This window comes from Spermophilus citellus, assembly GCF_964194105.1.
Source record: "Spermophilus citellus genome assembly, chromosome: 2".
Taxonomy (NCBI): Eukaryota; Metazoa; Chordata; class Mammalia; order Rodentia; family Sciuridae; genus Spermophilus; species Spermophilus citellus.
In genome coordinates, this window is record NC_138183.1 from 43,515,890 (window position 1) to 43,804,247 (window position 288,358).

Sequence of the window (288,358 nt, forward strand, 5' to 3'; positions counted from 1 at the left end):
ATTAATAATATACATTATTTGTACTTTAAAAAACACTTTAACTTATTTAAACATTTGTATGACATTGGACATTTTGTAATATTTTTAGTAGAAAATGTAAAGGTCAATTTGACATAACTACATTACTTTCATTAAATATTTTACAGCATTTTTAAAATCGATATTCTGTAGGCTTTTCCAATAGTGTATCCTCACCTTAAATATTCAGAGTTAATTGTGTACATGTTGTTAATAGAAATTAATGTTACAGGAGTTTCTATCAAAATCTTAGTTTGTTCCAAAAATAATTGTTTATTAAAAACAAACAGACAAAAAGTTCAGAACACTTCCCAAATTTTACCCATCATCTGGGGTGTTCATAAATATTGAGCTTCTGTGGTGCTCTTTCCTGTACATTTGGATTTGAAGGAAGCTCCAGAATTTACATTTCTAGAAAGTATCTTCAAGATTTTTTTGGTCATGGAGGTTTGTGAAACATTCTTCTACAGTCACAGTAAAAGACTTTTCACATCATATACATGTGTGTTCCAGTTCAAGCTCTAACACTTACCAGAAAGTGACTTTGGCAAGATGTTTATCCAGATAAGAAACCTTCTTTGTAAAGTGTGAACAATACCTATTTGGAATAGGTAAGCACCTGGTATAATATTTAGTAAAGTGATACACAGTAAATGTTGAGTAAATAGCTGTTCCTATTTATTCCTTATAGCCTATAAGAATACTTGGGAAACACTGTTAGGAAATCCATATAACCTAGCTTCATTAGAGAGCATTTTAGACAGCTATAATGTGTGTGTGTGTGTGTGTGTGTGTGTGTGTGAGAGAGAGAGAGAGAGAGAGAGAGAGAGAGAGAGAGAGAATGTGTGTATGTGTGTGCTCTCATTTAATAAAAGTTAAAGTAGAAAAAATAGAAATCAATGCAAAGTTAGAAATATTTGGAATGCAAAAAAAAAAAAACTAATTTCCATCCTGAATATTTATTAAGATCTGGGTGCTTCTTACACACTATCTTGTTAACCTAGATGGCACCCACATTAGTATCTGTTCCTTACTCAATGGTGCACCTGGCAGGGCATAGAAAGGATCAGCCATTGCCACATTTACTCTCTTTGACACAGACAGTGGCACAGCTCATTCTAAGTTAAAGGTAAGTCCTCTAACCTCTGAGATATTCTCTCCACTGTCTCTTTGCTGCTTTTCCAAATGCACTTTACCATTACTGACCCCAAATTCACTTTGTTATTTAGAGTTAATTAAATATAAAGAGTCAGAAATTTAAAGCCTTCCCCATGGCCTCTCCATCCTCAGGTACATTGTAGCTTATTCTTGGAGCTGTAAACAGCTCAGGCTTAATTGCCATGGAAGACATTAACTGCTCAGATTTAGAACATAATCTTTCTTTGAGGACTGACTCTGGAGTGAGTAGTTAATTTGCCTCCTCGATTGTGTCTTCACATTTTGCACCCTGTTGTTACCACTGGCCTTTTCTCAGTGAGAAGGTAAGAGCTGAATAAATGGAATATTTTTCTCTGAAGATTTATTAGAGAGAAACCATCCTATTTCAAGTCAAAGAAAGCTCCAATATGTTAAACAATACTGCAGCCCTGACTCAAGGGCACCTTGTTCCCTGGGGTTATTTTTCCTGTGTTACTCTTAGAGTGCAAGTGTTCACCTGGGGTTCTGTGTGAGTAATCTTCCTCTGAGCCATGAGAGGAAAAACTCTCTGGTTGATTATACAGGAAACGAGAGTGCCCCAATCAGTCTACCTCTTCCACTGAAGAGCTGTTGTGACCTGGAAGTGTTGATGATGTGTCCCATTTACTAGGTCTACTGTGCCGGACACAGTGATGTTTTCCAAGGAAAATTATTATTTCATTTTTATATATTATAAAATAATAAAAGTTAAATAACTGATCTTGGCCACAGAGGCAGAAAATGGGAGTGCTAAGATGCAAAAATTTGGTTATCATTCTCCAGAGTCATTACCCGTATCATTATAGCATTCATACAGCTGTAGTACCTTGTGTTTAAGACAGGGGAGGAGTTTTGCCTGAGTTGGCAGCCAGAGTGAGGTTTCCAAACTCTCTTTCTCAGCTTCCTGAATCCATTGTGTTCAACTTGGTAAATATGAAAAGGATCTGTTGAATTGCTTACTTCCTGTTATGTTCTGTGGGATTTGAAAAGCAATCTGGATATTCTCTGCAGACTTATTCATGGAGAGGTTTTATACTGGATTTCTTCTGTGGAAAATATATGCCCTATGTTTATGAACATGTCAAATGCAGCACAGTGATTCTCCATGTGTCTCCCTTGCAGCTGTGGCAGCTGTGGCACGAAAACTATATGGCATATTTCATTTTGCAGCACACCTGCATCAGGTACCTCCAGGTTCACAGATGAATTACTCCAGAGTTACTTCTCTTCCTACTTTCCTTGATTGATAATTAACTGTGTGAAGAGACAAGGAGAAGAGCCAGAGCTATCTTTGATAAACTGCCAAGAAAGGTTGTTTTTTTTTTTTAATTTTTTACTATTTATTTTTTAGTTTTCGGCGGACACAACATCTTTGTCTGTATGTGGTGCTGAGGATCAAACCCGGGCCGCACGCATGCCAGGCGAGCGCGTTACCGCTTGAGCCATATCCCCAGCCCAAGAAAGGCTTTTAAAAGGGCTGTTCAATCTATACTACGCTTAGTGGTCTCTCATCTGGTGCCACCAGGAGACAATATTTAAATGATATGTTTAGTTTATTTGAACCTGAGTCTCGATATTATTATTTAAAATATTCATTTAAAAATATTGGTCTTATGATTTATTGTGGTATTAATTATGTCAGGGCCTTTTATTAATTGCTCTAATGGGCACTTTTTGACCCAGATGAATAAAAATAGTACTATTTAACGATTATCCTTTGTTCAGTATAAATTATAATATGGGTTTGATGGTGAGGAGAAGAGCTAATAAATTCCATGAACGCTGACAAAAAAAAAAAAAAAAAAAAAACGAGTCAGAGACAAAGGACTTTATTATTAATGAAAAAATTAGCAAGACTACTATCACAGGTGTGCTATTTCTCTGAGCTCCAAATCACACAGGGCAATATTCACATGGTCTCTTTTTTAGAAGAAAAGAACCCTGAGTTTAGAGAACCCATAGCTTTTTCTTAGGTACTAGTGGTTAAAAATGTGAAGTTTAGTCTAAATTAAATTACTATTTACAATAGCATCCAGCATGTGAAATACCTTTGGACAAGTCTAACAAGATGTATGTAAGATTTGTTCATGTGTAACTAGATAATACGCTGACAGAAAGTTAAGGATCTTAAAGTGAAACTCCATGTTCATGGGTCAAGGTATGCCAGTATGTCTAAAATGAAAGAAAAAAAAAACACTTTTATTATAGCAAGCAGGTGTACTGCTAGGCTACATGATAAATATTCTTTCACTTCCTCTGTGAGAACAGCACTCATAATCCTGTGATTTTGGCACTTCAGTATGAAATGTAGACACAAATATGTCTGACTCCAGTCCTCTTGTTTTTCCACTCTATAAGTCATTGCTCTTCTAATTGGGAAAATGTCACAATAGGGAAAGTTATTTTTTTTTTTTAATTTTTTATTGGTTATTTAAAGCATTACATAGCTCATGATATATCATCTTTCATACATTAGACTCAAATTGTGTTTTGAACTCCCATTTTCACCCCAAATATAGATTGCAGAATCACATCTGTTACATATTCACATTTTTACATAATGCCATATTAGTGTCTGTTGTATTCTGCTACCTTTCCTAAACCCTACTATCACCCCTCCCCTCCCCTCCCCTCCCATCTTCCCTCTCTATCTCCCCTGCTGTTGTTCAATTCTCTCCCTTTTTTTCCCCTCCCCCTTGCCCCTCATAGCCTCTTGTAATTTTATGTATCCTTGAAGGTCTCCTACCATTTCCATATGCTTTCCCTTCTCTCTCCGTTTCTCTCCCCCCATTCGTCTTTGTTATCTGTAGTCTTTTCCACATGCTCTTCCTTCCTGTTCTGTTCTTAGTTGTTCTCTTTATATCAAAGCAGACATTTGGCATTTGTTTTTTAGGGCTTGGCTAGCTTCACTTAGCATAATCTGCTCTAATGCCATCCATTTCCCTGCAAATTCTATGATTTTGTCATTTCTTAGTGCTGCATAATATTCCATTGTGTATAGATGCCACATTTTCTTTATCCATTCATCTATTGAAGGGCATCTAGGTTGGTTCCACAGTCTAGCTATTGTGAATTGTGCCGCTATAATCATTGATGCAGCCGTATCCCTATAGTGCGCTCTTTTAAGGTCCTCAGGGAATAGTCCGAGAAGTGCAATAGCTGGGTCAAATGGTGGTTCCATTCCCAGCTTTCCCAGGAATCTCCATACTGCTTTCCAAATTGGCCTCACCATTTTGCAGCCCCACCAGCAGTGTACAAGTGTACCTTTTTCCCCACATCCCCGCCAACACTTGTTGTTGTTTGACTTCATAATGGCTGCCAATCTTACTGGAGTGAGATGGTATCTTAGGGTGGTTTTGATTTGCATTTCTCTGATTGCTAGAGATGGTGAGCATTTTTTCATGAACTTGTTGATTGATTGTATGTCCTCCTCTGAGAAGTGTCTGTTGAGGTCCTTGGCCCATTTGTTAATTGGGTTATTTGTTATCTTATTATTTAATTTTTTGAGTTCTTTGTACATTCTGGATATTAGGGCTCTATCAGAGGTGTGGGGGGTAAAGATTTGTTCCCAGGATGTAGGCTCTCTATTTACCTCTTTTATTGTTTCTCTTGCTGAGAAAAAACTTTTTAGTTTAAGTAAGTCCCATTTGTTTATTCTGGTTGTTAACTCTTGGGCTATGGGTGTCCTATTAAGGAATTTGGAGCCCGACCCCACAATTTGTAGATCGTAGCCAACTTTTTCTTCTATCAGACGCAGTGTCTCTGATTTGATATCTAGCTCCCTGATCCATTTTGAGTTAATTTTTGTGGATGGCGAGAGAAAGGGATTCAATTTCATTTTGTTGCATATGGATTTCCAATTTTCCCAGCACCATTTGTTGAAGATGCTATCCTTCCTCCATTGCATGCTTTTAGCCCCTTTATCAAATATAAGATAGTTGTAACTTTGTGGATTAGTCTCTGTGTCTTCTATTCTGTACCATTGGTCCACCCGCCTGTTTTGGTACCAGTACCATGCTGTTTTTGTTACTATTGCTTTATAGTACAGTTTGACCTCTGGTATCGCTATACCTCCAGATTCACACTTCCTGCTTAGAATTGCTTTTGCTATTCTGGGTCTTTTGTTTTTCCATATGAATTTCATGATTGCTTTGTCTATTTCTACAAGAAATGCCGTTGGTATTTTGATTGGCATCGCATTAAACCTATAGAGAACTTTGGGTAATATCGCCATTTTGATGATGTTAGTTCTGCCTATCCATGAACAGGGTACATTTTTCCATCTTCTGAGATCTTCTTCTATCTCTCTCTTTAGGGTTCTGTAGTTTTCATTGTATAAATCTTTCACCTCTTTTGTTAGGTTGATACCCAAGTATCTTATTTTCTTTGAGGATATTGTGAATGGAGTGGTTTTCCTTATTTCCATTTCAGAAGTTTTGTTGCTGATATATAGGAATGCCTTTGATTTATGCGTGTTGATTTTATAACCTGCCACTTTGCTGAATTCATTTATTAACTCTAGCAGCTTCTTTGTAGACTCTTTTGGGTCTGTTAAGTATATTATCATGTCATCCGCAAATAGCGATAGTTTAATTTCTTCTTTTCCTATTTTTATGCCTTTAATTTCTTTTGTCTGTCTAATTGCTCTGGCTAGTACTTCGAGAACTAAATTGAATAGAAGTGGTGATAGAGGGCATCCCTGTCTTGTTCCAGATTTTAGAGGGAATGCCTTCAATTTTTCTCCATTCAGAATGATGCTAGCCTGAGGCTTAGCATAGATAGCTTTTACAATGTTGAGGTAAGTTCCTGTTATCCCTAGTTTTTCTAGTGTTTTGAACATAAAGGGATGCTGTACTTTGTCAAATGCTTTTTCTGCATCCATCGAGATGATCATGTGGTTCTTGTCTTTAAGTCTATTGATGTGGTGGATAGCATTTATTGATTTCCGTATATTGAACCATCCTTGCATCCCAGGAATGAATCCTACTTGATCATGGTGCACAAGTTTTCTGATATGTTTTTGTATTCGATTCGCCAGAATTTTATTGAGAATTTTTGCATCCAAGTTCATTAGAGATATTGGTCTGTAGTTTTCTTTCTTTGAAGTATCTTTGTCTGGTTTTGGGATCAAAGTGATGTTGGCCTCATAGAATGAATTTGGAAGAGCTCCTTCTTTTTCTATTTCTTGAAATAGCTTGAAAAGTATTGGTATTAATTCTTCTTTGAAGGTTTTGTAGAACTCCGCTGTATACCCATCTGGTCCAGGGCTTTTCTTAGTTGGTAGTCTTTTGATGGCTTCTTCTATTTCTTCTTTTGTTATTGGTCTGTTTAAATTGTGTGTGTCTTCCTGTCTCAATCTGGGCAATTCATATGCCTTAAGAAATTTATCGATATCTTCGTTATCTTCTATTTTATTAGAATATAGGGTTTCAAAATACTTTCTAATTATCTTCTGTATTTCTGTAGTGTCTGTTGTGATATTGCCTTTTTCATCCCGTATGTTAGTAATTTGAGTTCTCTCTGTTCTTCTTTTCGTTAGCGTGGCTAAGGGCTTGTCTATCTTATTTATTTTTTCAAAGAACCAACTTTTAGTTTTATCTATTTTTTCAATGGTTTCTTTTGTTTCAATTTCATTGATTTCTGCTCTAATTTTAATTATTTCTTGTCTTCTACTACATTTGCTGTTGTTTTGCTCTTCCTTTTCTAGATTTTTGAGGTGTTGTGTGAGTTCATTTATTTGTTGGTTTTTTCTTTTTTTGAGGTAAGAACTCCAAGAAATGAATTTCCCTCTTAAAACTGCTTTCATTGTGTCCCATAAATTCCGGTATGTTGTGTCTGTGTTATCATTTGACTCTAAGAATTTTTTCATCTCCTCCTTTATGTCTTCTATAACCCATTGATCATTCAATAACATATTGTTCATTTTCCATGTGATGTAGGATTTTTCCTTCCTTCTCTTATCATTGATTTCCAATTTCATTCCATTATGGTCAGATATGGTGCATGGTATTATCTCCACGCCTTTATATTTACTAAGAGTTGTCTTATGGCATAATATATGGTCTATCTTTGAGTAGGATCCATGTGCTGCTGAGAAGAACGTGTATCCACTTGATGATGGTTGATATATTCTATATATGTCGGTTAAGTCTAGATTATTGATTGTGCTGTTGAGTTTTATAGTTTCTTTATTCAGTTTTTGTCTAGAGGATCTGTCTAATGGCGAGAGCGGTGTGTTGAAGTCACCCATAATTATTGTGTTGTGGTCTATTTGACTCTTGAACTTGAGGAGAGTTTGTTTTATGAACGTTGCAGCTCCATTGTTGGGTGCATACAAATTGATGATTGTTATGTCTTGTTGGTGGATGGTTCCTTTTAACAGTATATAGTGACCTTCTTTGTCCTTCTTGATTAGCTTAGGTTTGAAGTTGATTTTATTCGATATGAGTATGGCCACTCCTGCTTACTTCCGAGGGCCATGTGAGTGGTATGATTTTTCCCAACCTTTTACCTTCAGCCTGTGTATGTCTTTTCCTATCATATGAGTCTCTTGAAGGCAGCATATTGTTGGATTTGTTTTTTTGATCCAGTTTACTAGCCTATGTCTCTTGATTGGTGAGTTTAGGCCATTAACATTTAAGGTTACAATTGAGATATGATTTGTATTTCCAGTCATGCTTCTTTATTTATTTATTTTAGTTTGGTTAGTTTTGCTTTTTGGTTATTTTCCTCCCCCTTTACTGAGATACTTCCTGCTGTTAGTTTTGGGCACTATTTTTCACATCCTCTTCTTGTAGTGTTTGGTTCAAAATGCTTTGCAGAGCTGGTTTTCTTGCTGCAAATTCTTTTAGCTTTTGTTTATCGTGAAAGATTTTAATTTCATTGTCAAATTTGAAGCTCAATTTTGCTGGATATAGTATTCTTGGTTGGAATCCATTGTTTTTCATCGTTTGAAATACGTTATTCCAGGATCTTCTCGCTTTCAAAGTTTGTGATGAGAAATCTGTCGTTAACCTAATTGGTTTACCCCTGAAAGTAATCTGCCTCTTTTCTCTCGTAGCTTTTAATATTCTCTCCTTGTTCTGTACGTTGGCTGTCTTCATAATTATATGTCTTGGGGTTGGTCTATTATGGTTTTGAATGTTTGGGGTCCTGTAGGCTTCCAGGATTTGGCAATCCATTCCATCTTTCATCTCTGGGAAGTTTTCTAGAATTATTTCATTTAATATGCTGTCCATTCCTTTGGTTTGAATCTCTGTGCCTTCTTCTATCCCTATGACTCTCAGATTTGGTTTTTTTATGACATCCCATATCTCTTGAATAGATTGCTCGTGGGAATTAAGCATCTTTTCTGTGTTGACTATATTCTTTTCAAGTTGATAAACTTTGTCTTCATTATCTGATGTTCTGACTTCTACTTGATCAAGTCTATTTGTAATATTCTCGTTTGAGTTTTTAATTTGGTTTATAGTTTCCTGGAATTCTAGGATTATTGTTTGATTTTTTTTTAATATCTCTATCTCCTGGTAGAGCTCGTTCTTTGCCATTTGAATTTGTTTGTTTAATTCATTTTCAAAATATATTTTTATTTCTTGGACTTGCTGTCTCATGTCTTCTCTAATATTCCTTTCCATTCGAGTTAGGTATGCCTTGAGTTCTTTCCCTATACCTGTTTCTGAAGTTTCTATGTCCTCCTGTAGAATTGAGTAGTCTTGCATTGTTTGTAATCCTTTTTTCCCTTGTTTTCTCATGTTGTCCACGTTACTTTCCAGCTCTTTTTGATTGTCGTGTTTCTGCTCTCCTCTATAGATTTGTTTTGTTTCTGTATTACTCTGATGTCTCTCCTTTGTGTTGTTGAAGTATGACTGCTAACGTGGATTCCGCTGGGAAGGAATTCCGACGTTCGAGCTCCAGTGACGACACTACTCTGCTATGACGGGCCCCAGTCTCCTTGCTGGGGTGCCCTAATGGGGGGGTGTGACTGGACTGTCTCTGTGTGGTTTCAGCTCCCGGTCGTGGCAGGCGGGTAGACTCCAGCCACCCAGTATCACAGGCCGCGGGCAGGTGATCCGTCACCAACGGGAGGGCGTTCTCCTACCGCCAAGTTACGCGGGCAGTGGGTGAACTGTCGCCGGTGGGCCTGCAGTTTACAGCTGCCCAGTCGCGAGGGCCTTGCCTCTAGGCTCCTGGTTTCTCCTGCTAGCCTTGGTTTCTCCTGCTAGACCAGATTTCCCCTCAGTGATGATTCTCGGCAGTTCAAACTGTACTCTGTGCCTGTTTTGTTGTTGCAATCTGTCGGACAGTGGCGGTGGATACTTCAGCTGTCCAAGATGGTGGCCGCTGGTTACCTTAGTGGAGTGTCCCTTGTGGGGGGTGGGGCTGTACCGCTTCCGTCCCCGCCAACAATCCCGAACTCAGCCCGGGGGTCAGTGCGGGCTTGGGCTTAGCTGGTGGGATACCACTGTGTCGCAGCCACTTAATTCCCTGCTGACTCGTTAACCCCTTCTCTGGGGCGCCACGCCTTCTGTAGCCTCGGGGCAGGCCGCGCAAATCAGACAGCCTGGATCTCCGGGGTCACACCGTTGGCTTTTGGGATCCCCAGCACTCTATGGTTTTGATTTTTTCTGCTTGCCCCTCCCCAGCGCTGGCTAGACAGGTTTTCTTTTGGCCGCTGATGGGAGGGGGGGGGGTTGAGGGTCAGGTGCCTCTAGCTCTCCTTTAGTCTTTATGCAGGCTCACTCTGATAGTCCCTCCCCCTGAAAGTCTAGGAGAGATTTTAAGCGAAATCCCCCTATGTATGGGGGCTGAGCTGGGTGATACACACCTGTTTGTTGTTGCAATCTGTCGGCGAGTGGCGGTGGTTACTTCCGCTGTCCAAGATGGTGGCCGCTGGTTACCTTAGTGGAGTGTCCCTTGTGGGGGGTGGGGCTGTACCGCTTCCGTCCCCGCCAACACTCCCGAACTCAGCCCGGGGGTCAGTGCGGGCTTGGGCTTGGCTGGTGGGATACCACCGTGTCGCAGTCACTTAATTCCCTGCTGACTATTTAACAACTTCTCTGGGGCGCCACGCCTTCTGTAGCCTCGGGGCAGGCTGCGCGAAACAGACAGCCTGGATCTCCGGGGTCACACCGTTGGCTTTTGGGATCCCCAGCACTCTATGGTTTTGATTTTTTCTGCTTGCCCCTCCCCAGCGCTGGCTAGACAGGTTTTGTTTTGGCCGCTGATGGGAGGGGGGCGGGTTGAGGGTCAGGTGCCTCTAGCTCTCCTTTAGTCTTTATGCAGGCTCACTCTGATAGTCCCTCCCCCTGAAAGTCTAGGAGAGATTTTAAGCGAAATCCCCCTATGTATGGGGGCTGAGCTGGGTGACACACACCTGTTTGTTGTTGCAATCTGTCGGCGAGTGGCGGTGTTTACTTCCGCTGTCCAAGATGGTGGCCGCTGGTTACCTTAGTGGAGTGTCCCTTGTGGGGGGTGGGGCTGTACCGCTTCCGTCCCCGCCAACAATCCCGAACTCAGCCCGGGGGTCAGTGCGGGCTTGGGTTTAGCTGGTGGGATACCACCGTGTCGCAGCCACTTAATTCCCTGCTGACTATTTAACCCCTTCTCTGGGGCGCCACGCCTTCTGTAGCCTCGGGGCAGGCCGCGCAAATCAGACAGCCTGGATCTCCGGGGTCACACCGTTGGCTTTTGGGATCCCCAGCACTCTATGGTTTTGATTTTTTCTGCTTGCCCCTCCCCAGCGCTGGCTAGACAGGTTTTGTTTTGGCCGCTGATGGGAGGGGGGCGGGTTGAGGGTCAGGTGCCTCTAGCTCTCCTTTAGTCTTTATGCAGGCTCACTCTGATAGTCCCTCCCCCTGAAAGTCTAGGAGAGATTTTAAGCGAAATCCCCCTATGTATGGGGGCTGAGCTGGGTGACACACACCTGTTTGTTGTTGCAATCTGTCGGCGAGTGGCGGTGTTTACTTCTGCTGTCCAAGATGGTACAATAGGGAAAGTTATCAGGTTGACACCTAGTGAAGTAGTTCTGAAGATTCTCATATTGCTTGACTCAGTGTTTCTCAGGTGCAGGAGTGTTGGAGCCTTCTTCATAGGCATTCCCAGCCAGAAGGATTTCAAAGCCCTGTGCACTGGGGACTGAAGCCGACTAGGCATTCTCATAGCAGTTTTCCTTTTCCCGCCTACATTCTGTGCTCTGTGTTTCTCTTCCCACTGAAATTTGGTTTAGACTCCCTACGAGGAAGGTAGAATCTTGATTTACTCTACATGATTGTTCCATCTACAAAAGATGGTCCTGGGAGGTTGTTCATAGCAGATGAAAATGAAAGTTAACTATTCTCAGCTCTCCTGCCAGTTCATCGCTTGACAAGACAGGCAATTCTAAGTTCTTCAGATTTCAGAGCCAAGCAATTAGTGCCAGAAAAATGAAAAAAAGTATCATACTTTGAAGCCAGGAAACCCCAAAAGAAATCTTCAATCTTTAGTCTTAAGTCTATTTGTTCAAAGACAGAGTTAAGCTAAATGATATCTATGCAACTCTTAAGTTTTTGTTTCTTCAGTGGGGAATTAGAACAACTTTCCATTTCTTCCAGTTGCTTTTTCTTTTCTTTCTTTTCAGCTAATCCTAAGAGTTACTTAGTTTGACTGTATAAGAACAATACTAATTAACGTAATTTATGTGAACCCTTTAGCAATTATTACTAATCACCTTGTAACACAATAATGATTATGCATATCATTAAGTATGCATCAGATTAATTTGGTTGTTAGTTATTTGATTACAAAGCTAAACTCTTCACATATCCATTCTTCAGAGTCTGTTGCTCATCGTCATCTGCTTACAAATTTAAAACTACTATGAGCACTTTGAAAAGGTTCCTTCCACAGTATAGTCAATGACCTTGGGCAAATCACCTACCACCTCTAAATGCTCCCTTTATTCATTTAATTTAATTCAATTTTACTTTTTTGCAGTGCTGGGAATTGAACCCAGACCTCACACATGCCAGGCCAGTATTCTAGCCCTGAGCAACCTCTCTAGCCAATCTCCATTTCTAAAATTCACAGGTCTCTCTCATAGTTTTCTTATGATATCTTTATTTCTATAGCCATTTTTTTTAGGTTTCCTTTCCCATCTTTATCTTTCCTGCTCTATTTTATTTCTGTCTTTTAATTGAAGGACAGAATTTTATTTTAAGAGGTAAACATAGAGATGAAACAGTGTCAGTACATTCAAAAAAAACAAGATATAGAAATTAAAACTAATTAGCTAAAAATTGATAGAATATTTCCTCAGAAATTTTGATTGACCTCTGAGCAATTGGTTAAAGTTTGGTAAAATAAACCAAATAATTTGTAACTATATCTAATAAATGAGGCTTATTCCATCAACTTAGCTTGTAAATGAACTAGTATTCTACAGGTCCTATGACCAATGGGAATAGGCTTATGAATTGAGTTTTCTAAAATAAAATCCCTCAAATCCCTAACTCATTACTCTCTCTATATATATAGATCCAGTGAAGATTTTTGAGTAAAAGTAAATATTCTTAAAATAAATTCAGAGAAGTCATGTAGGGAAAATTTAAAGAACAAAGAGCATTTTCCAGAAGGGGAGTTATCCTGAGTGAGTTATCATTACCACAGAACAAACATCTTAGTGTCTTTACACAATGTTGGAATTCATTAAATAAAAATTAATCCTCAAGCTACACCACTTTCATCACTGTATACTGTGGGTCACCTGGTAACCATTAGCCAGGCAAACACGAGTTCTTCTATTCCAATCCTAATTTCTAATATCTATAACACTCAGGTCACACAGCATATTTCACATGGTGAGATATAAATAGGTTACAGGAAGACTAAGAAAGGGTGGAGGTGGCTCCAGGGTTATAGGATGCTGAGCCAAGAGCACTAGCAGAGAGATATGTATACACAATGATCACTTAATTTATTCAGGGTGCAGAGCTGTCAAAACACAGGAACTTACTCAGGCCAAGGTCTGAATGGACAGCAGTTTTATAGTGGCAGCTTAGAATGGGCTATATGTGGTCATCACAGACAGAAGAAATCACATTCTGCTGAAGATTGCTTGGGACAAGAAATCACCATTTGTCGTCCTGGGATTTTCCTTGGCAAGGTTTATGACGAATGTCCAGGTGATGGAATCAGGGTGTCAGTCTCAGGGCTTCTTTCTTTTATGGGTTTTAGGTGAGGGGGTTCATCTGGTAAGGTTGATAAGCTTCTATGTCTGGTGTTCCTAATGTGATCTGGGATGTCTGGGTGTCTAGGTACTCCTTGATTTTGACTGATAAATTGACACGTACATTATTTATCAGTTTGTGCCTGTTTGTGCCAGGCAGGTAGTGGTTGTTTATTTGTGCAAACAAGGTGTAGAGCCATTCTAACTTGGGGCTGGTACTGAAAATGGAGTAGCTTCTAGTAAACTACTGCTTCACATGATAGAGTAACTCAGGTTTAGGCACAGCCTGCTCTCCACAGGAGGGTGTAGCAATGAATCTGATGCATGTGGAAAATGTTGAAGTTAGAAATGTGATACTTATGAACAGAGCAGGGAGGAAGAGTAGGAAGAAAAGAGTAACATTAATCAGTGACATGAGATGGGAGGGAAAGGGAGAGAAGAGGAAAATTGCATGGAAATGAAGGGAGACCCTCATAGCTATACAAAATTACATATAAGAGGTTGTGAGGGGAATGGGAAAATAAACAAGGAGAGAAATGAATTACAGTAGATGGGGTTGGGAGAGAAGAAGGGAGGGGAGGGGAGGGGGGATAGTAGGGGATAGGAAAGGTAGCAGAATACAACAATTACTAATAGGGCATTATGTAAAATTGTGGATGTGTAACCAACATGATTCTGCAATCTGCATTTGGGGTAAAATTGGGGGTTCATAACCCACTTCAATCTAATGTATGAAGTATGATATGTCAAGAGCTTTGTAATGTTGTGAACAACCAATAAAAAAAAAAGAAATGTGATACTACCGGGTCACTCCTGAGAAAAAGATTGAGAAATACAGGTCTTAGGATGAATTAAGAGACAGACAATATAATGGAAGACTATGAAAGTCATGTATTTTTTTTTATCTGAAGAGATTAGTCAATTACATCTGCATTATTTTTTGTGTGATTTTAGTACATAGGGAAAAAAAGACAAAGATGGGGCTGCTGTTGACAATTACAACCAAATAGGATTTCTTGAGAATGACTGCACATCCAAACAGTTGAATTTATATGAAAATTTACAATTACCATATGCTGGACAATTACTTGCACCTAGTTCTTTATCGATCTCTGTTTTGATTTATTGTTAATCTTATACTATTTTATATCTTTACTTTTGTCAATTTAGTCCATACTTCTGCTAAAAGGTTGGAGGATGTTTTTATTAAAAGAACATAATTAGACATATGTTATCCTAATGAGTCCATAAAATTACCCAATTGTATGCAGCATTGTGTTTAAGAATAGCAACAACAACCGCAAACCTTTTAGGAATTTCTCAAGCAAATTTGATAGTATTCATAGCAAAGAGAATTTGATGAGTTCATGAAATTCTCAGGCTATTAGGAACACTGGATTCAGGATAGCCATCTAGGGGTAGTAGAAAATACTTGTGCTTTGCTTCTCAACACAGCAGTGTTCTAGTAATGAATCATTTTCTAATAACAGTGTGTTGTTTTGATGTGTCATTTTCCCCAATTTTCTTGAATGCTTTTAAGACATGGTTTCTTTCTTAATAAGAATTGTTGTGTCCGAAAAATTCTAATTTGCCGGAGCTATCTTATTAAAATGAATCTATGTTCGATATTACTTTTATAATTATAATTTATTAATTTCCCCCAAAATGAAAAGTAAAAATCAAATTCAGGCTATGTCAAACATCCATTTTTCCATCTTCTAGGAAACAGGTTAAAGAACACATGACTTATTTGTATTCCCAAACATCTATATTTCTTTATTTTTCTTTTTCTTGGAGTAGTATTAGAACTATTATCTAGGTATTTAGTGTCAAAAACAGGTAGAGAGCTCCGGTGGAAAGAATCACTACAGTTCTCAACAAGAGCCCTGTCATCACCTTTGAGAGAATGCATGTATTTAATCACTGTTAAAATTGAAGAGAAGGACTGTCCATTCCTTCTGTGGTGTCAAGCTCCTGCCAGTAACTATCCCACATGAAGTATCAACATTTATACTCTCCTACTTTTAAAAAATAAGAGCAGCTGCATTGCTGACACCTATTTGTTCTTTTGTATTTATAGTTTTTCATTAAATCATATAATCTGATTGCTTTCTTATGATGGTTACTTTCTAAACTTATTCTCCGTTGTTTTGTTAGGACATATAATTGTGCCTCATTTGATAAAACTATAATAATGGCCAGCTTTTTAGGGATTACCATACAAAAGTACTTTCCTAAGTGTTGGACACAAAGAATTTAATCCTTACAATAACCAGGAGGTAAATATCTTGATACTTTTCGTTTCACCAAGGGGAAAAGTCAGGCACAGAAAAGTTAAGGAAGATTCCCTGGTCATAGTAAATAGACCATGTCTCAGCATAGGCCACTGGGCTCCAGAGCTCACCTACTGTCAAAGAGATAACAAAAGTGAAACAATTATCTGTGCTTACTACTCATCAGCACTGTTCTGGGTGACTTTTATTTTTGATGTTGTTTTTGATCTTACACTAAAGAAGGTAGATAGTTGGGTGCAGTAGTGCATGCCTGTAATCCCACCAGCTCAGGAGGCTGAGACAGGAGAATCGCAAGTTCAAAGCTAGTCTCAGCAAAAGCGAGGTGATAAGCAACTCAGTGAGACCCTGTCTCTAAATGAAATACAAAATAGAGCTGAGTATGTGGATCAGTGGTTGAGTGTCCCTGAGTTCAATCCCTGGGACCAAAAAAAATAAAATAAAATAAGGTAGATAATACTAATTTTGTGGAAATAAAAGTTGAAATTTATGGCTTCAATAACTGGTCTTGAAAGAGCTGAGATTTGAATTTAGATCTTTCTCTAAAGTCCAAATGATTAATGACTACATTATTGTTCTATAATTTGTATTTTTATGCAGTAACTTTTAAAAATGCAAGCACTTTGGAAAATATGTTTACCAATTCAATATGAAATTTCCAGACTTAGGTGAAAACATGATTGCCTTCCCTGAATCTAAATCAAATTCTAGAGGAAATCCCCTATGGTATCTTCCAGTGATATTATTTCTTAAATATTATTATATGATATAGAATCAAGAGGCATTGAAATTAAGTACAGGAATAATTAGATCTTGCCTTTTAGAGATTGGCTGCTTAGGGAAGAGTTATGAATCAGAAATGAATAATTAAAAATATGTATTACTTATTTCCTTTGACATGATTATCATATAGTGGGAAAATATATATCTTTAATTTTGGAAAATATGTTAAATTCCTCTTTAATATACTTTTTATTTGGCTGAACTCAAAATTATCACTTATAACTTACTTCCAGCAAAATCTTAGAATAGGATTCCATTACTGATTTTTTCCAAAATGGTTTCCTAGTTTGTTTTCTTTCACAGCTTGTGCCTTTTTGATCTTGTATTTTACAGAGAGTACATAAAGAAATTTTTATAACAAATTATTTATATCATTTTGCTGAAATGTACTTTAAGTTTAATCATTTGGTCTGATTTTTATTATTATAAGTAATACTACCATGAAGAAATCTAGGATAAAAATTAGAGCATAGATTTTTGAGTCAAACAAAAATAGATTTGAAGCCAGATTCTCACACATTTAAGGTGTGTGACATTAATAAGTTACTTGTCCCACCTTGATTTCTTGATTTTTAAATTAAAAATCATAGTATTTCAATAATTGAAATGTCCCCCAATACATACCAATTTTTAATAGAGTATTTGAATACATTAATTTTTTTTTCAGAATTAGAAAGTCAAGATATTGTTTTACTTTCTTCTCATGACAACAGTAATTTAACTAGTGAAAATTATTTAAAAAATTAAAAACCTAGTCAAACAAGTTTTCTGGCAGTTTTCCCAATGAGAATACATTAAAGAAAATTTACTAAATCTTGGTAAGAACAGCAACAATCTTTCATCCAAATCATGATCCATTCTATTACCTTCACCCCATCCACCACAAAACCAAGCAGAAAATTCCATGAAGATTACCCCAGCACAATAATACTGGGTGATTTCAACACACCCTTATCACCAATAGATAGGTCATTACAACAAATTAAAAAAAATATTTCAAACTTAAATAAAATTATCAATCAAATATAACAAACAGACAATCTACAAAATATTTGACCCCAAACAACTGAATATAACTTCTTTTCAGCAGCTCATGGATCTTTTTCTGAGATAAAAGATACTCTACATCACAAAGTAAATCTTAGCAAATACAAAAAAATCAACATAATCCCATTCATTTTATCAGATCATAATGGAATGAAACTAGAAATCAACAGTAAGAAAAATAATAGAAACCACATAACCACATTGAGATTTAATAATACTCTATTAAATGAAGAATAGACCAAAAAGAAAAGAGGGTAGAAATAGAAAAATTATTAGGACAAAATGAAAACAGAGGTAAAACATACCAAAATCTCTGATACATTATGAAAACAGTTCTAAGAGAAAAAAAAATAGCACTGAGTGCTTCCTCTGAAAACAATAGAGAGACCACCAAATAATTACGCTTATGATCTACCTCAAAACCTTAAAAAACGAGCAGCAAACTCTTTCCTAAATCAATAGAAGACAGGAAATAATTAAGATGAGAGTCATCATTATTGGAATTGTGAACTAAAAAATGCATAGGATCAATGAAACACACAGTTTGTTCTTCAAAAGATAAATAAGATTGATAAGCCATTAGCCAAACTAACCAAAGAAAGAGAAGGCCCAAATCAGTAAAATTAGAGATGAAAAGACAAATTTCTAGACAATGGTTTGAAAAAAGAAATTAATAACAGGTGGAATCACTACTAAAAATATATGAAAGTTACACAATATACAAGCAAGATTATTGAAGAAATTAAAGAGTCAATTTCATAATGCATTGAATAAGTGAAAATGGATGCAAACATACTGAAACATATGGAATTTAGCCAAAGTAGTTCAAAAAGGGAAGTTTACAGTGTTTAATGGGTACATTAAAAAAAAAGATCTCAAATGACTTAACATTATATCTCAATGAGCTAGAAAAAGAACAAAGCCACAAGTTTGTAGTAGGAAAAAAATAATAAGTTTTAGAGCAGGAATAAATGTAGAGGACCATAAAAATAATGGAAGCGATCAAAAGAACTAAAAAGTTAGTTTGTTGAAAAGATGAACAAAATCTTTATCTAGACTAAGAATAAAGGAAAACAGTTGAATTCAAATAGCTGAAATCATAAATGCAAGAGGAGATAGTCTGAGTAATAACAGAAATACACAGGATCTAAAGGACTAATGTGATTGATTGTGTGCCAATGTAATGAATAACCTAGAATAAATTGACAAATTCCTACACATATTAAGCCTACCAAGATGAATTTATGAATTAATAGAACAGGCCAATAATGAGGAAAGTGATTCAATCAGTAATAAAACATCTCGAAGAAAAGTTCAGCCTGATTTCCTCACCTAAGAATTATACCAAATATTTTAAGAATAGGTAGCATTTTTTCTCAACTGTTCAAAAAAAATGAAGGCCTCAGAATATTTCCAAACTCATTTTTGAAGACCTTCATTTCCAAATACTGAAGCTGATAGACATACTACAAGAAGAGAAAAATTCAAAATATGATTCCTAAAGAACTTAGATGCAAAAATCATGAGCAAAATGATAGAAAACCAAATCCAATGGCACATTTTAAAAATACAATAATCAATGAGATTTATTCCAAGCATATAATGATGTTTTAGTATATACAAATCTATAAATTTGATTCATCATATTAACAGAATAAAGGACAAAAATATACACCAATGGATGCACAAACAGCATTTGAAAAAATTCAACATCATTTCATGATCAATTCTTTTTTTATCAGATTAGATATAGAACTAGAATGATAGTACCTCAACATAATAAAGACCAGATATCACAGACCTACAGAGAACATAACACTCATTGGTGAGGAACTGAAGCCTTTCCTCTAAGATCAAGAACAAAAAAATGAGGCCCACTCTCACTACTTGGTTGAAATTAGTACTTGAGGTCTTAGCCAGAACATTTAGTCAAGAGAAACAAATACAGGTGTCTAAACAGGAAAGTAAAAAGTTAAATTATACTTGTTTGCAAACAACATGATCTTATATATACTAACCCTGAAGACTCTACCCAAAAATCACATCATATAAAAAAATGAGTTTAATTAATTTAATCAATATAAAATCAACAGGTAAAAATCAGTATCATTTATACACAGTAACAATGAAACATTTGCAAAAGAAATTAAGAGAAAAATCCTATTCACAATAGCAGCATCAACATCAAAATATTTGTTAATAAATTTAACCAAGAATGTGAAAGACTGTGAACTGAAAATTAAACAAAAATTGATGAATTGATAAATACACAAATGAAAAGATACTCTATGTTTATTAATTATAAGAATTAATATTGTTAAAATGTCCATAACTACCAAAGTGATATGTAACTATAGTATAATCTCTAACAAAATCTCAATTATATTTTTCACAAAAATAGAAAAAAAAATTAAAATTCATGTGGAACCACACTCTATAGACAACCAAAGCAATCTTCAAGAAGATGAAAAAAGCTCATAATAATATACTTCCTGACTTCAAAATAAACCACAATGCTATAGTAATAAACATGAGCATAAGAACAGGTATGTAGACTAATAGAACGGAGCCCATGTATAAAGTGACACATTTACTATAAATTGATTTTCAACAAAGCTTTTACAAAGTCACAACTTAAAAATAACTGGTATTGGGACTGAATAGCCACACATAACATATTGAAATTAGCCTCCTAATTCAAGCCATCTACAAAAATCAACTGAAAATGAACCAAAACCAACTGCAAAACTACGAGAAGAAAATGTAGAGGAAAAGTTCCATGACATTGTTATATGCAATATGTTGTTGGCTATGACCCCAAAATCACATAGTACAAAAATGAAAATGAACAAAGGGGATTGTGTCCAACTAATAAACTTCCTTGTCAGCAGGAGAATAATCAACAGGGTGAAGGAACAACCTACAGAATGGGAGGAAATATTTGTGAAACGGACATTTGATGAAGCATTAATATCCAAAAGTAAAAGAAACTCAGATAACTCTCTAGAAATGTTACATAACACTTTTAAAACTTGGACAAAAAAATCTGAGCAAACATTTCTCAAAAGACATATAGATAGGCAACAAGAATATTAACAAAATTCTCATTAGCATTAATTAACAAGAAATTTACTTAACCCATTAAAAGTTTTCAACTCTATGAATATTACAATGAAACTGACACAGATGCTTTAAAATTTGTTGGAAATCATAATACAGAGCTTATCTATATTTTATAGCTTATCTATATTTTATATTTATATGGGTATTCAAATTCTCTGATCATTCACCTGTTTCTTTTCTCAAAAGAATACAACACTGGGGCTGGGGTTGTGGCTTAGTGGTAAAGCACTTGCCTATCATGCTTAAGGCACTGGGTTCAAAACTCAGCACCACATAAAAATAAATAAATAAAACATAGGTATTGTGTCAATCTAAAACTGAAAATAAAAAATAAAAATAAAAAGTAAAAGACTACAACTCTGTAAACCATATTTATTCCAGAAGTTACCACAGTGGAACATTTGTTGCTTAATTTAAGTTTTTGTAAGTCTCCCACATCTAATACAATAGAGCTTAATGGTTTAAGATGAATAAGAGATATTAGGAACAACTGTTTCAGTGACTATTATCAAAAAGGCAAAACATAAAAATAACAGAAAAAAACACTTTTTTGGCAAGTTTGTGTAGAAAAGATAACTTCTGCAAAATTTTAATAGGAATATAAATTAACAAAGCTATGTAGAAAATAGTAGGACAATACTAAAATGAAGTAATTTCAAGCTGTCATATGACCCGGGAATTCCACTATTTGTTATATAGATATTTAAAGATAATTAGATCAATATGTCAAAAGATATCTGCACTTTCTTACTCATTGCACCATTATTTACAACAACCAAAATATGGAGTCTTCCTGTGTTCCTCAACACATGAGTAAATCAAGAAAATGTGACATTCATATAGGATTACAATACAAATTTTAAAAGACAAAAATCCTGACATTTTCATCAACATGAACAAATCTGGAATTCATTCTTTTAAAAGAAATAATCTAGGTACAGAAAGACAAACATGACCTGATCTCATTTATTAATGGAATCTATAAAATTTGAACTCGTAGAAGTTGATACTAGAATTATTGTTACCAGAGGTTGGGTGGATGGAAATATGGAGAAATGTTTGTCAAAACTTACAAAATTTCAATTAGACAAGAATAATAAAGTCAAGAGAGTTAATGGACAACATGGTGATTATAGTTATTAATAATTTATTGTATTTTGAATTATCAGTAAAGTAGAATTTTTGTGTGTTCACAAATATGAGAAGTAATATATGCTAATGAGCTTAATTGAATGATTCCACATTGTATTCATATGTCAAAACACCAGTTTGTATATGGCAAATCTATATTTTTGTTCATTTTTAACAATATAATATAAAATTTACTAAGGAATTAAAATGTTCTACCATAAAATACACAATAACAAAGAATGAATAAATGAAGAAATATAGATACAAAAACGACCTGAGATACTCTAAGAACAAAAATCACAATGGTAGATTTCACCCAGTCATATCAATAGTAAGATTAAATATAAATGAGTTAAACCAAAGAGCCAAAGGCAAGATAGTTAAGTTGGCAAAAAGGAAGAGAGAGAGAGAGAGAGAGAGAGAGAGAGAGAGAGAGAGAGAGGGAGGGAGGGAGGGAGGGAGGGAGGGAGGGGCAGAGAGACAGAGAAGTAAAAGACAATTCAACTGTATACTACCCTCATGAGATATACTTTAGGGTATAGGATACCAAAAATGTGAGACTAGGTCTGGTGGTATATCTTTTTGGTAGAGCACTTGCCTAGCATGTGTGAAGCCCTAGGTTTAATCCAAGCACCACAAAAACAAAAACAAATAACAAATTATATATAAGAAAAGGAAAAGATATATCATGAAATGATAACCATGGTAGTTGGAGAATATGTAATAAAAATAGACTTTAAAATAATATATCAAATACAGTATATCAATATATAAAATTAGGGATATTTCATAATGGTAAAAGTGTCTATCCACCTCCAAGATGTAAGAAATGAAAATTAAAAATTAAAAGAATATATACATTCTTAACAACTGATTCCAAAATAATATTATACAAAAAGCTGACATAATTTAAGGAAGAAATAGGAAATTCAAAAATAATAATTGGATATTTCAATGCCAAAATGTCCCTAGTGAATAGAATTCCTGAAGAGACTATCAATAAGAAAACAGAAATTTGAAAACTGCTTAAAACCAATGAGACTTGGTGGACATCTATCTATCCAATATTATTCTCTACAGCAGCAAAATATAAGCTTTTGTCAAGAACACAGTGAATGTTTTGTAGGATGGTAAGACCATATACTAGTCCATAAAGCATTTTATCTAAGAAATTGCTATCCAATTATCTAAAAAGATTGAAACCATAAAACATATTTTTCCGCAAGTGGCAATGGAAGGAAATGAGAAATAAAAAAAAAAAAGGAAATTCACACATGTGGAAATTACACAATATAGTCCTAAATAATACCAGGGTCAAAGAATGGGAAAAAGAGAAGTTAAAAAACTTGAAGTCAAATATGAAACCTCATGTATGAAAAATTATAGAATTCAGTTAAATCGCTGTTTAGGTGGAACGTTTTAGATATAAAATCCTATATTAAAAAGAAGAAAATATGCAATCAATGATTTTATTTTCACCATAAGAAAATAGGAAGAAGAGCAAATCTAATCACAAATTAAACACACACAGGAACTAATAAATATTGGAGCAGAAATTAAATATAAGAGCAAAACAATTGAATACAAAAATGTGTTCTTTGAAACAATGAACAAAATTGACAAATTTTAAACTAGATTGACCAAGAAAAATATAGACTCAAATCATGAAAATCAGATTTGAAAGAGGGACATCTCTTTCCCAGAAAGACATGAATTACAAAAACAGACTCAAGAACAAAGAAAAAACCTGGATACATCTTTAAAAAGTCAAGAGATTGAATTATCAAATTAAAAACGTACCCCAAAGAAAAGAAAATGCTCAAAAGCCTTCTAAGGAGAGTTCTACCAAACATCTTCACAGAAAAATTAATAATTATTCTTCACAAATTTCTACAATAGAATAGGTGTGGACACTTGTTAAATTATGCTCTGAAATCATAATTTACCATAATTACCATAATTTCAAAAACAGACACAGACACACACACACAAAAAAAAAAACACACAAAATTAGAGGTCAGTATCCTCTCTGAATATGCATGCAAAATCATTAACAAAATATTAGCATGTGGAATCCAGACGTATACAAATATACATATGAATTATAAAACATGACATTTAAAATCCATAAATCAATCAATATGATATACCATAGTAATAGAATAAAAATCAAAGACCCATGTGAGCATTACAACAGACATGGGGAAACACACACACACACATACTCTTGACAAAACACAACACCAGAAACAGAAGGGAACTTTCTCAACTTCACAAAAAGGACGAAAGGTATCTCTGAAAAACCCATAACTAATATTATACTTCATGGTGATAGACTAAATATTACCTCACTAAGGTCAAAATAAGACACTTTTGAGTTTTGCCACTCTTTTAACACTGTGTTGAATAGTTTAGCCAAGGAGAAGTCAGAAAAAGAGCTAAGAAAAAGAAAAAGGCATCTAAATTGAGGGGGAAAACACACACACACATACACACACACACACACACGCACAAACACACAGTAAAACAATCTCTATGATTGTGTGAAAGAAAAATGTAAGCAATTTACTAAACAAACAAACAACAACAATAACAAAAAGAACACCTATTAGAGTCAATAGAATAACTAAGCAAGGCTGCAGAATCCAAAATATAAAAACCAATCATATTATATATTATCAATGAACATAACAAAAAGAACACCTATTAGAGTCAATAGAATAACTAAGCAAGGCTGCAGAATCCAAAATATAAAAACCAATTATATTATATATTATCAATGAACATTACAAAAAGAAAACTATAGGGCTGGGGATATGGCTCAAGCGGTAGCGCGCTCGCCTGGCATGCCTGCACCCCAGGTTCGATCCTCAGCACCACATACAAACAAAGATGTTGTGTCCGCCAAAAACTAAATAAATAAATAAATAAATTCTCTCTCTCTCTCTCTCTCTCTCTCTCTCTCTCTCTCTCAAAAAAAAAAGATGTCAGTTTGTCTTTAAAAAAAAAGAAAACTATAAAAAAACCTAATTTATATTAACCTAAAATTAGCTAGGAATTAATAAAATTACTGTAAAACTTATAGGATAAAAACTACAAAACATAGTGGGAAGAAATTTAGGAACATCTAGGGGCTGGGATTATGGCTCAGTGGTAGAATGCTCCACCTTGCACATGCAAGGCCCTGGGTTCGATCCTCAGCACCACATATAAATAAATAAAATAAAGTTATTGTGTCCAACTACAACTACAAAAAATAAATATTAAAAAAAGAAATTAAGGAACATCTGAATAAATGGAAAGACACCCCATGCTATGAATCAAAAGGTTTACTATTAAGATGACAGTACTGCCCCAATTGAGCAAAGGATACATTGCCCCTTCAGAATTCCATATACCTGTGAAAAGAAACTTACAAGCTGACTTTAAAATTTGCATTGCAATTCAGAATAGCCAAAACAATCTTGAAGAAAAAGAATAAAGTTAGAAGACTCACTCTTCCTGATTGCAAAACTTACCACAAAGCTACCCTAATCAATGTCATAGCAGTTATAAACCAGAGATAAAGATAAACAGAATGAAATAGAGAGTTCAGAAACAAACTCTCACATGTGTGATCAGATGATTTTCAAAAACATTACAAGACAATTTAAGAGGGGAAAGTGGTGCTAAGAGAATTAGGTATTCATATGCAAAAGGGTGCAATTAGATCACTGCCTCACTGCTGAATGCCATAGACAAAAATTAACTCACGATGAATCATAGATTTAAATATAAGAAGTAAACTATACAATTCTTAGAAGAAAATGCAGGCATAAATTGTCAAGGCCTTGGGTTGGAAATGTTAAGTGCAACACGAAAAGCACAAGGAAAACGAAAAATTGATACATGGGATTGATGAAAACAATGACAGAATGAGAGAAAATATTTGCAAATCATATATCTGAGAAAGCAGTTGTGTACAGAATTTATAAAACTCTTACTAATTAATAATTCAATACATATTAGGTAAAGGACGAAATAGTTATTTCTGTAAAAATGATATACAGTGGTCAATAAGCACATGAAATGATACTGGATATGATTAGCCATTAAGAAAATGTAAGTAAAAACCATAATATGAAATCATTCCACACATGCTATGATGTTTATAGTTAAAAAGACAAAGCAAATAGTATTGATGATATGGAGAGTCATTGATGGTGAGAATGTTCAGAAAAGTTTGGTAATTCCTCACTAAAGTGAATAGTTACCATATGACTAGCCAAGTCAACATTTTAGTATATACTTAAGAGAAATGAAAATTATGTCCACATACACATGCTGTTTTAGTCACTTTTTTTTTTTCTGCTGTAACCAAAACACCTGACAAGAACAATTTTAAAGAGGAAAAGTTTATTTGGGTCTCATGGTTTCAGAGATCTTAGTCCATAGATGGCCAACTCCTTTCCTTGGGGCCTGAGGTGAGGCAGAATATCATGGCTTGAGTGTGTGGTGGAGGAGAAACAGCTCAGGACATGAAACCAGGAATCTGAGAGACTTCCCTCACCATGGACAAAATATATCCTCCAAAGGCTGTTCCCCAGTCACCCACCTCCTCTAGTCACACCATACCTGCCTGTGATTACCATCCAGTTAATTCATATCTTTGATTGATCAAATGAATGTGTTAAGCCTTTCATAACCTAATTATTTCGCCTCTGAGTTTTCTTGCATTAGACTTACATAAGAGCTTTTGGGGGATACTTCAAATTTAAACCATAATACATGCCCACTAATATTTATGACCTAATTATTCAAAACAGCCCAAAAGTGGAAACAATGCAAATGTTGATTAATTGAATAAATGAATGAGTGTATACATACCATGAAATACCATTTGGCAATAAAAAATGAAGTTTTGACACTTGATCTAATATGGATGAGACTCAAAAACATTATATTAAATGAAACAAGTCAATCACAGGAGTAAAATACTTACATTGTCATTTTATTCCATTTATAAAGAATTTATAAGGACAGTATATAGATTAGTTGTTTTTCAGTGCTACATTGAGTGCATTTGGAGTACAGGGCAGACCTGGAATTGACTACTTAATAGACTAGGGTTTCACTGAAGATGCACAAACATGTTGTAAAGTTGAACTGTATCAGTGCTGACATAATTCTATAAGCACACACAAAATTGGAATGCACTCTTTAATTGAATGAATCATATAGTCAGAGTATTAAGTCTTATTGAAGCTTTTTTCCCTTAAAATATTCTTGCATATATATCTTTGTGTGTATTCATTACCATAGCCTCTGGTGAATTTCTGGAAATAGAACTGTGGGATCAAATAGTACTTTAGGGCTTGTAATGCAAGTTGATAAATTTGCCTTTTTGAAATTATGTCACATTATTCTTTTGCTTTTTTAACAGTATACATTAACCAATATTGTGTATCATCATTTCATGTATCTTTCTCAATTTGATGAGAGAAAAGAATTTGTTTCAATTTGCATTTCTATTGAACTTGAATCTTTAAATAATTTTAATTGAGAGTTTCAATGTCTACATCTGCGTGTGCACATGTGTACACTTGTGTGTAAATAGATATCTTTATCTAAATTATACATGCATACTTAGACAAATTCAACTCCAAAAATAGTTAGCTAAATATTCTTCAAGATTTTTTACTTCTTCTTTTTGATTTTGAATTCCTTTGAAGTAGATATTTTACTTAAATTAATCCATCCCAATTTATTCAATTTCATTCTTTTATTTTTTATTTTAAATGCTATTTTTGTCATATGTTTAATTTTTAACATATTGAGACTGTATGAGTATTTGTTCATCTTTTGTGTTTATTTTACTGAAAAAAGTGTATTATTGTCATGTTTAACTAATTAAAACAAATTAAAAATTAATAAAAGTGTATTATTTATTATAGTTTCATGATATTTTCAAACCTCTATAGCAGGGCCCTCATAGCTTAAAAATATACTTGGGGGGAACTGGGGTCATGGCTCAGCAGTAGAGTGCTCACCTAGCATGTACAAGGCCCTGGGTTCAATCCTCAGCACCACATAAAAATAAATAAATAAAGTATTGTGTCCAACTACAAGTAAAAAATAAATATTTTAAAAAATATATACTCTGGGGAAATTTATGCCTCTTATTCTTCTCAGTAGGTCTTTATTTGTTAGTGTTCCTTAGAACTTATTTTCTTAGAACTTAGAACTTATTTCCTTAGAACTTAGAACCATTTTTTTAGAGTTGTAATAAATGTGTAGATTTTAATAATACTGTCTTCCCAGTCATAACTCTTATTTGTTCAAAGCTCTCATTTTATTACTCAGATTTTTAGTTGGTGTTCTTGAGTTTCCATTTGACAATCATTCCAGGCAAAACTTGATATAAGTGTTGGCTATCTTTATGATGTCCATTATTCCCTTTGTTTTTTCTCATTAAATCAGCTCACATTAATAGGAAAATACCAGTAATAATAAAATTTGTCTGTGAACATTCTTATTTTTCTCTGATTTTAATAGGGTTATCTTTATTATGGCATTTGGTTCAGTGTATATTTTTGAAATCTAGTGCCCAACGTTGCTGAATAATTAAAGAATACTGTTGTCTGGTAGGAAATGATGCATTTCAGAACCTCTTAATTCAGTATCCCTTTTGGGATATTTGAATGTAATGATCGTGAAAAGAACTGCTTTAACATCATTTTTTAAAACTGCCTTTTTCAAATGAAGTCTAACATAGAAGTTTCAGATGGACAGAAGTATTAAAGTTGACAAAGCACAGTTTGGGAAATAGTGCCTTTGAGTATGATGTTGACTCTTGATTTTACAAAATTATTATTTCATGTTAAGAAATTAAGCTTTTTTCTTTATCTCCTTGAAATGTATATTTTAACAACGGATGTTCTGTTTTATCAAAAATATCTACTATCTTGCAAATATCTCTATTTTCTTCATTACTTTGCTGACAATATCAGCTGATTATTCTTTTCTTCTACATTTGGATATAATATTTTATATTAATAGATTTCCTGATTTTAAATCTTCCTTTCATTCTAAGAATAAACCAAATTTTGTAATAGTCTATTTTTTAGTAGTATTTGCATAACTTAATATTTTATTTAGAACATTGTGTGTGTGCTCATCAGGAAGATGGACATGCAGTGAGTTTTGTTACTGTTGTAATTTTCTGTTGTCAGGTTTTATTAGGATTATGCTAGCCTTGTGACTTGTGACTCACTCTTATTTTTAGTTAGTTCTGAATTTTTGAAAGCATCATAGGGCCTTGTGAACAATGTGTTTTATGCAAAGTTTATGTATGCTAAATTGTTAACTGATTGTATAGCTGCAGTTTTAGACTGTTGATACAGGGATTATCAGGCTTTTTAAAAGCATATTCGAATGGATATGTGTATTAATATTGCTTCTTTTGTTGCCCGCTTTGGGATACAGAGAAAAGGAAAGAAGGAGAAAGATTATTACAGTGAAATATATGGAGCAGGGATAGATCTCAGGATTGCAAGGAAGGCTGAAGCAATTGACAAACCAGAGATTTTAATGACTGGAGCTGCTTCACAGTGTCATTCAGGTTAATTCATGTATTGTTGTCCTCACTGGGCACCACAACTCATATTCTGAGAAGAAAGTATTTGCTTTCCCCAAAATGAGTTAGCATTTCTACCTTAGAAAAAGGAGGCAAGAGAACTGCATGTTAGCTCCTGTATCACAAGTTTTCCAGTTTGGGGGAGGAAATTACAGAAAAAGGAAATAATGTATTATTGTAACAAGAAGGTGGAATGCATGCCAGGTGGCCGGAATCCAGCAAATGTCCATTAAACAATGTATCCATACAAACTCCACTTTAGAATATGTCCTTTCCCTCCTCATTATCAAGTTTAAAATTTGAAGTATATTTATAGCTCTTATAACACCCTTTGAATGAGTTACTTAGCTTTTTGCTTTAGAGGTATTTCCAACAAGAACCCTAGTAGAAGAATTTGGGCCAGATTCCAGAAAGACACCTGAAAACTGTCCACAAATCTTGATATCTAGGTTGTTGTGTCAGGGGAGATAAAGAAAGAGCTGTTAAGAGACCAGAGGGGTCATTTACTTTACTAACTATGTGGGTGGGCTATAACTGGTCTGACTCCTAATCACTAATGCTCTGGTGGGATCCCTTCTCTGCTGTGTTAGATGTATGACTTCATAAATTGTTTAAGTTATCTTCACTTTGCCTTATTCATGTATGAAATGAAAATCATAAAAGCTAATTGATCAGTAACTATGCCAATTAACTAATACTGTAATGAGTTACCCCAAAACTCCATAGCTTAAGAGCCACTCATTTGGTCATGTGTGGTGAGTCGGGACATGGCTCCTATTGTTGACTTGTTTTTGCCCCCTGTGATGTTGAATGGGGTCATTCAGAATTTTTCCATGAGCTGACAGCTTCACTCTGGCTGAAGTATCATACCTTTGACACCACAGCTTGAATGATGGCAGTGACTGGGGATTCCCTGGGGCTCCTTTGCCTTGTTGGGTTTTTCGTTTGTTTGTTTGTTTGTTTGTTTGTCCTTCAATGTTTTGCTTTCTCTCTAGGACATTTCATCTTTGAGGGGATTAGCCCCACTTCATTCAAGGCATCTCAGGAAAGCAAAAGAAAAATAGAACAAGTTATATGCTTCAGAACACTGACACCCAGTACTTTCCTATGATCATTTCTACTGCCATCTATTAATCTAAACAAGTTATAAATGCAGTCCTGATCCAATGAATATAGGGACTACACAGGTCTGAATTTTTTTAAAAAGGCATGATCCCTTGGGAATTATTTTATAGCAGTATGCCACAACCATATAGAATAACACCTGCAAATCATAAACAGGAAACATGTCATCTTAACAACATTCACTGTACAACTACTAAGAGAATTACTTGTTACATGAAGTTTAATGAGCACAGGAACCACATGAAGAAAGGGTTTATAAAGGAGGAAACAAACTCAGAGAGGTTAATGTGTTTAGACCACGCGGCTACTTAGGAAAAGATTGTAATTGCCAAACTGGTCTGACTCCTAATCACAAACTATTAGCATTATACTGGCCTCTATCTTCATCTGGTATAAGCTGACTCAGGCTACAGACCAGGATAGTTTTGGTGAACTCACAAAACAATGAGAATCATTTCAGGCAGGGTGAATCTACTGATCTTCTCATGGTTTCCTCTCCCCAGCTTTGAGCTATAGCATGCACATTGTTTCCATGATGAATACACTGGGCAGGTTCTGACAGAACTAAGACTGTTGAATCCTGTGTAATTGCTTTAGCTAGAATAATCTTGTTTCCTGAGACAAGCTCAGAGAATATCTTCTTCAGCTTTTCTTGTGCTATGTAATCACGAACTATTGATCCAACTGTTTATGTCTATTGTCTTTTTATGACATGTTAATTTTTTACATGATATCCTCATCTACACAGTTCAGTGGGATGGAAAAACTCACGTTTTGTGGGACTGTGGACAGTAATTTTTAGACTCTTTAATTATCATCTGGCCCCTGTGTCATGATGATAGTTGACTATATTTCTCATTCAAATATATGATTGCTTCATAATCTCTGGAAGCTCTTTGACAAGATGGTTTTAAAGTAATGAGATTTTTTTTTCACCTGTTGTAAGAAAGCAGATGTGATAATTAAAACAATGTTGTTACAGACCACCAATTTTCAAACAATGTGTAAAAATTATTTTTAAAGAATTTTCAAGATATTTAAATATAGAGATGTTCATTATCAAAAAAAGTATGCTGTCATAAAGGAATCAGAGAATTTTCTTAACTGTCATGTAAATTCAGGATAATTTAAAATAATTATAACTTAATTGGAAACATAATAGAAACCTGCATGATACCACCTAGTGGGCGTATACATAATTTGAAATATTTCCAAAGTATGCTCAAAGAGAAAAAGAGATACTTTAATTGATAAAGCATCATCAGAATAAAAATTGGGGGATGTGTGCCAATTAAATCTATAAAATATTGTAAAAAAAATATTGATTTATAAATGTTAACATAGTGTTTAAATATATAACTAATTGAAGAACTGATTATGTGCTAGACTTCACTTTGACCTTTAGAGTAGTACCACTGAGATGGCATGCAGACCAGAGAAAGTGTAGTTTTCTGTCTCCTTCCAATTTACCACCCATCTCTCCCCTGTCTTCTTCCATCAGACCTTATAATTCATTTAAGTTTTTGTGAAGAATAGTACAGAAACATGAACTAGAAGGAGCACAATGATTGGCAAGGTATAATATACGATTAAGGTCAAAAAATCGAAAGGAGAAAAAAACGGACTCAGGTTGGGTGTTCACCTATAGAATGAATAAACTGATATATCCATAAAATGGAACAGTGCTCAGAAATATGATGCAATGTGAAGAGATTTTTTTTTAAATTATCTGAATTGAAAGACCTCTAACACAAAAGAATACATACTCTGTCCCTCAATATAAATAAAATTTGAAATAGGTAAAATAAATCCATGTTGTAAAATTATCACAGTAGCAGTGTTGCATTGGAAAGCAGGATTTTCTGGGAAAGGAAGGAGGGAATGTTTCTGAAATGATGGTAGTTTTATACATCTTGATAGTGGCTAGGGTTACCCATGTATATCATTTGTCAAAATTCTGTTAAGGCACATTTATTTAAGATTTCTTTACTTCATTGTTGTAAGCAGTGTGCTCAAGTCTTTAAAAAGTCTTTTAAAAAATCCAGATCAAAAATAAAATAGCATGTAGGCTTCATTCAGTCTTATGTATAATTTTTGATTCTAAAACTTAATAGCAATGTGACACACTTGACTCTATGCTTCTCTTTCCTCCTCTGAAACAGAAATGACAAATCATTATTTCTTAAATCTGCTGTGAAGATAAGCACAAATACTGTATACAAAGCTTCCTCACTTAGTGATAATGTTTAGGGTACTATTGCCACTCCATAAAGGTCTCTCTGCCATTCCTTGCTTAGCCACAATGAAGTTCATAACCCACTTGAATCCAATGTATGAAATATGATATGTCAAGAGCTTTGTAATGTTTTGAACAACCAATAAAAAAAAAAGAATAAGGATTTAAATGGATATCTTCAAAGTGCAGATGTGAAATGCTGGAGTATTCCCCATATTGCAGCAAAACCCCCCTGGAAGACGACTAATGTGTAAATCTGCAGCTGGGAGGTGCAGAGGTTAACTTGAATAATGGTAGATATCACAGAGACAGAGAAGAAGGTGGGCTGATTACTGCAGTCCTAGTGGCACTCACAATTTTAAAGGAAGGAAAGAGGAATCAGGCTCACAAGGTGACCTCTCCTAAATGCATTAGGCGAGAAGGGGTAGAGCAGACGGTCATGCACACTAGCATTTCCCTCTAACCTGAAAATTACAGGAGGATGACTAGGGGCTGGAAAAGAAGCACTCATCAAATGTCCATAAGTGCACTTAATGTCACCATCAATTTTCTACAATATTTTTTGATGTGAGATTTTCCAGTAAGTGATATAACCTTTCTTCAGCTAAAAATATATAGAAAGCCAATGCAATATTATTTCCTTAGAGCCAAACATGACTTGTATCTCTTTACATATGACTTTCTGTCTGTTAAACTGAAGAATAAGGAGAAGAAATTGATGCTAGTAATAGTCAATTGATTTCTTTAGCCTTCCCTTTCTCTCTCTGTCTCTCTCTCTCCCCCTCTCTCTATTCCAGACACCAATTGTGGATAAACAATGGAAAGAGTAATTTCAGATTTCTAAGACTGAAGTTAAATCTGTTGAGGTGCTGTGTGGATACTATAAATATCATCTTAAGCAATATAATATGAAGTGCACTCTTAATAGTTTTTCAATATTTTTTTTTACCTAGAGGCAACTTGTAATCATATGGTGAGCCCAGATGGACAGGATTTACAGGTCCTTTAATCAGTGTGCTCATGGATCTGGTAGGCTTTCATTTCAAAGGGTTGCTGCTTAATATGGATTGCTCAGGGTCTCTGAGCCTAGAATTAGGGTTTAAGCTATTCATTGCAGGTCCAAGAGTATTTTCAAGGCACTAAATGATCTCCTTGGTCAAGCTTTAGCAAAAATAATATAATAGTGAAATTGAAATATTGAAAGATTTTTCATATTTAATTTTTTTAACATGTGTGGCCTTGTTATTACCATGAAGGGCTCACATAGGAAGAGACTGAGACTTAGAGGAGTTAAGGTAGACCCCAAGCCCCAGAGATGAAAAAATATATTGGAACTTCTCACAGTTGGAGGATATAATCTCATCTATAAACCAACCCATTAATTTTTGTGAATTACATTTCAAAAGCAAATTTTAATTTTATTCACTATACTGATAGTATTAATTATATAAATATATATATTTATTATGTAAAAAGTCCAGATTATCAGCAACAACAGCAAAAATATCACACCAAATGGAAGAAATAACTTCTCCTCACATTTAGATATATATAATGAGTTGATTTCATATGCTAAATAGTATATATACTACTTATAAATAAATATCATATTTATACTGATAGCATATGAAATTGTTATCTCTCAGTATTCCTTATGCTATATTCTAGAAAATGAAATGTGTTAGGTTTTATTCCTACTAATTAATGTGTGATTATAGATTTATAGTCATTTTCTTTTTCAATTTAAAGAAATTAATACAATTTCTTCTAGTCTTTATTGGCAGTATTAAGTATATTATTATTTCGTTTCTGTGTGTTATTTGCCATTTCCCTTTGGTTGCTCTTAACTATTTGTCTTTAGTGGTCTGTTTCAGGATGTTTTACTATTCTGTGTCTAGGCGTCAGTTTATTTTCATTTCATTGAGTTTCTTAATCTGATAATTTATCTTCCTCATAAATTCTGGAACAAGTCTGTTAATATCTTTGGATACTATTTTCTATTTTGTTCATTCTCTGTATCTGTGATTCTGATTTAACATAGATTATTTTACTTTATCCTATATATTTGTTTACATCTTATTTCTTTCTCCCTCACTCTCTCCACACACACACACACACACACACGCACCTCTTCCCCTCTCATAGTGCTGAGGATGGAACCCAGGGTCTCACACAATCTAGGCAATCTAGACAAGTGTTCCACTACTGAGCTATACCCTCCCTCCATATCTCCTATCTCTGTCTCTCTTGATTGCATAATTTAACATTGAGTCTATTATCAAGTTCATTAATTCTGGATCTTTATGTTTCATCCTTTACTTAATATATACATAGAACTGTGATACTTGACCATATTTTCTCATTTCTATGAGTCCGTTTCAGATATAATTTTATACCACTTATATTATTTATTTCTTTGATATTTTATAAAGAAACCTATACTACCATTTTTGTCAGCAATTGTACTATGTTGTATTTTCTTGTGGGCATGATATGAAATGTTTCTATTAATTTTTGTCTTTTGGGGATCCTATATTTTGGATTGCTTTTCTGTGTGGTTTTAAAGTTTTTATTGTGGTTAATTTACATTGGATTCTCTATTTCACTTTTGAAATTATGTGAACTTTTGTTTTATAACTATTTATACAAAGGATTTTACATCTGAGTTTCAACCTAAGTATTAGGTTGATTCCTTGGCTTAAGCATTTCCAGGACTTCATGGAGAGTTTAAATAAGGAACTACAGAGCCACAGGGACTAAGGCACAAACTTCTTTTTGTTTTCTGGGAGACATTGTTTCATTATCAATCAGTTGTTATAATGGAAAATCAGTTGTTATAATCACTCCTTATTCAAGGGGCAAAGTTTTGAGGATCTTGGAAGGCTGCGATAAGATTGAGATGTAGTTAATTTCTTTATTTTTTAAATTTTTTTGCCATTTTAGAATCATGGTTATGCTCCTATTAACAACAAATTGTGTTCCTTTTCTTCTCTCAGTCAAAATAATCTATATACTTATTTTAATTAAAAATGTTATTGATATCATTGTAAATTCACATGCAGTTGTATAAAATAATACAAATATCTTATGTACTCTTTCCTCAGCTCCCCACAAGAGCAGCATCTTGTAAAACTTGTAGTGCAGTATCACAGGATATTTACAATGCTATAACAGTATTTTCCAGGCTTGCTTTAGTTTACTTATACTTCTGTATGTGTTGCTGTGTGTTTAATCCTGTAAAATTTTATCACAGTGTGGGTTTATATATCTACCACCACAGTCCACACAGAGAACAGCCCCACACCCCAAGTGTCCTTGGATTTATTCTTTTATGATCCCATCCGTGCTTCCTCCCATCACTAACACACTGGCCACTAGTAATCTGTTCTCTATTTCTAAAGTTTTATTATTCAAAATGTTATAAAAGCAATCCTCTTTACATGGACTTTTAGAGAATCAGTTTTTAACTTTGTTGAGTTTGAATTATCATCTCTATCTTTTGTGGAACATGCCTTCAAAGTTAAGTTGAGCTCTTTGCTAAGTTCTCATCCCAGAGAACCATGAAGGGTCTGTCAGTGACAACCCTTGAGGTGGTATATGTCTCTTCTTGTATATCTAAACTGCTCTTTGTGCACAACTCTGCCTGGACTGTCCTTCCACAGTCATCCAGGATTTAATTCTCTCTCTCCCATGTAGAATCTCTATTATCCCTTTACTGTCCCCTCTTTCGATTTACACTAGTAGATTTCCTGTGAAAGAGTGGATGCCAGACTCTTGTGTGAGAATGTGTCTGAAAACATCTTTTCTCTATTCTTATATTTAGTCGATACTTAGATTAAATGCTAAGTTAAAATTAATTTTCTTTTAGAGATTTGAAAGTACTACTCCCTTCAGTCCTTGTAGCTATTGTTGATGTTGAGATGGCCAATGACATTTGAATTACTGGTCCTTTGTACATGATCTTTCCCCCCTTATCTCTGGATTTTTAGAGTACTTTATTCCTTTCAGATGTTCTAAATTTCAAAAGATTGTATTTTCATGAAAGCTTCTTTTCATGCATTTTGGGGTCCTCAGTGGTCCCTTTGAATTTTATTTTTTTGCTGAGAAAATTCTTTTGAATGTATTTATGTCTATTATTTCTTTTTGGAATTCCTTTGAAATGTTGGGTGTACTGGGGATTTCTTCAACTTTTATTTTTGAAACTCTGTTTTGTTTTTAGTTTTCATTTATTCTATTGTGTTTTTAATTTCCAAGGGTGATTTCAGTGGTGTCTTCGGAGCGTTTCTAGATATATAGATGCATGAAGCATGGCTCCTGTTTTTCTGCCAAAATTTTGACACTACTGATTGCTGAGTCTTTGGAAGGCTTTATATTACATATGAAGATACTTTTCTCTAAAGTTAATCACCATTCAACGATTTCCTTTGGACTTCCAAAGTTTGGCTTCAGAAGGAATGCATAAAAGAGAGGAAACAAAGCCTCTCATATTGTTTTAACACACACACACACACACACACACACACACATACACACACACACACATATATATATATATATATATATATATATATATATATATATATATATATATATATAATTTTTTTCCTTTCAATACCGCTTTAAAGCAGGTATAGTGCGGTGGTAGGACTGGATGAAGGCAATATTAGACACATGTATTCCATCCTAATTTTTAAGTGAGAATGGAGCTGGTAATTTACTGAGGAATCCACTTTTTATGACTTTCACATTGCAATTTACAGATATAGTTAATTATATTTTTAACTTGTTTTTATTAATTTTTTAGTTGTAATTGGACACACTACCTTCATTTTATTTATTTATTTTTATGTGGTGCTGAGGATTGAACCCAAGGCCCTGCACATGCTAGGTGAGTGCTCTACTGCTGAGCCAAGACCCCAGCCCCTCATCCTTTTCTTAATCTGATTAACTTATATTTCCTTAGGCATCATCCACTCATCCCCTTAATTTTCATATTTACATGCATTTTCAGGGGTTTATAATTCTTTCACTAATATATTTATGGTTTTATACTTTTTCTTTTCCCATTTTTTGCCTATAGAAAAGATTCTCTGACCACCATTTTTTAACATGGGCTTTCAACTCTAGTTTCCTGCTGGAGGTGATGCACTCTCCAGGTGACCATTTCTAATTCTCATCTTAGCCCCTGCTTCTGTATAGTTCATCTCCTTACTGACTCTCCTCAGAGACCTCAAGGCCCTATCAGGGCACATTGCTGAAAGAGATGTCAGTAAGAAGTCTCTAGTACTGCATTCCTTTTCTCTGTGGTTCTTGCTTAGGGCCTCAATTGCATCTTCTTTATTTCTACATCTCTCTACACCCACATCTGGTTAGCATTCCTTAAATTCTCTCTCAAAAGACTTGAGGCAACATGAGAGGAGATACTGTACTTCACCTTCCCTCCCTGCAGGCAAAAAAAAAAAAATTATTTGAATTTCCCAGTTTTAAAAAATATATATTTTTGCAATTTCCAATTCTCTTGTTTGTCCAACTTTAATAATTCATAACTTCAAGGGATGAAAGACTAGTGGAAACAGAATTATTTTTTAGTTAATTTTAGAGATCCTACATAGCTTAGCTATCTAACATGTGTCAATCTGCTTATTCTTTAGAGTAATTTTTTTGGGCCTCTGCCAAAACAGAGATTAGGTGTCTTAATTTTAATATCCTGTTAATAGTGTGTAGCTTTAAATTTCATATAAGTATGTTTATATTTATTTAATTTTTATAATATATTTATAATTAAATACATTAGTCAGGAGTACAGTAAGGAATAGAATTCTATCCAAATGTTTGTACTGGATGCTAAAAATGCTTGTTCTGGGCTGGAGCTGGGGCTCAGAGGTAATGCATTTGACTGGCATGTGTGAGGCACTGAGTTTGATTCTCTGCACTGCATAGAAATAAAGATAATAAAGGTCTATCAAGAACAAATAAATAAATTAATTAATTAAATTAAAAAATGCTGTTCCTGAATTTCTAATCAATACCTCTAGTGGCCAGAAAAATATCAGGACATGTGTGATTAAGGGAGCCCCTATGCAAGGGTGCTCAAAACAGAATAGAGAAAATGGCTTGCATAGCATTGGTAGGGGATGGAAGGCTACCAAATGAAATATTAAAAGTACATTACTTTCCTGTTATTTCAAATCTTAGTAATACATTTAGATATATATCATTGTAGTCCAAAATATTAATTGTACTATACTACATTCCTGAATCTTCTAAAATATTTTCAAAAAAGACCATACCACCAATCTTCCATATTTCCTGATATAATTATTAGTAGCACATTATCTGCTATTTACTATCAGTCTGAAATGTTCTTTTTTACAGAGATACTTAAAATCTGAATCCACAAGTTTGAAGATTGTTAAAGATAATCTATCTGTGCCTTGCCTTTTACAGACATTATTCAATAGTCTATTTCCATCATTTCATGAGTATTCTTTAATGTTATTAATTTCCCTTACATTGGTACACACAGTTGACCTGCTTAAATCTAAGGAGCTCTCTGCTGAGCTTCTATTATTAGAATTTGGATTTATCCTGTAATGGTCAGAAAATGTGAGTTGTATATTTTCTACATTTTTTGTAATTTATTATTTTCTCTGTAGCCCCACTTCAGCAGGCTATATTTGCCTTGATTATATTAATACAATTTAACACTTTTATGTATTTTTTCTACTCATTTTCATAAAGTGATAAGAGAAATAAAATGAAATATTCAAATCAATTCAAAATATAGCTATAAAATTAAAAAAAAAATAGGGACTCTGTCATCACATAACATTTTGCCTGATAAGCAGCGTCACCCCAGGAGGTCTCAAAAGGATTGTCATCATCTGATAAAGTCAGTATTCCACTTAGGAGACCCTCATATTGCATGCAATGCATGAAACCAGAGCCAAGTGAAATTGTATTTTCTACATAAAAATATTTTAGCATGCATTATATTTCTTTCACATGAAAGCCTTGTGACACTATTTGACTGAACTGTTCCTTTTCAAAACAACAAATAACAAATAAAATAACAAATTTTCAGCTTTTTAACACATTCTATGCTAATAAACTTGGTTTTTAACACACACACACAAACACACAAACACACACATACACACAGTTTTTTAATTGTTTAGCATTATTCCTAGAGTGTTTTGTCCATTATCATTTTCAAAATTCAATTTGGTTTAATGTGTGTTACTTCTAATTTGTTTCATTTTGTTTAATCTAAGAGGCTTTTTTCTTTCAATTGCTGAGTTAATCACCTTGACAAGGATCAGACACGTTTGGTATTGAAGACAGTCTGTTGTAGGGACAGATGAAGCAAGGAACCAAAGATAGCTGGAAACAGTTATATTTGGCAGCAGCCAGGTTCAGAGGGCACAACTTTTGCTGTAATCAATCAATCCCCTGAACCCCAAGTTCAGGTAGTTTCAGAGTTTTATACCCAGCATGTAAGGGGAGGGGCTCGGAAGTTCACATAAAAGCAGCTTTTTCCTTCACTATTTTGGGCACGTTAATCCTTCAAGGACTACACCTGAGAAGGGGAGAGCTTCTCCCCTGTCTTTCCTCCCCTTGCCCGCTGTTAACTATGAAGCCCAATTGGTAACTTATCTTAAAAATGTAGACATCTCTGTGAAGCCCAGCTCAAGGCCAGAGGCCTTGTTTGCACATTTCTACAAACTCCTATACTGGATATGTTTGTGAAAAACTAGTAAGGGGGTGTCCAACACCTGGAGTGCTGGTATCTATCTTCTCAGCCATTGGCCAAGTAAAACAGGGCGACATGAAAATAGGAAGTTTATCTACATTGAACTCTTTTGCAGAGTTCTAAAATCAGCCATGGTGAAGATTTCTGGAGAAGCCCGGTTAAGACTTTTCTGTGGAGAAAGGGAATGCCACTTCAAGTCTTAATTCATTTTCTTCATGTATGTGTATATATTTGTTTCTGCATATATTCACACGCATGCACATACTAAACATCCCAAATGCATATAAAACATATGCTCTGTTCCTAGGGAGAGGGGCAAGCAAACTTGTCATTTCCATTTCCTTACTTTTTTCATCTGAACCTTTCTTTTAAGCTAAATCTTTTTTTTTTATTTAATAACTTCTTCAAAGAGATGTAAAATTATTCAGTAAACTACAAGTCCATCTTTAGGAAGATTTTTTTAATGTCCAATTTCAACTTATTAGTATACCTTCTGTCTTCTAATGAGGAAATGAGAGCATTTTAAGACTGTATTATCTTCAGAAGAGGTATGGCGTTCTCTCAGGGTAGAGGGAAATTACACTTTCCATCTAATCCACTGTGCCATCTGAGTGGGTGAATAATAAAGATGGTGTCTGAGATATTATAGAGAAAACCAGCAATGAGGGAGTGTAGCAGTGCTGTTCTTACCTCGGCCCAGGTCCTGTCACTCATTTGTAATCCATAGCAAGGAGCACTGTCTCCACCAAGAGAGGGTGCCCAACCCAGGCAAGCGCTTCTAATATATGTAACATACATTTCTAATGAAGTTGGAGGAACATTTGAAAATCTTAATGATAGATGTTCAGGAGACAATACATGCAAAGAATCGCACTCTATTAAAGATGGGACCTAGAATTCAAGATTTAAAATAACTCTCCCAAATGATGCTGTAAAGATTTGCAACTTAGTATGTGGATCTTATACCAGCAATGTCAGCATCACCTGAGAACTTATGAGAAGTGAAGAATCTCATGTTCTACCATGACTTACTGAGTCAGAAGCTGCATTTTAACAAAATATCTAGATAATTCACATACACATTAAAGTTTGAGAAGTACCCATCTTGATTTGGTAGGGTTTAATAACGTACTAGAATCACTTGGAGATTTAAAAAACAAACAAACAAAAAAACATCATGCCTACGTGCACCCTTAGAGAGTCCAATGTCCAGGCAGCAGCATTTTCTAAAAGCCTCTCAGCTAATTCTAGCACTTTGCTAGATAAGGAACCACAGCCCTCATGTGCTACACAGCCAGTGGATGACACCAAAGCTCACTGGCCGTGTTTATTTCAACCCAGAGCCATATCAGCATTGCCTTTGTCTCCACAACAGAGAGTAGGCTGAACTATGTATTAGGAGGCTGGCAAGCAACAAAGTCCAATTGGGGTCCACAGTGCTAGGATAAGTTTTGGCTGGAGAAGATAGAATCCAGCAGCAAAGGCTGTCTCATCTAAGTGCTCTCCTGAGGATTGATATCTAGTCCCTTTCAAAGGGCATAGAAATAAAGACAGCCCTATTCTTAGTGTTCTCTATTTCAGAATTATTTTTGTAATTCTGTGTTTTCACTTTGTATCCCTGTTACATCATGAATCTCTTTGTAGTGAGACTTTCATATATATATGCTTTCCCTCCCTCTTCAAGGCTATCTTAAGTCACCCCAAGAAAAGAAACGTCACTGATTGATTTAACATTTTAAGCTGATTTCTTTCAGGTATATAGTGGAAATAATTACCAAAAGAGCAATATGGTTTTGAAATTTATAAGGAAACAGTATATGCTTAGCTCTTCTCCAGTTAGGCAGATTGAGTCCCAGAAAGGGGAGTAAATTGGAGTCTTCAAAAATCAAACAAAAATGCTTCAGTATTTCAAAATGCATAGTTCAAAAAAGCCCTTCCCAAAGAAAGAGACCCTTTTCTTCTGTGAATTCTTATAGTAATTATTGCTGCTGCACTTTTATTTGATAACTGATAGTAGACCAACTTGCAAGATTTCTTTTGAATGAATGATTGTAAGTTTCACTATTTCATTTTTTACATATGTATGTCTTATTTTTCTTCATAGGTTATAAATTCAATAAAGGCAGGAAATATATCTCATATTTATTGGTACCCTTCTACAATACATAGATTCATTTTTTAACACACTGGAATGTGAAATTTATTATGTTTAGCTATTCTAATTTCATTGTTTCCCCTCACGGAGATTTCCTACTTTTTTCTTGCATAGCTAGTACAGTGATCTTTTTAAGATAATTATTGTGTGTTAAAATGTCCCATATATAATAGCCAAACTCTGGCTGTTTTAAAGAATTCTCAAAGTTAGACATTGTGAACAACAAATATCTCCATTTTGACAAGAAATGGCCTTCCTCCTAAGCACTCAACTGTGAGTGCATTGCAAGGGGCTGAGCCTTGTCTTAGGTGATGTGATAGTTCAGCCCTCTGGAGTCCAATCTGCATTCCCCATAAGATGAAGACAGATTTTGTTATGAAATATATTTATTAATTAATTTTGTAAGAAAAGGTTCATATGTTAAGTTGCACCACATATTGAAAGGACCAGGCTGATTCCCTTTTCCAATCTGTTTTATAACGTTGAAACCATTATTTTTACAATGATACAAAATATATATGAAGTTATTTTTGGAGAGTTAGGTTGCTCTGAAATGTATTTAGATTGCAATCAGGTCAAATAATGTTGCTACTCTTTTTCTCTTGAGTTATTATTATGTCACTGCATATATTTAGTACTCAAAAAAGCTTCATGATAGGTTACAGGAATGGCTTTTTTACATGCTGGGATTCCAAGGAGTTCTGTGTGGTAAATTTGGGGAAAAGAGGCATATACATGTGAACTATATGTAAGGATTAATAGACTGATGACAAAGCTCAATAAACAGATTATTCTTACATAGAGTAATGCAAAGAAATTTTGGAAGGTTTTACAGAAAAGACCTTCAACATGAATCTTGAAGGAAGAGAGGAAGAGCAAATAAAAGCAGATTATGCAAAGACATGAATAAAGAAATGTATTAAAATGTTCCTGTATACTAGAATATCGGACATGCTTTTAGCTGATGCATAAATGAGTCTATGGCAAAGAATGAAAATAGAAGCTAAACCAAGTTTGCACTAAATTGTGTGGTCATTGGTTTGCCCTTAGCAGTACTTAATGAAATGCCATGATATAATTTCTATTTTTGAAGAAAATAACTTCAGCTACCACATGGAATGTGATTTGGAATAGGGGGAAAACAACCCATTTATAGACTTCAGCAGTTCAGACAAGATATGTCTGATGACGTTGAATCACTAAGATTTGCTACTGTTGAGACATGCAAGAATGAAGATTTGAAAATTAACTTGGGTTCATGCAGTTAGCTGAATTAAGTAATATTGTTTGGCTGGAGAAAAAGATAAGTGAGAACAAATGTCATTTCATTTTCAGACATGTTAGATTCCATATTCTGATGCTTAATATTTAATGAAAAGTAAGAGCAATGGACCCTAATGTCAAAGAAGTCATCTTTATTAGATATAAAAATTGGATTTTGCATGGAATTTTTAAAAGCAGAGGAAGTAGTCAAGGAAGTATAAAATGAGAAGAGGAAAGATCAATAAAGGAAAAATGTGAAAAGCAAAACAAACTTGTCAATAAGGTAGCTTAAAATGAGAAGGAGTGGTGGACTGCCTGAACAAAGAGATGTCATCCACATGCCATACAGAAGTCAAACAGAACTGAAAATGCCCAGTGGTCAAATACCAGACTCTCCATTGAAAAGAGCCACTCCTGTGGACAATAGGGGCACAATGCCAGTTAGACTGCATGAAAAATGAATGGGAAGAAAGTAATTTGTGTTGATAACACATGTTTAAAGCAAGAAACAGAGGAAAGAAAAGACACTTGGTTCCTTCCAGAAAGGAGGTCAATTTAGGGAAGGTTTGAGGAGTGTCCAACTTGCTGATTGTGAAAACAAAGAAGCTAAGAGAGAAGAAGAGCCTGAAGATACAAATGCTTAGATATCAGTGCGTTCTCTCAGAGGAGGAGTGAAAATTAACCTAGAAGTGCTGACAGGCTTCTCCTCCATGACAGCAGGGACATGATTAACCTGCTAATGGACACACAGACAGACTTCAAAGTGGGAAGAATGAAAGTTTCACCTTTGGCCTCAGACTGTTTTCTGTGAAGTCAGCAACAAAGGATGTGGGCTGAGGGCAAAGGAACAGTCTGAGTAGAAAGACTGAGAAGAGTGATGGTGATTTGGAAACGTTGTTTTGAGGAAAGGAAAGGACATATTGCAGTAGATCCTGAACAGTCGTGGAGACCCAGCAGAGAGAGCATGGAGGATCTTAAGTTTATAATGACACAAATCAGCAGAATATTTAACTTTTTTTTCAGTATCACCAGAAACATCGGAGAAGATATAAAGAAGAAAATGGTTTAGACTGATTTTTTTTTTTTTTTTTTTGCACATTGTCAGCAAAGGACAGAGGACAGGTAAGCTACATGTGCTGGTAACAGTGTCACTAAGATAGTCTATCTTAGGAACAAATGGGGTTCTGAGAAAAGTGAGGATATTTAGTCCAACTTAGTGGATGGAGAGTGCAAGGAGTGATTATCAGAGGGGGAATTTCAGAGATAGGAGGGCTGTAGTGTGATGAATGGGAGAAGTAAAGATACCAAGAAAAGATGAGAAAAGACTTCAGAACAGCATAGATTCATGGTAAAATTTGAACTTTCCAAATGTAATAGCAGTATAGGTTGGAAGAGAAGACACTGATATTCAATCAAGAAGTAGATATAGCAGCGTTTTACATTATATATATATATATATATATATATATATATATATATATATATATATAAATATAAATATAATACAAAATATATATGATATATTTACCATGATTAAAGGGACTCCAAAAGACAGGCTATTTCTCCCATTGTCTTGGGGCTTTGAGGTACCTAGCCTTCAACTGTGCCATTCAGCATCTAAATTGTGTACAAATAAATTGAGAAAGCACTGGGCATATTGCTCAGGCTATTTTGACTTTACTGTTATTAACCCAATACTTCATTATAGTTGTAGTTATTATTGTTGTTGTTGCTGCTGATGCTATAGTAGTATTTTGTGGACCTAGGGATTGAACCCAGAGCACTGCACATGGCAGGAATGTATTCTACCATTCAGCTATACCTCTAACCTTTGCTTCATTACTTTAAAGACCCACATTGTTTTTTCTTTTATGCTAAAGTCATAATTTTTTTTAACTTTTATCTCCTCCAAGAATTTTTCAGTAATGTTCTTTGTTGAAATTAATCTTTTGCATTTTCCTTATGTTTTTCTTTCATCTTTTTTTCTGTCCTTTGTATCTCTGTTGTCATGTTGGCCATGTCCCCTCTGTATTGTGTTAATTTATAAAGAATGTTGCTTCTTGAGGACACTGCTTCATCTTTTATTCTCCATAGCCCTGTCATGTTGTTCTGTGAAAATGTGAGTGTTCCATAAATGGTCTATGAATTAAAGTGGTGATTGTCATCTCATTCTGCTAGGTGTGTTGACTATCAGTAAAGTCTGAGGGTTACTGAGTTGTAGGTTTGCATGATAGGTGTTGAGAATGAATGATCTAGCACCTAAAAGTATCCCTCTAGTGTCTGCAAAGCTGGGAGTTCTATATCAACACCCAGAACTGGGTTAAGTGGTAGTTGAAAAGAGGCAGGAAGGATGGGTGCCCAGGATCTTAGCGTGTTCCACCACTGTGAATTGGAAAAACTCTGTATACAGTTTCTGCATATGTCTATAAATTCATTGAAAGGATTTAGAGAGAAGAATGTGTGAGTTTGTGTGTGAGCAGGTGATAAAGAAAGGGGAATCTGCCTTAAGGCTTTTTCCATCATTGTTTGAGGATAGATTGCTTTCCTAAATTTCACAAGAGCTTATTACAATTTTCTATTCTTCTTCCACTCACCTCAGCTTTGACTAATGTAAGCCATGGATCTTAAGCCTGTGCCTGGCCTTTAATCACACTTATTTAAAAGTCCCTCCCCATCCTTTTGCACATTTTATATGAGGGTCACTTTAATCAAGTTGTGTTCATGGGAAATAAATCCTTTATCTCTACCCTAGTTTGAGCTCAGTTGTAGGCGTCTTTAAGCAGCTGATGGGCATACCCCTAACAAATGGGTGTTTTGACATTGGACAACAGGGTTAAACTAGCCATTAGTCTGCAGTTCTATGAGAGCCTCTGCCTAGATTTTAATTCCTTAGACAACTTCATGAACTTAACAGAGCCTTTTCCTACATGAGAGTTGTATATTAATAAGTCAGGGTGGAAAAAAGTCTTTGCTGTCACAGAGTAGTGACTCCTTGGTCATTTTTCACAGCTCATGTTAGATTTCCAATATTATTTTGTGTAATTTAATACTAGATTTTATATTTCAAAGTATATTTACATTGATGTAAACCTTATATTTTAAAACCCATCAGGAATTTTCAGACATAGCCTTTGACTATGTAAATGGATTCAGTTAATTTATAATCACTAGCTGAAAATTATACACTGTTAAATAGAAGGAGTCTGTCTCATTCCTTTGACAGCATTTGATCACAAACACTGAGTGATCTGAAAATTGTAGTTTGATAGGTCATCCTAAAAATGACTATTAAATGAATTATCTATCTTATCTATTAGATAATGGCTTTATTCTAAGTATTCTGGATAAGCTACACTGAACACATCTCTGGCCTCAAATAATAATATTTAGAACCAAATCAGAGGGCATAAAATATACTATAAAAATTGAATTTCATTTTCTTTTCTCACTTTAACTTTTATTTATGGAATCTGTACATGTAACAGATATTGGGTCCCACACTGGTTTCCTCTCAGGGCAGATCTCAAGGTTTATGCTACCAAATACAAAAGAACCTGAGTTATAACAAACGTCAGGATGTACCTCTTAAAATACACCTTACCTTTCCCCTTGTCCTAAGGTTTACGCAATCTGAAGATTTGGGACTATATTCCAGGTTCTTAGTACCATTTCTTTCTTGCACATACTGCCCCCCCCCACACACACTCACTGTCTCTCCCCCACACACATACACACTTCTTTCATTATATTTTTCTTCTTTACAAAAAATCATTAATTGACAAGCAATTGCCTCTAAAATTAATCTAACATGTGGAAGAAGCCATAAAAATTATTGAGAGTAGTTTGATTTGTTTTATTTCATAATAGTAGAAAATCTTTGAAGGCAACTTAAGTATAGACTAGGAGGATATTTTACCATTTGAGATGGGAGAGCTTTTTTCTGGCCTTCAGACTCAAGGTGTGTGGGCTTGAGCAATGCACGTACTTCATTTTACACAATGCTTGCACATTGTTATTTACTAGACTCCCAGCTACTCATAGAACATCTCAAATTCAACTTGGACCAAATATTTAATACTTTATTTGAAAGGTTCTGGGTTTACTTAATTTCCTTTTTCACTGGCACAAGCCTAATACAGGCAGGCATCAGCCATGAAAATTAAAGCCACAGTTCTTTTCTAGTTCTTTTCTTCCTGCCCTCTAATTCATTTTCAGCTGTTGCCAAACAAGCCTTCTGAAATTTTTTTTTTTTTCTCAAAGAAGTGGCATGTTTCTGTAAGGAAGTGCTTATAACCATAGTGAACATTTTAAATTTAAAACAGCATAGCGTTTTTCTCATAAAGACAGAATATATGAATTGAGAAAACTAGAAGAATGGCTTTCTGGTTTTACTGAATGTATTTATTCACTTGGTAGTTTTACCCACTAACTTCATCCTGACCTCTCAGCTGTCAGGCAGATAATTTCTTCATTGTTCTACTGATCCCTGGGCCCTTTGCCTTCTCTAGTTTTCACAGCTGAGTGTTAAAATACTGTATATTTCAGGTGTGCCTTGAATAAAATTGAATCTTAAATATATCACTCAGAAAAAAACAGTGGGTATGTATTAGCACATTTCTGATAATATATATGTTAATTCTCATTTACATTTTCTAGCAGGAACAATGGTTTATTTTCTAAGAGTTTGTGATATGGATTTTTAATTCCAGCATGAAATAGATAAAGGTATTGCATTTTGCAATCTGCACAGGAACAGGAATTTAATGTGTGTGAGCAGTCTGCTCATTTACCAGAATAATATATCCTAAATGGCTTCAATGTGTTCATAGACAGTGAACATTGAAAGCAGTAATTGGAAAAATACATCACCAGTCCAAATGTTCTTGCAATCTTGAGTTGGAGTCTGGTGATCCTCCTAAATTCTTCGTTGAGTCAGGTTAGAGCATGCTAGAATTATTGACTGAAATTCACACTGTAAGAAATTTAAGCTATAAAAATACAAAGGATGTAGATTAACCCATAGTTTAGTTAAACCGAGGCCAGAAAAATAATTGTTGGAAGTCCCTAAACTCACAGTTTTATATGTGTCATGTTATTTATCTAAAAATAGCTCTTGAGTGAGTAACAAAACTTTGATGATAGAAATTCAAATTTCTAGCATATGATAGAACATTTGAGCAACTGTAGCAAACTATTATATTTGTTTTGGAATGAACAGGTATTTTGTTCCAATGATTCAAACGTATCAAAACCATGAACAATGTGACAACTAATTGTGGTAGTTCAATAATCTGAGATGTTGTCATAGAGAATACCCCAAATTAATGGCTTAACATAAAATATTGCATCTTGCTCATGAAAACACCAAAGCAGTTTTCCTTGATTGATTGCAGAAGGTATTGTGGTCCATTTGAATTGCTTGGAATTGTGCAGAAGGGGCTGTGTGTTTTTCAACATATGATGTCACATATGTATGTGTGTATGCATTTATGCATGCATATATATCATTCAATATTTGGGGGTTCTTATGGATCTCATAAAACTTTATTGCTGTCAGATTTTTTGTGAGGGACAACAGATTTCCTCCATGTTACAGAACATCCGGAAAATTTAGTGTGAAATCTATGGGTTCGACCTGTACCTGAAAAGCGTTTGGCCAATAACCACCACTTTGATGTCAATTTGGATCCTGCTAGTGTTGTTGCCACACATTTGCATAAAGTGTACAAAATGCATGGAAGGTATGGAGATATAAAAATTCCATAAATGCTGACCAGTGGAGAAGTACATATGTATTTTTACTGTTATACATCTATTTTAGTTGTCACAGCATGTTAAGACAATAGAAATACTCAGGAGTTTTTAATGACTAAATAACACTGTCCATGCCAGGTAGGGATTTGGTTAAACTCTTTTTGCTGTGCTGGTTGTTGCTTTTCACAGCCATCTGGGAAGTTCTGTCCTCCACTATTCCTCACTTACCCCCCGAAACCTCATACCCAACATTACTTTCTTATCCACAACCTATGCTTGTAATGGAAAATCTCACACATAACACTGAAGAACAAAGCAAGTAATCATGGCAGAAAGAACACAAAATGGACACAGAAATATTAACTAGTAAACCAGGAGGGAAAGAACAAGGGAAATTTTAGAACTCACCTTTTCCAAAGGTGTATATCACTTCTCTCACCCCATTTCATTGGCTAGGATAGTCATATGGTCACAACTAACTGCAGGAGAGCCTCACAAATAGAGGGCTAATTATGTGATCATGAAGAACAGGTTATTAGTTCACTAATTACTTACGAATGTTGCCATATAAGCCATCAGTAGAGAGTCAATATTGGAAAAATATCATTTTTAACTTTTAGTATTATATTTTCATGGAAATATATGCATGTGTACAGAAATGGTATAATTGAGACTTTCATAAGTAAATTGAAATATATTGAAGCCTAAGAAATAAACACTGAAATAATATTATTGGGAATTGGGTTTGCAACTTAATTTTCCTTTAAATGCATATATGTATGTATGCACATGTGTGTTTATATATATCATTGAATTCATACATACATGTATGTAAATATCTATGTATATATATATATATATCATTTGGATGCATATATGCATATGTTCATATATATCTTATTTAATCTTTATAATAGTCATATGAAATAGGGACTATTTAATAAATACACTTTACAGATGAGATAAATTAAGCTCAGACAGTCTAAGTAATTTGTCTAGTAAAGTGATGAACTGGAAAATTGATCATAGACATTGTAGATTCAGAGCCTGACCTCTAAATCAGTAGGAGAAGAAAAGACAATACTACACAGAACCTGGGGGTTTACTCTCTAAAGCTTTTTGTAAAACAATGTACTTTGTGTACTATATATAAGGTATGGTGAAACTTCAATATATGTTGTTTATAGTCACATGCATATTTTCAGGTTCACTATGCTGATCTACATGGGTGAAAATTCTAAATTCAACATCTCCTTAAGATATCAAAAAGCTGTATTTCCCACTTAAAATCAAGAATCTATAGGGATATTGATTCATCACTAATGACCTTCCAAGTTATCTTTTTTTGTTGTTCTAATTAGTTATACATGATAGTAGAATGCATTTTGGCACATCATACATAAATGGAGTATAATTTCTCATTCTTCTGATTATATATGACATAGAGTCACACCAGTGTATGCACATATATATGCACATAACTTAATAATGTTCAATTTATTCTATCCTTTATACACTCATACCCCTTAACATTTTTTATTTGTTCTAATTAGTTATACATAACAGTAGAATGCACTTGGATACATCATATATAGATGGAGCATAATTTCTCATTGTTTTGACTGTACATGATGTAGAATCCCATTGGTTGTAGAGTTATGTACATATATAGGATAATGATGTTTGATTCATTCTACTATCCTTCATACACCCACATCCCCAATCCTTCATTCTCCTCTACCTAATCTAAAGTAATTCTGTTCTTACCTAGCCCCCCCAATTGTGAATTAGCATCCACATATCAGAAAAAAAACATTCAACCTTTGTTTTTTGTTTTGTTTTGTTTTTTTGGCCGGGGGGGATTGGCTTATTTCACTTAGCATGATGCTGGATGTACTGGATACTACGATGCTGTAATTTATACAGTAGTCTTGATTGTTCTTAGCGTCTTTATTTTTCAACAGGGAAAAAAAACAATGGCACAGCCCAGAGCTATTATAAGTATAGGCTTATGTACTCCTGCTTATATTGAGTTAGATTTTGTGAGTTTTTATTCTAGGACAAGCATAGTATTAAGTGTTTTGAAAATTCATTGGCTCATTTAATTTTCATAAGAATTGTACACATTGGTACTATTTTTATCTGCACATGGGGACATTGAGACTGAAAGTTTACATAATATGATTAGTTGGCAAGTGAATGAGTCTGGGTTTGAATCAAGAAATTGTGACTCCAGCAGCAATCCATAACTACACTACTCCTTTCTGTAACTCCACTGTTGAGTCAGGCATATCCCAAGGTCATTCCATCTTTCATCATTGATTCTTATATGATTTACACTTAAATACATACCTGTTTTCTTTAAAACCATTATTTGCCTTACTAACTAATGAGTACGGTAGGACTTAGATGGTCAAGACATGAATGATATGGATCATGAATGGAAATACTAAGTACTTGCCATGTGCTAGGCTTTGGGCCAAGCATCTTATTTAAATATGACATGAAAATCCTCAAAATTCTCAAGTACATAGTAGCAGTGACATTTTGAAGATGATACAACTGAATCTCATTGAGAATAACTTTTCCTAGAACAATAAATTCTTAAGTTCATATCTACACTCCAAATTCAGATTTAAACCCTATCCATTAAATTTGAGAACTTCTTTAAGTACTTTAATAAATAGTGGATTATTTTACAAAAAAATATTTTCTAAAAATTTATTACCACTTGAGTTTAAATTATAATGGAATTTTAATACAGAGATAAGGGGCAATTTTTAAAAATCACTATTAAATGTTGCAGCTAGCATCAAAACCTAAGATCTTTTTGACTATTTGACCTAAATCTTTCCCATACCTTATTTCCTCAGGGGTGTCTCCCCAGAACCACATTTACCATATTTTTTCATTAATTTATTTGGTCATTCATATATTCATTCAGTACATGTTCACTGTGTACTCACTCTTTTCTAGACACTGCTGTGCCTGCATGTACATTAGCGGCTGGAATAGTTCCTCTCTCTTGGAGCTTTTGATTTAATGAGGGAGGCAGATATTAATCAACTCATACAAATATATAATTGGAAATTGTAATCAAGAACTGATTTATTTTGAAGTGGAGAGGTCATAAAGGCTCTTTCTGCAGGAGTAGCATTTAAGTTAAGATCTGAAGTGAGATTAATTTAAATATGACCAGTGGAAGGTAGAAACTATGGCGAGCATCCCAAAGAGCTTGTTTTATTAATTTCTGATAAATTATTTGCACAAACTATTTCATTGGCTGATGAGACTCTATTTTAGTGAAGTTTCTTGAAAAAGAACTCGTGGTTTGGATTTGTAAATATCTACAGGTATTTAGCATCTGGTATTTAGATACATGACATAAATATTTAGAGTCTACTTATTCAGCAATCTTAATTTTCAGGTATCTTAGTCCGTTTGGGATGCTACTACAAAAATACCATAAACTGGGTAATTTATGAGTAATGCCAACTTATTTCTTATAGTTTGGGAAACTGGAAACTCCAGGATTAAGGTGCCAGCACATCTGGTGTTTGATGATGGTATATTCCTTTGTTTATGGATATCACCTTCTTGCTGTGTCCTCAAATGGCAGAGGGTGCACAGTGCAGCCCAGTCAGGTCTCTTTTATATAAACACTGATGCCAATAAGAAGGCCTTTGCCCTTGACCTAATCACCTCCCAAAGGCCTTATCTCCTAGTTGATATTGGTGATTTGATTTCAATATATGTATTTGGGGGAAATATAAATGTTCAATCCATAGCATCTGGAGTGCACTTTTCCACTTGGAAAAAATTCAGTATGATTTATATTAATCATAAAGTAATTGATGAGATTAAGAGTTTAAAATATAGCCTCTGAATCGTAAAAACTTCATTATATATGAACAAATTTTAGGGGGCAAATAGCCCTTTATATTTCAAGAAACATTGAATTATTACTCTTTAATAAAGATATTGACATTTACTAAATCACATTAATTATCAACAATGTTGAGTATCATACTGAATATATTTATATAATATGTTATATAAATATTTAATACAAAGGTTAAATATACTAAAATATACATATATTGTTTTTAATTAGTACTTTAAAGCATGTTTTTATGTAGAATTCACTAGGTGAGAGCTTTTATGTTTGTAGCTACAATATTTATTAACATTCTCTGATATAAAAATGCTTTTATATGTAATTCAAAATGTGACATTGCATTTGATTTGGAGTAAATTTTTGAAAATTTTTAAAGGAAAGCTTGTAACATAACTGTAGGTATATTATTCCCAAATGTATAAGAACTAAAAGTGTACACACACACACACACACACTCACACACACAGATATGTATACACACACACACACACACACACACATATATATATATATATATATTTTATATATTATAAAGTTAAAAGACAGCAAATTGGAGTTGTAACTTAGTGTTGTAGAGCGCTTGCCTAGCATGTGTGAGGGACTGGGTTTCTCAGCACCAATAAAAATAAATAAATATAAATGTATAAAAAAGTTATCTCTAAAAAAAACTCAGAAAACTATGATTACAGATACCTTGAGAGAATGCTTAACACTGAGATGCTATTGTAGTCAGCCCTCTTTATCTGGGGGCTCCATGTCTTTGTTTTTAACCAACTTTGGATAGAAAATATTAGGGAAAAAATTGCATCTGTATTTATACAGCCCTGTGAGGCATTTTTTTTCCTTATCATTTTTACATAAATAATATAACAACTATTTAAGTTGCATAGATAATTATATTGGGCATTTACTTATAATCTAGAGAAAATTTAAGTAGATGAGATAGTGTGTATTGGTTACTTGAAGACACTGCACCATTTTATATAGGGAATTGGAGCACCTACCAATTTTGGTGTCTGTAGTTGTCTTGAGGTAACCAACTCCCCACACCCCCTGCACAAGAATACTGAAGTACAGTTATATAAACAAACTGTAATTTTCATTTTGGCATCAAGGAAGTCAGCATCTAAAATCATATTCCACAGTGTTCAGTTAGCAAAATCCAACATGGCATTCTTCAACTGATAATTTGAAATATAAGCCTCTTCATTAGCACTAATAATAACTAAGCTCATGTTAGCAGGAGCTTCTAAACTTCTATTCCTGTGGTCACTAAGGAGGCTATATTCTCTGCTTTAAAAATAGAAACAAACTTTTCCCAGGCTTCTGCAGAACATCCAACAGACCATCTGTGTTAGAACTCTTGAGGGCATAAGAAAATATGACATTTGGGATACATGGTCAGTAGTTATGATGTTTGCTTTGCCTAATTGATTAGGATGAATCAATTTAGGATTAATTGATTAATCCTAAATTTTCCATATCATCAATTTATGAAGTAGGATTTCCATATCATCAATTTATGAAGACATATGATATGTTGGTTGTATATGGACAAGAAAACAAAAATATATGCTATAGAGCAGGTCTGAAGACATCGCTAATTTAAACATGGATAGCTATAGCCAAATGGGAGATAGCTTAGAACAAGGAGGAGGCCCCAATTTGTTTGTCCCTGAACACTTGATGTGCACGATGGCTGATGTGAAGGCAGTGACATGAAGGAGCACTCTGAACCTGGGTATTTGGAAGGACTGGCTGACCCAACTGGGCTCCTCCATTATTCCACATGGACTAGTTCATCCCTGCTCACTATTATTACTGTCCCACTGGAGGAGGATTAGCCAAGTTCTCCTTCCCAAAATGAACATATCAGTTTTACAGTTCATACTAAACTGATTAGCCCTGAAGCTCCAGACAGGTATGCAGAGAAAAAGCAGCGCTAAATCAGACATTCAAAAATGGTCATGGTAGGCATGTCCATGAGGCATCTACAAAGATCAAACCAATAATGCAAAACTCTTCACATAGTGAACAAAAGAGCTTTCCTTGTATATCCCTGAGTTATATGTGAGGCATATGGAAAAGGCATGCTTATTTTTATTCTCTGACTATTCATGTTTTAGTCGCTTTCTGTGCCTTGTAGTATACTAAAGAATATATCTTTTCATATTTCTAGACATTAATGCCTCTGTCATAAGCCTTCAAATTGTATGCTACCTTGATACTTGTTATGGAGTGTGGTTATTCTTATTGTCGCACAACACCACATCCGCCAATCTTTATTTCAAAGTTCACTTTTCTTGACATGGAAATGTGAATTTTGTTTACTTGAAATAGGGGAATTAAAAAAAATACATAAAGAACATTTCATTAGGTTTTTATTCCTGACTCCTTGTTTCCATTTCCATTTATTCTATTTACTTAATAGTGAATAATTCCAGTGCAATTTCAGTTACAGCATTTTCTCATTGAGGCACATTCTGACAAAATCCCATTTTCCAAATGTGTGTATTTTAATTGGGCTTCCATGTGGTGATAGATGTAGGACTCCTGCTAGTCTCTTTCTGACTTCTATAATTCTCGGAACAGATGGTTTTTATTACACTTCTTCTTCCTGCAATCCTCTACCACCCCAACAATACAAACTATGACAGCCCCCTGAGGTATCCATTCACTGCTCAGGCCTCCAGACAGACCGGACAGCATCTCCTGATTGGCAAGAGTGACAGTGGAGGACAGGATCATGACAAGACAGTTGAGCAGACCGAGTCACCACCCTTGGGAATATAAAACAGATAGTGTAAGACAAAAATGGACCATTCTCACTGTAGTTTAATTTTAAGAATAGTGTTCCTTAGAGTTTTATTTTTATTTTAAATTATCCAGTGTAGAGATGAGATAGAATATGTAAATTAACTTTGAAAGATTCACAGAATATGTGCCTTTCAGGTGGGCTGATGGAGAATATGGAAGCTATGGAATTCTAGAAGAATCTGTGCTTTTATCTAGCGGCTTATTGGGAAACACTGACCCTGGGAAAATATGAAGTCTGACTTCAGGTGTTTTTCATCTCTCATGCTGTGTCTCTCTTTACTCCCATAGCTATCTATTACCACATTAGGGCCCTCGAGGTTAGTTGACTGGCAGATACGATGATTTCATAAGACTCCTTGGTGTCAATATTCTGCAAATATTGATTTATCACTCTTTCCTTCCCAAGGCTGAGTATTTTGGAACACAGTGGTGAGCAAAAGCATTCACCACACTTGTGGACTTTTCAGAGCAAATCATCAAACTTCATCAAATCATAGTTACAAACCAAGATAAATATTTTGACTGTAGAGAGTATATTTTTCATAAGAACACGCGGTCAATGATTTGAGTGGGAGGGATAGTTAATTAAGGTTTTTCTTCCTGAAATCCGAAGGATCAGTGGAAATAACTATATGTGTTTATTTGGCGAAGTTTGGGAAATAGTTTTAGTTATAGAAACCCTTAGAGGCATACTTTTAGGTAAAAATCAGATAAGAACATGGTAGGTAATGCAGCATTAGAACCAATAGTCTAAGAAGCTAAATATTAAGCAAGGTGAAATTGTTTCTCGTATGTATACATGCTCCAAGTCAAAACACAGTAAATGAGTGATATAAAAAAGTGTGAGGTGCAGCCAGTATGGCAGTATGGAGATTCTTTGGAAATCTGGAAATAGAATCACCATTTGACCCAGCTATCCCTCTCCTCGGTATATACCCCAAAGACTTAAAAACAGCATACTACAGGGATATAGCCACATCAATGTTTATAGCAGCACAATTCACAATAGTTAAACTGTGCAGCCAACCTAGATGCCCTTCAATGGATGAATGGATAAAAAATGTGCCATATATACACAATATAATTTTACTCAGCAATAAAAGAGAATCAAATCATGGCATTTGCAGGTAAATAGAGGGTGTTGGAGAAAATAATGCTAAGTGAAGTTAGCCAATCCCCCAAAAAACCAAATGCTGAATGTTTTCTCTGATATAAGGAGGCTGATTCATAGTGGAGGGAGAGGAAGCATGGGAGGAATAAATGAATTCTAGATAGGGAAGGGAGGAGGGAGGGAAAGGGAGGAGGCAGAAGGTTAGCAAGGATGGTGGAATGTGATAGACATCATCATCCAAAGTACATGTATGAAGACATGAATTGGTGTCAACATACTTTATATACAACCAGAGATATGAAAAATTGTGCTGTATATGTGTAATAAGAATTGTAATGCATCCCACTGTCATTTATTTTTTTAAAAAAATCAATAAAAAATGTGGGAGGACAAAGATGACTAGCCTAGTAGCAGAGCATCCCCAACAATGCTTTGTAGAAAAGGAGATTGTTCACCCTAACAGATTCTGTGTGAAGGAAATTATTCTATTTGGTAGGGGTGTGGGGTAGATGGAAGTATGGTATTGTATCAGTATCACAAAGACAAGAAGACTCTTCCTATTTTAAGGCTCCAAAAGATAATTTAGGTAAAAGAACACAGAGAATTTTATTTATTTATTATTATTTTTAGTTTTGTGAGGCTGTTTGTTATATGAGAAACTAATTCTTGAACAGCTATAAATATATGGATGCTTCCCAGCATGATATTATACATACAAACATTAATGGTATATGGATTATTTGCAAATGATATTCATTGTTTGAGACAAGAAGACTGAGTTTCTGATTCCAGGAGTCTGGAAGTTGCCACTCCACCCTAACAACAAATAAAGCTGATGAAACTGGGGGAAAAAAAAAAGAAATCGATGACTATATAGACGTGTCAGAAATATAAAATCACAGAGTAAACTAATGCCCCCAGAATTGGAGAGACAGCTGGACACAGAGAATCACAACTTATTGGAGCAGACACCTCCCTTGTAACTGGAGTCTGGTAGGAAAACCACTATTGTAGTTGAAAATTGCTGGAGGGTTGGTGAGGACAAGTCAGGATTAAAATCTCCAGGGTTCCTACTCAAAAAGGAGCTCTCACATTTTTGTGAGTTTTACACACAAGATCTTTATTGGGTTTTCACAATGAAGATCAGAGAAAAAAATCCTTTCTGCTTTAAGCAGGAAGAGGCAGGGAAAGTAACCATTTTGAAGTACTTCATCTCATTCTGTTCTCATTAGCATTGTCTTCCTTCAGGAAAAACCCTTTTACCAGCCCCTAATCTATTGGCATTTTAGCAGATTCCATCTGTTCCAGGGGAAATAAAATACCCAACTCCAGTTTTCCTTTGCCTTTTTTGTTAAGATGAAAAATACGAAAGCCCAGGCCCTCTAGCCATTCTTTTCCACTAAAGGGGAAGAGGTAATATGAAATATTTGTGAAGTGCGGAGTCCAGGGGCACATGTTCACTATGATATTAGAACTTTAGGACTATAACCATAGGGTTATAATTCCCATTCCCCAACATCTTATCACCTAATTGCTGCAGTTTCTTTTATGAAGTGCGTCATGTATGACTAGTAAGAAAAATAAATTACAAGGCATATTAAAAAAGAAAGAACATAGCTTGAACAAACTGAGAAAACATTACAACTAGAGCCTAATTTAGCAAGAACTTATCAGCCCCGGTATTTTTTTTTTTAACCATCCATATTATGCTTGAGATTCTAAGTGACAAAGTAGACAATTTGGGACAGATGGGATATAAGAGAGAGCAGAGCGCTGTGGCACATGCCTGTAATCCTAGTGGCTGGGCAGGCTGAGGCAGGAAGATCATGTGTTCAAAGCCAGCCTCAGCAAAAGCGAGGCACTAAGCAACTCAGTGAGACCCTATCTCTAAATAAAATACAAAATAGTGCTGGGGATGTGGCTCAGTGGTTGAGTGCTCCTGAGTTCAATCCAGAGTAACCCCCCCACACACACAAAAAAGGGAGGGGGTGGAATTCTAAGAATTCAATAAAGATCAAAAACCCTAACATAAATGAACAGTACATTTGTTTGGGCCCATATGTAGACAAGTTATAGCTGAAGAAAAGTATCTCAGCCTCTGCTTGAAATTGTTAAAACAGAAACTTTCAAGCAAGAATTTCGAATAAAACAGAGCAAAAAATCTGGAATATCCAAGAACTGTGGGACAATTATAAAAGGTAAAATATTTGCATAAAGAAAATACCAGAAGGAGATGAAAGAAAAAAAGAAAGAAAGAAATGTTTGAAGCAATGATAATTGAGATTTTTTCCACAAAATTAATATCAGACATTGAGCCATAAACCCAGGAGGCACAGAGAATAACACATCACTAAAGGCCTGTTTTATAGGTCAAGTAGAATAAATGCAAACAAAACAAAAAATACCACCTCCACCAAAGAAATTAAACCCTACATCTATACATATATTTGAATTGCAGAATATCAAGATACGAGACAAAATCTTGAAAGATGCCAGGAGTAAGAGAAAGACCAGAGAAGCCAAGATAAGAAGTGCATCAGGGCTGGGCACAGTGGTGCATGACTGTAATTCTGGCTCTGGAGGCTGAGACAAGAGGATCATGAGTTTAAAGCCAGCCTCAGAAATGGGACACTAAGCAACTCAGTGAGACTCTTATCTCTAAATAAAATACAAAAAAAAAAAAAAATAGGCCTGGGGCTGGAGCTGGGGCTCAGTGGTCAAGTGCCCTAGGTTCAATCCCTGGTACCAAAAAAAAAAAAAAAAAAAAAAAAAATCAGATTTACCATCAAGAACTCAGAAGAGAGTGAGTAACTATGTAAAATGTTGGGAGATAAAAGAAACCACATTAAACCAGAATACTATATCCTGTGAAATTATTCTTCAAAAATGAAGAAGGAATGAAAATTTTTCCAGACAAGTAAAAATTGTGGAATGTATTGAGAATGCGTTACAAGAAATGTTTTAAAATATTCTTCAGAATCAAAGAGAATGAAATAGTTCAGAAAGTCTCATCTACATAACAAAGGAAGTATATTATATATACATGAAAGTAAAATAAAGGCATATATTTCTTATTCTTAATTGATTTTAATAGTTTATTCAAAATAATAACAAATACATATTCCATGACTTTTGCATGTGTGTAAGTGAAATCAGTGACAGAAATAATACAAGGGATGGAAAAGAAAAACAAGAGATACTTTATGTAATGACAGCAAAGCATATTTTGAAAGTGATCTTTGATTAGATGTAAATGTATATTTCAAACTTTAAGGTAACCATTGAAAAAGTATAAAGATAAAATTAAGTGGAAAAAAGCAAAGGATATTGAATTATTATGAAATGCTCATATTCTTAAGTCAGAAATGGACATATTCAGCAGAAATTAATAAAATTGCTTTTTTGCATATGATTTCATTGTCAATGTAGACAATCTGAATAATCAACAATAGCAACAGCAACAAAATTCTTGGAACTAATATGTGAGTTTGCAGAATATAAAAGAAAATTTCTTTCCTATATACCATTGATTGAAAAAATGAAATTTGATTTTTAAAACCCATTACCTATTAAGCTAGTGTCCATATGAGGAAAACTATAAAACTATGATAAAAAAATCAGAGATTCTATACTCATGGCTAGGAAGACTCAGTATTGTCAAAATGTCAGATATTCCCAACTTGATTTATAGCTTCAATACAATCTCAGTCAAATTCCAGCAAGTTATTTTGTGGCTATTGAAAACCTGATTTTAAGTTTATATTGGAAAAGCAAAAGATTCAGAACAGGCAACAAAGTATTGAAAAAAAAGGAAAAAAAAAAGAACAAAGTCAAAGAATGGACCTTACCCAACTTTAAGGTTAGAGTAACCAGTGTGATTTTGGAGAAATAACAAAGAAATGTATCAATGGAATAGAAAGGAGAGGTGACAGAAATATATCACATAAATATATTCCACTATTACGTGGCAATGGAGTAAATGGAATAAAATGGATGCACAATAGTCTCTTCAACAAATGGTGCTTGAACAACTGGACATCAATATGTTAAAACTTTTATCTAGACAACACTATAGTTTTCACAAAAGCTAATTATAATAAATTATTGGCCCAAACACAAAATACAAAGTTATAAAGCGCACAGAAGAAAACTTATGAGATAATTTATTTGACTTGTGTATGGTAATGACTTTTTTAGATATAACAACAAAGGCATGACCTGTGAAAGGTAGAATAAATAGGCTGGACTTCATTAAAATTAAAACTTTATACTCTGGGAAATCCAGTCAAGAGAATTAGAATGTAAGCCATAGGCTAACAGAAAATATTTGAAAAGAGAATCTAATAAAATACCTGAATTAAAACAGAGAATTCTTGAGTTTCAACACAAAAGAATGAGCCCGATTTAAAAATATGTAAATACTGGAACATGAGTTCATCAAAGTTATACAGTTGCCGAATGAGCATATGGAAAAATCTTTTTCCTCATATGTTACTACAGAATTGAAATGCTTAATGGAATAGCCATAATGTAGAACAGAGACCTCATCAAATGTGGGTGAAGATACAGAGAGCAACAGTAACTCTCATTCATTTCTGTTGAGAATGCAAACTGGTGCAGTCACTTTGGAAGACAGTTTGGCAGTTTCTTAAAAAACAAACAAACAAAAAAAAAGTTTTCCTTAACATAAAATCCATCAATTGTGCTGTTTTATATTTATCCAGAGATATTTTTGTTTGTTTGTCTGTTTGTTTTATATCATGGATTGAACCCAGGCGTGCTAAACCACAGAGCCTCATCATTAGCCCTTTTTTTAATATTTTATTTTGAGACATATTCTTAAGTCAGAAATGAACTGCTTAGAGCCTTGTTAAGTTGCTGAGACTGGCTTTGAACCTGCAGTGTCCTGCCTCAGCCTCCTGAGCTGCTGGGATTACATATCCAGAGAAGTCTAAACCATGTATACAGAAAAAACATGCCATATGAATATTTTCAGCAGGCTGATTCATAATTGCCAAAATTGGGAAGCAACCAAGATGTCCAATATTATGTAAATGGATTTATAAATTGTGGTTCATCCATACTATGGAGTATTATTCAGTACTAAAAATAAATGAGCTTTCAAACCATGTAAAATAAATGGAAGATGCCATTTTGAAAAGGCTACATTCTATATTATTCACCTACCAGATATGCCATTCTGGAAAAGGCAAACCTGCAGAAACAGTACAAACAGCAGTGGTTACTGGGTCCTAATGGAGAAAAAAAAAGGATGAAGAGGTGGAGCACAGATTCTTAGGACAGTAAAATAACCCTGTATGTTATTATGATGGTAGATAAATGTTATTATACATTAGTCAAAACCTGTAGAATATGTAACATCAAGAGTGATCCTCAGAGTATTGATTTGGGATAATGATGATAATGATTTGTTAATATATGTTTATTGATTATAAATAATGTCCCTCTCTGGTGTTGAATGTTGATAGTTGTACTTTCTGCTTAATTTTCCTGTAAACCTAAACCCAAAGTGCTCTAATTTTTTTTTCTTTTTTGTTTTTCTTTTTTTTTCTTTTTTTTTAGAGGAGAGAGAGAGAGAGAGAGAATTTTTAATATTTATTTTTTAGTTCTCGGCGGACACAACATCTTTGTTGGTATGTGGTGCTGAGGATCGAACCCGGGCCGCATGCATGCCAGGCGAGCGCGCTACCGCTTGAGCCACATCCCCAGCCCTCTAATTTTTTTTTTTCAAAAAAGAAAAAAAATTTAAAAATTTTGGAACCGGTCAAGAGTTTGATGTGGAAGATTTCATTGTGTTCCTAAGAATTCACACCTACAAACTGACAAAATTTAACTCCAAATGACCTGAAATCACAGAGATTTGGAGGTGTTCTTGATTACAGAACAGTCTGAATATGGTTAAACATTTGATGCTATGTTAGTAGTTTGTAATTAGGATCTCTAGTTTCATTAAAATGGTATGATCATGTTTTGAATAACAGGATCAAAATTTAGAAAGATGTATAAAGACCTTGTACAAGTGTCTTATTATGTGTTTTATAATAAATACATTTATATTATAAATAAAAAAGCAATGCAAATATTATACTTCCGCCCAATACTACCATGAAAACACATTGGGCAAATTTTATGGAGGTAAGTCAAATCATGAAGAGCCAAAACCCAGGTCATCAACATTGCAGTTCTCCTGAAGTTTAACCTTCACATACATGTGTGTATTGACTAAATGTGTAGTATCTTCTTGACATCACAAATATCAGCTTAAGAGCCTCCATTCTGATTCTAAGTAATTATACACCATGCCACATTTTTCAGATTTCACTCATTATCAAATTTTAGTAATAGTACAATTGATAAAGTTGTAACTGAGTTTGACAGAATTTTGCATCCAAATTTCACATTTTTTTTTTGTTTTTAAGCTGTTAAAGCCATGTTATGAAATGGTGTAGAGAAAATGTTGACTGCTTCTTTGAAAGATATAATACTGTATTTCATCTAAAGTCAGAGAAATCTGACCAAATACTGCAGCAATAAGAAATTCTCTCAGGTTTCTTAAACTAATTATCTTTTTACAGTTAGTTTGATAATGTGGATTCCACTTGATAAAAAGACCAGCAGAAGTTACAATGAGGCTGGAACATGACTCCTCAACATGTTGCGTGCCCTCCATCTTCCCCCAGTGTTCCTTAACAGTAGTTCTGCTTCTGTAAATGTGGGAAAATGCGTCTCCTGGAGGTCATTTTGTTAATAAATAGCTGAACATTTGGATATGAAATCAGCTATGTTTTGGAAAGAGGTGATACCAAATTTTTAATAACTTCTAAAACTCTAGGATTTTCCTGACACAGTTTGGAAAAAAAATCTAAGCACTAGGTAAACTCATTGTTTTAAAAGTAGATTTTTATTGTGTAACGTGAAATTTCAAATTTCATAGATATATTCAGTGAAAAATAGGCTATTCCAAGAAGATATGCTGACCAGAAATGCTGGGGTGCTATGATCAAGAAAATAAATGGGAAGCAGGTCTAGACAGAAAGAGAGGAAATGAAGGTAGGACTAGGGATCATTGTCTTATATCAAGGTCTCTGATTTTTAAATAGAATTTCCTCTCTAGTTGCCTTGGGGGTTCATATGGGGTTCTAATCAGTCTGGGAATAAAAGGCTACTTGAATAGACAGAAGTAACATACTGTTCATAAAATTTTGAAAGAATATGAAATCCCACTTCTGCATCCCAGAAGCTTAAGTATGAATATTATGCAGATTATTTCTTGGCTTCTCTTGAGCATTAAACAAACAAACAAAGTCTAGGATATCCAAACAAAATAAATTAAAGAAGGAAGTTATTATGCAAATAAATAGTGTGATCATGTTACTTTTATTATGAGAAGCCTTTATCACGTCTGACAGGACAGTCATCCTTGTGAGCTCACCTTAATTCTTTTTCAATGAAGTCACACATTTAATTAGTTAAGTAGTTTTCTGACTTGGCATTAATGGTGTCTGACTTCCTACAACCTATATGGCATCGTCAATCCCACGTACAGTGAACATTCTCTAGTTATATTTTAAACATACTTCATCTCTGCCTGTGTACGGACTCAGTCATCTTTTCTTCATACTATGAACACTAATTTGGTTATTCTTTTATTAAAGAGAAAGCTCATTGAAAACAGGCTCCATGCATTGAAGTATCATCCAAGTTTTACTGATTCCTATTAGTTGCTCAGAAATGATTTCATTGTTTAATGAAGAAAAGATGGAGTCTTCTTGAAGCTGCATTGGAAACTTTGAATTTGGAAGTACAAGTTTGGAATAAATGTAAGAGAACCTTCCACATTTAATAATTCTGCTTGTACCCTCTCAAATGTTATTCATGTGTGACTTCACATAAACCTAATGTGGGATAACAGAAATATAGCATAATTGCTATCATGACAGTGCCACCACTTACTACAAGCTATAATGATAGTCCTCCCTAAACTATGAAACCACACAATGGAATTTTTATGAGTATTTGTTACAAATGGTTTGGTTTCAAAGTACTGTTTTAATTGCTAGCTGAAAACAGAAGGATAGAAAAGGCTTGTTTACCTTAGAATACAATTGAAAAGATATAATAACTAAAAAGAAAGAGAGTGAGGTGCAAGAAAGCTGAAGTATGTTATGTAAAGAGAATTAAATTCACAGGTTCGCAATAAAAAAAAAAAAAACCAGGAAAACAAGAAAAAAATATTTGTCCCTACTATTTTTTAAAAACAAGGAGTAAAAATATGCATACATAAAGAAAAATAGTGGAAAGAAAAGATTCTGATATTGTGTCAATATTTGTTTCTTCTATTAAAAGAAATCAAGTAGTTCATGTATCATCAAATATATATACTGTTGGGAAAAAATGGTATCAGTCGGTAAGGTTATGCTTTTTTATGTTTTTAATTACAAAATAGTAAATGATTCAGAAATATATGTGTATATATGTATAATATAAATATATGTTATATATATTTAGTATATGTTTAATTAAGGGTAATATCCTCTCTTCTAGAGACTGTCTTTTTGAAACAGAAATGATTTTGATACTGCACATATTGTTGTGCAATTATCTGTGTTCATTCAACAACATTGGCAGCTTTATAGCATTTTATTATATGGAACTACTGTAATCTACTTAAGTGCCCAGTTATTGGCAGGCATAAGGGCTAGTTTCCAAAAATCACTATTGCAAACTATTGACAATGTGTATCTTTTTATCATTTTATTGCTTGATATCTATCTGCTATATATTTATCAATGTGTTTATGTTAATGTTTTCCTAAGATACATACCCTGAAGTGGAATTGCTTGTAATAACATTTTAAAAAGTTAATGGCTATTGACAAATTATCCCATTAAAAGATTGTACTATGAAAGTTTTTGCTAAGATTGTGTGGATACCTATTTTTCTACCTCCTTGCACAAACTGAATATTATCATTTAAAACAAATTCTGCCAGTATAGATATATCACTTTTATATTCCATTTATTTGATACCTAATGAAGTTGAACATTTTTCATATATTTATTGCTTAATGAAGCAAAAAATGCAATGAATATAATAATTATTTTTTCAGAACTCAATGACATCTTATACAATAAAGTTTGCCCTAAGCTAAGCCTGCCAGTTATAAATAGCGCTGTTCACTATCAAGGCAATCGTGACAAATTTGAAATGTCTTCTCCTTGTTCTGTCCTTTTATAGGAATGCTTGATTTTCTGCATCAAGGTTTGGAGCACATAAAATGTGCTGACAGTTCGATTGGTACCCTCACCTATAGTAAATTTCATAGGCTGCATGAAGAATTATAGACAGATAAAATCACAAAAACATATTCAAAGGAGACCATATCCTCTCATTTTCCTGGGAATCATGGTTTTGACAGTGTCTATGAAACTGACTCATTTACTTATTCTCTGATGTATAAGAATTCCACTCATAAGGAACCCACATGAAACTCTACTTCTCTTACATTTCTATCCCTCATCCCCAGAGCCCCAAACATAATTAATTCAGTTAAAAAATAGTTGACAGCATGGCCTCTACAGATGAATTGCCCAGATCTGAATTCTAGTTCTGCCTTACTAGCTATGCAAATGTAAGTTATTTAATTTCTTGTACCTTGGATTCCTAATTTGAAAAACTGGAATAATAGCAAAATCCACCTCATAGGGTTTCTGTGAAGACTAGAGGAGGTGGTACTTATGTAAATATCATAAATAGTATAAGAAAGCGTAATGTGATTGCTCAAAGTATTATTTTTATCAGAAAGTTCTTTGGAGATTAAAAAACACATTCAAGATACAGCAATGAGGATATTTACTGAAAATACTGATGTAGATTCAGGAAGGAAGTAGCAGGATGCTAAAAGAATAAATCGCACACTTAAATTTTCATGCTTAAATTGACTTGTGTACATGGAATTAAAAAGGAAATTATTTTTCTTGTCGTTTTTCTGCAATTATATGGTATGGAGAAGACAAAATACAGACTTTAAATATTCATGTACTATGTTTGCCTTAATTGATAAGATTAATAGATTTGAAGACTGACCCAAGAACATAACTCCTACTTGCATTTTATATGAAAAAAGTATCTGTATCCAAATAACTGTCTTACAAGAGATCTTTTGAGAAATCACATAAACAATTAAAAGTAGCCTTGCATAAAAGTTTCCAACTGAAAATCTATAAACTATAAAAAGTTAATAATTTCACTAATTGCCACCCCCAAAACATGCTAAAAATATTAGTATAGGAATGGCTATTGATGTGGTTAGTGTGTTATATTTGTTAAAGTAAATTGGGTAAATACCACTTCTATTAGACATATGTGCTTTATTTTGTATATATCCCAGCTGTATACCTTCTATAGTCCTTCCAGTTGGAAGTCCTGTCACCAACAACCTAAGAAAGGAGGCTTATCAGAGCATTAACTTGACAATACAAAAAAATTTAATTTAAGGAATATACTTATAAATAAGAAATAAATTATACCACCATCCCACTATTATTTGCAAGCAACAGTGTTATTTTTCTAAGTTCTGAAAGGACTATTGATACTTGACTCACCTGAGTATGCTTTCAATAAGGTGTTTACTTCTCTCCAAAATAGATTTTTAGAGTATGATTGAATAGAAGATTCCTATTAGAATCTAGGATAACACTAGGATGAGTCTAGTCTGGGCTGACTTCAGGGAACTTTCTTTTATGTTCCCATTTCACCCAATAAACACCTCTGGTATTGTTATTATAATGTTATATCGCCACAGTTTAGTGATATATCTGGATTGCCATATTGATGACCTTTTAAAATCCCCATATCTCATGGTGCTACACACCTTTCATCCAGTGACCAGGTAGGCTGAGGCAAGAGGATCATGAGTTTGAAGCCAGCCTAGATAACTCAGTGATACCCTATCAAATTTTTAGAATAATTTTGTGGGAATACAGCTCAGTGGTAGAGTACCCTGGGTTCAGTCCGTGATACCACAAAGTAGTAGTAGTAGTAGTAGTAGTAGTAGTAGTAGTAATATCCCTACATCTCAAATACCTAATAATTATGTAAACAATATTAAGAAAACAATATATGTTTAGTGAGTCATTGAATGAAAAATTATAAGTGCAAGTGAGAAATAGTACTGAAATTTAGATGTTGGAAAACATTGTCTTTAAATCACATATAATATTTGATTTCTGTTATAACAACAGAAACTGAAAGTGTACAAATACAAAAGTCTCATGTAACATAAAACCATAGCACAATCTTGATGTTTAGATTTTGCAGAGATGACTAAAGCACAAACTTGTGGGAAAGTTGCCTAGGATTTAGTGTAAGAATAATAAGATAAAACATCAAATGCTGAATAGTAAACCTAAAATGATGAGGTGATGACAAACTGTATGCTCACTTAAAAAAATCTTTGACCAATTCTTATTCTCTTAGGTCTTCTAATAATTATCATTAAAAATTTTACTAAACAAATTTTACATAAGAAACTGTATATATAATATTCTGAAGCAAGTAGTCTTTTCTTCTGTGATATAGAAATAAAGATTAACCATTTTCAAGTGTATATTTCTGAAATAATAAGGCAGTAGACATCTCCCATGGGTATAATGGTGACTATTGCTGTTCTGTGAACTCAGAGAAAGAAATGACTAAGGTAAACTATCCACTTCCTTCCATAGCAACACCACCAGTGCATCCACAAACATCAGCTTATTTTCCTGCAATTTGGGTTATAGAAAGTTTCATTGAGCAGTCAGAATTTGAACCAGGCCTTGAAGAATAGGTGACTACTACAAAGGGTTGTTACTTCAGGGGGTGGATATTTTAATTTTTTAAATTTTTTATTGTTCTTTTTAGTTATACATGATAGTGGAATGTATTTTGAGATATTATATATACATGGAGTATAATTTCCCACTCTTGTGGTTGTACATGATGTGGAGTTATACTGGTCATGTATTCATAAATGAACATAGGAAAGTTATTTCCAATTCATTCTACTGTTTTTCCTACACCTTCCCCTGCTTCCCTTTATTCCCCTTTGTCTAATTCAAAGTATTTGTATTCTTCCCCCTGCCCCTTAGTGTATAATTGTGTATTAACATACACATATCAGAAAGAATATTTGACATTTGGCTCTTTTTTTAGATTGGCTTATTTCACCTAGAATGATAGGCTCCAGTTCCATCCATTTACCAGCAAATGCCATATTTCATTTTTCTTTAAGGCTTAGTAATATTCCATGGTGTGTATATACACCACATTTTCTTCATTCATCTGCTGAAAGACACCTACATTGGTTCCAATGCTTAGCTGTTGTGAATTGAGCTGCTATAATCATTGATGTGGCAACCTCACTATAGTATGCTGATAAGTTCTTTGGGTATATGCCAAGAACTGGGATAACTGGGTCAAATAGTAGTTCTATTCCAAGATTTCTGAGGAATCTCCACATTGCTCTCCAGTGTGGATGCACAAATTTGCAATCCCTCCAGCAATGTATGAGAGTACCTTTTCCCCCACATCCTCACCAACATTTATTGTTGCTTGTATTCTTAATAATTGCCATTCTGACTGGAGTGAGATGAAATATCAGTGTAGCTTTAATTTGCACTTCTCTAATTGCTAGAGAGGTTGAATATGTTTTCATATATTTGTTGACTGATCTTATTTCCTCTTCTGTAAAGTGTCTGTTCAATCATTCACCCATTTATTGATTGGGTTACGTGTGGTTTTATTTATTTATTTATTTATTTATTTATTTATTTATTTATTTATTTATTTATTTTTGGTACTAAGTATTTTGAGTTCTTTATATATCCTGGAGACTATATTATATTATATCTGAGGTTCTAGTGGCAAAGATTTTCTCTCGTTCCTGTGGGGTCTTTCTTTACATTCTTTATTGTTTCCTTTGCTGTGAAGAAGAATTTTTAGTTTGATACTATCCTATTTACTGATTCTTGATTTTACTTCTTGCACTTTAGGAGTCTTGTTGAGGAAGTTGTTCCTAAGCTGATGTGATGGAGATTTCAGCCTAATTCCTCTTCTAGTAGGCATGGGGTCACTTGTCTAATGCCTAGGTCCTTGATCCACTTTGCATTAAGTCTTATGCAGGATGAGAGATATGGCATACTTAAAAGTAAGGATGCAGGGAAATAGAGAAGCCTATATTTGACAAGGAAAAGTTTGGACAGAATGTAAAGTTCTTATCAGGGTTTTAAGAAAGAATATAGAAAGATGATAGCAATTACTATTCCAGTTTGGAATTTTCTTAGAGGCAAGAAATCATAGTAATTCAATGACTTTTTTCCCCTCTAAAGATAATAGCATTATTAAGTCTTTTAATGTAGAACCTAGGAACTGATATGAGGATAGTATAGAACAAATATCAGTTATTGTAAATCATTATTCTTTGAATTACTTTTTCTGTATTCATTTCATCGTAGCATTAAGACACTGACCTGGAATAATTCAGAATTTTTATCTTGAGAATGAAATTTTGGAAAAATGGCCTAACTCATTCATGAATGTCTGTCAGTCTTGTTCTGGCAGGTATTGAAAAAATATGTCAAAGAAAGAAGAAGTTCTTCGTTTTAATGCAGTGGTTTTCAAACTGTCTTACCCAGGGGCCTGTGGTCCCTCTTTGGTGATGTGGGATGGACATGGTGTGTGTCAAAGTGTACACTAGATGTCAGATCAGCACTATTCTGGGTTCCATGTCAGCTCCCACTCACTGTCTCCATATCCCTCCACAATGCCATGCACCATCAACCCTGCTTTTTTCCTTTCTAAATGCTGAATTTCTCTTTTTGTTTTACTTACAGTAACGGCCCACCTAATAAGATGCATTTGACAACAACACATAGGGAAAAAAAAAATGAAGAAGAAGCGCTCAGGTGGGGATGGAAATGCAGCTATGAACATTTTTTTCTTGGGACTCATTTCTTTTGAGTGATCAGTGATATTGAATTAGCCAGAGAAAATTGCTAGGTTAAAAAGAAAAACAAAATAGAAAAACACCATATGATGGCAGTGTGTCTGTATATGTCTCTTTGTCAGTGCAAATAGGATTATTATAGTCTATTAATCTTAGGAAGTGAGCTGTCATGATAGAATGGGAAGGTTGTGAGTTTCTGAAAGACTCCTTGCTGGGGGAGTGCAGAAGGAAGGATAAACTAGAAGGCCAGGGAAGGTGGCTGTGTTAGTAGAAATCCAAAGGGATAAAATGGGGGAGCAAGTGAAAGAGATGGAAATTCCAAAGACAAAGGACATGTTCCTATTTCGTAGCCTTTGATAAGGATCTCCCCTAGAAACAACTATGAAAAATGGAGAAAATTCTCATGAAGGGAAAATGAAATGCTCTAGAAGCTAACTACGATTTTTCCTGATGGGAAATGAAGAAGGCCTGACTCAGAGCAAATGGCAATAAGAAGGGATAAAAGGAGTAAAGTAATCAAATGACATTTTAGAGATTAAGTATGGAATTGGAATTGATAAGTAATTGCCTGGGGTCAGGAGGCTTTTGTAGAAAAATGTCTAGTTTGGGCAACAGATAGGTAATGGTACTACCAACTATGGTGATAGTGCCTTATCTTCATATACATTGTCTTATTTTCTATCACCACTTAACAATTTTAGCTATTTAATATAGCAAATGTTTTTATCTCACAGCTTCTCTGGGTCAGCAATCTGGACATAACTGTAACTGTGCCCTTTGCTCTGGATTACTCAAGGATGTAATCAAAGTGTTGCTTGGGACTGCGCTCTTATCTGAAGGGTCAGATATGGAAGAACTGCCTCCAACCTCACCCAGCTGGCTATCGGGTTCATTTCATTGCAGTTGCAATGATTACAGAACCTCAGGGGCCTGTTTTCCTGCTGGTGGTTGCAGGAGGCAGTGATAACTTTCTGTTGACTGCCTTCAGCTCCTAAAGGCTGCTCATAGTTCCTAATGAGCGCCTGAAATTCCTTCCCTGGTGTGGCCACTCACCTCACCAAGGCAACAAAGACTAGAACTAGAAGGTATACTATGTGACAAAGGCATGAAGTCATGGAAGTCACATCCCAACACCTTTTCCATTGCTTGTTGGACTCTTATCACAGGTCCCACCCACAATCAAGGGAACAGGGTTTTTGCAAAGGCATGGATGGGCATTAGCAAACAAGGATCATGGAGGACAACCTGGATTCTGTCCACTACACACATGGACAAGTCAAAATGCACTAAGGGGGAAGAGAAAGTAAATAGAGAATTATTGGAGAATATGGCACAGATAGTTGCACTATAGTGATGAAATGACAAAACAGAACCCAAAACAGGGCTTTAATAGCACCTGTGGTGTACCATAAAGGTGACTCACGGGTGGAGTTGCCTTTTTATTCTCTGCTTGCTTAGTAGTTTACACATATGTTAGTGTATCTGCCTGCCTGTATTTAGTTGTGTTGACAATACATTAATGTGATAATTAGTTCTCATTGTTTAATGAGTTTATTTTTAAATGAGGAACACACCTTTTAGGCTTTTGAATGGCAGATACACCTGCATCATTCCTCGGGCAATTTCCGTTAGTGAAACCATGTCACCTGAAGCAGTGACACTTTTCCATTTAAAGCAATGTGGTAACAGAAAACACTGACAGCATGAGATTTTAGGTCTAGAAAAAGCCTGAGGCGAATAGATTATGTTTAGGCACTGACAAAACACAGGCACATTATTCAGTTTGTGCCCAAGCAAGCTAATTTATTCTAAACTTGTGAAGCTTTGTTTTGATAACTTCTGAGCTTCTTCTTGTCTCAGTGCATGTTTGACTGAGAAGTCTTCCCTTGTATAGTGTTCCCTTTTGTCACGACAAATTCTATTTAGGGGATTAATGAACTGAGATCATAAAGTGAATTCTTAAAGGAATTTAATAAGGTTATTGTGGTATATCCTGCCAGAAGTAACTTATTTCTGCCTTACAGTGGTTACTGTAGCCTGTAGCAACTCTGTATGCAAAGAATCAATGTATATCATATGTGTAATTAGAGAAGTGAGCCCTCCAACTGTTTTAAGGGATTAAGTCTGCTTCAAAATTACAGAAGCATATTCAATGTTGCCTGAACTTTTTATAAGATTTAAAGTCACTTGCTTTATGCAAGGGCCACTTCTTTCTCTTTCCTATTCCCCAAATTCATGCAGATAACTAACTTGGCAGCTTTTCAGTTTGAGATTTTCATTACAATCCTTATGTGATATTATCATAAGCTATGGTACTGTGTAATCTCTAATTCAGGAAATAAGGAATAGTGTTGACATCAAAATGTCAAATCATTGTATATTTCCATCGACACAAACCAAAATAAACAAAAAAATCACCATAATTATTAAGTCATTCACACATGAAGTCATTTACATTGAGCCTGCATTGACATATTGAAGATCTATGTACAAAGAGCATGCAAAGATTAATATGATGGATTGAGCAATAAGCACATTGTGGTAAGGCATTTGAGAGAGAAAGAGGGTAAAGTGACCTACAAGTATTGTTTATTCACAAGAATAGTGAAGGGGGCTGACTCTGATACCAACCCCGCCACACACACACCCATAAACCCTCTGTCTTTCCAGAACATGTTATAAGAGAGCCCCTGTCATGATATTCCTCATAAGCTTTCATTTTCCATACTTTCTGATGCTGGCATTTTAAGAATGACTAAGAAATTCCATTGGGCATGACTCTTTAATTGTATTTATTGAAAAACCCAAACATAACACTGAAAACTAATTTGAGGTCAATTTTAGTTATTGTAAAAATGAAATCCTTTCCCCTTAAATCATTTGCTTCTAGTGAAGCTATTAAAAGAGTACCAACTCAGGAAATTTAAGAATGCCTCCCTCTCTACAACAGTATCTTTCATATTCCTTTCCTATAAAAGAGACACACTCAGTCATAAATACAAGCTGACATGTTGTCTAGGCATAAATAAATCAGGGTTTCTTGCCCTATGTAATATATCCCATTTTTCACAGATAGTTTGTTTGTAGGCTGTAATGTTTTCATTTTAATCAGATTTTATTTTAACTATTTTCCAGATGTATCTTTGTCATCTTTCCTGACCCCCCACTGAATGTGGTGAATGACATAAACACCATGAGAACTAGTGTAAACATAAAGCAACTACCCACCTCTGTTCAACTGGATACTTGCTACAAGTTTGGCAAGGAATTTGAAATGATAAACCTTTTAAAGGCACCATTTTCTAATATTCAACATGAATTCCACTGTATTATAACTAGATCGTCAATGGAATATGACATTTGAATACTGATGACTAGAAATGATTATTGAAATTGATATAATTCAAGCCAAGGAAACATAATATTACAACTGCATTTAGTGGCTTGCTTTTGTCTCTGGAGAGTAGTGAAATGTATGACTAGGTCCAGAAGTTGACTATTTGTTACAGAAGAGCTCAAGATTAAAGGGCAGACATTTTCCTTGCTGCTTATATATTTATATATTTTGAAAACAGTCCCAAGATTGTAGCTATGGAATACAACCTCACTTGAGGACTTTTGAATATTGATACAAATTGTACACATGGTATTTTAGTCAAATATTCGTAGCGTTAGTGTTCTGGCTAATTTTGAGCTATTAAAAGCGCCCCCCCCCAATTAGGTTTCTATTTTAATGAGCTCTTTTGCACTATAGTAATTTTAAAATGTCAGTTTAATCAATAATATGTACAGTACCAGAGCCTTTGGGCACATAAAATGTCAGTTGTTTAATTTTGAAAAATGGATATTGCCCTTATAAAACCATCTGGTCAAGCATTTGCATTATATTATACTTAGCACAAAGACTTATATAGTACTTAACATGTCTTCATCAATTATTTCAAGAAGATATAAGGCTTTGGGATCTTTACCTGGGATATCAAATTACCAGATCTTAGGGCCTGATAAATACCCCCAATTTTTGTTCTGCACAGTGCAACAAAGTGTTAGAAAGAAGAAAATTAAGCTTTTTTAAAGTTGCACAATTTACAGTACTAGAACTTGTGTTGCTCTGTCTCCTTCTTTCTTATTGCTGCACCTCTCCCTCTTACACACACACACACACACACACACACACACACACACACCTCACATATCAACTATAATACATAGCACAGGTAAAACTCTATCATACAGCCACACAATACTCAAATCTTAATGTGTTCTAGAATCTAGGTCTGGCTCTAGTACTGACCCTTCCAGTGATGGGTGAGTTCCCAAGAGAACTTAAGGAGTGATGAGGAAATGTGTATGACTTGTCTTACATGCCTAAATATGTGTACTTACACACACAATCACATAAAATAAATACAAACATGGAAAAGAGGGCTGGGGATTTAGCTTAGTTAGTAGTGTTTGCCTTGCCTGCACAAGGCCCTGGATTCAATCCCTAGCACCACACACACACACACACACACACAAAGAAAAATAATATGGATGCATTTTTGCCATATCTGTAGATCAACTTTGAAATTATTACTTAGAGCATGAGCCGAGTGGAAACTATGAATTTCTCTTTAAGAAGTTCTAGGGAGTACCACAAAGGGAATCAGTTGCTTAAATGACTAAAACAGGAACAATGAGGGATTATGAGATCCATAACATGATTCTATTGTATTTACTTTTATTTTTTTGACATTTTGAATAATAAATCTAACATTTTCTGATAACTCCAAGTAGAAAATAAAACAGCTTTTTCTCATGAACAGATCTGTAATTTTATGAAAGCAGAAATTTATTTAATGATCACTAAATACTATCTTGGGTAGATTATCTGTCATAAAAGATATAATTCTAGTTAATATATAAAATTATCATTTAAAAACTCACTATTACAAGCACTATGTGTTGACTAGGCATAATCAACACCTCTTTTATAGCATCATTCCTCATTTGAAGATGAAAACTTTGTAACTCACCAGGGTGAATTATTTTGCCAAAATTATGCTGCTAGTAAACAGTAGAACTGAGATTCAAACTCAGGTCCATCCTAACCACTGTGCCTACCTAGACCTCTCCTCCTCCAGGTGCTGTACACCTTGGTATTTCAAACCTGGTATTCCTGTTTTTTGGTTACTAACATCTACTCATCTATATTTTTTAACATTTCTGCTAGCCTATTCCTGTGAATTATTTTGTGAAATTTTTGTCTCATGGAAAACTTGAGGGAATCACCAAAGAAAAATGGTATTTGGAAGGAAGAGCAAAATTAAAAAGCATGCAAGAATGATAAAACATAAATTTTTAAGAATCTGATAAGTAGTGAAAATGCTTTTTATTCTGTGCATACAGAAAAAAAATAAGTTAGTGGGTACAAAAATGGATTAAAAGAATGTAAAGACCAAAAATATGTTTTGATTTCAAAAGGGATGGAATCAAAATTTAACAAATTATTATATGCATTTAAAAAGTAAGTGGGCTGGGGTTGTAGCTCAGTGGTAAAGCATTTGTATGAGGCACTGGGTTTTATTCTCAGCACCACATGTGAATAAATGAAAGAAAGTTTCATTGACAACTAAAGTTAAAAAAATAAAAGTAAGAGTAAGTAGTAAGAAATGTATTATTTGACTTCATGTGAGAAAAGGCAATGAATTAATATTTATGAGCATATATTATGTGTAAGGTACACAGATTATCCCAATCTGTCTCTACAGAACTACAGGAGAGTTAGGCATGTTTAGCACATCACAGATTCTGAATGAATCAATGGCAACGTGTTATGATAAAACCTGGTTGTATTCCACATCAGATTTTTATTACAATTGTGTAAAGACATTATAAACAGGATCATTTTATTCAGAAAGCAATAATTCAACTCTGGCTGTATGGTAGACATTTGGGAGAGAAGCATAATAAATCATGTTTTGTGATTAACAATATTGTATAAACAAATAATTACAGTGTGATGAGATGAGTGTAATAATAGAAGCATGTATCAAATTGCTTGGGGACATAGAAAACAAAATGAGCAATATTCTTGTTTCTTGGAGTAGGAGGGTTTAAAAGGACTGACTAGAGTAATACTGTGCCAAATTGTGGAAAATACATAGGATTTTTCTGTGAAAGAACAGTAGAAAAGTATTTTCAGTAGAAAGAACACAACTAGATAGATGTCAAAGATGTGCCAGCTAGGTATTGGTATGTAGTTACAGACATAAGAGTGGCACAAAACCCAGGTTAAAAAACAAAATCAGATTGGCTAATTTCTCTTGCTTTTTTTTTTTTTGTGATTGCCTAGAACACTGAGAAAGGTGATTAACTCATGAAATCCCTTTCAGTCCTTAAATTCAATAAGAGTAATAAAATTTGATTGTAAAAATTGATTTTAAAATGACGTGTAGGTGCTGGCAAAAACTTGGGGATACTAGGAAATACATAAAAAAATGCATATCTACTAGAAATAGACTATCCTGTATTTAGTTCTGAGTAGGGGTTCTTGCTTTTACAACAGGAGGAGTACTCAAAAGAAGAGTTAAGAATACTCACAAGCATTTTTTAGTTATTCTTCAATTTTAATTATTCTGTCATTTTGCTGTATACTTTATATTAGAGATCATGTGTTTGCGATCATTAATTCAAAGACATTTCATTGTGGGTCTAGTTAAAATTTGAATTTCTTTTCAATTTATTTTTATTTTTTAAATTAAGCTGGACACAGTGGTGAATGCCTTTAATTCCAGTGACTCTGGAGGCTAAGGCAGGAAGTTCAAAATTCAAGACCAGCCTCAGCAACTTAGGGAGGCCCTAAGCAACTTAGCGAGATCCTATCTCAAAATAAAAAATGAAATAGACTGAGAATGTGGCTCATGTGGTTAAACACCCCTGAGTTCAATCACTGATACACCCCATGTGTGATATTTCCACACATGCTTACTGCATTAGTTGGCCAAGTCAAACCACCCTTTTTCACCCTTCTCCACCCTTCTCATTAGTAATTAATGCTCTACTTCAAATTGACATTTTTAGCTTCCACATATGAGAAAGGACATGCAGTATTTTGTCTTTCCATGTATGGTTTATTTCACTTAATATATTGACCATTGTATATAATAATAAACACTTACCTGCCATAGAGATGGAAAACATATTCTATAATTATTATTTATTATAAATTTATTCCTAATTTTCATTCTGTATGACTTACTAGTATTAAAAGTACCCAAGATAATCTAAAGCTTATCAATATTCTTTATCAATATAGTTCAGTAGGCCCTTGCAAATTATTTTAAATGTTTAGCTAAGTATTTAGAATCACCAAAATTTCGTAATGTTTTAAAAGCTTCCAACCATAATGTTGGTAACACGAAATATAGAATTGCATAAATAATATGAAATCATCTTATAAAAGTGTCTGGAAAAAATAAATAATGATATAAAGGAAAGTGATAGGAAAGTAAATTAAAACCTCCTCAAGATCCCTAAGTAATATTCCATATTAATAAGAACTATGTAAAAAGTCTAAAGAGGACCTACAAAAATGAATCCCTACTTTGCTTGTGACTCTTTCATTAATAGAATACTCTCCAAAAGTGAAATTTAAAGCAAAGATCTGACAAGGCCATAGTCATGGAAATCAGATACCGTCCAGCAAATTTGGAACAGTTCAGAAAAATCTATTCTAGTTGGGTTGTATGAGCCCTTTTCAACTTCCCCCAAATCAGATTGGACTTCAGTGAGATCCTAGTGTTCAAGTGAATGAGCAGCATTATTGACAAAGACTGCCATCAGTCTTCAAACTCTTTTTTTTTTAAAGAAAAGTTTTTTTATGTTATATATTTATTTTTATGTGGTGCTAAGGATCAAACCCAGTGCCTTGCACATGCTAGGCAAATGCTATACTGCTGAGCTACAGCGTTAGTCCCCAGAATTTTTCATTCATTTTTTTTTTTTTTTGGTACCAAGAATTGTACCCAGGGGTACTTAACCACTGGGCCACATCCCCAGCCCATTTTTCCTTTTTCTTTTCTTTTATTCTTTTTAAATTTAGAGACAGAGTATTGCTATATTATTTAGGGCCCTCCTAAATTGCTAATGCTGGCTTTTAACTTGTAATCCTCCTGCCTCAGCCTCCCAAGCCAGTGAGATTACAGGCATTGCCACTACAGACTCGTTTCTTATAAAGCATTGCACCTCTGTTTTCTGGAACATCAGCTAGACTAAAATTGTTTTTTGAGTGACAAGTCAAATTTCCTCTTTGGAGAGCCTGTTTATCTGTATTCTGCATTCTACTTTCTATTCATCACTGTTGATTTCTCTTTCAAAATGCTTTAAACACTATTTAGGCTAAATTAGTATAGTTAAAAGAATGCATTTGGGGAAGAAATACGACTCTGACTCAGGAATTGATTCAGTTAACATAGGTTTTACCCTCTAAATATGAGTCATCAGCTCCAGCAGCCAGATATTCCTTTCCCTATTGAAGACTTTCTATCCCTTTCCATATCTGTATTCCCTTCCTACTTTCTACTGTTCCCATTTCCCATTTTCCCTTCTTCTCTACCTGCATCCTGTAATAAGACTACCTGTGGTAGTGGAGGTTTGGTAAGACACTTTGATAAGAGACTAGTGGAATTCCTATTTTAGGACATCAATATATAATTTCTTTATCCTTTTCCAGAGGAAGAAGATTAAATGGGGTGTTCCTTACAGTCTTTTGGTTAACAGCCTTCCAACAACTTTGTAAGGAGACAACTTTCCACTGCATCTGATAAAAGAGAATTTGGTATATGAATTTTTCCAGAGTACCAGCTCTCCCTGTTCATCTCTGTAGTCTCAGTCCTTCCCAAAGTATTTCTGTGATAAATATATGATGAATGAACTGATCCTTGAGAAATATTATTCAATATATTTTTTAAATATCTTATATAAAGAACACTTCTGTCAGAAGAAACTAGGATCGTTCCATGATTTAAGTTGATGCCATAGGTCAAGTTCCTAAATAATACATAACAATATCTCTTTTTTGAAATTCAAAAAAGAAATAGAAAATTAAATACATCTATTGTCAAAAGGTTGTGTATGTTGACTAGAGATTAGCTCTGAGATATTAAAGAACTAAATCCTAAAATTCAAGTGAAATCACAAAAGACTCTGAACAACCAAAGCAATATTGTGCAAAAGAACAAAGCTGGAGGCATCATAATATCTGACTTCAAAATATCTTACAAAGCTATAGTAACCAAAACAGCATGGTGCTAGCATGAGAAACTGACATGTAGACCAATGGAACAGAGTAGAACACCCAGAAATAAATCATTGCATTTAAAAACCAACTGATTTCCAATAAATGTACCAAGAACATGTGATGAAAAGAACAGAGTCTCTTCATGAAGTTGGCACAACTGGGTGTCCACATGCAGAAGAGAGAAAATGGACCATTTATTCACACCACCTACAAATATCAACTTGAAATAGATTGAAAACATAAAGATAAAGGAACTGAGGGTAGAGCTGAATGGTACAGCTTACACTTAGCAGGTATGAGGCTCTGGGTATAATCCACAGCCCTAAAATGTAGGGAAAAAGGTGTAAGATCTGATACTGTAAAACATTTAGGAAAAAAATAGTAGGAAAATCATCATGAGACTGGCCTGGGCAAAAGTTTTTATATGTGACCCTTAGCATGTGCAAGCAATGGGAAAATATACAAATGGATTACATCAAAAATAGTCAAAGAAAATAATCAACAGAGTGAAGAGTCACACTGTCAAATGGAAGAAAATATTTGCAAACTGTATATCTGATAAGAGGTTAATGTTCAAATTATATAAAGAACTAAAACAACTCAATAATAAGAACATAAACCTATTAAAATTGAGCAAAACATCTGCATAAATATTTCTCAAAAGAAGATAAATGATCAACCAGTATATGAAAAAGACTCCACCTTAGTTATTATCAGACAAATGCAAAATAAAACCTCAATGTGATGTCACTCTAGTAAGAATGACTAGTACCAGGGACTATGGTTGTGGCTCAGTGGCAGAGCGCTTGCCTCACAAGTATGAAGCACTGGGTTAGATCCTCAGCACCACATAAAAATAAATAAATAAAATAAACTATTTTTAGTCCATCTATGACTAAAAATATTTTTTTAAATGACTGTTATCAAAAAGAAGATAACATGTGGTGCAATGATGGGAAGAAAAGTAAATCCTTGCCCGCTAGTAGAATAAATGTAAATTGATACAGCCTTTATGGAAAATACTAAGGAGATGCCTCAAGAATAAAAATAGAATTACCATATGATCCAGCATAACTACTATTGTGTATATAATCAAAAGATCTGAAATCAACATGTCAGAGACAACTGCACTCCTGAATTCCTTCCAATGCCCCTCACAATAGCCAAGATGGAATTATCAAGATAACAACATATGAAAGGACTAATACAATGGAATACTATTTAGTTTTCAAAAGGAAGGAAAGGCTGTCATTTGCAACAACATAGATGAACCTGGAGAACGTTACACTAAGGAAATAAGGCAGGCAAAGAAATACAAATACCATAGGATCTCTCTCTCACAATTGAAATCTTTAAAAGTTGAACTCATAGTAGTAAGAGTACAATGGCAGTTATCAGCGGCTTTTATATGTGCATGGGGTTGGTAAAAGGATACAAAATTTCAGTTAAATAGGAAGAATAAATTCAGGAGATCTAAAGTACAATACTGGGACTATACTTAATAACACTGTATTATATTCTGGCACATTGTGAATGGAGCATATTTTAAGTGTTCTCACCATAAAAAATGATATGTATGTGAATACAAATGTTAATTAACTCAATTTAGCCATTTCACAATACATTTAAAAGCATGCCATACATGATAAAACTATGCAATTTTGTATATTAAAATAAATATTTATATAAGTAAAAATGTTATAATAAAGGATCAAATAAATATTTATAAGGAAGTAGAACAAAGCAACTCAATCACTAGACTTTACTATGCAGACATTTTTAAATATTTTTATTCCAAAATATGTGCTAAAGTGGAGTTTTCAGGTAGTTACAAATCATCCTTATTATTACTATTGTGTGTAGGGAGTAATAGTTCCAAACATTATTATATACACAAATGTATACAGCTTTTTTATGTCAACCATATTTCAAAAAAGTATTTTAAAAGTAGGATATGGACCCTAGGTATCTAAAGTTATTCTTGGCTACAAGATTATATGCCTTTCTAGGCTTTTTTTATTCTAAAGATTAGATTAGGCAGCAATAAGTTCCTGAGAAGCATCAGCAGGACATGCTTATTAATTATGCATTAGAAGATCACATCTTTAAAACAGCATTTCAAGGAAATCAGAACTAAAGTTACAAGATGAATTATGTTGGAATCTGAGTTTTAAGAGTTTCTTGGAGAAAAGTCTAGCCCCAAGGAACCATGTTGTAGCTTTGATAATGGTGAAGAGTTTTTTTTTAAAACTCAGAAAGATTATATCAGAAACTTTTCCTAAGAGTCATCGAAGTTTTTGTATTCATGAATTACCAAATATGCTAATCATGAAAAGAGATAAGACAGCCTACCATTTTTTAATAAAGTTTCACAGTAATTTCTCAAATAGCTTTGAATGGAGAAACAGCTGAATGGATACAATATGAAGATTTCTGTTATATCTGGTGAATCTTCCCTACAAGTATAGCAAACTACCACATATTATATAATTTTATGGACATCAAAAACCTACCTTCCCCCCATGGATGATCTATAGTATATACTCTTTTAAAGAGTTCTTTCTTTTAACAATTAGGAAATCTGCATTTAATCAACCAGATCCCTAAATAAATATTTTCCTAGTTTTTTTTTTTAAGCATAGTACTGTTAGAGGCACAAAGTTTTTCATAGTAACAATATGGCTGTGGTTCCTGTTCACCTTGAGGTTGCATATTTATGAGAAAGGCATAAACATAATCAAATAATTATTCAGGTAAATATAATTTTTCTGAATCATGACTGCCACATTTCTTGAACACTTTATTTGTTCCGAGTGCTTAGCCATGTTAATTTGTATAGTCCTCATAACCATCTCTTAAGGTATATCATTTTCTATCTTTTTTATACATAAGGGAATGGGAGCACAGCAAGGATAAGCAGCTTCAGTCTGGCAGGTGTTTCCTTCAGGATTCAAATATAGTATAGGTCTGGGTAGAAGTCTTAGGCTCACAACTATGATGTTATTCTGATAAACAACATGGAGGAAAATTCCAGGAAGCCATAGTAGAATATAGAAAGGGCCTTCCAACTATAATGAGGTATGAGGCTGAAACCTAAAGAAGGGTGGAAATGACAAGGTAGAAGTGGGGAGAGGATTGTTCTAAAAAAGACAGTCGACAAGTAAGGGCCTTGAAATAGAGGGAAGCTGTCAGCAGAGATGGGCACTGGTGAAGAAGAGCAAGGTGCTGAAAGATTGACTGTGAACACACCAGGCAGGGCCTTTTAGGTCAGGGATAAAATAGAAAGAATAAAAAAATACATAAAGCCTTTATATCTGCATCTGATAAAAGAGAATTTGGTATATGAATATATATATATCCATATATAATGGGAAAAATTCATGGAGATTTATGTTTCAACTGATGGTTTTAAGATAATTCTGACTGGAATGTAGAGAATGGATTGGAAAGACAATATGACAAGCAGAAAGACTATCTAGGAGACTTTGGAGTAATCCAAGAGAAAGAGAATAGATTGTACTGCAGCCAACAGGGAAACGGTTAACAGATGGATTCAGGATGCATCTGGGAAGATGAGAGAGGAGGAGGGACACAGAACAGCTCAGGATATTGGTTTCTGGATTTTGGTCTTATTGCCTGATGTTCCCAGCATTAGAATTAATATCAACGGTTTCTCTCGAAATCCTCTGTCAAAATGGACCTATAGTAAATGTAATTACAATGGATTTTTTTCTTTACTGTTATAATTTATTAAATGACTCTTGCATAGAATAAGACTTGAATGAATATGCACATAGGCAGTTTTAGCTAGAACTCAGGTGACTTGGGCTGAATGGAGAGAGTACTGGATGATGTAGTTGATGGTTAGGAAAGAAGGTGTGAATCCAGTGAAAATATATACCACATCTAGCTACCTTCCCTGCTTAGTGTGCATGCTACTTGTACTTTCCAGCTGAGATGTGCAGAACCACCAAGTGCATGCAATTTTCCTTATTTACTAATTCCCTCATATGACAGATATTTTTGGAGTACTGGTTTATTACATATTTGGTACTCTACCAGATGTTGTGAAGACGTGGTAAACCAAATAGGCACAGCTCATGCCTTCAGAGATGGGTCTCTGTTATTTTTCACTAAGCTGTTTCTACTACCTCACATATATGTCTATGGTTTGATATGTTGTGTTTAAGTGTGGTTAATATGGTTAAGGATAACTTATGTGGAATTGTTATTAGAATTTCACTATCGATATCTTTAATCAGCTGTCCTATAGCAATTGCTATAGCTCAAGCTCTGGAGTGTACAAATATTTTGTTTAAATCCCAGCTCTGTCATTTTCTTAATCTCTCTGAAACTGCTTTGGGATTGTGCTCTGTCTCGCTGTGCTTTCACTGGGGATAAAAATAATATGTTGGGATTGGTTTGAGAATTAAGTGAGGAAATATATGCAGAGTACTTATAACAGTCTTATGAATATGATTATTCATTCAGTAAATATTATTATTTAAATGGCTATAAGGTACAAAAATTGTTGTGTATGTTACATGTGCAATTTAAAGAGATACAGTTCATAGAACTATCTTTTAAGACCAAAGAAAGTATGTGGTCTACTAGCAAAATATGCAATTGTAGTAAAATTTCAACTTTTTAAAAGTTCAGTCAGAATGAAAAGTTTTAACTTGATTGACCTAATAAAAAGTGAACAGTTTATTGCTATCACACTTGGGTTTTGAAAGATTAAAGCAAATAAAAATGCTGATAATCCTTATCATGTACATCTCTAAGAAAGCCAAGAACAAAGGGAAATGTGTGCCACCAAAGCAATCCAGAGCAAAATCCTCATCATTCTGTTGGGAGCCATAAACCTGAGCAGTTTAAAACCAGGCAACTTAAAGTAGAATCAAAAAAGTCTTATTTTATTACTGTTTTTTCTCTATTGAAAAGCCAGCAATGTGTAGTCCATGCTAAAATAGGATACAGTACACTTAAAGTGCAAGATTCTCTTTTGGTATGGTTTGAAGGATTCTGTAAGTGGAATACATACAGAGAATTAAACAATGCTGTCATTATATTTTATTTGTTTTAACTTGGAAAATATGTTTTCATATTAAAAATTTTTTATTAATAATAATCAAAATTACTCAGTGAATACATTTTTCTATCTTCTCTATCTTCCCTTATTGCTCTAGTATACTGTATAACTAATATATTATATTAAACTTATAAATATGTAGCTCAATTCTTAGTAGAAGTTTTGTTATTTTGTGCCATTAAAATTAAGAATTATATAGGTATGTTGTTATGTTAGAATTAAGATTGGATGAATGGTATATTCCATTTTATTTATCCTAATGAAAAAGTAATGTTGAAATAATATGTGTCCAGGAAATGTCATTTCTATTATATCAATTTGTTAAAAATTATTAATTCAATTAGATTTGTGCAAAATTACCTTGTTTAAAATATAAAATATCATATTTTCTTGAACCTTCTAGTATAAATCTAAACTTTAGAATTAATGGAAAAACATGCTGTGTTGTATCTTAATAGCATCCTTTAAATAAAGGGCCAAAATAACAAATAAAAAAAGGAAATCTTTTATTTAGAACTTCACTTTTATTTGACAACCACAAAATGTTGATAACAAAACATTTAAATCATCCAGTTCTTGTCGCCTGCACTGATTATAGGTTTCAAGTTTTGTTTAGTATCATTATATTCTATTTAATATTTATTCTCAACGGTTTCATAACCAAACCAATTCAGACCTCACATTTCAAAAGTAGTGTTAAATAACAGAAAGATGTGTAATCTTGAGAAAATAATTGCATTACTTTCTAAGCTTACGTTCGGTATTTGTTGAGTAGGACAGCACTACCTATCTCATATGACTTAATTCCTGATGAATAAATTAAATAACATTTTTAAAACAGTAACCATCATATCCAGGCATCTAGTGGTTTCTTAAATCTGTGATTGAATAGAAAAATAAAAATATGAAAGAAGATTCAGATGCCATAACAATTCAGAATATTTGGTCTCAGTGTATGAGAGACCCTCAAATTCCCAAAGTGGGACTGAGCATTTCTCTAGGATAAAATTGTTTTTTATCCTAGAGAAAACCCTACATTAAAAGTGTGAGGCTGCAGATGAAATATGATCCTCAGGTGCTGCTGTGTTCTTAGACTTACAGAGTCATCTCAGAAATGTATTGCATAGAATTTTTCAGAGTGATGAACTCTGCAACTTCATTTTCTGTGTTTATGCCCTACCCTACAATATACAAGTTATTAACAATAGCAAATAAAACTTCATTAAGTGAATTACTTTGCTTTTGAGAGAAGATGTCATATACTACATATTTTCCCTGAAAATTCTTCTTTTAGTCTTACTTTGAAATAAAGCATGAGAATTGCCAGATCATTTTATGGAAAAAGACTGAGAAGCAGATATTTTCAAATTTTTCGTCTGAATCAATTGTAAAGGCAGAGATATAAATCTGCAACTATATATTATTTACCTAGAAACATTAACAGTGTAGGCATGTGTATTTCTCTTTAAAACTCAATTACTGCTGAAGGTTAGAGAGAGGGTTATTTTTTTCCCCTGTTTTAAAAAACTCTCTAATATACCAATATAAACCTAAAAGATATGTGTATCCTGATTAGATAACTAAAACATTGCTTTACTTGTAGATCATTATATTCATTGTCTAAAGAATCAAACAAAATGACAGTTATAATTATATCGACTTCATTCACAATTTTCTAGCCTTGAAGTGACTTTCACTTGTTTTAGAATGGGGACTAAATAAGGTCTGGTCATAGTTTCAAAAATACCAGTCCCTCTAAAGTTACTGGTAGAACAAGTTTACCAACCTTCTTTGAAACTATTTTTTTTCTTCATCACCACATCCTGATCATGACTACGTAATTGACTCTCAGTATTTTATTAGATACTCAGACTACTTTAGGTGTGATTTTATGGATCATCCCAAGCATTGGGACAAATGTTTATTTTATACCTGGCTTGGAGTATGTTCTGTCTAGTGAAGGCTTGCAAGACATTATGATATCCCCATTTGTTTTCATGTATTTATTTATTTTAGTTTCAGATTCTAAATTCATACCTTAACCTCAAACTGTATGCTTCCATCAAAATGCTCAGGATGCAGTCCCTCATGTTCCTTATTCTGAATCTTATCCTAGCTCAGGGAAGACACAGTTCTTTCTTATAAAATGGATTCTTCTGATTTTTACTCTTCTTGCCTCTGAACAAAATTCATTTGACTACTAATATATTTTTGCTTCTTCTGATCATTTTTGTGAGAAGGATCTAATGTGTCACACGAACTAGGAGCACACCTGGACTGACTTCTCCTCTTGCATGTTACCATTTAGTACAAAATGTGATACAGCAGCATTGTAAACTTTGATTCACATTTTAGGAATAACAGTTTTGCACTTTGTTTATTCCATATTCTATTATTAGATTAGCAAACTTAAAGGAATTTATGTGGACAAGTGCATTCCTTTTATTCCTGTTTAAAAAACAAAAAAGACTTGCTTTGTTAGGTTTTATCAACATATTTTTCCCACTTACTTCTTTCTCCACTAAATTATATCTGTTGCCAAATTATTATTTTTCTTTTTAGCAAAACAGTCTTATTTTAGTTCCTTTTATTTAGTTGCTTCTTTTGTACCTATACTCTATGTTGTATTAGAATATTTATTTTCTATACCTGTTAAACAACATCAGTTCTTTTTAAAATTTATTTTTTAGTTGTAGTTGGACACAATACCTTTATTTTGTTTATTTATTTTTATGTGGTGCTGAGGATGAACTCAGGGCCTCGCACATGCTAGACAAGTGCTCTACTGCTAAGCCACAACCCCAGCCCCCAACATGGGTCCTTATTTAAAATTATCTCTTCTAAGAAATTAGAAAATTCCAGTTTGGGGGTTAGAGATACAATGTACAATCCCTCTACCTTAGTGATGACATTTATGTAAACTTTAAATGTAATTATAAACAAAAGGTCTTGTTAGATTCCAAGATTAATTCTGTCCCCCCCACCCAAAAAATGCTAGAATGGAAGTTTCAAGAAAACTAGAAAATAGATTTTGTTTAAAAAGGCTTTATATATGTGTATGTATATATATGTGTATATATATATATATATATATATATATACACACACACACACACACACACATACATATTTTGTTTAATAAGTTCTATATACATACATATATATATAAAATACATGACACATTAATTTTCCATACATAATTTATACATTTAATAATATCTAAGCAAATTAAAATTGTACATCTTAAAATTCAGATGGAAATACTTTATCTTCTAGAACATGCAACTTTCAGCTTAGGATTTGTATGCCGATCTATCTATCTATTCATCTATCTATGAGACAATGGTAATTATCTCCAAAGTATGACATTGTGCATGTCCTGATTATTAAATATGGGTAGATGAAAGCACCTAATACAATGCTTGTTACTGTGAGCTTTCATTAACATTGAAGGTTTAACAAAAGGAAGAGAAAAAACACATAGGAGATGTAGGCATATATATTTATGTATTTATTTATATATTTATTTACTTATTTATTTCCCATAAGTAGCTTTTAAAAACATTGGATTGGTTAATATATTTTGCAGGCACCCATCCCTGAAAGCTTGACTTCTTATTATGGCTTCTCATAATGGAATAAGAAGATGCTCATTTATATTTGTTCTACCATGCTACATGTGCCTTGACAAAGCTATACTTCTTATTTAGGACTAAAATTTTTCCTCAATTATTTCCCTGACCCTCTTGATGTTCTTTGGTACCAATAGCTTACAGAATTATAGAAATGGATGGGATGTGGTCAGGGGAAGTAGAAAGATGTCCATGGTTCTGATTGACTGGCATTTGTGCCTGAATGTACAAGCAAGTATGTGAGACTTGGAGGGGATCAGGATGCAGAAGAGGAATGCAACACATTTCCCAATCTGCCCTAACAGTCTATTTATGGTGTACATTCAGAAGAGAAAATGGAGAGGAGAGAAATACATGTTTATGTTATGTATCATTTTATTGCTCTTCTGGAAGTAGATGATATTTTTATAAAGAGTTACTTCCACAGATAATTGAAATAAATTACAAAAGTTGAGTTATTATGGAATTTTTACTGTATGTCCTGGATATTAATTTATTATTTTGGAAATTCTTCTTAATTTATATCCCTTAGTTTTCCTGGAGAAGACTCACAAAATGTGAAATATGATAAGTCATCCATTAGGTAAATCACCCGTTTGATAAGCTCATATCAACTTATAAAACAGATGACTATCATTTCCCACATTTTATGAACCTGCTACAGGAAGATTATGGTATATAAAGTAAGAATTCTGCCTAGCATCTTGATAAAGAAATCAATGGTAAAAACTGGGTAAGAAGCCCAAATTATCTACTTCTTATAACTCACTGTTATGACTAGAAAAATGTTTAAGTGGGGATGCATATATAATAAGAAAGCATTTCAATTACAAATGCTTTTGTTTTCATAGTACAACAACCTTTCTCTGTAAAGTAACATGAAATTGAGTGGTTTTATTTATTTATTTTTTTGCAGTGCTTCATAATCTAGAGTCTATTTTAGTGTTTTGGAAGTCCCAAACAGACATAATTTTCATTGCTGTGTTGTACATTTAACAAGAACTACGATAACAGCAATACACAGGGAGTGCTTTTTAAATGGCAGTGTGGAGTGATAATAAAAAATTCATAGTTAATCACCATCATTTTACAAAGACATAGATTGCTCTGAATATTATCTTTCACCTTCTTTTTATTTATAGGAATTGAAGAGTGCTGCCAGAAAGCTGTATCATGAGCTGCTTGTGCTTCTGAAGTGTCCAGTGGATTTTTACTCATAAGACGTATGTGTCATTTTTATTTTAATTGTATTTTGGGGACAAAATGAAATATTATTTTGTGTCTTAAAACTTACTCTCTTTACAAATAGAAGGTAGGTAATTTTATTTCATCATATTTTTCATTAAGCAATCCCTTTAGTTTATGAGCCCCAAAGGGACTGGAGGAAGTTGTTGGCATATTGGGAATACACTGCTGGGCTTGTATTGTATCTGTCTATGTGATATATTTCATACAGTCTGTATACTGTTTATATTTGGTAAATGTTACTTCTGTCCTTTAAGACACTATTTTAACATATTCAAATGTTGCACAGAATGTGTGATTGCTGAATATATTTCTTTATTAATACTATGGCATATGTATGTGATATAGTACAGATATAGGAGATAAAAATATTATAAATTTAAAGTGCAAACTGAGTTACCTCTGGATGTTTTTCTCCCTATTAGTCTTAATGGGACTAGTAGCCATCAGTATGATGTGTATGTGTACGTGGGTGACTTTCTTATTGTTTTTCTCCCTTTCTTGGCTTGTGGTCTTTTACTATGCATTACAGATATGAGTATGTGTAGTGTGTGTGTGTGTGTGTGTGTGTGTGTGTGTTTTCAGTTGTTGGATTATATATCGAAGCATTTCCAATCACTTTTTTTCTTCTTACAACCTAAAATTATAGAGAAAGGAATTGAATCCAGTGTTGCCTAGAAAGGTAAGGCATACCTAGTAACTTAAGAAATGTCTCAATTAAACTAAAGGGAGACACATGGAACTGCATCACTAAAAACTGAAGTAGTCACATAAAATTTTCTTCTGAAAAAATACATTTTTCTTGAAAGAGAACATGCCTATTTGTAGCTGGTTTCATGTGTCTCAAATATTAGCAGCAAAGAAGGAATGACACGTGCATAAATGGTCTACCCAGATTCAAATGTGAGTGCACACACAAAAATGTACACACACACACACACACACACACACACACACACTAGTCTATAGGAGCATATCAGGGTCCAAAGGAAACTGACACTCTCCATGCATAGAAATATATCTTGAGTGAAAAAAAGAAAAAGAAATTGATTTCCAGAAGTAATGGGGAGAATTTAGATGCAAAATGCATCGAATTGGTCACATTTAAAATAAAAGCATCATTGATAAAATTTAAATCTTGAACTGCACAATGAGGCATATGGCTTCCATTTTACAGGTCTCTATTATGTTAACTTGGATGAGATAATAGGGAAAGAATTGACTGTCATGTGAAGAAAATTAGGGAAAACTGCTAATTTGCACAGCACAAAACTGTCTGTCATTTGCAGGGCTCTTCCAATCAAAAAGAATATTTAATGGCACTTAAAATATGATAAATGTGAAATGATTTGAAGGCACTGTGAAATGTAATTGCTTCTTTGAACATTTCTTTGAATACTCTTTCATAGTTCCTTTAGTCAGTGTAAGTAATCCTGGTAAGTTAACCTCTTTTTTTCTGCTGTAAAATGTATGTGAAGTTCTACAGTCTGTCTCCTATTGTGAAACCAAGAACACTGGCCATTTTCTGATGTACCTTGACAGAATATAGGAAGGCACTGTTTTTTCTTTATCAGCTAAAAGTGAAACACACATTATTAGTTTATGAAATTATTAGAGGTTAGTTAGAAAATTAATATTTCATGTGATTTAGAAGGGATTCTTAAGTATTATCAAATCCATATGCAAGTTTTTCTACACGGAGAACTTCCATTTTTAACAAAAGTGTAAATGAAATGAAAAGATTAGTTCCCTATCCTCTAGGGTCTTTTTTTTTTTTTGCCAACTTTACTATTTATTTTTGGAAGGTTTGGTGGAGCACAAGAAAGTATATTTTTCTTTTTTCTTTTTTTAATTAGTTATACATGAAAACAGAATGCATTTTGATTTATGGTACACAAATGGAGCACAACTTTTCATTCTTCTGGTTGTACAGGATGCAGAGTTGAACCGTATGTGCAGTCATACATGAATCCCCGGTAATGATGTTTAAGCTCACTTGCACATTCATTTTCAGTCCCTTCTTCCTGAAACACTGGTCCTCTTTCCTTTGTCTACACAGTCAAGTCTTTATATGAAATGATAAGGGAGATGATAACTTTTCCCCTACTCCCAGGTACTGAGTTAATTAGTAGCCTTCAACAATGAAGAGAGAGAGAGAGAATATATCTTTATTTCCTCAAACTCTTTTTGGAAGAGTTTATAAAGGTACCCAAGAATGCTTTCCCATAATACTAGTTAAGAAATAAAAGTATTGTGAATATTGCAGATATATTACATGATTCAAATTTAGAAGGTAATTACTGCCAATGTGACAGCTAACGTGCAATGAGAATGCAGACAGCATTAACATGCGCTTCAGAGAAGGGGTGGTAAAATAAATCAGTATTCTGAATAGAACATGCCCAAAAGCTCAGTACAAACTGAAGAAGAACATAGTAGTGAATTTGAGGATTTCAAAAGACTGGGTATGGCTTATTTAGAGAAGACAAGATTTTAAAGCATTTGATATAATGATTATTCCCTATAAATATTTTTATCAATATCAGGTGAAAAAGAGGTTAGACTTTTTTTTATAGTTGTGTCTCTAAGGGAGACCCCAGAACATTGGGATATGATGGGACCTAATGCAGTAATTTTAACATCCTTCCTTATGGGTTTAATTTAATTAAAAATTAAAATAATGCAGAAAATGAAAAATCCCATTAAAACTAAAAATTTTCCCTAAATAGTTTGAGAATCCTGACTCTAGAGATGTCAGTTGGTGTTTTAGCATGGCAACTGCTTGCAGACCAGTGTTGGAAAAGATGACAGTTCTTATCTGTCATTACTCTATTATTCCTTTTTTTATATACAGAGAAATAGCCTTTATACACATTATCATGTCATCAGATAGGAAGCCAAGGAGGTCCTTCAGAAATGGGATTTCAGTTTCGTACTAACAGTTCTGTGTGTGTGTGTGTGTGTGTGTGTGTGTGTGTGTGTGTGTTTGTGTGTGTGGTGGGAAGTGGTACTGGGGATTTTACCCAAGAGCAATTTACCACCAAGCTCTATCTCCAGCCCTATTTATTAATAAATTTATTTAATTTTGAGGCAGGGTCTCACTAAGTTGCTTGGGACCTCCCTAAATTGTTGAGGATGGCCTCAGACTTGCATTCCTCCTGTCTCGGTCTCTGGAGCTGCTGGGCTTACAGGGGTGTAGTGCCATGCCCATCACTGATAAGTTCTTGACTTATACCAAGGAAAGGATTTCAGGATGTCTTAAAAGAATTTAAAACCAAGATTTATTCAGGGAAGTGAGTAGATTTATTCAGAAAAGCAAACAATAGAGTGGGCAACAAACTCAAAGAGCAAAGAAGAAGGAGTGCAGGGAGACATACCTTGGGCTCTTCATTTTAAGAAAATTCTAAATAGTGAACAAGGGAAGTAGAAGTGGGTGATGTCCACTGAGTGGGCTCAATTGTCTTCATCGTGAAGCACAGGGCAGGTCAAGGTGAACTAGTTCTTTCAGGGTTCCTAAATTAATCTCATCCAGCCAATAGATAATGTTTAAAATATACCCATAAATCTCCAATAGTATTTCCCTTGGCTTTATTTAGTCTAAAGAAAATACATAGTGTAAGTTAGCAGTGTATGTTGGTTTTTATTTATTTATTTTTGGTAGGATTTTAGGCTTGGAAGAAAATAGACTCGGGGAGCAAAGATGAGGGTATTCATAGAGCTTCTTAAAGTTATAGTTTCTTTTTCCTACTCTGTTAGTCTCTTTTCTGTCTCTCCTTATGTTTTTCTCTCCTATTTCAATTAGATCATTTTATTTAATACTCAACACTATTTATGTAACTCAATTCTATTTGACATTGACTTTGTTTTATGCTCCTTGTTTTTTTAATTTAAGGGGATCATTCTATCACTAACTAGGATATGAACTTGAAGACAACAATTCACTGTCCTTTAGTTCATCTGCAAAATAACAGGGCAAAGTAAAATAAATCCAAGATTCTTTCCAGCTTCTAAAGTCTATTAGTTTTATCTGTCTGGCAAAAGCTGTTGAAAGAAAGACAGACTTCTTCATTGGTTACACTCCCAGGCCCAGAGTTAGTAGTCCTCCATCCTTACTCAATAGATAGGTCTCTTTGGCAGTTTTCATGAAGTGTCTGGGCTTAGTTTACAAGTATGTGACCAGAGAAAATTAAAGTTAATGCTCACATCACAGAGGTTTTTTGAGGTTGATGTCAAACCAATGATTGTAAGAGAGAATGATTTAAAATAAATCCTCAAAAACTATATGCTTGGCTCTTGCAATCACTTTGAATTAGAGCCCAATGATTATTGAGTTAACTAGGAATACGTTTTTACAGTGTAGATTGAAATTAAATATTTTAAGGGCACTCTATTTTTTTTTTTTTTTTTTTTTTTTTTAGTGATTTAGCGTTGTGACTAGGATCAGATGTTGGCTTCTCGTCAGACTTCTGTGTAAGTTATCTATAAAAGCATAGTTTTTTTTTTCCCCCTGAGGAAGTCCTTGGCATTATTTTATAGATCCCCTTTTGTGTTCCTCTGTGTAAGAACAATAGTAGCCTGTTCAGGAACTTGTTCTGGTGAGGCATCTAAGCTTCTGAGAGTTTCCAAATGCATGTATTTTTTTAAACAATGGATATGTCCTTAAGAGGAACAACAAGCATTTGTGGTCTGGTACTCATTCTAGAATATATACCTCAAAATCTCGGCAAGCCAGTGTGGATCAGCAATGTAGTTTCAAAATACAGTTGTGAGGGAAGATTGTCCAAATGACATGAATCCTTTTCATTCATCCACATAGCTTAAATTTTATCAATGGTTTAAGCAAGACTGTTAAAATCTTTGTATTTACTTTGTAGAAGTGTTTGCACTGAAGCACAGCTTGAATCGATGCCATCAGCTTACATTGATTTGTGTTATAGATGCTAGAAACCCATGCTGCATTTGCTATAGTAACGCTATTCATGTCATGGCTTTCTTCATCCTTCATAAAATTTCTCCTTTAAAGAGACTATGGGATGTATTTCCTCAAATCTCAACACTCAAATGGCAGGGCTTTTTCTGAAAATAAATTAATTTTAACTTATGATTCTATTGGATTATGTAATAACTTTACTTGCATGTGTGTGGAGAGTACTAGGAAACTCAGAACCAAATCTGATGTACATGATTGACAAGTAAATAGTATCTAATAACATTCATGGTAGTGAAGCATAACTGCTTTGGAATCAGTCTAGGAGTGTGTTTCATTTCTTTGCCTTGGATGGAGGGCATATTTAATCATGTTGTCACCACATATTTTTCTTTAGTGCTTATGTTATGGTGTTATAAAGATTAAACAAGATAATTATAGTATATTGGCATACATATCTGTTAAATGTTACAAAGATCCCAAATTTTCCATCACTGGTCTTGGCCTACCAAAATAAATATGCATACTTGTATTCATTCAATAACTCTTTATTGAGCAACTCTTATGTTCAATTATTACCATCTGTATGTGAGTGAACAATATAGAGGAGATCATTGTTATAGGGTTTATGCTCTAAGGGAAGCTTATTAATAATAAAACTATGTGAAAGAAAATCTTCAACTATGGTAAGAATAAACTGGAAGTAAAACAATTTGAGAGCCTGAGGCACTACTTTGAATTGTCAAGGAAGGACCCACTATAGATATGACATTTTAAGTTGAAACATGAATGATAAGAAGGTCAACATAACTGACTATGGTGGATTATTCCTGTAATCCCAGCTACTTTGTTGACTGAGGCAAAAGGATCACAAGTTCAAGACTAGCATCTACAATTTAGTGAGGCCCTAAGAAACTTAGTGAGACCCTATCTAAAAATAAAAAACAAAAAAGGCTGGGATATGACTCAGTGGTAAAACACCCTGGGTTAAATTCCCAGTACCAAAAAAAGAGTCAATATCTGCAATATTTGTGTGTGCTAAGTCATTTTTTCATCACTATAACCAAAAATACTAGGCAAGAACAACACTTAGATTAGGAAATTTTATTTGGGGCTCATAGTTTCAGAGGTTCATTCCATGACTAGCCATTTCCATTGCTCTGGGCCTGAGGTGGGAGTAAATATCATGGTGGGAGTGGGTGGCAGAGAAAAGATGCTCAGTTCACAGCAGCTGGGAAGCAGAGGGTGAGTGGGAGAGAGCGAGCACAAAAGGAGTCAGGGTCAAAATATAATCCCCAAGAGTATACTCCTAGGGACCCACTTCCTCCAACCATGCCCCACCTGCCTGGATTCATCACCTAGTTGTCCACTCAAGTTATTAATCCATGAGATTGTTTAATCCATTGATGAGGTTACATCTCTCATAATCTAATGATTTCATTTGTGACCATTCATGCATTGCCACATGACTTTTTTTTTTTTTTTTGCAGGGAGGGGGTTGTACCTGGGATTGAACTCAGGGGCACTTGACCACAGAGCCACATCCTCAGCCCTATTTTTGTATTTTATTTAGAGACAGGTTCTACTGAGTAGCTTAGCACCTCACTATTTTTTCCCCCTGAGGCTGGCTTTGAACTCACAATCCTCCTACCTTAGCCTCCTGAGCCCCTGGGATTATAAGCATATTTCACTGTGTCCAGTTTACCACATGACCTTTTTGGGGGGATATTTTATATATAAACCATATCACTGTGCAGTATCTGTAGGAAGAGTTTTCAGGGAGAAGGAAAATCTAATCTCTAAGAAGAGGAGACAAGAATCATATTGCCAAGATGCCAGGGTGATGTGTTATTCCCATCCAGTGAAACTTCATGGACAGGAATGTGGCTTTATTCTTCCTTTCTTGTAAACTTGAAGTGCAGGTGCCCCCACATGGAGGAGCTGAGTGATCTTTCTTTCTTTAAACACACTCTTCTCCTTTTAGCCTTGGTGTCTAGATGGAAAACTAACAAAGGAATTACTCTCTATGCTATTCTATTTTCCTTGAAGGCATTGAACCTAATCAAAGTAAAATTTACAGTTTGTACCTAACCTAGGAGTGGGTGTAGAGGTCTTTCAGACTTCTAATCCAGACCCTGGTTCCAAGTCAGTGTATCACAGCTCTCTGTATTCACATTTAGGCCAAAAGGGAGAGTTTAAGAAATTGAACTTTTCCCTCCTTTATCATTGTCTCTTATAGATAGCTTCCTCAGAAGTTATACAGTACTGTGGTCTGAGGAAGGAGTCCCAATATTCACTATTCCCCTAGAGGTCAATCTTACACGATTTTGAGTAGGTACACATTTAATCTCTAGCATTGTTATATTATTTTCTTATTTGTATCCTGTTTCAAAAACAACTTAGTAAGCCATTTGTAAATCCTTTTAGCAGTAAGGCAGACCACAATATGCTCTCTCAGTATAAACATTTAATTCTTTCTCCTATTTATTTACTGTCCCATAGTACCCACTGATACCATTTTCAGTCTGTATGCACATTATTGCCTCATCAGTCTTAATAAGGGACTTGAATTCCTCAGGTCTCCTTACACTCACCAATTCAGGTCTGATTTGAAGTTGATTATTAGAGCAAAGGGGGCCTACCTTTTGTGTTTCCATATGCATTTCATGAGCATGAAACTAGATTTTTGATTCTTTTATGACTTAGCAATTATCTTCACTGCACAACAGAGACAAGAGAAGAGGTAATATTTAAAATTACTTTTTATAATATTTCATGTACTCTTTGTATACCACTTGTATTTTCAGTGATCAATGATTTATTGAAAGAAGGCAACATTATTGTATATAGATATTTTAAAGACACGAGGTACAAGGTTTTTTTCCTCAATTTTTGTTTGCATCCTTTCCAGGGCCCTCCCAGCATTCTGCTCATGGTCAGATTTGAATTGCATTGATTTAGGTTTGTGTCATTCCTACAGGGCATGCAGGACAGGTAATCAAAACATAACTGCACCCTGACAGGCTGGCAGTATGTTCTTCCACCAGAAAAGAAGCTTGAAGTGAATTTAGGTGACTTTTTTTTTTGATCTGACAGATACAATTCCTGACCTATATTTATATCTATATCTTCCCAGTTGCAGAAAATATTAAGAAAAAAAAACTAGTAAATCTCTTATGAATCCTTGCACTCTTATCCTTGATATGTGAAACTTTGTTCATATTCTTGTACTATAGCTCTGTAAAAGTTGAGTTGACCCTAGAAAAGGCATACTTTAGTCATTTAGAATACTGGAGATCAAAGTCTTAGTCTACTGAGGGATTGGAAGTTTAAATGGTTATGGATCTCTGGGGAAATAGGAAGACATATTATTATGTTAATATTCATTTGGTAACCTGTGTAATTCTTGCTGTGTGACAATGTTTTAAGCATGTAACAATATTTATGAAATTAATCCCTATTATAGCTCCTTTCTGCAGATTAAAAAAATATGGAAGAAGGATTAGTGATTTACCCAACCAAGATCACATGAGTGATTAAATGTGGTTAATATTTACATGACTCTGGGAAACCTATTTGCATTATGTTGCATATAAGAATGCATTTACATAAAGAGGCCAACAATATAAGAATGTTTCTTGAGAACACAAAGGCAGCAATGACAGTGATGTTGTCTTAGCAGAACTGAAAATGGTCCTTTCTATGTGCTCCTCAAAGTCTCCCATCACTTGGCAGTTATGTCAGGAGTGACTTTAGAGATGGGAAAAAAGTTGATGAATAGGAACTTTTTAAGCCTGCATAAGAAATCCTTAGAGGGAGTAATAAAAAAGCATCAGTTCTTTTTACTTGCAGGCTAAATAATTTTGCCATCCCATCTAAATTTTCCCCTCAGACAGGGGTATAAGTAAGATTAATCTCAGCAGGACTCTGGTAAACCTATTTGCATCTGGCTCCCTCTGGATTCTGATTACATTTTGCCCTACTGTTGTGTGACACCTAGCATCCTTGGGATCTCTTTATGACTCTGAGTGCATGCTCCACATGTAATTTACAGCAGCATTAACAGAGTTCAACACCTAATTAATTCACCAATCAGCTGTCAGAGCCTGTGATCTTTTCCTAGTTCACTGTTGAGTTCTCTGTGGGAGAATCAGTATTCTCCAAGTGTCATTTCCATTATGCTGCGTGTGGTGTTAGAGCAGAGTACTAAGTTATGCTGCTTGTTCATGGAAAATATGCCATCCTCATGAGTGCCTTGATGACTTTGTTAAAAATACCTTCTGCCACCCCTGCTCTCTTGTTCTCGTGCAGCAAGGCTTTTACCACACCACAAATTAAAAGAAGGGAAATCAGCATATCTCAGTTTCATACCTTTTGCATTTTTCATCGACTTTTTCTATTTTATCCTTAAGAAATTTTATTCCAATTGGATTATGAAAAAATTAAAATTTATCTTCTCAGATTTGATAATTTTGAAGACTTTTGCATCTCCAATTTTCCCAAAGGGGACATTTTACAAACAACAGAAAATTTCTTGGCTGCTACGTGTTTCATAGATTTAAAAAATTAAATCAGGTAAACATGTTTTAATGAGTGCTTTCAGGAAAAACTATGCATAAGAGAGCAAGAAATAGTGCTTGTAGAATCAGTTTCTTTAGAATTGATATCTGCTGTAATGATTGTACGATTAAAATTTGGGGTTAAGAAACAGTACCCAAACCCACTTGTTTAATTCAACAATCATTTGACTTTTTCTTTTAGGTCTGTGGTCAATGAGCAGGTAGTTTTGGTGAGCAAAAGCTACACTGATTTTAGCTGAGTTTTCTCAGGCATGGAGGTCAGCTTTGGTAGGCCAGGACAGGTTAGTCTAGGAAAGTTTCAGTTATGTGTTATTTTCTCACTGAAGCAACAGGAATGACTGAGCCACATGACTCTCCTCACCCAGTGAATTACCTTGGGCATATTCACATAGTGAATGGCAGTATCAACATTTATAGACAAAGAATGCAAGCAGTGTTAGGCCAGTGTTAGGACTGACCCAAGGTTGCCTTTGTTGCATTCTGTTGGCTAAAACATGCTGCAAGGTCAGCCCAGGAACAGAGAGTGAATAAATGGACTCTACTTCATTTGGAAAGCCACAAAGTAATGCTAAAATCAGACTGGGTAAGTGGGGAGTGAGAAATTAGGACATTTTTGCAATCCACCATAATTAAGTGCTTGGTGGAGCTGGGTGGTCATCTAGTCCTGACCCAGGTTTAGTACTGGCATTGTTCCATTTGGACTGGTTCTAGTCAGGAACATCTCTCCTCAATATGGTCGCACAACATGGCATCAGTACAGAGATACAATCCATCCAATCAAAATATTTTCTTTCTGATATTTCCTTTTATTGTTCTTATTGAATATTAGAAATATGAAAAGAATTCAATGTGCAGTGTGTGAATAAGTATAAAATGTAGAACAATTATGTCATCCATATAGTATAAGGAAAAATATATATATAGCCTGATAACTTGTATATTCCTCCCTGATCCAATTCCTTTTCCTGCTTTCCAAGAGATAACCTGTCTTCTGTATTTTATTATTCTTTTGCCTTTCATATGGTTTTAAGACACAAATTTATCTATGTGTAGTTATTATAGAGTGTGTATATAGACTGTATATTTTTTAAATATCCACTAATGGAATCATACTGTATCTACCAGAGTCAGCCACTGCTTTGAATTTTGTGAAGTGTTTAATTTGTTTACATTTATAACAATTCATAGCACAGTAATTAGGCAAGAAAAAGAATAAATAAAGCACTTTATTACTACCATCTTCTATTTGCTGAAGTGAGTTACCAAGTATAGCCCCCATTCAGAGAATGAGAATCAGGCTCTACCTGTGGTGAAGAGGCATGTCAATGATTTGTTATCATTGAAATTTGATGTCATTCAGATTTTGCCCCTTTGCCAGTAATATCTTTAAAAATAATATAAATTATAAGATCACAGTTGTCTTTAGTTTCCTTTAATCTCAGAATTCCTTTTTGATACATGTCATTGACATACTCAAGCCATCGAGTTCTTATGAAGATTGTCTTGCAGTTTGGATAGGTCTGATGTTTCTTTACAAGTAGGTTTGGTTGGGGCCGGGCCTGGTACAGCATACCCATAAACTCAATGATTTGGGAAGCTGAGGGAGGAGTATCACAAGTTCCAGGCCAGCCTTGATAACTTAGTGAGATTCTGTCTCAAAAAACAAAAGACAAAAACAGATTTAATTCTACATTTTGTTAGAAATATTTCAAAGGTAATATTCTCATTTCATCATATAAGAAAGCCCATGGTGTCTACTTTGTTCTTACTAGTAGTAGTTATTTGGTTAAGTAGATGACTTCTGGTTCCTTTATCAGGTAATTACTATCTTTTTCTTTGTAATTAAGATGATGTTTTTGAAATCTTATCTTTTTATCAATTGTAACCAATAAGATACATATAACTCTGAGAATATTCTGTTATTCACTGAGATTTAACCTACTTGCTTTAGAATTAATATTTTAAAATTTCTTTCCAGATAATTAATACATTTTAAAAGCATTTTTCATTTTATATTTTAATATTTTACCTATGCTTAAGATGGTCTTCATTGTGAGGGTCAGGTAGGATATCTGTCCAGAACCCAAAGCAATGATTCCTGCATTGACACCCATATTTATAGCCTTCATTAAATTACTTTCCTGCCTCTCATAACTCTGGAATTGTGTTTGCTAATTACTTGTTAAAATGTGAGCATATTGATCTCTAATTATTTATATTTTTTGGCTCTTCATATTATCTTAAGCACCATATGATAAGAGTTAATAGTGAATGTTAAACTTTCTTCTAATGAAAACTCTGAAAGTTGGACACCCTTGAGAGATGGCATTTTCTCTCTCTCACACACACACACACACACACACACACAAAAAAAAAAAAAAAAAAAAAAAAGACCTAATGATTTCATGGCTAATAATTGCCATGGTTGCTAAAATATGATATTCTATATATATTTACAAAGTATGAACTCATTTAATCTTCCAAGTGTTTTATGATTAGATATATTATTCCAATTTTATTGACTACAGAGCTAGTAATGGTAAAGCTGTTTGCCACATCTGACAGTCTTATCTCCAGAATTTGTATACTTAACTATTGTGCCTCACTGTTACAAAGAGCATTGCCTCTGAAAAGCTGTGAGGTGACTGGAAACCTCTATATTAATGTAAAATCACTGAGGAATGGGAGGCTAGAGTTAGGAGGGAACATCCAAATCATTCATTTACTTCTCAGATTATTTCCAATTTAGGAATAAAGTTGAAGCAAAATTTAGGTCCCCTGATGCCCAGCCACTCAAGTTTATTTTCAATCCTATCAGACTGTAAATGCCTGATAAAATGAAAATAAATACTCTGCACTCAATTATTTCACCAGGGAAAATACATTACTCTACATTGTCAGTTTCTAAGCTCAGATTCTAAAAATATGCTAGGTATGTCATACATTAATTAAACACGGATTGCTTTTGCTTGCCATTTTTGAACGTAAAAGGGCTTTGGGGGACTAATTTGTATGACCCATGCATTTTTGCACAGATAATCTGGTTAGTTCAAACTTTTTCTCTTGTCCTAAGCAAATATATTATACATATTTTCTCTACTCATTTATTTCAAAGTAATCCTTCCTTGTAAGGGCAATTTGTGCACAAACTTTGAAAGAAGTCTTTCCTAACCTGTTATCAAGTAAAGGACAGACCATTATATACATATTCCTTAAGTAAAGCACTCATATTTTTTTCTTGTTTAGTGTTAGCATGAGAAACAGATAAACTTACCAGTATAACTGGAAGTGTACAAGGTCATAGCCTCTTTGATGTTTACGGATTAATGGTCATTATCATCACTAAGTATTGTCCCATAATGCATAGATTGTTTTAAAATACTACCTGAGGAATATCCATATTTAATAGATTCCCTGGGATGTTTAGAAAAGAGTAATGTTCAAAATCTTTTGTTGTTGTTAGTGTTCTGTGTTCTCATTGATAAATTGAGTCTAGAATATTCTTTGCATAGTTCTCTTATCCTTAGATTTCTGGTAGTTTTTGTGTATTGTCCTCAGGGTATATTCTCTTCAGGTTTACTGGTGCTACAAATTGTTCAATGTAAGAGAAGTATCTATTAAATGCCTACAGCGTGCAGACCACCAAATAGGATTCCAGAAATGATGTAAATCTATAAAAAAGGAGCCTTTTGACTCATTAAGTGTGTTAATGCCAGTGATTTTTCTAGTTATATGAGTTATCATAGAATAATGTCTTGCTTGCACCTCCATATAACTGGGAGAATAAAACTTGTACTCCACTTTTAGGCTTTTACTTCATCTTCTGCCACATTTCTCCTTACCCCCTTCTCTGATTCCCCTCATTCTGGCTCATTACAGTCCTGACTTATCCTGTGTTATGCCATCTCTGTATTTATTTCCCTCCCCTTTACTCTTATTTCAAATGCCCCTTCTGGGAGGAGTCAACTCAATCCCTTCTCTCCTCCACTCCTCCACAGGCTTTTTTTTTTTTTTTTTGGAAATTCAACTTCTTAGCTAGAATTACTCATTCTCTACCATTCTTTGGATTTGTGTTGTCGTCGTTGTTGTTTAAATTGCTATTGCATACTAATGTATTTTGCAGTACTATTTACAATTCTACCTCTATCAGAGAAGGTGAATGGTGAAGTTAGAAAGTCAAATCATGGCTCAGCTATTTGTCTACCTAGATTGCCTTGGATAAGCTTAAGCTTCTTTCCCTCTTTTATAAAAGGTGGGATAAATAAAAACATTTCCCTTAGAGCAAATATTTCATTTATTTCCCTTTAGCATGTGACCCTGGTGGATGAATTACTAAATGGGTAGGTCCTGTGCTCTGAAGAATAAAAAGGGAGAACGAATCCACCAGAAAAGCAATAAGTTAGAAACCTTAATAACAGACATTGATCACTGGTCAAATTTCAGCTCTAATATTCATTGTGAAACTGTGAAGATAAAGATACACTTGGATTAGACTCTCTTATTTTTTTTATGTTGATTTCCTATGTTTATTTTTTCTCCTCAGCATCACATCTCCTACTAAGAGCAAAGTCATATTCAAAGAGCAAATAAATCTTAGAACAATGAGTATTAAGTCAGGACAATGGTGGTTGTTTATGGATTGACTGAATTTTTGGCATTCTGTGATGGAAATATCTAGTGCTGTCACCTATTCAATTTCCGACTACTTTCAAGCAACTAGAGGGATATAGTTCATCCACTCACTGTTGGGTTGGGCTTTGTGGCTATTATGACCACTAGAACCTAAGCAGAAGTGGCTGAGTGAGTGGATTGCAAGGTCCTCCAATGTTGTTTCTCCTTTCCAAGATGACTGCAGAGAACCCTTCTCTAGGTGGTACCATCACAAGCTTGTGAAATCTTCATCTGCCTGGAAATCCTGGTAATGCATGAAAGAATCTCACATGGGATTTTCACATGATACATGCAGTATTACTGTGAAATACTTCCTCTTTGTTAGGATATTGAAATTTGGGATGTGTGCGTGTGAGCATATGTTTGTTTAATTTTGTTAATAATACCCCAATACATATTACCCCACAGGGGTTGATAAACGTATTTGAATCAAATAATTAAACCCCTTCTTAACATTAAGTGATTCTGATGTTAATTAAGAGTTGTATACATTAATAAATTTTATCTTATTTTAGCTATATACTTTTTATCAATTAATTATCATATTTTCCCTAGATACAGTGTATATTCTAACATTGATTCTCCAGGCTTCAGATTTGATATATCTCTGTGAGACTTTTCCCCTTAAATCTGATGTTCTATGATTATTTCACAAGGATTTTGTGAGTAAATTAACAATGAATCAACCTTTCATTCCCTCTCCTTTCTACTCTCTCATAAATTGACATCTTTAATCTGTTTGAGCCTCTATATCTTTCCTTGTATTTTTTTCTCTGTTATTTCAGGAACATGGCTTACTAGATAAATCATAAAATAATACCAAACTTACTGCTTAAAGAATCAGATACAATTTGTGTTCTATAATTCTGTTAGTTCTATAAGAAGTAACAGCACATGATTTTGGAGGAATGCTCCTCTCTTCAGTTGAGAATAACTGTCCATTGTTCAATTAAATAGAAAGGAATTATATAAACTAGAAATCCAGGGATCTGCTCTATCTCTGTAGTAGCCTGTTATTTTATGAGTCTCAGGAGCAGTGAGAGTCTTACTGGTGGAATCTATTAAAAACCAACCAAACAAACAAAACTTTAGTTTGGGTTTAAGCAGTATCAAGCTTCATTGTGATCACATTTCTAAACTTTTAGAAAATTTAATTCCAAGAGTTGGTGTTTTATGAATAAAGGGAAAGTCACAAATATGGTATATAAAAATACATTAATTCACATAATCCAGTCAATTATTATTAAATACCCATGTCTTAAATAATATTTGCCTATTTGCCTACTTGGGACTGGGAGGTGAAAAGCTTAAAATACACTGATAAACCATGTCCCTTTGCTTATATATTAGTAGAGAAAAAGGACATGTGCAGATATTATTATCATGTAAGTAAAGCTCTGATATCTTAGGAACAAAGTTCTATGACAAAAAATATACAAGTTTATCCAAAAAGAAAATTAAGTTGAAATTCCGGTAATTGTGCATGGATTAGATAGCCAGGGAAGACTGAATTTTTCCACAAATAAATAAAGAAGTTAAAGAGTACATTATGACCCAAAACCACACTATAAGAAAAAATGACTAGATAAGGTAAGGGGAATTGTTAGAGATTGGAGAGGCTGAAAATTTAAATGAATATGTCTGTGTAGAAATGGATGAATCCAAAAATAGAAATTAAAATCTTTTCAGAGTACGTAATATATGAATTTGCTTTGAAAACTATAGAAATGGGGGGCCATTTCAGATTTTATCACAGAAAAATAAAATAATACTGAAAACTTTCAAATTTTTGAAAATAATAAATTTTACAAAAACATAATGCACTAATATTATAGAAATTAGCACTAGACTTAAATCTCTCTGCAGGTTTAATTTTGAATCAGGAAGTGTTGACTGGAAATTGCTGAATTGGATCAACCTCTCAGAGAGCTCTGATGATCATGGTTTATGTTTCATGGAACTTATTTGCTGGTTTCTTTTTTTTGCTTTTATTAATGGTGAGCATGATGATGGTAAAGGATAGTATCAGTAGAGGTTGTCAGAGAGAGTCTGTAAGAGAGAGAATCAGACATGCACCAAGCAAGGGCTAGTTTTTCCTTCTCTACTGATCAGGTGAGCCTGGATAAATCAGTTTCTATGCCTATAAAATCCCTGTCCTGTTCGGGAAATGTTATGACAATGTACCTTGTGTGAGTGAGTTGGACCATCAAGACATTGTGATAAAGCTGTTAAAAACTATCAAAGGACAGAATTATAATAGTTTTACAGAATTTAATTGGTTTCATTTTAATTAAATTTACATATTTACTTACTTAATTTTTTTTAAGTACTGGGGATTGAACCCTGGGTACTTTACCATTGAGCTACATCCCACCCTTTTTACTTTTATTTATTTATTTTTTTATTGATTATTTAAAGCATTACATAGCTCATGATATATCATCTTTCATACATTTGACTCAAATTGTGTTTTGAACTCCCATTTTCACCCCAAATACAGATTGCAGAATCACATCTGTTACATATTCACATTTTTACATAATGCCATATTAGTGACTGTTGTATTCTGCTACCTTTCCTATCCCCTACTATCCCCCCCTCCCCTCCCCTCCCATCTTCTCTCTCTACCTCCCCTGCTGTTGTTCAATTCTCTCTCTTTTTTTCCCTCCCCCTTGCCCCTCATAACCTCTTATAATTTTATGTATCATTGAAGGTCTCCTACTATTTTCATGTGCTTTCCCTTCTCTCTTCGTTTCTCTCCCCCCATTCGTCTTTGTTTACTGTAGTCTTTTCCTCATGCTCTTCCTTCCTGTTCTGTTCTTAGTTGTTCTCTTTATATCAAACCAGACATTTGGCATTTGTTTTTTAGGGCTTGGCTAGCTTCGCTTAGCATAATCTGCTCTAATGCCATCCATTTCCCTGCAAATTCTATGATTTTGTCATTTCTTAGTGCTGCATAATACTCCATTGTGTATAGATGCCACATTTTTTTTTATCCATTCATCAATTGAGGGGCATCTAGGTTGGTTCCACAGTCTAGCTATTGTGAATTGTGCCGCTATAATCATTGATGCAGCCGTATCCCTATAGTGCGCTCTTTTAAGGTCCTCAGGGAATAGTCCGAGAAGTGTGATAGCTGGGTCAAATGGTGGATCCATTCCCAGCTTTCCCAGGAATCTCCATACTGCTTTCCAAATTGGCCTCACCATTTTGCAGCCCCACCAGCAGTGTACAATTGTACCCTTTTCCCCACATCCCCGCCAACACTTATTGTTGTTTGACTTCATAATGGCTTCCAATCTTACTGGAGTGAGATGGTATCTTAGGGTGGTTTTGATTTGCATTTCTCTGATTGCTAGAGATGGTGAGCATTTTTTCATGTACTTGTTGATTGATTGTATGTCCTCCTCTGAGAAGTGTCTGTTCAGGTCCTTGGCCCATTTGTTAATTGGGTTATTTGTTATCTTATTGTTTAATTTTTTGAGTTCTTTGTACATTCTGGATATTAGGGCTCTAATTGTAAAAGCTATATATGCTAAACCTCAGGCTAGCATCATCCTAAACAGAGAAAAACTGAAGGCATTCCCTCTAAAATCTGGAACAAGACAGGGATGCCCTCTATCACCACTTCTATTCAATTTAGTTCTCGAAGTACTAGCCAGAGCAATTAGACAGACAAAAGAAATTAAAGGCATAAAAATAGGAAAAGAAGAAATTAAACTATCGCTATTTGCGGATGACATGATAATATACTTAACAGACCCAAAAGAGTCTACAAAGAAGCTGCTAGAGTTAATAAATGAATTCAGCAAAGTGGCAGGTTATAAAATCAACACGCATAAATCAAAGGCATTCCTGTATATCAGCAACAAAACCTCTGAAATGGAAATAAGGAAAACCACTCCATTCACAATATCCTCAAAGAAAATAAGATACTTGTGAATCAACCTAACAAAAGAGGTGAAAGATTTATACAATGAAAACTACAGAACCCTAAAGAGAGAGATAGAAGAAGATCTCAGAAGATGGAAAAATGTACCCTGTTCATGGATAGGCAGAACTAACATCATCAAAATGGCGATATTACCCAAAGTTCTCTACAGGTTTAATGCAATGCCAATCAAAATCCCAATGGCATTTCTTGTAGAAATAGACAAAGCAATCATGAAATTCTTATGGAAAAACAAAAGACCCAGAATAGCAAAAGCAATTCTAAGCAGGAAGTGTGAATCTGGAGGTATAGCGATACCAGAGGTCAAACTGTACTACAAAGCAATAGTAACAAAAACAGCATGGTACTGGTACCAAAACAGGCAGGTGGACCAATGGTACAGAATAGAAGACACAGAGACTAATCCACAAAGTTACAACTATCTTATATTTGATAAAGGGGCTAAAGGCATGCAATGGAGGAAGGATAGCATCTTCAACAAATGGTGCTGGGAAAATTGGAAATCCATATGCAACAAAATGAAATTGAATCCCTTTCTCTCGCCATCCACAAAAATTAACTCAAAATGGATCAGGGAGCTAGATATCAAATCAGAGACACTGCGTCTGATAGAAGAAAAAGTTGGCTACGATCTACATATTGTGGGGTCGGGCTCCAAATTCCTTAATAGGACACCCATAGCACAAGAGTTAACAACAAGAATAAACAAATGGGACTTACTTAAACTAAAAAGTTTTTTTCTCAGCAAGAGAAACAATAAAAGAGGTAAATAGAGAGCCTACATCCTGGGAACAAATTTTTACCCCCTTTTTACTTTTATAATTGAGACAGAGTCTTGCTAAATTGCCCAGGCTGTTCTTAAATTTGCAATTCCCTTGCCATAGCCTCTTGAATAGCTGGGATTAATGTGTGGACCACCACACCCAGCTTGATTGGCTTTGTGTTTGATTAGAGCAACACTTTTCTCCATGAACCAGAATAAATGTTTAGACGAGTCAAACAGAAGAGAATATTTTTATAGACAGAAAAGAGCTGAAGAAAATAGAAAGAAGAAAACCCACAAAAAAAGATTGGTTATTTCAAAGTTTTGTGCCTTGTAAGGTGAAGGTAAGGAAACAGAATAATAACAAAATAACTGATTAACTTGCATAAATATTAAGGCAAAGGGAACTTCATTATTATGCCAACTGAAACTGGCCTGTTTGGGAAAGTTGCTATTATCCCTCCAATCCTGATTTCTCTGCAGGTCAGATAAATATCCTATTTCAGCTGTGCAACTATAGCTTTGACCCGAATTACCCCATTTTTATTTATTCTTGTCTGCTGAAGCCTATAGTAGGGGCTTAGTTCCAAACTATGACTTCCTGTCATTTCTATGTAATAAAACTAAAGTCAGAGTGGTCCTCTTCTGTACTAATCCATGATTTTCAAATACTTCCCTTGTTATTAGAGCCTTTAAATTGGACTGATATGTGAAAAAAGGTGGAGGAACTGTTATTTGCCTTCTTTGAACAGTAACCACCATGGATAATAAACATGTAACTGCCTTTTACAAACTATGTTTACATGCCAGTTGGTTTGTGTGTTTTGCTTTTTTTGAGGACATGCAGAAGAGGCTCATTGAATAGACATAAGTAGAGAGAAGAATATAGCCAGTAGAGGGAAAATGTCAATGAAACAGGAATTTTAGCAGGAAACAGGACTGCAAAATTATAACAGAAGCACAAATAAGTTGCAAAAATTTTGGAAAAATCATTGATCCCTTCACAAGTCTATGGCTAATGAAAGACCCAATATAAGTCTCAAAGGACAGGATAACCTCAGCTGAAGTAAGTATTTCATTCTGCCTGGAGAAATCACAATTGCTAGAGGATGAGAACAGGAAGTAGTCAGGCCCCAATGTCATGGAAGAACTTGGAGATGCTGGCATTAATATACAAACATTGTTGGCTGAGCCCTCTGAATGACAGGCTAAAGAGTAATATGCCCTGCCCTCTCAGTTAGGAAAGGGCAGATGAGCTATAGACTTATTTATCTCTTTCATCTCAGTCTTGGTTTATCTGTTTTGCTCCTACCCACAATTTTCTCTTCTCTCTGATTTCCAATCCAGTGGTTAGTTTACACCTTTTATAATTTCTTTTTTATTTTCCCAATCTCCAGAACTCTCCTAAGCTTTCAGAGTTTTTTTTTTTAAATCTAGCTTCATATTCTATAGAAATTGAGGGAGAATGAAAGAAAAAATACTTTAAATTATTTTTTAATAATTTTAGGGATACTATATGATTTAGGATTTTTTGACCTATGTATGCATTCTTTTTTTCTGAGAAAAACATTTTCAACATTTTAGGAGAAAGCATAACACTATAATCTTTAGATTGACACCACCTACATTAGAGAATAAGTTAGTTGTGAAAAGTTAGTTAACATACAAAACTTCAGTTTCTTCCTATATAAACTAGCATCCACATCTGAGATCATTGTGAAGATTTAGTGAAGCAGTATATTGAATTAGAAGCAACTTTGTTGAGACATGCCAGTCATTAGGATGGTTGCCACTTTTACTACTATTGCCATCATGTTTGAAAGCTGTTATCACTCTTCCATCTTAAAGGATTCCCATTGTCTTTGGGTGTGCCTTTTAGCATAACAATTATGGTTGCTGGCACTTAAACATACTACAAAAATATATGTGCTTTGCTTTGACTGAAAACATTGACATTTAAGTTGAAAAAGTTTAGAGCCATGAACTTTTCTACATCAAAGAGTATGTTTGTTTGATTGCTGTTTTGTGAAGTAGGACACAATTGAGCTAAGATATTGATTACTTCAAGTCTTAAGAGTATCTAAAGAGAGAGCCTAGAGTAGATAATGCCCCCAAAGTTTCCTCTGGTTGCAAGCAGTTTTCTCTCTTTACTGACCAGTTTCTGGACATGGCATGATGTGAAAGTCAGGAGACATTGATTTAATGGAACTCCACCAACAGAAGATGAATTTTAGTAGATTCTTTATATATAACTAGGATGTATAAACACACATATATACATGCACACACACTTTCTTCAAGAATGTTCATTATTTTCTTTTTTCTAACTGAGGAATGATTGAAGGAGTAGCTCTGGATTCAGGGCACCAGGATTTAGAGTATCTCAACTTTATACTCTACTGTAAGAAGGAAGGGAGTTACTTTCCTTTAATTTGTAAGAAATGATTTGATATGAAAATCCAAACAACAAACACATTTTAGATAATTATTAGTTGCCTCCAATAGAACAATTAAGTGATAATTATTGTACTTAATGCACAAATAAGAGCATGTTCCAGATGTTCACTGGGCTCACTACATTACATGAGCTGCTTAATAAGTGTTCCTTATATGAGTATCCATACCTTATAAAGATGCATTAGCCTTTTCTTGGAGAAATGAGACAAGTAGACAATATATAGGGTAAGGGTTTAAGTTTTACTAAAGCAAATTTAATGAAAATAATCATCCTGGAAAGAGTCTATGCTCTTTCATAAAATAACTGGGGCAATTGTAGAAGCAGAATTCTAAACCAATTGGATTATATACTATGTTTTTTGCAAAGCATAATCTGGACTGATTTGTTGTAAAGTGCCTTAGCCTTCTTAGAGACACTAGTCTGTCCATATTGACATATGAAAATTGCAAGTCACTGTTATCCTGCAATGGAACTGTGTAGGCATCATTGAGTGCTTTACAAATGATCCAGGATGCTATTAACTGTGTTTTGTGCTAATGTATTTCACATCATATTTCCACTATTATATAGCCCTGTTTAGGATACATGCATCTACATCTTGTTCTCACTTTATTTAAATATTCTTCTAGGGTAAATTAACCATAAGCTATATACAGTGTAAAAAGAAAGAAAAAGAAATAACTTCATAGAGAGTTATTGTCAATAGAAAGTGACACAGGCTGAAGTAATAATAAAAGTTAAATGGAGAATAAATCAAGTTAATGTATACTATAATCTCAAACTCTATGGAAGGTGGAAGGTTTGGTTTATTGTGATGTTAGCACAGTCTTGAAAGGCTAGTTATTTATGAATTCCTGAAGGGCAAACTAACCTTTACATAAATGTAACCTACCGAGAAACTAAGATGAGATTTTAGTACATCTGTGTAATTTCCTTTGTAATAATGGTATAAAAATCCACATTTTAAAGAAAAATATATATACAATCATAGTTTGAGAAACAAAATATGTCATTTTCTACTATTGGGAGCTAGTAGAAAATAAGGTACATTATAAAGCATTATTTATAAAGCCATATGCTGAGAGGGAAAACAATTCCAAATCATTGATACTGATTGTGTCAGTCACTCACAAAAACTCACTGAATAGTATAACTGTCAGTGCATCTGTTAAAGCTCAAACAAGGCACTTATAGGTAAATAAAATGATATATTATTTTACTCAGTGGGGAGTAAACATGAGGAAACTATTATTGTAAGAGTTATAGTAGCCACAGTAAGTTATGGGAAGTGAGAGGTACTTAGGGCCTACCCACTAATATTTTGAGTGTGATGGATTACAGGGCAACCACACAGTACCATAATATATCTCTACATAGTTGCCCTCTGTATTGGTAGGTACTGTGTCTGTGAATTCAAACAGTCACAGATGAAAATACTCAGGGGGAAAAAATTGATATCCATATTAAGCATGAACAGATTTTTAAATGTCATCTTTCCCTATAAAAAAAGAGTAACAACTCTTTACATAATATTTAGATTATATTATGTATTATAAGTAATCTAGGAATATCTGTATTGAGCATGAACAGACTTTTCATCTTGTCATCGTTCCCTATAAAAAAACAGAGTATAACAACTTTTTACATAGTATTTACATTACATTAGGTATTATAAGTAATCTAGAGATGAAGTATACAGGAAAATGTACATATGTTATATCCACTTGCTACACCATTTTAAATAAAAGCCTTGAACATTCACTGATTTGGGTATTTTGGAAGAGTCCTGGAACCAACCAACTCTCTGTGATACTGAGGGATGATTACATATCACTTTTTGAGTTGGATTAAAAGACTGAATGTTCTAGGTATCATAGCAGTAGCAACAGCAGCAGTGGCTGCTTGGAGACAAAGGTATGACTGCTTGTTATTTTTTCAGTTTGGGGAGTGGTAACAAAGAAATGGCCAAGAAAATCGAGGTGTGGTATCTCTCAGCTAAGTCACCACATTCTGAAGTGTGTTTTTCAAATTTCCTGAACCAGAAGTTGTGTCTTGTCAGTACATTCACTGATTAACTCAGATTTATTAAACTCTCAATAGGCCCCTGTATAAATCAGAAATACTAATGAGAATCCTTTGTAATGATTAGAATTTTTATATACTCCACCAAGAGCAAACTATTCTCTCCTCAGAGAAAACTTATGTAGCAAAGTAAATTGACCACTATAACTTTCTTTAATGGTACTAAAGAAAGTATAAGAATGGATCGAAAGTAATATTTCATGAGAGATCATTTTCCGATGGAGAACTGGAGGTATTGAGTGCTCACAGTACTGTCTTTTCCCTTTGAACAGTGCTGGATGCTTGATCAAAGAGGGCTTCTCTGGGTCTCTCAGCTAAACCTTTCTTTTCTGTCTGATACTTCCTGTTGCTACATATGCCATTCAGATGAGTTAGCATTAAAATTAATCAAAATCTGCTTTTACTGGTCTGCGATTCACTGTGTTCTTCCACTTTCTCAATCAGTCAAGTTTTCTACATTGTTGAAGTTTTTGATTTTGCAAAAGTCAATTTACATATTATTTAAGATACCAGACTAATTGTCCCGATTCACTTCTTCTCAAACAGCTTTCTCAGTGATGTGTGCATCATAAAATGACTGTTTCAACATCTCAACTTTATTTCTCTAACTTCAAAAGAGATTCCAACCATTAGCTAGCTATCAGAGATACAGTGTTCTGGATGATGCAGATGGAGAAGTGGATCATTCCACGAATTTCTCACTTTGAGGAAAATTGTAAGAATGTTGTCGTTCAGGAGTGTTTTCCTAGGACTCCCTGGAGATTTTCATGACAAAATTGAAAAAATGAAGAACACATTTTAGGCCAGTTGATGTTACTAAGGAACTTACCTATAGTTTCTAATTTGATGTTGACAACAACTGAATGTGATAGGTCTTACTAAACCCACTTTTAATTTAATAAACTGAAGCTTGGAGAAATTCAAATAGTCAAGGTTACTAAACTCAGTGAGAGCCACAACTCAGCTCAGATCTGTCTCTGAAGCCTGGTGTCCAGCAGTCTGTGCTATGTTCTAAGACTATTAATTAGTGAGACTTGGAGCCAGCTTCACTGTGCACTTTTGAAATCTGCAAGGATGGGCCTGGCTGATCTATCCATGGCACTCTCTTATCTGAGAAGTTGGTTAGGGTCTAATATTAGGCATTGTTTTCACTAGACAAGGTGACTTTGGTCTTTTAAAGACTTTGTAGTGCTTAGTTTGACTTCCTAAACATCAATTACTTGCCATATTTTATCCAGAGGGTTGCCTTCTAATGAAGTCTTTGGTCTCTAACTGGATGCTATGTTCTCATTCGACCTTGAACTATTTGATAACTCTGATTTTAGATGGGATGAAATAACTGGGTCTCTTCCCTCTTATCAAACTGATACTATTAGTTGTATCAGAAATCATATTTACATAAATAGTCCCACAGCTGGAATTTGTTTTGCTTTAGTTATTGAATTTTTACAGGCTTTGGGCTTTGCTATGGAATAAAGACACTTCACAGTCTTTTCTTTATTCTAATTTGCATGGTGAATTATGTTTGTGTGAATTACCTACTCACAATCCATAATGGGCTCTGCATAGATAAGAGAGCACTGGGTTATGTCCAATTCTCACTGCAGAGACTATAACTCAGTCCCTTTTTCTCTTATCAATTAACCCACAATGACTGAAAGACACCAAATTAAATGATAGGGCATGAACCTACAAGCTAGGTTTTAGAATCATCTGATAAGGGAATATCAGTGTTCATTTTATTGGCAATATTGGTCCCCAGGGTTCTTATTGAACCAACAGGCAATCTCTAAATTTATCACAGCTTATAAGTACATGCAACCTTCAAATTTCTGTAATTTAAAATCTTCTTGGATTTAAAAACAAGTTCTTTCTTCATATTATATAGCAAGGATACCTCCTTTTGAAGGATCAGGAATTCTTTAAAATATTGAATATTTCTTCTTAAGACGGTGATCTTTCATTAATTCATTCATCATATACATATATTAGTAGTTATGACTTTCAATAATTTTTCTCTGATAAAACACAGTAGGGCACAAAATCCACCATGAATTTAACAATAATTTTAAATAGTTTAATGTTATAATGATCACATCAACTGTTTTATATAATTAAATGATAATAGGCCAGGTATATGCCAGATACTTTTATTCCTATGCCACTATGATAAACATAGTCATATATCTCTTGTTGTATCTCTGGGCCCCATGTTTATCTTCTTTAATCATATCTGAGGTTTCCATTCACAGTGTTCTTTGTGTGTGTGGTAATGGTGCAGTGGAGAGCATAGCTACCTTTTACAAAGGATTTTGTGATCACAAAATTGTGATTGTAGGTTTGGACTATATTATGACCAGTCACAATGTATGCATACAATAAAGTCCTCTGCTTTAATTACCATCTAAAGAATTGGCTCAAAAGACATCAAAAGCTATTTTCATGTTTTTTCAAAGTCAATCATCATTTTTTTGTTATATTATGACAGCATTGTTATTATTTTTTTAAACAGTGCAGGGGATAAAATCTAGGGTCATAAGTACAGTATTACTATTTTTGATCCAAATCATATGTGATCAAATCCAGAAGGTTTGAATTGAGATAATGGCAAAGGTGAGAGTGAACAGGACCAGAAGAGGCCCAAGAGATGGGATAAAACACAAAGAGCAATTCTAAAAATATAGTTTTCCCCAGAATTCAAAAATTTTAGCAAAATACATTTTACTGAAATTTGGGGTTTCCTAAGGACACATTTTCATTTTTCTTAAAAGGAAAGCTTTTTTTTCCTCTCATTTTCACAACAAACTTTATAGCATATTGAAGACATTTAATATGTGTTCACGTGTCTGATTAAATGTGCCTGTATATTAAAACTTGTTTAAAGGTAAGAAAAAGAGATGTATGCTAGCCAGTTATAGAAAATGGGGATACTATAAAAACACAAGTAGAACATATGGGAGAAAGGAAATTATAGGAACCAGTAAGGAATATATATACCTTCTAGGAGTGGAAACTAGGTCATTCTGGGATTGAGAGTGACTCTCAAGATCTCCACTGCCTGGCCAGGAATCACAGGTCTTCACTCTTGTGTTTTACTTTACTTCTGTTAGAAATCATAACTGCATCCTCTCTCCTCTTCCATCTGACTGACTCCTTATACATACCTGACTTTGTCTTGTCCAGGACCTTCCAAGTGATCTGTGAGCCAGTCTTAACCTCTCCCCATAATATCTTTTGTTTCTACTTCTGCTGAAGCTAAAAATGTTCCATCACATTGCCCACTACAAATATGGGTTAAATCAGACCAAACTGTCTCATTTTCCTACCACCTGAAAGTGCCATAAGCAGAAAGCAGAGGTCCATTCCTCACTCCTGTCTTGGGTCACTTCTGCATGAAGGCCCTTCTCTTCTCCAGCCTGTGGCAGCAATGGGAAGCTGGGAGGAAGGAAGCATTCCTTTCCCTGGGGATTTTTTTTTTTTTTGAGGTCAATTTTCTTTAGCAGGTGATGGAAGTGACACATGCTTTGTAATACACCTGATTTAATATTATCTCAGCAGAGGAAGTGTCAGAAGATATTTCTTTATAGCCTTTGAAAAATAATCCTTCAGAAAAATAATCATCTGAATAGTATCACATTAAAGACAATATATTTGGGGGTCTTCCCTTGTGGTTCTGTTATTTTAATCTCTTTAGAATCACTTTTTGTCAGAAGGTTTTATACTTTCACTTATGTCAGTTTTGAATCCAAAGTAATCCTTATTTAGTCAAGGTTTATGTGTTTCCCGATATGAATTCCAGATCTTGATGGCTTATTTCTTGCTTTACTCTCCCTGTGCCTTTCCCATTATCTGTTCCTTTTCTTCTTCAAATACCACATCTAAAATATTATTTTCTTGCCAGGCATGGTGGCCCACACCTATAATCCCAGTGACTCAGGAGGCTGAAGCAGGAGGACTGCAAGTTTAAGGCCAACCTGCACAAATTAGTGAGGCCTTGGATCAAAGTAAAATATAAAAAAGGGCTGGGGATATAGCTAATCCCTAGGTTCAATCCCTAGTACCACAGACAAAATAAATAAATAAAATTAAATTTGTTATTTCCTCCCACACCCTACCCAGTTATCTGAATATCCTCTGTACTTTTCTACCCCCAGATCCTTTAATTTCACCATATGATCTAAATTAGTATTCCCTACTCCATTGATGATACCACTACTCATTAAAACTGTATATCAAATGTCTTTATTCTATTTATTTTTTGTACTGGGGATTGAATCAAGGTCACTTTACCACTGAGCTATACCCCAGATCTTTTTTATTTATTTATGTACCTTTGAGACAGAGTCTCACAAAGTTGCTCAGGACCTTGGTAAGTTGCTGAGCCTGGCCTCTTGCCTCAGCCTCCTGAGTCACTGGGATTACAGGCATGAGCTACCACACCTGGCTCAAATGTTGTATTTTTCTAGGACCATTTCCTAATACACATTATAAATGGAATTCTACTTTTTTATTTTTATTTTTTTTACCATTTATCCTTCTGATTTAATTACTGTGTTTTGAACTTTATTATAGCGACTATAATAGAAAGATTTTATTAAAAATGACAGGCAATCCAACACAGAATAACAGTAGCAAACTTCATATATTGGATGTATAACTGAAAGTTTTAAGGATGGGTGAATCTGGGTTCTCAAACATGGAATCAATAAACTATTTCTTGGCATAATTTTGTTTTTCTTTTCTACTGCTGGATTCCATTGTGAGGCACACTCCTCCCTCTGGGTATTCCAGGCTTATATCCTCACATTTTAATTTCTTTCTCTAATAGTTTTATCTAGAATCCGATAATTAATATCACTTTTTAATTTTTTCTTTCATCCCCTATGCTAAGCCATTTATTGGGTGAAAGAGAGAGAAAACAGTGAATTGATACTCACAGGCTACATGTTAATCCCTAAAGTCAGGAAGAAAATATCTCACTCGACCAATAGTACTGTGTCTAAATGTGAGGAGGTGTGGTACCACAGGAAGAAACAAGATTCTGTTCTCAAAAGAAGGGACAGTGGGAAAAGTCTATTTGTATCTGTTTTCTTTCTAACAAAATGAACAAGTTGGTTTTATAATTTCTGAGATAATGCCTTGTATCCCAATCCCCCTCCAAATTAACCTTTATCTAAATACTTTTTTTTACCTTATTGCTTAATCCATCAGAATAAACATGTCAGTCTACCACAAAAGCAAAAAAGGAATAAAAAGGACAAAGTATGTGTTGAATAAATTACAATTATTTGCGTATCCATTGCCCATTTATTATTCAGTGCATTACTTTCATATCCTTTCACAAGTGGTGATGAATTGATGGGCACATAGGGCATGCCTGTGATCCCAGCACCTGGTGGGGTGGGGACTGCTAAAGCAGGAGGATGGGATCGGGAGTTCAAAGCCAGCCTCAGAAACTTAATGAGGACCTACCTACACAGTTTAGCAAAGACTCTGTCTCTGAACAATACATTTTAAAAGGGCTGGAGATGTGGCCAAGTGGTTAGGGGCCCCTGGGTTCAATTTCCAGTACAAAAAAAAAAAAAAGAAAAAAAGTCCTGTTTCCTATATAATAGTCTCTTCAACAAATGGTGCTGGAAAAAAAATGAAACTCCATATAAAGCAAAATGAAATTAAGCCCCTATCTCTCACCATACACAAAACTTAAGTTAAAGTGTATCAAGGACCTAGGAATTAGACTAGGGACCCTGCAGCTAATAGAAGAAAAAGAACGCCCAAATCTTCATCATGTCAAATTAGGCCTCGACTTCTTTAACAAGACTTCTATATACAAGAAATGAACTCAAGAATCAATAAATGGGATGGATTCAAGCTGAAAAGCTTCTTCTCGGCAAAAGAAACAATCAGTGAGATGAAGAGAAAACCTACAGAATGGAGCAAATTTTTACCACATGCACGTCAGCTAGAGCACTAATCTCTAGGATATATAAATAACTCAAAAAACTTAATGCCAAAAATGCAAATAACCCAATCAATAAATGGGCTAAGGAACTGAACAGACACTTCTCAGAAGATGATATATAATCAGTCAACAAAACTGAAAAAATGTTCAACATCTCTAGCAATTAGAGAAATGCAAATCAAAACTACTCTAAGATTTCATCTCACTCCAGTCAGAATGGCAGCTATTAAGAATACAAACAAGAAGTGTTGGTGAGGATGTGGGGGGAAAGACACAATAATACTTTGCTGGTGAGAATGAAAATTGGTGCAATCAATCTGGAAAGCAGTATGGAGAGTCCTTAGGAATCTTGGAATGAAACCACCATTTGACACAGCTATCCCACTCCTTGGTCTATACCCAAAGGGCTTAAAATCAGCATATTATAGTAACGCAGCCACGTCAATGTTTATAGCAGCATGATTCACAATAGCTAAAATGTGGAGCCAACCTAGATGCCCTTCAATAGATGAATGGGTAAATAAACTGTGGTATATATACACAATGGAATCTTACTCAGCATTAAAAGAGAATAAAATCATGGCATTTGAAGGTAAATGGATGGCGTTGGAGAATATAACGCTAAGTGAGCCAATCCCAAAAAACCAAATGTCGAATTTTTTCTCTGATATGTGGATGCTGATCCATAATGGAGATGGGGGAAAGCATGAGAGGAATGGATGAACTTAAAATTTAAGAATGTCCATTCTGAATGTCTTACAATATCTATTTTTTAAAAATAGAATCTTAATGTTTTTCTTGATTTAAAGTGTGTGTGTGTGTGTGTGTGTGTGTGTGTGTGTGTGTTGTTCATATATAATGCCCCTTGTTGGTGAGGCATCATGAAGGTTATCACTAGTAAGAAGGCAAATGATAGAAAGGTTATGTTGTGATAAACTCACACACATACACTCATAATTGAAGACCAGAAATGCAGACATGAACATCTGTTTGCAAGAGTGCCAGTATCCATGTCTTTGTCTTTACCTGGCATTTTTAAATTTCTTTATGGTATCAGTAGAAGTCATGGTGTTTATGATTTCCAATGCTTATTAACTTTGTGATTAGGGAACTAGGAAGCATTTGGTATACCAGTTACAACTTGGGGATGTGACTTTTAGTATAATGTATTTATTTATTTCACCTCTGTATTTGACCTTTTCAGAACTGTGCTGCTCTGTTATTCAGAAAGTGTATAATCATTCTGGAATGGTGTATATGGGCATGTTGCTATCATGCAAAAATGTTATTCATTCATCCATGCAGCTATATATTAATTTTAATTGGCTGAGCTAATGACAAGTGACATCTGAAACATAGAAGGCAGAACGAAGGAAGAAGCCAGTGTTTTCCCCTCATGCTCTCCCCTACCTGAAGTAGAATCTTAAACAGCAGTTGTATTTCTTGGTCACAAAGAAGTGAATAAGTGCAGCCATAGTCAACTCTAATGTCATAGTGAAAACAGTTTGGTGAACTGTACTTTCCTCACCAAAGCATAGTTATACTTTCAGAACAGTGCCTTTTATTAATAATTAGCTCTAACCACCTGAAGCTTGATATAAATCCCAAAAATACTCAGGAAAAAGAGGTAGGAATGGCCAGTTTGAAAAATCATTTCTACAAAACTTCCATATTTGGCAGAGGCTCCAAATATTCTGCCAATTCTAGTACTTCCATTATCTCTGTCCACAGACGAGGATCCAGCACTAAGAACCAGATTGTAATGCATGCATTATTATATCTTTGGGACTGAGTAAGAGATAAGCCAGCCCTCTCCAGGGGGATATGCTGTCAGCTTCTTCGCGGGGCATGATACATCCTGGGATTTTGAAGCACAAAATGAAGGTTACAGAAGCAGCTTATCAGTTTTTAGGAAGTTACATTGTTTTTCAGTCCTCACTCTGCAGTATGGCCATAAGCTTAGCTTTTGCCAATCACTTTACCCCATCCATGGAGGGTAAGCTCTTTACAGAGTAGCTTGAGCGCTCTCAGGGAGAAAAATCAGCAGGGTTCTAAAGATGTTGCCAAAGGAATAAAACTAGCAAGAAATAACCCTCCCCTGAGATGCACAGTAAGAAGTTCAAATAATGTACTCGACCACAGGGAATGAAAGGAATCAGTATTCTGTTCCGTTATCACAACTAGATCTGCTCTTAAAATGTACTATTTCTTATAGATTATTTTTTTTTTTTTTTACTGGCATGAACATCTTTATTCAGAAAACTAAAATACAAAACTTAAAACTGTTTAGTTTACTAGACTCCATTTGTAGACATTATGATTATTTGCAATAGTTTGCTTCTATAAACAATGAAACAAGGATTATCCACATACTATACATATTTAATCACTTGGCACTTATCTTTGTGAAATTAAAGGCAAAGGAAGAAAACTATCATGGGTTTTATTTCCTTTTTTAAGCACAAACTGTTTTCTTCAGTTAGAGAAAACTGTAGTATTGGTAATATATTTTTAAAACTCTTTTTTTATTTTTAAATAATTTTAGATTCTTAGTATGTTGCAATCATAAATAGAGTGATCCCCTATGCTACCAGTTTCTGAAGTCAGCTGTGCTGCCCATGCATAAACTCCAAGTGAGCATATACCTACCAACCTCTCAGGATCTCATATGGGTTTTGTGACTGCTTGAAAGGTTCTTGTGACAGAAAGAGTACATATAAAGCATTGGAGTAGTGCTTACCATGTAATAAGTACTTAATAAGTGAATAAATGCTACTTATTGCATAAAATAAAATAGTAGACTTATGTTTTTATGAGTGTAAACTATATGGACTCTGGGAATCTGCAGAGATTTATCCCCAAACCTGAGAAGTTAGTTCAGGATCTACATGCCAGCACCTCTGAAAAGAGGCATTAGCTGATACCACACTTTCAGCTATTAGTACAAAATTACCACATTACTGCTGGCTCATCATTGCTGACGAAGCTAATTGCAGGAACTAATTTTATTGAGACAAACTTCATTGTGCAGAAATAAAATATTGAGCTGAGTTTATGAAGGCAGAAATCAGGAGACTGGGTGTCAGGGGTATAGGATAGATAATACTAAACACTGGTGCACTCATTTATCATTCTTCTGTCATTGAATGCCATTCACTTCAAATGAATTTGTGCTTTGCACCCTTTTCCTGTTCCCTCTCCACAAGAAAATATAATCAAAAAAACAAAAACAAACAAACAAACAAACAAAAAATCCTTGGAGAATCAGCCACACTACAGGACAGTAAATATGAGTTTGTAAAGTATAAGGTACTGAGAAACCATCTCCGTAAATCAGTACACTATAGTGCGCAGAACTGAAATACACACCGCCAATGTTTTTTTTCTCTGCAAGTAGCATTTTTTATGGTTATGTGAATTTATTGCCTGCAAACTATGCCACAGCCTCAAAAACTGAACTCCCATATTTATCCATAGAAGAACATGGTGATAATCTCGACTCTGTCTTCAAAGATATATTATATGCAGCCTTCTACAAAAGGAAGGAAATGTATTACTTTTTCTATGCTAGTTAAGCTTGGATCTTCCTGGTCTATAAAATGTCAGTAGCTATGAATTGTATTGAAACCTGCTGCATGGTTTTGAGATGATTTTTTGTACACTGGGGATTTGACTTCGAAGACAACATTCTTTTTCTGCTTGGGTGCCCAGCCTGCATTTGTCATAACTCCACAAATAAAAACTTGTACTACAACCATGAAGAATGACATTATTGAGATAGAAAAAGATAGCAGACAATAATTATTTTAAACTTAGTAGCAAATATGGATAAAACTTTTCCCCCATCATCATAAAAAATTTAGAAATATATTCTTCCAAAGTCGAAATGTCTAATAACAAAAAGCGAAAGAAAATATCTATTTTTATCTCATTGGTGTTAGGATCATCTTCACTCTAGAAGAAGATGCAGACATTTTGCATATGTTTTTAATTATAAAATTAGTATTTTGAAAAAAGTTACATATGTAAAAATAGCATTAACAACTTCAAATTCTGTTTATGTTTCCATAACTATAACGTGACTTTTCTTCATCTTAAACAGTCAGAAAACTGACAAAGTATATGAAACATTTAATTTCAAACATTATACAACAGGTAACACAAGACTGAATTAGAAAGGATGGAAAATAAGAGGAGATTTGTAATCAGCTTGGCTTTCTGTCTAGAGACATTTTCCAGATTATTTTTCAGGGATGGGGGTGGGGGCGGGGAGCACAAGGAGAACATTGATCAGTTGAGAAGACATATAGTGAGGTTTTCAGAGATAAGGCCTATGAAATTTGTGGTGCAGGAGGTAAAAAGAGGGAGAGGAAGAGAGAACTCTAAAAAGAATGCATCAACAGAGAGGGTCCCCTTGGTCTGTGGGTGGACACAAAAGTTTGCATCCTTATGGTAAAAGTTCACAAGATAAGCAAAGGTCTGTTGGAGAAATGTAAAGTAAATGGTCAATGAGTTTGCTTACAATTAAGACACAAAAGATATCTGTCCATTCAGAGCAGAGAGAACTTCACAAATACCAAGGACACTCTATAGAGACTACTGAAATGTCTCACCTCAGCAGAAGGCACAAATGATACCTAGATTAAAGATTACTCTTTATCTGAATACTAAAACTATTAAAAAATCACTTCATTATCTGTCAACACAAAGTACTTTCTTAAGAAAGACAGAAAAACAAAAAAAAAATTGTCTTTGGTGCTGATCTGAACCCAGGACCTTGAACATGCTGGGCAAGTACTCCGCCACTGAGCTTCATTCCCAGCTCCTAGAAACTTAAAAATATCTAAGCAGTAATTATCAAATGTAAACACAAGCAGGAAAACTTGACCCCTATCTTTCACCCTGCACAAAAGTCAACTCAAAGTGGATCAAAGACCTAGAAATTAGACCAGATATTCTGTAACTGCTAGGAGAAAATGTAGGCCCAACCCTCCAAGTCATGGATACTGGAACCAGCTTCCTTAACAAGACCTCTGTTTCACAAGGAATAAAACCAAAAATCTACAAATGGGATGGCATCAAATTTAAAAACTTCTGTATAATAAAGGCAACAAAAGCATGAAGATAGAGCCTACAAAGTAAGAGATCTTTGCCACATAATTCTCAGAGAGGGCATTAATATCCATAATATGTAAAGAACTTAAAATCTTCACATACACATACACACAAAAAAAACAATAAATGTTTAATAACCCAATAATATTAATAATCCAATAAATATTAATAACTCAATTAATAAGTGAGTCAACTAAATAGATAAGTCTTGAAAGAACAAATACAAATGACCAATAAATACATGAAAAAAATATTCAACTTCTCTATCAAATAGGGAAATGCAAATCAAAATTACCTCGAGATTTCATCTCATTTCAGTCAGGATCGCCATGGGGGTAATGGAGGAACTTTAATCTGGTAAAGGGGAGGGAGGTGAAAGGAGGAGGGAGGGGGAAGGAAAGATGGTGGAATGAGATGGAAATCATTACCCCAAGTACATCTATGAAGACACAAATGGTGTGACTCTACTTTGCATACAACCAGAGATGTGAAAAATTGTGCCCTATATTATATTATGAATTGAAATGCATTCTTCTGTCATATATAACAAATTAGAATACATTTTTTAAAAATTTTAAAAAAGAATACAAATAATAATAAAAGTTTGCAAGGATGCGGGGGGGGGGGAGTACCCTCTTAAATTGTTGGTGAGACTGAAAATTAGTATAGCCACTCTAGAAAGCAATCTTCAAGTTCTAAAATAAGCACACTATAGGGATACAGCCATATCAGTGTTTATAGAAGCACATTTCACACTAGCCAAGTTATGGAACCCATCTAGATTCCCAGCAACAGATGAATGAATAAAGAAAATGTGGTAAATATACTCAATAGAATATTACCTAGCCAAAAAGAAGAATGAAATTATGGCATGTGTTGGAAAATGGATAAAAGTTAAAGACTATCATGCTAAGTGAAAGCAGACTCAGAAAGTCAAAGAATAAATATTTTCTCTAATATACAGAGGGTCGTCCAAAATAAAGAAAAAAATAGAAAAATGGAGAAAGAAAGAACAAGAGAAGGAAGATTCCATCAAAACAGAAGAAAGATCAGTGGAGTAGAGAAAGGGGATTGAGGGGTAGGGAGGAGGGACCGGATAAGGGAAGAACAGTGGAATGAATCTTACCTGACTTTTCTATGCACATATATGAATATGCTACAGTGAATCTCACCTCTGTGTATATCCAAAAGGTATTAATTTAAAAAAAAAACTAAATAGCAGAAAGATTTGAAGAACAGAGGAAAGGGAACAGGCAGAGGGAGGAGGGAAGGGAAAGGGAAAATACTGGGGACTGAAATAGGGCAAATTATATTCCATGCTTTTATAATTATGTCAGAATGAATCTTAATGTTATTCAAAACTAAAAAAAATAATAAGAAATTGTACAAATAAATAAGTAGGAAAAGATGACCCATAACTTGAAGAAAACTTGTCAGCTAATAGGTATTCAGAAATAAAACAGATGATTGGATTAACAGGTGAGTACTTTAAAAAAACTACTATAAATGTGTTAAAAAATTAAAAATCATTAAAATAATGAGATAAATGGAAAACATACAAAAAGAACAAAATAAAATTTCTAGAACTGAAAAATACAGTATTTTAAGTGAAAATATTTACTAAACATCAGTAAACTTGTATAAATACTATTAGAAAATATATAAATTAAAGCAGAGTATATATATATATATATATATATATATATATATATATATACATATATATATGTATATATATACACATACATACACATACATACATACGGAGACCCACAAAAAATGATCATTGCTTATTGACAAGTGTGCCCAAATGTATCAGAGGTGTTTAAATAAATGATGAGGACGAGATGATACATTCATATAAAAGAATAAACCTCAAATTTTTACTATTTACAGAAATTTATTTAGACTATATTACAGGAGAACAATCTTCATAAGTTTGCTATAGACAAATATTAGACACTCAAAGCATAAATCATGAAGAAAAAAAAGATACACTGGAATTGGATTTTATTAAAATTAAAAATCTTTCTTTCTTAAAATTCTCCATTAAGGTAATAAAGATGCAAACCATGAGCTGGAAAAATTACAATATTTATATATTTTATCTTGAATATACAAAGGACACCTATAATTCAATAAGATAAGCAGCTCAACATAAAAGAAATGTGGACAATTGGACAGACATTTCAGACGAAGAAAGATATATGACTACTAAGTACATGAAAAGATACTCAAGACATTATCATCAGGGAACTGAGAGTTGAACACAATGAGTTACGACCATGCAAGAACCAAAGTAGTTATGATTAAATAGACTGATAATACCAATTAGCATTTTTGGAATTCTCAAATATCACCAACATTTTGAAGACAGTTGGCAGGTTTTTTTATAACATATTCATAAAGAATTTTCTCCTCAAGAATTACCCAATAAACTTGATATCATACATTCATTAAAAAATCACATATTAATGATATATCAGATGTCTTCATAATTTCCCCATCTGGAAACAACCCAAGGTTTTTTAGTTGATCAGTCAATCAATGGTAGACTAGTACTCAGCAATGAAAAGGGAATAGACTATTAATATTAATATTAATTTGTTGAGTCTTAGAAACATGATGAGTGAAAAGTAGCTATACCAAATAACAAAACAAAACAAAACTTATCACTGATACATCTTGGAAAGATTCAGGGTAAAAGAATTCATATATTTGAATATATTCCATTTATAGAAAATTGTACAAAAAATAACAACAACAACATCTATAATGACAAAAGTCACTGATTCTCTGTGCCAGTTGAGGTGATACATGTGAAGAAAGAGTACTGTGGAGTTTGTTGCACAGGGTAGGAGACACAGAAATATTCTTTATCTTGATATAGTTTGGTTATATTTGTTAAAAAGTCATTGAAATGGTATACTTTTATTTTATGATTATCATACTTCAATAAATTTGACTAAAATAACTGAATAACCCATAATTCTATACTCAGTGGTAATACCTATTAATACTTGTTATAGTCTTATTTAGATTTATTTAAATACATCTTTATGTTATTATAATTACAAGTATTTCTTATATAGAAAAATATTTTTGTTTTGATAATTGACGGATTTTTGTGTACTTTTCTCTTGAATAAAGTAGTGGAATTAGTTCAAACCGAATAGTTTGAAAAATTTCAAAGTTCTTGACACATACATCCAAAATTTTTGGAAATTTATTGTAATTTATATTCCATTGTCTCATATTTTAGCTAAGGATTGTCTGGAATTCAAAATTGATACATATGCATGATATATACGTTTATATTTTATATATTTGTATATAAATATACATATTATTCTCCCTGCCCAATAAGAGCCCATCAAGAAAACAGATCCCTTCCTTGAAAGGTAATTGGTACATATATTACACATTGCAAAGGCTGCCTTAGGTTGCCTCTAGCAACTAAGTATTGTGAACCTCATTTTCAATATAAATTCCTGTGTCTTATGCATTAGAGCTGAGTGATGACATGCTAAGGAAGATCTAAGGCATAAAAATGCATCAAAAAGAAAGGGAGACAGAAGATAACAGAACCAGATTCTGAACAGGAATAGCTGGACAAACTGTTTTTTTCAAATTATTGTTTGGACTATTATTTTAACTCTGCTTCTGAGGAATGCATTTTGACTAACACTTAAGAAATGACAGTGTGCTCCCCTGTATTTTCCAGTATTTGAGTCCTAGTCATCTACCCGGCAGCTTGAATCACCTGGGAAGAAAACAATGCAAAGAGAGCATTTACCTCACTTAGGAGAACATTGTCCTGAGAGCTGTTGGAAACTCTGCAGACTTTTCGCTATAGAAAGACCATTGATGCAGCTGAGTTGAACAATTTGCTCTTTGGGCATTGTAATAGTATGGTTATGTGGCTGTACATGCACAGCCTTCTGATGCAGAAACATATTAAGATTTTTAGAGTGAGTTTAATGGACCATAACAATAACTCATGTTCAAATTCCTCATGATTCTGGGCAGTATTCCATTTTCCAGGTTTGTTGCAAGTTTGTGGAAATAGGTACATGTTTTATTTAAGAAACAAACTGTCAACAGGACAGTTTTTCTTTCATTTTTTGAGCGATTACCTTGTCCGTATAATACATCATTATTTATCATTCATTTTATCATACATTTTGACGTTGTGTTTCAAATTAAATGCCATGACTTACCCAAAGACTGCATTATATAGTTTGCAAACAGTATCACTAAAAAGGAACATGTGTGTGTGTGTTTCATACACACACACACACACACAAACACATGCACATATATGCATATGTATATGACTGAGTGCACAGTATGGCCACATTAGTACCCCCAGGAATAGAATTTAAAAAATTAAAGAAAGCCTAAATAACAATGAAATTAGGCAAGCTCATACAGAGATAAAAAGCCATATGCTATTCCCAGAGTTATTTCCCACCATCACACTTATAGGAAAAGGACTATTAAGTCATATTGATCATATGCTTAACTATTGTGCTGGGTGAAGTATAATCATTATATTATTCATTCTACCAAATAAGGCTTCAGAGAAGTTGCATGAGGAAATTGAGGTTCAGGACACAGAAGTTGTGATCCCAAGCTTGTCAGCAAGTGGAGTGAATTCACTGAGAGTGAATTTAGATCTCTTTTGACTCCCAACCTACCTCTATATTTTCTCATCATTCATATTTTTTCCAGCTCCTTCTAATACACAGAATAAACAAGTGCAGTGATTTTAAGAATCTCAGTATGGTGGAAAAAAAAGAAAGAAAGAGAAAAAAAGAAAGATTAAAGGATTTTTGTATACATCATTAATACTGTAGCCCAGGTTTGCTTCTAATGCTGAAAACCATTCACTCACTGGTCACTTATGTAAAAGTACTGTTTTAAATTTTGTTTGAAAATTGAAAAACCTTCATCTTTCATACTTAGGAGACTATTGCTCAACTACAAATCCTTTGCAATCAGTTAGTATAGTCATTATTTTAACAACAAAAACAGTGACAAATATGCCCACATTGCTAATAATGATTTGTGAAGTCCTACATTGTCCTGGTCACTGTGCTACTCAGTGTACATATCTTGCTCATGAAGTTTCTAGTAGTCCAGCCCTGACAGGTAAGTAAAATGATGTGCATTTTATAATAACAAAGTTGTTTTTCTTAAGTTCATTCATTCATTCAATAAGTATTTGAAAGGCACGTTTTATGTGTGAGGTACAGAAAGTATAGAAGTGAATAAAACAGAAATAAGTAATATAAAGTAATATTGTGTGTGTATTGTGTGTGTGTGTGTGTGTGTGTGTGTGTGTGTGTGTGTTACTAGGGATTAAACCCAAGGCCTCGTGCATGCCAGGTGAACATTCTATCACTAAGCTACATCTAAAGTCCTTTATATTTTATTTTGAGACAGGAGGTCTTACTAAATTGTCCAGGCTGTCCTGAAACTTGTGATCCTCCTTTCTTAGCCTGCTTGGGTAGCTGGGACTACAGGTGTGCCCAGCACTGATAGGATTTTCAGGAATTGGTGTCTCTTTCAGAGTGGACAAGGAAAAGGTGATGATTAGTTTGGAATCAGAATAAAAAAGAAGACGGGCATTGTACACAGATCTACGTGGCTGGATCATAATCAGTAAGGAGGAGAATATAAGCCTGGCAAATGGATTTAAATATTTAATTCATGATGGAGAGTTAATACAGAGTTATAAGCAGTGGAGTAAGTGACTTCATTTAACTTTTAAAAAAGAATACTCTATTACTCTGCATTAAAAAATGACAAAATCATAGAATTTGGAGGGAAATGGATGGCATTAGAGCAGATTATGCTAAGTGAAGGCAGCCAATCCCTAAAAAACAAATGCCAAATGTCTTCTTTGATATAAGGAGAGTAACTAAGAACAGAGTAGGGACGAAGACCATGAGAAGAAGATTAACATTAAACAGGGATGAGAGGTGGGAGGGAAAGCAAGAGAGAAGGGAAATTGCATGGAAATGGAAGGAGACCCTCAGGGTTATACAAAATTACATACAAGAGGAAGTGAGGGAAAAGGGAAAAATAATACAAGGGGGAGAAATGAATTACAGTAGAGGGGGTAGAGAGAGAAGAGGGAAGGGGAGGGGAGGGGAGGGGGGATAGTAGAGGATAGGAAAGGCAGCAGAATACAACAGACACTAGTATGGCAATATGTAAATCAATGGAAGTGTAACTGATGTGATTCTGCAATCTGTATACAGGGTAAAAATGGGAGTTCATAACCCACTTGAATCAAAGTGTGAAATATGATATGTCAAGAACTATGTAATGTTTTGAACAACCAACAATAAAAATAAATAAATAAATAAATAAATTTAAAAAATAAAAAAATGATAAAATAAAAAAAAAATTTCCCAGTAGTCACATTTAAAATATAAAATTAATTTTTAAAATGTTATTTAACTCTATATGCCCAAACTATTATCATTTTTACATGTAATCAATATAAAAACATTATCAATGAGAAAAAATAAATAAATAAAAATAAATAAAAAAGAATACTCTAGATGCTGTGTGTTGAATGTTGTGGAAGAATTCAGAACATTCCTGCAGTAATTTGAGCACTATATGGGTTAGCAATTTGGGTGAAATGGTAATGGCAGAAAGATGAAGAGAGAGGAAGCCATTTGGGGATGCTAATGATTGAATGTGTGGTGAGAGATAGAGGAAAAAAATCAAAGATTTTTGACTCAATAACTGGGTGTGTGGTGATTCTTCATCTAATTTACATGGTAAACATTAAAAAAGGACCAGATTGGAAGCATTATTCTAGTCTACCTTTCTCAATTTGGAAATCACTAATTTGCCCAAGGTCACCCCAGTGGTTGAGCTAGGATTAAAATCCATTTTTCTCTCATAACCTTAGCCTGAGTTTCTGTGCTACTGCATAAGCTTGCCACTAACATTCAGCTCCTCCTTGAAAGGCCCCAGTTCTTCAAGCTACATTAACTGAGTGGTCATCTTGACTTATGTGGGAAAAGTTTCAACTTCAATGCTATCTCCATCACTAGAGAAATCTTTGTATGCAAATATATTTATACCATAAATTTCGTTTTCATTTGAGAACATTATCCAAGAAGCAACTAAAAGAGCAGAATGAGGAAAAGGGTAGCTAGAATTTTTATCTTACCCAAACTTAGTTAATAGGATATATAAGTATCTTATTAAAAGTACATTTCTTGTTCTACCCAGGATTTTATGCAAGCTTAGAGTTATGTAAATAAAACATATAAAAATTAAAACAGAGATGGTTTTGTCCTTTCAGGGTCAAACTACATAGGGAAGAATTTTATGGTAAAAACATATAAGTAGCTTCTGGCTTCTAAATGACTTGAGGAATAATTAGAAATATTATTTAGAATAAACTAAGGATAGGCAGACATGGCCTTTTAATGCTATCACCATAAAACTAACCACTCTTATTTTTATTCTTTAGCACAAGTATGAAATAACACCTTTATTATACTATCTGCAGAGTTCTCTCTTTTCTAATTCAGAGGACTTACTTTTTCACTTAATATTCTTGCCATGGCTAATTTACTATTAAAACGGGAGGGAGATCACAAATATCATATTCCCATGACATAATGAAAGGAAAATGTCTCTTAAGTGGGATATTGTTTCAGTTTTAAATAGAAAAATCAATGTATGCCATCAATGGCCTGTTTTGCATTCATACTTGTGATGAAAGAGGTTTCTGAATCTTATCCAGAAAGGAGAAACTTTAAAATACAGGAAGTTCAAAACTCACATGGGTAATTAAAGTACAAACATCCTACCAAATTGGAAAATCCTTGCATGTAAGCAAAGGTCATTTAATTCTTCATTTTATTATTTGTTTCTGTCATAGATAACAAACTTTTGACCTGTTCAGTCCAAATGATTGCACAGTGTCCACGCAGCTAAAAGTGATGTGGTTGATTACAGCCTATTTTTATTTAAGGACAATAATCAGGGCAGAGAGGTACATTTCTTTATGTTCAAAGGATGTTTATGACCAGGAGGACTTCATTTTTGTGTAACCTCAAGCACAGAGCACTCACTTGCAGAGATGCCTTTCAATTTTAGTAATGCACTGTGGCAGTTCTGGTGGCTGATTACTTAAGGGCCTTTGTTAAGTGGTGACCTCAACAATCTTTTGTCACCTTGAGACACATCACTTCAATCTGTTTTGATAACAACTGATTTGAGTCAGATATAGCTCAAGGCCTAAGGGACTTCCACTGAATGGAAATCTATTCAGAAAATACTACATATGCATGTGTATATGTATGCATGCATGCACATATATGCAAACTTTGCTTTTATTTATTCATCTAAATCCATGTATTTTAGTGATCATGACTATACATTTATGTGCATTGTGTTTTCACCAGTAGAACAGAAATATGTGTGATGAGTATTTAAAAAATTAAACTCTTCTTTGCTATATGATTTATACATAGAAAAATGAAAAATCTAGAGTAATGAAAAATCTAGAGTATGTAGCTTGATGAACTTTCACAAACTGAACACACCATGTAACCGCAACCTACATCAAGAAACAGAATATTACACTGGAGAATGAAATTGAGCAAATTATATTATGTGCATGTATTGAAAATGTCACGATGAATTCAATTAATATGTATAATTATAATGCACCAATAAAAACATAAAAATGGAATAGAACATCACTAGGACCCCAGATACTCCTCTCATCCCCACTCTCAATTATTATCTTCTTTCTCCAAATTAACTTCTATCTTGATTCCTATGACCATAAGTTAGCTTAGTTTTTCATGTTTTTTGAACTTTACAGAATGGTCATGCAGCACATGTTCTTTTCTGTATGCCTGTGTGTGTGTGTGTGTGTGTGTGTGTGTGTGTGTTCTCAACTTGTTTTTGAAACATCTGTGTTGTTTAGTGAAGAAATATTTTTGTCATTTTAATTTTCATTTTGACGCACCAGCAAAAATGCCCCTCAGTAAATTTTAACAGTGTATAATCCCCCAAACTGTTTTCTAACACTCTCACCAACACTGGGCAGTTGTCAATGCTATAAAAAATACCCATCTTATAGACAAAACACAATGGCATAAGTCTGTTGATTTTTCTGGTTCACCTTATTGCTATAAATCACCTGTTAATGTACTTTGCCTTTGAGTTTCTACTGTGATATAGGACTTTTTTTAAAAAAAAATATATACTGGTTTTTGTACATTAAGGATTCAATGATTTCTCACTTATTCTAAAAATAATTATTGGGTACCTTTCTCATGTCAAGCAATGTACAGGCATCAGGAGATAAAATAATTATCAAGCCTGGGTTACTTCCTTCTTGGAACTTATGTTACAGCCCCTTTTCTGGAATAATAAACAGATTCTTTGAACTATAAATTTTTATTGCACTTGCATAGTCTTTTAGTTCTAGTTTCTTATGAGGTTTTTATATGTATATGAGTGTATATCTATACATAAATATAATTAAAACCAGTGACACTTTATCACTGAGCCACATCCCCAGCCCATTTAATTTATTTATTTGTTTATTTTCACTAAATTGCTTAGGGCCTCACTAGTCTGCTGAGGATGGCCTTAAATTTGTGATTCTCCTGCCTCAGCCTCCCAAAGTACTGGAATTACAGGTATGTGCCACCATGCCTGGTTTTCATGTTTTAAATGCAATGTTCTAATCATCTTGGATACACTAAGGGCATTTTTCTATTTTAGAATTATCCATGGCCCTTCTGAGAAGCAGGCAAGACAAATGACTGAGATATTCTAAGGATGAGCATCCCTGAATCCTCAGTTCTTCCATTTTTTTCTCCTTTCTGCCTTTCATGAGAAGGCAAATTTGCTCTTCCATTCAGAGTACAGAAAGATTAAAATAACCTCCCTTAATATCATCTTTGCTGCAAAAAGAAGATGAAAGGCATAATTCTGATTGATGTCACCGAAAGTCATGTTTATTCAGTGTTGAAGAAACTGTGTGAGGAGCCTGCAGGGCTGAAGGCTCATAGAAGCCTCTGCAACCTCTACCACAGGAAACAAATTAGTCTAGTGCTTTTCTGAACTACCATTGTTGTAGAGGAAGACAAAGTTGACCCCAGTTGAGTTAATTCCCTGAGTGTACCATTAAAATCTGTTCCCAGGAAAGAAATTAGGCTAATGACATAAAAGGAGCATTAGATCACTCTCATTTTCCAAGGCCTTAATCTGACCTACATGTTTCTATCATTCTATTACACTAGCCTAACAGGTTTCATATGCAAATTAATTTACATTCACTGTGATAACCCATATTTTACTCTACCTTATCCCTATCAACCATAAGTTTTTCCTTTAATGCCAAATGGAATCTAGATGCCTCTTCAAGGATTACAAATTTAGTTTGGGGGGTCATATTGTCAGCATCTAATTTGAATACACAAATATCAATGTAATTTTTATTCACTCCTGACCTTTACTTTGGCAAATATTGGGGGGGGGTGTTGGAATGAGGCAAAATGCTTCCTACTTAAATTTTTTAGAGGCACAATGGGCAGATTTTGTTGTTGTTATTTGTTTGTTTGTGGTCTTCCATAATTAGGACATTCTCATAAATATAAGTGTATAAATTCAAGAAATTTATAATGAATGACTTTTAATAGTTTTCATTTTTATAATGTAAATATTATTCATATAGACATTTGAACAGTACATCTGCCATTTTTACACGTTAAAATATTGTTATATTCTTTACAACCATTTAAAATGTAAAAGTCATTTTTAACTCCCAACCATTCAAAAAGAGGTAAGGGGCAATACTTGACTCAAGACTTACACTTTGTAAGTGTAATAGATGATAAGCGTAATAGATCATTTTTAAAGAATGTAAATGCTTCTCATGGCAGTTATTTCAGATTTGCTCAAAACAATGCATGATATTTGAAAATCTATGTGTCATGGTGGTCACCATATTTTCAAAGTATCAGAAGCTATTTGCCTTTTTTGGATGCAGATGTATGTATGTATATATATATATATATATATATATATATATACACACACACACACATACATATATACACACACACACATATATATTATATAATATATATAGATAGATAGATATAGATATAAATATATCTCCATCACAGAGGTATAGATGTATGAATTGCTGACATATAAATAAAGAAAATGTGCTATAAATATCCATATCCATCATAAATACATATATATGACATATAAATGTTACATGTAATATAGGCTATTATTCAGCCTTTAAAGAAGGAATGTTATTTGTAACAGCATGGATGACCCTGGTTAACAATATCTTAAATGAAATAAGCCAGTCACGTTAGGACAAATGTTTTATATTCTCCCTTATATTTGGAATTTAAAAATGTCGGATTCAGAAGCAGAAGACACAATGGTTTTGGTCAGAAGCTTGAAAGTGGAAGAAATGGAAAATATTGGTCAAAGGATAAGAGTTTTAGTTGTACATAATGGATATGTTCTAGAGATCGATAGTTAATGTTGCATCTTTTAATTCTAATGTGTTGAGAAAGTAGGTATTCGTGCTCCTATCACACACACACACACAAATTGGTAACTTTGTCAGATGGTGGATATGTTTATTTGCTTGATTTTTGTTTTTTTTGGTTTTTTTTTTGACAAAGTGAATAGAAGGTATTTCTGTTAATCATTGTAATGAAAATCCTACACAGAATTACTAGGCAAAAGAAATAAATAAAAGGCTTCAGAATTCAAAAGGAAAAGTAATTCTGTCCCTGTTTGCAGATGACATGACCTTATATATAGAAATACCTAAGGAATCCACAACATAATCTTATGAGTATATTTGCTTGATTTTTGTAATCATCTCAGAATATATACATACATCAAAATATCACATTTTACACCATGAATATGTACCTAATTTTTATTTATCAATTGTACCTCAATAAAGCTGGGGGAAAAGTCTTGTCTGCTTTAAACATACTTTGCCCTCCATCTGATAATTTATTTGAAAGCAAAAGGAATAGAATTTTTCTCCAAATAACCCCTGATTCCACCATGCAATGTGAGCTTGCTCCTGTATGTCAGGTAGCTCCACAGTAGGCATCACAGCAGCTGACTTAAAGAGGAACAATTTTCCTCAGATTTTTTGCTGTGCATCTGACTTTTGGTGTGTAAAGAGGTTATGGTATGGTTTCCTGAATATTATTTTACAATAGTAAAACACAGGATTTTAAAGGCTGAAGTAAAATAAGGGATCTGAGATCTATGAAAACAACTTAAAAGTTGTTGAAAACTTGGAGAAAATGATTAATGTACAATACCTGTTAGAATCCATCCATGTTTAGTGAACCTTCTGCCCATTTTCTCCCATTTTATATGTGTCATAGTTCATTTATGCTGCCATATCAAAATACCAGAGACTGATTTGTAAATAATAAGATTTTGTAAATGTTATAAATCTGTTACTTCTCACAGTTCTGGAATTCAGGATTTCCAAGATCAAACCTTTTGCAGCTTCAGTATCTAGCAAGGCCAGGACCTCTGCTTCCAAGAAGGGGCGCTTAGAGTTCTGTGTCCATTGAGAGATAAAGGAGGAGGGAGAAAAAGGGCTTAGCTAGTTCCTTGTGGCCTTTTATAAGGTCATTAATCCCGTTCATGAGCACTATAACCTCCTTACATAATTACTTCTTAAGGTGCCACCTTTCAATATTATCACATTGGAGATCAAATTTCAGCATAAAAATTTGGGAGAACACATTCAGGCCACAGCAATATGTGACAATGCTAATTAGAGAAGGTGAATTAAGTTGCTTTTCAAAATAAAAAGGGCTAGATTTCAAATTGAGATTTCTTACCTGAGGAAACAATATTTTGCCCTCACTTATGGCTCTATTTATTTTTCTCTATTTACATTTTTTCAAAGCATTTGTGAATATAGTTAGCAATTAATGTTGCTCTTATTTTAAAATTTTGTAAATGCTCTTATTTCAAAAGTAAAACATGCTTATTGTTTAAAATTTAAACCACAGCAGAATCATGTAATGTAAATGAAAGTTTCTTCTTCTCTTCAGTCTCTTCCCAGTTTCTTCTTTCCACAGGAACAGCTACTATTATCCTGTTGGTGCGTGTCCTTCCAGAACTATTTAAAGGACGTCACTTTATAACATATTGTTCTGCATTTTGATGTTTCCACATAACAATGCATCATAATACATCATAATACATCTTTCTGTGTCACATCAGACAGACACATATCAGTCCTTTGATAGGTGTTATACATATTCTAGTATGGACATGACTTACTTCAGTTATTTTTATATTGAAGGACTTACATAGTTTTCCCAGGTTTCTTTATTATTGTTCTTTGCTAGTTGAAATTATATCATAATACACATGTGCAAATTTTTTTAATATAACTGTCTTAAAAACAAGTAAATCTGAAATTTTGACAGAATTGCTCTCAGTATATCTCTTATCCATCTACAGCATGAGAACGTTTGAAAGACAGCTCTAACATCTTTTTTCTTCCTACAAATTGTTATGAAAAGTGTTATTAGTGAAAACAGTATTACTTCAGTTGTTGGCAAATGAATTACCCAAATTACAAAGTTGTTGAGTGTCCAGTTTATATTATAAATTGGAGCAATGCAGGCAAAACTCTTTGAAATGTATATTTTACATAATGATTTTTATAAGCATATGTAATACCCCTGGATATTTAATTTAATTTTTATTGATTCATTGATTGATTGTTCATTCAGGCCTCAGATTTATGATGTTCCTGCCCCAGCCTTTCAAGTACCTGGGGTTATAGGCATGTGCCACCATACATGGATCTCCACTGGATGTTTTATTTTCATATCTCTGGGGACTCTAACAAAACATCAGTTACTTTGTTTTTCAGAAATCCCTGTTTTGGGCGAAAGATTCTGTTTGTACTCCATGTACGTTTTTTTTTTTTAATCTTGGTTGTAAATGGACACAATACCTTTATTTTGTTTATCTATTGTTATATGGTGCTAAGGATCCAACCCAGTGCCTCACAGGTGCGAGGCAAATGTTCTACCTTTGAGCCACAACCCCAACTCTTCTGATGAGATTATGTGATGCATATTCTTTCAATTACATTGTTCCACCCCTAAACTTGCCCATAATAATTTCTTTAAAGAGTTGGTTTATTTCCAAATAAAGGTCAGTAAGGATTTTTCCTAAATCCTGCATAATATCACTCATTAATGGTATCCAAAAAGCAAACTTTCATTTTAAGATGTAGAAAATAATATAGTAGTTATGGAGTCTGGGGAAGGACATGAAATTTCATTTGGCTAGAAGGGACAAATTCAATAGCTCTATTATATGACAGTGATGATAGTAAGAAGTATATTATAGTCTTGAAATATGCTAAGAAAGTGAATGCATTCTCACCACAGAAATGTAAACTACATGAAGTAATATATATGATAATTAGCTAGAGTTAGTCATTCCCCAGTGTAAATATTCCACAATGTATATAAAAAAGTCATTCCACAATGTTTGTGTACCTATATCACTATATATCTAGATATATAGATATCCATATATATCTATAATATGTAGATATATATATATATATATATATATATATATAATATAGATCTATAGATATATGGATATGTATGTCTATCTATCTATAGTACAAGGTAAGGACATACAATTATATATGTCAACTTATTCATTTAATTACTTATTTATTTTTACTTTTTACTTGTTGCTGAGATTTGAACCTGGGCCCTTGAACAGACTTAGAAGGCACTCTGAAACTGAGCCCAACCCAACTGTCAATTTTTTAAAAATAAATAGTGCTGGAGTTGTATCTCAGTAGTAGAGTGCATGCCTGGAATGTGCGAGGCCCAGCTTTGATTTCCAGTCCTGCAAAATAAAAAAGCAATAAAGTAAGTAAATAAAGAAAAATAAGTAAGCATCCTTCCATGATACTTCCAACATGTGAAAGGTGAGGAATTTTGTTCTTTTTTTTTTTTCCTTTAGAATAGATAGGTATAACATGCTGGCTATTTGGCCAGTAGACATTTTTTTTATTATTTAAGGACAATTTATTTATAACATGAAAAAATAATAGAATTTTAAAGAGACTAATAGTGAGAAAAAGAGCATGGAAATATAGAGATACAGAGTAATAGTACTATGGCATAGTTTTCAAGCCACTTCTAAAAGATCTAGTTAGTGAGCAAATAATTCTGCTATTTTTCTCAAGTTATTTTGAGTTCTGTTTATACCATTTGCAACTAAGAAATGCATTTCAGTTTCTGTGAATACTTAGACTTGAAAAAATTCATAACATATATATAAACTGGTATATTGCTAAATAATAAACCACATGTATGTAAAAGGATGTCATTGTCCAATGCTTACTATCATTATAGCTCTTGTCTTTCTTAATAACCTGTTTTATAAGTGATCCTTGGGAAGGAATGAAGATCTAGTATCAACCAATTCTTCAATATTACTAATATTTATTAATCACTTTAAAAAAGTGTTTTTCCTTTTGTTCGCAAATTGGTCATTTGTGCTTAGTCTAATTGGAGAATTAATGTTTTACCACAGAATTCCTCGGAATTACAGATTTTTGGGGGTTTTATTTAGCAGGTTACATATTTCATGAAAATTTTTATTCAAATATTATAAAGACTTACTGGGTTTTAAAGATTATTTTCCTCTAAATGTACTCCAGTTCTCCATTGAAATAAGTGAGGAGGCAGTAATGAATGGAAATTTACATAAATGAAAAGTATATATACACATCCATACACATGAAATACCCCAATTAATATTTAGCATTTTCTTTGTAAGAATGCTTCTCAGAACAAAATAGTTCATTGCAAAACTTGATAAAAATATTTGAAGATTCCCATGAACTTTCTATACTGTTTTCTTGCTTTATGACCCAGCTTAATGGTATGCACAGTACTTGTCACTTGGGAAGATGATATGTGGAAAGTTCACCACAGCTACCTGTAGAAGCATCAGTAAAAAATGAATGTTTCTCTATCCTTTCTTGATAAACTTGGTTAAAAAAAAGTATGCCTTGTTTAATAATAATTTAAATGTTACTCCATCTTCCACATCTGGAAAAATTGGGATAAATTGATCATATCAAGACAAATATGCTCTCGAATAAAATGACAATTTCCTTCACTGTCTGTGACCTTTAAATTACCCACCTGGTGCAAAATAAAATTTAAAAATTCAAAGTTGTCTTGTATTTATAGTTCACATTAGTAATAGTATTATATCTGCATTATTTTCTTTGTTATACAGAAAAGTTGTTTTAAAATACACTCCCTTTTAGGTAAGCATCCTTTATTTTTTTTTTCAGTGAATTTACTGATATAACAAGTACATAGTAGCTGTTTTGGACATGGTATTATAAGTTTTGAAACCTTGAACTCTAGGGACCTCAGCTGGAATTAATTTTAAGAGATAGCCCCTATTTCATGTCATCAGCATAGAGGATGCATGTATCAAAATTTCTTCTAAGCCTCAATATCTTAAAGGAGAAATAGTCACAAAGGATTTCTGGATTGCTATTATAGAAATGTTTATTATAATACAAACATCTTTGAAACACAATATGAATAAATTGTAGTTATTGAAAGCTTTGAAAGGATTTGTGCATTTCTTCAGACGAAAATGTAATTGTTACTTGAACTGGAAAGTATAGAAGGAGAGGAATGATTGAGGACTTAAATTGCCTAAGGATGTACAGACATTTTCTATGAAGGACAAGATACCAAATACTTCAAGATTTGAAGGTCACAGCTCTAAGTTCTGCTATTATAGCTAAAGCAACCATAGAAAACACATAAATTAATGTCTATGGCTCTGTTCCAGTAAAATAATATTTATAAAAATCAGTAGTGCACTGGATTTGACCACAATCTGTAGTTTTCCCACCCCTCATCAATCTTTATAGAGTCCTTTCTGACACCATTATGGGTACAGAGAAGACAGCTCATGGGGAAAACAAAGAGGCTAATTTAGGCTAAAAAGGTTGAGATTGTTATTCATTTAAAAACAAAACCAAAACCCTCCTTTTCCTTGTTCCTTAGCTTTGCAAGTTGAAAAATCTGGGTCTTGACTTCTTGCAACTTATGTTTTAGTGAGAAATAACCAATATTTATATAAATAACTACATTTAAGTCAAATAGATAAAGTTGGCCATGAAAGAGACACAAAAGAATGAATAATTGTCAGAGGCTCTCCAAGAAGAAGGTTAGCATTTCAAAGCCTTTCACCTAATTTATCCAAGAAAAATGGAGGCTATGTAGTTTCGTGCAACACTGTTCATTAGAAATAATGAGAAGCCACAGAGAAAACCGCATTAGTTATTCAAAATTTCTGGAAACCACATTGAAAAGAAAAAAAGAAACAAGTGAAATTAATTTAAATTATACATTTTTTAAACCACAAAGCCCAAGTATTATGATTTCAGTATAGAATTAATATAAACCTTATTGAGCCATTTCTTTTTCTCATGTGAATGAAAGCCACTGTGCACTTTACATTAACAGCTCATTTGAATCAGGACTAGCCACATTTCTGTTTCTCAGTAGCCATGTGTGAGTAGCTATCACATATAAGCTTCACAGCCAAGAGTGTGACTTTGGATTCAGACATCATTCAGTTTGGGTTCCTAATTTCACTATTTATGTATCATATTTATACCTTAATTCACTAATATACAAAATATAGATTAAGAATGGTCCTTATCTATGTGTTTCTAAAAGTGCTGAGCATGGTGTCTGGCACATTTTAAAAGTGCTTAAGGCACCATAACAAACAGTGCATTTCACCAGCCTCATGCGTTGGATATCTCCATATGAGTACAACTGGGTGTGGGTTGTTTCAAATGTGGGAAGGACACAGGGGTATAAAAAATACACTTCTTTTTTTTAAAAAAAGGATGTATTCAAGGATTTTAGAAATGCTTATTTCAAAGAAATATTTCTCTATGGATGCTTACGGCAGATTAATTTAGAGCTAAAAGGACAACTTTCAATAATAGTAAATTCCTGATAAAATCATTCACCTCTAAATGCTTCTATTGTTAAATTAAAAGGCCTCTTATCCCATTTTAGTCTTTTGAAAATAATTATCTACTGAAAGACACATGATTGGGAGTATGAAGTATCATTGTTTTTAATCTTAATTTTAAATAAATTATAATTTTTACATTCTTCAGGAGTCTCATTTCTCTGAAAGGTAATGCAAATTGAACTGGAGTTCCTGTGAAGAACAAAGATTATGCTTCATTGGGACACATTTAATTTGTGAGATGCTTTTGAATTTGAGGATTATATATGTATATTTTCAAATCTTATTTTATGCCTTCCATGAGTGCATTTAGGTTCTCTCTATTGCTGACCACTGTCGTGCCTGGGCTTGTGTTTTGAAGGGCCGAATTTTGCCCAACCACAGTGAGGTTGGGTGTCACTTTGCTAAGCAGCCTGTCCTTCCACCTGGGATTTAGATAGGTTTATATAAAAAGTCACATTGTAATGTGTCATACAGAACTTAAACTGTTTAATTTTCAGAAATAGAAATCTTTAGTAGGAAAGTTCAAAGAGTTTATAGCTTTTTGTGGGGAGAGGGGAAAAACATTGATGAGGTATGTCAGAAACACTAGGACTGTGCCAAAGGAAAAAGTCAAATAGCACTGTCCTGAATTGTCTGAGCCTGATCCCAAATCACTGGCAAGTCTTCATGGAGTGGGAAAATACTGGATTATGAAGCCAATCTAGTGTCACCAGAACTCCATTTTTAAAGTATTTTGCTCTTTTGTTTTTCCCCGAAAGAGAGCTCTGAAAAACAATGCAAGATTTATAATCATACATTTCACATATGAGAATATTAACTGAATCTTTAAACAAATTGACAGGCAAACGTGGGTTATTTACACTGATGCAGTCATGATTTATAATAATTTACAGTGCAGAAATCACAGTGATTCCTACATTTTCTTTTGCAAATAGTTCTGTTTGTATCTATTTCTTGAACCATTCCCTGGATTCATTCATTCAACTAAAGATATTTATTGAGTACCTACTGTGTGCCAGGGCCCATGGCTTAGTATTTGAGACAAAAGACTGTGATTGGGGATTGGGTCATAGCTCAGTGGTAGAGCACTTGCCTAGCATGTGTGAAGCACTGGGTTTGATTCTCAGGATCACATATAAACAAAAGAAAATAAAGGTACATCAACAACTAAAAAAAATAAAAATGATTATTTATGGAGACTCTGTACCAATGGGCAAACATATTTACATTGTTATTGAATCCTCTGTTATTTCAAATGTCTGTCATAAACTTTTTTCCTGATTTCATATAGACTTTCATTGCCAACTTGCTATAGAAGATTATGGTAGGAGTGCTGGAAAACTCCAATGCCTTGCTTTGTTTTTGAAGGATTTGTTTGTTACTGGACATTTTCTTTATCCAAAATTGTGCTTGCTATAACTAAACTGTATAAGAATAGTTGCTTTCTATAGTATATGTGCCAGTATTTATTTGCATTTATGAAGCAGAAAACTAGATCATACTTGGCCATATTTGGTTCTCAGCTGTAGAGTTCTTATCAGCAAACCTTTTAATCATGCCAGATTATGTGATTGTTTTGTGACACAGATGTACAGTCACTAGGGATTAGGGCTTGTTTTAAAATTGTTATTCCAGACGTCTGTATGCAGATAGATACAACATTGCTTTTAGAAATATAAATATGGATCTTTCTGAAAGTACTAACAAATATGTTAGAAAAGGAAGATTCCCTTCAACACAAGTCTCTGGAATAAAAAAAAAATACACACTGACACATTTATAAGTATGTCTTTATGAAATTTATTTACTCTTTCTGAAAAATATAACCTCTAAGTACTGATACATTTTAAATAAACAGGCAATTGAAAAAAAATCACTCAGTTTAATATAAATGTAGTTAACTATTAGAAAAATTACTGTAATATAAGCTTGTAACTTGATGTATTTATGTATAATCTCAAAAATTTAAGGAGAATATATTGTGTGTTAAAATACATTAGGCTCCTGATAAGTGGCTCTTTACCACTTTAGAGTTCTTACCATTAATAGCTAAATGTAGTGTTGCCTAAATCCATTTATGTTTTTGTTTTAAGGTACATTTATTTAGTATCTGTCCTGGTACATCTCCCTACATGCCAACCTCTGCATGGCCCTAAGCCAAAAAATGACTGATAAAAGAAACACAAAAGCCGACTAGGTTCCTTGCCTTGAAATAAGGCAAACACAGGTGCATAATGAATTCTTTAGAGTTTCGCCCAGGGTAAGGCTGGGGCTAGGATTTTACCTGAAATCACATCTTGCTTGGTTTCACACCTTCTTGGTTTGCTTTCCTATTCCCTTGCTCATTTCTCTAGGAGCATTTCCTTAAGAAAGTACTTACAATTGAATCTTTACTTTAGAATCTGTTTCTTGAAACTGTGACCTAAGAAAACTGTTAGGCCTTTGAAGATCTTCTATCTGAATTCTACAGCTTATTTTTCTCTTCCCACACTGTCAACTGTTATTCTTGCATGCTCTCTATCTGCCTTTTTCCCGATAGTCTTGAATAACCCATTCCAGGGTCTCCTATTTTGTTGTTTCTTATGTGTCATAGACAGAAAAGGCAAACTTGGTAGATTTATGTATACAGAGAGAATGTGTAGCTGCAAGTAAGAACTTGAGTTTGTTTTGAAGTTTTTTTTATTTTACTTTTGGAAGGTACTACTTTTTTCTCAGCTGGAATTTTTCATAGTTTTATTTATTTTTTTTTTTGAAAAGTGACTTCCAAATAAATGAATGCTACACAAAGCAGCTAAAGAGCATGAAATGGTATAATAAAGTACCAAATTATGCAGTACAAAAAAGAGAAGAAACAAACACTATAATTAGATGCTAATTGTGCCATATACTCTGATTGAGTGACACTGATTAGACAGCAAGCACATTAAGCCCTATTCACCCTGACACCCTCTGCTCCTCCAATCCCCCCATCATCAAACCATTAAGGTGAATCAACACATATTTTCAACAAGAGACCACAGAATTGAATCAATTTGGTCCGAGTGTTTAAGATCTCAGGATTTGTGGGCACCTGGCTATCTATTTAGTGGAGAAATTTAATCTTCTGGGAATAAGCTTAAACTGGAAGAGTTTGCTTAAGTGATGAACACTGGGCACTCTCTCTGAATGTCTTTTCATTTTTCTTCTGTGTTGTCAGAAAACATGGTTATATAGAAAGACATGGCTATTCACGCTACAAGCTCTCTGAGGTCTACTATGGGTATGCGGTTCAATACAGCAAAATAAAATATGGAAATATGGGCCCCCCTGGGAGCTGCTGTGTCTTCTTAAATAAAATGTCCTCAAAAAATGCCGTGCTGGGTGTGTCATGGAGGAAACTGTATGTAATTTTCTTTTCCACAAAGCTCAGCAAGCTCTAATCGATCTGTTTGCAGAAAACAAACATGCTTCACTTTGGAGCAAAACATATTCATCCTTATTTTCTATTCTTTTTAATTTTCCTGCTATTTCCATATGACAGTCTGTAGGCTGAGGATCTACTGTGCAGAATGTGTTTCCAAGTGTCATGGTATCTTTATATATAAAATGCTCCCTGTTTACATTAGGAGTGTAAAATGGTGGTATAACTAAGCCTTTTGGGGAAGGAATCTTTACACTAGTTAAGTGAACAGCCTATTCTGGTGCCTTTAAGCACTTCAAAACATGTATTTACCTTTAGATAGTCAGTATGCTAACTGCAGCTTGTTATTATGTAGGTCATTAAACTTGTTTCCCCAGAGAACTTCAATAAACAGCTCCTTGTTTTGTATCCCACTTTGACATACTGTATATTCTTAGGTGGAATCGAATTCTGTTTCTTAGGAATTACTATTTGCATTACTCTATTCATGATTCAGACTGGTCTTCCTCACAAATGTCAACTTAAGTGACATCCACTTGATTAAAGAGTTGATACCTGCCAATGCTTGTTATAAGAGTGGTATGGCATTTTTGATATCATGAACACATTGCTTTTTTTAGATTTTAGGAAAATGGTATTGTGTCTTTAGCAAATATTGTGGATTCATTGATATAAACATATAACAGTGAAACAATGTGAATTATAATGTCGTGAAAGCAATATACCATGTTAAAATAGTGCAGTTAACAATAAGCTCATGATTTTGTCTTCCTTACTGGAGAAAACAAATAAACCAAAAGCCCCTCAAGCTGCTGTCTGTGTTATATGGTTTTTTAAAGAAATCTGCTTTATTATAATTAATCACCTTTCAACTATAAACTGGTTCTCATTCCATAGTTCCCTTGGTAAATTTAACACCAATATTATTCTTTCAACTGAGTGATATCTTTTTTAATAGCAATGGTAGAGTAGAATTGCAGTATTCTTAGAATAAAATTGAATGATATTAATTATTGTATAGTATATTAGATCTTCAAAAGCATTTTATATTAATTTACTTTATTATGAATAGTTGTAGTATCAGAAGCTGCATTTGCTCCAAATCTATGCAATAAAACTTCATTTCAACAAATAGCAAACACAATGTAACATTTAGTTTCCCTTATTGCCTTGGCTATTAGGAACCTCAGAGCTAATCCCATGATTAATTGCTGAAATTATCCTTATCAAGAAATAATCATTTCTGTAAGTCACTTAGACTTATTTTAATGCTCCAAGTAAGTATGACTTCTAAAATTAAATAATATGCTTTTGGGACCAATAATAGAAGAAATGATAAACTTCTGCATAATCATGGTCTGGAGTTAAAAACGAAAAGACAATAGTCTTTAATAAAAACCTTTTTACAAAAGAGGCTGTAGAGAGACAAAGAAAGCATTTGAAAATCTGGGCTATCTTTATTATCCAAATCTGATTTGTACCTGAAAACATATTGAATATTGTGTTATTTAAAACAGTAATAAAAAAATCTTGTTTCTCATTCATACAAAAACAACCAATTTTTACAATTTGATTAAAATGTTTTAAAATACCTATTTAACACTGATTTAAGGATTTTTGTACAATGTACAGCATACAAAATACCAATTAACTGCTTATCTAATACTTAATGAGCTCACTGATGGGTATATTTTTGTGCAGTTTGCAATAAGGCTATCCAGTATTACATATAAATTATATTTCAACACTGCAGGAAACATGTTCTATAATGTAAACAAGGCAGGAATCATTAAGGTAGGCAAGATATTCAACTGCTATCATGACAGAGTAGTCCAATTTTTGAGAGCCATGAACAGACTGAGGAGCTGTTGGCAGAGGCAAGGTTTAGGGCCTCATGGACAAATACCTCATAAGACTACAAATCTTTGAGCTTTGCTGCAAAGATTCTGGTATCACTTGGTCAAAGGAAGAATGAAAATCTGAAGCAACTTTGAATAAAGCTAGCTCTGCAGTTTCTGTGTAACAAATGTACCCCAAACCATTCATATCACAACATATCTGACAGCAGTTGGCTGGAAAAAAAATTAACTGTTTGAGTTACTATTCCTGAGCTTTAATGAAAGCTTCCTATTTATTAAAAAAAAATGCTATTGTGTTCTTGATAATTTTAGGACCTGTGTGACAAGATTACTGGTTTCATTAGGCCTCCATCATCTATATCACTTTGAGGAAATAGACCAAGCAAGGTAGAATTTCCGAAAGCCTAGATTTTTTGAGGAGATAGTGAAGTCTAGCATAGCTGAGAATTTATGCCCTTCTGTAGGCCACAGGTTGGATAAAGGATGAGGACCAGTGGGACTTATATCCTTGTCATGTAGCTGTCTGTCTTGGATAACTGCCACCACAGAGCTGGTAAGCAACCCTGAGCTGTCCTTCCTTCTGCACAGCCTCCCTGCTGTGTTTCTGATAGGCTCCTGTGGCAGGCTCCTGACTGCCTTCTCTTTTCCACTGAATTCAAAAATCACATGTGAAAATAAGCCATATTATTATTATTATTATTATTATTATTATTATTATTATTATTATTATTTTTGCCATAGTGAATTCTATCTTTATTCATACAAATGCACTCAAATAATGTACAAATTCATCTGATTTCTTCACTTTTCCCAAGTATTAATAATTGGTTCTGGTAATTTTTTTTAATCACACACACAAAAAAGGCACTTCTGTTTGCACGGTTTTGTGGTGTCTGTTTTTGAGGATGTTTACTACTTATTTAGTCTTCTTGTAGGAGAATTTCCATTGGACTTATGTCTGACACTTCCCAGAGGAGACCTGAAGCTGCTGTTCATTGTGGATATCTATAAACTATCTACCTATTCATTCATAATGGAGAGGCTCTTAGAAAATGCAAAATGGTTTTATAATTTTCAAATCCCAGCCAGCTAGCTTTTGGAAATTATGCTTCTATGACTGCAATAGCTCACTGCTTTGGCAGAAGTCCTGCTGCTATGTATGTAGTTGACTACTAACTTAAGGCTTCTTGATGAACAGCTGCATGTCATAGCAGTGAAGATAAATGGCTGAAAGCGCTTTGAACTTCTAAAATGCTATTGCTAGAGTTGCTTTTGATGAAAAATTTTGTTTAGGATGTAGGTTATTTATAGCCTTGACCAACACTTGGTCTAATTTTGCAGATACCACCATATCTAATAGAAGCATCACTGTAACAGTGGCAATGGGGTCACAATGCTGTAATCTTTGAGGGATTGTTCAGCTTTCTTATTATTCCATTCTGGATTGTCATACTTTCTGATAACTTTCTCAGCTCACAACCTCCATTCCAGGAAGTGTTGCCATTTTAAAGAATATAAAATGGATATGTGTGGCTGTGTGGAAGAGAGATGTGTGCCTGTGGGGCACATGTGACCTGCATTAGAGCTTGGCTTGTTTACCAGCTGCTCAAGAGTGAGACGGACACTCTCCTGCTTCTCTATTTATCTGTCCTAGTTGGAGCTGAAATTAAATATTTTGATTGGAAGTTATAACTAATGGGTGGTAGGAAATATACTACGAGACCATAAGCATATGCATATAAAAGATAAGGCATGTATTTTATTTCTTTGTCCAAGAAAATGCTACAGTTTTAAACCAAAGACATTGATACCATGTATGGCCAGAAAATAAACAATTTTTTTAAAAAATGATTTTACAACCAGGGTCTTATATGTACTACAAGAATATAGTTGACTGCCTTATTTCTTTTTTTTTATTTCTTTTTTTTTTTTTAAAGAGAGAGTGAGAGAGTGAGAGAGAGTGAGAGAATTTTTAATATTTATTTTTTAGTTCTCGGCAGACACAACATCTTTGTTGGTATGTGGTGCTGAGGATCGAACCCGGGCCGCACGCATGCCAGGCGAGCGCGCTACCGCTTGAGCCACATCCCCAGCCCCTGCCTTATTTCTTATTCAGCACTGAAACCTACAATGAAAATTTAAAGCATTCTACATAACAATTTTATGTGAAGTATTCTTGCCTGATAAGTTATTATTATAGAAAATATTCTACTGGGAATTGAATTTTCATATGATCTCACTAAGAAAAGAAGTCAATATTTACATTTCTTAAGAAACATCCAACTAAAACCTGGACCTAAGATTTGACAAAACAAACAAACAAACAAACAAACTTTTATTGCATTCACACACATGAAAATCGAGCAACTTTCAAAATCAGGTAAAAAAAAATGCTTAGCATCAGTTTTATTGAATAGACTGAGTTACTTGATTGTGCTAATTGAAGTGTTGTGACCAAGTTGTGACCAAGATAATTACTTGGTCACAACCCTTTCTACTCTGCAGACACCATTGCCTGTTATTTGATATGCAACTCTGTACCACAGATTAGACATAAAAAGGGGAAATTGCAAAGTCCTGTGTCCCAAAAGATAATGTTATAATGTCTTTCGTTTTCAAGTATATCTCATCTTCATTCACCAAAAGTCATAGTAAAAGTGTCATTAACCTGTTGCTTTGAGCTGGGTCTTTGATGCAGAATTAAGTTTTATAGGTAATCACTGAATTGAGTATTATAGGTAATCACTTTATGGTTTTGTTTAAAACAATATGCAAAGTATTTTTTTAAATAATTTTATTTTCTTTAAAAAGAAAATTGTCCTTTCATAAGCAGTATCCTATTTGAACTAATGTGTTTCGGCTCAGTTGTCCAAATATCTCCAATTGTTATAGTTCATTCTCAGCTACACGATGGTTAGAAGAATTTGCACAAACACACAAACAAGTGTACATGCAAGTACAAAAACACAGCTCCAGGTATGGTTGCCTGCTACCATCCTGAGTCGCTAACTCTGCTTCAGTCCCTCCATCCTTGCAAGATCATTTATAGGTGCAGACATTATAGTAAACTGTTTATTGCCTCTTTTCATATTACATTACATATTACTTGTTTCCATGGAGAAAAAATCTTTTTTGTTTTATTTACCAAAACCTCAAGCAATTATTGAACACCCACTTTTGTTTTATAGTACTATAAATGCTACAAACAATACCAAGTACAAGATTATATACAGCCAAGACCTTAGACAGCAATTGATTCTTTAAACCTTGAGAAATTAATTGCATCTTGAAAATTAATAGAATTTTCAAGCTCAAGAAATGACTTCTTTGTATCAGAAATACTTACAATTATGGGATGGGAAAAACATTATCTTGGCAAAACAATTTGATTAGAACACCTATGAAGACAAATACCTGCAATGTGGATATGGGATGAGTGAAGGGTGGGTATTACATTGAGAAGGCTGAGCTCAACATACATTACAGGAGACACTGAAGAATAGAGAATGATATTCTGTGTCTGTCCCTGAAAATTGGCCCATCTGCCTATTATTGGATGAAATACACTTAACTTCTCCTAGTTATTCACCATTTTTTCTGTATCATTGAAAGAATCCTTTCCTCACATGTTTGAAGTGATAAATGCAAAGCTTGAGAAGATAGATAGAAGAAGATAGATGGTAGATAGATAATGGTGGAGTTATAGATTTCATATAGTCAGTATTGACCGTGGATGCTCATGAATATCAGTTCTGATCATGATGAGGTTAAGTAAGTTTTCAGGTAAATATTCTGTGTTTTTAGCCACAGAATTACTTAATAAGTCCTCTTCAAATAAAACTATATATTTTAAAGAAAATAACTGGCTCAAATGTCATTTCAAATTTATAAACCACATCTCCAGTGTCATTTCACACATGAAAAATCTGTAATAGAATCATTTGAGGGATTATTATTTCATACAGGTTTTAACTCGGAATCTTTTTCTTGAGTAGTTTTTGAAAATAGGATATAAAACTATCTTTTTGGAGTAGGTGAGATGGAAATCAGATGGACTAGATAATCCTCATCCTTTCCACACTATGCTTTCAGTATTATGCTCTCCACTCCAAAACTATTTAGGAAACTCATTAGCTTAAGCTTTCATAGCTTAATTAAACAGTGAAATAGTGCACCTTATGTACACTGTTCTTCTATACTTTGTAAACAGAGCCTCTCTTTATAAAATAACTGAGAATGCATAGCCATTACTTTAAAAATAGCAGTTAGAGAAGAAGTCAAGCTGAAGCACAAATGAAAAGTACAAGTAGGCATTCCCTTAGTGCAGATTTTCTGTAAAATGTGTTTGCAAGCAGTTTGACTTATTGGAGGATTAAAGGAAGAAAGGAGCTCTGAACCAAATGTGAAGATTTGAAGCCAATGAACCATGATTGATGATAATTTAGGCAAAATAAAATCTAAGCTATATACTTTAGCAAATTGTACTAAACATGAGTTGACTAATTAAAAATAGCTCATTACTTAGCAAAAAAAGTCTAAAAAATGTGCTCCTATCTAGAGAGCACCTTAAGTGCCATCTCAATATGTGCTTCTTATAAATAATATGTAGATGGTGAAATTGGTTTTGCTGTTTAATATGCAAATGTCATTCACTTCTAACTATAGATATCCATCATTGTAATACAGTTAACACTGGTCCTTTGTGCCTCTAAGTTGAAATATGCCACATGTTGAGTATATTGCACTGTTTTGTATGGTTATTTATGTATTTCTGTTGTACTGGGGATTGAACCCAGGATCTCTCTAACCTGAGCTACAACCCCAGCCTGCTAGCTATCATTTAAATACAGTATCTATACTGATTTATATTCTCTTAAGACTTGAGCTATACCCTAGAAATCTAGGTATGGTAATAGCTAGTTAACTTTTTCATGTTACTAACAATGATGTAGTATTCCTTGGATTCAAATATGTAGGGTTAGGAATTACAGATGTGACACCTCAAAGTGAAAGCACATGGCATAGGTTTGATTCTGACTTTGGAATCAGAGAGAATAAAGTGTAAATCCTCACCCCACAACTTCCTGGTCATATGAATTTGAGAAATTAAATTTTAAGATTTTGATTAAAACATATATATATATATATATATATATATATATATATATATATATATATTACTTTGGGGGCTCATTCTATAAGAGAAATTGCAAGGAAAACTTATGTATGATAATAGTGGTAGAAAGAACTAATACAAGAAAATGAGTACACTAGAAATTTAGAAATTCAAGCAAATACATAGTATATCTCTTTCAGTCTTCTCTCTTCCTATCAAGATCAAGTTATATATTATAAGATATTTGAAAGGCAGGAGAGGACCACCACCCAAGAGAATGAGAAATGGATATAATAGTTTTATAATCAGGGAGGAAATATCAAAAGGTATCTATTATGAATAGCCAGAATACCCTTTGCCAAGTAGGGATAATACCTTCCCTATAAGTCTGCTGTGGGGAGTAGAAGTTATGCGTGAAGCCTTGTGAATAGGCTCATACTAGATACTCAATGGATATAGTGTTACCATCATTCTGAGCAGGAGCAATGAGCCTAAGATGGGTACGTATATGTAATGCCACCATCAGTCTATCTCCCTGTCCCTGTTCATACTTGAGAAGCCCAAGTGTTTTATCTCTAAGGGCTTTAGTTGACTCCTTCTTCCAGATTTCTAAGACTATCTACTAGTATATTACAAACATAGCACATATAGTACAGTGCTCAGCTACTAGAAGGACTAATATATTTGGTAATAATAAATATAATAAATATTGTTGGTTGGGAGAAAAAGAAAATATTGAGAGATAAGTATTACTTACACAATAGTGGAACAGATTTTTAAAGGCATAATATGCAAATTCTAAATTTTGATTAATATTATTAGTTAATTATTTTAAAAGATGGTTTCATGAAAGTTGGGGATGACTGTGAGAGACAAATTCTCATCATTTTTAGGAAGCAGCCAAATTCAGTGTCAAAATGTAATAAGCAATGAAAACAACAACACACTTAAAATAAGTAAACAAAAAATGATTGATATAATTAAAAGTGTAAAGTGGTTGTCTCTGAGATGGATAGTATGTGATAGAAGAATGTAGGATTTAGAGAGTGCTTTTTTATTCTTATAAAATATAAAGCATTTGTTTGATTCCTAAAATAAAATTCATGTATTACTCTGAAAAAAAAAAGTCAAAATTAAAAGTAATTTTGGTTAAAAGAAATGCCACAAATATTCCATAAGGACTATATTTTAACATTTTCTAGTAAACTTGATATGACATTTTCACTGCCACAGTTTAACAAGAACAGATATTATGAAATATCAAACCCCTCCCCACAAAACAACAAAACATTGAGTAAATTAGAGCAAACATATATTGAGAAGCATTATAGAATTAAGGATGCTAGAAGTCCTCCACAAACTACAAACACAACAAAACCCTCACGAAATACAAAATTGCCAATATCATGAAAGTGGAAAAACACAGAGGTCAGGTCTGTCCTAGAAGTATGACCATCCCAGAAACTTCAAGCTTCACTGGCTATTGGTGCCAATGTGGCATACGGCTGCAATTTTACAAGCTGGAGAGTGGAGGCTGAATCTACCACCCTCCCCCCAAACACACACACACAAGTGCGCGCGCGCACACACACACACACACACACACACACACACACACACACTTTACTGTTGCAAGTTGTACACTCAAAAATGACAGTTTTCAAATGAAAGAGGAAATGATTGCCAGGTGAACCAATAACAGCAACAAAAATATCAGTTCATCTCTGATAAGGCTTGATAGAAAAACACCTTAGCATTCTTTTTTGGGGGTGTGTGTGTGGAGGGGGGCGGGTGCTGGGGATTGAACCCAGGGCCTTGTGCATGTGAGGAAAACACTCTATCAACTGAGCTATATCCCCAGCCCCACCTTAGTATTCTTAATATTAATAATCTTCCCTAATTACTACCTATAGCCCTGCAGTCCTGGAACTTGAATTATACCATATTCCCACTCTATGAAATCCCAATCCAAGAAACAACACTAAAATGTTCCAAGTCAGTTTTGATCCCAAGGTTCCCAGATTGTCAATAAGAATAGAGAATGCTAACCCAGTTAAATCAGAGTTACTTCTATTTGCCTTTATATACACACATTAATATACACATACAGATTTAAAATGTTCTATGAGAAATATTAATACTAAAAATACTTTGTTGTTAATCCAAAATGAATAATAGGTATTTAAATTACAGAATTTTTCTTATACTTCTCTGATAATTTAGCTCTTCATAACAGATCTATATTTTGCAGAGTCCACCTCAAAATTTCTTGCAATTAGTCTATATTCTATTTACATTGTATCCTAGCTCCACATTGGTCACATACACCTTATTTAATTATTTTGTCTGTTGAGCATTCATTATGGGAAAGCATACTTAATATTGGCATTATCAAACAGTACATTGAATATATATTGGCATAGAGCTAAAAAAATCTAAAAATTATTTTTCAAATTGGGGTTTTGTAAAGTAAAGCCATCTTTATGGCCTAACTTACTTTTCCATTTTTCAGTATTATATTGCATATTTTGATTAGTGGCATCTAAAAATATTGTCCAGTGACAAAAAGTAGCATTATGATGAATTTTAATTTCTTTTCAACATTGTACATAATGATCCCTCATGTTCTTATGCTGATGATTATTTAGTAACACCCATGTAAATAGTTGAATTATTTAAGGAATGAAATCTCTTCTAAAATATAGTACTGACAAAAGCTGCAATAATTATCCATTTTAAATTGGAATTTATTTTCCTTTGATAAATAATAGTATCCATTTTAATAATATCTCTGACACTTAAAGGGATAAGTTTTTTTGTCGATTCTTCCTTTAACATATTCAATAAATCATTTTAAACAATAGACCTCTTCAAGAATACTGTTTCCTTTAAAATTTGCTAGGGAGATATTAGGAACTATGAACATACAATTAGTAGGCTTCACTCAATGGATTATTAAAATAGTTAGACAAGAATTTTGGGCAACTTTTCTTCAGAATTACAGTATGATTTGAGTGCTTCAAGTAAATTGAGATGCTCTTAAATGCATTTGTTAAAGTTCCAACAGGTTTTTGAATGTGAGAGAATTGAATACTGAATGTAAACAAAAATCATTTAATTGCTCAGTTAGAATAGTGTAAATGCTAAAGAGAACAATTTCATTGTAATTACCACAGTGTCAATAGGAAAAACATCAAATACTGTTTCAGCAGCATTTTGCAGAATATCCAACAGCCCACACCTACATAGAATCGTTTGTGTTTTGCTTGTTCTTTCAATTAACATTATCTGCATTTTTGCATAAATATTCACCAATTTTTTATTTGTATCGTGTCCACCAAATGAAGTATTATGTTTTTTTTTCTTTATTAACTTCAATCCAAATAAAAAAGTCCCTGCCAAAATTTTCAACTGTTTCTGAAGTCTTATCTGGAAATGTTTTCCTTGCAGTAGTTTATAGACAAGACTTTTCCATGAAAAAAAATATATCTCACAAGCAAGGGAACATTTTTCCTACATTGAGATAATGTGTATTTATGGCTACGCCATAAAAAAGGTGAGGCATTTAGATCTTTGATAATCTCTGTAGTAGTAAACGGACCTATTGCATTTTTTTATTTTTATAGTAGATTTCATTTTAACACTTGAAAATCTGCTTGCACTTTCAGAATCAGAAAATGCTTCTCGTAGCAGTATGTTTAGATATTTGAGATGTAAAACTCATGATTTACATAGTGGATAGTCATTAAACTTCTGCTGTGATTATTTTATCTTCTGAATTTTGTTTATAATCATTTTTCCTTGATACTAGTTGAGAAAATCATATTTTTCTTAGGCCTAACTATAGAACATGCTGTTTTTTTTTTTTTGCCCCTTGATAATTTTTTATATTCACTGAACAGTTTTATCTGCACAAATGTCTTCAAAAGTATTTTTTCCTTTTTAGTCCTTTCTAGTGTTTTTTTTTAAAAAAAAAAAAAAACATTCATTGTGAAGATCACACTTGTATTTTGGCAAAATTTTGCATTCACTTGTGCACAAATTAAAATGTTGAAAAATACAACAAGAATTGGAGAGAATGAAAATGATAATCTTATGTCAGAAAGTCAGTGTCTGTATCAGTATTAGAGTCCAATGTAAAACCAATTATAACCAGGGTTGAACTACTAAAATTCTTGTGAAGTTTTAACTAATAATAATTGAACTTCATAGCTGATGCAAACTTCTCATTGGCTGCTGGCAAGAGCTGTTATTTGTAAGGCCCAGTCTCCCTTAAAGAATCCAGAATTGGTCTTATGCCATTTGGGGAAGTCCAGTGTATAAGGGCTTGTGGACTTTCTGAAGCAATCCTGCTTTCAGAAGCAAGATTGATGCTCTCTCAGCTGTGTTACTGTGTTCAACAGAAAAAAAAGGACAAGGGGTAGAGGAGGGTTGAATGGGGAGAAATGCTGAAGGTGATAGTGACCATATTATATGGTTATATTTTGTGTATGTTCAATATGTAACAACAATCCCAACATTATGTACAATTACAATGGACAAATTAAATAATGGGGAGAGAGAAAAACAAAAAAGAAAAATGGCAAAGTGATGATGTCACACTTATACTGAATACTTCTTAAAAGAACAAAGTTTATTGGGGCTGGGGATGTGGCTCAAGCGGTAGCGCGCTCGCCTGGCATGCGTGCGGCCCGGGTTCGATCCTCAGCACCACATACCAACAAAGATGTTGTTTCCACCGAGAACTAAAAAATAAATATTAAAAAAAATTCTCTCTCCTCTCTCACTCTCTCTTTCAAAAAAAAAAGAACAAAGTTTATTAAATCAATGTGTATTATGAAAACTCATTTCAGAAATAACATTAAATAAATGAATAGTTGTGAAGTATTATCATCAAAGGAAAACTATTACTCATTTAAAGTTATAGAGAATCTTTTTTTTAAATAGAAAACTTGCCTGTGTTGCTGAACATGGTGTATTCTTAATTGTGTGTATATGTGTATGTAGGCATTATATTAGCATCTATATTCACAGAAATCCCTTTTAAGCACAAGATTCATTTATATGAGAATTGACAAAACTGATAATTGACATTTATTACATTTCTCATGGATATATTTTCTTTAGAGAACCTTCTGTATGTTTCTCAATATGTACATGATTTCCTTAATGATGCTTTTATTTATATTATTGTTGGGTTTAGATTTTGGAATTTTCTTCTTTTGCATGGCAGGTGATGTTTTTCTTTTATTTTTGAAAATTTTATTAATGTTCATACTGTCTACAAGATATTAATTTTTTTGTAATTTGTTCTAATTAGTTACACATGACAGAATGCATTTTGGCACATCATATATAAAGGGAGTACAAGTATAACTTCTCACTCTTATGGTTGTACATGATGTAGAAGCACATTGGTCATGTAATCATATATGCACATAGGGTAATAATGTCTGATTAATTCTACTATCCTTCCTACCGCCCTATTCCTTCCCCTCCCTTCATTTCCCTCTGTTTAATCCCAAGTACATTTATTCTTCCCTAGCCCCCACCCACTTATTGTGAATTAGCATCTGCATATCAGAGAAAACATTTGGCCTTTGGTGGATGATTTGATTTTTGCTTTCTGAACATAGCTAGAAAAAACAGGAGACAGAAGAATCAGTTACTAGGTACCCACAGGTATTCATGATTATCTTATGGAAATTTTACTCTAGGATGTGTGACTCCAATGTTGAATGGTCATACTTCAAAGATAAGAGATGCAGATGCAATTATTGGTCACACACACACACACACACACACACACACACACCACAGAGAGGCACACAAATGCACACAATATTCTGTCACTGAAAGAAACATCTAAGAATATATTTGTTTAATGGATAGATTTCAAGTGGTAAAGCAGCTAAAATTCATCACAGGAACTTATCAAATGCCAGCTGCTTACAAGTCCTCCTGTTTTCCTCCCTAATGGTTACTATGCTCCCACCTTCAATGCCACCATCCTGAATTTTGGAAAACAGAAGAGAGATGTTGCTACCCTTTCTCTCTTCCTACCCAGCCTCTGTATTGGTTTATTCATCTATTTAAAGTGTCTGAGGGGCAGCAGGAATCTATTTTATGCACAGGGAAAAGAATGTTTACTTTCCAAATGGTTGAAGTGTCACTCCAGGACAACTTTCACCCACTGCTGCGTAGTGAAAAATACAAGTATTTGGAGTGTCAACATGAGTCATGGCTCAGTTTGCATCTTGAACTCTGAAATGGTTTTCCTTTCTTGGTACCCAGAGCTTACTGAATGTTGATCATCAAAACATAATAAAGATATATTTTTCTGTATCATATAATAAAAGACTGTTTGAATCCCAAAGTGCTAGGCATTCTTGACCTTAAACATGCTGTGCATCTCAGTAGAGTTAGTGGTGGATTTAGCAGACTGTGTAACCATACAACATTCTGTTTTTTCAGTTAATGTGTCACATTTTTTTTTCCCATGGTGGCAGTGATTTTTATACCAAAAAACAGCAAGTGTTCAAGAGCTAAAATAGATTAACCAGCATGGTTCTTCTATAGGGATAAATGATTTTCAGTGAAAGGGAAAGAGGATGGGCAATGGAGATTGGTGCCAGAGAACTGCAGCCATTTTTTTTAAATGGAGACATTGCTGAAGCTAGTAAATTTTGTGGTTCTGCTAAAATTGTTTTGAAGTCTCATACATTATACTCCACCTACCCCCAAATCTCTCCACCCAGTTAACTAGAGACATACAACAAAGAAACATGATTCAATGAATGAGTCTATTCCCTGTGATTCAGAAACATATACACACTGATCTGCTGTTGCTTGTGCTATGACAATTGGGTCATTGATCACTTGTGTATCCATCTTGCAGAAATAAAGATAAGCTTTACCATGTGAATTTGAGGAGTCTTGAGGTCCATAGAAGCAATTTTGGGGTGATATATGATCATACTCTTAATGTGCTTTACTACTTCTCTCTCTGACTTAGAAGACTGATTCTAGACAGAGTATTCTTGGTATTTCTTGACTCATCTTCTTTTTCTTCCTTAAACTAATTCATTGTTACTTCTGGAAGACATATAATCAGAAATCCAATAAAGTTCAGCTAATTCTGAACATTGAAATGCTCTAGAAGATACTAAAATATGAAGAACTAGATTCACTTATATATTTATATATGATGCCTTTCAATTTGGCACCTTTTGTGTTTTTGTGATTGTTTTTGACTCATTAAAATATATTAATCTTATGGCTTAGGCAAGATCATATACTATTTCATGCAAAATAACACATTATTAAAAATTTTGAGACTTACCAAATTCACTTACCACCTTCTCATTTCCTCCTTTATTGCTGAAATATGACTCTTTAGTATTATTTTTTATATATTTTCACAAATTTCTCTTTTCAGGTTCACAGTTTAGTAGACAATTAGCACTGAAGCATTGTTTTGTCAGTATGAAATGCTAGAATACTTTCATCAATATTATGGAAGATATATGTGGTTTTATATCATTACCCCTCCCTTAGAAATGTACCTCTATATCATTCCAGTGAAGTTCATATTTTCTGAGAGACTAAAATAATAAGCCTAGCAATGAAAGTATCAGATAGAGGACAAGAGTCTGATAAAAGAATCCCAAAGGTTGGTGATGGTAATTCTCTGGTTCTCACCTTCCAAAGTCTTTTTGATGTGATATGTGATGTACAATACCCAGCAAAGCTGGATACTCAAATTAAGGCAAATACTCAATATGTTGATACTCTGTGGCAACAAATAGGAACTTTTATGATTTAAACATTGATTTACAAATAAATGTTTCTTTTTAAGAAATATTTTATTTGTAAATGGATATAGGAACTTTATTTTGCTTATTTTTTAATGTGGTGCTGAGGATTGAACTCGGTGCCTCATATGTGTGAGGCAAGTGCTCTACCACTGAGCTACATCCCTAGCCCAAATAACTGCATATTAATAAAATAAATTATACTATCTTTCTTCCACCTTTTCCTAAATTCATTCTTTCTATTATTTATTTATGTTTGGCGACCTTAGGTCATTTAGACATAATACATTGGCTGAGGAAACAACCAATCCCACAGTCACCAACACATAACAGGTTCTTAGCTTACATCATTTTACTTATTTTAAAAAAATAGGCTATGTCTACCATTAATCCAACTAGGGATTTATACATATTTCTCTTTAAATAGCATGTTGACCTTCAGAGAGAACCATCGAATCACAGTTAAGGTTATCTGAGGAATGTTAATTAGCATTCGCCAAGAAATCTAGAGAAGACAAAGACTGATCATTGTACTTAGAGTGGAATAGTTGGTTTTCACTGAATTTATAACCAGAATGTCCAATAACAGAGGGACATTCTCCTCATTTAAGTTAAAATTGTTTCTTTTGTAGGAGAAACATGTGCTTGTTTAAGAGCAAGAAAATTGTTTTCCCTAGTCACAAATGCTGCCATGTTATAAATTGAGTCTTATAAGAAAAGTCTTATTTCTGATCAATAATTAGACAGCACAAAATAAACAGAAGAAAAAGAATTTTAAAAGTGTCTAAAACACCATTAAATGATTTTTAACCTTTAAATATAATTCCACTGTAAAATATTGATGGTCTGAAATTAAAGAATTACGTAAAGGTAAAGATCAATTATATAAATTTAATCTGATATCTAAACTTGTCTAGAGAATGAATGAGACTTGCTAAGATACTTGGGTGACAAGATTTTGGATTTCCTACCACCCTACCCAACCCCCATCTCATCGTAGCTACCAACCTAGAGCCATTTGAGAATTTTTTCTCTATGCTTTTGACACTCTTATTTTTGAGATGTAGTTCAAAATATCAAGTTTGTCAGCAAGGCACTTTCCTTTCATGTGTAGATTTCCTTAATATCCTGCCTCCCATCGTTTTCTTCCATTCATGTACCATTCCAGCTACATCAAAGTTTTCTTCATCTTCTGAATGTACTTTGCTCCTAAAGTACCTTCCAGCTATTGCCACTGCTGGGAATTGCTTTCCCTCCTTCAGCAGAAGAAAGTCTTTGTTTCTTCCATAGGCTGTCACCTTCTCTGTGAAGCCGTAATCAGCTTCTCCATTCACAATTAGCTGCTATTTTCTTTGTGTTCCCACAGCAGCTGGGAAAAAATCTGTTCACAAGTCTGTCTTCTCAATTAGACCATGAATTCCCCAAAAAGAGTGACTTGATAATCATTGTCTCTGTATTGCCTGGTACTAGTTGACATTTATTGATTCCATTTCACTTCAAATGAGTAAATGAATGGTATACTGACTTTATTTTGATTTGAACATTACTGTTCATCTATGTGCAAGATCTTGTATTCATGAAAATATTTTGACCAGTTCCTAATATTGGGAAAAGATATAGGACTCAACTTCTCTGGTGACTTGAACTATCATTGAAAGAGATTTTATGATTTATTTTTTTCTATCAAATAGCAATATCTGTTTTGGAAGTTGCTGTGATGCTTTAAACAATAATATGTAAAAATGTTTTTCAAAAAACCCTAAAACCTATTGAATAGTGAATGTCTTTATTATTATATTACCATGTGTCCTATTCTTAAACTGGATTCCAATTACAAGTCTGATATTTAAGAAATATCTATATTCAATCATTCTAGAATATCCACATAATGGAAAATTTTCACTAGTTTGTTTTGTATACAATCTTTATTATGATATAGATATTATGAAATATCTATAAATTATAGCATATATAATATATAATAAGATATATAATAAGATTTTATGTCTATAATATATAATAGGATATTATATTATCTATAATAAGATATTATGAAATATCTATATTCAATTATTCTAGAATAGCCACATAATAGAAAAAAATCATGTTTGTTTTGTATTCAATCTTTCAATCTTTACTCAAGATTTTGAAATTTCTATATCAACATTTTTCTTTTGCACTTAAGGGATGAAAATATCTATCTATCATATATATATATGATATATATAAATCATCTTGTTTTTCCCATAGGAATATGTATATTCTGTTAACAGAATTATTGAATTTTCTATCAGTCAGTGTATTTTAGTCATTAATTCTGTAATAGCAAGCAATTCATCAAAATTAACACATGTTAAAAATAAGTTAGACACCTTCAGCGTCCTAGGAAAAAAGTTCAAATGATATTATTTAAAAAAATAAAATACTTTTCTATCTCATCTCTCCCAAATAAGATCTCTTTAAAGTCTTAAGGATTTTACTTTGAAAAACAAATTTTAGATATGCCCTAATGAAATAATTCCTTTTAAAAATGAGGATTGAAAGTCTGGGATGCAAGGAAGTTGCATCATACCCCTCAACATGGGAGAGATGGAGTTGGGATTCAAATTCAGGTATTTTGACCCCCTGTTCACAACTATTTCAGACCTTTCCTGGGAAACATTCAGGAGATTCACGTTACCATTTCTAAATTATCAATAGCTGCCCATGTAGGGTTACAGTGAATATCCCTGAAATATCCACATGAATAAAATAAATTAGAGAAAAATATCAGATACTCTTCATGGTGATCTCCTGAAAATTTGCTGTTGTATGCGGTTCTCTCCTGCACTGCTAAATGTTTAGTAGACTACAGGGTATAGCTTATTTACATTTTCTTTTAACTTTCAAAACTTTTGTTCTGAAAAAGTAAGAAAAAACTCATGCATAGGCCTAGGCCCATAAAGTGTCAAGGTCATCAATACCTCTGTCTGGAACCTCACATCTTGTTTCACTGGGTGTTCTTCAGGGGCAATAACATGCATAGAGCTGTCATCTCCTATGATAACAGTTAATGCCTTCATCTGAAATCCCTCCTGAAGGGCCTGCCTGAGGCTGTTTTACACATTTATATCTGTAAATTTTACAGATTTTAAAAAGAATGGTAAATACATAAACCAATAACAAGTTGTTTATTGTTATTATAAAGTATTATGCATAATACATAATTATATGTGCTGAACTTCTATTCAACTGGCAGCACAGTAGTCTTATTTACACAATCATAACCACAGACACGTTAGTAATGCATTTTTCTATGTTGCTGTGACGGCTATGATGTCACTGGGCAATAAAGATTTTCAACTTCATTATAAATCTGTGGGGCCCCCATCATATCATATGTATGCTCATTTATTGATCAAAACGCCCTTGTATAGTGCATGACTACATTTACCTTTTCTCAGATACTAAGTTATTATTGGAGTTTAATTATTGCACAAGTTATATTTAGCATAAAATTTCTGAGCATTAATCTAGCCCTTAAAATCTCTCTCTCTCTCTCTCTCTCTCTCTCTCTCTCTCTCTCTTACACCCACCCACACCCACCCACCCACACACACACCCACACACACACACACACCACATGTACCAAATTCATAGTTTAGGCTTAGTAGTCTGTGGTGAAATTTATGCTATATTTCTATGAGTTTTATACAAGAGTTAGATTTTCATTAAATATCTAACAGTGACTTAGTGGGAGCTCTTATTAATGTGAAAACTGCCATTTTCATTTCTGAATTATAATGTAAAAATAGCATTTTGAGGGTAATAACTGACTGTCTTCTAAATTACATCTTAATTTTTCATCTATATTGTTTATTTCTAGTTTTTTTTTCTATTAATAAAAAATGTTGACTGTTCATTGCAATATTTTAACACCAAAAGATGACTATCTTAAAGATTTGCAGTCTAATCTTTATTTTCATACTTTAATTGTCAAATAAGTAGTTCATCTGCTTTCTGACTCTGATAGTATAGGTAGGGATTGTTTATTATTCTCAAGAACAAAAAAATCGTAAAATATTCAATAATATACTTCTACCACAATTAAATTTCTGACTGCAAAACTAGCTCGTAAACCATTTTAGTTCCAAGCAGAAAAATATGACACAAAAATTTGAAAGTTCTGAAGTGGGCCTATCTCTTAGCAGACTTGGGAGTCTTGGTGCAAGGGTGCTAATTGTGCATTTGAATTGAAAGATGTCAGGGCAAGGTGAATTTATAATTAGATGTGGAATTGGTGTACATATTTAAAGAATTTCATTTGGTGGAGGAAATGAAGCAAAGCTGAAGGAAATTCCATTCATACATGAATAATCTGGATTCTGTTCTGAAATTCCTGAGTTTATTAAATAATTGTTTTAATCTCATCTTTACTTATGACATATTTGAAATTTGGATCAATTTAAAATTCATGTTTGCCTAAGATTCTTCAGGTTTTATTGTGTCATTATTTTTTCACTTTCTTGGAAGCAATAAGCAGTAAAACTATTAAAACAAAGACAAAGCTGTGGTACCACCGTGTAAACCAGAGCTGTACTGGGCCAGCTCAGCCTGGGTTGCCTTATACCTGACCATTTTCTCAAGGTCTTGTGAGCCATTATTACACAGGATGCATAGGATCTTCTAGATCTCATTGCATTTACTCAGTGCCATTTTCCCGCCTTCATTTAAATTAAATTTATTTTAACTGAAATATAAAATCATAAAATTGTACACAATAGTTCAGTTAACATATGATGATTTTATACATATATACAGTAAATCTTTCCTTAAAAATCTTCCTTTTCTTTTCCCCAGAAGAAAATATCCCAAGAATGAAAGTAGTCATAAGGGTATTTCTTTATGATCTTTCATAAGGCTTCTTTTTCCTAAGTTGCTCAGACTATTTTACATATCTCATTTATTTTTCTAAGATTCCGGTGAGGCATTCTGATTTATTTTGATTGATCTATCTGTATTTTCCTCATTTACTTCATAATTTTAATATTTTTTATTTTTATGATTCTCTTTTTTTTTTCAGTTGAATGTTCCTAAAAGTTTTTCTTCAGCTGTTTTCATGTTACAATTTAAAATCAAGCATCTTTTAAGTACATTGTGGGCTTCCTGTCTATTTAGAAACAACCTAGACAACTTTTCAAAGAAGTAGCATAATAATAGAAGACTGGTTTTATAATATGACAAAAAATTAAGGAGTATTTTAAATTTTTGTTCTTATGCTTGGCCAACCCAAGGATGAACCATGCCAATTGCTAAAGCCAAATCATAAAAAGACCTGAACAGTAGATGTAATTTTGCAATAGATGTTCTAAGGCAAAAAGGATTCCCCTTACAAAGGCTCACACTTCTGATCCCCAGGATGAGGCCAATCCTGTATCGAATAGTATGTTTTGTATATGACTGAGATATGATTGGCAAATACACATTTTATATATTTAAGAAATACAGTGTGATGTTTTAAAATACATAGTGAAAGATTACTATAACCAAACTAAAATGTCTTTTACCTTACATAGTTGCCCTTCCTTTTTTATGGTGAGAGCATTTAACTTCTAATTTTCTAGCAAGTTTTACATATACAGAGCTTTATTATTAACTGTAATCACCATGTTGAAATAATCAATGCTGTTATAACCCACCAAAATACACATTAAATGTCCAGAATTTACTTACCTTATACATGAAAGTTTATACCCTTTGGTCAGTATCTCCTGATATCTCCCACTCTCGCAGCCTCTGGTAAACATCTCTTTATTGTTTCCAAGACAATGACTGTTTCAGATTACATGATAGGTGATATCATACAGCATTTGTCTTTCTGTGTTCGGCATTGTTTATTAAATATAATGTCCCCCAAGTTAATCTATGTTCTTACAAATCACAGAATTTTCTTCTTTTATGATTGAATAATATTCTATTGTATTTGTCACACTTTCTTTATCCATGCATCCATAAAGCAACAGCTAGGTTATTTTGTTGTCTTTGCTATTATGAATAATGCTTCAATGAACATAGGAACATAAATAGCTTTTCAAGATACTGATTTCATGTTCTTTAGATACACATACAGATGTGGGGTTATTGATTCCTATGGTAATTTTATTTTTAGTTTTTTGAAGAACTCCCATGCTGTTTTCCATAGTAGCTAAGCCAATTTACATTCTCAATAACAGTGTTTATGTATTTCTTTCCAGCTCATTCACATCAATACTTGTTATTTTCTCTCTAATAATAGTCATTCTATGAGGTGTGAGGTGATATCACAGCATTATAGCTCAGTTTTAATTTGTGATGTTGAATATTTTTAAATATGCCTGTTGGCCTTTATATGTTTTCTTTGGGAAAAATATGTGTATTAGGTCTCTTTGCTCAAATTTTCCCTATTGGGTTGTATGAATTCCTTACATATTTCAGATATTAACCCCTGCCATATATATGGTTTTTGAATCTATGTTCCCATTCCACAGATTGCCTTTCTGTTGTATTGATTGTTTCCTTTGCTGAACAGAAACAGTTTAATTTGATGTACTCCTGCTTGCTTGTTTTTGCTGTTCTTGCCTGTGCTTCTGCTTTCAGATTTCCAAAAATCATTTCCAGCACCAATGTCAAGAGCTTTTACCTTTTGTTTTCTTTTAGAAGTTTTATGGTTTCCTGTTTTATGTTTAAGTCATTAATCCATTTTAAGTTGATTTTTGTGTGTGGTGTAAGCTGAGGGCCTAGTCCTTTTTCATATGGATATCCAGTTTTCCAACGCTACCTTTTTAATAGATTGTCATTTCCTATTTTGTGTTCTTGGCAAATTTATTAAATTAGTTGACCATAGGTGCGTGCATTTATTTCTGAGCTATATATTCTGTTCCATTAGTCTATGTGTCACTTTTTGTACCAGTACCACAATGTTTAGATTATATAACTGCATAGATATTTTGAGATCAGGAAATATGATGGCTTTATTTTGTTTCTTTTTTTCTCAAGATCGCTTTAGTTTTTCTGAGTCTTTTGTGTTTCTATAAACATTTTAGGATTTCTTTCTCTATTTTTGAGGAGAATACCTTTGGAATTTTGATTGCAATATTCAGATTCTTTGGTGAGTTATAACCGCATTAATTATTTCAAACCATGAACTTGAGTTACATATATATTTATTGGTATGGTCTTCAATTTCTTTCATCAGCATTTTATGATTTTCAGTGTATGAATCATTCAACTCCTTGATTAAATTTCTTTATGTTTTGTTCTTTTTTATTTATTCTCAGTATGACTGTTTTCTTGATTTCTTTTCCAGATAGTTTTGTTGTTAATGTATAGAAACACACTAGATTTCTGTATACTCATTTTGTATCCTGCAAGTTTCCTGAATTCACTTCTTAGTTCTAAAAATTTTTTGTTTTTTTAAATTTAAGTGTGTAGGAATTTTATATATTAGACGATGTTTTATATCATTAGAACTACAGACAGTTCTGCTTTTCCTTTTCTAATTCCAGTGTATATTTTTTTGTGTAATTTCTCTGGCTAAATCTTCCATCATTATGTTCAAGTAATGAGAATGGCCATCCTTATTTTATTCCTGATATTACAAAAAATCATTTTAGCATTTCATTGAGTATATTGCTCACTATACTCACTTATTAAGTGAGAATTATTATGCTTACATATATTACTTCTATACTTATATTTTGAAAATTTTTATTGTATGAGTTTGTTGAATTTTATGAAATATTTTTTCACATTTATTGAAATGATAATATGATTTTTATCTCTCATTTTGTGGTATATCATATCTTCATTTGCAGATGTTGAAACACACCTGCATCTCAAAAATAAAGGCAGATTGATTATGCTGTATAATTCTTTTAATATGCTGTTCAATTTTTTCTTAGTATTTTTTGAAGTATTTTGACATCCATGTTCATCAGAGATATTGATTTCTAATTTTCTGTTTTTGTAGTGTACTTGTCTGACTTTGGTATCAGTTGTTATATCTTCTTCATAAACTGATACCTTATAATTATTTATTGACCATTTTTTATGGTTTTTGGTTCAATTATTTTTTCATCTAAACATAGCACTCCTGAAGTCTTTTTATTGTAATTTGCATGAAATATTGCCCTACATGTATCCTTAAAGCTAAAGTTAGTCTTTTGTAGGCAGCATATTTTTAGGTCTTTATAAAAAGTTATTCCCTATCTACCTTTTGACTGGCAATTTAATTCATTTATGTTTAAAGTAATTATTGACATGTGAAAACTTACAGATACTGTTTTGCTAATTGTTTTCTAGCTATTTTGTAGATTCTTTGTACAAAGAATCTTCTTGTACTGCCTTCCTTTTTGTTTTTAATCATAAGCTTTGACCCTTCCCTTTATATTTTGTGTATCTATGATAGTTTTGCTTTATGATTACTATGAGGCTTACAAAATGTGTAATAGTCTATTTTAAGCAGATAATAACAACTTCAATAACATAAAATCTCTACAGTTTTTCTCCCTTCCCCAACATTTTAGGTCTTTCATTTTCTTTTATTTTGTTTTTGCTGGGTAGTGAATCCAGTGTAGTCTACCATGGAGGACACTCCCAGCCCATTAATATTTTTGATATCAGAATTCACAGGTTTTGATGCTGTGTATCTTTTAAGAATTATTTTATCTTATAAAATAGTTATTTTTAAAACTCTATCTTTATACTAGATTTGCAAGTGAGTTGCCTGCCTCCATTACAGTATTTTGAATTAGAATTATATACTGACCTTTACTAGTGAGTATATATTTTCATCAGTTTTTTAATTACTAATTAGCATCTTTGGTTTCAGCTTGAAGAATTCCCTTTAGCACTTATTTTCAAAATGGAAGCAGAAATGCCATCTTTAACTCTGTTTTAGCCATCCATTGGACATTTTCAGACAAAAGTGATGAGTCTAAGTTCCTATTGCAGTTCTTCCCTCTAGTCCATTCCTCACTCTTAAAGAAATTAGGGTGTTGGCCAATCTGGCTTTTCAGATTTCTTGGTCAGGTGAAATAGACTTTTTGAACAATGGCTGAAGTCTATAAGTGAAAAGGGTTTGATGTTAAAGCCTAGAAGTAAAAGTATAATTATAAATTGTAAAGCAGAATACAAAGGAAGTTAAAGCCAGAAGATATTAAACTGAAATTCATGTACTATCTCCTTTTAAAAGATCCATAATTATAAAACACTAAAAAAAGCATTTTTGGACTCAGAAAAAGAATAGTCACTTTATAGTTTCTATCTAAATAGAAGACCTTTGTCTAAGTTATGAATTCTACCTTGTGTGCAGGGTGCCCAATGGAAGAATGTTGACGGTTCAGCAATCATGGTTAAGAACCCTTCTTCTTTGTCTTCTCAATTTTACCTCATTTTATAGAGTTGATGCAAGTACACATTTCTATTTACATTTTAAAAAGCCACCCTCTTTTTCTTTTAATTGTCCATGAATTTTTCTATTGAACTTAAGCAGATGTAATATGTCTGTGAAAGTCAGTTTTCACCTTCATTTATGATGAACAGTTTCTCCCAATAAGTATTCTTTATTGGTATTTTTTTTCTTTCAACATTTTGAATATATATTCCTGCTTTTTTCTATCCTGCAAAGTGTCTGCTGACAATTTACCAGTAATATATTGGTAACACTTGTATGTGATAAGTCTCTTCTACTGATTTTAAAATTATTTTTTGACCCTGATTTCACCATTTGATTAAAAAAGTATCCTCAAAAAGTCCTCCTTGTACTGAACTTAATTTTTTAATCGTTTTTAGTTGTAGACGGACACAATATCTTTGTTTTATTTATTTATTTTTGTATGTAGTGCTGAGGGTCAAACCCAGTGCCTCATGCATGTGAGGTGAGCACTCAACCACTGAGCTACAACCTCCAGCCCTTGTACTGAACTTATTTGGAAACTTTTTGTTTTATTTGGATGTCCATATCTCTCCCCAGATTTGGGATGTTTTAAGCCATTTTTTCTTTACATAAACTTACTAACTCATTCCCACCCCCCTCTTTTCTCTTCCTTCTAAGATTCTTATTATTGTCATATTATTTATATTATGTATCTTAATGTGCCCCATAAATGGTATATGCTAGACTCTTTTTTTTTCCTTTTCTTTTTAGACAATTTCAAATGACTTTTCTCCGAGTTCACAGATTCTTTTGCTTGCTGAAGTAGAGTTTTCAGGCTCTTTATTATATTTTTTATTTCATTCATTGTATTCTTCAGCTCCAGCATGTTTCTTTTTAAAATATCATTTATATCTCTGTTGAACATACATTTTAAAAATATATTGTTTTCCTGAATTGATTTAGTTTTGTATTGGTGGTCCTTTTTAGATCACTTAGGTTTCCTAAAACAATTATTTTATTTTATTTTTTCATGAAGTCTTTGGTTTACATATGTTGGGGTAGATTCCTAGAACATTAATGTGTTCTTTTGGTGGTGTTATGTTTTTTTCTGGAATAGTGTTTCTTAAAGTATTGCATTGTTGCCTTTACATCCAGACACTCAATAACTTCCTTCAGTCTTTGCTCACTGGTTTTAAAAAAGAAATCTCTTAATCAGTTAGCTGAACTAAAGATTCTTAGTCTCTCAGATTTTCTCTGTGGGTTTGCATGTTCTTCCTCTCTTCTTCTCTCTTTGGAGAAAATTCCTAAGATTATATGTATTCTCTTGATCCTACAAAGCAGTGGTAGATGCTGGAAATTTCTTGTTTGCTTTTCTTAGGTGTGGTACCTTAATTGCTTACATTTTTGTGCTTTCTCCCAATCCTATAGAGTCAAGCAAACTGAATGTGTGTGCTAATAACATATCTGCAAATTCACATACTGGCTATTCATGGAGCATGTACAACACAATGAGAACTATAAAATATCACTGATTATATTTAGAGCAGAAACTATGTTAGCAAGAAAGAAGAAAAAGAAGCCCATTTATCCTTCATGTTTTCAATCTAGAAGTAATTAATGGCTCTCCTTTTAAATGAAAACAATGCTTACTATGAAATGACCACCTACATTATTGACAATCTTACCAATGAATTATATTTGTTTTCTGTATGGAAAAAGATCAATAGAGAAGTGAAGTTTTATTTACTTACAAACTAAACATTATTTAAAACTGGAGCATTGAGGCAAAAAATTATATCACATCAATTACTGATTTTATGCTACTATGACTGGCTGCTTTTAAAAATTAATAACTTTAAATGTTGGTAACATGAGCTATCAAACATTTTTTTTACATAAAAGCAAGTTATTTCTCCATAAACATCAGGCATTTTATTTTAGGTGCAAGCTTTTTTTTTAAAGAAATGAAATGGTTTTGTGCATTTATGTTAAAAGCTGTGCAAGGCATGACACATTCTTTACTTGTTTATTTGTTATAAACTACTTTCATTTTATTAGCCAATCACCCAGGTTGAAAAGTAATTTTTTAGAATTGCACCCCTTAAAGGCACTTCTGAAAATAAAATTGTCAGCTTATTAAGATTTTTAGGCCTAAAGCATCAATTACCCCAACCACAACATCTGAGGGAGCAGTTTTCTGGAATTTTGTAATCTTGATACAAATGGATATGACATTATGCCAATAGTATAAAGATCACATGCCTATTTAACAGTTGAAAAGCTTTTACTTCAATATCCCAGAAGGTGGGAATCCCATGTGACACAGTAGTTGTATTCATGAAAAGTTGTTTTAAAATTGTCTTAGGGAAAATTCTACCAATGTTTGCAATAGGAATAATTATATTAAGAGAGCTGTTTAGTAAACACAGGTATGGTCCCACTTACTGATAAAATATTGAATCACTATCATTATGGTAAAAAAAATAGCTACAGCCAGAAGCTTCTGCATTTGCTTATCCAACATTTTTATAGCTATCCCAGTTCTTTGCAGAAATGCTTGGATATTTCCAGTGTTCAGGAAGGAGAAGGACCTGTTTGTGTGCTAAAATCAGTATCATTCTGATGAGCTGGTGCCATATTACTTATTAAGTAGTTTGATTTATCACCTATGCATACATATCAACTCTGTGATCTCAATTTCCCCCAGCAAATGAAAATATTTGATAATATGGTGTTTTCTTAAAATTTCCAATTTTTAAAAATGAGAATTATATTTTCTTACTTAAAAATATGCTTTGAGCATATTTTTAAATCAGAATGCCCAAGACATTCTGAAAAGGGAACAAAACTATTCAGTCTTTCCCTGTGTTTAAGTTAGTGAGAAAAAAGAAAATTCTCTCCCAGATTCCTTTAGATTACAGCAGCATTGTGAGAGCATGTGGATACTATAAACAAAACTCAAAAAAGGTTCAGAAAAATTGAAAATTATTTCTGACTAGAACATATGAGTCAGAGGGATAGATATGAAATGCAGTCTACACTTAAAGATATACATTTTTAATGTAAATTTGAAGGGTAGATAGAAGTGCAAGCATTTTCACATAAGGGAATGGTATATACCATAGTTTGCAGACAGATTTCTATGATGGTATTTCATGTCCAGTAAGCAATAAATCTATACAATAAAACTCTCTGTTCCTCCTATTCTTCCCCTCCCTACCCCACTGTGAGTCAGTCACCTTATATCAGAGAAAACATTCGACATTTTTTTGGGGGGGGGATTTGTCAACTTCACTTAGCATTATCTTCTCCAATCATTCATTTACCTGCAGATGTCATGATTTTATTATCTTCTATTGCTGAGTAATAGTCCATTTTGTATATATGCCACCTTTTTTTTTTATAGGGCAGAGGGGTAGGAGGGAAAGGAAAGGGGCAGGGAGTTAGCAATGATGGTGGAATGGATGGTCATCATTATCCAAAGTACATGTATGAAGACACAAATTCGTGTGAATATACTTTATTATATACAACCAGATAAATGAAAAATTATGCTCTATATGTGTAATGTGAATTATAGTGCATTCCACTGTCATTTATTTTTTTAAAAAATCAATAAAAAGAACCCTAGATTGAACAGAAAAATCATAACTGTAATCATTAAGTATTTTTAATTAAATACTCTGATTATTACATAAAATGGAAATAAATGAACTCTATTAAAAAAAAAAAAGAACTCTCTGCAGTATTCTGTAGTGACTGTCCAGTTCAGTAGCCGCTAGATACAAGTAGCTATTGAGGACTTGAAATATGGCTAGTGAAACAGAGGAGCTGAATCTTTGATTTTATCTAATTTAAATTTAAATAGACACACATGACCAGTGACAACCATATTAGACTTTGAGACTTTCCCTGTGGTCTCCTCTCATTCTCTTTCTCTCTGCTTCCTGGCCACAATTAATGGAACAATCCTCCTCTACCATACCTTTCCATCATGATGTTCTGCCTCACCTTGGTCCCAGAACAATGGACTTTGCAGACCACAGATTAAATCTCTGGAACATTGAGCTAAGAAGGAACTTTCCCTCCTCGTGGTCGATCTTGCCAGTTTTCAGGCAAGAACTAAACAGCTCTCATAATATAATTGTCCCTATTGCACACATTGGTAGAATTTTCCCTTATTGCTTACTGGTCATGTAGGTTTATTGGGGGAACACAGAACTTAGAAAGATTAGTGTGGATAAGATTGGTGAGTTGTCACATATAAAATGGATTATGGACATTAAGAAAATTATTTATTTTATCTAGAATTATCTCCATTGTATTTCATCTGTTTGCAGATCTAGAATTTCCTGTAGTTTTCTGTTTCTAATTTTTGGAGACTGACTATAATTCCTATTTAATATTTCAATAATTTAGTAGTGTTTTCTCTACATGCATAAGGACTTGTTCTGTATGATATCAAACCAAAAAATAGATAATTATTTTACTTGTTTCCTTCCATTTATTTTTGTTTCTGATATTTGTCATGTGTTATGTGCCTAACATGAAGTTCTGAAGATATGGTGCCTCATAAAAGAGCTCTATGCAATTGTCATTGATTTAAACATGCATGTGCAGACATCGATTCTACTTATTAGTGACTATCTGTAGTATATGTCACTATACTCATAAAAATTGAGCCTTTCCTAATATACTTGACTCATTATTGTACTCAGGCAGGGCAGGTGTAGCAATCTAGAAAACCTGTTGGTGTAGATATCACAGATTATACAGAAAACAATTCAGGAGGTGGTTACTTAGCCCAGTAATAACAATAACACTGTTACATCAGCAGTGTAGTATGTTAGCCAAAATCTCTGATGGAGCATTATGGTCTCCATAAATATATTCAGCTGATATGTTATAAGGAGTAATGTCAGAGGATCTGCGTAGTCTTAAGAGTTCCAGTAGAGAAAGCACTCACCAATTAAAATAACAACAACAACAATAACAACTACAGAAAAACCAATTGCAACATGTGCGTTTCTTTCTCTTTCAAGGATTTCCTATTTTCCATATTTTCATTTGCATGGAACTGCAAAAACAAAGACAGTTAATTTCAGATTTACATGTGTTTCTATTTTTGTAATGCAAGCAAATTGGACCACATTTCTCTTGCCAAAATTTGTCTTTAGAGAGGCTACTCTTTTATTGCCCAGAATAGCTTTTGGACTTAGGCATAAACAGAAACCTTTATTCTGATAACTAAGTGTGGAAACTCTCATATTGTACATTATGTTGTTCTAGTTTAGGATGCTTTGAGCATCCTATTTTAAATTATTAACATTGCCAGAAAGGAGATAGTAGAGATAAGTAAACAGTGGTAAATCTAATTTAATTCCTGGCTCTGCCCCTTATCAATTAGGGATCTTGTTCAAAATAGTTTGCCTCACTGAAACTTAGTTTCTTCACCTCTGAAATATGTATAGGTTTTTTTTCCTAAATAGCTATTTTAATGATCAAATGTGGAAATTATATGCAAAATGTAATAAAAGTTAGTTTGCTTCTGTCTTGCCTTAAGAATCCACAAATCACATTTAAAAGGATGGATATGGATCTGTCAGTGTGTAGTTAGATTTGCATCACTGTGACCAGAAAACTGGCAAGAACAACCTAGAGGAGGCAAAGTTCCTTCTAGCTCATGGTTCCAGAGATTTAGTCTGTGGTCAGCAAAGTCCATTGTTCTGAGATCAAGGTGAGGCAAAACATCATGGTGGAAAAAGGTATGGTGGAGGAGGACCCAATTAATACCCAAAAAGGTATGGTGGAGGAGGAAGCAGAGAGAAAGAGAATGAGAGGAGACCTCAGGGAAAATGCAAGCCTCTAGTAACCCTCCTCTTTAGTCATATCCCACCCATCTACAGTGACCACCCAGTTTATCCATTCAAACTAGGATGGACTGAATAGGTTATGGCCCTTGCAATCCAATAATTATTTTTTAAATTTATTTTTATTTATTTTATTTTATTTTTTCCATTTTCTTTCTTTATTCTAATTTGTTATATATGGCAGCAGAATGAATTATAATTCATGTTACACATATAAAGAGCAAATTTTCATATCTCTGGTTATATACAAAGTCACACCATTAGTGTCTTCATATATGTACTTAGAGTAATGATATCCATCTCATTCCACCATCTTTCCTACTCCCATCCCCTAGCCCTTCCCCTCCCTCCCCTTTGCTCTATCTAAAGTTCATCTAATATATCCATGCTCATCCCCTGCAACCCCATTATGAATCAGCATCTTTATATCAGAGAAAACATTCAACATTTGTTTTTGGGGGGATTGGCTAACTTCACTTAGTATGATATTCTCCAGCTCCATCCATTTACCTGCAAATGCCATGATTTTGTTATCTTTTAATGCTGAATAGTATTCCATTGTGTATATATACCACAGTTTCATTATCCATACATCAACTGAAGGGCATCTAGGTTGGTTCCACAGATTAGATATTGTGAATTGTGCTGCTATAATATTGATGTGACTGTGTCCCTGTAGTATGCTGTTTTTAAGTCATTTGTCTATAGATATAGGAGTGGTATAGCAGGTCCAAATGGTGTTTCCATTCCCAGTTTTCCAAAGAATCTCCATAATGTGTTCCATATTGTCTGTACCAATTTGCAGCCAATTTGAGTTCTCTCTCTACTTCTCTTATTGGGATGGCTAAGGGTTTGTAGATTTTATTTATTTTTTCAAAGAACCAAATTCTTGTTTTTTCATTTTTTTCAAATTTTTCTTTTGTTTCAATTCCATTGATTTCAGCTCTGATTTTAATTATTTCCTGTCTTCTACTAATTTTGGTATTGGCTTGTTCTTCTTTTTCTAGGGCTTTGAGATGTAATGTTAGGTCATTTATTTGTTGAATTTTTCTTCTTTTAAGGAATGAACTCCATGCTATGAACTTTACTCTTACTACTGCCTTCATAGTATCCAAGAGATTTTGATACGTTTTATCAGTGTTCTCATTTACCTCTAGGATTTTTAAAATTTTCTTCTTTATGTCTATTGTTCATTCAGTAGCATATTATTTAGTCTCCAGGTGTTGGAGTAGTTTTTATTTATTTATTTATCTTTTATTTAATTGATTTTAAAAAAATAAATGACAGTGGAATACATTACAATTTTTATTACATCTATATATAGCACAATTTTTCATATCTCTGGGTTATATATAAAGTATGTTGACACCAATTCATGTCTTCATACATGTACCTTGGATGATGACATTATCATATTTGATCATCTTTGCTAATCCCCTTCCTTTCCCTCCCACACTAGAATTCATCTATTCCTCCCATGCGCCCCCTCCCTACCCCACTATGAGTCAGCCTCCTTATATCAGAGAAAACATTCACCATTTGTTTTTTGGGGCTTGGCTAACTTCACTTAGCATTATCTTCTCCAACGCCATCCATTTACCTGCAAATGCCATGATTTTATTCTCCTTATTGCTGAGTAAAATTCCATTGTGTATATATAGCACATTTTTTTTATCCATTCATCCACTGAAGGGCATCTAGGCTGGCTCCACAGTTTAGCTATTGTGAACTGTGCTGCTATAAACATTGATGTGGCTGTGTCCCTGTAGTATGCTGTTTTTAAGTGTTTTGGGTATAAATCGAGGAGAGGGATAGTTGTGTCAAATGGTAGTTCCATTCCCAGATTTCCAAGGAATCTCCATATTGCTTTCCATATTGGCTGCACCAATTTGTAGTCCCACCAGCAATGTACCAGTGTACCTTTTTCCCCACATCCTCACCAACACTTATTGTTGATTGTCTTCATAATAGCTGCCATTCTGACTGGAGTGAGGTGATATCTTAGACTAGTTTTGATTTGCATTTCTCTAATTGCTAGAGGTGATGAACATTTTTTTCATATATTTATTGATTGATTGTATACCCTCTTCTGAGAAGTGTCTCTTCATGTCCTTGGCCCATTTGTGGGTTGGGTTATTTGTGTTTTTGGTGCTTAGCTTTTTGAATTCTTTATTTACCCTAGAGATCAATGCTCTATCTGATGTTTGAGGGGGAAAATTTTGCTCTCAGGATGTAGGCTCTCTGTTCACCTCACTGATTGTTTCTTTTGCTGAGAAGAAACTTTTTAGTTTGATTCTATCCCATTTATTGATTCTTGGTTTTAATTCTTGTGCTATAGGAGTCTTATTAAGGAAGTTGGGGCCTAATCCCACATGATGAAGATTATGGCCTACTTTTTCTTCTATTAGACACAGAGTTCATTCCATTATGATCTGATAGAATACAGGGTAGTATCTCTACTTTTTTGTATTTGTTAAGAGTTGCTTTGTGTCATAATGTGGTCTATTTTAGAAAATGATCTATGTGCTGCTGAGAATAATGTGTATTCACTCACTGAAGGATGAAATAGTCTATATATGTCAATTAAGTCTAAGTCATTAATGGTATTATTGAGTTCTATAGTTTCTTTTTTCAGCTTTTGTTTGAAAGATCTATTTAGTAGTCAAAGAGGTGTGTTAAAGTCACCCATAATTATTGTGTTGTGGTCTATTTGACTCTTGAGCTTGAGAAGACTTTGTTTAATGAACATAGCTGCTCCATTGTTTGGGGCATATATATTTATGATTGTTATGTCTTGTTGGTATATGGTTTCCTTGCAAAGTAGGTAGTGTCCTTCTTTATCCCTTTTGATTAACTTTAGCTTGAAGTCTATTTGATATGAGGATGGAAACCCCTGCTTACTTCTGCAGTCCATGTTAGTGGTATGATTTTCCCCAACCTTTCACTTTAAGTCTGTGGATGACTTTTACTATGAGATGAGTCTCTTAGAGGCAGCATATTGTTGTTGTTTTTTTAATCCAATCTGCTAGGCTATGTCTTGTCATTGGTAAGTTTAGGCCATTAACATTCAGGGTTATTATTGAGACACGATTTGTGTTCCCAGCCATTTTTGTTTATTTTAGTTATTTAATTTGACTTAGTTTCTCCCCTGATTAGATTTTCTTTTAGTGTAATACCTCCCTCTGCTGATCTTTATCATTGTTTTTCATTTCCTCTTCATGGAATATTTTGATGAGGATGTTCAGTAGTAAACGCTTTCTAGTTGTAAATTATTTTAAATTTTGCTTATCATAGAAGGTTTTTATTTCATCATCAAATCTAAAGCTTAATTTTGCTGGATATTAGATTCTTGTTTGGCATCCATTTTCTTTCATAGCTTGGTATATGTTGTTCTATGATCTCTTGGCTTTGAGGGTCTGGGTTGAAAAATCTGCTGAGATAAGAATTGGTCTCCCCCTATATGTGATCTGATTCCTCTCTCTTGAGGCCTTTAAGATTCTATCCTTCTTCTGTATGGTAAGCATTTTCATTATAATGTGACTTGGTGTAGATCTGTTGTAATTTTGTACAATTGATGTCCTGTAAGCCTCTTGTATTTGTTTTTCCAGTTTGTTCTTCATGCTTGGGAAATTTTCTGATATTATCTCATTGATAATTCTGCTATTATCTCTTTCCTTTGGTTTGAAACTCACTGTCTTCCTCTATCCCAGTGACTCTTAGATTTGGTCTTTTGATGCTATCCCATAATTCTTGGATGTTCTGTTCATGGTTGCTTACTATCTTCACTGTGTGGTCAACTTTATTTTCTAGATTGTAACTTTGTCTTCATTATCTGACATTTTGTCTTCCAAGTGATATAGTCTGTCGGTGATGCTTTCTATTGAGTTTTTATTTAGTTTATTGTTTCCTTAATTTCAAGGATTTCTGATTGTTTGTTTTTTGGAGTTTCCATCTCTTTCTTGAAGTAATCTTTTGCTACCTGTACTTGCTTTCTTATCTCTTTGTTGAAGTGACCAATTTTTACCTGTATTTGCTTATGTAGGTCATTCTTTAATCCACAGATCATTTTAATTATGAACCTTCTGAACACCTTCCCTGACATTTCATCAACTTCACTGTTCATAGGTTCTGTTATTGTAGTATACTGGTTTGTTTGGGGCACTTTTATCCCTTGTTTTTTCATGTTTGTCTATTTGTCTTCCTTTCTTGCAGTGTGAATTTGAGATATTACAGTTTCTACACCTTATAATCTTGTAGTATTCATGCAGATTATCTGTACCTCACCTTGATGTTGGGCTTCCAGACCCTGCAGCTATCCCTTGATGTATGCTACTGCAACTAAATTTGGTGGTGACAATAGTGGAGGTAACTCAAGATGGCAGTAGAAGTGTCCCAAAATGGAAGCTGGTCTTTCAGAGACGGGGCTGAAAGGGTGGGTCTTACACTGTCTTTGGGATGCCTGTTCTGAGATGCAGCTGTTTCTAGGCCCTGTCTGTTGTTGAAAGGTAGAGGCTACTATATGGGGAAGGCTATGGTGATGTTTGCTGTGTCCCAAGATAGAAGTGGGTTAGGGCTGGGCTCTCAGGTGTGGGAGGTGGTGGTGGCGACTCAGACCTACCATGGGCCTGGGTCCCAAGAAGACCACCAGTCTGAGCTTCAGTGGGTGTCTGCTGGTCAGAGGAGGTGGTCCTATGCCGGAGCCTGAGCTCTGGGGTATGTTTGCCAGTGGTGGTATGGACCAGGGCCAACCCTGGGCCTTGGGCCCAGGAGGTTGGTGGAGGCAGATCTAGGCTGGGCCAGAGATCCCATGGGTATCTCACAATCCAATAATTTTATTTCCAAAGATTTCTGAATTAACATATGAGCCTGTGGGGGACACCTCACATCCAAACCATAATACTCAGCATGATGGGAAGGTGAGGGATGAAACATCAGCAAGAGGATTATCTCATTATAAAGACAAATTTCTTTGCAACTTTAACATTGTAAACCTTATAACTTCATCAATAACACTTTTAGCATGACACAGAAAAGCTTTGTGGGAATTTATTTTTTTATATTTTTGTGAAATAAAGATACATTTACCTGGTGGAATTTAATTAATGGGATCAAATTTTCTTCTGTTTTTAAAAAAGTAAATACATTTGGTCAGTTGCTGTTGAAGGACATTGAAGTCTTAGCATTCATTTTGACCTTCTACATAAGAATTTAGGAATGGGTAGGTAGAAGGTTGTGAAACTGTGGATATCAGGAAAACATAAAGCTGTCTGAGGATAATGGACAAAAAAATAATTTTAAAGCAATGCCTATTTTCACAACTTTTCATAGTCCATTTTCTGTTGCTAAAATTAAACACCCCAGACTGGGTATATTATAAACAATATGAATTTTTTTGGCTCAAGGTACTGGAGTCTGGGAAGTCCAAGACTGAGAGGTCACATCTGGAGAGGGCCTTCTTGCTCATTCATAACATAGCAGAGGGGAAGGAAGCATGCACAAAACAGAGAGCAGACAGGGCAGAACCCTTAATAACTAACCTGCTCATTCAATATAACCATCAGTGCTTTCCTCAGAGTGGTGCCCTCAGGGCCTAATGACCTCTTAAAGGTCCTAGTCTCAATACAGTTATGAGGGCAATTAAACCTCAACGTGCATTTTGGAGGAGACATTGAAACCATAACACTACTTGTATGGCTTCTGAAGAGGCTTTCTACCACCTGGACAACTGGAAGTTATACCAATAAGAAGACCAATCAGCTTGGCATAGTTTATTATTAGAGCATTTAGGTTAACTGTTTAACATGCTATTTCATGTGTATCATTCACATTTCCCCTTCAATCTGTATAGACTGCCCACTCTATGGGGTCTTTTGCTAATGGACCAGGAAAGTTCAAAGTAGCTATTGTAGATACTTCAAGGAAAAAAAGATGAGAGTGTCTTAATTAGTTTGCAGTAGAAAAGTAAATTCAGTGAGTGCAAATTGAAAGTAGACAGCTGGAGGTCTCATTAAGTGCATTTTAGCTTGTATTAGCATACTGAAAATCTGTCTGCAGTGATTCATTCTCACTGTGTAAAGGTATGTCTGCAGAAGTATAAAGCCTACATCCATCAGATTCTCATTGTTTTTATCTTCTAACAGCATATAACAATAACCATATATGTGTATTTATATAATTTTCCTCAATTTACTAAATTGCTTACTTATGCGTAACATATAAATATTTTTCTGGAAACCAATTGTAGAAATATGGATAAATCTCCTTTGGTAAATTAAGAAAGTGATTACACACAAATTATTTTGTCTATTTTTCTTGTTTATTAAACATTTGTAAAATGTTTAGAGCACTGATTCCCTGTGATCACTAGGTCCACATCTTGTGGGTTTTTGGGCTGTTTCTTTGAAAATGACTAAAAATAGCATTGGGTGATTTTTTTTTAATAAGGATTTTACTAAGTCTTAGACAATGTCTTCAGAGTTCACACTCATTTTCTAGAGACTGGTTGGGAGTTTTAAAGGGTGTTGGAAAATGAGGCAGGCAGCAGAATCCACTTAGTGAGAGAAAATTAAACAGTCTGAGTTAGAAAAACGTGATTGTGCCTATAGGTATAATATCATGTGCTACACCTTCTTTCTTTCCTTGTGTGTCACTTTTATTTCATAAGCACAGCTTGCCAATCTTTTGCAAGAACACAGGACTGTGGACTCATTGAGGAAGGGTTGAAAATTCTTATCATACTGATCCATTGTGTGACTCTGAACAGAACTTATGTGTCTTGGAAGAATATCACATAATGTGGCACAGGGCCTCAACTTTTAGTTTTCAATCAATGCATTCAAAAATACTTGTTTGTATTTAGTAAAGGTTCTCCAAAGAAACAGATGCAATAAGATAGATATACATACATTTTAAAAAATATTTATTATAAAGATCATCTCAGGTAATTATGGAAACTAGCATTTCTAAAATCTATAAAGTAGAATGATTGGGTGGAGACCCAAGAGAAAACCAAGGCTACAGTTCATGTCTGAGTGACCTCAGGCTTGAGAATTTCTCATCCTCAGGTCAGTCTTTTGTTTTGTTTAGGACTTCAACTGATTAAATGAGGCTCACTCACATCAGGGAAGGCAAACTGCTTTACCCAAAGTCCACTAACTTAAATATAAATTTCATCTAAAAACACCTTCACAGAAGCATCCAGAATGATGTTTCATTGACACACAGAATTAACCATTACCATTTCCTAAACGATAAGGAAAAACAAGAAAATGTAAAGGTAACTTCATCCACAGCAATGAGCTTTCTTTTACTCTAATTATAACCACACCATCTCCCCCTATCCCCAATATGGTTGGTAAGCTTAGGACAGGCCAAAGACAACTTTGAGCAGGGTGTTGCATGTGGCTAGACAGAACTTTCCCAGTCCTCCTGGTTTTTCTTCTAATCTGAACAGATTTTGAAAGAAAGGATTGTTTTATACTACTTTCAAACTAGTGAAAATAAGTTCCTAGATTATTTGTAGTCTTTCCCAGATTCTAACCTCAGAATCAATTGGGTGATCTAAATTTGTTTAAAATGAAAAACACCCTGTAGATATAAATCCTTCCCACAAACAACTTAAAAATATTTGCCAACAGAAAAGAACAATTTTGTACTGAGTAAAAAGAAAGAAATTTAACAAAGGACTGACATAATGAAAGAAAGAAAATTGTGTTGTATTTCTCATAGAAATTGTATGGGTTGAAAGGGGAACATAATATCTATCACCCAATTTTGGATTAAGAAAATAGCTTCCATTACTTTGCAGTAATATAGCAAAAGATAGTAGGGCCATCAGCAGCCCTATCCTAAAGGAATCTGGATCCTAAGGTGAGAAGAAGGTACTACAGGTTAGAGGACTTACAGGAAATGAAAAATGTGGATGATGACCTATTGTGCCAGAAATTCTATATGCAATACCTCTGAGAATAGACAAAGTGTTTGCTACCTGGAAGGAAGATTTTATTGGGCAAAATGGGACATATATCCACTTGCCTTAATTTGAAGACACTTCAGTAAAAACATCTGAGCAGTCTTCTGATGAAGAGAAATAGAGACTTTGAAAAACAGTTATTAATTAAAAACTGAAATAAACAAACAAACAAACAAACAAAAAACAGAAAGTCCCTTTCTAATAAATGTTAATAAGTATCTGGAACAAATACTGGCAACTCCCTGGATAAAGTGCTGACAGTATGTGTTTACTTGATGACAGATTTTAGAATAGGTTTTATTGTAGTGTGAATAAATTATATCAAGTGCATCCTGAGGAAGTAAACAACCTAGTTAATATTATCAATTCTTATATTTAAACAGCAGTGCATATGAATTGTTCTTTCAAAAATTAAGAAAGTAACACATAATTTTCTTCTGAAACTTGCAAATACATTACTTACATTTTCCTTTGAATACTTATATTTTGGGCATTGTATTCTATTTAAATCATCGTCAAATGGGCATTATTTGATTATGAAGATTCTTCAGGGAAGAATACCACTTTTGGCGGTGCAATAAAGCAGTAAGAGTGCTGAAAATTATAGGAGCCTACAATTTAAAAGAGAAAGAGGGAAACAACAATTGAAACTCTGAAGGTACAAAGTAAGATATAGCTTATTTATTTAATTATTTATTGGCTGCTGTAATGAAAGTGTAAAAAGTCAAGGATCTTCACAAATTTCATCATGATAATTTCTCCATAAAAACTGCAAGTTGTCCTACCAAGTACTTCTGTCAAGAGATAAATCTATGGCTTAAAACACAGGATGGGTTTCTGTGGTCTTTTTAATAGCTGGGAGTCTGTGTTGTTGCCCCTGCACTTCAAAGTCAGGCCACTACATCACTCCCCCCGGTAGAAGAGAAGAGGTTTATTCCCTGGAATGAACCAGAGCCTAGAGCACATCAGGACACAGGAAATGAATGCCAAAATGGAAGAAAAGATAAAGAGACTATATTTTTAATTAACTCACTCATGCCTAACTCTCTCCCTCCACTCAAGTCCCTGGTAACACCTGGCAGCCAAATTCCTTCCAAATAGGAAAAATCTCTTTGATGGAATCTGCCCTATCCAAGAGAGGGAAAAAAAAAAAAAACCTAATTGTCATTTTCATTAAAAATTCTGGGATTCCTTCACTAAAACCAAATCAACAAGATGATAGTGAAGACTGGGATAAACAGGCTTATGTAATAGCACAAATCTAAGAATTATCAGATATTTTAAGAAAGCATCTTGCATTAAAGAGAAGAAAGCCAATAGGAAAAATAAAAAAGGAAAAGAGTGAAAAAAAAAGAAAACTTCAAAACAACAGTGATTAATAGTTTTGAATCCATAAAACAAGAAACATGAAGTTTTTAAAATGTTGGAAATAAAAATATGGTAAAAGAAAAAAAATCTGGTAAAAATTTTAGAGCATAAAGTTGGGTAACCATTCCAGACTGGAAAGCAAAATGTCAAAGATGGAAATTAAGAGAAGGAAATACACATCCATACATACATGAAAAAAAGAAACCAGTAGAGAAGAACTTTAAAAAATAAGCATGCCATAAGTTGAAAGAAAGTGTGAAACTAGGAAATCATCAAAGAAAAACATTTCATGACAGGTTCCCAGAATGAAAGAACATGTTTCCATATTGAGTATATCTATCATGTTCCAGTACTACAGATGGAATTAGACACAATTCAAGATATAGAACTGAATATCAGTTCCAATGGGGAAAAAGAAGATCTCTAATATTTTAAAGGGGGACATTAATATGAAATAAAGTAGAATATCAATATCAGATACTAGAAAACATAAGACTAATTTTCATGCCTCTTAAGAGATGTCATCTATAGCTGCATGGCTAATTATATCTAAAAATATATGAAAGGCTTGAACCCCCCATGCCCTCATTTTCATGGCATTATTAGAATAAGTTTTCCACTAATGTTAGGCAATAAACATAAACAATGGCAGATCAAGGCAGCAGTGGACTAGAAGAAAGGTGAACTGAATCACCAATCATAAGATCACAGCTGCAGAGCAGTTTAGAGAGCATTCTAGTCAATTTGGAGTGGGATTTTTGTCAGGAGGTATTTGTTTATTAACAATATTTTGATTTTGTACATATTTACATGTCATATTAAGAGTCATATTCCTAATGGGAACAAGACAAGGATGCCCCCTTTCACCACTTCTATTCAACATTGTCCTTGAAACTCCAGCTAGAGCAATTAAACAGAGGAAACAAAAGGGGTATGAATAGGAAAAGAAGAACTCAAACTATCACTATTTGCTAATGACATGATTCTATATTTAGAAGGAGCCAAAAAATTCCACTTAGAAAACTTCTAAAACTCAAAAACGAATTCAGCAAATTAGCAGGTTATAAAATGAACACCCATAAATCAAACATGTTCCTATACATTAGTGACAAATGTATTGAAAGAGAAATTAGGAAAACTGCCCCATTCATAATAGCAGCAAAAAATAAATTAATTAATTAAATACTTGGGAATCATTCTAACAAAACAGGTAAAAGACCTCTACAATAAAAATTACACAACACTAAAGAAAGAATTTGAAGAAGAACTTAGAAGATGGAAAGATCTCCTATGCTCCTAGATAGGCAGAATTAGTATTGTCAAAATGGCCATACTACCAAAAGTGTTATACAGATTTAATGCAATTCTAGTTAAAATCCTGGAATTCTTCATAGAACTAGAAAAAGCAATAATTAAATTCATCTGGAACAATAAAAGACCCCAAATGGCCGAAGCAATCCTTAGCAAGAAGAATGAAGCTTGAGGTATCACAATACCAGAACTTAAACTATATTACAGAGCCATAGTAACAAAAACAGCATGGTGTTGGCACCAAAACAGACATTGTAGACCAATGAAACAAAATAGAAGACACAGAGACATACCCACATAAATATAGTTATCTGATACTAGACAAATTTTCCAAAAACATTCACTGGAGAAAAGAGAGCCTATTCAATAGATGGTGCTGGAAACATTAAAAATCCACATGTAATGAAATGAACTTAAACTCCTGTCTCTCACCTTGCATGAAACTCAACTCGTGGTAGATCAAAGACTTAAGGCACTAGACCAGAGACCCAGAGCCTAATAGAAGAAAAATTAGGTCTAAATCTTTACTATGTTGGCCTAGGACCTGACTTCCTTAACAAAATGCCTAAAGTGCAATAGGTAAAATCAAGAATCAATAAATGGTATGGATTCAAACTAAAAAGCTTCTTTTCAGCAAAGGAAATAATCAATAATGTGAAGAGAGCCTACAGAGTGGGAGAATATCTTTACCTCATACACCTTAGAGCATTAATCTCCAGAATATATAAATAACTCAAAAAACTTAACAGCAAAAATAGATATAGTCCAATCAAGAAATGGGCTAGGAACTGAACAGACACTTCACAGAAGAAGAAATACAATCAATCGACTTAGATATGAAAAAAATGTTCAACATATTTCATGATTAGAGAAATGCAGATCAAAACTACTCTAACATTTCATCTCATGCCAGTCAGAATGGCAGCTATTATGAAGACAAACAACAATAAGTGTTGGTAAGGATGTGGGGAAAGGCACACTCATACATTGTTGGTGGGAATGCAAATTGGTGCAACAATTATGGAAAGAAGTATGAAGATTTCTCAGAAAACTTGAAATAAAACCACCATTTGACCCAGCTATCCCACTACTCCGTTTATACCCAACGGACTTAAAATTAGCATACTACAGTGATGTAGCCACATCAATGTTTATAACAGCTCAATTCACAATAGCTAAACTATGGCACCAACCTAACTGCCCTTCAACAGATGAATGGATAAAAAATAAATGTGGTATATACATACAATGAAATGTTACCCAGCCTTAAAGAAAAATGAAATTATGTCATTTGCTGGAAAATGGATGGAGCTGGAGAATATCATGCTAAGTGAAATAAGCCAATCTCGGGGTGGGGGGAGGGGAAGAAAGGCCAAATATTTTCTCTGATATGCTGATGCCAATTTTCAATAAGAGAGGTGTGGCTAGGGAATAATTGAGTTAGATTAGATAGAGGGGAGTGAAGGGAGGGGAGGTGATAAGGGGGTAGGAATGGTAGTAGAATGAATCAGACATTATTACCCTATGTATGTATATAACTGTATGACCGGTGTGATTCTACATCATGTATAACCAGAAGAATGAGAAATATACTCCATTATATATGAGGTATCAAAGAGCATTCTTCTGCCATGTATAACTAAATAAAACACTTAAAATATTTTTTAAAGTTACAATTAAAATGATCTGTATTGATTTTTATTGATCTTTATTGATTCTTGATTCTTGATATTTCCAGCACTAAGTTATGAGAACAAGTTAAATGCTATGGCAAGTTCTGACCAGACAGTGTCCCAAGGTTATGGAGTGGAAGGCATCCTGACTTGGACACTTGGTGTGAAGATACATCCCTCATGTGGATACTCACATCCATAGTCAAGACATTTATCTTACGCCAGCCAGATAGTGCCTGGATGTTTTTCACATGCCTTGGTTTTTCTTAGAGGAAATAATGCTTTAGATGGTATCATAATTATGTTCTTTCTTATTTATCTCAGAACAATTTTAAATGCAAGTATTTAATCCACTAGACACTTTGAACTAATAGTCTGGGCAGGGTAGTTCTAGGAGAATCTTTTTTCAATTTCTAGCTTAAAATAAATATCTTAAATACAATATCACATTCTACCTGTACAGGTCATAGAGACCTTATGTAACCACAGTGAGTGAGCAGCAAAATAAAATTCTTGTATAGTTTTGGTATTTTTTTTCTATTTTCTCTATGAACACATGTGCATATACAATTGTTCTCTGTGTAGATGATTTTAAAGTATACTCTTTGTTATACTGTCAAAAAATAAAAGAATCATATTCCAGGGGGAAGCAGTTATTTCTAGAAAACTAAGATAACATGAGCAGTACAAACCACACAATAAGATTTAAAAATTTAACAATAAACGGAAAAAAGAAAAGAGACCAACTGAAGAGTAGGACTGATATATGATATTTCTCTGCTGCATATAGTATTTGTATTGATGGACAATACATACAACTAAATATCCATCCAAGTCATAACATGGTCTAACAACTGAGAGGAAGAAGACACAGGAAGTATTTTAGGGGGCCAAGACTGTCAGGGTAACGAGGAAGAGAATTAAATTTGTACCTTTCAAAATAGAATTGATGTCAATATACAATGTTACGATCATTGATTTCCCCTCCCCCAGTAGGAATGAGTAATATGATCATGTTATGGAGAGATGCACATATAAATACCAGTGGAATAATATAAAATATTTGAAAGTGGTGGCTTCCAAAAAGGTGAAGTATGTGGCAAGAGCTGGCTTCTGCATGTAAGCAATTGAATTCTGTATATTTTAACCCATGAGAGTATAATTTCAATAGAAGTTAAAAATAATTTTAATATGCTTTTTATTTAAAAAATGATAAAGATAATAAATAAAGGTAACACTAAAACCCCATCTCTATTAAATTAGTTCTGATAATGCTTGGTTTGTTTCTTCCTAAATTGATATTATTAAAGTATGAATATATAGGTATATAGTTAATCATAAGTATACAAATTTTTCATAAGAAGAAAACATTATCTAGATAGTTTGATGATTATGGGTCATTCATAATTCTGTGAACTATCAAATTGGGTATCTTGCCCATTTTTCCGTGATACTCTATTGTTTTTACATAGTGACTTCTAATGAGCTGATAGCCCATTTCAAATCATCTATTTTCATTAATTTATGGAGTGTTTACAATATTAACACAGGACTTGTTTTAATGATTATCTCAGTATATAGTGTTTTTTGGAAGAGTGCCTACTCAGTAAATGACATTATTGTCATTATATTATTATGAAATATTTCTAACCTACAGAAATATAATGGAAGCATTATACTTAACATTAATACACTCTGAAGGTTTTCAATACTTCAAATTCTTTTTTAAGTCTCCTATGCATTCATCCTGGATCTTATTCCATTACCTCTCCTTCAGAGGAAACTATTGGTATGAATATTTAGTACTTTCATATGCTTCTTTAAAGTTTTACAACATGAATATATACAACATCAATAGTATATAGCAAGGTTCACATATTTTACATTCCTGTAATTGATATAGTGTATAGATTTCTAAGTCGAGAACATTTTAGAAAGTTATTTTTATGAATCTCTTTATAGTAATGCCTGTAGCTTTAATTCACCTATTTTCACTGCTCACTTTCATTTTATGAAAAATTGAAAAATAGATAAATATTTGGATGTACATTTTGGTTCCAATCTTAATGATGCTAAATTGATCATTTTATAAATTTTTCTCTTACATACTTGAAAGATATTGTCCAGATATGGAATTTTTAATGGATATTGCTAGTTTTATCTTTGAAAGTTTTTTTTTTCCAATTTATTTTCCAAAAAACATTGCAAGATCCTGTTGTTACATATCTTGTCTATCAATATTTAATTTCTAAAACTTCTTCTAAATGAGGTAGATCAGAATGTCAACTTTTTTAATTTTTTAATTTCTAGTAATGTTTTATGTTTTATTTACATATTTACTAGTCATTCTTATTAACTCTTCGGTAATTGCCAGTTATTAACTTTTTTACATTTTTCTTTGGGCTTTTTTCTTACATTAAGAAAAAATTACATTAAGAATTTCTTTACATGTTCTGAATACAGATTCTTTGTATGTTTCTTAATTCCTTCTCCCATTATTGTAGCTTTTTTTTAGTATTTTGCTACTAAAGAAGTCTTAATTTTTAATAAATTTATAAAATCAATTTCATTGATTATCTTTTGTGTATCTTAAAGAAATTTAAATATAAAAATCATACAGTCTATGTCATTGTAAACAGATTTTACTGATTTTTGTACATGAGGCAGATGAGTCAACTTTTGTATTTCCCCTCATGGTCAAAATCATTGAATAGTCCATCAAGCACCCACATTTCTCCGGTAATTTAAGTTTCCATTTATACATAGAATCTTTTTTCTTGTATTATCTTTGAACTATTTATTCAGGACTTTCATTTTTATTAATTAGTATATTCCATATATTGTAGGTAGAAAGGCACATTTTCTAATGGAAATCATCTTGGCTATTTTTGATTCTTTGTTCTTCCTAAATTATAGAATCATGTTTTGCTAAACTTCTTTAAAACTGGTTGAAGTGTTTATTACAAATTTACTAAATATATAGCCTTATTTCGAGAAAAAAAAATTAACTCTTCAATGTTGAAACATCCTTCTCATGAACTAGTAAATATATCTCTCATTTATGTATCTCTTGATTAATATGAAAAGTTATATAATACCTTTGAAACTATAGGGACATCAGACTATCAGGGAGGAAATACAAAATAAGGCTCTAGTGAAACTCTGATTTTAAGGATGCAGAGGCTTATTGGGCTTTTTTTAAATATTCAAAAATAAGTTCAATTACAGCACTTCATACTTATGAAGAATAAACTTCCGTGAGGGAAAGTCGGACAGTACAGCAAGTAGATGAAGTAGCCACTTGGCAGTTATAGACATAATAGGCAGTTGGGAAGATATAATAAAAGTAAATATTTAAGTAAGAAGCTGAATGAATTAAAAATAGAAAAATAAAGAAGGCATATTTGAAAAATCAGAACTAATAAAGAACTAATATAGATGAAAAGTGTAGTCATTGAAATAAAAATTCAATCAAAGAATTGAATAATATGTTAGAAAAACTGAAAGCCATCATGAGTAAATTAAAAGATAAATTTGAAGAAATTACATAGGATGCAGTAATGACAAAAGAAATGAGTTGGAATTTAAGAAACATGCCAAATAAATTAGAAGAATAGATAAAAAGATACCACACATAAGTTAGAACAATGAGAATTTTAGGAGAAGAAAATCTAGAGAATAGATATCCTGCATACTGATGTGTAGTACCTGAAAATGGTTTGGAATTTAATGCAAGTCCTCAAATAACCCATAAATTCTTGAGAGGGATCAGTAAGAATAAATCCAGATGTACACACATTGAAATAAACATACAAAATGCCAAGATAAAGAGACATTTTTCAAAATAGCTATAGCATTGCCAAAAATTAATGGCAATTAGAAAAAAAAAAAGGTTTTTCTCTTGTTCTTAAAAAGAGGACATGAAGATAATGGAAAAACACTTATAAACTGCTAAAGAAAAAGAAAAAAATGTCTATCTAGAATTCTGTGCTCTATTAAATGGTCATGAATAGTGGAGATTAAAATAAAGATATTTTCAGAGAACTATTATGAGTATGCAGGGGAAAAAAATATACCAAGAAACGTATGCAAAAATAAGCCATCGATTGGGGAGAAGATGTTTGAAGTAGATATATCTGACAAATAAGTTTATTTATTATGTATAAAAAAACTACCCAATAAGAAAAGGTAACTAAATTTAAAAAAATGACCAATGTATATGTGAAAATATTCAGTCACCATTAAAGGAACACATAGTACTTTCTATTAATAAAAAAATCCTGACAACTAAACCATGAAAAATCATAATACACATCATTGGGAAGGACATCATGTAAAGACAGTGTTTATGCACTATTATTGGGACTATAAACTGGAACAACTATTCTGAAAAACAATACCTAGTAAAAACAAGGATCAACACATCTTATATATCAACAATTTTTTCCTTCTTGATTTTGTTCCCTACATAAATTCTTGTGGCTATGCTCAAGCAGCCCCATCCCAATACACCCTTTGCCTCATTCCTTTAGATAGACAAGCAGACAGGCAGGAGGTAAGGAAGTATACAACATCGATCTCCATGGATACATGTTCTAATATCATACAACGGAATCTGTTTAGTGTTTAAATTGAATGGACTTAAAGTCCATGCATGAATGTGACTCTCTGAACTAGGCTATTGCGTGATAAAAAACAGTTTGTGATAGATACTGACGATATCATAAAATTCGTACAGATTTTATGCACAGACAAAATGATATTTTCTGTGAGTATCTAAGTATATGAGAAAAATTCAAAATAATGAAAGGGAATAGTAAACACCAGCTTCAAGAAAATTACCTCTAGAGAGAAAGGGATGGTTCCGTTTTATAGGGAACTTTTATATTTCTTTAAAAATGATATATGAAAGAACTATATCAAAAGTTTAGCATTTTGCATTATAAAATATGGGATGGGTTATGTCTGGATGATAAAAGCAGGTATTTATCACCATTTATATTTTTAGAATATTTTCTAGTTAAATAAGTTAAGTATGTAACTGGAATAAATATATTTAACAGTGCAGTTAATATCCCTTGGGTGAAGATATTAAATGAAATGGTAATAACTCCATGTCCTTACATTTACAATAACTCCACTGGGTGGTTAGTTTGCTAATAATACTTACATAATTGTGTTTTTCCTGTATGTTAGCAATGCAGATAATTCTTGAATCAGAGACTCAATGTGATGTTTGGGTGTTGATTTTTGGTTTGTTTTTGTTGCTGTTGTTGTTGTTCATTTGTTTGTAGTAATTATTTTTGTGTGTGTGTAGACAATGCCAGCTAGATACCTGTTATATATTGGGGTATTTTTCCTCAAAGAAGAGTAGAGGGATACCACTTGCTCCATCTGTTCTTCATGGTTTTACCCTGGATACAGCTGTCAATCAAAGGATGTACACTTAACTCCAATGCAAAACTCAGATTTGAGGGATAAAGTGACTTGGACTTTCTGAAATGCTGGCAAGTTTATTTGAAATCACTAAAGAAAGTTTCTATTTCACCTCTAGTGAGAACCTCTGGACTCTTCAAGTTCCTGCTTTTCCTATGAATTTCCCAGCCTACTTTTCAGTCATTGTGTTCTATTTTAAACCTCAACTGTTTCTAATTCTTTTTTTTTTTTTTTGGGGGGGGGGCGCAGGTAAAGGTAACCACAGTCTGGTTTTGCTACTGTTAATCAAAAGAACTACAACATACTAATGTAGAACATGTTTATTTTTTGCAACTTACCTCAGTTTTCTTGGAAGACAGTGCAGATGAAGATACCGAGTTCAACTTCTTTTACTTCCCATTCAATCTACATATACCCAGCATTTTGTTGTTCTCAGGTTTTATCTTATATTTTTCTGGGCATTAAGCCTGGTTCCCTAGCCCTTCCCTTTTATTATAAGTAATATTCCATTTTCTAGTCTTGAAACTGAGTATAAATTCTTTTTTGCCATTATATTTTACTTCTTGAAATCGTTTGTCTTTTTAATGGTAGGCTCTTAATTTCCATGTGTCATTTAAGGTAAGAGAAAATAACATATGCTCCTTTTAAAAATAAAATATTCCTCATTCTTAAGGAAATAAGCTGTTTTATATAATTTAGTTTTGAAAGCAGTGATTTAGTATTTCCATTAAGAGGAAAGTTGCTATCTCTAGTTAATGGTAGTTTTTTCCCTACTGTTGATGGAACTTTGATTTTGAAATTTATATCAGAGTGATGAAAATGAAACATTCTAAAGGGTTTCTTCCCAAATTTAAGCATTGTCATTAAATTAAATCACTAAAACTGCTTCATATCTAAATATTTTTGCAACTTCATGTACTAAAACTGGTAAAAGAAAAAAGGAAGGTTATAGAAAATATATATGCCTGTTTCATATCTTATTCAGATAGTGATTATAGAGGAAGACATTTGATTTTTACATGAATACTTGGAAATCTACTTGACCCTTGATCTGAGCACCAAGCAGTGGAATATTGCTATTGAACAGATTTGGGGATGTTTAGTGTCTGAGGATCTGAAGGTAAAAGTTTCTGAGAGTTTGAACAGAGGTATGACTATGTTATCATCCTGTTTACCAAATTGAAGTGATCCACCAAGCCATATTTATCTTAAATGAAATGAACAGGTATGAGGATCTTTTTCTTTTCACACTTCTTGTAGTTGATCAACATATTTTACCATTGGGTAAGACCACCTGGGGTTAAGTAGTGTAGGCTTCATGAAAATAGGTTTGAATCCTGAGAAACCACTAGGGAGTTTTGAATTAAAGAGACAAGACTCTTAATTACCTTTAAAACCAGCGCCAGGACAGCTCCTCCTAGCTCCAGCCTCCAGCCACCTAGTGCGGTAGCAATGTTTACTGGGGGGGGGGGGGGGGGGGGGGAGGGAGGGAACATGCCAGGGAGTGGACTTTTATTGAGGAACAAAAAATTCTGGGGAAAATCCCATCCAATGAATATTAAGAGGGACAGCATCCCAAGGTCAGGGGCGACAACTGGGTCTTCGGGGTAGTGGCCAGACATGCCTCTGCACTGACAAGCCCTGGGACCTGGAGCAGGGTGGGGAAAGCTCTGACACAGCTGTGTCTAAGCACCTCTCACCCAGGCAGGGAGGTAACTCAAATCACATGCGAGGATGCCCTCCCAGAGTTAAGCTCTTGGATTCCACGTGTAAGTGAGAATAGGCCATGCTTGTCTCTGTATGCCTGGCTTATTTTCACTTAACATCATGCCCTCCAGGTTCATCCATGTTCCCACAAATGCCAGGATTTTCTCCTCATCATCATTCTCTTAACCCCTCTCTTCCTTCTCTTTTTCTTTTCTTTTAAGTCTAAAGAATATTTCTGAGTGTGTGTGTGTGTGTGTGTGTGTGTTTGTAAACATTGAAGGTTGATTTTATATTTTTGCTACTGTGCATAATTCTGCAATAAACAGTGCAGATTTCTTTCTGAAGCACTGATTTCATTTCCTTTGGATATATACCCATAGGTGGGATTGCTGAATTGCAAAGCAGTTCTATTTGATCAAAGAGTACAAAGTTTCAGTTAGACACAATGATTAAGTTCTGGAAATTTATTGTATAGCAGGATAACTGTAGTTAATGATAATTTATTGTATTCTTTAAAATTGCTGAGATCTTATATGTTCTCACCACAAATGATAAATGTGTATTGAGGTGATAGATACATTAATTAGCTTGAATTGATCATTTCACAATGTGCATAGATGAAATTATCACATTGTAACCATATACATAAGCTATTTTATTTGTTAATTTAACTTTAGTAAAGTTGAAAAAGAGCACCCTTAGTTCAACTGAATTACTAAAATTTCATCTTTCACTCAGTGCCTCAGTTTTCTTACCTATGAAATGTGAATGATACTTCATTCTAGTGTGTATGTAGCTTATTTTATGAGAATAAAATTAGTTAATATGTAATAAGAACTTAGAATGTTGGTGACATATAATAGGTCTAGAGGTAGAATTTCCTGCAGAAAACTATGTCGTATGGTGTGCAGTGGATTCTTTGAAGCCTCAGAGAGACACAATTTGAATTTTGGCTCCCCCATTATGAGCCTGAAGGTTCTAAGAAAGTTACTTTATCTTCAATAAATCTCGAGTTCCACTCTGTAAAGTTTATAGGCTTTTATGAAGACGATAGACAGTGAGAACACCTAGCATTCAGCAGGGGAGTCTTTGGCACATCTCCAAGTGTGTCCGTTCCTCCTTCTGGTGGACTGGCATTTAAGGACTGCCACAACTTTTCTCCCATTTTTGTCTCTTCCTTCAACTTCACTCCCTACTCTGCCCTCGCTACATTTAGTAAGTAAATAGTTCCTTGATAAGGCTGAAACCAGCCAGTACCTTCATATTTTTACTCTGTTCATCTTTTGTTCTACCTTCCCTCCATCCCAAACCTAGAATGTTCTCCAGACTTACTTCTGCAGATATATTTCCTTTGCCTCCTTTTACAAATCACAAATTGGTAACTCCTGGCAAGATATTTCTTATTGGACCAGCCTATTTTTTTTTAATTGAATGGAAATGCCTTTAGGTTAGGTAAGAAATCCTCCATACTATTTAATAGTTATTGCTTCTTCATTTATTTAGGCCTCCTGGCTGGCCCCCAAAGTCATCGGTTTTATCTAGAATTCTTTCTCTTAATTAAAACTAACATAAATGAATCACTACCTTGTCTGCCTCCCTTCAATTCAATTAAAATCTTTATTGGCCCCTTTATGCAATCTGACATAAGGCAGGAAAAGTGAATTTGGGGACAAGACAGTGCTTTTTAATCTCTGCAGCTAATAGTTGCATAAATTTTAGCAAGACTCCTTTGTTCACCCATAAAAATGCAGAAAATAATTCTCATATGCAAATAATTATTTTAGGGCTATTTTGATAGTGACCATAAAAGAACATATAAAACATCATTAATGCAGTTACTGGTTCAAAATAAGTAATATATGGGTACTAACCAATCTGAGTCTATTTTCTGATTTGGTAATTGAGGAGGTTGAGGTCTGATGAGCAGCTGAACTCTCCTTCCTGCTCAAAAACAGAAGGTCCATGGAATTTCCAGTTTTATATTTTAGGCATTTTGATGCCAACTAATAATGCATTGTTCGACCCCTTTCTTTGCTCTAAGAGCTTCTAGCTTTTTTATAGAGAAGAAAAAGAGGGAAAACAAACATGAGTGGGAGGGAGAGTATTTTATAGGACCCCTGCTTGTCCTTTTACACACCCATTCCACTCTTTTTTAAAATTATTTTTAGTTGTAGATGGACACAATACCTTTATTTAATTTATTTAATTTTATGTGGTTATGAGAATTGAACCCAGGGCTTCATATATGTGAGGTGAGTGCTTTACCACTGAGGCACAACCCCAGCCCTCAATTCTTGTTAACTGAGGAGTCATTGATAAAGTAGAAGTGCAGAAGTGCAGATGGTCATTGACTTACAGAAGAGTTGTATCTGACAAAACTTTAACAAGTTGAAAATACCCTAAGTCAAAAAGCCTTTAATACTTCTAACCTACTGAACAATGTAGTTTACCAATGCAGAATGCTACAGATTGTCAATTGTTTACCTTGGTGATGGACAGAATGACTGGGAACTGAGACTTGCTATTGCTCCCAACATTGTGACAGAGTATCATATATAGCTATCCCAGGAAAAGATCAAAATTCAAAATATATTTCCTTACCTCTCAGTCAAAGTTCAGAACTGTTTGCATATTACTTTCACACCACTGACAATCAACAAATCCTGAGTACAGCCATCAAAAACAGACCATCTGAGAATGCATTGTTGACTACAAAGAGAGTTGTGTGTTCTTAGAACATCAGCCAGTGCGGTTTTCAAATAGTAGAGCAGAGAAGCTGTTAGCCCTGTGCCTGGTTAGTGGAACTGTGCTGCATAGACATAAGATTCCCTGAGATGATTATTTATAATATGTGAAGTCTCTGGATAACAGAGCAGGCAACTATATTCCATAAAAACAAAATCTTCAAGATCATGTCATTATGATGAAACATCACAATCTTTTTGTTGGAATCATACTTTTTGATGATTTAACTGAAGAGTCAAGATTGTATCAAACTTAAATATGTCACCAAGTGGCTTCTACCCCCTCCTTTCACATTTCAATACATTAATAATGTGTTTGAGATTTTAATTGGATCTACATTAAAAAATATGTTTTATTTAAAATGAATTTTCTGCATTCTGTCAAGCACTTTTTAATGTTTTATATTGAGAATGTAGCATGTAGACTCATGTTAGCTATGGAAAAAGCAAGGAAATTTTTGTACATATTATCCCATTTTTTGTTAATACTTTTTTTTTGGTCACTGTTTTTGAGTTTAAACTAAAAATCCATTAAAATTCTGAGGCATTCCAAATATGAGCATAGCTCAATCCCAAGTGTCCTCAGTTCACTAAATTATTCAGTGCTCTACATAAATGTGTCAGATTTATTCATAGAACATAAATGAAGAGATCTAGTGCTTGATAATCCAGAACTGTCTTTCTAATAATGAATAAAATCTTGTAAAGATTTTTGAAAGAGAAGTAACAAGTAGCCCTTAAAGCATTCTCTTGGTTCCAGAGCCTTGCCTTTCTACATTTAGATATAAAAAGATTTAAAAGAATTTGGTTATAAGCCAAATAAAACATAAGTTTAAATAGACATTTATTGGACTGATGAAGCTGTAAATGGAAAATTCAGAATCTTGTTAAATCTGCTAAAGACACTTGGGTCACTTGAAGTCTCATGTCCCCCTTCTGTCTTTTAATGCAATTTTCACTTTCCAATGTATTAAATACATCATTTGGCACATTATTGTGTTTTAGAAGTGTCTGCTCTTCTTCCAGAAACATCTACCCACCACATTTGGCAGAGGACATATGTCTTCATGTTTGTTCCCGATGACTGTTCTCTGCAGGGACTTTTCTCCTCAATGTTCTATGTGCCCACTCTTGAGGCTGTCCTTCTACTCCTTTCTCCCCATTCCTAGACAATGTTTCCTTCTTCCAGACCCTGAATTACAAGACTTTTGTGTGCACCAGTTTCCTGAATCTTTTAGGGATTATTTTTCTCCAAGTGTGGGACTAGCACCATCTCACAGCAGCATCACTGAGTTTCCAAAACACGAATCCCTGAAACTCATTGCTGCTCTCATGAATCAGCATCTTATGGGGTTCATAGCTAAGAACCTGTATTTTCAAAAAAGAATTCTTAATCACACTAATGAGAACAATTCTTTTGGGCTAATTAGTGGTGATGAGGGAAAGGATCAGCTATATAAATTATGATAAATTACTTAAATGTGATTCATAGGCATCATTTCCTTGATGTTTTCTCGCTATCCATGGGAAACATACTATGCACAGCTGTGAGTTTGAGTTTAATTCAAAATGTTTTAATTGAATGAGAATGCCTTTAGTAAATTTAAGAAATACACAGCACACTTCAATAACCATTCTTCACATATATGGCCTTTTGCCTGACATAACATTATCTCAGTGGACCACTTCCTTTTTAGACCCCTCTAGTAGATGGGAGGTGCTGCTTAGACACCAAGGAAGGTCTTGCTGTCCAGCTGAGTGAATATCTAGCAGTTCCAGGGCCTTTAGGATCTGCCTGTCTGTCCAGCTTCTTTAGAATGCCTGTCTATAGCAGCCAGTCTTGCCCTTCCTCTTCCTCTTGAGGCACCTAGTGAGTGCTTGCAAAAGGCACAACCATTTTGCCAGGCTTCATTGGTCTTCTTCCTAATCCTGCTTCGACTATTCTTTTTTTTTTTTTTTTTGGGGGGGGGTATTGGGGATTGAACTCAGGTGCACTTAATCACTAAGCTACATCCTCATCCCTTTTTTTTTTTTTTTTGTATTTTATTTAGAGACAGGGTTTCACTGGGTTGCTTAATGGGTTGCTTTTACTGAGCCTGGCTTTGAACTCACGATCCTCCTGCCTCAGCCTCCCAAGTCACTAGGATTACAGGCATGTGTCATGGCGCCTGGCTTGACCCTTCTTTTCATAGTTGATTCCTCCCAAACTCTGTCTTAGAAATTACTTCCAGAGTACCACCCTACAGCAGGCTTAGTTTAAATAATATTGTGAAGTCTAGTCCTAAAGCAACGTCACCACACAAAGGACATTTCTTTTGCCCCTCTGGAAAGCTGAGTCAACCATAAAATTAATCTTGTCTTCCTATCCCTGATATTTTCTTGAGAATTTATTCCTCTGCCAGTCAATGTTGTTCTAAAGATGAATTTCTGATTAATTGTGTCATCCTCATATGGATCTGTTATTTTCGACAAAGCATATATATGTGTGACAGGAAATGTGTTCCCTCCTTGAGAGAAATGCTTGTATTTAAACTCACTGCCAAGGCCATAACATTCTCTGTCTTGAAAGACCACAGAGCTCTTTTCAATATTCCAAGGTAAATTAACCGTTAAACTCATTTGCAGACATTATGGACATTATCTTAAATGATAGAAGTGTTGAGAAATACTGCATAGTTTGGTTGTTTTTATCTTCCTACCACATTGCATCAATATCAGCAACCACATTTTTGTTATTCATTCTTTCTCACTTTGGCATTATCTCCTGGTTCTTTCCATTTAAACTTTTTGAATGCTATCAGAAATGTGTTCAAATAATTTATTATAACAACTATATTGCCGTGGAATTGGCTCTTAGACAGGAAAAACTAAGTCATTAATGAAATAAAAGTCTTTGCTTTTAATTGAACCATGAAAGAAACAAAAGTTAATGAGCATTCAAATCTTAGTTTGATAGGTTAAATAGGTGACCACCTGGACAAAAGACTCCAGCCTTTGACATTTCAATGACAAGATATAAATAAAGAGGAATTCTTTGTATTGGCAAAAACATATCTAATTTTGTCCAATCTGTAATTAACTCCATCTCCAAACTCTGCACTTAGTGGGTTGATAACAGTACTCACATATTCATATCACCTACATCCTGGTGACCTCCTTCATTCATTCATTAAATGACATACATAAAACTGCTACTGAGAATTATAACATCAATAGTATTCGTTTTCTGGACTATGCAGATAAAAAAGGCAAAAAGAACAGAAGAAATATAAAGGAAAAGTCCTCATGGATGTAGTTTTATATGATGACTGTAGGAACATAAATAAGGGGAAAGCCCTGTGTTCCCAGTCCTAGAAGAGTGGTTTTTTTCAGAGTTGTCCTGCTTCTTGTAGATTTGGAACTCCCTTCCCCATCTTTATATTCCACCTAGAGGCCCTTGCTGATTTTTGTATCATCTCTTGAGTAAAGAATGAGTCAGGGGATGAGTCAGGCATCCTGTTGAAGTATATTCAGGTAGTGGAGCCTGTGGGATCCTGTATTGTTTACTAGCTGCTCCTACACTCCCTGCTCAACCTGGACTAATTTTGCAGCTAGAGTCGAATTAACAATTCACATCACACACTTGCCAGATGCTATTGAAGAATGTGGAGGAGATGGCAGCATAAACACTGAAAACAGAATTTGAAGATCACCTTGTCCTTTTAGCATTAGGGATTCAGCTAAACAAGATGACTGATTTATCAATGCACCTCATGTCATTATTAAATAAGCAAAGAGAACACAAGCATGGCATTACATAACAGTATTATTGGTATGAATCACAGTACCTGTAATTTAACAGTCACATTGTCTAATTCAAACAGGTGGCACAGTCAGGCAGATGGCAGCAAGGATTCCATTACAAGGTTCATAATTTCTTACAAATTGTTTGCCTTGCCTTTCTTTTTCTAAAATTGTGTGTGTGTGTGTGTGTGTGTGTGCGCATAGACCTTATCACAATTGTTTCACCCATTTGTGAGACTCTTAATACATTTGAACATATTCCCTACTATGTGAGGCTTTTTTTCCTCTTCTACCATGCTTTCCCTTTGTATCATTTTAATTGTTTTTCCAGTTCTTTCTGTTAGTTGCTATGTTTGCATGTCCCCCATCCCAATTGGTGTGTTGGAGACTTACTCTCTGGTGCAATAGTTTTGGAAGATGAAACCTTCTGGAAGGTGGTTGGGTCCTGAGGCTCTACCCTCATGGTTGGATTAATTTTACTAAAGGGGCTTGCAGGGATAAGTTCACTTTATTTTTTTCCTTCCTCCTCCTGCCATATGAGGACATGACAAGAAAGTCCTCTTTGGATTCTGGCACCAAATCTTGGCCTTCACAGCTTCCAGACTGTGGGAAATAAATCTCTATTCCTTATTACTTGCCCATGGTATTCTATTACAGCAGCACAAACAAAGACGTAGTCAAGTTCTCTCTGTATTTTATTAATATGAAATTTCACATTCTATTTTTCTTTTTTTATTTAGTAATAGTATTAAATTTAATGTTTTAATACTTAAATACTTGTCTTAACCACGTGCAACATGAATGAATAGCTATACTGGCCTCCCTCAAATATAAAGAATTTAGAGTCTTTTAAATCAACAATCACCCCTCACATCTTTCAGTTCTATATTTTGAATTTAAACCTTCAGAATTAATCAATATGGCAATGCCTTTCATAGTCAATACATTTACTAATCTATTTTATTCTACACTATTTTATTTTATTTTACACTCCACTATTTCCTTCCGAGTTAAATTCTACTCTCTTGAAGTACTTCTATTAACATCTTTCAGTGAAATCTGTGAGTGATAGTGTCTTTGACTGAATATATCTATTTTAACTTCACTCTTGATTGAAAGCTCAACTGGGGATATAATTCTAGGTTGACAGATATTTTCTCACAATACATGAAAATGTATTCTTCCACTGTCTTCTCTTCACTATTGTGGTTGATTCCAAAACTACTGTCAATCTAGTAGTCATTGTTTTAGGAACATTAGGGAATTTTATCTTTTGTGTTTGGGAAGTTTGGATTTTTTTTCCTAAGTTTTAAGTATTGGTTTGTTCTTTATTTAACATATTTAATACTTGCACTTCTTTGGGACTCATATGTTACTTTCCTTAGAATCATTTTCATTCACTTTAACTCTGAATATTGCCTCTCCCTCTTCTGTTTCCTCTGTGCTGTTCTTGCAGATTGGCTACAATGCATGTGCTATGATACCATTTATATATTAACTTCTGCTATGTTTACTCTCTGAGATGAATTCTGGGAAATTTCCTGAGTTCTATTTGTTAGTTTACTAAATTTATCTTTATCTCTTTCTAATTTGCTTTTCTTTTAAATTTAGCTGATTTACTTTAAAATATTTTTTTGGTTTACTTTATTCATCATTTCTATTTGTAGAAGGATGTTGTTCCAAGCAACTTAATCTATGCTATTGCTGGAAGTTCATGGCCATTTTTCTAATAAGTTACTTTTTGGAAAGCCTTAGAAATAATCAAAATTGTTATTCTAAATATCATAAGAATCAGAAATCAGACTATGCTAATTAAAGGGGAAGGGATAAAAGGAGATTTGTATACTTTAAGGGAGATTATATTAGTTTGGTAGAGCCAAAATTAAAAAGTACCACAGCCTGGATGCCTTAAACAATATAAAAACAGTGCCTCTAAGTTTTGAAAACTTGAAGACTGGAATCTATATATTATTAATGTTGATTCTTATGTCTATGGGGAATTATAATCTATGCCTCTTTCCTAGCTTCTGGTAATTTGCTAGCAATATTTGTAGTTCTATGCCTTCTAATTTCTTCCTTAAATTTCACATGGTAGTCTCACTGTGTGTCTTATTTTTCACTTTTTATCAGGTCACGGATCATAATTGATTAGGGGCCCGTTCTACTGCAGTATGAGCTCCTCTTAAATAATTACATTTTCAGTAATCCTATTTCCAAATAAGCTTCCATGTATGAAGCATTTTGGATTAGGAATTCAACATATGAATATAGGAAGGATATAACTCAACCCACAACAGAGACACTATCAAACTGAGAAAGCTGTGAATTTAGAATATGAAAGATCTGTTTGAAGTCTGGTTCTTCCTTTTAATAGCTTCAATGAATTCTGATGTTTCCTCATCTGTGAAGAGGGGAATGTAATGGTTGCCTTGTGGGAATTAATTAATCTAATGCATATGAAGCACACTATTGTCTCCCATGAGTTATTTCCTCCATGAATGGTAGATATCATTTCTAGTTCAGAGGTATGTCATAATAGCCTGCTATTTCTTGAAGTTCTTCCTATTCACATCTGACATTCTGGAAATTTATGTGGTTAGGGAACAAAGAATTTTTCTGCAGTGACTTGGAGCAGAGTGATACAGGACATTGCAGAAACATACTTGAAAAGATGTGAACATACTCATATTTATGTGTGATTACTGTATCCAGCACTAAATTGTCTTTTTAAGTGAATTACCTTTTCCAATCATCAGAACAACTCTAAGATATAGAATATGGTCACTTCCATCTTACAGATGGGGAAACTGAGACTCAAATAAGTGACATTTCTTGTCCAAAGTTACATTGCCAATGAGAGTAGGAGAATGGAGTTGAACTTCAGTCGGTTTGGCGGTAGCACCTATGCTGTTTTAATGGCTATAAATTGAGGAAAGTGACTCTAAATGATATGTAAGAGGGAGCCTTGTTATCTCTGAAGGTATTGTTTAAATTCTCATGTTTCTATTTCCTAAGATTTGTAAGTCACTATGATTAGCATATCATTCCCAATTGTTCATTATTTTCCCCTAAAATTACATAGTACTAAGTGTCTTACTTTATAATTCAACCCCACTAATCTGGTACAAAATCTATTCAAATTCTGTGGAGTTGATTGCTTGTTGGTAAGATCTCTCCTAGATTTTAACAGAGCATGCTTTTATCTCAATTTTTCACTGAATGAGAACACACTGAAAATATTCCATAGTTAAGGCAATCTCAGTGAGCTCTGCAGTGACCCATGAGACCACCCTCTGTCTGTCTCTGTTCCTTGTGCATGGTTTGCTTATTCAAGGCTCTCTCAAATGGCTTTGGGTGAGAGGAGGTATTCATTCATGCATTATTGCTCAGCTCTACTAAATGTACAATGGAGCTGTATTTTTGCAGTAACCTAATTTTCTGTTTTAACTTTATTGGAAAATATTGAAAACTGCTTGGATGAAATTGTGTCAAATTTTAAAACATTCCTTCAGGAAGCACCATGTTGGTTTTTTCTAGGGAATAAGAATCCCTAATTGCTATATATCTGGAATTTTGAATTGTTTGGACTAAGGAAGGAGTAAAATTAAAAAAATATATATTTTTTAAAAATGTCAGAATTATGTCAAATTGGCTATCTACTTTCTGAAATCTCCCCACCAAAATTAGGCACAGAGAGCTAAAACTTTGTGTTCTGTTTTCTCTTCTTTCAGAGTCCTATTAATAATCTACCCCATATATTGTCTCCAAATCTCTGCACTTTTTTTTTTTTGGCACAACTCAGGAAAAAAAAAATAACTTTATTATGTAGAATAAAACTCCACCAAATTCCTTGGCTATAGAAGACCTCCTTTGCTTGGGAGTTTCAGGTTCAGTTCTCTTGCCCAGCTCTGATAGGAGGCCACATGTTCTATACTCAGATGCATTAAAATCCCAGGGGACTAGAATTTAGATTTTCCTCTGAATTATCAAGACTACGAAAATGTTACCAACTCTTCCTTCGCTAGATTTGGTTTCTCCCATTATCTCTACACATGCAGATGTCTTCTTTCTTCTATTCAGTGCAGCGCCTGGGTTAGTTCAGTGTGTTTGTGCACATGCATGTGTGTGTTTACTCAGCATTTCTTTTTGTCTGTAGAAGAAAGGAAGTGCATTTACACAACCATCGCACACTTCATTGTTAAAGTCCCTGAGCCTTTCCCTTATGTGTATGTGTAAAATGATAAAGAAATAGACACCAATTATTTTTAAGAAAAATATTATAACATATATCAGGCTTCCTTTATCTAGCATCCAAAAAAAAAGGCTACCAGAATTTTGAACTCTTTCCCTTAAATCGCATGCCATTATGTTGCTTGTGTACATGAATGGATTTTTCTGGTATAAGATATATTGCTTGTATCAGAATATTAGTGCAATCCTGCAAAATTTTAAGAAGCACTGAGTATATCATTTTGAAAACAAATTTATTACCTTTGAATTAGACTTTGTCCATTACCTACTTTACTCAGCATTCTCATGTGGCATGGTTTTCAGTGTGACCTCCTAGCATTCCATTGTATGAATATGATGAAATTCACATTAAAATTCCTACATTGCAGGATTTTATATTTTTCATGTTTACTAAAATGAACAATGCAATAAATATTCTTGAACATAAATATGTGAATATTCTATAAACATTTCTCTGTGGTAATTTCTTTGGAGTGAAAATTTTGGGTCAAATAGCAAAGTCATTTTTAAAGTTTTATGTAATACATAATGCAATTTTCTGTTACATTTATGTTTTGAAAAACAGTGAACACAAATTTTAAATTTTACATAATACATGTAAAGTGATAGAACAGTTTTGTTTTGATTTTTTGACAAAACTCTAGGATAATGTGCTGTGAATAATAAGTGAGCTTAAAATTCAGCCATATTGTTGATGTATAGCTGAGATTAAACTATAAATAGATAGGTTTTGAGAATGGTACAATGTTAATACTTATTCCTTTGTTGTGTGTGTATGTTTAATTCTGCAGAATAAGCCAATGTCAGTGGTATAAAATGTTTTCATTACTTTGCCAATTTTTCAGTATGTAAGAGCATTTTTTAATACATTTATTTTATTTATTTATTTATATGTGGTGCTGAGGATTGAACCCCAGGGCCTCACATGTGGTAGGTGAGCACTCTACCCCTGAGCCACAACCCCAGCCCATGTAATAGCTTTTAAAGGAAGCAAATACAATACTTAAGCAGTATTATATTGTATAAAATTGAACTAAGAAAATAAGCCAATTTTCTTATAAAGGAAGTTAAGAATGACAAGATTTGGAAATTTTAGTGGAGAATGGGGGAATCCATAGTGGTTGAGCAGAAGTCCTTGTATTTATATTTGTGGTGAGTCTTGCCAGTGGTACATAGGCAGAAGCTGTAGTTTGTCTATCCCAACTCTAGCCTTTTAAGAAATCTTACGTTTCTCCTCCTTCTCTTCGCCTACACCCTCACATGAAGCCAACCTGCTCAACTACACTTCTGGTCCTGGGGTATAATGACAGACACATGGAGGAGACACATTTAGCCAACAGGAAACATGGTGCATCGCTGCCTCCTAGATTGCAGTGTGATACAGAGATGCTCCTGCTGATCCCCATGAGCCAGAAACTCACAATCCAGAAACACCTGCTTACTTTTGTATGGCACTGAGAAGTTTGGGCTGCTTGTCATGTAGCATTGAAACAATATCTAATTGATACAGAGATAGTTTTTCTTTATGACACTTTTGTTCAAGTATCAGTTTCCTATGGTTTCTCCCACATCAGAGGAGAGTTCAGAGATGGCACATTAAACAAATCATCAAGCAAGGGAAGCAATAGATTCAGCATGGTGTTGCAGAAAGCCAAGGGATGTATTATAGTGTTAACAGGCTGGAATGCTGTGGAATGAATAGCGACTTGTGTGCCACTTTTTTTTAATGTATTTATTTGTTCTAATTTGTTATACATGACAGCAGAATGTATTTCAATTCATAGTACACATATAGTTTTTCATTTCTCTGGTTGTACACAAAGTGGCGTCACACCATTTGTGTCTTCGTACATATATGTACCTAGGGAGGGGGAAAATGGATAGGAAAGACGGTGGAATGGGATGGACATCATTACCTAGGTACATATGTTCAACTTTTAATATAATTATTCGTTTTTTATGTTGTTGTTCAAAATTACTTGGTAACAGAAAATTTGAAGTTGTCACTTCAAATTGGTTATGAGAAAACAATTCCTGGCTTCTTTTCAAAGATCATGATACAGAGAGAAACTGGGAGTGTTGTGCCTCAATGCTGTAGTTGGAGGTTGTGTAGAAGCTCTTTCCCAGTACAGCACCCAATCCCTCCAGTTTACCCCAGTACCTGCTCACCATATCTAACTCATTCATGTTAGTGCTCTGGCATCCAGGTCTATGGCTCTCTGAAGCATGTGAACTTTCTGCCCAAAGTGAACAAACTACACTTTGTGAACAAACTTAGATTGAAGTAAGAATATCTAATACTAGCAGGGTAAACTTTGAAAAAGCATAAAGGGATTTTAGTTTCCTTTTACGATCATTAAATTTATCATGTACTTCATGAGATTTGGTGAAAATGAAAATAGAATATCCATCAAAGATTCCAGGAACAAAGCAGGTACTTTAGAGATTCATAGTATCTCTCATTTAGAGATTAATAGTATCTCTCACTTTTAGTCATTCAATAAATGGAACATCTCTTAATACTGAAAATTTACATATATTTGAATGCATTTCTTAAACCCTCTCTGAACCTCTGAATTACATTTAGGTAGACATCTACCAAAGGATTAAGAAAAGAAACATGAAATTTCATGAAAATAAGGCTAGATTAAATTGTGCCCATTAAGGGTCTTCTTAACCAGTTCAATAAGAAAAAAATTGCTAATTATATTTCTTCTTATAGCAATTGCTGAAGATCCTCCACTAATTTGAAAGAGCCTAACAACAACAATTATTAGATGTGTTTCACACTTTATTTCTCTGAGGATTTTCATATGCATTATATAATGTTAACTTTATCATGGCAATCCAAAATAGGTATTAAACTTGAAAGAAATAATATAATTCCCAAGTAGAAAAATCCCTACTATATATAAGCTAATTTATTTGTATTCATTTCTCAAATATTTTTGAATGTTTCCTAATTACAATACTGTTCTAGATATTGGAAATATCGAAGTAAATATTCACCACCATTTATTAAACTCCTATTTGATTCTAGCTCTCTTGATGAACAATCTCTCTTATTCTGTATACAGCCTCTTCAAAGGCATAATCTAGAAATAAAAGGATGTTTAGAGTCTGCAATCAATTCCAAACCTTAGCACTGCCAGACAATGTAGCTAATACCTGCCGTAATTCACCAACACAAGATTGAGAAGGCCACCAGAACTTCAATGCTGATTCATGCCCTGACCCCTTCTTTGTAAAATACACTAAAAAGGACCAAGTGGCCAAGGGTGCCTTGATTCTATTGCTCTGCCAAGACTGAAAAAGTGTAGGCTGGATATCAGTAAACAAAAGGTAGTAAACATTATTAGAAAAGTATTTACAACAACTCATTAAAAAAGCAAATTAAAAACAAACAAAAAGAGAAATATACTTACAACTTTCAGGGAGAGAGCTATATGTGTTCAGAAGGCTTAGGTAGATGCCCAGTCCCCTTCCTACAAGACCAGAGGCATGTGAAAGAACCTTCACTGTGGGCTGTTCTAGTTCACTTAGTTTCTCTCCTTGAGTTCAGAGCTGATGTGTTTGGAGGTCTAGAGGAAGGGGAAGCACTGTTACTCAGGATAGTCCTGCTTTTTCTTTTTCTATGTAACATATAAACTGTCCACCAAATGTGAATGAATATATAGTAAATACTTAAGGAAGTCAATGAGAGAAAGCGTCTGCCATCCCAGGACAGATTCAAAGGTTTTTTGCTTTGTTTGTTGTTCAGTGTAACAAATGGAAGTGGCCAGGTTCTCTTTTATTCTGGAAAGAAAACTAGGGGGCGGGGAGCTTAGGAAGAAAAATCTGAGCACAGAACAAGTGAGTCAGCAAAACATTGCCATTAATAACACCACCATTTTGAAACCTTGGCTGCTTCTCATTCTGGCTTAGTGAAATCAAGCCTCTCTTTCTTTCTTCTTTCCTGGATTTCTCTCACTGCTCCACTTAGTCTATATTCATTGTTTCACTTCTGAAAACTTTGTAATGCAAAGTTATGTGCCTCAGGTGGAATTTAATGACAGGTTGAGAGGACAAGAGATTGGGAGGGAAGAGAGAAGCAAGAGATAAAGAGGGAAATCAATTCCTACTTTTTTTCTCCTCAGCTGTATAGATCTGATAAATGTTCCCACTTTTCAGATGAGAAAACAGAGGCAGAAAAATACTTGTTTAAAAATTTTTAAGATTTCTCCTTATATAATAAATTAGTTCAACATCTTGCTACTTATACTTGACTTATTTTTATAAATTTGAATGACTCTTATTGGAACATTATGTTTGTGAAATAAGGTAAAATGTTTTCATAACAGTTTTAAAACCATTTTTATGCTTTTAGATACCAATAGCTACAATTTTAGCCTTTTATTTTATTTGTTCATCTGTTAGCCCATTATAATTTCCAAATAAAAATGAATAATTCAGTGCTCCTGAAAGTTTTGTATTAGAAATGTTCCAGGTTTTCATACACAAAAGCCCTGAGTTGGTTTACTTTTATTTTTACTCTTGATTTGAACTGAATTTCCCTTATAGTCACCATGCAAATTTGAAGGTCTGGCCCTTAATATATAACAAAATCAGAGTTTTTTATTCAGAAATGTTAATAAAATAAAGTGAATAAGCATATGTAAATTAGTTATCTATTAAAAATTTGCTGATAATAAGTTTTGTATATCTATTTCTGACCTTATTTCTATATTTATATTTTGACTGAGTCAAAGAATATTATAGATACCTAAATAAGATGACCATCCCAAAATGTAAGTTCTCTTTATGTAAAATTCTAGTAGAATACCAGTAAATTATCTTCACTCTATACTTCAAGAACATTAAACAAAATGATTCAAATTATTAGACATAATTAGAAGAGGATATTGGTGTTTGGAAAAGGAAAATATATAGACAATACATAGAACTTGAAGAGAAGTAAAAGAAGACAATGTAAGAAAGATTACCAGTGCTTTAGAACTTCTAGAATTGCATGTGGTAGAAGGGATAAAGACTGCTGTAACCCTATGCCTACACATAAAAAAAAAAAAATGTGTGCACATGCTTTGCTAAGAAAAGAGCATTTCATATTTAGTGAAGGGTTAAAAAATGCTTGATCAAAAATTTTTTTTCCCTCTGCAATCATTTCAGTCAGGATGGCCAGATAAAATGAAAGATGCCAAATATACATATATCTCCCCAAAATGTAACATAGGCATACTTACACTAAGACAATTTTATTATTTATCTGAAATTTAATTTGACACTGCATTTTTACTGGCTATATCTGACAACACAAATAACTATGTGTTTCTGAGAACATAGTAGGACTTTTCATATGGAAATTATGGTGACTGGAATAAGAGATTAGAAAAAAAACGACAAGCACATAAAAAGCTGTTTCTTAATATACAATACAGTATACATACAAAATCAATTAAATTTTAGAGAAGGGAGACCCTGAGGTGTTTATCATGATCAGAAGATGGCAGAGGGAAATCAACAGTAAAAGTGTCAATATTACTGATTTACATTGTATAACATAATTGATGTTTTAGTTGGCTTTATGTAATGTTATTGATATTTATTCTAGTGATCAAAAACATTATTAAGCTCCTTCATAGGCCTAGTTCTTTAATTCTGTTTCCCCCCAAACTCTGAAATCCCTACAGGTTTCATTCTTTGCATACAGTAATTTTAGGGAACATATCCTTTAGAGTTGGAAAGAATGGATTGTATATTGTTAATTGGGTCATACTGTGCATAGGGCCATTATGTTTACTCTGAGAAGAGATGGGTAAATTAGCATATTAATGAAGACATCACATTCTTTTGTTGTTGTTGCTGGGGCAAAGGCATTCCAATTTTAGATTTTTTTTTTTTTCACTAAACTGTATTGTACATTGTGTAAAATCTGGCAAGTGCAGCTACTGCCTGAGGGATGATTTGCTCAAAATGGAATGGCAGATGGTACATCGTGATGTATTATTATGATCTAAAATATTTTGCATTATCTTCATCACCATCATTACTGCCATCATTGTGCAATCAAATTTATCTGGGATTCTCTGATAAAGAGCCATTACACACATGGACTTCTCATCTGGGTGGCACTTCACATGCTCTACAAGTCTGAATTCAGTTCGTCTTTCAAAGGTCATTTCAAGGGACCCAGCTCCATCACCCCCTTTTGTACTCAGTTCAGAACTCAAGGATTATTTCCTTAAAATAAATCTGATATTGAATTTCATAGGAAATGAATAAATCTTAGAAAGGTAGTCAACAAAAATCACTATCTAGAGTATATATTTACTTCAAATGAATACAATTGCATGGGAAGACATAACAAAGACTTCTAAATAAGACTGTCTAGGGCACTCAAAGTACAAACTTATTTAAATGTTAGAATAGGAAAATATTGAGCAGCCAACTATGAAACAAAATCAATGTTTAAATATATGAAAAAAGATAAAGAGGTCATTTTAGGAAATAGAATCTAGGTAGCTACCAGAAAGAACAGATGACCTCACAGTAAGAACAGAGGACCTATACTACAGATCTCTCCCCTGTAGCAGGAGATGACAGGAAATAGAAAAATCATATCTCCAATGGACTTAGGGAAAGAAAATAACTGTTATATAAAGTTCTATACCTAGCTAAATGCTCTTATGAGATTAGACCAAGCTAGATATTTACAAACAGAATATTTTGAAGAGTTTACCACTAAGATTTTCATTAAATAAATGTTAATGTTATCCTAAAAGATGTAATTCAGCAGTGAGCCAGAAAATATAAAATTACATGTGAGATCTTTCCTTGAGTAGCAGGGATGAATCAACAGAAAATTTCTTAACAGATGAAATGGATAGATGAGAACATCATTCCAATGTATATAGAAAAGATATTCAGCAAAATCTGACAAATATTCCTAATAAATTCTTAAACCACTAAAAGAATTTATTTACTATATATATTTTCTTTAAAAAATGTACATTTTTTTTAAATTAATGAAGTTCAACAAACACTCTAAAAGTCAGGACTAAATCAAGACTTCCAATAGCTCTACTTGACTCTGTTTTCTAGTGAATATGCTGGATAGCACAGCAGATAAACAGAAGTACACATGAAGTATCCCTCATCTGAAAGCTTGAAGTCCTAAATGTTCCAAAGTTCAGGACTTTTTCAGTACCAAGATTACACCAGAATTGAACAATTTCACATCATGAAACTCTGTTTCATGAACAAAATTATTAAAAACATTATGTAAAATATGTGTTAGTTTACATTCCCTAACCCCAAAATATCTCATTATCTGCGTATATTTCAAAATCCAAAATAATCCAAAATCTGAAACATTTCTGGTCTCATTCTTTTGGATTAGGGATACTCAACCTATGCAAGAATCATAAGACTGAGGTAAAACTACCTTTATTTCCTTATCATATTATGTTTATTTTGAAAATCCAGATGATTTATCAAACTCTTGGTCATAATGATAATTGTAAAAATTAAAATGTTATAGAATGTGAAACCAAAATATAAAAATCAATCAGATTATCATATACAGTTTCCTTGATTTGCAATGTGGATTTGTTTATGTGGACATAGCCCCATCCTAAGATGAAAACATCATAAGTCAAAAATGCATTTAATTCACCCACCCGCCATGTTGATTGCCAGTTGTTGACCATGGTATCTTACAGCTGACCAGGAGCTGTGGCTACTCCTGCCCAGCATTGGCAGAGCCTGTAGTATGGCACCTTGCTGTCACAGGGAAAGATCAAAATTCAAAGTTCAATTTCCACTGACTGCACAACCCATTGAATGCATATTGCTTCTGCACCACTGTAAAGTGGAGAAAACATTAATTACAGCCATTGTAAATCAGGAATCACCTGTACTTAAAAACAACAAACAAACAAAAAAAACCATGGAAAATAAACATTGACCTAACCCCCAGACCTTATCTAAAATAAACTAGGGATGTAGCTAAATAGTAAAGGGAATGAATGGCTAGTATGCAGGAGGCCCTGATTTTAGTCCCCAGCACTGAAACACAAAGCAAAAATCTCAAAATGGAGCATAGATACAAAAACATAAAATATCAAGAAGAAGAGAAAGAGGAAGAGGAGGAAGAAGAAGAGAAAAGGAGGAAAGGGAAGAAGAAAACCTTTGTGATCTAGGGGTAGACAGTAGGTTCTTAGGCTCAACACCAAAACATAATCCATATGAAATTGAGAGGAATTTAGATTCACCAGAAAGTGAGGTATAAATACACAATGGAATATTATTCAGCCTTAAGGAAGAATGAAATTATGGTATTTGCAGGTAAATGGATGGAGCTGGAGAATATGATGCTAAGTGAAATAAGCCAAACCCCCAAACCAAAGGCCAAATGTTTTCTTTGACAAACAGTTGTTGATCCATAATAACGGGGATTGGGGGTTGGGTAAGGAAGAATGAAGGAAATTTGGGTTAGGCAGAAGGGAGTGAGGGGAGGGGAGAAGGGGTGGGGATGGGAAGAATGGTAGAATGAGATGAACATTATTATGCTATATACATGTATGATTACACTATAGGTGTGACTCTGCATCATGTACAATCAGAGGAATGAGAAGTTGTGCTCCCTTTGTTTACAATGTTATCAAAATGCATTCTACTGGCATGTATAACTTATTACAACAAATTTAAAACATTAAAAAAAAAAACTAAGTACTCTGCAAAAGTCCACATGATAAGGTTGAAAACCAGGTGCAAACTTACCTTATAGTTTTTCCTTCCTGAAGACTTTCAGGTGTGGGGAAGGATGTGTAGCTCAAAGAATATTTCTTACCTGGCAGTTCTGTGATTCTACAGCTTCGTTTTTTATGGGGCTGTAACTTTTTGTAGCCTCTTGAGTTTACCTAAGTATGATTCAATCGTTTGATGGTAGCAGCCACAGTACATGAGAAAGGAGTAATGTCTTAAGCAAAGCATAACATGTTCTATAAATGCTTCACCATCTTAGATGCTATGCATAGCTAGTTTTCCAAAAAGCAATGATGCATCCAAAACACGAGTAGTTCTTTATCTGTTTATCAGAGCAACTTATTGAAAAGGTGAAAACTGTAAGAGGAAAACAAAAGATCTTGTGAAATGGTCTTTAAAGAGATGTGAAGACAGTAAGAGAGAAGCAGAAGACCTTGTGAAATAATTTTTCAAAAGTTAAATGTTTATGAGATTCAATAGCACAAGGAAAACAGAAAGCACAAGAAAGGAAATGCAGGTAAATATAGGGAAGTCAAAACACTTCCTTTGCCCTCATAATACCCTGGCAGAGTCTGAGAATTAAAAAATATTTTAACAGGAGAAAATCATACCAATTTATATAGTTTTACATAACACAGGAGCCCTTCCTAAGGAAAGGAAGAAAAAGCAAAGCAGAAGAGTCAATCATTTACATGCTGACCTGGACAAACAACTGTTTGTCAAAGAAAACATTTGGCCTTTGGTTTGGGGATTTGGCTTATTTCACTTAGCATGATATTGTGAAAAAACAATTCAATTATGAAGAGAGGCTTAAAAGATATCAGTTATTTTGATGCAGCCTATTTGTGCTAAATGCTCTCACCTATGACTATCCATCAAAGACCGTCTATTTTCTGCCAGTACAGGGAACATCTTACACTGGGATATTTTATCTCCTGTTTTTGGAGAGAAAAGGGAATATTAGTATGCCCTTCTTCAGTCTGCTGGTTTTCACATGCATTTAGCTCCAAGGAATCCTTAAATCCAAGTGGCTTATTTCAGGGTGTCATATTCTCTCATTCTTCATAAGTGATTCATTAATTGGAGATGACAAGTGTGCACATGGTCTCCCTCTGTTTGACTGGTGGAGAGAAATGGAAATGAGGTTGGGAATCAGAACTCTGGAGTCTTCTTCTGGATTTCACAATTGGTAAGCCAGAACTAATTCACTTCATCTCTCATATTCATTAGTTCATTTGTTTCATTTTTTAAAACAGGCACCTCTGAGATGCTGTCCATGTCTGAGCCTCTGAGAGGCTGTCCTGCTGGCTGTAGAGGTGAAATGACTGCTCCATACATCACACTTTGGCACCCTATTGGTTATGTCAGTGACTAACTGCTAAGGGTAATGCAGAGTGACACACAAATAAGATCCAGGAATCCAATTGGCTTTGCTTTTATCATTTCCAGAGTGCTGTGTTCTAACAAATTTAAAAGTTCTTCAATTTATAAATTCCACCCCTGAAGCAGAGTGAATCAAAGCACTTGTGGCATTTGAATCTCTGTACCCTGGGAATGATTTATTGTGTTTGAATTTTCATTGTGTTTCTATTGGGGGAAATAGGCTGCTGGGTAGAGTAAACATTTCCGCAGTGTGAAAATGTGCTCCAACATAGCCCTGAGCATGTGCCAAGAAGTTTAAATGCTGCTTGAAAATTATTACTGCTCCATTAAAGATCCCTGAATTTTTGAATATTCAATGTAAGCACGTGATTAATTTGTACCTCCTCAACTCTAGATGACTGCTTTCTAAATGCTCTTTAATTTCAGTACATTTACAAAATAATTAAAATGCAATTTACCACGTTTGAATAGTGTTTGCCATAGATGTTCATAAATGTTTCAGGTAGCACTATTTTCTGAGTTTTTCCAAATAGTGTCTTCCTCCCCTCCAATCCTTTTAATTCAACACTTAGCAGGTATAGCAAGTCTCATAAATAAACATGTGAACTGACGGAAAGAAGATATTAAATGGCATTCAGAGGTTAGTGCTTCATCATTTATTTCCTAAAAAGTCTCTTAAATGTTTTCAATTAAAAATAGAACAGGAACCTCACAACTCTGAAATTAGGGTCTTTGAATTATGTTTTATTAAAAATCTGACCGTCTTAGAAGGGGTGGCAGCTATGGTGGGGTGGAGGAAAAAGAAAAAGAAAAGGAGGATTAAGTCCTACCACTTAGATTAATTTGTCTCTAGAAAAGACCTTTCCATCTGGTTAAGTGAAGACGAATGAATGAAGAATCACAATGTTCTTACTTAATCAGCTTAATCACCTTGAAAAATTGAGGTAGTTATTCTGCCTACCAGGCATGAAGGACCAAAGTGATATTTGCCAAGTTGTTTCGACACCTTCGTAATCAAGTTGTACCTGTTGCCATAGTTCCAGACTGGCAATGCATGCCCCTAATGTACTTATATTACTTTGAAATTACTCCAAATAGGCATTGTTACTAATATTTAAGAAAGGAAAAAAATGACCTAAGAATAGGTCTTACTGTTTTTAGTGTTTTCAAATATATGTCAGAGTCTTACAAAGAGTATATTGATGTGTCATCATCTGATCTGGAGTCTAGACTTAACTGAGAGGGAATTTAAACCTGAGATATAACTTCTTGGGATAGAATGTTTTTTGACACACTGACAATAATAGCAACAATTTCAATAACACAGCAACTCCAGTAATGTCCATGAAGAGTGTCAGATATTGTCCTCAGTGGTGTTTATATTTTTTTGTTTATTTCTTATTTTGTTTCTATGAAGTAGATCCATTGTTGTCACCACTTTACCTTTATGGAGACAGCTTGTGGAGTAGAGCTATGGGGATGTACCCAGGGCCCAGACCTGTCTCTCTGGAACCAGATACCAACAGTGAGGGTAGCCACCAGTGACATTCTCCTCTCTCTGATTTCTAAATATCATCTGTTTGAAACTTAAATCTAGATCCTGTTCTATACCATGTGAAAACAGTAAAGTATTTCAAAATCATTTTAAAATGATCCTACCTATACTGAAACACTCTCTACTTCTGAAGGGAGAAAGATTACAATATATTGATTTTACTATACCCATATTTATAAAATATTTATGGTTTTATGATTATTTATTTGTATCAACTTTTAATTTTTCTCCAAAACACTTTATCAGTTATTCCTTCCAAAGTATTTTCAACATTAAGTATATATATGAGAACAATAAAGTGTTATCATGGATATTTCATAAGAAAATTATTTGAATTTTTCATAAAATAATATTGGATAAAATAGAATCACCCAGAATTTTGCTTTAACAATGTCCAAAAATAAGAAAAAATAACAAAATATCTAATTTACAATTAAAGTGACAATAAAATAGATTTGAGGATATTTACTCCATTTTTTAATGTGGAATGACAAATGCAAATTATTTGGGGGAAATACATTTAAATTATTTGGGGGAAATACATTTTCTTTAAGTGTATCTTTTGCATACATTTAAAAATAATTGAAGAGATTTCAGACAGCTGTAGAAACTGAAAATGTATGGCCCTACCCTAAAAAATTATGTGTTATGCCATTGTTTTAGGAAACACCATGGATTTTAAGTACTGTGCTAAGCACATATTATTTGAAACAACATTCATTTCAAGTTTGTAATTTAAATACTGTAACAAATTAAGATGAAATTTTGCCATAGTATTTTTTGCAAAAATATAAAATATATTCATTGATTGATTGGTGAACAAGCTGAATATACCTCCATTCAACCACTGTTGTTTGGCTATTTGTAATAAATAAGTTTGCATGTAGACAACAAAATTAGAATATTTGTCAATATTTCATATCTGTGTGTGTATATATATATATGTATATATACATATATATATATATCATGCTTAAAGAATTATTTCAGTTAATTTTGTAAATAACAAATTATCTCACTTTCCAAAAATATAAATTATTTAGTCTTCCAAGCTATAATTAATACTTGAGCATATTAAAACATTGGGTTAGAAAATTCCTGTGGACAGGTTCTTCTCTATATCACAGTGTAGACTGAGCAACTGCCACTGCATTAATATCAGTTATAACTATGAATTATTGCAATAACTATTTTCTATGATACTATGTTTTATATTTCTACAAAAATATTTGGGTATTTTTAGAATGTAAGAATAATCAAAATCTGGTCTGCACATATATTAGTCCGCTAAAGCTACCATAACAAAATAGCACAAACTGGCTGACATAAATGATACATAATTACTTACAGTTTTGGCGGTGATAAATCTGAAACTAAAGTGCCATCAGGGTTGGTTTCTGGTGAGGCCTCTTCCTGGCTTTTAGAAGCCTACCTTCTCACTTCTCTTAAAAGGATAGTAGTCCTATTGTATTAAGGCCCCACTCTTTATGACCTTCTCAGAGGCCCCATCTCTAAATACATTGGGTTAGGGCATCAATATATGAATTTGGTGGGGACCCGATTTTGTTCATAACCACACATGCAAAGCACTGTTTTCTTCTAAGCATCTTCATGGGACACAAGGGTTATAAACAGCTGACATAAAGGATATCCATACAGGAAAGTATTTCAGGCAGGGGTTCAAATGGGGTCCAATAGTCAGAAATTATATTAAAAAACAGCAAGTCTACAGGAGGCAATAGAATAGGAAGGAGTTTTAAGCAATACAGTGTATAATTGAGTGACCAAAGTTCCATCTCTGAGATGTTTCATGGAGGAGGGGAAATGTCAAGCCTCAGTTCCAATGGTAGTAACCCAGAGGAAGTGGGACCAAAAGAAATTAAGCCACACCCCCTTTTTTTTTGGTTTGTAAAGTAGATTGTTTTGTAAAGTAGAATCTCATTTGTGGAGGAGCAGGCAAGAGGCTGAGGTTAAAACAATAGATCAGAGTGAGACTGACTAAGGCCAGAGCAGATGAGTTCTAGGGTGAGGAAGGTACAAGTTCAGAATCATGGGTGCTCTGCTAGATTCTTGGCATACTGTTTGTGGCCTCATAACAACTCCATGAGATTATTTCATAGTAAATGATGATAACTATGCTCAGGTAAGAAACTAACCCAAAGTATATAAATGTAGTCAGTCATCAAATATAGTGAACAACCTATGTGTTCTAAGTCTTGTGATCTTTCTACTCCACTTTTAAGGTTTTCAATTTTAAATTTGAGCCAAAAGAATGGAATACCTTACGGAATATTTTCTTTTCTTTCTAGAAAAGTACTCAAATAACCAATCATCTGCTTCATTGTCAAAATAACAAGAGGTTAGATTCTGAAATCTAAAACAAAATGTAGGGGTTAACAAAAAAAAATGCATTAGCAAAGGAGGAGAGTAAAAAGGGAAAGAAAAAAGAATGTGAGCTAAATAAATGAAGATAGAAATTCATATATTGATGCCCTAACCCAAGGAGCTGTTCATTTCTGCCATCTTTAGCACTCGATGCATGCTGAGGTGACAGAAGTGTTGCAAGTCACCCAAGAAAGGTTACTCAGATATCCAGCCCTTACACACAAATAAACCCTCAGACAACATTCCATCCTGATGTCCATAGTGATACATTTAAACTGTGATCTTCTAGCATACAAAGAGATGTCATGAAACTCTTGGAATTTTAGCAAATAGACAAAGCAACAGACTAATGGAACAGGAGGGGAAATACGTGCATCAGTAGTTCCATAACCAGAGCTTTAAGCACACCAAGCATACTTTTATAAAATCTAAATCATTACAGAAATTGGAATGAACCCAGATTACCCCCACATACATTTAACCCACCTACTAAGGAAAAACTGATTTTGAATACCTGTTATTATTCTTTCCAAATATGACAAAATATAATATTGGAAAGGTTGCCTTTACAATGAACCCTTCACTGTCATTCTAGCTTTCCTATTAGTCATAAAATATAACAATTAAATGAAATTCTTCTGAAAAAATTTAAAACCTACTTGTGCTAGTTTAAAATTTACCCTTATTATAAAAGTTTTAGGGGCTCATTATAAATATTTTAATAAATCCATCTCATATTTTCTAGTACTTGCAGTATTGATCCCCTTATTTTGATGTACTGACTATTAATACTTGAATATATGTGTATATTTTATATATATGTATATGTGTATGCATATATATGTATATATTAATACTTAAATATATATGTATAAGTGTGTGTGTGTATATATATATATATATATATATATATATATATATGCAACTGAATTATCTTGAACATCTTTTGTTCTCAATACATATTGTTATATTTTATAATAGATGGAGGGAAAGGTATGAAATTCAGTTTTGCACATGTAAGTCTGATATGTCAATTAAATATATTCAAGTTAGGATTCCAAGTAGGATATATGATCCTGGAGCTCAGGCTGTGGAGCTACCGAATATAACCGCTTTGAATGGGAAAGTTGAGTTCTTCATCATGACTGACTGGAGGAAATACACTGTCCTCCTGAAGGATGTGACATAAAGACTCTTAGGAAAGATTATCCAGCACTATAAACAGAGTCAAGTTTGTACACACACACACACACACACATACATATATATCAGCTGGATGTGCTAGCCTGGGGGTATCTCTTTTGGTATTTCTGTCTGTCTAGACTTTGACTTTTAAGATTAGTCAGCAAGTAAATGTGGAAACAAAATTCAAGTTTATTTGTTTAATTCCAAATCTTATGAACTTTCCATTATACAGAGCTCTCTCGTCTCTTTGTAACTCTTTTGAATTTTATAGTAGCATAGGAAAACAAATAAAATTTAATTTACCTTAGGGCTATAGAGATGACAATTTAATAAATCTGTTAGAGATGGTTTTTCCTGGGTGAAACACTTCTGTAAATGACCAGTGTAGCAATTTTTATGCTCAGAACTTGTCACATTGGCAATAATTATTGTGCCTGAGAATGAACAATTTTATTGCTAGCAGTATAAACAGGGTTTCTTCTGTGTGGCCTAAAAGATTTAATAGTCACTTAAAATAAGTGAAGAAATTTTTCAGAATATATATGAAAAAAATATATATTTATTTATTTATTTATTCTAAGAACTATTCAATTAAATCCAGAAGATGATTGTCTTGACAATCATAGGATGTTTTTCCATTAATAATCCATTGGAACTTACTCTTAAATTGAACATGGTTGAATATAACACTGTATTCACACCTAACAAATGAAGAAATGCAGTTTTCATGCTGTGACTTGCCCCAAACAGCTATATTAGTAAAACATGGAGCAGGAGTTCAAACTAGCCTTAGTTTTCTTGTAAAATACAAAATTATAATTTCTTGAAATGGAGTATTATGAAAATCAAATATAACTACACCATATCAAAGCACCTTGATATTTATGTATTATTACTCAATATTTTGTTATAATTACTAATGAAGAAAGGGATTTTCCCACTGGTCAGTATTATTTCAAAAGTTAAGTTGATACTCTTAGAGATAATAATAGGTAAAATATCCTTGCATAGAAATAGGTTATTTTCAGGTGGAAATTACAAGGAATGCTATTTATTGATGTCATTAGTGATTTTTAAAAATTTTTAAACTTTTTGTTTTAGTTGTAGATTAACACAATTCCTTTATTTTATTCACTTATTTTTATGTAGTGCTGAGGCTAGAACTCAGTGCCTCACATGTGCTAGGAAGCACTCTACCACCGAGCTACAACTCTAGCCCCTCATTAGTGATATTGAGTGATGGTTAGTTCCAATAAATGACTAATATTCCTTGGAATATTCTGAAGAAAAACAATTTAAAAATTAATATATCATTAGCAAATATGTAATACCTAATGCAAGAGTAAATTAAAGAGAAATAAAACTGTGGGTAGATATATAAAGAATGTGAAACTTAGGTCAGCCTGATTTTCCCTAATATTAGCCTCTGAATTGCATTTTGCAAATGCAGATTATGTCTGAGTATGTATTAGTTGCTAAATGAAGCAATTGTTAGCCTTAGAGTCAAAAAGGAAACATAAATGCAGTGTTTATCTTTTCCAAACACCTTCATCCCTAGTGAATGTCTGTCTATAGTTTATAATCATCACAACCTATTACAAAAAAAGATATGAACTAAAGATTTATAAGAATTGACTTGTCAAAAGCTTAGACCTTCCAATTCAATGTGCCTTTGTTAACAGATTATGACTATTACTAAACTTTTATCTTCATCTTATCCAAACCAGAAAATGTTATAAGCAATATCTAGCAAATTTACTTACGACTTCCTTCACCCCTGCTTGTCTAATTCTTTTTATTTATTTATTAATTCTAATCAGTTTACATGACATTAGAAAGCTCTTTGATTCATTGTACACAAATGGACCAGAACTTTTTCACTTCTCTCTACTTGAAGTATAGTCATATGCATGCAATCATACATGTATCCAGGGTAATAATGTCTGTCGCATTCCACTGTCTTTCCTACTCCTTTGACCCTCCCCGGCTCTCCTTTGCCCCATCCAAAGTTCCACCATTCATTCAGTACCCGACCCCCACCCCTGGCCCCTATGGATTAGAATTCACTTATCAGGAAAACACTCTGCCTGTTTTTTTGAGATTGGCTTATTTTGCTTAGCATGATATTCTCCAACTCAATCATTTATCTGCAAATGCCATAATATTTTTTTTCTTTTCATGCTGAATAATATTCCATTGGGTGACTGCTGCCAACAAAGCACCTGTTAGAAGATGAAATCTCAGCCCCTGAGGAGTATCCTGTTTAGTTTTTGCCTTTGACTGTACCTGAATCACTTCTGTGTTTTGAGTCTCCTTTGTTTCATAAGTATTATTTTATACTTTCCCTTTTTGTTTATGGGCTGAGTTTCCCCTAATCTCTTTTAAATATCTGGTGAAGTATTCAGCATGTATGGTCAAATCATTCTAATTTTTAATTTTTAAACTGATATATTTTTATGTCTTACTTTTGCTTCTTCTATCACTAGATGAATTTTTATGCTTTTCAATATGGCATTCAGAGCTCCTTTCTTGAACTGGCTCACACTGAGTTAAGTAATTTGGTTTCTTATCTTTCTCTAACTTGAACCCTTCACTGCAGCCATTCCTTTACTTGTAGTGGCTCCCTTCTTCTCTTTGCAAGCCACAGTTTCTGTGTTGCCTCCTCTGTGAATACTAACTCCAACTGTACTGATTCCTCACCCTTTCACCATCAAGTACATGGCCTCTTCTTACTTCTTTCTCATTTCTCCATCTCTTCTTTCCCAGCCAGTGTATAAACCTATTGGAAGCACTGCAATATCCTGTTTTTCCTACTGAAACTATCTCTAGTATTTGGCACACACTAGGTGTATAATAAGAACGTGATCATTATTTACATTTTGTCCATTTTCATAATGAAGCTAAATGAATTTTTTAAGGTGAAATGTGAAAAAAAATCTAACAGCAAAATAACAGTGAGATTAGAATAGATGAAAGAATACTTTTGAAGCAACCACATGAGAACAGTGCCGATGTAAACATGGCAGATAGGGGCTTATTAGTTAGCTTCCTAAATTAGAAACTTTATGGGTGCATGGTTAATTCTACACATTTTTTTTTCTAAGTAAGCTCTTTCTGAAGCATTTTGCTTCACCATATCTTATATACCATAACAAGTTGCATTTTTCTGCCCATGTTACCATATTTTTGTATGTAATGTAAGACTATCTAAAGGAAAAGTACTAGTGGAAAATGGAAAGCTATACAGAAATTTAAGGCAGTGTTTTAAATGTTAAACAATACTACACAGACTAAATATATCAAAATGAGAAAATATAGAGAAAGGTTCTTTGGCATTATTTTATTCAGAACATTTTCTAAGACTTCTGAAGCTAAGTCATTAAGAAAACAAACATCTTCCTAAGTATATTTTGAAGTAAACTTGAGATGATAATGCATTATTAGAATGTTTGCTTTTGATCTGATCTTTGATGATAGTTTTTCTGTGAGAAGAGGCCTCGTTTTATTCTTTGCTTTTAGAAATAGGCAGTAAGAGAGGTCTACAAGATTTCAAGAGAAGAACCCCCCCCACACTCAGAATTGCCTTCATAACTAGTCACCTTTTCTTATTATACCATTCTTAATGTGGCTTATTTATTGATCAATCATTCTGTTTTTCATTTGTGCAAATCCCACCCCCATGTTTTTTCTTTGCCCTTTTACTCTCCTCACTGTGTTCCCAATAATTCCTCCTGCTTCTCTTCACTCTCTGGCCCACAGCCCAGAAGATGTAACATATGGGGGGCTTTCTTATGGAACAACTTCTTCTCTCCTAGTAAGAGTTTCTTAAAATATTCTTAACTAATGAAAAATGGTCATTCAGTTCAAAGCAGAATGCCTAACATTCACTTATCATATACATAAACAAATATTAGTCTATTCTCAAAAAACACAATAGTAATAATGAAATAAGCCTTTTGACTTTATAGAGACACATTACATTCCAAATCTGCCGTCATCCTAAAGGCGATACTCAGTGGACCTTCACCTTCACCAAAAGACATGTTCCATATGGAAATTTCATCAACAGACTGTTAAAAACCCACATGCTTAGCAATATGTCTACTTCAGGACTGCCTTTATCAACTATCCCAACATTTCTTATAACAGATTCTTTACAGAACTCAATTGTTTATGTACATTTAATGAATTTTTACCATGTATTTATGAATTTTTGTAGTGATTGTTTTTGCTCATTCTGGAACCTTACTAAATTTATAATCAAAGCTGCTTAGAAGGGACTTTAATGGACCCAGAGTAATACAGAAGGTATTTCTTTCCATATTGGTCAACATTAACAGCCTGTTGTTAGAGTTAAGTTTGTAAAAAATAAACCATGATATGTAAATCCTTTTTTTCATTACTGATCCAGAGCAAAGAAAGCCAACAGTATAGCAAACACTAACATTTTTGCCTCTAAGTACTCATGGACATAAAATAAATGAGCCATGGCTATTGATTGTCTTTGGGCTACATTATCTGCACAGGAACTATTAAGGAGGCTTTTCCATCTTCCTTTCATGCCTCATTTTCTCATACTATCTAATGAAGAGCTTCACTTAAACTATAATGTGCTACTCTCCTGAAAGCACATTTTTATGACAATAAAAAGCAATACTTGTATATCAAGGACTGTTTTTACAGCTGCATTTATTGGTGTGTTGCACTATACAAAAAAATCATAAAATATTCTAGAGTTGGATAGCATTATTACTTTTTAAAATCAGTTTCTGATTTTGAAGTTTATTTTGTCAATCCAAACATTCTAAAAACAGATACAACCTAATTGTTAGACATGTTCTCTAAAAATATGTATTTCCTAATTTATTATTACATAGACCTTAATGAAGGGTTGGTTGTGAGGCTCAAGTGATAAATATACATGAAAGATATTTTTGCTTTTGAACAAACTGAGTTTTTTTTTTAAGAATTTCATATTTATACATATTGTTGGGTTGATTTCAAAAAACTCATATAGGATATACTGAGTTTTAGATTCATGTTAAGATATTTATGAGTGAACTCTGAATAGAAAACCTGAAGTATCATTCAGAAGATCTGGGCTGGAATCATAGTGTGTGAGTTGTCAGTTGTTGCAAACCAGATTGATGAATGAATGAGATCATTTGGGAGGATGGTGTAGCAAGAGAGAAGTCAAGATGAAATACTGAAGATACTGATATTTAAGGGGCAGCAGGTAAACAAGAACCCATAAGAGAAGGTAGGCAGAGGTGAAGATTGCAGAGAAGTCAAGGGAGGTGTCATGGAAACGTAAAAAGAAAACTTTATGGAAAAGGAGTATAAGATGCCTCAGTCATGGTGTGTGTGTGTGTGTGTGTGTGTGTGTGTGTGTGTGTGTGTGTGTTTATTTGCCATACTTCCTTTGAATTTCTCTTATCCCCATCTTTGTTGAATTAACAGAATATTATTTGCTCTATTTATTTATTTGTGACGACTGACAGTTTCTTCATCTTGTTTACATATTGGTGGCGGCAATTCTTAAGATTTAATTTATACTTTGATAAGTTATATTTTCTACCATTATCTGAAATTATTTAGACTCTATGTCCACATCCAAACAAAACAAACTCAGTATGCTTTCTGGGTTACCTGCTCTGCCTTACCATTAGTTTATATAAATAATTCCTTATTACTAATAAATGATGTATGATACTTCAAGAATATTTTCATGTAAGTATGGTGATGACAACTTTGCTGAACATATTGCATGGATTTATATGTTCATCTATGTTGAAATATTTTGCCCTATTTTTCTACACTCTATACTTGTTTAATTTTTTTTTTTAAAGAAAAGACTGGTATTTGGTAGATAGACTATTGTAAAATACCTTTATTTTTCTCTACTCCATAATGCTATCTTGCTGTATCTGGATTTTTGAAGACATTGTTCTCTTCTTATCAATCTTCTGCTGTAACTGTAACTTCTAATGTAACCAATCCAATTTTCATTCCTTTGCATTCAGCCTGTTTTGTCTTTCCTGTAGCTTTTTGTAATTTAGCATTTGAAATATTGCCACAGTTTCACTTTTTTTATTCTTTCTGCTTATTATTTACTAGTCCCCTTTCTATTTGTAGTCATCTTATTTTCTTATTTGGAGATGTTTTACTTGTTCTTTGTATTTAAAAGTTGTGTTCTCCATAACATTTATTATTCTTTTCTGGAAATTCTATCATATGAATTTGAAACATTCAAGTCTATTTTTTTATATTTATTTTTTAGATTTCAGTGGACACAACATCTTTGTTTGTATGTGGTGCTGAGGATCAAACCCGGGCCACAGGCATGCCAGGCGAGCACGCTACCGATTGAGCCACATCCCCAGCCCATCAAGTCTATTTTTGTAGCCTCTTAACTTCTTCTTTCTTATTTTATACCTCTCTCTATATTTTGTAGTGCATTCTGAGAAAATATCTTGCCTCTACCTTCCAAACAAATGATCTAATTTTATATCTAATCTTACATTTATATCATTTGAAAAATTTTAGTCAATTTTAGATAATTGTCACCAGACAGTAGAATTGAACTAGTTACAATAGTACAAGAAATTTCCTTCTCATTTACATGTAAGGAAAAGCTACGGGCTATTGATTACTGACTGGAGTTAAAGAGTTGTTGATTATTGATTATTGACTGGAGCTAAGGGTTGTTGATTATTGACTAGAAGTCTTTCTCAAGAAAACACACACACACACACACACACACAATGTTTATCTTTATCTCTACTGCACATTTTAGGCAATCTTATGATGACCTATGTCACCTGGTGAGTGCTGTTTTATCTCTCCCACTTACTTATCAGGTTAGCCTAAATACTTGATAATATTTATTTTAAATACAATATTCTATGAATCCAAAACTCAAGAATTCTAATAGGTTACTGTTATTTGCTGATTTTCAAATAAGTAACTATTACTATTGCTAATTTTACTCTGAAACAGCTAGAAAAGTCTTGCAGACATGGGTAGAGAATCAGTACTACATTTACCAATAAGTCTCCAATAATTTATTACTGTACCATCTCTAGATATTCTGGCTTCACTGTATGTCAACCAAATATCCATCCTCACTTGACATCTATCCTAACAAGTTCTCAATTTTGGAAGCAATATGTCTACTACAAATATTTCCTTCCTTTGGTCCCAGGCAATAAGGGATTGAATATTATGTAAGGTTTGTGTTGAATTTGGTGGAAAAAATGTAGGTGTAAATATTAACAAAGGGATTTCCTTCCAAAACAAAAAGAAATTTTGACTCTCTAGAAGAGCAGATCAATAACCAGCAATACCAGCAAAGAAACTTGAAAGAAGTGAACCCCTATCAGAATTGTTTTGGTTTTCAATTATTTTGAACTGGACAGATATAGTGAGTTAATACATATATAAATTTATGAATCTGAAAAACTGCCATTATTTTTAGGATAATGCTACCACATTTTTTTCTTTAAGAGTTTTTTGGTGAGTTTTTATTTATTTGTTTGTTTGTTTGTTTGTTTCTTTTGACCTCTCAAGAAAGGTGGAAGAGCTTTTCTTAAGTGTTATAATGGTACAACCTCCAGATGCTAGTTGAAATTCAGAGACCCATTGCTGGTTGGGGTCTCTTTAATTCAAGTCATTCATTCCATGCATATATACCAATGGAGGGAATAAACAATAGCTATAAGTGGTTTAGGAGTTAGAAGAAGCTTTGAAGGGATTTAAAGTGATTTTCAAACCCACTTTTAAATACAACAGAAAAATTAAGCTTGACAGGACTGTGTGGTATTTTATCATCACCTGAAGCTACATTATGCAGCTCCAGGTTGTCAATTGCACATGCTTCATTAATGATGGTAGAAGTGTTTATTTTATACACATACTTTGCAGTAGTTTTGCATTAATTCTAAAAAATGTGCTCTAGGCTATCACTGAGCTTTCAAGTTTTCAGAATATGAGTTAATGCTGTATGTTGTTAGTGCTCTATTTGTTTGGAATAGTGAGTCCCCTACCACAAATTATAGAACTAGGAGACTCTGTAGTTCATACAAATTGATCAGATGTTGTTCTATTATACCCCTGGTCTCACTAGCACATGTGAGATACATAATACCTAATGGAATTCAGCTCTTTGTAGAAGATTTCTGCCTGCATCTATTTCCATTGGGAATCATTGCAGAGACAGCTAGAATTGAAATGCTGAAATCTGATATAAAAATATTTTTAAGACATCATTTTCAGTAACACTAAATAATCTCATACAATAATGCATAAGATATTTTCCATAAAGATTTTAAAAGTTAGAAATAGCTTTACAAGTTAATAAGACACATATAACATGTATTACATAACAGGTATATACTGGTGTCTGCAAAAACATCCCCAAATCAAACATATTAATATTCCTACAATATATGAATGTTCACTCTAAAGGAATAAATAAATATTATCAATAAGTTAAAGACAATACTGTCAGATTCTGCTGTCAAATGAATTCAATTCATATCAGATTTTGCCTGCTAACTTTGTTACCAAAAAAAATTGTTAAAAAATATAACTTTACAATAAATATTTTATTCTTCTTTAAACATGTGAAAGATATAGCTGTGTAATAATTTCTTGAAGTGAAATTATTATAGATTATAAGCAATATTCTAGTAAATTTGGTAGATCAGAAAAAAATGTTCTATAAAAAGGTAGAACTATGCACTCCGCTATAGTCATGTATGCAAGAAAAAAATAATAAATAAATTCACAAATTGGTGTGCAAAAAAAGGTAGAACTAATTTATATAATTCCAATATTATGTGAGGATGCCATTTATCCAGGCCCTTGCCAGTGCTTTTGAGGTGTTGAGCTTTTGGCCAGTGGATGGGATTCTTCACTTCTTCTAAAAGTATTTATAGTTGTTTTCTTGTATGTAGACTGAACTACTTTTATGTTAACTTTAGGGAATGTATAATAAAAGAACATTGGCAAAGTAGCTTCTAATTCTGACATTTTCACTTAGTGGACTTTTTCTGGACAAATCATTTAACTCAGTTCCTCACAATCCTAACTCCTTACCAGATTTGCCTGAGAAACATTAAAACGCTTATTTCTAGTTCAACCATGCTTACTTCATCAGACTCTCTTAGGTAGTGACTGGAAAATTTGCTAACAAGCATGAGCTGATTCTTGTACAACCAGTAAGGATCCTGCTATAGCCTATGTTTGGGAACCACTGAATCAATATTTCTAAGCCTGAGTATTTTTGCTGTTGTTAATTCCTGTGGAATAAACTTGTCTTTCCCACAAGGTTGTAATGGAACAGATCTTAAGTATTGCTTATTCCCTTGGGCCTGCTCCCTTGGCTCTACTGAGATTCCTTAACCACCTTACTTGAGTGGGATTTGAAAGCAGCACAAACACCATGAACTGACTACCAATCTGGAATTTTACCAAAAACTTTGATGCCAAGAATGAATTTGTAATTTTCTTGCCCTTTGATTTTGTTTTCATTCATTGTCTTGCCTTATTTGAAATATTATGGGTGTAGGTGGGATTTAGTCAGTACAGGAATGGGCCAAACCTAATAGACCAATTACTCATCTTTTCTTTGGAATTCTTCAAAGAGCTGCATTTACAAAGGGCGATGTTAAATAGAAAAAGAATGTTTCAGCTTATTATTAATTTTAGATTGAAACTTAAAGAGAAATTCTCCCAACAGATGACCCAATAACTCTCTAACAGATTCACCAAAATAGTAGAATTGTCCAATCTTGTGTAAAATGCACTCATGTATGCCCACAGCACATTCTCCTCTCAGCCAGAAGTTCCTCTCTAATACATAGAAGCATGTGTTTTTCTACTAAGTGTCTGTTATATTTGTTCAAAACCTCTAGCTAGTCTCATTACTGAAATTACAGTTTACTTAAAATTTCCATAAATTAATGAAAATGTATGGGAAAATAAAACTCTGATTATTAAAATTAAGTTGAATGATTTAGAATATTACATAAATGCAAAGTATTTTTAAATTGCTGATGATTTTTATTTATATAAATATATCCATTTCCCAGCTTTCTGGTAAATAACTGAAGCCATTTATATAAATATTGATCTGCTAATTGGAATAACAAGTTTTACTTTTTACATAAATCACATTTATATGCCTTTCCTTACTTCCCTAAGCTTTAGCTTACCAGCTAGTTGATGGACTTAGAAGGAGAAATTCAATGCAAAATACAAGAAAGAGATAGAAGAACAAAAGTTCAGGCCTATCTTCAGAGAGTAGGCCCTTTGTCAACTTACTCACAATATTAAAAGGAAGAAAGAATTGCAGAAGAAAGCTATCCTTACATGCCAGAACTATGAAATTTGAAAGCATGATAGTCAAAATTGTTCATGAACTTTGTCCATTAGTGTCCTGGGAGCAACTACAGTTGGTGGCAGAGGGTAGAGAATTTGGGAGAAGAATTCCTTTTGTCTATGGTAGACACATCATTATAATATAAGCTTTTGGAAGACAGGGCCATTCCTTTTTACATTGTTGTGTTCCTAACTTCCTTGAAGCCTAAATCTCAGTAAACATGCTAAGCAAATGAAAACAAAATAATTTTTTAATATTTTATAAATTTTAAAACACTAAGTAGAAGATATTTGTTTATTGGTCAAACATTTGTAGACAATTAATTAGCTTTCAGACAATTTAATGACAGCAGATAATATAATTTAGCTTGGGACTATGATTTCTTATGAATAGAATGTGATTAAGTCAGCCTTGATCAAATTCTGCCTAGAAAAAAACATCTTTTACTGAAGGATGCTTGGGTTTTCAACCTTTTAATACTACTAGTAATAAGGATATTAACCAAAACAAACCATATAGATTTCTCATTAGGTTCTGAATTCTATGAAATGCCTCATTTGATTCTCATGAATATCGAAAATGTATTTTTTTGAAGAAAATGTTTTCTTAGGTAAGTCAAATTACCTGATGAATATATTATCAATTAATGGCAGTGCTAAGATCTTAACTCCAAGTTTCACCCCATGAATGCTTTTTCAGTACTATCTTTGATTATGTTGCCTTCACTGTTTTAGGATTCTCACTTTGGATGATCCTGCTAAGTAGTTAGATCTATTTACAAACTCACACAGTCAGTAAGTGATAAGACTTTAGCTCCTCAGGGCAGTGTGTCTTTGCTAGCTAGCGTATTTAGTAAGTTTGACCATTTATAAGCATTGACTCAGAAAACCAAGTCTCTTGGACATACAATGGTGTGATTAGGACAATATAGAGACAGGAACTGTCATTTTATATTACATCATTTATTCTCCTAGTCCAGTGTTCTTCACAAGGCAAATGAGTAATGAAATATGTGCTTAAATTAGCTCTAATTCTGTGTTAGCAGTTCGTTGTGAACTTATCATTTTAAATCTAGGATTAAAAAAACTCTTTAATTTCTTTATTCTTTTAGTCCATGAAAATAGGAAGGTTTCAGCAATTTAATCCAGAGATTCCCCTTCTTCACATCGAACTTGATTCCCGGGGTGTAGAACAGGGACAGTTCTCTTTAATAGCCATTTTCCAGAAAGCCTGGATATCATTACATTCTTTAAATTATTCCTGATATTGTCTCAAGATTTTAGAGCATAGACAGATATTTGCCAAACTTAAACAAGCACTGAAACCTTATGAATCCAGACTGATATTTCAGCACCTGCAATTTCCTTATTCATTTGTCACGGAATTATTTTTGTTTTTGTTTTCTAGTCAAAATCTCCCCTAGGGAAAGGTGGAAGTTTGTTTATTTATCCTTGTGAAATGCCCTGTCATTTGGCTCAGTAAGAAAGAACATGTCCATATTCAGAACAGATGTCAGCCAGACCAGACTTAAGAGAATTTTACAGCATATACATGATATACTTTGGAGCCTTTTAAGCGTGCTTGATAGCTACTTTTTCTCTGTTTTGTTTTGGTTTCTAATCTATACACTATGGGCCATATTAACAGCTGAGAAGTCTCATCAAATAGCTAACCTGTGTTGACTGAGAACATCTTGGTAAATTAAGTTGAAAAAATATTCCATAATTTTCTTCCCTAATTAATGAGTTTAGGTTAATGGCTACAGCAGCAGTATTTAACATTTATGCCACATCAGCAACAAATGAGGTCCCAGTCTGAATGAGCTAACTGCATTCCCAGACCTGAGTTTTCATAGCACAGAAAAGATTAAGATTTATGTTGCTGTTAATATTAGTCTTTCTTGTGGGTATATTTGTGTATATTTTACTCAGTCTTTCACTAGACAATTTTGACATTTCCCACACATTGTATGTGAGTTGAGAAGGAGCTGAGTATGTTTTATGGGGGAATTGATTATATTGAATGGGCTGTCATTAATGTAGTTTTTAAATATTTTGTAGAAATGTCCATACAATTTCAACATAAAAACTATCATGCATATGACCCAAATGTTACTTAATGGCTATCAAAATAATAATAATATCAGGCTTATAGCTTTGACTTATGCCAAACCACTTTACCTGCATTCTAGAAATACCTCGTGGGTATAAATTGAAAGTATCAATTTGTTCTTTAATTCATTCCCTAAATCTCAGTGGTGGGAATAGCATACTGAAGGAATATTTATCAAAAGATTCCTGTGTTCAATAGAGTCTTTGAAGACAACTTCTTTAGAAAATCATAGAGGATGAAACAAAGACAGTTCCCTACACCAGGGAGACCAGTGTTTGTCTCCATAATATCTGTTGAATTAGTGAGTAACTTCAACTTTATCCAGACTTTCTTCATGTCAAAGCAAAACTCCAGTTTTTCTTTTCATGATGTGCTTTACATGATGTGGACATTTTTGACCCCATACTTTGTTTTACACTTCTTGAGGACATCTTTCTCTGGAACTGCCTTTTTGGCTTGGCACTGAGCAGGTTGAATGGTTTCTCCTTGTCTCATCTAGCTAAGGCGCCTTCATTAGAGACAATACAAGCACCTAATGAATGAGGCTGGCTCTATATTCTTACTTTGAAGAGAGTGATTATATACTGTCTCTTTGCATAAACACATCATGATTTTATATTACTCTTTGTGTTCTCTCTTAAAATACATTGAGCATTTTATACCTTGGAATTTGGGATTGTGTTTCATGAGTTTCAGCAGAATTAATCTAAGATGTTTTTGTGACATTAAGAGACTAGTTGGAGGCCTAATAAAACCAGAATGATGTTCAATATAAAAGGAGGAGAGTTTGCTGTGCTGAGGGAACACACTTTGAGAAGGAAATCTGAAAACAGGAAACAATGTACATGCCCATCATCCTGTGTAAGTATGTGTAATTTATTTTGGAGAGAGAAAAGAAATTTACTGATTGTAATAAATCATCTTTTCTTTAAGTGAGAAAAACAATCCTAGTTTTTTATTCAACCTCAATTACTCAGTAAATATTTACCAGGCACTTATTATTTTCCAGCAGTCATTTGTGAACCACAAATCACCAAACATAATGGTCTATATTTATTTCACTTGCATATAAAAATTGGCACACAAAACCATAGAATTGTCACCACTATATTTATTGGCTTCAGAAAAATAGGCCAAATAATAGCTGGGTTTTTTTTTTTTTTTACTTTTAGGGAAATTATTAAAAGAAGTTATCGACAAGACTCAGTAGTTCACATCTGCTGGATTCTTAATCGGGCTTCGGAAGGATGTCCTCAGTTCTTTTCATCTATATTAAATTGAGTTCTTTACAGACAAATAGGAGTGAATTCAGAAAGATTAGGCCTTCGCTCCTATCACAAAAATTACTTTATTCAGAGCTGCTTCACTTGGCCCCATAATTAAAGTCACTAAACCTCTGCCATGCTAATTGGTGGGGATCCAAGAACAGTGACTTGGCAATAACAGAACTCTTAGAATCACCTCCTCCAAAGCCAGTTGAAAAGATTAAAAAAAAAAAAAAAAAAACTATGTCTTCTGAATATATTACCAACTCCCAAACTGGGTGTCAAATGCCTTCCTGTTCTCAAGACTCCTGATAGCTTCAGGACTGCACAGGCCCCACAGGGGTTATAAAACCTTGTGAATGTTTGATATGTCATGCTAACTTAGCAGGGTAGAACATTGTGTGTACACTGAACTTATGAAACCACATGTTTACCTTTGGATCCCTTTCGAGCAATTACATGTTTCAAGGCTGTTGCATGTATCTGCTGCACAATTTCTAGAGCATTATAGGACTTTTTATCTAAAAGCTTGATCATTCTGATCAGTATGCAAATACTCACCTCTCTCAGCTATCAAAAATTTACCTCATCAACCACCCCTGTATCCTTATGTCTCCTTCTTGAAGTGTTTTCTATCTCTTCAGGCCATAATGATCTTTTTCTCTTATGAATTCCATTATAGTTTATTGCCATCACCATTTATTTTACTCTCATCTTTGCAGTGCTATGAATTGTAGTGTCTTATCTACCTAAGTAGCCTTCAAGTTCTTCATGGGAATGAACTGTGATGATTTTCCTTTATATTTCCATGTTGCCAACCACTGTGCTATGCTTATAGCATATTAAAAAATAAATTGCTAAGTGAACCCATCAATGAACCAGGACTGGTAAAGCCCTTTTCTTAGATTTTACTACTTAAATATGGGCTAAATTATAATCAAAGATAAGAATTCAGGACTATTCCTGACAAATAATGTTTTGAAATTTTGATTTTTCTTATGTGTTAAACAGCTTTCTATTACTATGTCAGAATAACAGATAACCAGTTTTAAATAAGGAAAGATTTGTCTTGGCTGATGGTTTCAGAGATGTCAGTCCATGGATGCCTAACCCTGCCCCTTTGTGTTTGTGCAAAGTACATCATAGCAGGACAAATGCCATGTTCACCTCATAGCAGCCAAGAAGACAAGAGAGGGAGGAGGGATAGAGGAATTCTAATACCCCCATTAGGGTGTACCTCCAATGACCTAACTTACTCCAACTAGGTGTCATTCTTGAAGACTCCATCACTTCCAAATAGTGCCACGGGTGGGGCCATGCCATTAACACAAGGGCCTCTGTGGTGCATCTCAGGTCAAAAGTATAGCACCTTATCAGGAAATACTAGAATTTACAAGGGTTCATAGAGATCACCTAGGCAACACTTACATTTATAATGAAGAAACTGAGGACAACATGTGTTACTGACCTGTCAAGTTTGAGGGGAAGACTCATGACCCAGCTGTCATTTCTCTAAAAGATATACTCTTCACCCCTCTCAGAAAGGTCAGCATTTCAGAGATTTAACAGATAATGTAGACAACTCGTTTAAATGTTGCCTAGGGCTTGCAGACAACTGTAGACAGTGTTCACTCTGATGCCACTTAGTAGCATCACCAGGTAAAAATAGGATTGATAGCCCATTAATAAAATGGTGGTTTGTTCTTTCTCTGGCCACTTTTGGAAAATGGAAATACTATTTAAGTTCAGGCCTCACCACTCTTCATAAATCAAAGAAATTTGCTCTTCTTATCAGGGTGTTTCTTTTCTGCCAGAAGTTTCAGAAATATCATAGGGTGTTCAATATATTTTCAAAGGAGACATTGACAAATTGAAGCACATCTAAAAGAAGAGAACCAAAATAGTGAGTGTCTGCAAACATCTCATGTATGAAATGTAGCTGTCATTGTTGTTGTTGTTGTTGTTGTTCAAGAAAGTGCTAAGGTTGAATCTGAAAGATGCTGCATATCCTTGCAAGACAATGATAACTTACTTCAATTATTTAAGGAGCCATCATGTGAAACTGGGATTCTATGTATTCTGAGTAGTTGTAGAGAGCAAAAGTTGGATCATAGTGTGATGGGTACCAGGAGGCTGACTATATGCACATTTTGGAGCTGCTGTTTCAGCTTTCTTGTTGGTGTCAAGAGAGATGCACTGTAGGCTTCTTGTCAACAAGCACAGTATCCTCACAGTGAGAGGGAGATGGACTGAACTACCTGAGTCCCTGAGGACTTGAAGATTGTGTGATCATCGGTGTCACTTAGCTCTATCTAGATGCATGGCAATCAACCTTCAAAGAGCAATGCTCACTCACCTCACTGGGTGAAGAGTGTTTTAGGAAGTGCTAAGAGATTAGAAGCCACTATGACACTAAAATCTCTGACTGAATGCCCAGGCTTTAAGACAGAACTTAGCTTATATCTTGATATGGGTTTTTCCTCTTCTCTATCTAACTTTCTGGATTCTAAAGCTTTTCCTAAAGCAATAAAAAACATTTTTGAGGAAGCTGTCTATATGGATCTATGTGAAAGAAATAGAATGTATTTAAAATAGCCCTTTTGTTCCCCAATTTTTGGGGGTTAACAATGGATGTTTGGAGAAGCTTATATGGAACAAGTATAATTTAATGTGCTACAGCTTTGAAAGTGTTAGAAAATGACTCAAACTGTAAAATGTGCTAGAGGTTTAGAATAAATAAAGTTATATTCCAGTATCTTTGAAATAATGTCACAGAAAAGCAACATATATAATATAAATATTTTTTCACTTCTCACTTTGATTAGAATAGAAAGGACATTTGAACAGTTATTTTGAGGCAAGATTCTGACTCGAGTTATGAATCCAGTTATAATTTTTTTTCTTTTTTTTCTTTCACTAAAGCAGCAGTCAAAGCTCATATTTGGTTCAATACAGATTTCATTGAGCACACAAGTTCCATGATAGAATTCATTTTATTAGACCCTGCACTCAATACAAAACATCAATTGCTGAGGGTCACACCACATCTTTCTAGCTGTCACACCAATATCTTCCTGAGTGCCGTCTGCACTGTCTCAGGTTCTTTATTTATACTGGAACTCATTTAGTTTGATCTGAGAGCTATTTCCAAAATGCCTGCAGTACACAAAAAAGCACTTCATCACCAGACAATTCTTTGCTTTGGAGATAGGAATATCAGCAAGATTTTCTTTTGGTTGTGGAGATCTGGACAAATGATGATAATAGGTTTAAGGAGAAGCAATTGTAATTCTAACAAAAGATATATGAAATGAGTCTGAAAAGGTAGATCGAAGACAGTTAAGGATGTTGAGACCAGTTCTAGTTCGAAATGGGACTCAATTTCCTACTTCTTGTATTCTATAGGGAATGGAGTGCCTTAGGAACATTTTGATAATCGGTTGACAAGATTCTTAGATTTAAAGACTTTAAGACAGAACTTTGGAAAAAACAAAACAACAACTAAAAAATCTCCTCATATATGAAAAGGAGGCAACCACTGAGGATGTAGCTCAGTGGTAGACCACTTGCCTGGGATGCTGAAGGCCCTGGGTTGATCCCAGTAGCACAAGGAAAAAAAAAAAAAAAGAGAGAGAGAAGCAGGAATGTGTTTTAGGCCCATGGTTTGGTTAAAAAGCAGTTACAGTAATAAAGAAAAGACAAGAATTTCTGGGGATCAGAAATAGAGAAGTAGTAACAGCTTTTGTTTGTTCCCTTGTTTCTTCAGGAAAGTCTATCAACTCCCTTCAAAATTGTAAGTCATAGAAACTCATCAAGCCTGAAAATAGAGAGGAGTTTGGATACTAAGATAAATAAATATGCAGTAAGAAAATTTGGATATGATACATGGAAATGGTTTAGGGGAAACTGAATAGGAAAGATACTAAAATCCAAGAAGCCCAGTCAGGAAGTAGTCGATTATTCCAGGAGAACATTTACTCAGGAGTATTAAAATTTTTGTATTCTTCCTCCCAGCAATAGATAGTTTCCTCCTTAATTTTAAAACGTTTTCCCACTCCCACACTTCTCTATATAATAGATTTTCTCTTTGCTGTTATCTGAAATTTACTTTAACTATTGTTTTTACTCCCACATTTGTATCTTATACCATAATTTCTCTGAACATTTTCCCAACTACTCATGAAAAGAATAAACTTCTCTTAATAACTGATTTTAAAGCACAACCAAAGTCAAGAGGCTTTTTGTTATGGAATCACTTATGTATTTCCTTTCACAAAATGGTCAAAGATAATATTTGACTTATGCAGGCAAAGAAAATTATAAGGTGGCTACCAGAATAATGAAGAAAAGGAACACTGGCCAGCTTTTATGAAACTTCTTTCAGAAAGGTGTAATACTAACCTAGGCAGAGATTGTATTTTCCCTTGTTGCTAAAAAGTTCTTGATTAGGTATTGAATCTAAGAGAAACCATTTTTCACCCACAATGATTATCGTAGCAACTCTTTGGAAATACAAATTAACCTCCCAGAAAATTATGACATTATAATCTATCAAAGTAGATAATAATAATTTATTATGATGATTGAACTCTGCTTGGGTAGTGATACTATTCAAATTTTCCATAAATACATTTTTTATGTGTGTATGTGTATGAATCACATTGTGCCAACATTTAAGATGTGCTTCAATAATAGCACTCATAGTGGAAGGAATGGTGATTAGTGAATCTTTTTTTAATGAAATTTGGAGAAAAAGATACTGAAATATAATGTTATTTGGAATAGGCATATCTTAAGTATGTGGGTCTACCTATCATTTATTATTATTATTATTATTTTATTATAATTTGTGGTACTAGGATTGTACACATAGGCAAGTGATCTACAACTGAGCCATATTTCCAGACAGTGTCTAGCATTCCTAAATATGTATTTTAATATCTAGTTAATAAAACACTTGCTCTCCCGAAGATCTTCATCAATTACTCCAAGTAACATTTAGCAACAAAAGAAACTACCTTTTGCTGAATTTTACAAGCAAGGACTGTAACCAATATGCTGTAGAATTTTATAATGATTGTTCCTGTGATTTTGCAAACAAGTATTATTTGGGCATACATTTTTCTTTAGTAAAATATACAATATAGAGTTTATTCCTCTTTTATTAAAATGGCTAATTCTAGCATAGAAGATATTTGATTCTCTAAAAAAATTAATTTTCCTTTGATTATAAAACAAGGCCAATCATATCTAAATTTGAAGCTCAATTATATAACTTATAAGCTATATGAACTTGAATCAGTCCCTCTACATAAAAACTCAACATATTAATAGTTTATTTTAAAATGAGGATTAAGTCAATTAATATATGCAAAGCACTAATGTGGAACTATTAATGCCTAAAATTATAACTAATATTATTAACTTTAATTTGATCTATTAAATGAGATAACATTACACATATAAAAATACACATAGTTAGCATGATATGCTATAAGATTCAATAAGTGGTTGTTAAATGTATTAGGTAAAAGATATTGGAAAAATGGAAATAATTATAGAAAAAAAAGTGTTATCTAAGATCTGGTTAGCTAGTTACAAAAAGCCAGTATTTCATTTATTTTGTTATATCTTGTTAAGTTTATCAGAGGCAATACCCTGTGACATCAAGAAGCACATTTATTTTTAATGAAAGGAAAATTGTTACTTTCAGAATTATGAATAAATTACAAAGTAAACAAGAACAAAAGTATATGAGATTTACTAATTGCTTACGTATAGTGTATTGTTCACCTGGCCATAATGGCATTTTTGAAAAATAAAATATAAATTAAAAAAAAACATTTAGTTAAGTTACAACATTTTACATACAAAAACACTCCAAAAGACAATAAATAACAAATAATTTAAAAATATAATCATAGGTTGTGATGGGAGGAAGGACACCTTGGAGTGTCAGAATAAACCTTTGAAAACTGATTTTTGAACTGACACCTAAAGGATTTAAGGAATCCAGGCACACAACATTCCAGGCTTGATTTCCAAAAGAGCAAAGGCCTTAGGTGCTGAAGGCCATGACTTAATGTGGAAGAGTTTGCAGGAAAATAGAAAGCTGTACCAAATAATGTTTGAGAAACAGGCTGCAGCCAGCTGGGGTCAAGACTAGCAGGCCAGGAAAAGATGATTGGATTTTATTCCAAATGCAAAAGATATCCGTGGAAGAATTTTAATCAAGGAAGTAAAATGATGATTTGTGCTATAAGAAGTCTAATCCTTGTGCAGTGGGTTGTACAAGGGGTCAAGAGTGGAATGAGTGAGAATAGGTAGAAGGCATTACTATATTTAGGTGATAGATGATGGTAGAGTCTATTGGTATTAGAGTGAGAGAAGTCAAGTGTGGAGTCAAGCTATATTTAGCATGTAAAATCAACATGGAAAAGGAAAGGTTCAGGGAAGACACCCACATTTCTCAATCGCAAAACAGATGTGTTAATTTCCTAGGAAATGTAGGAAGATCTGAAAAGGAGATGTGGACAATCCAGAGTTCCACTTGGGCTAAGTGTGAAGAGTAGAATATTCTAGAGATGAAGAGGATGGACTTTAGAGTAGGTTCAAATCCTTCTATGTAATTTATCACCAGTAGATTTTGAATAAACTGTACCTCATTTTATCATCTTTAAAAATTGGGATGGTAATAATACCTGCTGAACAGGGTTATGAATATTTAATTAAATCAATCTATAAAATGCTAAGAACAGCTCCTGAGACATTATAAGCAATAATAATTATTGCTATTATTATTGGTCATACAAGTGGCAATGCTAACTAGAAAATCTGATACATAAATATGACATTTGAAGGAAAGTGATTGACATTCTAATTAAGAGAGCATCTCACCTCATTACACTGCTTTTGAATGAAAGAAAATAGCTTCTATTGTTTTCTGTCTATTTATCTTTCTCTGTCATCTTTACCCTTCCCTCTTTTTGTGGATTGCAGAAGGGGAATTGGGTGAAGATGGGAGAGAGGGTAAGAAGGAAAAGTTTGTTAAGGAAAGTGAAGAAGTTTTGCTTCAACTCAAAAAAACAAAACTCATTTCCTTCTTCAACTTTACAATTAATCCAGAAGCCAATTCTAGCTTTTAATTAACTACATTTAAATTTCCTGTATAAATTGATCAGAACTCTTTTCAGTTTTGTCCAATGATTATTAAATATGGAAACCACAAGAAATAATCTGTGACTGGCATGCTGACTGCACTATCCCATTATAACCTGTGAAATGGCAGGTTTATTGACACATCGAAGGACCTTTCTTCAGGTCTGCTTTCTCCTCGATAAACAGCTACATTATTTTAAAAAAATACCATTTTCCTTATGGAAATAAACTACATAAACCTTCAAATATATGAATGGATTTGAACATGAGTGCCATTCATTCATGTGTTTAATAAAAAATAAAATAGTTCAATGCCTGAGTGATAGAAACTTCATCATTTCCTGGGACTTTCAAGACGAACACGGCATTTACCTTCAAAATGGAAAAGCCCAAACATGTGAAGTGGTTAATTTTCATAGAATCTATTTAAAAATTGTAACAGGTGCCAAGTAAATATGCCTTATGTTGTAATCATAAATACATGGAGATCCTTCTTGAAGCATCACTTTTCGTTTCTTTCTTTTCTTTTTTTTCTTTCTTTCTTTTTTCTTTTTCTTTTTTCTTTTTTATCCAGCCTGTTACCAGGGTTATGAGAATAAGCTCAGAAAGGAACCCTGCCAGGGGCCACCACCAGCATGAGGTGCCCAGTCATCCAAACTGGTAAGTGGAAAAGTGTCTCCTTTCCTACATGTCATGAAATCTGTTGATCCTGTTTCTTATGTACTTATTTCATAGTCTATAAATTTTTCAAACTAACAGTGTTTCTAATATTCCTCTGGGAAAAGTCACCAGCATTTTTATAGACAGACACGGATTGGAAGAAGTTGTGGAAGTTTGTAGAAGTTGTTCACATTCTCTTAGTTTTATTTTCCTTATTTTAAAAATGAACATTGCAATAGTTATCTTGTTAGATTTTTTTCTAAGAATTAACTAAGAATTTACGTACAAAGACTACAGTGGTTCTTTCACATAGAGAAAAAAGTTGAGAATATTCATTCTTGTTAAATACTTTTCACAGGCCAAGTAATGCATGCTAAATACTTCAACATTTGTTTAATCCTCACTACAAAACTGTAAGTTGGCAGCTATAATTATGCTCTTATTAACAGGAAGAAACTGTGCTGTCAGCAGGTTGTATGACTTGCCTTTAACTGCACACTGCTCCCTGAGATGGCTTTTAGAGAGCCATTCTCTTTGATGGCAGAGCTTCTGTTCTTATATTTACTTATAAAGTCAGGAAATATTAATGAAATATCTACTATATACCTCACTTCTTTTATCTGAGATGCTATTCTTCTTCCCAAATGATTGTTTTTTATATTATATTGTTATATTGCATATTTATATGAGGCCTTATAATTTAGAGTTGTGATTCTGTAATTGTGCTTTATATACTCTGTCAAGCCGATAGGTGGGGATCATTATTTCTATCTTTACAGATAGAGAAATTGAGTTTCTGAGAGGTTAACTGGCTCACTGCATTCTTTAGAGGTCAATGCTTCTCAGACTTTTCAGTGGCTAAGGGTTAGTGTATTTTTTATGCATTGCAGATTGAATGTCTTTGTAAATTACTAGAAAGCAATTGAAAGAAATAAAGTGATAAAGAAGAAGACAGAATACACAAAAATCCAACTTTTATTTCTATTTATCAATATTCTGCAATACATAAAAGAGTATACTACATTTCTATAAAAGTGTCTAATGCTTTCTCTCCAATTCCCTACTCCTTATGGTGCAGATTGGTGATTGCAGACTGACACTAGCAAAGAGATCAAACCATGTAGCTAACATGAGGCAAATCTAACAGGAAGTCCTAGGCTTTCCACCTTGTAGTCCAGGTCTCTCCTATTACCCCAGATAGCAACACAGAGCAGGAATCCTCATGTGTGATATAAGAGGAAAGAAGATTGAATTCCAAATTTTTAAAGTGAATCCAGTGTAAGAAAAGTGACAATGATACAACATCTTAGAAGAGTTACATGAAACAATTGACATTAAAAAGCAGAAAAATAGTTGGAAATTTACAGGAATGATTTCTTTTCATTTTGTTTATAAGATATCAAGACTTCTAAAATATTTACTATATGTTGTTGAAAGACTTTCTCAAGATGTTTTTTATTTCTTTTTTCTTTTCATCTTATTTATTCTTTGAAAGGAGATGTTAAGGTCTATTCAGAAGAAGGGGCCTTGTCAGTTCCCAAGAAGTGTATAGCCCTGTGTATAATATTAAGAAAAAAATATTGGAATTATGGCCAGCTATGAAAAAGAAAATTTAAAAAGAAAGAAAGAAAATGAGCGGCATATCCATACTACATTGAAGGAAGGGAATTAAAAATAAATGTTACTCGTTCATTTCAAAAACATCCAGAAAAATCACAGCACTTTTGGTACAAAGTTAAATGCATATTGAGTCAGCAGCAAGAATTTACTTAGTAAGAGGATTTTTGTGGCTTTCTCAGTTCTACTAAAATGGATCCAAATATTTACACGTGCTCTTTTATTAATAACTATTTTACCATCTGTGTCAAAGTGTTATTGCACAGATGTTCAGGAATAGCTCTTGGTTGTGGGTAAATATTAGAGGAAGATTGAAGTTTTCTCTAAATGATGCAGATAGAATGGTTTTATAATAGCTTAATATGTCAGAAATAAGGCTTTATTTTTTAAGTCCCACCAACATAACAGTGTGGATACAACTTAGTATGGCTGTATGTGTACCAGAAATGCAGCTCAGTAGTTCAGTGATAAAGTGTGTGTGTACCATGTGCTTTAGCATGTGCAAGGCCCTGTGGGTTTGATCCCCAGCACCATGCTCACGCACAAACACATGCACATATGTACACACACACAAAGACTACAAGGCTATTGAGAAGAATGATATTTATGACAACATTCACAAATGAGACTTTCAGTCAACATGTTAGGTTTTGAGAAGTCTTTACATTGCTAAATTGAAATTCACAATATAAAGTAGAGCAAACCCATAGCCATCAATAACATAGATTATGTGCATGTTACTTTCTGCCCCAACTCAGACATCCAATATTTGACATTGGTCAGAAAGTTAACTAATAATACCTGGGCACCTCTCTTCAATCAATGACTTTACATTATATCTATTCATGACTATTTCTCCTGTTGCCTATGAAACGGGAAGAAAGGAAGAAAGAATGTTTATTGATGTGTTGTATCCAAGGAAATATAGTCTAAATATGTATTGTGTGCATAATGCTGGGAGTAGAGACACTAGTAGCATGTGTACACTGTGTGTGTGTGTGTGTGTGTGTGTGTGTGTGTAAAATATTGGTTCAGATCAAGGTGAGATGATTACACAGCAGGGAAAGATGGTCCACCAACATTTTAGCAGAGTTGCTTTATTTGAATCCCTGTAACTTATTGGAATTTGGGTCTGATGTTGTTTGTAACTATCTACTCTTCAACTACAAAACTTAAAAACTTTCTGCTAAAAATAAAATTAGCAGTAAAGGGCTGGGGATGTGGCTCAAGCGGTAGCGCGCTCGCCTGGCATGCGTGCGGCCCGGGTTCGATCCTCAGCACCACATACCAACAGAGATGTTGTGTCCGCCGAGAACTAAAAAATAAATATTAAAAAAATTCTCTCTCACTCTCTCTCTCCCCCCTCTCTCACTCTCTCTTTAAAAAAAAAATTAGCAGTAAAATGAAAGGCTGAGGGTCAATCTTATAAATTGTCTATTAGAAAACTCCACACCTCCATAGATTTTATCTCAGTCTCATATTAGTAAAGAACAATAGTAACAAGATCAGCAATTCTGATCTAGATCTGGATAATGATTACTTGACATGAGAAATGAAAGCAAAGGAAAAGAATTTATATGGTTTGCATCTTGAATGTACCCCAAAGGCTCATCTTCTAGAGGATTGGTCCTAATTCTGCAATGTTCAGAGGTGGGGTTTGAGGTCTTGGGAAGTGATTGTAGCATGGGGTTCTAACTTTAGTGTGGATGAATCCATTGATAGATTCCTAATGTGATGAAACTGTAGGTGGCAAGGCCTACTAAGAGCAAGTGAGTTACTGGAGGCATGCCCTAGAGGAGTATATCTTCTCCCCCAGAGCTTTTGTCTCTGTGTCCTGGATGCCATAAATCAAGTACCTTTCTTCTACCCTGCACTTCTGCCATGATATTCTGTCTCATCTCAGGCCCAAAGCAATGGACTCAGCTAGCCAACCATACACTGAAATCTCTACAACTGTGAGCTAAAATGAATCTTTATTATTTTAAGTTACTTTTTTTCTCATGCATTTCAGTCATAGCAACAAAAAAGCTGACTAACATGAACATATAAAGAACCATGAGTTAATACAAAAGTCAGAAAAAATATTAGAAAAAAAAATTGCCATTTTTACATATATTGTGAATGACTCAGAAATTAAAGCCTAGACCTAGAGTAAGTTGAAATACAAAGAAGTGAAAGGAAATGAAAAGTGCAAGGAAAGAATTCAATCTACTTTTGGGGACAACAAATAACAGAATCAGACTTGTAGAAAGAAAACTGAGGAAGCACTCAGCTTCTTCACACCACAGAGGGCAAAGAGACTGGTGATGAAAACAATGAGAGAAGAAATGGTCAGCATGGAAGACAAAAAGCAAATGCATGGGTCACTGTGACTTAGAAATAGAACAAAATGAATATTAGAAAGAATAATAGTTTAGAAACCACATGGGAGGAAAATCTCACTTAAGAAATAAATGGAAAGTATTTTTAACTTTTCTGAAAATTGTTTGCTGTGGTCTGAGATTTTTTTTTCTTGGTATGGCATGGGAAATACCTTTCTTTAAAATTTAGCGCAACCTGATGTTAAACCTAGACAAAGATTATTTTGGATATAGTAGAATTTTTTTTTAATTACTGGAATTACTCATGCTTGTATAGTTATTTGTGTTTTCAGGAATTCTTGATATGTTAGTTGGTTTTGATTATTTTTTTTAACCTAAGAACACTATCAGAGCTAATTAATTGTTCACGTATGAACCTGGATGTGTCAAGACATGTGCACCCCATGGAATAATAAGTGATTTTAATGTTTTTCTCTTTTGGCCTCTTCCATTTTCTGACATGTAAAGTAATCATGCAACATTAGTTTAAGTAAATACTTCTTATTGAAATATACATAACAAGAGTATTCAAATTCAGACTGAATACCCCTGTAATTCTTAGTCTCAATGAACTGTGATATCCCATTCAGATTGAAAACAGATCATAACCAACATCATTGAAGGTATTCTTTACTCTTTTCAAGTCACAAATCCCAATCCTTCATAAGGTAACCCTTTCTAATACTATGAGTTCTAATGCTATGGATTATTTAACCTGTTTTTGAGCTTTTTATATAAATTTAATAATAAAGTTTGTAATTGTATTGTGTGTGGGCTCCTGTTCTCAATTTTATGTACATGAAATCCATACATGTGAGATTCATTGGGACTAGTTTGAGGGTCTTACAATTTTATACATGCATTTTAAGATGTGTATGTAAAGATTTTCATTGTACAATTTCTTTCATGTGACTTTTGAAGCTTATTTTTAGTACTAATGCTACTTTCCCAATGGATACCTATTTACATTCCTGCTGACACAGTGTAAGTGTTCTGGTAGTTTTGTTTCTTTACCAAGACTTGGAAATTCCAAAGATTTTTTGTTTTGTTTTGTTTTAGTTGTTCTGATGGATGTGCTGTAATTTACCATTGTGATTGCAATTAGAGTTTTTGTGATGAAAGATGATTATGTTTACTACCACAGAGCAACAATTCCCTAGCCACCTCCAAATTTAAAAGTATATGGAAAATTAGAGGAGACATTAAGAAAGGTAGTAGTTTTGTTCACCTCTGCTGAGTGAACACTCATTCTAACAGGACTTAAAATTTCCCTTTAAATAAGAAAATGAAAATTATAGAAAAACATCATGTCAATAAGTATATGAAAGTCTGGCAATCCCATTCAACTAAAATTCATCTTATCTATTTTGTTCCACTTTTACTTTTCTATTAAATAATTAATGACTTGCAATCTGTCAATGCTTGTCTTGTTTTACTGGTCACCAACCAATCTTATGACAGTACAATCACAGCTTAGCAGTGATGATGATTGGAGTTTGTTGCAGGACAGTGATCGTACATTTCATTTCTGTGCTGAGAAAACTAATTATTTGCTCAGCCAATTGAAACTAGGAATGATACATGGGCAACAGGCATGAAAACGATCCAGGAAGGCAGCATGATTTTGACAGAGGGTCTAGTGCTCTTACCCTGCAGCAAGTATGACAACTCCATCACTCCCCTAGGCATTTCCCCTGGTGGGCTATGTGATGGTTCATTGGCTTCCACTACTATTCATTCCCAAAGAGTGTGAGAGCTTAGCTAATATGTTGTTAAGATAGTTTGGGTGACCGTAGTTTAGATTCTATATTGTCATGTGGCAGTTTTTTTTTAATAAGCTATAATATCAGCTAAATATAACCACAAAATTTTCTTTCTTTTATTGTAGGAACCTACATATAACATTACCTTTGTGACTTTAACTGTTTTTAAGTGGGCAGTTCTATAGGATTAAATACATTCTTATTGTGGGGAAATAATCACCATCATCCATTTCCAGAAATTTTCCATATACTATTTTAAATTCAATTATAAAAAAAATTCTACTCTTTTACAGTTCGGCCTCTTTTATGATACTGATATTAAACATATTTATATGTGTATATTATATGTAAATATATGTAATGTATGTATTTTAAGTACTATAGAAATAAAAAGTGAAATATAAACCAAAATTACAATAATACAGTTATTTTTATTTTCTATGCATTTACTTTTACTAGAGAACATTGTATTTTCACATGACTTTGAGGTATTGTCTAGCATATTTACTTCAAGTTGAAAGACTTTCTTTAATATTTGTTGCCAAGTAAATCTTGTGGTAATAAGCTGTCTCAGTTTTGTGTGGAAATGTTTTCATTTCTCCCTAATTTTTGGAGACTTATGACAAATACAGAACTTTAGGTGAACAGGTTTTTGTTTTTTTTTAATTTTTTTTCTCTTCTAGTGTGTTCAATATATCATCCTAATTTCTTTTGGCCTAAAATATTTCTGCTAAGAAGTCTGCTAACAGTCTCCTTAGTGTTCCCTTAGACATGATGGACAGTTCATCTCTACTTTCAAGATTCCCTACTTTGTCTTTAAGTCGTTCCATAATAGTGTGTCTCAGTGTGGGTATCTTTGTTTATTCTATGTGAACTTTGTAGAGCTTCTTGGGTTTGTAGATCCCTGAATTCCATCCGTTGTTTTATCAGATAATGTCTCTGCCCACTTTTCTTTCTTTCTCTCTCAGGTCCTAAAATACATTTATTAGTCTGCCTATTAGTGTCCCTTAGGTTCTGCTTTGCTCCCTTTTCACCTTTTCTTCCCCCTTTCTTTTTTCTTTCTTTCCTTGTCCTTCCTTCCTTCCTTCCTTCCTTCCTTCCTTCCTTCCTTCCTTCCTTCCTTCCTTCCTTCCTTCCTTCCTTCCTTCCTTTCTTTCTCCTCAGACTAGATTAGATAATATCAAATGACTCATCTTCAGGTTCCTTGATTCTTTTTTTCTGCCTGTGATCAGCTGCAGTTCAACACCCCTAGTGCATCTTCAATTCAGATATTGTATTTTTTAGTCCCCAAATTTAAGTACTTTTAAAAGTGATTTCTTATAAAATATTTTTCTGTTCATATATCATTTTCCTGATTTGGAATCTCCTCCGTATTCTTCTAGAGCATATTAAGCATACTTAAAATGGTTGTTTTTCAGTTTTCTGTGGCTGATGTGGTTTCTTGGGGGAAATTTCTGGAATTTTATTTCATTCCTTTTGAAGGATGACATTTCCCTATCTCTTTGAATGCCTTGTGAATTTTTTGCTAAACCTTTTTTTTTAAAAAAAAAAAAAAAACTATTTTCACCAGTGTTTGCAGCCTGGCCATGTGTAGGGGAATCTGTCACTAATCCACCTGGCATGGAATCACCTGTTCTTTCTGAATATATGTGTTTTCTGAGAATGTACAGGTGTTTCCCATTCCACATATACACTGTAGATTTTGACTAATCTCTAGGACTCACACATATATTAATCAATCTATAGATGTTCATTTATTGCCTCTGTGGGAGAACAAGAGCCTGGAGATTCTTCCTATTACACCAACTCATGGTTACTTTCAAAGGACTCTTTATTTTTTTATTTTTTGGTGCCAAAGATTTAACCCAGGGGCACATACCCACTGAGCCACATCCCCAACCCTTTTTAAATATTTTATTTAGAGACAGATACAGGCTGAATTGCCTAGGCCTGGCTAAGTTGCTGAGACTGTCTTTGAACTCAAGATCCTCCTGCCTCAGCCTCCCGAGTTGCTGGGATTTCAGGTATATGCCTGACATTTTGAATTCTCTTTTCTGCTTTTGATGTTCTGTGCATTCATCTGCTAATAGTCTCTTACTACATATCTGTAGCTTCCACTCCACACAATTTTCACAGGGCAGCCACTGGTTATGATTTCTCTATTAAGAGACAAATTATGCCACTATTCCTCTCCAAACTCCAAGTCAGGTAAAACAGAAGTAGTCCCTTGTATATGCACAAACACATTAGAACAGACACGTTCTACTCTATTTTTTTTTTCTGGTGAAAGGAAGGAACAGAGAATTGGGCCCCTTATTTCCTACTGTGAAGAACTGCACAGGGTGAGGTACATGGCAAAGGACAACAGAACACCACAGAATTTTTCATCATTTTGAATGTGACTTTTTCTTGATTGGGCATTATCTTGGTTATCTTGGTTATGATAAATCTTTGACTATCACAAATATTATTATTTTAATCAGGCTATGGGGTTTTTGCTTGTTTTCTGGGGGGTAGGAGAAGGAGCTTTGAATTTCCTTGTCTTCCACATTCCCAAGGATTTTTAAAATTTTTGATTCAAATTCACTTTGATATACCATGATATCACATGTTTTGTATATTATTCGACACATGATTTTAGTATTGATAGAAATACAATGACCTAAAAAATGTTATAAGGCCATACTAGGAAAGGAAGAAGCAGTAAACTCACGGTGTCAACATTGTTTCTATCTCACTGTTTGTTGCTCTCATGTATGATTTGAGGGGCAAAGAGCTGGGGTTTAAAGTCAACCACATTACAGTTTTGTTTTTTGATAGCGCGCACTCACTGCTTTTACCTTTGTCTTATCAGCAGAGTTGTTTGTCTTTAATTCTGTGTAAGCAAATTTAAGTCATTTTAACCAACTTGTAACACAATTTTTTTAGGTAAACAATATGCATGCAAGATAGAGGCAGTTGGGTCATTTTATTTATTTATTTAGTTTAATTTAAAAACTAACTATAATTCAAATGATATTTTAGAAAATGAATGCTGTCTTGAAAAACTTAACATAGCAACTTATAGCTTGGTTTATTGGTTGCAAACCTATATAGTCCCAGTGGCTTGGGAGGCTGAGGCAGGAGGAGCAAGTGTTCAAAGCCAGCCTCAGTGAAAGTGAGGTGCTAAGCAATTCAGTGAGACCCCGTCTCTAAATAAACTACAAAATAGGACTGAGGATGTGGGTCAGTGGTTGAGTGCCCCTGAGTTCAATCCCCAATACTAAAAAAAAAAAAAATGAAAAGAAAAAAGATCTCAAGTTATTAATTAATAATTATAATAATAATAATCTGTAGCCAAGTCTCCAATATAAAATAAAAAGCTCATAATGACCTTCAGAAAAAAATTGGCAGGCGTTTAACAACAGAGTAAAACAAATTGAGATGAAATATGGATATCATGACCCATTCATTTAGGCATATTTATTTTACCCAAGATTATACCGCAGGTGTCATTTATAGTTTCTCCCAAAATATAGCTTTCAAAGTAGGAACACTTGTAATTAGTTCTACATAAAGGGAACTGTATGTTTAACATATTCTTCTAAACAAAAATCACTGAGGATGACAGACATGTAAAGCAAATGAAAGCATCTGCTAGAGGAATTTATTAAAATGAGAAGATCTGAATGTCCATTTATCCAAACAACTATAACATAAAGCTTAAATTTGTTTTATATTAATTCATGTTTATTCTTCAAGAAAACTGAATATGGAAGAGCCATTCTGATTATATTATTACTGATTTATTGGTAGAAGAAAGGAAAGTCAGCAAAGTTGTTTTACTAAAGCATTGGAATGGAATTTATGTAAATCACTCTCTAACTTCTGTGGTGTATAGAATCCTTTGACTAATTAATTATAAGGAACAAATGTTGAAAAACTGTGCTACAAGATCAAGATTTATAGACTATTAGAATTGTGAGGTATAAATGAGTTTTTCTGAACACAATGACATCTTCTTTCCAACCTTAAGCAAAATGGTTTGTCTTGATGAGTATGCAGAAAATCTAGCAACACCTTGATAACTTATCACACATTCTCCTGTTGTAAAGGCATAATGTGAAGATGAAAACAGATTCATTTCCTCTACTTCCAAGTAAAAAAACAAATATAATTATGACAGGAAAAAGTGAATACAAACTGCTTTGAATTCATTAATCCTGTTGAAGATATTTTTTTCCTTGAAATGCTGTCAATTAAAACAGCTACCATAGTTTAATTTATTTTCATTAAACTGTCATGTATTATTTACATTTAATTTTTGTCATTGGATTATAAAGCTCTCTGATAGCTCATTTTGGTTTCCTTCCTTGAAACTATCTCATGTGAGTGTTTTGTTATACAACTACACACATATAAATACATATTTGTGTAATTTCGAGTAAAACTCTATAATTTCCCTATGGTAGTTTGGGTGCCCTTTCTACAAGCCATTGTCTCCAAACATCCATGAATCCTTTCTGTCCAGTTGGCATAATCTCATGCTTTCCTCAGTAGAAATTGAAGGTACTAGATAATCTCCAATCCAGACTATCCACTGGCAAAATTGGAAGACAGGTGAATAGTTAACTCATTTTCACTCTTTCATCCATTTTTTCTATGTATTTTGGGGGAAAGAGACACTCAATGATCTAGTGACCTTGTACTCTGTCATTCCACTTCATGAATAATTAATAATATTTTATGTATCAGATAAAAATTATTTAATAAATTGCTTCACGCTAAATTGAAAGCATTTGTTAAATTCTCCTACATGATGGAATTGTTCTTTAATAAGGAATCCTGCATATGTGGACAAGGAAAAGTGAGAATCCATTGAAAATTTAGGTATAAGATTTTTTAGTTAGAATATGGTGAATGTTAGTCCTGCATGGGACCCCTTCTGTTAACATAAAGCAAAACAAAGGATGCTGGTTTTTATTTATTTTTTTATAAAACATTATTTAAACCAAGTTATTTGTCATAATTCTGCATTATTTGTATTGAAAGAAGAATATCATCCTGGGGGTTCTGCAATGGTTGCTGACTAATAAGGGAAGCTGTGGGATTTTTCTGTTTCTTTATGCAGTATTGGTTAGGGTTAGCTTCTCTACAAAGTTCATTCTGTTTTCTAATTTTATGGAATGAGAAGATAGTATAGAATAAGACTAATGTTAAGCAGAGATAAAGATAAAGGTTACATGAAGATCTGGAATGACTTGAGAACAAATGAAGGATTTAGAAATACTTTGTGCTTCAAATCCTGGCTCCATTGTTATTGACTTTGTAAAATGAGACTAAGTTAATGATTTTCTTTAAGCCTTTTTTCTCATCTGTAAAATGGAATGCTGACATGTAACTGAGAGTGTAGTTGAAAAAATTAAATATAGTAATTAAGTAGAACATTTACTATTGCTGGCATGACATAGAATTCACACTCATTACTTTTCCTTGCCTAAGAACCTTTAACAGATACAAACAAGTACTGTTACTTCATCCACTTGTCTCTGAACTTCTTTTTTTTTTTTTTTTTGGTAAACTTTTGTCTGTATTATACTCTTATGAACTATTCCCTTATTCTTCCTCTTACCTTCTACACATGGAAAAAACACTGATAATACTCATTCAGAAACTGTGCTGAAGTCAGGTGAGTTGGTTTTTCCTTTGGGGGAACAGACCCCTATGTTTCAAGATATCCATGCTAAACAATTGATTTTCATTTCAATTGTTTTGCATCCTTTAAGAACCCAATATTTCATTTTATTTTTTTTCTCTAGTTCTTAATTATTTCAAATCAAGAGAAAAGGATATATGTCCAGATGGTGGTAAGGAATTTTTGACACAAAATATGTTGTTATCTTTGACGAAATAAATAAAAATTTAAGACACCCTGCAAGGCTGGAATACAACATTTCCCAGAAAGACCCCAAATAACTGACAGTTTGGAGGGTGAATGGTCGAGAGACAACATTGAGGCTGTGAAGAGACTGTTTTGTGTGGCACTTTAGGCTCCTAGTGAGGCAGATCGAGAATTGTCTTATTATCTCAATATTGTGTAATATGTTCTAAAGTGCCCATCCAGAACATTATTTTGATTTGTGTGCCTTTAGAATCAACTTCAATTTCCAGTATGATCTTCTATCATTTTATATCGTTATAAAAGTGAAGCAAATATTTCTGGCAGACTACGTTTCTTTTGATATTAGGGGGAAAAAAACAATAAAGAAGAAAGAGAAGCATAAATGGGCCTGTTCCCAAGAGTTAGGATCATGTTGCATTTGCAAGAGTCTCTAGTATGTTTATTCCTTGGAAATTAATTCTGTTTGTCTTAATAATTTTAAATAAAGAGGTAAAAGGGACATGGGGCTCTTGATATTTTTAATCTATTTGTATTTAATCTATTTAATCTCTCTTTTTTAGACTCACCTCCCAACACTACCACCATATGTCTCCTAGGCTTAGAGAAATCCATTACTGTGGAAGATCATCCATCCTGCAACCCCTCCCCTACCAAAAACAAAACAAAACACACACACACACACACACACACACACACACACACACTACAGGAATTAATTTCCAAAGGAAGGAGTAAAACTCCCTATTACATATGCATTGTTTTGCATAGCACCTATTTAAATTAAATTAATTTTAAATGATACAAAAAAGCATAAGGATCATAATGCTAATAAGTACCATGTGATTTTCCAATACATGTGTAATTAAGTTAAGTATACTATCTCATCAAACATTCACCATTCCTTCATGAGGAAAACATTCATACTCCTTTCTTCTATTTATTTTAAAAGAAAAAAAATACAGCACATTATAATTAGCAATAGTCACTCTACTGTGTAATGAAACACTAGAATTTCTTTTACCTGTCTCATTACAACTTAGTACATGTTAATGACTTTCCTCAAACCTCCCTGCCCCTTTCCCTCCCTGGCCAGTGGTAACCACTGTTTGACTCTCAATTTATATGAGATCAGCTTTTTTAGATTCCACTATGAGTAGGATTGATACTTTTCTTTCTGTATCAGGATTATTTCCTTTAAAACAGGACCTCAATTTCTATCTATGTTGTTGCAAATGATAGGTTTCATTCTTTGTTTATGGTGGTGTATTATTCCATTTTATCAGAATACCAGTTTTCTTTATTTATTCATCAGTTGGTGGGGACTATGGTTGCTTCCATTTCTTGGTGATTATGAATACTGTTGCAGTGAACAGTGGAGTGCAGATGTCTCTTCAAGACACTGGTTTCATTTCCTTTAGCTACATAGTGGTGGGATTGCTGGGGAACATGGTAACTCTACTTATAATCTTTTGAAGAATTTCCATACTGTTTTCCATAATAGCTGTTCTAATTTACATTCCTACCAACAAGATACAAGTGGTTTCTCCCCATCCAAAAGATTAAAGATACCGAGTGTTGATCACAGCTTTCTTAGAGGAGCGAGGTGATGTTTCATTGTCGTTTTGATTTGCGTTTCTCTGATGATTAATCAAACTGAACATTTTTGTCATAAACTTTCTTGTAATGTTTTTATTTTCTAAGAAATATCTACTTAGGTCTTTTACTTTTTATTTAATCAAGTTATTATTATTATTATTATTATTATTATTTTTGAGTTTTAGAGCTCCTTCTATATTCTATATAGCAACTTCTCGTCAGATACATAGTTTACAAATATTTTCTCCTATTTTGTAGGTTGTCTCTTCACTCTGAAGGTTGCTTCCTATGCTGTGTAATTCCATTTGTCTATATTTGCTTTTGTTTCCTGTGCTTTGGGGTCCTTGTTGAGTAAATCCTTGCCAGTTACACTGTACTAGGGCATTTCCCCTATTTTTTTTTCCTAAAATTGTCATTGTTTCAGTTCTTACATATATGTCTTTAGTCCATTTTGAATCGATTGCTAGATATAGTGAGAGAGAAGGATCTAGTTCCATCCTTCTGCACATAGATAGCTCAATTTTTCTAGCACCGAATTTTGAAAAGACTGTCCTTTCTCCAATGTGTTTTCTTAGCACCTTTGTCAAGAATCAGCTGTGTATAGATATATGGATTTATTTATGTGTTCTTTTTTCTGTTTAATTAACCTGTATTTTGGTTTTTGTGCCAATTCCATTCTGTAAGGCTTTATACTATATTTTGAATTCAGGTAGCGTAACACTTCCTGTCTTGTTCTTTTACTCAACATTGCTTTGGTAATTCAGGGTTTGTGTGTGTGTCTGTGTGTGTGTGTTTGTTTGTGTGTGTGTGTGTGTGTGTATGTGTAAAAACACAGATTTTAAGATTGTTTCTTCTAATTTGGTCATTGGTATTTTCGTAGAGATTGCATTGAATCTTTGCATTACTTTGGGAAGTTTGGGTATTTTAACAATATTAATTTTTTTCTAATCCATGGAAGCAGTTATCTTCCCATTTTTTTGTGTGTGTGTCCTTGTCAGTTATTTTTGTCAATGTTTTATGGTTTTCATTGTAGAGATTTTTCACCTCTTTGGATAAATTTATTCCTTTGAGTTCTTTTCAAGCTATTGTAATTAGTGTCACTTTCTTAAATTCCATTTCCAATAATTCTCTATTGGTGTTTACATAATATCTTTCCATTCAAAGAACATTTTTATAACTACCTGCTCTGAAAAATATTGTTTCCTCATTTCTCTACTAGCATGAAACTCTTTCTTTTGTTTCTTTCCCCTATTCCAACTTTTATATTATCTGATTTTCCAGACTACAGAAATTAGTTCAAGGCAGAGCGTTTATTTAAATCATATGTACAGGTAATGTAAAAAAGGGACTGCTGACAAAATAGTAATGGGTAAAATAAAGACACAAATGCACAAATGCAGAAAATTATGAAACAAAATGTATTGTGATGTGGAAGTAAATTTCTCAAACAGTAGAATGAATGTATGTCCTGTTTATTATGTTTATGAGATATATGAATGTGTAATATATCTTTTAGCATGAGTTTCTCCAGGTCCATAGAACATGTTATATTGTATAATTTCAGTAGATTGGGTTTTGGTTGTTAGAGTATATAAATGTGTGTCTTCACTTCAAATTTCAAAGCACATAATGTAGTACACAAATTTCAAACCATATAGAAGCTTTAAGGTCTCCAAATGTTTTCTAGATGACCTTTTATAAGAATGCTGGCTAATTCCTAATTCATTTGGGAAGTATAATTTTTATTTAGTACTATCTGTTTACCTGGAACATTGGTGCTAAGAAAACAACTATTACTAAGACATAATTCCTAACTTTAAGGACCAAAAATATTGTGTTTATACAACTCTAGACCCATACACATATTCCTAATTAATATCCCTTCATCCACTTAAAAACATTAAATAAGATAATAGAAATGGAATTTTCTGGCACATAGTTGATGTCTAACCAGTATTTGCTGATAATTGACTCAACTTTCACTTTTATTTATTATCTACCAACTACCCAGTGAGATGATGATTATTGACCTTCAACATGTCACTAAATCTCTTTATCTCAAAATCACTAACTGTAAAGTGGTTGTATAAATACTGCACTTTGGGGTTTATTGTGAAGATTTAAGAAAAATGTTACATGTGAAATACCTATTACACAGTTTCACCAGTGTTCTCCTTCCCATTTTATAAATGTTTATTCCCAGAAGATCAGATAAAAGATCTGAACATCATAGTGGAGTAGGTTTTGTTTGCTTTTGGAGTTTACATATGTAATTATTCTCCTAATTCAAGCATCATTTTTTTTTCAAATGAATGTAAAATACTTTCTTAGGGCATAATTTGGTTTGTTGGAACTAAATAGTTATTCAGTGGTGCCAGGATTTCATTTTATGCATGGTCATTAAATAAATCATGTTGGTGTGTTAGAATTTAGTAATGCAGAATTATAATTTGCATCTAGGCTCCATAACATTTTAATGGCTTATTCTTCTCCCTCAACTCCCCTAAGAATCATTATGTACAAACTTATGTCTGATGGTTTCTTTTGGCTTCTGCTCTTCTCCAGTTTTAATTTTATCTAGTTCTGGGGCAGAGTACTAAGTGAGCCATGAATTTTATATCTGTGACAGTTCACCCAAAAAGAGTTAGGTGAGCCTGGTGTGGTGTGGCCTTCAGACAGGAACCTGGAAGATAGGGGAACAACAGACACAACCTTATTTAACAGTGAATGACTTTCAGGGAAGGAACTTTAGAGTCTAATAGAATTAGTGGTTGGTAGACTAATTTTTAGTTTCAAAGCTTCTTATATTCTTGGCAATATGTGTAGACATGGAAAAGACCCAAATATGTTAACAGTGATTTAGTTAATGTAACTAAAATTTTGAACATTTATCCTGAGTAAGATAAGAGTTTATTTATGTGAACACAGATGAAAATTGTCATGGGACAAACAAGGCTGAAATGAAAACATTGAAAATTTATTAATGGGTAGTTTTTGAGTTCTGAAAAGGTGTCACACTGTTAGTCTTAGGAGGTATAAAAATGTAGAACCTTTGCACTTTTAAAAAATATGTTTTTCAGTCACAGAAATATCATTTGTCATTATAAAGAAATGACAAATATTCTGAAAAATATTCAGAGAATAATCTGTGATGAATTGGGTGCTCTGACACGTGACATGTGGTACATATGATCTCAGGCTAAAATGGCTTGTTTTTCATCTCTTAAAAGTAGTCCTACCAATTCATCAATTCACATCAAGTCAATTTTCCCAACAGTTTTCTTCTTCCAAACTATAAACCTGAATAGCATTGAAGGAAATTGATAATTAGAGTCTCCTTTGTAATTTGCCTTGTAAAGTATTCTCATTGAGATTCACTTTGTGGTACACTGCCTGGATTGCTAATTCTTTTCAGTGAGAATGCTTTGGCTGAGTTGTATCACTAATCAAAATTTATGCCTCCCCATAACTTTTTCTATGAGGGGAAAAGAAACTAGTGATGACACAAGAGAAAAGGAAACCATTAATGTGAAGTGCATATGCAGTGTTGCTCCTATCCCCTGGTGGGAGGTAGTTTTATATTTCTGGAGCTGGTATGTACATTAAAACCTGTTTTGTGACTTGATGACGATATTGAGGATTTAAGATTGTGGTGTATATTTTACTTTTGTTAATATATCTCAGGATTTCACTGAATGCTTTGGCAGCATTTTAGTTCTTTTTGAAAGCCTTTCTTTTATTGTACTGTGCTATGAGATGTGTAACTGGCCCTGTGCAAGATAAAAGGTGCTGTGTTTATACAGAACTGTCATACACAGATACCAGGAGCATTCTTTAAACCACTGTGACATGTCAAGGTTTCTCCCTTATCTCCCTAGTTTTCTGCACTTCCACAATAAACTACTTGTCTGTGTAGCTTCTGGAATCACCTCTGTGATAGATTATGCTCATTTATGATTTAAGTGTCTCCTTAACACTTGAGAGATTCCAGGGAATGACTCTGTCCTCATAGAGTATAGAAAATGCTTCTTGCTTCCATGGTTCTGGGAGCTTCTCATCTGAGGAAGAGTTTAAGAAAAAGACAACAGAGAGAGTAGAAACAGTCATATGTTATCTTGAACAGTTGCCAGTGAGAAATGAACACAAGATGATCCGTAATGTGTGTGTGGCAAGAACAGCAATCCATCATAATGAAAGAAATGTTTTCACTAAAAAGAAGCCTTGTTCCAAACCATCTCTTATATTCCTTGGTACTCCTTGAATTAGAGCATTCAGATTAACAACAAGTTTATAGGTGTGCGTGTTCAGTTTATGTCATGCATAGCCAGATAACAACCTTCATGGGACTTCCATGATCATGGCATCAGTTCTAATGGTTTCATCATGGAGTGGGTCTCCCAGAGCATCTGAAGCAATCACTTATCTGAGCACTAGAAAATGGACAGTCAAATGGAGCAAACTTCTGAGACCAAGGGAGGAGACTCTACAAGCCAAAGTTTCTCTTTTAATACTCTGTCCACATCTTTTTTGTTTGGTTTGGTTTGGTTTCTTCTTCTTCCTCCTCTTGAAATTCTTTTTTTTTTAAGAGAGTGAGAGAAGAGAGAGAGTGAGAGAGAGAGAGAGAGAGAGAGAATTTTTAATATTTATTTTTTTAGTTCTCGGCGGACACAACATCTTTGTTGGTATGTGGTGCTGAGGATCAAACCTGGGCCGCACGCATGCGAGGCGAGCGCGCTACCGCTTGAGCCACATCCCCAGCCCCGTCTTGAAATTCTTCATGTGCTGAGAAGGAAGGTACGGCTATGCCTCTGAGGTAAGAGACATAGAGAGTATGAGACTCTGAGAAAAGTCTGGTGAGGCTGCAAGTGGGGCACCTCTGAAGGGCAAAGGCACACTGGATGTGAGTGGGCTGGGGCCAGGCCAGCCTCAGTCATCGTATGATGTGATCTAAGTTTTAGTGCTAATGAGTGTGTGACTTCAATAGTTGTCCTATTCTTCTTCTTCTTTTTTTTTTTATCTTTTCAATTTGCTCATCTGAAAAATGGCAATAATAATAGTATTAATAAATTTGATGTGGTGACTCAATAGCTTGATGCTTGTGAAACATTTAGCACAATTTGAAGTAAAAAATGAGCACTCAAAAATATAGCTGGTATTATCACATGAATTAAATAGGTTAACAAATGCTAGTTATTCTTTGAGAGAATAAAAGACTGAGGATAAAATCTGGGAGGGAAGAAAACACATGGGGAGTAGGGAATGTGGAGGTACCAGTATGCTGAGGTAAGAATTTAAGAAACAGTGTGAACCCCTGGCAGATAAAGATAGTCCCTGCCAGATAGAAGCATAAATTCAAGAGTGGGCCAGTGATCCAGGAAGCTTCAGAGGTGGAAATAGAATGGAAGAGAATGTGACCGTTCACCCATAAAAAGTTAGGTAAGCCTGGTGTGGTGTGGCCTTCAGGCAGGAACCTGGAAGGGGTGGGAAACAACAAACAGAACCTTACTGAACAGTGAATGAGTTTTAGAGAGGTAACTTTAGAATCTAATAGAATTAGTTAACGGAAGACCAACTTTAGTTTCAAAGCTTCTTGAATTCTTGGCAATACCTGTAGGCATGAAAAGACCCAAATATATTAACAGCGATTCAGTTAATGTAACTAAAATATGGGACGTTTGTCATGAGTAAGATAAGAGTATATCTCTGTGAACACAGATGAAAATTGTCCTGGGACAAACGAGGCCAAATTGAAAATTTAATCAGTGGGTAGTCACTGAGTTCTGAAAAGGTGTCACACTGTTTAGTCCTGGGAGGTATAAACGTGCCAGAGAGAAGCAACAGCCACAGCAGAGAATGCTGCAGGGCCAGGGATATGGGAGGTATGAGTGCTGAATAACGCCCATCTCATGAAGCTTCTGATCTTCTACAAAAGGAGTTTGTACCTGTCCCTATGGATAGTAGAATTCCATTAGAGTGCTGTAAGCAAGAGAGTAGCTTGGCCTGGCCACCCATGTTGTACAAGTTCATTGCTCTTGGTGCAGTCTCTCTCACACCCTTCTGCCTGCCACTCTTTCTCTCCTGTTTATACCCATCTTTCCGTCTCCTTGGCTCTTGACATTAATCACATTCCATGCCCGTGCATTGATTTTGATTTTGTGTCTTGGTTGTCATTTAACAGCAAATCTGGCTTGGTTGTTTATTAGATGAGTGTAGCTTTTCTGTAAGCACATTAGAGCAAGGTTAGATTTGTCTTCATCATCATCACACAGAGTTGTGTCTAGGAAATCATGATAATGCCCAGATTACTTAGTAAATCAGATTGTTCTTATGAAATATATTGGATTCATATTAAAAAGACATTCACTTGTACCCATAACATTTATCAGCCAAGGAAAGCAAACTATTTAATAGTCTAATATACAACAATAGACTTACAGTACTTGTAAGCTGGATATATTGTGACGACAGAACCACTTCAGATATTAATGACTTTTGTTCCTAAACCAATGTTTCCCACCATTTCTCACCTGTAATCATGTTCTATGTGGCAAGCATGATGATGTTCCTATAAGCCAGAAAGAAGGTACATTTAATTTAAAACTTCAGGAGATGTAAAACAATGGATGAATTTAGTGGATGGGGCCTATAAGAATACTAGAAAGGCCAAAAGAGAAGAACAAAATTATTTTTAGAGATCCTTAGTGCTTGTTCTTAATACTGAAGGTTGCATCCTGAAATTCAGTTGCTGAGGCAGAGAGGTGTTGAAAATGCTTCTCATTCTGTTCTAGCAGATAGTTAAGTAGTATTTTTTTCATTAGCTCGTTCATCTGAAGCACTTTTATCTGTATTAAAATTGTCCCAAAGGAAAAAAGAAGTTTCAGTAATGTTTGAGATCTTTTAGTTTTAGGGGAAAATTCATTTTCTATGATTTCTGTCAAGTGCAGAAACTTATTTAAAGGTATTAACTGTAATAATTCACTTCTTTGAATTGATTCCTTTTGCAGTATCATTTAAACATCTCCATCTTATTCATTTAATTCAAATGTATTTATCCTTCTTTTCCATGATCAATATGTATAGTTTGTATATCTTTGTGCGCACGCGCACACACACACACACTATATATATATATATATATACACACACACACACACACACATTTACACACTATATATATATGGTAGAATATACTTATATATAGATGTTTGGATAAACAGCCTATTCTGTCTGTCTGTCTGTCTATCTGGTAATCAATGAGAACAGATGAAAGTAAAGCAATAAGAAGTACAGTGGAAAAGTGTGAACAACATATTGACAAATATAAGAACAGGAAATTTTTCTGTATTTAGGTACTGAGATTTATTAATCTGAGAGTTAATAAATGGAAGATAGACTGTCAATATGAACTTGTGCATCCCACCATGCCACCATCCCACCATGCCACCATGTGTGCCTTTCTTTCTTACTTGTTTTTTTTTTTTGGGGGGGCAGGGTGGAAGAGGTACTAGGGATTGAATCCAAAAGTGCTTTAACACTGAGCTACATATTTTTTTTTTTACTATTTTATAAAGAGTCTTGCTAAGTTGTTGGAGCTGCCCTTGAACTTGTGATCTTCTTGCTTCAGCCTCCTGAGTCATTGGGAGTACAGATGTATGCCACTGTGCCCACCTACCATGTATACCCTTCTAAATAACCTTTATGAGAGTTGTTCTCTGGTTCTAGAAACTCTCTCACAGAGTTTTCCAAGTTTTGCACAATAAAGTTAAAATGTCCAAATGGGCTGGATGCAAGGGCACATGCCTGTAATCCCAGCGACTCAAAAATCTGAGGCAAGAGGATTGAGAGTTCAAAGCCAGCATGAGAAATTTAGTGAGGCCATAAGCAACTCAGCAAGACCCTCTCTAAATAAAATTTATAAAACAGTTGGGGATGTGGCTCAGTGGTTAAGACCTCTCGGGTTCGATCCCCAAAATTCTCCATTACTCAGGAATATCTTTGACATGTCTCATTATGGTATGAGATATGGTATACTTTAATCTTTTCAGTTCCCTGATTTCACAACTCCAACCATGATTGAAGATAGACTGCAGAAAACCTATTATAGAAATTAAACACATGAGTCAACATTAGATTTCTACATTGTTCAGAAGAAAAGAGCCATCTGAAGAATTTTTAAAAATTGTACTGTAGAGACAAATAATTCTAGTGACACTGGTATTCAGCACAGCATTAGGAAACTATTTGAATCATGTCATCAGCTCTGAAGGTGATTACCAAAGAGGAGCTCCTGCAATATCTGGACTAATAGTAGTATCAATGAAATAAAGGGCTCGTCACACATGTGGATGGATATATTACAGTGTTAACAAGAAATCTGGTATACTTTTCTATATGAATTGGACGATTTTACTCTTCTGTTGAAATATTTTTAGAGATTCCTTGTAATCTATGCCATGATTTTAAAACTTATACACTTAAATATCTCTAAGAACAAAGAAGGTACAGTCATGAAATTTTCCCTTGAGTTCTATGTTAAAACTGTATCTGAATATTTCATTCACTTCACAATTTAAGAATGCATTAAAAATCTTATTATCTAGGTGATCATTTAGGCCTCAATGTTGCCTAATGTACTCTAAATTTTGATGGAAAACTGATACTAGTTCCAACATTTATCTATTTCACATATGCAAAGTATATTGAGCACTTGCTATATAACACAGAATATTATATGATGAAATTATATGTAGAAAACTACATTTTCTCTCTTTATGAGTATTTTCCCAATAAATTGAATTTCTTGACAGCAAGGACTCTTTATTATCCACTCTAGTCTTTCCACTGACTAGCATAGTGCTTAGAACATAGAAGATATTGATAAAATGTTGAAAAAATATAAAAATCTGTTAACCATCTTCAAAAGTTTTTAGCACATTATATATTGTCATTTGAAGTTTTATTCCAGTTATCATTCTCCTCAAATCTATTATTTTTAGTTCAGTCAGAATCATTCACCTACCTTATTCAAAACTTTCCCCAACTTTACACATACATAGCTCACACAGAGTTTTCCAAGTTTTGCACAATAAATTTAAAATGTTCAAACAGTCTGGGTGCAGGGGCACATGCCTGTGATCTCAGCGACTCAGAAAGCTGAGGCAGGAGGACTGTGAGTTCAAAGATGGCATCAGCAATTTAGTGAGGCAATAAGCAATTCAGCAAGACCCTGTCTCTAAATAAAATGAACAAAACAGTTGGGGATGTGGCTCAGTAGTTAAGACACCTGGGTTCAATCCCTAGTACCAAAAAAAAAAAAAAAGTAAATTCTGAAGTAAAAAATTATTTTTAAAAATGTCAAAACAGCTCCTAAGCAAGACATCCAAGACCTGTGATTATTGTCTTAGGCTTACCCTTTCAGTCTAAACTCTTCTTCCCCCCTCCCCATTAAATTCCTTCCTACCTCCCTGCAACTCTGAGCTCTTCCACAAGCTCTTATATTTGCTTAGAATTTTCTTCTTTCATGAATCTAGAAAAATTACTTTATATTTTTCAAGAGCCACCTCAGGCACTTCTGTTTAGAAAAGCTTCCTTGGCTTCCAGATATAATCACATCACCTTGTATGAAATTGCTTTTCCCAAATTATACTTCTGCTGAGATACTCCTTCAATCTTGTTCTGGGGACACTGTTTCCATAAGATGCTAGCAAGTGAACCACAGTGGGAAGGACAGTAGATAATATCCTGGGGTCAAAAATTGGGGGGAAATTGTGTATTAAATAAAATTAGATGAGTTTTTTATTTTAATACAAAGAAACTTTTCAGTTCTCATGTTCATTGTGAATCTTCTAGAATATACTACATAATATACCAGAGATCCCCAAGAGTATTTCTCTCTGGAACCCATTGTTCACATAACATTTAACGTCACCTGATGAGGCACAAGTATTTCACTAAGTATAGTGTATGAAAACCCTGTTCTGATATTTTACTTATTATTTTCTTATGACCTGTGAGCTAATTGAAGTCAACATCTATATTCTGTTTCATTTGTTAACACTTTGCTTAGTGAAGTGTGTTTGAATATTGACTTAGTTTTCAAATGAAAATATTCTAAATCAGGTTATAATATGAAGATAGAACAATATAACTATATTTTCACCCATCTTTTGTGATTTGTGTTTGAAACAGTACACATAAACATTGGACAAGTCAGCAGAGCATGGGCAAGAGATGAAAATTCATTCTTAGTGTATTCTATATTTTAGAGTTTTGGAGTTTTTTTCATCAGCTAAATTTCACCATTATGGTATTTTTTTAATCGTAATTATAATTTAATTAAAGAGGTTTCAGAGTTATATACACTGAACTTTTATGTATTTTTAAAAATTTGATGTTGGTGATTACATTGACATTATTTTTTACATTTTTCAATTGGAACCCTAATACAAATGTCTTTATTTTATGAGCTATAACAACAGAATATTCACACAGATGAAGGGCAAAATGCTGCCAACATGCAAACTTAGCTTTGCATTTAGTTATCCCCCATTCTAAGCAGATGGTTTGCTCTTATCGTGTATCTGAATGGGCTCCTTCCTGCTGGAAAAGTACATTATGATCACGTCTACTCAATTGGTGGCAAGGTAAGTATTTTAATAAAAACAGACTGAATTTGTCTACTTGGTGAATATGAAGTGATTGGACTGAATTTGCTTTTGATAAATGCACCAGTTAATTCAAATAAATGAAACTTTGGCAAGCTCATTTGCATATACATTCTATTCCACCTTTTAAATACTATTTTCCTCGTATTAGGAAAGAGCCTAAGAGATCAGATAAGCATTACTTATGCCATTTTTCTTGTCCTATTTTCCCACTGTATCAATATTACGGTTTGGGGTTTGTTATTTTAAAACATTAAGAGATATCAAGAGCAATATTCATAATGAACATTATGAACATGAGCAAGGGGTCTGAAACACCATCCCAAGTAGAGTTCCTGTGGGGCACAGGGATACTGAAGACCTGGAACTAATGATTATCTATCCTTATTGGCTCCATATGTGAAGCTATACTTTTTAAATTAATTTGACACAAATTTCTCACTTACATTTAAAAAAAATCATGTGTTTTCACACAGCAGTTACACATGTGGTTCCTAAAATATTCTACTTTATGCCCAAATCCAAAAATGAAAATTTCATAAGACTGTTTCTATTCTAAACAAAGGAGGAGACTTGGGCTCATTCATACTATTCACCTCAATTAAGTGATAACATCATGAGGAAAATGAGCTATTTAAATACAAATATTAGTACTATTAATGATTTATTTTTATGTAGCTTAACTTTTTTATAATGAAAAAAACATAAAATAAAAATATGGATTATCTTCTGGCAGAGTTAGGTAATTGTGAAAATTATGTAAGTTTTCACAGTAGCACTACGACCCATAGGCATGAACACTGTGCTCCATCCATATACCACATGAACTTATGGCAACAGAAAAATAATATTCTTGGGTTAGATTAATTTTATTGCTGTACCAATTAGGCAGGAAAACATTTAACCAGCATGTGGCTATTCAGACTTTAGCTTTTAAATGCCATTGTTAGTGGTCATTTTCTGAATCCCAGAATTGAAAAATAACAGAGAACTCTAATCTATTTTAACTTCCAAATTAATGTCACCACTCTAGATGTTTAGGAATGAGGATTATGTTCTTCCTACAAACTAAATATTCTCTTCAGCTTAAAAACCCTACTTTGTTTGACTTTCTTTAAAGTCATTATGATTCATTCACAAGGTGACACTTTACACAGAGTAAAACTCAAACTCAATGAGCAAAAGATGCACCTAGAAATCTTGTTAGGATATGGATTCATAGGACTCAATGGCAAACATTTTGAGCAACTTGTCTTAGAATTTGACCAATGGATCTTATTTTAAGGAATGTCTTAGGGAATCTGTTGGCTGTAGTCCTCATCTCACATTTCAGAAACACTGCAGGAGAGAAGAGTCAATTTTCCAAGGAATAATGTCCAAAGGGAGTACAATTTCAGAGGGTCTTGCAGATAGGGAGATACAGTCCAAAAACTTGCACATAGCAAGAGATGTATCAGAGGAGCACACAGGTGACAGTGCAATGCATGGTTGATGTGGAATTGTGGTCACTGTGCCTCTAGGGATGTCAGAGCATGCTAGTCCTCCCTCCTTCCTGCAACCCAAGGACCAGGGATAAGGAAATGTGATTAAGCCTCAATCAGTTTTCTAAAACAGCCAGAAACTCCTAGATAACTTAGCCTGATGTTTTGACTTAATTTTGAGTTCTACTAGAAAGGCGTAACCGAGGTTACATCTTATACCTGTCTCAGAATGGAATCATAAACTAGATTATGCTGACCCTGTAGGTTAGGATCACTAACTGAAGCAAAGGAAATGAGGTAAGAAATGGCAGTCCCATTTTTAAGTCTGCCTTTTATACATATCCTAACTAATTTTAATTGTTCTGTGATTTTTCTATGGATGTAAGTAGACCTTAGAAAGGCTTGACTCTTTAAAAGAAGGAAGGAAGAAAAAAATCAAAATATCAACTCTTCTTTTTAAGGATCCCAGTAATTTATGATTGTACAGGACTGGCAAAAGGTTAACTTTTAAATATATTAAGCCCCCATCCTGGCTCTATGTATGTTTGTTTTAAATTTACTCATGTTTTTTTAAAAAAGAAATGAACATGTGTGCTTCTCTTTCTTTCTTTTCTTTTTTTTTTGTAATTAACAACCTATGGATATGATCACATGACATATAAGAAGTTAGAAATTAGCTGAGAATGGCTGCCACCAGATTGAAGATACTTTATTAAAAAGAGCCATTACCTCTTTTTAAAAAAAATATTTATTTATTTGTTCTAATTAGTTATACATGACAGCAGAATGCATTTCAATTTATCATACATATATGAAGCACAATTTTTCATTTCTCTGGTTGTACACAAAGTAGAGTTACACCATTTATGTCTTCGTACATGTACTTAGAGTAATGACGTCCATCTCATTTCACTAACTTTTCTACCCCCAAGTTCCCTCCCTTTCCCTTCCCCCCCTGTGCTCTATCCAAAATTCCTCCATTCTTCCCATGTTCTACCCACATACCCCAATTATAGATCAGCATTCACTTTTCAGAGAAAACATTTGGCCTTTTTTTTTGGGGGGGGGAATTGGCTTACTTCACTTAGCATGATATTCTCCAACTCCATCCATTTATCTGCAAATGCCATGATTTTATTCTCTTTTAATGATGAGTAATATTTCACTGTCTGTGTGTTTATACAGTTTCTTCATCCATCCATTAAAGGTCATCTAGGTAGGCTCCACAATTAAGCTATTGTGAATTGTGCTACTATAAACATTAATGTGGCTGTGTCACTGTAGTATGATGTTTTTAAGTCCTTTGGGTATAAAACAAGGAGTGGAATAGCTGGGTCAAACAGTGGTTCCGTTTACAAGTTTTCCAAGGAAATTCCATACATCTTTCCTGATTGGTTGCACCTATTTGCAGTCCCACCAGCAATGTATAAGTGTGCCTTTCCCCCAACATCCTCACCAACACTTATTGTTGCTTCTATTTTTAATAACTGCCATTCTGACTAGAGTGAGATGAAATCTTAGAGTAATTTTGAATTGCATTTCTCTAATTGCTAGAGATGTTGAACATTTTTTTATATATTTGTTGATCAATTGTATATCATTTTCTGAGAAGTGTCTGTTCAGTTCTGATTGGATTATTTGTTTTGTTGGTGTTACATTTTTTTGAGTTCTTTATATATCCTGCAGATTAGTGCTCTATCCAAAAGCACTATACAGATTTAATGCGATTCCAATCAAAATCCCAAAGACATTCTTGATAGAAATAGAAAAAGCAATCATGAAATTCATATGGAAAAATGAGAGACTGAGAATAGCCAAAGAAATCCTTAGCAAGAACTGTGAAGCAGATGGCATCACAATACCAAACCTTAAACCATACTATGGAGCAATAGTAACAAAAATGCCATGGTACTGGCATCAAAATAGGCTTGTAGACCAATGGTACAGAACAGAGGACACAAAGACAGACCCACATAAATACAGTTACCTCATACTAGACAAAAGAGCCCAAAACATATATTGGAGAAAAGACAGCCTCTTTAACAAATGGTGTTGGGAAAACTTGAAATTCATATGCAGCAAAATGAAATTAAACCCCTATCTCTCACCATGCACAAAACTCAGCTTAAAGTAGATCAAGGACCTAGGAATTAGACCAGAGACCCTGTGCCTAATAGAGGAAAGGTAAGCCCATTATGCCCCAACTTCCTTAACAAAACTACTAAAATGTAAGAAATAAAATCAAGAATCAAAAATTGGGATGGATTCAAACTGCAAATCTTCTTATCAGTGAAAGAAAGAATCAGTGAGGTAAAGGAGAAAGCCTGCAGAATGGGAGCAAATTTTTACCAAGCATCTCTTTTGGTGAACTTTGAGATAAATTGGATAATGACTAGTACAAATCCAATGGTAATATCACACAGACAGGCTGCACCTCTGTGCCTTGTTTCATGGCTAAAGATGCCCAAGAAAGGCATAGGATGTGGAAAAGGCTAACATTAAACAACCACATAAAATCCAAACCCCAAATCAACCTCCCTCCCTGTCTCCCTCTGTGTCTCTCACACATACACTGGATTGATGCTGCCCATTGAATAAGCTCCTGCTGTCTGCCAAGCCATTAGCAACCCTTCACTACCTCTCAGCCTGGTGTTATGCTTGTCTTTGCTCCCTTGAATTGTCCTGTGTTTTAGTCAAACCAGATAGCTCCCCATTTCCAAATTCACCCCAGGAATTGTGCTTGCACCTTTCTCACACTCTTCCTTCTATATTGCACCCTGTTTCTCCAGCTGTATAACCTGACCAGTCACATGGGGTCTAGCTTCAATGCTGGCTCCACTAAGAAGATGCTGTGCCATTATGATCAGTAGGAAGTAAACACACTTTAGTTTCCACAAACTGTTAGCTTTACTTTTTCTGGTCCTTTCCATTTTCTCATTTCCATTATAGTTTTCTGCATTTACATCATGTTTTGTTTGAACCTTTAAGTTCTTTGGCATCAAGAATCGTTTTTCCCTTCCTGAACTCCCTTCAGCAACTAAGTGTACACATAAGAGTATGCATAATGCATTTTTAATGATGTCCTGTTCTGCATGCATTTTAACTCATCAATAAGATTTTAAAATGTGAGCCTTGAAATTTAATAAGCAAACCACTTTCTGACACTACATGTCTATTAATAAATTCTCAAATTATGTTATAGTAGCTTTTAAATGATTTTTTGTAGCTACTATTGTTTAACTTTTAGTACCAGTCATGACAAGAGTATTAAAAGCTGAAGGTTTTTTATATTACCTTCTTCTAACTGAGGTAGGTCTTCCCTATTTTGTATTCTCACAACTTTAAAACACAGGCAGCATTTTAATGCTTTTTTTTTTAAATGTTGTCCTTTATTTTATCCTTTCAATGTATTTTTGGATATTGATCAGTTTTGCTAGTAAATAGACTAGTTGTATGTCTCCCGGCCCAGACTCTTTCCATTCCAAGCTCTAAGTAATATGCTGATTATACAGTCCCTAATACCACTAGAAAAGCTTAGCTTCTGTCGTTAAGAAATTCATTTATAGAATTGAGTGAGACACAGACATGTTGGAGAACTCTCTTCTGATCGGCACCAGTTGAAATCAGCACATTATAAGTCCTCCAATATAGTCATAAACCTCCATCTTCTCCAGAAAGATGTCATGAGAGTACATGCACTGCCTTTCTGTCAGCAACATTCATCCTTCTAAAAGCATACTCCTAAGTATATTTTTTCCAATATACTTAATGTATCACAATAAACAGGTGAGTTCCTGTATCAATCAAATAATCTAAAGCTACATGTTATAAACCAGTTTACATTTTTGGAAATTTATTTGGTTCTCTAGCTTTAGCTGTGCATTTAAATTTTAATCAATACTGATAGAGAAGGTGATATTAATTCTTTCAAAACAATGGAAACTAGCAATTTTGAGCTTATATACTCATTTGCTAGGCAAACTTTGCCAAATAAGTTCTGAAGTTCTGTGTGTGTGAGTGTGAGTATGTGTGTGTGTATGTGTGTATGTGTGTATGTGTGTGTGTGTGTTTATTTGCTTGCAACAATGGGGATTAAACCAAGGGCCTTGCTCAGGCTAAGCAACTGCTCTCCCATTAAGCTTCATCCCAAGTCCCAAAAGCATTTTTATATCATAAGTAGATGAATTGTAACTAGTAGCTTCTTTGTGAACATTTTTATTTCTTTCATCCATACATTTAAGTCATGTTACCTGAACAAGTAAGTGAATTTTTGGATTAATGTAAATTTACCACCACAGGAATTAACAGCAGTTTAAAATTATATCAAATGGGCTGGGGACGTGGCTCAAGCGGTAGCGCGCTCGTCTGGCGTGCGTGCGGCCCGGGTTCGATCCTCAGCACCACATACAAACAACGATGTTGTGTCCGCCAATAACTAAAAAATAAATATTAAAAAAATTCTCTCTCTCTCCCTCTATCACTCTAAAAAAAATTATATCAAATGATTTCATAACAGCCAATTTTGAGTGCCCACTATGTGGAAGGCACTGTGTTCAGTGTCATGAACATGATATGTCATATCAAAAATTATCACAATATAATTAAACACATATATTATTTCAACTGATAGAGAATTTGAGGTTCAAAATTTCACTCATTTATTCCACAGCTATATACCAGCTACTTATGTTCATGCAGTTGGGTCTGATTATACAGTCCCTAATACCACTGAATTTTTGCTTTGATGGGAGGCAGAATTCCCACAACCCATTAGAGAACTTGTAAGCAACTCATTAAAGAACAAATCAGTTATTCATTGCTGTCTTGGTCCATTAGACTTGCCCTAACAAAATACAGTAAAGTGAGTGATTTGTAAATAGCAAAGATTTACTTACAACTCTGGAACATGGGAAGTCCAAAATGAAGTCATCAGTGGATTCCGCATCTGGTGAGGAGTTTCTGCTCTGGTTCATAGATGGCACCTTCTCATTATGTCCTCACATGAGAGAAGGGCAAACTAGTCTCCTGGGCATCTTTTATAAGAGCACAAATCCCACTTGTGATGCTCTGCCCTCATGATTCATCACCTCCTAAAGTTTCCATTTCTTGAATTGGGAAATAGGCTTCAACATATGACTATGGGGCAGGGCACAAACATTCAGACCAAAGTTGTAGTTATGAAAGATACTTCAGAGAAATCTGGAGTCATATGAGGATATATAACAGCAAAATTGACCTAGTCTAGGGATTGAGAAGTTTCTATGAGAAAAAAAAAAAAACTTTTAATCCGAGTCCTCATAAGAGTTGTAGAGAGTCAAGAGGAAGTGGACAGTGAGCTTGTGAAGATAGTGGAAGATTATTTGAGGCAGAGAGGAACATACATACAATTCCTGAGACAAAATGGAGTCTGGTAGTTTTTAGGAAAATAAAAGGCGGCCAGTGTGACTGCAGTGCAGAGAGCTTCCTACAAGCCACCTGTTAATTGAAAATTTTATCCTAAAGGACCTGAGAGGACAGAAGCCTATGTGCTTATTTGTATTTTGTTTGTTTAATTAGTAGTGAAGTATATAATCAGACGTTCACTGTAAAAAATCATTGTGGCTATTCTGTAGGGAATAAATTAGACAATAGCACAAGTAGGCAAAAAATTCCAGTCGAAGGCTTTTGCAGGAGCAATGGACAAAAATGACAGTGCCTTAGAGCAGGTAATGACAAAAAAGGTCAAGACAAGTGAATGGAGTCAAGATAGGTTCTGGAAACATAATTGGCAAGACTTTGTAATTGACTGAATGAAGTGTTGGGAAAAAGGAGAAAGCCAAGCCTTGTCAAACAGGGTGGATGTTAATTAAATAGTTGCTCAAGGAGAAATAACTAATAGGTGTTAGGGACTTGGATTCTGTTCAAAATTTGTGCTCTTGATGTTGTGCTCCTCTAAAATCTAGTTTGGACTGGTCAAGTTTTCCAATATTTGAAATTCTATAGTGTAATTTGGATGTGACTGGACATGTGTGACAACATAGTGGAGAGACATTTGCAAATGCAGTGCAGGATGGATCATGGAACAAATCCAAGTTCTGTCATTCAGAGTGTGCTGCAGTGGTTGTCAGACAAGCTGCAAAATAGAGGGTTCTTTAATTTGTGTCTCACTCTATATCTTGATGGTAGCAATAATAATCATAATGAGGTATTCAAGATAAAATGAAAAATAAACATTCCTTAGGATCCCTCAATGAAAGAAAAACTTCCCCTAAATCATAAAATCATCTATTTTCCGAATAATGTTCTATCTCCCTGTCTTATTTAATAGTAATAAAATTGTGATGTATCTTTTCGAATAACCATGTAACTATTTGCATAGATCAGGAGAATTAATTATGTCTGATGTCAGGTAGAATTTCTCTTTTTTGAATGCAAATATCCTCAGTAATGTGAGGTAGTAAATCATAACCCATAATCATGGTCTTTTCCCTTCTGTGTTAGAAGATAATCACTATAAAGGAATTATAGCCACAGTATTTCATTATTGAAAATGCTGCACACACAGAAGATGTGGCCACCGAGTGCTAACATTGTCACTGAGCAGAATCAGATGCGAGCTTTTCCCAGTATATCCTCAATTAAAAAAAAAACTGCTTCCATAAAGTATAATTTCAAGTTTCTTCCACAGCTTCAAATACTATTCCCTATGTATTGTGTTTTTTAGATGTAACTGTATGTGGACATTGCATACTTTATTGGGATGGAACAAAAGGAGTAATAAAAGTTGTGTAATCATTTTAAATGTTTATATGCCATCACAGATGCAGCATAATTTGGACTCAGCCTGCACTGTGACATAGTTATTTCTCCAGTTTATATATTTCCAACAGAAAAAAAATCAAGGCTATGCCAGCTTATGCTGGATCTGTGGAAGATGAGCTGATTCTATAGCTATGAATGCAATCCTCACTGTGGGCAGGTTGTGGCACGGGGACTTCATATCCCAGCCCTAAGAGGCAATTAGAGGAGTATGGTAACACTCAAGTGAGAAAAAATAAGTTGTTTTACAGAACAGAAACTTTACCATCCTACTGACAATGACAGAGTTTAGTAAATCAGGAACTAATGATAGGTACTGAACATAATGGTTAATGTAGAAGAAAGATGCCCCATGTGTGAGGCATTGGGATTGATTGCCAGCATGGTATGACCCTGGCTAAGTTATTCAAATGAGGTAAGCACAGGTTTGGGGGAGGCATAAATGACATGATCCATAAAACTCTCAGTGCAGTGCCTGGCACACGGTAAACACAGGAGGGATGTTAGCTTTTACTATAGTTATTGCTACTCCAGTACATTCACCAAACCAGACGCTTGAATAACTACAACAGACACCCCATAGAAGAAACAGGGCAATGGACATGGAAATATATCTTCTTTTTCATGTTTCAGCATTTTTCTCCTCCTTTCTTTTTTACATATCCATTGTCTGTTTGACTTATCAACATGTCATTATTTCCATTCCTACCAGTGTACATGCACATGCATAAAATTGAAGTAAGGTAATCCTTATCTTAAAACTTATCAGTCCATGAATGTTGGGGTCTTGTTTTTGGAAATGCCCAGTTTGTGAAAACAACAGTAATAATAACCACATTGTTCAGGCTAATACATCTAATATTAACCATATTGAAAATACATACGATTGTAGCCCACTTCCCATTGCCATAATGAAACACCTGAGGCTAGTTACTTATAAAGAAAAGAGTTTTATTTAAGTCACAGGTTTAGAGGCTCAGGACCATGGTAGCCTTCTGGTGAAGACATCATGACAGATGGGATCATGGTAGTAGGAGCACTTGTGAAAAGTCAGAGATCACATATGAGACAGAAAACCAGAAAGTAAGGAGGAACCAGTCTTGCAGCTTCTTTTTATATTGCATCTCTTCAAGACCCCCATCACCTGCTAAAATCACCACACTGAGGATCAAGCTCACAGCACATGAACACTTTGGGAACCCTCCGACATAACCAAAACATAGGATGCAGTATATAATAAAGTTTTACCAAAGGAAGTATATAACCCTTTAAAATGGGAGCAAATTTACCACCACAAGTTTCATATGCCTTTATAACCTTAGGATTATGGTCTCAGCTAATGACACCATGAATTTATGGAAGGAAATGTTATTACTGACATAAGAATGCACATAAGCCCCACTAGTGCTTCATTAAGGCTACAAAGAAATATAAATAGTCCTATTTCTCCATCAGAGAGAGATCCCTGCCTCTCCTGAGTACATTCTCTTGGTTGCTTTTGCAAGGAGAGTCTGTATGTAAAGATTAAAAATGTATCTACAAGAAATATTGCTGCTAGTTCCCTAAAAATACAGATCATAACAAAGGAAAATAGATGGTAAGTAGTCTTGAAAAAGAAAAGGACTAAACAAGAAAAATTTTTTTTTTAAAAAGTTACAAAACATACATATTAGCTCATTTTCTGAGTTTTCTAATTAATAGTAATTTGAATTGACAAATCATAGTGGTATACACTTACAGGATACAATGTGATATTTCATATAATGTGTATAACATGGAATTATTAATCCATTTTTTAAAAAATTTTAAACATAGCATGCACACTTGAAATAAATAATTTTAAGAGTATATAAACCAAGAATTTAAAGCCATTATGTCTTAGTAGCGGGATCTAGGGTGGTCATTCATTTATTCCTTGTTTGCTAACAGTTTGATAATTGTTCTACAATGTCTTTCTTAGGTCCTTAAAGAAGAAATAAACAGAAATGTAATGTAAGATGACCAAGTGACAATTAGCCGGGTGTGTTTGTTTGTTGTTTAGTGGTACTGGAGAAGGAACCCAGGGAAGCTCTACCTTTAACCTGTTGCCCCAGCCATATATATATTTATTTTATTTTTAAACAGGGGCTTGCTAAGTTGCCCAGGTTGCCCTTGAACTGGCCATCCTCTTGCCTCAGATTCCTGAGTAGCTAAAATTACAATTGTGTGGCACCACAACTGGCTATTTTTATAATCTGTAAATGTTAAGAACATTTTTATTATGTTCAGAAAGTTTAAGAAATCCCTTAGAGATCACAGAGAAAAAGAGAAAGCCTGTAGAGTTTAAACAAATCAAATAGAAAGGGTTACACTTACACTGCCAGTGGCAGAGAAGTTTTACCACAAACTAATAATAAAAAGATCTGATCAATGTAAATATTGAGGAGCATTCACAAAAGAAAACAGTGGGTGAAGCTGAGGGTATCTGAGTTCAAGGGAGTCAGAAACAACTAATATAATCTTAAACACAGCAAAATTTAACACTCTAAATTTGGCCACCAAAGAGAGTTCAAAAGAGTTATTTATTTTCAGTAAATCTCAAATAAGTAACTTGGATAATAAATGGAAGCATAATTTACTCTTCATCGAGGAAGACAAATCAATAACATAGTACATTCTTTGCTCCTTTGTTATTAAGAGGAGTAGATGCTGATAAAAATCAGGGTAACTGCAGATGCATGGTGAAAAAGAAAGAAAAATCAATGTCCAGTCCTCTTTCTAGATGTCAAGATCTCTCTCTTGGGCTGTGTCCTCAGTGGTCAGTGCCTACTTCACTACCTTGAAACCACCTGCAAACCCAAAACTGATGACCCAATCAAACTCTCTGGAGTCACATTCCCTAGTAATTTACTTTTTCAGTAAGTGCCGAAGGTAATCCTGACATTGACTAAAGTTTAACAACAACTAATGTGAACTATGGATCTAAAATCCATCAAAGGTGAACAAAGTGGTAGATATCACACTTTTCTTTAAAGAAAGAGCTTTTATAGTTGACTGAAAATTAGGTGAATACATCACCTTTCTGCTGGGGAGGATGAGCTAATGCACCACAAAAAGGCCAATAAATTTGCAGTTCTGTGCTTATATACACAGTATTTTAAAGAGGCTGGGAGGTCATTTTCATTCAAATTGTCTTATACATCCTGAATTAATATGTGAACTGGGAAAACCTTAAAATGCCTTGTTCTCATTTGCATAACTGATAGAAATAAAATATTCTTGTTAATCACTGAGGCAGATGTAGAACCTTTCAGGTGATTAATTTCCTTTTAATGTGATCCCTGTTTTTTCTCTCCTACTTCATTGAACAATCATGGGTGAGCTAGAAAAGTATTCTCAGATATTTATATCCCTTTGGTTATTTTATCCAAGGTTAAATTGTTTTTATTTTCAGAGTTTTTGTTTTCTTTCCCCCTGTGCCATGTCAGAGGCCAAATTTACAGCAAGTTTAGTTTAAGGATCTTGACTGGCTTTACTTTACAATTCTGGAGTCAGACAACACTTTCCTCCATAAGATAGAATGTGTGTTCCCATGGGCTAAACAGAGAAGGCTGGCTTAGAGACAGTGAAAGACAGAAGAAAGACAGAATGAAGGCATTTCACGAGCTTCATTCATTTCAAAGACACATTTCTTATGTGTTGGGGACAGGGAGGCAAAACAGGAGGATGACTGGCTAACATGGATTACTTCAGGCTACTTGTGTAAGGATTGAAGGACATAGGGATTAAAGCAGAGGGAAATCCATTGTCATGTCAGTTGGTCTGTTTGGAAATTTGGCTATCATCAATCATTTTCCTGATTTCTGGGAACGACAGATAGCAATTTACTTTCAGTTTGGTATCAGGGACTTCTAACATGGGTGACTTCATTTTGTGTTTATCTGGTCTATTGTGGCCATATGTAGGATCCTAGTTTAAAGCAATAGCCTCCTATAATTTTTATTTAACAGGGATTTCTAAAAGGCGTAACTGAATTTAAAAAGCTCTGAAAGTTTTAAGGAGGAAAACAAGTACACAAAGAATTTGTGAGATCAATGGTATGAGAATATTAGGGGTAACATTCTGGTCTTAGAGTTGATGGCTTTGCGTTTCAAGTGGAGACATTTTCTGATTTCTCTGAAAAGCTAGGATACATTTTTCCAGAAGTGTAATTTTTAGAAATATCCTTCTGTACATTGAAAATGCACTTGTTATTTTATGCACACACTCTTCATACCTTCTTTTATGTATGTCTTTTACATATAAAACATAAAATAATCACTATGTATACATACTAAATATTCCAGAAATTTCTCCAGCATTTCTAAATACCAGGTACATCAACTCAGAAAATGCACATACTCCTGAGACTGTTTTAACTCTTTAAAAACAAACTACAAAAAAATCAAAGTTTAAGAAAAACAAAGTGTCATTATATAGAAACAAGACATTTGTGGTATTATTATTCCCCTTAATGATGGTATCATACAGTATGGGCTGTATTAAGCTATGACAATGAATAATGCCAAAGCTCAGAGTCTGGAAATAGCTTACGTTTGCTGGAGGCATGTGCACATCAAGTTATACACAGTTCAGGATTTGGGATTTCAGAGAAGTGTCTATCTGGAACATCACTGGGTACCATTACAAGTAGAAGGATGTAATAATATGAATTCTATGCTAGATCTTATAGTGTACCCCAGAAGTGACTCATTTGACTAGAAAAAGGAAGTCACATGGCCATACCTAACCACACTGGGCAGAGGCATGCAGCTATGCCATATGCCCCATGGACTTTAAACATTCAATAAAATAAACTAATGACTATCACAGGAAGTCTGGCTCATAGGACATTTTCACGATTTTTCCCCCTTTCTTCTTTCCCAAACTATCTTGCACACCTGACTTGATGAAATTTAAGAAAAAAGATATTAGGCCACGTTGGTTTTTCAAGAGCAGTGGTGAACATTTGTAAGTTCAGATCATCACCAGTGCCCACCAATACTTGTGTATTAGTGTTCTCCAAAGAAAGAAACAATGACAGAAAGAAAGAGAGAATCATTAAAGGAATTAACTCATGATTATGGAAACCAAAGAGCCCTGGTGGCATGCCATCTGTGAGCTGAAAACTGGGATAGCTGGTGGTGTAATTCTGTCTGATGCTGAAAATGTGACTATCAGGTGTGGGACACTGGTGTAAGGCCCAAAGTCAAAGGATTCTGAGTTCTGATGTCCAAGAGGAGGAGAAGATTACCTAGTTCCAGGGAAGAGAGAGAGAGAAAATTTGATTTTCTCTGCCTTTTTGTTACATTAAGGCCCCAGCAGTCACTGCACCCGCCTATACTGAGGGTGGATCTTCACCACCCTTCCACTGACTTAACACACCCATCTCCTGTGAAAGCACTCTCACAGACATGCTTGGGGATAATACTTCACCTGTTCCCTAGGTGCTCCTTTATCCAGTCAAGTTGACACCTAAAATAACCATTGCATTGGGGTATGTGATCCCTACTCTACTCTCCGTCACATCCCCACAGGGTGGGAGTAGCCGAAGTAAACTAAAGACTGCAGCTCCTGGCAGATGGTCCTTTCCAAAGAGGTGTTTGCAAGGGTCTTGCTCTTGAGGCCTTGGAGTAAGGACTTCCTGCTCTTGCTGTCTGTCAAGTGCTACTGCATTGTTTTTTGTTTCCCTATACCTCATCACGACTTGATAAATATTCTTCTTCATTCATCTCTGTCAAACAGACTATCCTGTTTCCTGTTGGGATCCCGACTCTCTCCGGGTATTATGACTTGATTGTTCTGAGTACTAATAAAACTATTAGGTCACAAAGATCTTAGATGCAATTAATCTTCTATTAAGATGTTTGTATTCTTAGGATCTCAAAGTTCTTTATTATTATGTAAAGAAATAATTTAATTCCTGACTTTACCAAGAGAAAAACAAAACAAAATGAATATTTGAAGTCCTTGTAATTTATTTGTTTTTGCTATGGATAATTGTGTTCAAACCTTCTGAAAAACTGTATAATGGGCTATTTATTATGTTAAGAACAGAAAGGGGGACTATATATTAATAAAACTCCAAAATAAGAATATTGGTAACAGCTTTCTACTGTGGATCACTGCTGGCTGACACAAATAGAAACTCTAAGAATGAAATAAGTGGCAAGAATGTTAAACCAACCTGTCAGTCAATCAGTAAGTATTTACTGTTTTAAAACCTCACATACTCCCAGTCCACTCTTTTTATTGATTTATCCAAGGCTTTTCCAAGTTTTGTTCATTCTATTTTCTTTTATATTGATTTTTATTACTCTCTATTGACCCCATTGCACATAATAACTGCAGTCTTACTTGGTCTTTTGTTGTATCACTTTCCACCTAAGTCTGATGCTTCATTCTCCAAGGAGAGAGCTATTTCAATCACAAAAATAAGAAAGGATATTCTCATTATAATCCTGTATATCAGGAATGAAAATCAAGAGACAAATGTATATACACACATATTCTAGTAATTAGTCTACATTTTTTCCATTATATTTTTATTCTACTTTAGTAGCTCTTTGCAGAAATATTGAAATCAGATGGAATGACAGTTGAGCATCAAACTTTAGTGTTGAGAGCTCATTAGAACTTTTGTGGTCAATTCCTGTTTTTGTTTTATTTTTCATTCTGTCTGTTAGCATTTGTTTAGCCTGGGAAGTTGAGACATCATAGCTTTTGCTAATTTAGAAGTTTTCTTGGTAGCAAAGCACAATAACCCTTCTTGTTATATATAGCAATACCCCTAAACAAAATTTGATGTGACTCTTAGATCACAAGGGTTTTAAAAGTACTATGTTATTAAATTATGAAATATAGTTAAAGTGACTTATGATATATAAGAGTTGAGTTACTTTATAGTAAAGTTGAAAAAGGCTTTTTATTTAATTCATAAAATTTAGTATACAGAGCTTTCAGAATTTGCTTTTTAGTGCTTAATTCTTTTAATGATTTTGTTTTAAGATTGACATAGTGAATATTTATTCTGTTTTTTAATATTAAAAAAAAAAACTACCCATGATACACTATTTTCCCCCTTGAAAGTAACTCTTCCAAAACAAAACAAAAAAAAAGATAGAGGGTTTATATAGAAGAGAATAAAAGTTTACAGTGAATCAAAAAGTAAGAAAGGAAGAATGTAGTATATATATTAGATCAATAGAGAATGTGGAGCCAGACCTTTAATCCCAGGTGCTCAGGAAGCTGGAGTAAGAGAATCCAGTTTGGGGGCCAGCCTGGGCTACTTAGTAAGACACTGTCTCAGGATAAAATAAATTTTGAAAAAGAGAAAGCATAGAGTATCTAAGCCAACTAGACATTGGTAAAATATATTATTCATAGGTTGGATCATTGCACTTCCCCCTCCACCTTCTTTTTCTTTGCACAGATCTTCTATGAACATGGAGAGGAAAAAAAGAACCAATGAACTTTAAAAAAGAATGTCTATTCAAGCTGTGAATGAGACTAGACAAAAGTCAATCCAAATGATGAGCAGAGAAGAAAAGATAAATGTTCATATAAGATTGTCTTAGCCTTCTTCTTTGAAGAAAATGTGTTGACAACATTGGCCCTGTGAGCAGCAGATAGGCACTTATGAAGAATGTGGGAACAGAAGAGCTGAGGCTTGATTGAAGCTAAATAAGAGAAGGAAAATAAAATGTCACCTCTCTAGTCCCATATCCAGTCTCTGATCAGGATTTCTGTATTCTTGTTTAGAAGTATATCTCATATTTTTCTCTTCCTTTCCACTAGCCCTATTCTAGGCTTCATAATGTTTGTCTCTTTGCTGGGGTGTAGACTTTAAGTAGAGGAGACATTTCTTATTCATCTGCTTTTCTGACTCAGCATGATGTCTACATGTAGAGTATTTACAAATTGTAGTCACTGAGTAAATACAAAATAAAACAGCTTTATAGACTAGTCTCTATACCTAGTGGCTGAGATTATCTCTTTATATGGGTGTGGAAGGTTACAGCTGCAGAGGAAAGTGAAAAACGACCAAGTTGGAGTCTTAATTTGGCAAATTTGTTTACAAGACCACATCTTAACATACTTCCCAACCCTTAATTGTATGTAGTGATGTCTTCCCATCAGACCATCTCCTATTGCTTCTTCCACATCTTCCATATGATCCACTGCTTTTTTAAAAAATAGATGATAGACATTTTGAGCATCAAAAAGTGGTAATTAAATTGTTATGTCTAGTATTTCTGAAATCATAATTGTTTTCAAGATTTATAAAAAATACATATATAAAAAATACATATTGTGTTGTTTTTTTTTTTAATGTGGTATTGGGGATTGAACCCAGGGCCTTGAGCATGCGAGGCAAGCACTCTACCAACTGAGCTATATCCCCAGCCCTATTATTGTTTTTTTTTTTTTAATGCAGTCTTTTCCTACCTGTATCAACTATCTATAGAAGTTCTAAATCATATCTGATCTCTAAAAAATAAAACAATATTTTTCAACAAAATTCATTTTCTGCTAGGGGAACTGTGCTTACTCTTCTGTATATTTAGCTGATAATAAATTAAAAATGTAGTCAAGCTGAAATTAACATCACTTTTATCTGTAATATTCTATTTTGGAAATTAATCAAAATTAAGTACAAATATTAGAATCCTATGTTTTTAAGTTACAACAAACATGGTCATAATGTAGATTGTAACATTTTTATTTTCTTAATTTGTGATTAATGTGACCATAAGTGAGAGAAAATAGAGACAAAATTAAACCTGAATTCTGTTTTCAGTCTGAAGATACTCAGACTATCCTTTATTAGTTCTGACAGTAAATTCAAATGAACACACATAAATAAATGTGTTGTTCATATGTTTAAATTGTCACCAAAATCAACCACAGTTTATCTGAACTGCAAACCATTGTAGTTTCTTCACTCAGTAGCTATAGAGAAAGTTTTGTTACATGGCTTCTTCCATTTTAAGTTTTTCTTTTTTTTATTAAAGCTTCAGATGGAATGCTTCTATTTTATGTGGAACAGTAAATATTTTTTTCATTTTATGAATTAAATTGATATTGATTAGGACAATATAATTTATTGAAATCCAATACAACTTCAGTTCAAATGAAGTCTTTTTTTTTTTCTTTTTCTGGTACTTGGTATTGAGCCCAGGATCATTTTAGCACTGAGCTACATTCCCAGTCCCTTATATAAAATTTTATTTTGACCCAAGCTCTCACTAAGTTGCCGAGTCTTGCCTTAAACTTACCATCCTTCTGCCTCAGCCTTATGCATAGCTGAATATATATATATGTTTAGATAAAGAGAGGAAATAACTATGGGAGAGATTTCTAAGGGGGAGGGTCATATCCAGTATTACTAAAGCAAGAGACTGGATACTTTCTAATTTTGCTTTTGAGGAGAAATCAGCCTAAATTAGAATTTGCTTTGTTTTAAAAAAAAAACATTTAGGATAGCCCATTTAAGATAATTGAACGTCTGTTTATTACATAGAACTGCATCCATAAATGTCACTGTTTTAGCCACAGGGCCTTTTGGAAGAGTTACAAAATATACTGCAAGGAGCTGCCATGAACTGAGAATGAACATAATTGGTCTTTTATTTTTAACTTCAGTGATTCTTTTCCAGACCTATATAAGAATTGTTAAGCTATAAATTCTGTTTCTGTTAAATGCCATAATCAAGGGCCACAACACTAGAAATTCCATATAATTTCCATCTTGACTAAAATATTAGCATTCTGTTTATAGCTTCTAAATGATGGTTCTATAGATTGGTCATTTCCAGTTAAGGGATTTAATTTGTAATTTGGCTGAGATGCCTACTGCTCCTCTTTCTCCCTCCCTCCCTTCCTTTTTCCTTCCTACAATATTTACTGTGTCAGACACTAAACAGATGATAGGAAAACGGAGAAATTGAGTTTCTTTCAGTCCTCACAGAGCCGAGGATAGTTTGCAAGATACTGTGTCTGGCAGGCCTCTTAGATGAACCCCAATAATCCCTGACTCCTAGCATTTACACCCTGTATAATCCCTTTGCCCTAAGTGTGAGGTGGGTTTACTGACTTGCTTCTAATGGATAGAATGCAACAGGTGGGATGGGGTGTCACTCATGAAATTAGGGCATTTTAAGCTGATGGCTTCTATCTTGGGCTCTCTCCCTCTTCCTCTCTCTCTCTCCCTTTCTCTCTCTCCTTCCCTCTCCCTCTCCCTCTCCCTCTGTCTCCCTCTTTCTCTTCCTCTGTCTCTCTCTTTCTCTCTTTCTCCTAGGGCTTATGCTAGAGTAAGCAAGTTGCCATATTCAATGAGATGTCCCCTGGGAGTAGCAAAGACCTTCAAGGAACTGACAACAAGATGACAACCACCTGGAGTGAGATGGTATCTTAGGGTGGTTTTGATTTGCATTTCTCTGACTGCTTTAGATGGTGAGCATTTTTTCATGTACTTGTTGATTGATTGTATATCCTCCTCTGAGAAGTGTCTGTTCACGTCCTTGGCCCATTTGTTGATTGGGTTATTTGTTATCTTATTGTCTAATTTTTTGAGTTCTTTGTATACTCTGGATATTAGGGCTCTATCTGAAGTGTGAGGAGTAAAAATTTGTTCCCAGGATGTAGGCTCCCTATTTACCTCTCTTATTGTTTCTCTTTCTGAGAAAAAAACTTTTCAGTTTAAGAAAGTCCCATTTGTTGATTCTTGTTATTAACTCTTGTGCTATGGGTGTCCTATTAAGGAATTTTGAGCCCGACCCCACAATCTGTAGATCAGAGCCTACTTTTTCTTCTATAAGATGGAGAGTCTCTGATTTGATATCTAGCTCCTTGATCCACTTTGAGTTGACTTTTGTGCATGGCGAGAGGAGAGGATTCAGTTTCATTTTGTTGCATATGGATTTCCAGTTTTCCCGACACCATTTGTTGAAGATGCTATCCTTCCTCCATTGCATGCTTTTAGCCCCTTTATCAAATATAAGATAGTTGTAACTTTGTGGATTAGTCTCTGTGTCCTCTATTCTATACCATTGGTTCACCCGCCTGTTTTGGTACCAGTACCATGCTGTTTTTGTCACTATTGCTCTGTAATATAGTTTGAAATCTGGTATCACTATACCGCCTGATTCACACTTCCTGCTTAGAATTGCTTTTGCTATTCTGGGTCTTTTATTTTTCCATATGAATTTCATGATTGCTTTATCTATTTCTACAAGAAATGCCGTTGGGATTTTGATTGGCATTGCATTAAACCTATAGAGAGCTTTTGGTAATATCGCCATTTTGATGATGTTAGTTCTGCCTATCCATGAAGAGGGTATATTTTTCCATCTTCTAAGATCTTCTTCTACTTCTCTCTTTAGGGTTCTGTAGTTTTCATTGTATAAATCTTTCACCTCTTTTGTTAGGTTGATTCCCAAGTATTTTTTTGAGGATATTGTGAATAAAATTGGGGGTTCATAACCCACTTCAATCTAATGTATGAAATATGATATGTCAAGAGCTTTGTAATGTTGTGAACAACCAATTAAAAAAAAAAAGATGACAACCACCTAAATGAGTTTTGGAGGAAATTTGTCAGCCCTCATCCTATGCTAAAATGACTGCAGCCTTGGTTAGCACCTTGAATACAACCTAATGAGAGCCAGGTGGACCAGATGAGCCAGCTCTAGACTCTTGAGATTGTAAGAAAATAAACTTTTGATGTTTTCAGTTACTAAGTTTTAGAGCAATGTGTTGCTCAGCGATAGGTGACTGATACACAGTGTAAGCAAAACCGTGCATTAAAGACCATGTGTCAAGGCCTCTATAGGAGAATATGGGGAAACAAAAGGAATCATATCTCTTTGAGTTAGATCTTGAAATATAAGGAGATTTTTCTCTCAAAGAATGACATGTAAATAGAGGCTCAGAGTTGGAAAACAATATAGTACATCAAATGCACCATAAGTTCCTGTCACATCTTTGTGGTGTGATGGAGCAGTAGATAGTAAGTACATAGTATACACATCTTTTATGCCACACTAGGATATGATTTTTTTCCTATGGTCCCTGGGATGGTAAACTGAAAACAAACTTGACACCTTTCACCCAAGTCATTGACATGACTGAAATTCTAACCAGAGTCCTCTGCCAAATCTATGAGAAGCCTCAAATTTTTTTCTATATTGTCTTTCAGGTAGCTGTTTTCAATCAGTGA